Source organism: Citrus sinensis, chromosome 7, assembly GCF_022201045.2.
Source record: "Citrus sinensis cultivar Valencia sweet orange chromosome 7, DVS_A1.0, whole genome shotgun sequence".
NCBI lineage: Eukaryota > Viridiplantae > Streptophyta > Magnoliopsida > Sapindales > Rutaceae > Citrus > Citrus sinensis.
The window spans coordinates 5,882,168-6,135,596 of NC_068562.1; the positions used below are offsets into that span (position 1 = coordinate 5,882,168).

The 253,429-nt window shown below is 34.1% G+C and overlaps 40 protein-coding genes and 2 long non-coding RNA genes across 74 annotated transcripts; 26 read left to right on the plus strand and 16 right to left on the minus strand.

Moving 5' to 3' along the window:
• Positions 1-2,866: 2,866 nt before the first annotated feature.
• LOC102620305 (phospho-2-dehydro-3-deoxyheptonate aldolase 2, chloroplastic) lies at positions 2,867-5,686 on the minus strand. Its single transcript, XM_006466188.4, has 5 exons — positions 5,036-5,686; positions 4,648-4,925; positions 4,004-4,280; positions 3,499-3,744; positions 2,867-3,366 (listed from the first exon to the last, which is right to left on the minus strand). Exons 1-5 carry the CDS (start codon positions 5,564-5,566, stop codon positions 3,103-3,105), a joined length of 1,596 nt encoding a protein of 531 aa, XP_006466251.2. The 5' UTR covers positions 5,567-5,686; the 3' UTR covers positions 2,867-3,102.
• A 3,631-nt stretch (positions 5,687-9,317) lies between these two features.
• On the plus strand, positions 9,318-12,908 carry LOC102620591 (uncharacterized). Its single transcript, XM_006466189.4, has 3 exons — positions 9,318-10,194; positions 11,560-11,670; positions 12,351-12,908. The coding sequence occupies exons 1-3, from the start codon at positions 9,532-9,534 to the stop codon at positions 12,543-12,545; spliced, it is 969 nt and encodes a 322-aa protein (XP_006466252.2). The 5' UTR covers positions 9,318-9,531; the 3' UTR covers positions 12,546-12,908.
• A 352-nt stretch (positions 12,909-13,260) lies between these two features.
• LOC102619742 (uncharacterized) lies at positions 13,261-17,229 on the plus strand. The gene is made up of 14 exons (XM_006466186.4): positions 13,261-13,571; positions 13,671-13,736; positions 13,816-13,864; positions 13,954-14,063; positions 14,176-14,277; positions 14,687-14,761; positions 14,856-14,959; positions 15,060-15,141; positions 15,453-15,545; positions 16,096-16,160; positions 16,316-16,328; positions 16,420-16,500; positions 16,804-16,912; positions 16,997-17,229. Exons 1-14 carry the CDS (start codon positions 13,440-13,442, stop codon positions 17,092-17,094), a joined length of 1,179 nt encoding a protein of 392 aa, XP_006466249.2. The 5' UTR covers positions 13,261-13,439; the 3' UTR covers positions 17,095-17,229.
• Positions 17,230-24,543: 7,314 nt separating this feature from the next.
• Positions 24,544-25,764, plus strand: LOC107178183 (EPIDERMAL PATTERNING FACTOR-like protein 1). Its single transcript, XM_015533053.3, has 2 exons — positions 24,544-25,054; positions 25,146-25,764. The coding sequence occupies exons 1-2, from the start codon at positions 24,953-24,955 to the stop codon at positions 25,398-25,400; spliced, it is 357 nt and encodes a 118-aa protein (XP_015388539.2). The 5' UTR covers positions 24,544-24,952; the 3' UTR covers positions 25,401-25,764.
• A 1,468-nt stretch (positions 25,765-27,232) lies between these two features.
• On the plus strand, positions 27,233-31,176 carry LOC102619246 (mediator of RNA polymerase II transcription subunit 18). The gene is made up of 7 exons (XM_006466185.4): positions 27,233-27,359; positions 27,590-27,656; positions 28,418-28,503; positions 28,981-29,080; positions 29,380-29,437; positions 30,114-30,470; positions 30,623-31,176. Exons 3-7 carry the CDS (start codon positions 28,468-28,470, stop codon positions 30,723-30,725), a joined length of 654 nt encoding a protein of 217 aa, XP_006466248.2. The 5' UTR covers positions 27,233-27,359; positions 27,590-27,656; positions 28,418-28,467; the 3' UTR covers positions 30,726-31,176.
• A 147-nt stretch (positions 31,177-31,323) lies between these two features.
• LOC102618945 (haloacid dehalogenase-like hydrolase domain-containing protein At4g39970) lies at positions 31,324-34,545 on the plus strand. Its single transcript, XM_006466183.4, has 11 exons — positions 31,324-31,957; positions 32,043-32,136; positions 32,502-32,546; positions 32,642-32,692; positions 32,969-33,043; positions 33,133-33,166; positions 33,474-33,529; positions 33,640-33,699; positions 33,945-34,004; positions 34,093-34,139; positions 34,233-34,545. Exons 1-11 carry the CDS (start codon positions 31,572-31,574, stop codon positions 34,279-34,281), a joined length of 957 nt encoding a protein of 318 aa, XP_006466246.2. The 5' UTR covers positions 31,324-31,571; the 3' UTR covers positions 34,282-34,545.
• Positions 34,546-45,822: 11,277 nt separating this feature from the next.
• LOC102618648 (linamarin synthase 1-like) lies at positions 45,823-49,476 on the plus strand. Its single transcript, XM_006466182.4, has 2 exons — positions 45,823-46,411; positions 48,341-49,476. The coding sequence occupies exons 1-2, from the start codon at positions 45,898-45,900 to the stop codon at positions 49,294-49,296; spliced, it is 1,470 nt and encodes a 489-aa protein (XP_006466245.2). The 5' UTR covers positions 45,823-45,897; the 3' UTR covers positions 49,297-49,476.
• A 1,467-nt stretch (positions 49,477-50,943) lies between these two features.
• LOC102617614 (linamarin synthase 2-like) lies at positions 50,944-53,775 on the plus strand. Its single transcript, XM_006466178.4, has 2 exons — positions 50,944-51,854; positions 52,716-53,775. The coding sequence occupies exons 1-2, from the start codon at positions 51,347-51,349 to the stop codon at positions 53,645-53,647; spliced, it is 1,440 nt and encodes a 479-aa protein (XP_006466241.2). The 5' UTR covers positions 50,944-51,346; the 3' UTR covers positions 53,648-53,775.
• Positions 53,776-59,944: 6,169 nt separating this feature from the next.
• LOC102617322 (chaperone protein dnaJ A6, chloroplastic) lies at positions 59,945-65,536 on the minus strand. 2 transcript variants are annotated; one of them, XM_052444754.1, is made up of 9 exons: positions 65,368-65,536; positions 64,565-64,726; positions 63,628-63,660; positions 62,658-62,799; positions 62,518-62,575; positions 61,610-61,652; positions 61,420-61,468; positions 61,247-61,327; positions 59,945-61,158 (listed from the first exon to the last, which is right to left on the minus strand). In XM_052444754.1, exons 2-9 carry the CDS (start codon positions 64,669-64,671, stop codon positions 60,307-60,309), a joined length of 1,365 nt encoding a protein of 454 aa, XP_052300714.1. In that variant the 5' UTR covers positions 64,672-64,726; positions 65,368-65,536; the 3' UTR covers positions 59,945-60,306. The 2 variants fall into 2 exon arrangements, with proteins under 2 accessions (XP_052300714.1, XP_006466240.2); XM_006466177.4 differs by lacking the exon at positions 63,628-63,660.
• Positions 65,537-68,065: 2,529 nt separating this feature from the next.
• On the plus strand, positions 68,066-69,705 carry LOC102617021 (hypothetical protein). Its single transcript, XM_006466176.4, has 2 exons — positions 68,066-69,089; positions 69,452-69,705. The coding sequence occupies exons 1-2, from the start codon at positions 68,228-68,230 to the stop codon at positions 69,496-69,498; spliced, it is 909 nt and encodes a 302-aa protein (XP_006466239.2). The 5' UTR covers positions 68,066-68,227; the 3' UTR covers positions 69,499-69,705.
• Positions 69,706-70,811: 1,106 nt separating this feature from the next.
• LOC102616719 (uncharacterized) lies at positions 70,812-73,560 on the minus strand. Its single transcript, XM_006466175.3, has 4 exons — positions 72,732-73,560; positions 71,804-71,899; positions 71,606-71,673; positions 70,812-71,280 (listed from the first exon to the last, which is right to left on the minus strand). Exons 1-4 carry the CDS (start codon positions 73,353-73,355, stop codon positions 71,118-71,120), a joined length of 951 nt encoding a protein of 316 aa, XP_006466238.2. The 5' UTR covers positions 73,356-73,560; the 3' UTR covers positions 70,812-71,117.
• A 7,180-nt stretch (positions 73,561-80,740) lies between these two features.
• Positions 80,741-87,491, plus strand: LOC102616428 (DNA (cytosine-5)-methyltransferase 1-like). The gene is given in 12 exon segments (NM_001288912.1): positions 80,741-80,804; positions 81,423-82,914; positions 83,282-84,779; positions 84,923-85,087; positions 85,265-85,466; positions 85,596-85,707; positions 85,783-85,930; positions 86,017-86,214; positions 86,341-86,619; positions 86,728-86,889; positions 86,975-87,193; positions 87,354-87,491. Coding segments are annotated over 12 exon segments (4,677 nt in total).
• A 769-nt stretch (positions 87,492-88,260) lies between these two features.
• LOC102616139 (uncharacterized) lies at positions 88,261-91,546 on the minus strand. The gene is made up of 5 exons (XM_006466173.4): positions 91,266-91,546; positions 89,940-90,836; positions 88,940-89,349; positions 88,673-88,742; positions 88,261-88,583 (listed from the first exon to the last, which is right to left on the minus strand). Exons 2-5 carry the CDS (start codon positions 90,680-90,682, stop codon positions 88,520-88,522), a joined length of 1,287 nt encoding a protein of 428 aa, XP_006466236.2. The 5' UTR covers positions 90,683-90,836; positions 91,266-91,546; the 3' UTR covers positions 88,261-88,519.
• Positions 91,547-91,870: 324 nt separating this feature from the next.
• LOC102615172 (long chain base biosynthesis protein 1) lies at positions 91,871-100,181 on the plus strand. Of its 7 annotated transcripts, XR_008056437.1 has the most exons (15): positions 91,920-92,187; positions 92,547-92,765; positions 92,865-92,959; positions 93,936-94,027; positions 94,528-94,621; positions 94,714-94,786; positions 94,898-95,030; positions 95,671-95,845; positions 95,958-96,098; positions 96,172-96,267; positions 96,779-96,920; positions 97,702-97,829; positions 97,929-98,198; positions 99,749-99,898; positions 100,041-100,181. XR_008056437.1 is itself a non-coding variant. In XM_006466171.4 (13 exons), exons 2-13 carry the CDS (start codon positions 92,660-92,662, stop codon positions 98,103-98,105), a joined length of 1,452 nt encoding a protein of 483 aa, XP_006466234.2. In that variant the 5' UTR covers positions 91,871-92,020; positions 92,547-92,659; the 3' UTR covers positions 98,106-98,433. The 7 variants fall into 7 exon arrangements, 4 of the variants coding, with proteins under 4 accessions (XP_006466234.2, XP_006466232.2, XP_052300183.1 ...); XR_008056438.1 differs by lacking the exons at positions 99,749-99,898; positions 100,041-100,181 and adding an exon at positions 99,145-99,296; XR_003065562.2 differs by lacking the exons at positions 99,749-99,898; positions 100,041-100,181 and adding an exon at positions 98,289-98,433.
• A 1,861-nt stretch (positions 100,182-102,042) lies between these two features.
• Positions 102,043-103,601, minus strand: LOC102614873 (probable carboxylesterase 18). Its single transcript, XM_006466168.4, has one exon. It carries the CDS (start codon positions 103,229-103,231, stop codon positions 102,236-102,238), a length of 996 nt encoding a protein of 331 aa, XP_006466231.2. The 5' UTR covers positions 103,232-103,601; the 3' UTR covers positions 102,043-102,235.
• A 2,206-nt stretch (positions 103,602-105,807) lies between these two features.
• On the plus strand, positions 105,808-106,725 carry LOC107178095 (protein BPS1, chloroplastic-like). The gene has a single exon (XM_015532900.2). It carries the CDS (start codon positions 105,808-105,810, stop codon positions 106,723-106,725), a length of 918 nt encoding a protein of 305 aa, XP_015388386.2.
• A 923-nt stretch (positions 106,726-107,648) lies between these two features.
• LOC102614193 (uncharacterized) lies at positions 107,649-116,645 on the minus strand. Of its 8 annotated transcripts, none has more exons than XM_052445096.1 (6): positions 111,076-111,201; positions 109,966-110,248; positions 109,051-109,535; positions 108,893-108,974; positions 108,743-108,805; positions 107,649-108,641 (listed from the first exon to the last, which is right to left on the minus strand). In XM_052445096.1, exons 1-6 carry the CDS (start codon positions 111,175-111,177, stop codon positions 108,169-108,171), a joined length of 1,488 nt encoding a protein of 495 aa, XP_052301056.1. In that variant the 5' UTR covers positions 111,178-111,201; the 3' UTR covers positions 107,649-108,168. The 8 variants fall into 8 exon arrangements, with proteins under 8 accessions (XP_052301056.1, XP_052301055.1, XP_052301058.1 ...); XM_052445095.1 differs by having other exon boundaries at positions 108,743-108,826; XM_052445098.1 differs by lacking the exon at positions 111,076-111,201 and adding an exon at positions 116,486-116,645 and having other exon boundaries at positions 108,743-108,974; positions 109,966-110,228.
• Positions 112,961-116,796, minus strand: LOC102613892 (uncharacterized). Of its 2 annotated transcripts, XM_052445099.1 has the most exons (7): positions 116,652-116,796; positions 115,789-115,882; positions 115,410-115,523; positions 114,914-114,981; positions 114,538-114,648; positions 113,625-113,856; positions 112,961-113,254 (listed from the first exon to the last, which is right to left on the minus strand). In XM_052445099.1, the coding sequence occupies exons 3-7, from the start codon at positions 115,449-115,451 to the stop codon at positions 113,144-113,146; spliced, it is 564 nt and encodes a 187-aa protein (XP_052301059.1). In that variant the 5' UTR covers positions 115,452-115,523; positions 115,789-115,882; positions 116,652-116,796; the 3' UTR covers positions 112,961-113,143. The 2 variants fall into 2 exon arrangements, with proteins under 2 accessions (XP_052301059.1, XP_024951860.2); XM_025096092.2 differs by lacking the exon at positions 115,789-115,882 and having other exon boundaries at positions 116,652-116,780.
• LOC127903837 (uncharacterized) lies at positions 113,622-119,410 on the plus strand. Its single transcript, XR_008056714.1, has 2 exons — positions 113,622-113,765; positions 119,348-119,410. It is a non-coding gene; the product is annotated as an uncharacterized LOC127903837 (long non-coding RNA).
• On the minus strand, positions 118,227-126,689 carry LOC102613595 (uncharacterized). Its single transcript, XM_052445100.1, has 11 exons — positions 126,522-126,689; positions 124,579-126,007; positions 122,629-122,828; positions 122,419-122,479; positions 122,224-122,322; positions 121,373-121,467; positions 120,994-121,107; positions 120,498-120,565; positions 120,121-120,231; positions 119,207-119,438; positions 118,227-118,819 (listed from the first exon to the last, which is right to left on the minus strand). The coding sequence occupies exons 2-11, from the start codon at positions 125,915-125,917 to the stop codon at positions 118,709-118,711; spliced, it is 2,430 nt and encodes an 809-aa protein (XP_052301060.1). The 5' UTR covers positions 125,918-126,007; positions 126,522-126,689; the 3' UTR covers positions 118,227-118,708.
• An 826-nt stretch (positions 126,690-127,515) lies between these two features.
• Positions 127,516-130,641, plus strand: LOC102613110 (ribosomal lysine N-methyltransferase 3). Its single transcript, XM_006466161.4, has 5 exons — positions 127,516-127,679; positions 127,786-128,158; positions 128,267-128,469; positions 129,097-129,373; positions 129,656-130,641. The coding sequence occupies exons 1-5, from the start codon at positions 127,669-127,671 to the stop codon at positions 130,346-130,348; spliced, it is 1,557 nt and encodes a 518-aa protein (XP_006466224.2). The 5' UTR covers positions 127,516-127,668; the 3' UTR covers positions 130,349-130,641.
• Positions 130,642-133,378: 2,737 nt separating this feature from the next.
• On the plus strand, positions 133,379-134,785 carry LOC102606990 (extradiol ring-cleavage dioxygenase-like). Its single transcript, XM_025102101.2, has 3 exons — positions 133,379-133,750; positions 133,856-134,226; positions 134,347-134,785. The coding sequence occupies exons 1-3, from the start codon at positions 133,526-133,528 to the stop codon at positions 134,543-134,545; spliced, it is 795 nt and encodes a 264-aa protein (XP_024957869.2). The 5' UTR covers positions 133,379-133,525; the 3' UTR covers positions 134,546-134,785.
• A 1,693-nt stretch (positions 134,786-136,478) lies between these two features.
• LOC102612815 (extradiol ring-cleavage dioxygenase-like) lies at positions 136,479-137,878 on the plus strand. The gene is made up of 3 exons (XM_006466160.4): positions 136,479-136,899; positions 137,024-137,394; positions 137,508-137,878. The coding sequence occupies exons 1-3, from the start codon at positions 136,663-136,665 to the stop codon at positions 137,698-137,700; spliced, it is 801 nt and encodes a 266-aa protein (XP_006466223.2). The 5' UTR covers positions 136,479-136,662; the 3' UTR covers positions 137,701-137,878.
• A 139-nt stretch (positions 137,879-138,017) lies between these two features.
• LOC102612511 (extradiol ring-cleavage dioxygenase-like) lies at positions 138,018-142,932 on the plus strand. 4 transcript variants are annotated; one of them, XM_025092203.2, is made up of 4 exons: positions 138,018-140,106; positions 140,209-140,448; positions 141,540-141,910; positions 142,393-142,932. In XM_025092203.2, the coding sequence occupies exons 1-4, from the start codon at positions 140,071-140,073 to the stop codon at positions 142,583-142,585; spliced, it is 840 nt and encodes a 279-aa protein (XP_024947971.2). In that variant the 5' UTR covers positions 138,018-140,070; the 3' UTR covers positions 142,586-142,932. The 4 variants fall into 4 exon arrangements, with proteins under 4 accessions (XP_024947971.2, XP_006466222.2, XP_024948144.2 ...); XM_006466159.4 differs by having other exon boundaries at positions 138,018-140,448; XM_025092376.2 differs by lacking the exon at positions 142,393-142,932 and adding an exon at positions 142,018-142,256 and having other exon boundaries at positions 138,018-140,448.
• Positions 142,933-145,602: 2,670 nt separating this feature from the next.
• LOC102606691 (zinc-finger homeodomain protein 3-like) lies at positions 145,603-147,285 on the plus strand. Its single transcript, XM_006466498.3, has one exon. The coding sequence runs from the start codon at positions 146,373-146,375 to the stop codon at positions 147,030-147,032; it is 660 nt and encodes a 219-aa protein (XP_006466561.2). The 5' UTR covers positions 145,603-146,372; the 3' UTR covers positions 147,033-147,285.
• A 1,987-nt stretch (positions 147,286-149,272) lies between these two features.
• On the plus strand, positions 149,273-151,277 carry LOC102612211 (uncharacterized). Its single transcript, XM_006466158.4, has 2 exons — positions 149,273-149,437; positions 149,874-151,277. Exon 2 carries the CDS (start codon positions 149,874-149,876, stop codon positions 150,924-150,926), a length of 1,053 nt encoding a protein of 350 aa, XP_006466221.2. The 5' UTR covers positions 149,273-149,437; the 3' UTR covers positions 150,927-151,277.
• Positions 151,278-152,520: 1,243 nt separating this feature from the next.
• Positions 152,521-156,354, minus strand: LOC102611916 (uncharacterized). 2 transcript variants are annotated; one of them, XM_006466157.4, is made up of 6 exons: positions 156,020-156,349; positions 155,560-155,613; positions 154,711-154,784; positions 153,984-154,101; positions 153,783-153,841; positions 152,521-152,948 (listed from the first exon to the last, which is right to left on the minus strand). In XM_006466157.4, the coding sequence occupies exons 1-6, from the start codon at positions 156,164-156,166 to the stop codon at positions 152,870-152,872; spliced, it is 531 nt and encodes a 176-aa protein (XP_006466220.2). In that variant the 5' UTR covers positions 156,167-156,349; the 3' UTR covers positions 152,521-152,869. The 2 variants fall into 2 exon arrangements, with proteins under 2 accessions (XP_006466220.2, XP_024957761.2); XM_025101993.2 differs by lacking the exon at positions 155,560-155,613 and having other exon boundaries at positions 156,020-156,354.
• Positions 156,355-157,231: 877 nt separating this feature from the next.
• Positions 157,232-159,244, minus strand: LOC102611617 (peroxidase 47). Its single transcript, XM_006466156.3, has 4 exons — positions 158,865-159,244; positions 158,577-158,765; positions 158,227-158,389; positions 157,232-157,805 (listed from the first exon to the last, which is right to left on the minus strand). Exons 1-4 carry the CDS (start codon positions 159,111-159,113, stop codon positions 157,426-157,428), a joined length of 981 nt encoding a protein of 326 aa, XP_006466219.2. The 5' UTR covers positions 159,114-159,244; the 3' UTR covers positions 157,232-157,425.
• A 3,045-nt stretch (positions 159,245-162,289) lies between these two features.
• On the minus strand, positions 162,290-167,089 carry LOC102611326 (PHD finger protein At1g33420). The gene is made up of 5 exons (XM_006466155.4): positions 166,388-167,089; positions 164,931-165,057; positions 164,500-164,715; positions 163,727-164,347; positions 162,290-163,417 (listed from the first exon to the last, which is right to left on the minus strand). Exons 1-5 carry the CDS (start codon positions 166,716-166,718, stop codon positions 162,583-162,585), a joined length of 2,130 nt encoding a protein of 709 aa, XP_006466218.2. The 5' UTR covers positions 166,719-167,089; the 3' UTR covers positions 162,290-162,582.
• A 3,397-nt stretch (positions 167,090-170,486) lies between these two features.
• On the plus strand, positions 170,487-174,837 carry LOC102611030 (GDSL esterase/lipase At5g08460). 2 transcript variants are annotated; one of them, XM_052431582.1, is made up of 7 exons: positions 170,487-170,765; positions 171,348-171,876; positions 171,973-173,062; positions 173,166-173,293; positions 173,625-173,870; positions 173,997-174,252; positions 174,326-174,837. In XM_052431582.1, exons 3-7 carry the CDS (start codon positions 172,624-172,626, stop codon positions 174,544-174,546), a joined length of 1,290 nt encoding a protein of 429 aa, XP_052287542.1. In that variant the 5' UTR covers positions 170,487-170,765; positions 171,348-171,876; positions 171,973-172,623; the 3' UTR covers positions 174,547-174,837. The 2 variants fall into 2 exon arrangements, with proteins under 2 accessions (XP_052287542.1, XP_052287541.1); XM_052431581.1 differs by having other exon boundaries at positions 170,489-170,765; positions 171,348-173,062.
• Positions 171,408-172,487, plus strand: LOC127903743 (uncharacterized). The gene has a single exon (XM_052444430.1). The coding sequence runs from the start codon at positions 171,408-171,410 to the stop codon at positions 172,485-172,487; it is 1,080 nt and encodes a 359-aa protein (XP_052300390.1).
• Positions 174,838-176,290: 1,453 nt separating the features above from the next.
• Positions 176,291-180,814, plus strand: LOC102610323 (protein SUPPRESSOR OF GENE SILENCING 3). Of its 5 annotated transcripts, none has more exons than XM_006466151.3 (7): positions 176,300-176,443; positions 176,579-176,607; positions 177,737-178,797; positions 178,943-179,243; positions 179,481-179,725; positions 179,998-180,155; positions 180,362-180,814. In XM_006466151.3, exons 3-7 carry the CDS (start codon positions 177,754-177,756, stop codon positions 180,585-180,587), a joined length of 1,974 nt encoding a protein of 657 aa, XP_006466214.2. In that variant the 5' UTR covers positions 176,300-176,443; positions 176,579-176,607; positions 177,737-177,753; the 3' UTR covers positions 180,588-180,814. The 5 variants fall into 5 exon arrangements, with proteins under 5 accessions (XP_052300743.1, XP_006466214.2, XP_006466216.2 ...); XM_006466153.4 differs by having other exon boundaries at positions 176,326-176,460; XM_052444782.1 differs by lacking the exons at positions 176,300-176,443; positions 176,579-176,607 and adding an exon at positions 176,644-176,667.
• Positions 180,815-181,271: 457 nt separating this feature from the next.
• Positions 181,272-188,651, minus strand: LOC102610010 (uncharacterized). The gene is made up of 12 exons (XM_006466150.4): positions 188,173-188,651; positions 187,815-187,961; positions 187,535-187,649; positions 187,323-187,417; positions 186,469-186,572; positions 185,473-185,510; positions 184,627-184,862; positions 184,068-184,161; positions 183,760-183,950; positions 182,994-183,213; positions 182,695-182,862; positions 181,272-181,966 (listed from the first exon to the last, which is right to left on the minus strand). The coding sequence occupies exons 1-12, from the start codon at positions 188,386-188,388 to the stop codon at positions 181,812-181,814; spliced, it is 1,779 nt and encodes a 592-aa protein (XP_006466213.2). The 5' UTR covers positions 188,389-188,651; the 3' UTR covers positions 181,272-181,811.
• A 256-nt stretch (positions 188,652-188,907) lies between these two features.
• On the plus strand, positions 188,908-194,196 carry LOC102609235 (putative pentatricopeptide repeat-containing protein At5g08490). Of its 3 annotated transcripts, XM_052444780.1 has the most exons (5): positions 188,908-192,025; positions 192,165-192,291; positions 192,752-192,887; positions 193,531-193,616; positions 193,723-194,196. In XM_052444780.1, the coding sequence occupies exon 1, from the start codon at positions 189,375-189,377 to the stop codon at positions 192,000-192,002; it is 2,628 nt and encodes an 875-aa protein (XP_052300740.1). In that variant the 5' UTR covers positions 188,908-189,374; the 3' UTR covers positions 192,003-192,025; positions 192,165-192,291; positions 192,752-192,887; positions 193,531-193,616; positions 193,723-194,196. The 3 variants fall into 3 exon arrangements, with proteins under 3 accessions (XP_052300740.1, XP_052300738.1, XP_052300739.1); XM_052444778.1 differs by having other exon boundaries at positions 193,531-194,196; XM_052444779.1 differs by lacking the exon at positions 192,165-192,291 and having other exon boundaries at positions 193,531-194,196.
• On the minus strand, positions 193,396-194,092 carry LOC102609692 (hypothetical protein). Its single transcript, XM_052444784.1, has one exon. It carries the CDS (start codon positions 194,090-194,092, stop codon positions 193,574-193,576), a length of 519 nt encoding a protein of 172 aa, XP_052300744.1. The 3' UTR covers positions 193,396-193,573.
• A 6,200-nt stretch (positions 194,197-200,396) lies between the features above and the next one.
• LOC102608948 (uncharacterized) lies at positions 200,397-202,451 on the plus strand. The gene is made up of 3 exons (XM_006466147.3): positions 200,397-200,643; positions 200,791-200,934; positions 202,099-202,451. The coding sequence occupies exons 1-3, from the start codon at positions 200,458-200,460 to the stop codon at positions 202,240-202,242; spliced, it is 474 nt and encodes a 157-aa protein (XP_006466210.2). The 5' UTR covers positions 200,397-200,457; the 3' UTR covers positions 202,243-202,451.
• A 766-nt stretch (positions 202,452-203,217) lies between these two features.
• LOC102608665 (calcium-dependent protein kinase SK5) lies at positions 203,218-207,780 on the minus strand. The gene is made up of 7 exons (XM_006466146.4): positions 206,890-207,780; positions 205,968-206,111; positions 205,716-205,868; positions 205,484-205,599; positions 204,374-204,541; positions 204,055-204,279; positions 203,218-203,569 (listed from the first exon to the last, which is right to left on the minus strand). Exons 1-7 carry the CDS (start codon positions 207,467-207,469, stop codon positions 203,438-203,440), a joined length of 1,518 nt encoding a protein of 505 aa, XP_006466209.1. The 5' UTR covers positions 207,470-207,780; the 3' UTR covers positions 203,218-203,437.
• Positions 207,781-211,396: 3,616 nt separating this feature from the next.
• On the minus strand, positions 211,397-215,914 carry LOC102607979 (protein DYAD). The gene is made up of 9 exons (XM_006466145.4): positions 215,674-215,914; positions 215,512-215,560; positions 213,613-213,988; positions 213,138-213,521; positions 212,947-213,004; positions 212,781-212,864; positions 212,242-212,594; positions 212,036-212,153; positions 211,397-211,931 (listed from the first exon to the last, which is right to left on the minus strand). Exons 2-9 carry the CDS (start codon positions 215,540-215,542, stop codon positions 211,824-211,826), a joined length of 1,512 nt encoding a protein of 503 aa, XP_006466208.2. The 5' UTR covers positions 215,543-215,560; positions 215,674-215,914; the 3' UTR covers positions 211,397-211,823.
• A 3,804-nt stretch (positions 215,915-219,718) lies between these two features.
• Positions 219,719-223,891, plus strand: LOC107178361 (uncharacterized). The gene is made up of 3 exons (XM_052445111.1): positions 219,719-221,484; positions 221,761-221,808; positions 221,977-223,891. The coding sequence occupies exons 1-3, from the start codon at positions 220,904-220,906 to the stop codon at positions 222,086-222,088; spliced, it is 741 nt and encodes a 246-aa protein (XP_052301071.1). The 5' UTR covers positions 219,719-220,903; the 3' UTR covers positions 222,089-223,891.
• Positions 223,892-223,922: 31 nt separating this feature from the next.
• On the minus strand, positions 223,923-227,183 carry LOC102607774 (uncharacterized). Its single transcript, XR_001509136.3, has 2 exons — positions 226,695-227,183; positions 223,923-224,370 (listed from the first exon to the last, which is right to left on the minus strand). It is a non-coding gene; the product is annotated as an uncharacterized LOC102607774 (long non-coding RNA).
• A 4,272-nt stretch (positions 227,184-231,455) lies between these two features.
• Positions 231,456-236,512, plus strand: LOC102606605 (uncharacterized). 5 transcript variants are annotated; one of them, XM_052431579.1, is made up of 5 exons: positions 231,456-231,858; positions 232,165-232,305; positions 232,558-232,629; positions 232,861-232,932; positions 233,965-236,512. In XM_052431579.1, exons 2-5 carry the CDS (start codon positions 232,275-232,277, stop codon positions 236,112-236,114), a joined length of 2,325 nt encoding a protein of 774 aa, XP_052287539.1. In that variant the 5' UTR covers positions 231,456-231,858; positions 232,165-232,274; the 3' UTR covers positions 236,115-236,512. The 5 variants fall into 5 exon arrangements, with proteins under 5 accessions (XP_052287539.1, XP_006466202.2, XP_015388352.2 ...); XM_006466139.4 differs by lacking the exon at positions 232,165-232,305; XM_015532866.3 differs by lacking the exon at positions 232,165-232,305 and having other exon boundaries at positions 232,591-232,629.
• An 841-nt stretch (positions 236,513-237,353) lies between these two features.
• Positions 237,354-245,365, plus strand: LOC102631195 (uncharacterized). Of its 3 annotated transcripts, XR_003067139.2 has the most exons (16): positions 237,354-237,598; positions 238,356-238,506; positions 238,939-239,036; positions 239,888-239,949; positions 240,055-240,146; positions 240,228-240,351; positions 241,258-241,344; positions 241,897-241,990; positions 242,310-242,414; positions 242,780-242,880; positions 243,463-243,528; positions 243,618-243,705; positions 244,374-244,421; positions 244,524-244,584; positions 244,984-245,047; positions 245,155-245,179. XR_003067139.2 is itself a non-coding variant. In XM_006466138.4 (15 exons), the coding sequence occupies exons 1-15, from the start codon at positions 237,538-237,540 to the stop codon at positions 245,284-245,286; spliced, it is 1,386 nt and encodes a 461-aa protein (XP_006466201.2). In that variant the 5' UTR covers positions 237,355-237,537; the 3' UTR covers positions 245,287-245,365. The 3 variants fall into 3 exon arrangements, 2 of the variants coding, with proteins under 2 accessions (XP_006466201.2, XP_052287417.1); XM_006466138.4 differs by lacking the exon at positions 244,374-244,421 and having other exon boundaries at positions 237,355-237,598; positions 245,155-245,365; XM_052431457.1 differs by lacking the exons at positions 237,354-237,598; positions 238,356-238,506; positions 244,374-244,421 and adding an exon at positions 238,518-238,800 and having other exon boundaries at positions 245,155-245,365.
• Positions 245,366-253,429: the final 8,064 nt, after the last annotated feature.

A 253,429-nucleotide genomic window follows, 5' to 3' on the forward strand; every position in this document is an offset into this window, starting at 1 on the left:
TCGGTCTTGGATTTTCCTCAGGACAACACTTTGGAAACTTGTATTTAAGATGGGGATGGTAATTTGATCCGACTTGAAATTTGGTCCGATTGACTTGGTTCAAATTTTTTGGGTTTTAATTTGAATTTTTGAGTTTTGGGTCGGGTTTGAGTCTTAGCTAATTCAGTCCGACCTTTGAATTGAAAAAAAAAATTATGAAAAATTATAACTTTTTAGATACCAGAAGGAAATAGGATCGAAGGATGGAAGTGCTTTCGTCGAAAAACTTTATGAGTGCTTTAATAAAACAAGTTGGATCGCAGTTGGTTCTTTTTTAAATAACTTTACCGAGTTTGGTTATTAGATTCTTTGAAAATAAATGGATAGATTTGCTTTGGAACGTGGTTGATCAAATTTTATATATTTATTAAATTAGTACGTGGCGTTGTTAAACCAGATCGATGCAGAAAGGCATTTGCCTTTGGACCCAGATCTGACTTAGAACAGATCAATAGCCCGCACGTTCAGGTTTCCAGCCGATATACCAACTTAATTTTACTTTACCAAATAATAATTAAGTTCTTTAAACGCGGTTGTCAGATTTTAAACAATTTACCAAATCTTTATTAAATTCTTTAGCAAGCCTAGGAATGGGCTTAATATATATCCCAATCACTTTTACTGGGGCCCGCACCAATGTTGTGACTCCTATACACCTACCCCGCGCTTGTGGGGCCGAGATGGGGTCACGATGTTGTGGCATAACGTGGAGACGTTACCTGGTGGTCCTGGTGGCGCTTAAGTATAAAGTAGCGCCTTCTCCTAACAGCTTAAGCTTTTGGGATGAATGGTAAGCGCCTTAAAATGGTATCAGAGCCATCTAGGGTTTGAAACTCAGGGGGGAGGAATGGGCTTAATATATATCCCAGTCACTGTTACTGGGGCCCGCACCAATGTTGTGACTCCTATACACCTACCCCGCGCTTGTGGGGCCGAGATGGGGCCACGATGTCGTGGCATAACGTGGAGACGTTACCTGGTGGTCCTGATGGTGCTTAAGTATAAAGTAGCGCATTCTCCTAACAGTTTAAGCTTTTGGGATGAATGGTAAGTGCCTTAAGATATATATATATATTCATGTATGTATATATAAAAGAGTAATTTTGGATGCAATGCATATGAGAAAAATTATGGAATTCTTTTTTTTATGTTGAGTTTTGAAATTGAATTGTGGAATTGTATGTTTTTATTTGTATAAGACATTAATTTTTTATATATATATATAAAATTATGGACATATAAATATATAATGGTCCTATAAAAAAGTAATTTTGTTTTACATCATTAACAAACAAAGCAAAATTGGACAAAGTAGAATATATAATGTGAGGGATAAAGTATTGTGCAGGGCTGCGGGTTTAAAAAAAAAACTTGACATGACCTTGATTTGAATCAGGTCAGACCCAATCTGACCTAAAATATAAATAATCGGGTTTTTTGAGTCCTTAATTTTAACCAAGTCTGAGCCCAACTCAATCAACTGTCATCCCTAATCTAAATACTCTAATATGCAAAACAAAAAAAAATTGCAAGAGTGCTAGGATTGATATCGGCGAAGTCCTTCTGATTCTTAAGTAAAAAATTGGGAATTATATCGTTAACAACTAAAGGAAAGGAGTTGAGGGAGTTTGGTTTGTTTTTTGGCTTGATGATGATTCGAGTCCTTCTTATTGACATGGTTTATAGAGTCCATGTCATATTTGGAACACCTAACACATGGATGGGAGTATGAGGAGCTGTCCTGGGAGTCTGATGAAAATTATTATAGTTTATTGTCTCACTGTTTAAACTTCTTACTGACATGTTAAGTTGGATGAGACTTTTTCTTGTTTATATAAAATAATTTTCATCTGTATTTGAAAACTTTTTAAGTAGGCCATTGCGCATTAAGCTTTAATCGAAATTTTAAAGCTAAATTTATTCACTGTATTGACAACTGTTAAGTTTTGAATTCTGCGTTTTACTTGCATCGTAGTCATACAGGGATGGCTTTTAATTATTTAAATACAGAATTCTTTTGTTTTTTGTTTTTTTAAAAGCAACGACACATGTCAAGAAGTTCCATTTACTTAAATTATTAGATCTAAGATGTTATAAAATTTCAAACGTGCATTATATATATATATATAGTAATTTTCTAGTCCGAATTTTTAAAATATAAAAAAATTTCATAGTTTTTCACACTTTAAAATAAGGGGGCTGAGCCCCCTTTTTCTGACTGAAGACAAATTCCCATATGTTGCCTCATAATTGAAAGATACGAACACGCCGCTGCTTCCCACATGGTGGATATAATGCCAAGCCATTCGATATCGACAAGATTTATATATATATATATATATATATATATATTGATGGGATTTTCAACGCATGAAAATTGAAATTTAGTTTGATGACCAGATGGAATCACCTTGATCACAATTTTCAACTTATCTAATTAGTATTTCTACCTACCATTTTCAATTTTATGCAGGGAAAACACTCGGTGTTACTCATTTTCCATTCAACGTTTTGCCGCATACCTAAACTAATCCTAATAATATTCATAATACTTCCAAGTGGCAGAGAAGAAACCTATGCTCTAAGGAACTGAGATTCTCTTCCACGATGGCGTTAGCACCATCAGAGAGGACTCTAGCACTCTAAAGGAAATCAGGCTAAACTACTGAACCTTGAACGAGCGGTGGCTTTTGCTTTATTTCTTTCCTCTAAAATTTTGAACAATCACTCGGCAAACTTAAATTCATACTAAATACAAACAATAAATAAATTATAACTTTTTAAGGTTTAGTTAGCAGCTTCTGGTAAGGAAGGGGCTCAGTGCACAGGCAAAACATGGTATTGAATTATAATTTGCGGCACCAAGTTACAACGCTTGGACAAACAATACAACAAGGTATCGGTACTCTCTAGATCATTCATGTTGTTCCGCTAATACAATGATACGTGGAGGCTCAACGCTAGGTTTTGTGAATGACCCTTAATAATTTATTCCCTACCAAATACGGATAGATGGACAAACGCACTAAGAGAAGACAGTTTGATACACATAACAAAGCCACCTTAAAGGCCCAAGGAATGCAGACGTTGTGTTCCCAATCTTTTTTTCCTTAGGCGTTCTGCAATGATGAAAGCTAGCTCAAGAGATTGAGAAGCGTTAAGCCTTGGGTCACAATGTGTGTGGTAGCGTGAGCTGAGATCATCGAAAGTCACTGTTCGAGATCCTCCAATGCACTCTGTCACATTCTGGCCAGTCATCTCTAGATGGATGCCGCCAGGGTGGCTTCCTTCTTGCTCATGCACATCAAAGAAAGCTCGCACCTCAGCCTACAAACAAAGTGGATATCGTAATTAAATTTTTCTCTTCTTTTTGTTTAATAGAAAATAGCAAAAGCTCTGTGACTATTTGAAAATTCATCAATGTTCAAGCCACCATGTGGGCAATGAAAGAAACCATACCAAAATTGCATCAAATGGACGAGTTTTGAGTCCACAGGGTGCCTTGATGGTGTTTCCATGCATCGGATCACAAACCCAGGTCACGATTTGCCCTTCCCTACGTACTGCCCTGATCAGATGAGGCAGCTTGACTCTCATGTTTTCAGCACCCATTCTGCAAATTATTGTTATCCTTCCAGCCTTGTTATGTGGGTTCAAGATTTCAACAAGTTTGACTAGCTCATTTGGATCCATTTTGTCGCTAACCTGAAACACAAACTTTTGTTTCAGTCACTTTAAACTTTTGTCACAGATAGGCTAAAAGTACCATCCAGCAATATGCACATCAAGGATACGCGTATCATGATTCTACATATGTATATATACAAACACTGGACTACAATCAATGTCCAAAACTTCTAAACACACTATAGTTGTCAATGTATGAATTGTTATTGTTCCTGGAATGTGCGTACACATTTAAGTAAACCTAGTAAATAACAAAGAGATCCCAAATTGCAAATACCTTGATGCCAAGAGGGTTGGCAATTCCTCTTAGGAACTCTACATGGGCACCATCCAGCTGCCGAGTACGCTCCCCAACCCAAAGCATGTGAGCAGAGCAGTCATAGTACTGGCCAGAAGTTGAATCTCGTCTTGTCAGTGCTTGCTCATAAGGCAAAAGCAAGCATTCATGAGAGGTCCAAAATTCTGTTGATGTCATGGCAGGATGATCAAGTGTTAGACCCGCAGCAGCCATGAATCCTAAGGCCTCGTCAACACGGTGAGCCAGTTCCTGGTACCTATGGAGCAACCCAACAACAAAAATGTTAAACATTTCCATAATACCCAGAATTCATCTGAAACTCTACAAATTCACTTTCTGAGTGAAATTATGATTACAATTGACTCAAAAACTTTCAATCGACAAATAAAGCAAGATATTTTTGTCACATTGACTAGATTTCTTTGACCATTGACCCTGCAACGTTACTCACACATTTTTTCTTTTTTTGAGAAGACAATGTTACTTACCCACACTTAAACACATTTCCTAAAGACCAAATGCACCTACTGCTCTGTCTTCCCTTTTTAAGCTCTAAAAATTGTAAATTACAAACAGCATTAAATTAAATGGTCCGAATTAAGGCAAGTTTAAATTTGCAATACCTATCTCCCTGCTCACTGTGCTCGGCGAAATCAAGATTCCACTGAGTAACCCTCTGCATTGCGGCGTAACCTCCCGTTGCAAAGGATCTCAGAAGGTTTAGAGTTGCAGCAGACTGGCAGTAAGCCCTAATCAACCTTTCAGGGTCTGGAACTCTTGATTTCTCATCAAAAGCATCACCATTGATGTTGTCTCCCTTGTAGCTCGGCAGCTTCACTCCATTCTTCACCTCAAAAGGATCTGATCTTGGCTTTGCAAATTGACCCGCCATTCTTCCCACCTGAACCCAGCAAACCCACACTAATCCCCATTATACCTCATATATTTAAATTAAAAGCCAAAAATCATGAAATTATAAAACTCTAAATGCGTCCCTAATAATTATCTTACCTTAATGATAGGCATTTGGCCGCCAAACATAAGCACAACACCCATCTGCAACAACACTCTGAAAGTGTCCCTAATATTATTAGCATTGAACTCCTTGAAACTCTCAGCACAGTCACCACCCTGAAGCAAGAAAGCGTTTCCCATGGCAGCCTCTGCGAGCCTCTCCTCAAGGCTCCTTGCTTCACCAGCAAAAACCAGGGGAGGAAAATCTTCCAGAGTCTTCAAAACAGTCTCCAGCTGAGCTTTATCCGGGTACTCAGGAAGCTGCAGGGCTTTCTTGGTCTTCCATCCCTCCAGCGCCCATTTCCCGGACGCCTTTGCCGGTGACGACGATGATTCCTTAACAGCAGCAGAGTTCTTGGCGGGTTGAGCTGCATGGACGGCCGTGATGGGTTGCACTAGAGATCTTGGTTTGGTGGTGTTGGCGGGGTGAAGAGAGAAATTTGGTTGGTGAGGCTTGGACGCAAGAGTGTGAGTATTGGCATAGAGAGACTTGGAAGAAAGAGTTGATGATGCATTTGAGAGAGCCATCGGGGTCCTTTTTTTTTTTTAATTCTCTCTGTTCTCTCTGGAATCGGAAGAGTGAATGATTGATTGTACTGGAGTGTTTGTGTTTGTAGAGTTGACAGAACGAGAGTTTTGGTGGGGGATTTTATAGGATTTTGAAATGCACCGAGAGTTTGTGTTCGGTGGAGAGGTAAAGTTCGTTGAAGGGTATTTTGGTAAGAGTGGTCTTTTGGAAAAGAGACAAGTCACATGGGGTGGGGGCTATTTTGGGAGTTATAATAGGCACATGGGAATAGCCAGCCGCGCTTATTTTGGCAAATGAGTGGCGATTGTGATATCAGCTCAGGCGCCCGTCGTTTGGTCCACCTTTACGTCGTTACACTTCTGATTATTCATTCACCTACCTGTCTACCTCTAGCGCCACTTATATAGAATTCTTCAATTCATTGCCAACCAACCCCACATCTTTTTGTCTTCTAAATCTCCGTCACAATTGTTTTATTTTATTTTTTTATGTTTGTCATTTAGTAATTATTAGTTTAGTGCTTCGTAAAATTTCAACTTAGCAATAATTTTTAAGTATTTCAAAAAATAAAAGCAATTTTTTCGGGGCTTGTTAATAAATGTGAATTTGTTCCTAATCTGATTATTATTATTTTTTTTAATTGACTCCAGCTAGAGTTATAGTAGGTTGGAAAAATGTGGAGAAGCCCGAAAAATAAAAATTTGTTTTAAAATAAATATAATGAGTTAAGAATTCTGCTCCAGTCTCTTTGGTCATAATTGTTTGTTCAATTATTTATTTTGTCGAATCTTGATTCTCACTCGTTGATATCTACTAAAAGAACACCAAATTATTGTTATAGATTAGAATTCTCTCATGATCTGATCTTCTTCTTAACAAAAATACACATGAGTGATTGGTAGTTAATAAATAAAGAAAATAAAAAAATTAAATTATACTCATACATTATCATTTAAATACACATGACACAAGATCATTAAAAACTAAGAGCTCATATCAGGAGATAATCTTTATTCGTTTGGTTATAAAAAATGTTTCAAAATTTAATAAAGGTTGCTTTAATTCTATTTTTTACCGTTTAGGTAATTACTACTATTGAAAAAACATTTTTTTTTTGGTTGAATAGGTCATAATCATAATGACTTATTTCAACATTTCGCACAAAAGTAATACTCATAGAATGGTAATTTAGCAATGCAATCTGTGTTTGAGTAGAGATGTATTTTTTGGAATATTCTGCGGAGATGCTAATACAAACAAGACTAGAAGAGGATCATATAAAAAAAAGCGTGTCCGCGCACACACAAAGACCATAATCTATATATTATTAGAAGTGCGTGCGCACACACATTTGGATTGGTTCAACCCACTTAGCCACTTATAGGACTTAATAAAAGGGTTTCAACATCGGTGTGCTTGCGACAACGAAATTGATTATAAATTAAGTAGTCGAATGGCGCCTGGATTCGATAAATCTCCATATTATGGCACAGAATCCACATGGGGAGTTGCCGGAATAGTTTATTCCGCCTCCCATGTGATTTTTCCCTCACTTATGGACTTAAATAAAAACACACATCGGTTTTGATAAAATTGTATATTAACTTTTCAGGCTTTCGTTTGGCCTTTCAGAAAATAATAATTAGCTCTTGGTCCCATTCCATCCATCTGAAAGGACAACAGGCCCGCCTATTCATGTCCAGACATACGACGTGCATCCAATGTTAAAGGTTAAATTCATAATCAAAGGTTAAAAAAAAAAAAAAAATTAGGTTAAGAATTAATGGTTGCTCAATCCTTATATGCTTAAGTTAAGATTCGTTGAGATATTATTTCTACTACTCGCCTCCTATACAAGTCGGTTTTTTTTATTCAATTTTTGTCACGTGACAAGATAATAAGATATTATCCTAAACGGGCTCAACCATCTAAAAATAAATAAAAGCTGGATTTTTTTTCTTTAATGATTAATGATAAAGTTTAAATTAGCGTCATATTTTATTTACCTAAAAAGAGGACGAGGAGGGATCCACTAGTAGATTGAGTATCATTTTTCATTCATATATGCCCAATGATTCACCATGGATCGATAGAGTAATGTTTAAGCAACTTGCCACTTGAGTTTGAAATCTAAGAGAAATATGGGTTATAAAAAATCAGTTTGGCTTTGCCTACTTCATATCTTTCAAAATATAGATAAATCTAATGCTGCCTTTATGCAAAATAACTGATATTAATGATTTTTCAAACAATATATTTAGTATCAATAAGACATCAATTTATTCTAGGGTTAATTTCTTCTTATTCAATATAGTTAGCATCAACAACATGTCAATTAATTATTAGGATTAATTTCCTCACACCCCCATATGTTTTGAATACATCCAACCCACTCTCAATCTATTGAAAACATCAACATATCTCTATCTATTGTAAAAAAAAATTATGGTAAATAGTATTACACTGATGAATTTCTTCATCAAAATTTTTGTCTTCTCAATAGTCAGTGGATGTTAAATTTTTAAATATACTAATGGTGAGTTGAAGATAGTCAAAGCATCTACAGGTAAATAAAAATTGATTCTTAAATTTCTAACAGGATAGTCCTGTTTTAGCCTTACAACAAAGCAATTTAATGATATATTTGCTTTAGAGTAAGATAAAAATGAAAATAGTGGATGATGATATCAATATATGGAAAATATAAAAAAATAAAAGTAGTTAGTAAATATAAATTTAGATAATATTTTTCACAAAAATAACATGTAAAAGTGGAGTGGATATTCTGACTTAATTTTTTTTACTGGTCTGAGTTCGAGTTGCAACCTATTTAGTTTTAAGAATTCAACTTAATCAAGTCCAAAAGTTGGTTTGGTATGGTTGGGTTCGATCTGGATCGATTCAAAATAAATTTAAGTGTTAGGATTATAATTTCAGGTCAAAATTTCATTGTATTAAATTTTTTTATTAGATTTAATTTTTTTTAAATGTAATCCGGTCGAATTTGATGTTTGGTTCGATTTTGACTCGGACTGAATCTAAATCCGATCGATTTCTAATTATCAACCCAATTGATTTTTAAGATCAAACCAAATCGTACCGAAAACCGTTATTTTTACTCATGCCGACCCCCAGGTAAAAGCATCTTCATTTTCAAACGGCCTCGTGACTTTATTTATTAACACGTAATATAATAGCTCAAAAATTTTAGTTCGGTCATATTTCTCAAACATTTGTTTTACATTTATAACTTCCAGTTCAACCATTGTGGCCTAAAATTCTTTTTGCCCATGGAATCTATTAAGTTAATCGTCTATGTTATTACGTGACAAGCAATCTTTCAATTAACTATTTGTTCCCTCTTTTTAACCAATTTTTGTTCCAATATTTTCTTTTCTTATAAATTGTAAATACTAATTCATTTCACGATAGGTGAATTATTTAAAATCAAAAAGTTATGATAATATTAAGTATCTCAATAATCATAACATATATCTAATTACATGTTTTATTGAATAATAAATTTAAAACGAACAAAAGTTATTATTATATCATCTAAAAAATGAAATTGACATAACTTAAGATGCATATTGAGATTCCAACGTTGAGGGATATTACAATTTTATGGAGAGAAAAAAAAAAATAGTTTGAACGAAATTACACGTAGGATTTTGAGAAGGTTTTATTTTACGGCGCGCGCGAAGTCCACCCCTTTATCTTTCTTAGGCGCACAATAACTCAAAACAGCATTGTCAAACTAAAGTGCGCGAATTGATCCTGCGCGGTGCGCGCCAAGCCATTGAATCCATCGCCAAAACCTGTCCCTCTGTTTTATGTCCATCCCCAAACAAAAACCCTAAACCAGTGGTCGTCTAAACGATGCTCAACTTCCATTCAAATCAATAAAAAAAAAAAAAAAAAAAACACCCAAAATTAGAATCAAAATAAAAAATCTGATTAGACAATGTCACGATCGTCTCAACACGTCTTCACAAACTCACCACCCTCATGCTCATCTCGCTTCACATTCTACCACAGCGCCACCAATCTTATCAAAAACCCTAACAATCTCGCTCTTCCTCCTCCAGTCACCTCCCGCTGCCTCCTCATCCACATTTCCCATAATGATTATACTCCTTTTAAATTCATCCCCAACTCTAAATTTTATCACTCTTTGAAACCAAACAATTGCTCCAACACCAGCGTCGTCACAACACAGACGAATGATAATTTCAATCTTGATTCGCTTCTCTCAATATCTGAAGTAGTCTGTCTCTTCTCTTCTTCGGTGATTGCTATTGGTTTTGCTGTGTATTATGGAATTTTTGGGTTGAAAAATTCGCTATTTGGTTTGATAGGGAGCAGGGTGTTGGCCTGTGGTGTGGTTAGCTTGGTTTGTGGGGTTTGGGTTGGCGCCGTCATAAGGAGGCGGCAATGGAGGCGTGTTTGTGGGGAGACGGTGCGGGTGGAGGGAAGGGAGAGAGTCAATTTGGTGGGGAGAATTGAGAAATTGGAGGAAGATATGAAAAGTTCTGCTACCATTTTAAGGGTCTTATCTAGGCAGCTTGAAAAGCTGGGAGTTAGGTTTCGGGTTACCCGTAAGGCTCTCAAAGATCCCATTACTGAGGTAATGGAATTTCTCAAACTTGTGATTTCTGCTATGTAATTCTTGATAATCATTACACATATGAAAAAGTTGTTTATTGAAGAATGAAAGTCGTCTGACTACTTTGAAGAGTGCAAACTTATATGAATGGGATATAAACATTTTCACTTCAGAGAAGTATCAAGAAAGAAACTTTAATGTTGAGAAACATTTATTCCTCTTATCAGTGATAAAGTGGCTGTAGAAGAAGTATATGCATCATCTTTTTTTTTCCCCAATTTCAGTTGCTTTTAATCTTTTTATTTTGGCGGTTTGAGTTACTAAACTTTGAAATAGAACAAATATTTTATTGTTTCTAGATTATGTTTTCCCTACTCAATTGAGTGTGATATGGCTTGAGTCTTAGACCTGTGAGTTTGCGAGGCTAGATGCTTCTATTTTTGTGCCATTGAGTTTTTTTTCCCCCAATTATCTTCTTATCTGTAGAATCTTGTAGCTGTCCACATTCCACCTCAGCAGACTGCAGAGTCCATTTAAGATCATCTCGTAGGAAAGTCATACCAATTTAGCAAGCTTCTTGGTCCAATGCCATAGGTGGTAAGTTGTAATTATGACTCAAGTTTAGATGGGATGAGAGATTGGAATGGTGTGATACATGAAGGAGTATTAGTAAGTTGGAATGATCGTGTACCTTTATTAGGAATGTAGATCTTGAGGGAAGTGAGAATGGGACATGCAGTTGAAGTAATGAAGGAGATTAAGGATGTATTTCTCCTGAGACTAGCTCTGATCGGCTGAATTGGTGATATTTCAGGGTTCCTTTTAAGAAGATTATGCTTCCAGAATTGCTGTCAATTGTGAATGGGATAAGACATTCTCTCTGGGCTGGGAGAGGTTTGACCACCAAAAAATGAATTTCTTATGCATAGTTATTTGGAAGCTAATGCACTCAGGTTGTTAGGAAACTGAAATTTTAGGCGGAACTTTTTTTTTTTCTTTTTTCCCCCTTTCTGGGAGCATTTAAGTGGTCTATTTTGTTGAATTGCTGCTAGAATTTTGGCTCTAATGATGTGCTTCTTTAGTTTTATGTTTTCTGGTTCAAAGATTTTGCATCCTAGTGCAGACTTTTAGACTGCATATAGTCTGGAGATCTTGGATATCAATAAGATGACATTGAAGCTTTTTACCTTTTAGTAGGAGCATGATCTCTGTAAAGCTCAGATCTGTAGATAAAACTTAAATGTTACTAAGTAAAATATTTGGCTTTGGTGTAAGGTTTATGAAATACGATAGAACAGTAGTGCACATCTCTCAGCCACTCATGATAACTCATTTGTTTTGGAATACAGCATTCATTTGCTTATCTTTTTCTGTTTATGTCCGAAGGCTGCAGCCTTGGCCCAAAAGAATTCTGAGGCCACAAGAGCATTAGCAATGCAAGGAGATGTTCTTGAGAAGGAGTTGGGTGAAATTCAGAAGGTTTTGTTGGCAATGCAAGTAAGTCCCATTACATGGTTTTATCACTTAAGTGTATTAACTGTTTCAATTTGGAATCAATATCGTCATATATAAACTAATTATTCAAGTGAACGATTATTAGTATTTCCCAAAAGAAAAAAGAGTGAACCATTATTAGAGATTCAGGGTAATTGAAATATTTAGGTCAATGATATTAATGTTTATCTTATGTTCTGGCTCCTGTTTAGTATTGTATTTTTAATGTACTGAGCCATATCTCCTTGATTTGATGGGAAACTACCGAATGGAAATTCCAATAAAATACATCTAACTTGGATTGGGTATGGTTATTTTGCCTGGTCCTATTAGGAGTCTGCAGCCTCCATTAACATTTTGTTTGTAGCTCTGGAATTTATGAGAAGATTTTGGGGGGTTTTAGAAAAGCCTGCCCGGAATCTTTTCCAGGTCTGTCTAAAATTCCTTGCTAGGAATGGCTGTGCATTTTCAGTTAAAATTGGATCCAGAGTTATTTGACACACACCAAGGTACCAATAATAGACGTGTGACTACAGTCAAAATGTTGCCCGTCACAATGTGATAACTCTTCAACGTCTAGCTCCCTGCCTTTGTGCTGAAACTTCATGCTTTCAAATTTAATTCCACAGTGCAAATTTGTGGTTGATTTGACTTTGATTTCTTGGTCCGAGTGTGTTTTGTAGGAGCAGCAGCAAAAACAACTTGAGCTGATTCTTGCTATTGGGAAGACTGGGAAATTGTTTGAAAACAGGCAAGAACCTAGTCAAGAACAAGATAAACTTAAAACTTCTGATTTTATTGATGGGGCAAAACAAATGGAAACCCAAGAAACTGAAGCTTTCGGTTCTAGTAGGGGAAACAAGAATGACAGAGCCTAGGGAGTTTGGGATAATATGTCATGTTGAATGCATGTCAATTGCTTGATATTTTCTTTCTTAAGCAAGCACGTGCCTTTGGTTTCTTCTGTAGCTATATCAGGGGGCATCAAGTGTCTCAGCATGGGAAAACTCCCTCCAGATTCTTGAATCTGCCTGTATACAAGACAAAGGCAAAACAAGAAAGGAGAATAAAATTTTAGATATGCCTGTTTCTAGCTGAGGCATAGCATTGTAGCAATGAGACATGATTGGTTTTGTGCTCCGGCTCGTGCTTGTAATTCCAAGTTGTATGTGGGTAATCTTATACAGTTTCTTCTCTTTTTCACTTTTTAAATGACACAGATCCTCAAACATTCGATACCATTGTAAGTCATCTAAATGCATTTTCCAACCTCGGTCTCTACCAGCAGCTCTCGTGTTTGTTTGTTCCTTCATAAGAAAAGCATTTTTTTATACATATTCAAAACATAAACAGTTCAGAAAATTATACTTGCCGCTATGATCAAGATATTCCTAACAATTATACTAAAATTATATGAATTTGAGAAATTAACATCGGCAATGATACGCTGCTTGTTACAAAGTTCGAATTTGAATGCTAATTGATGTGGATAGTTAACTATTAGTCTTATTTGAGTTATTTCTCAACCACTCCCGGCCCTGGCAGCTGCTAATACTTTGTAGGCCCATAGTAGTCCCACGTTCATGTTTGCTTTTTGCCGGGCTCTACACGGTTACCAAATCCTTCGGCAAGAGGGCAACGGACCCAACAACTAGCAAATGCCAAGTATCAAACACTCTGCATCGGGCTTCCTTCTAATTTCTAAAACAAACGCTGTGGTGCCGTGGAATCTACTCGAAGCATAACAGAGAACTTCTGCGAGAGACGGGAAAATGGAAGAACTGAGAAAGCTGGAACAAGTACAGGAAACACTGTCATTTATGCAATCGCGAGGCGTTGTTGTTTCATCTTCTAACAATAATGACGATTCTAATCGCTTTCTCGCCAATCTCATCCTCCTCTTGGTAGTCAATTTTTTACCTGCACTAGCACTTCCCTCTGCTTGCTTCTGCTGTTTTCCTTTTATACTGAAAGAGAATCTAACTGAGTTTCATGCGCTCAAGGTACAACCGTCCGGAAAACTCGACATGACCGAGAAGTGCAGCTTGATTTTAGAGTACGTGCCGAAAGTGAGTGAAATTTTTTTGTGATTTCATTCCTCTTGCTACAGGTCAATTGGTATGTTTACGTTGATTATTATTTTTGCAGCTTTCAGCTTCGTTTCTCGAGGAAGCATTGCCGCGTCTTACTCAGGAAGGTATGTGAATGATTTTTTTTTTCCCGCCTCCTCGCATTAGTTTCATGTAAAGCCTAAACAGTATTTATCAGACTTTCACTTTCTTGTAGGCACTCAAGTAAATTGTTTTAGAAGTGGCTTTGTGAATGAGAATGATTGTGGTGAAGTTTTGGTTGGACTTGATGGTATGCAGAGGGCAAATTCTACGCTTGAGGATTTTTTAAGCCCCCCCCCCCCCCCCCCCCCCACCAAACATGTTATTTTAGATTCATCAAATACCATCTGGCGAGCTGAAACTTGTTATTTTTTAATGAATTTGACTTAATCAACAGTGCAGATCTTATTTTATGTTTCATGGAATGGATGCAAACCATCCACAAGCAATTTTCAAATATCTGCCTGTGCTTTCATTCACAGAAAGCTATATTTACCAGGTAACACAACCTGCTCAAAAGTATGAACTATGATAATCTTTTCAATAATATGAAAAACATTTCAAAGTATTTTTTTGAATTTTTGTCGAGATGGTGCTGAGACTGTTGAATTATTATTGCTGCAAAACTGATGTTAGGACCTTGTAGAAGTGTATAAATTTCATTCATCTATCAGGCATTGGCATGTTTCTCTAGAAGGCATATGAGCCTCGCCTGATCTTTGTGTGCTCTTTTTCCTGCTATATTCTTGCCTAGAATAATTTTTTTTTTTTAATAATAAACTAAAAGGAATTTGCACAAGTTAGCATGAGTTTGCCGTGTAACTTCTTCGCTGATGCCTATTTTATATTGAGCTGCTAAGTCCTTTCTGTTTTATCATCTCTCAACAGTTGTGGTTTTCTTAGTGCAGCTGGATAGTCTGAATGAGAAGATTGTTAATATGCCAACCGATGGAGTTACTGTTTCCGAAAGAGGATTTCAGGAGGTAGTACCAAGACCATCGGGGGCCATGACTATTATAATCTTGTAAATATTTAATCAATTTTTACCTAATGAAGGTAGTACTATTTTCAATGCAGAAAGCATATGAGAAACAGGTTTCTAAGTTAATAGATATATTGAAAAGTGATCCGTTCAGACCTCTTGTGAGTTTGCTTGAACGGCATGGGCTCTTGACAGAGAGGTATAATTTCTCGCTGCCTGACTCTACTGTTTTTAAAATGAAACTGCTTCTCAAGTCCGGTATAAATACAGTTAATCTTGTCTTTGCTTCATGGATCAAGGATTGTTGAAGAATTTAGATGCGGAGAAGAGTATTGGGCTTTGGAGAGAAAGCTGTGTTGTGCACTGATGACAAAAAAGGAGGTACATATGACATTGGAGTCGTTTTGAGAAAAAGAATTGATCATTTTCATGCTAGCTTTTTTTCTTTACTCGTGTCACCATTTTCTCCTGTTTTTCGTATCTCTTGAATTGAAGGTATTTTCTATTTAGGATATCCCTATACTTATGGGAAGTTTTTGTGGATTCTTTAATTATTGCTTTTCTCTATTAAAAAAAATAATAAATAAATAAAATAAAATAAAAAAAGACGAAGTTACATTATATGCAAAACATATGCATGCTCGAGAATAGTTTTGTCCAGGTTTTCGTTTAAAGATACAATTTTTTCTCAGATCTCTGTCAAAGATGTGATGGGGGCAATTCATCTAAAGTCATTTGATTATCGGGTGCTGAATCTAATTTTGTATCAGTTGAGAGGAGAAGAGGTAATTTTCTTTTGCAACTTTTGTACGATTTTGTATGAGTTTTAACTGCGCTTTTCTAAACTCATATAACATGTTAACACACAAGTTTATCTATAGCTTTTTTGTTCATACTTTCAAAATTGTATTTGTTCCATGAAGCTTAAAACTACAAAACAAAAATATGACAGCTACTGTCTGTCAAGATATTATATGTTGTTTTCTCATGCAACTTGAAAGCTTTGGCCTCTTTTACTCTTGTCTGCTTACGTTACTTTTGAAAATTGTTATTTTTGAATCTTCATTTACAAGAAGTTTCTTGAAAGCATCTAATTCAAGTAACTTATTTATTGTTTGTAAGATTGTTTTTTCCTCAGCGTTTGAACTCATGAAAACAGCTCTAGCACTTCAGTAGTGCACTAAGCCTGTGACTGACACATTCTGACATGACAGTTATGAAGCTGCTATTGTGATTTTTAGTGTGACATATTATGTGTTCAATTATTTATTGAAATCTGCTGGAACCAGTGTATTCAATTGGATTAAATATTTTTTCATTGAAGCAACTGTGTAGGTGAACGACTTGCACATGGAATTTCTGTCAATATCAGAGTTTTTAGTAGAAATATCTGATGATCTGTAAGTATTTTTTCTGTGTATCTCTGTCCACACACTGCAATTCCATGTGGTTATGCTTTTCGTTGAATAATTAACATTTACTGCAATTATTTAACAATTACGTGGCAAGCATTATGTTATTTTCGCTCAGTCCAAGTTCCATGATGATGCTGTAGGTTTGACTATGAGGTTAGTTCATGTTGACAGAGTTACAACTACTAACAACTGTTACACATTTTATTTAGCCTTATTCTGATTCCTAATTATGGTCTTCTTCTAGGATGACGTTTTGGAGAATAATTTCAACATTTTGCGAATGTTTGTTAGAATATATGGACCAGCAACAGCACCGACCATGATTGTAAGCACACCCTTTTGTTCAACTTCTTTTTAGCCTTCCCCTTAGTGATAGAATAGAATCATAGATCTCTCACCACCTCAAATCCCTTCTATTTCAAGGGGATATGTTGTTGAGTCAGGCTATTTGTTAGTACAAGATTAAAATTCATAACTTTGTCGGTGACTTGAGAAGGGTTTGCGATTATGATTTTTCTATTATTATTTTGCCATTGAGTTTCTTCTAAGTTCTAATATTAAAAAGTAATACTTCTTCTTTTTTCTTCTTTTTTTAATAATTATTTTGTCTATAATTTTTTCTTTCTAGGCAAAATATATTACTGAGTCTGAAGAAAAGTATAACAGACTACTGAAATCTTTGGACCCCCAGCTGTCGTCTAACTACCAGAGAAGATGCGAAGAAGCAACTAAAGAGGGTAATTTGTTGAAATTGAATTATATGAAATCCGTCCCTCTTCTTCTCTGAGACCATTGTTTATATTTTGTATTATGATTGTCAGGTGGGAAGATAACCGGGCATCCTCTTGGAACATGGAGTATACCTCCCTTAATAGTTGATGAGGAATCATATAGATACAACTTGTTAAATATGAAATGAATGGCGGTACCAATGGATTGATATTTTGGAACTTTATTTAATTCCATTTCTAGTTTAATAGGCAAAGCTTAGTTTCATCTAATGGGAAAACCGGAAAAGTTTTAATATCAGTTTCGATGTGAGGATTGGAGAATATATCTTGATTCGAGCTTACTTAGAATTTATGTGCAAGATTGGCGTGTAATTTTTTAGGGGATGAAGCAGTTAAATTATCAAAAAAAAAAAAAAATGGTGGAATGTTCCCCCATGGGTTTTTTTTGGTAAAGGGATCCTAAACGGCCGCAAAATCTACTGTTTTCATTTAATTTAAACTGAATTTTCAAATTCAACTTGATAGTTTTCTTCGTTCTATGCCTTCCAGCAACTGAATTACAGATTTTTTTTCCTTTTTGATCGCTTACTAAGACCCAACTGGTACTAACAATCGGTTCTCTCTTTGGTGTTGATCTACATTTACCGATCTACTTATCGAAGTTGATCAGATCAGATAGCCAGCCCTCCGGCCGCGCATAAAATTCCCAATCAGTAGCTTGGATGGATGGCGGAGTCTCCAAAATGCAAATTGGGGTGGGTGTTGGCGCGAATGAACATAAAATTCTTGGGGGGTCAAAACTTCTGGAAATTGAAAGGTACCCGAGTGAAACGACTTGCTGATTGCTCCACTACTTCCTCTTGAATCTGAGTTTCAATCGGATCCCATTATCCGAGATTGCTTTGCTCGGAGCAGCAGTGCAACACTAGTTGACGCCGAAGAAATTGATCGGCTATCAATCAGCAGCTCCTAAGACCAACCCGCTCACGAGTGAGTTACCCACGAAGCAAGATCGTTTTATCGGGCAATGGTAGTAACTATAGTATCCCGTTAATTATGATCAAAGTTCAAACAAAAATATTTCTCAATTAGAATAATTTTAGGTATGAATTTCGAAGTATGAATCCAGCAGTAGCCGAATCCGGATCCCCGTCCAGTAGTCCAAATTAGTCACCGACGGAGCGGAACACTTAGAAGAAAATAAAAAAGGAGGATTGGCCGAGATTAAAGAAACTAGCAAACTAAAAAATTCACGAGAAACAACTGGTATTATTGTATGCACCAATCGCCATTTAGCTAATAAGCCCGTGGATTTTGAGGTTCCATTGGCCGAATAAATCAATCAATCAAACTCCCGGAGGATTATAGACTCGAATCCATCAGTATGAATTACGAAACGTTTTCTTTTTCAAGTGAAATCCCCTACCATACGAAAGGAGTCCGTTGGACAACACGGCATTCTCGTTCAATTATAGGCCTTTTTTTTCGGTTGCCCATGAAGCTAATACATGTTTGAACCGTGAAATTTAGATGTATGCTGTAATTTCTTTGATCCGTTTCTCTAAAGAAGAGCAAAATATTCTCTTCAGAACCGTTCAAACACAAATTTGATATATTTTGAACTCAAATATTCGTACTGCATTTGAATAATCTCTATATTTAGCATTTACTATTTGTACGACTAAATTAATATTTAAATAAGGGTCCGCCTAACTTACATTCAACGTAAGTTACGCTCAGCCCGTCCAATTTCATATAGCCCCCCTATACTCTATACTATTTATATTTTATTTATAAATGTTATAAATTTTTTGAAATGTAAAATTTCGTTTAACCCCCTTATACTCAATTTTATTTTATTAAAACCATATAATATGAATTCGCCCCCATAATTTTAAATTCTCAAAATAACCTCCATTTAATTAAAAATATAATTATTGTTAAATGAATTATAATTATAATTATAATTTTATTATAATCATAAATATTTTTTTAATAGATTATTGTTATTAAAATAAAATTCTGTTTAGCCCCATCTACTCAATTTTATTTTATTAAAACCATAGAGTATAAATTCGACCCCATAATTTTAAATTCTCAAAATAACCTCCATTTAATTAAAAATATAATTATTTTTAAATGAATTATAATTATAATTATAATTTTATTATAATCATAAATATTTTTTAATAGATTATTGTTATTATTAATAACAAGAATAAAAAGCATTATAAATTGTTAATAATAATAATAATAATAATAATAATAATTAATGATTATCTAACTAATAGTAAATATATTGCTAATGCTACCTTCGACTTTAAATACTCATTATCGGGTTTCAAGAGACCAATGAATGATAATTTCTGTCAGAATTTTAAGCTTGACCCAATAAAAATAATTTTGTATTTAAAAAATAGAAGCAAGAAAAATGTGTTTACATCCTCGAATGTGTAACAACTTAGCAAAAAGCACTTAAAAATGACCGTTTAATAATGAGATGCCTACAAAATCATTATTTATGAAGGTAACAAAAAAATCCTAAAAGTACTTGAAATTAAAATGTATAGAAATATAAAAGAGTCTCCTATATAAATATAGACTCAGTGTTTATTCCATTTTATTATAATCATAAATATGTTGATTATCATTAATTATTATTATTATTACTAACAATTTAATAAAAATATTATTAATTATTATTAATAGATTAATTAATTATAATATTTTTTATTATCGTTATTAATAATAACAATAATCTATTAAAAAATATTTATGATTATAATAAAATTATAATTATAATTATAATTATAATTCATTTAACAATAATTATATTTTTAATTAAATGGAGGTTATTTTGAGAATTTAAAATTATGGGGGCGAATTCATACTCTATGGTTTTAATAAAATAAAATTGAGTATAAGAGGGTTAAACGAAATTTTATATTTCAAAAAATTTATAATATTTATAAATAAAATATAAATAGTATAGAGTATAGGGGGCTGTATGAAATTGGACGGGCTGAGCGTAACTTACGTTGAACGTAAGTTAGGCGGACAAAGAAGCAAGCACTTGCTGTTCAAGATAAAAATGATGTGTTGCCTAATTGTCTACCTTTATATATACATATATAAAAGGTTTTGTTACATTATATGTAACATTCACCACACATAAGAATTGCATCCAACTATTTAAAATAATTTCACAATCAAATAACTTCTTTTCACTTTTCTTGTCTCCGTGCACGAATTATATGCGGTCGCTTGGATTTAATACAATCCTAGGCTTGTCAACAAGGTTTACAACAGCACTGGTACAAAACATTATTTATTCTTAGAAACATGGTAAAGAAATAAATTCTGTTAATATCGGAAGGGCTCAGGAATCAGGACTTAATATAATGGCGACCACTCAAATCCTGAGTCTCTCTCTTTCTTTCATGCACTAATCAAACCAATAGTTCATAATTGACTGCCAAAATCAACATTCCTATTCCTATAATCACAAAATTTATACATTTCATACAAAAAATCGCAATAAATGAGAGAAAAATAAAAGTACTCCAAATATTTTATTCTGATTATTTACCGTATCACAAACACAAAACTGGAGTCATCGGCTGATGCATGCATGGGAAGCCACGCGCCAATGACAACGCACATGTGATACATACAAAGAATGAAAATATTGATATTTCACACTTACACGCCATTTCTTGGTTCTTTAAACAAAGCTTAGAATATGATTACGATTACTAGCTAGCTGGTTAACTTACTGTTGCTTCACGAGTCGAGCAAAATTATTAAAAACAAGATCATGATGCAAAAGTGTACCCTTTACTGATCAACTCAGTGGAAGCTGCAGCAGTGCAGCTTGCGTTTCTTGTATCGTATTCATAGCTTTAGCTGTTTGTACGAACACTGGTTGCCCAGCTGTTCTGTTCTGACGGGCCTTCACTCTTCCTAAGCTAAAACTGGTAATGTTTGTTTTAATCTGGCACTAAATGCTTTTTTTACATTGATAATGGCTATTAGATTGGTAATCATGATGGTGACTGTGTCAACGACTCTAACATTGCTACGGAATTTTTGTTATTTACTAAATATTTTAATATGAATTTTATTACAGCGCCTGTTCGGTCTCTGTCGAGAGGTCCATTATTGAAAATTTGTTACTTAGGAATCAGCTAGGATCTGACTTGCAGTATAGATATCTGGATTCCAACAATTTTATGATCATAAGTAGCACTATTCTACTGTATGTATTTATTTAATTTTAGTAGTATTATATTTATTTAGTATTAATAATTATTAATAATAAATAGTGTATTATAATAAAATATTAATTATGTACTATATTATTAATAATAATATTTCTGTCGCTTATCTATAATTTTTAATTTACATAATTAAAATTAATAAAAAAATTGATTTACATAATTAAGAATATTAATAATTATTATCATTAATTCATATAATTAAAGTTAATAATAAAATAAAAAGTTTATTTTACATATATATATTTTGTTCACTTTGAAATTAAAAACTATAATTCTTTAAATAAAGGTAAAATTATAATTTGAAATAAATTAAAAAAATTACTCCACGTCAAGATAAAGTAAACACATAAATAAGATTTTAATTCCTATTTTACACTTATATCATAGTGTAAATAAACAACATACTCTCACTCTACACGCCTAATCATAAGATCCCTACTTCTCATGATTCTCCACTCTAATATGAGAAGTAGTGTTTATTACCAAATAAATGGATATGTTATTACAAATAATCATTATGTTTCCACTACCTTAGTTTTGTCAAAATTTTGGTGGCGTTTGTTTTTTTGTCTGAAATCTGAATAGACCTGAATAAGTCTGAATTCTGAATAGGTCTGAATATCTGAATCTGAATAATATGTTTGTTTTTTCGTATGAATCTCGGAAAATAAGTATTAAGTTGGTTGTTTTTTTCAACTTAAAAAGCTGAAAATATGTACTTTTACATTTGTATCCTTATTAAATTTGAATGTCAAATAAATAATATATTAAATACCGTAATATTTTAACATTTATAAGTAAAACTATATTCAAGTGAATACATAATTATTTTGGAATTTTAATATATAAAATACCATAAATTTTAAATTTTATCGTATATAATATAAGAAAAAAAATAGGGATATTTTTATGTGGGGTGAATATCTATGGGTGAGTTTTGAGATAGACATGAAAAATAAATTATAAAACAGAGATATTTTTGACATTAGCAAGTAATTGACTTAATTCAGATTTCTCCATTAAATAAAAAGTCAAAAAAATTAGCTTATTTTATTAAGTCAAAATTATCTAAAAAGTCTCATTAAGTTATAAAAACAAACACCTTTAATTAACTTAATTAATTAAGTTAAGTCACTTTAAGTCATTAAGTTAAAAAACAAACGCCACCTTTGTCTAGTCACCAAAGAATTCTAAAAATGTTCCTGCACTAATTTTTTGTTTTTCTATTAACAAGCCAATTCATTAAGGAAAACAAAGCCTTTAATTGGGTTATAAATATTAAATGTTAGATTTTGTAAAAAAATATTAATCATGTAATAAATGACACATCATATGTCCTATTATTTGAGATAAAATTTATAATAAAAATTTAGAATGTCTATCATCACTCAAAATTTAAAGTTTAACATTTAAGATTATAATATGTGAACTTAATGAAGCACTTTGGGTCTCAAATTTAAGATACAAGCCAATCAAAAGCTTTGTTTCCAACCACTCAACCAAAGCCGAGTGGTCAAGACCCTATCTTTACAATTGTAAATGCATTAGTTTGAGCCCCTGTAATATATTGTGAGAGTTTAATTTCTAATATCACGTTTGTTGCAAAGAATACCCCATCTATTTTTTTGTCATATTCAAGGGCCGGGAAGTAAGTGCATCATTGGCCCTTCAAAACTATGATTACATGTCAATAGTGAACACTTGTAATTCGTAGACGTAGTAAAACATCATTAAATAAAAAAATAAATAAACAAAGTAGATCTTTTGTCATATTTTTTTTAAAAAATAAAACAATTTAAAATGTCTAATAAAAAAATTTTCCCCCTTTTTATTGGGCAGGTGCAGGCAGCAGAATCAATATCTTCTCAAAAAATAAATAAATAAAGGTGGAGAAATCAATATAGCTGCTGCTTCTTGCACTTCTGCAAAAGCAATTGGCTCTAAATTAGAATAGTAGGTAACGTAATAACTGATTAAAAAACTCACAAGTCATAAGGGATAGGGAATTAGATTGTTCTTTCTCTTCTTCTTTTTTTCTTTTTTTCGCGTGTGTTTGATGAACAAAGAAGGCTGCCTAAAAAAGCGAAAAACTGCTTCTGCAGAAGCAGATATAAATACTTGTTTACTGTTCGTAAGTTTTTATATTTTATTTTTCTATAACAAAGGCGTTTTACTTACGATCAGTAACTGATCAGTGTCTCTGTTCTCAAACAGCTGCTGCTCTGCTGCCAGCTTGACTAACAATAAATCACAGCGACAAATCGGGAAACATAGAATTGGTAAACAAAACAATCCTTGGTCCCCACGATCTTAGAAAAGCTTCTCATCCAAGAAATTTTTCCTTTCATGCCTTTATCTTCTTTGGAAAAAATGAAATTCAAAAATTTCAAGCATTAGGTAAAGTATCAGCTTTTATCAGAGCTTTTAAACTCTCTGAATGGAGTCTCTGGGGGCTCTTATTATCATTATGACATTGTACTAAAATTCAAATTTAATTTGAACCGTGACATTTTATCACCGTTTTATATAATTTGACCCACCATACGTTTTATTCTCCATGTCAAGGCGAGTTGATCAATTATTATTTCATTGCCGGCTTCACGCATGCCGATGAGTTGCTAAACCAGTTTCTGCCAAATTTTTGCATGGCCATCCTGGCTAATTAATCACACTGGCATGTCAAGTCTAATTATTGTTAAGGTCACATCTTGTTTGAAGAATTATGGACAAATTGGCACTTGTATTCATATTTAAATAATTCCACAAAATGTGCCAACAAAGAGCATTTATGTCTTACAACGATGCATAGCTGTTTGGTACACCGCCCCTTAAATCAAAATTTTGTTAATTATTCATTTCACATAAATTTTCATTGTTGGCATTGTTAAATAATTTATATTTACAATAACTAAATAATATATCATAAATTGAAGAATAAGAATCAAAATTTAGGGGTTGGTGACAAGAAAAGAACTTCAAAACCTTGAATTTTTACAACAGTAGTGAGCGTGAAAGAATTTTTTCGACCACATATTTTTATTTCTTCTGTCTGATAAACTTATAAATATGTATGGCAATATCAAATTGGAATAAACCAAAAAAAAAAAAAAAAAAAACTCCGAATAATGTGTGTGTTTGAAGTCAACTCAGTCAAAGTCCAGACTCCGAAATCCGAGCACTGAACACTGAAAGCAAAAAAGTGAGTCGAATGGTTAATAAATGCTTTGAATTGCAAAACCACAGGGTTTGCTTTAATTTTTAACCCGAACCGCGACAACAATGGTTTCGCTTTCGACGCAGCGACTAATTAATAAGCAGAAGCAGAACCCTTGCTCTTTAATCAAATCAAGAAAAAAAGGAAATGAAAATGAAAAAGCCAGATGGGTCCTTTCTCTCGATGTGGATTCTACCAACAATTTGTTGTTCATCTTATGAATTGTTCCTTTCACTCTCTTATATTGAGGCCCTTTCAGCTTTCACCCACCCCACCTCCTCATTATTTATTGTCCATCCCTCCCCTCCCTCTCTTCTTCTTCTTTTGTTTTATTCAATTCAATCCACCCCACCGAAATAAAAATAAAAATAGCTAGTCAAATTAATAAATTCTCTCTCTTTATTAAATCGTTTGTTTTTTGCTTTGGCTGCTGCTTCTGCTGGTATATGAAACTTCGTTCACAGTACCATCAATTGGTCCTGCCTTGCTTCATTTCTTGCTTTCTGTTTTCTTTGGTCATTTGCATAAGATGCTTTCATAAATTAGTGTAATATGAGTTCACTTTGCTCTCTTCTCCTTCTCCTTCTCCTTTTTCTTTGCTCTCCTGTCTCCAGCATTTACCTCCCTCCACGCTCTCCTCGTCCTGGACCTCGTGTAAGCCTCGATCGACACATTCAAAAATATTTATATTTTTGTCACTTTCTGGCATGATAGGATTATGCATATTTACACTTTGTGGGTGTAGGGTTTGTTATTTGAAGACAAAACAAGGCTGGGTTCAATACCACCAAGCTGCCACAACAAATGCAACCAGTGCCACCCATGCATGGCGGTTCAGGTGCCAACGTTGCCTGGTCCAAAAGCAGCTCGCGCTCGCGCTCGTGCTCGTGCTCATCCCATGGCGTTTTACAATGACCCATCTTCGTTAACCAAGAAGTACTCTAATTACAAGCCGCTTGGATGGAAATGCCGCTGTAATGGCCACTTCTATAACCCTTAGAATTCAAGAAGCTTCAGATCATCATCAGATTGGTAATACTACTACCATTGGGTTTGTTTGTAAGCTCTGATAGTTTTATTTATTAATTTTCTGTAAATTTAATTAACCAGCATTAGAACTAGTTAACGGGTTTTAATTATTTTTAGTGAATGTTTGATAGTATAGTGTTAGTGCTCCTCGGATTCTTTGGGGATGGGGATGGGGTCACGGGACATCTTAATGCTGTCAGCATTAACTGTATACGTTCAAGTTTCATACGCTATTGTACAGATATCTGTAACAGATCTTTTTCAATTTCTTCATCGCATTCTTGTCGCTACTCAACAGGAATTTTCTGCTATGAATATTCTCCTTTTGATTCTGATTTTGTATTTGTTTTTTTTTCCTCCTCTCTTTTAATTGTTTGGCCCGGCTTCGGCCCTTATCTTCTTGGGATTTGCACGGACAAGGTCCATGCCATGCTTTGCTTAATGATACGAACAAGTATCAGAATCAATCTCTGTGACGTATTAGGTTTTCCCTAAAAAAAAAAGATATCCGGGACATGTTAATTGCTCAATGGCATCATGATGACTAAAATTAGAGGCGTGAAATAAAACAACTTGAACCAGATTGACTCGTGTCCGTAGACGTTCACTCGTTATTAGTACATTTCGTAATCCACCTCTCTATTTTTGCATTCTTTCCTTTTTGTGAGGAGGAAGCTCTAATACTTTTCTGACTACTGACTAGAACGCAATATCTCGGCACTTAACGATTTTGTTTTAGTGATCAAGGTGCAACTATTTCTTAATGTGGGCAACTTGGTTTTGTGAAGTGTAAAATCGTAATTGAAAGTTTCAACCTTCTGTTTATTTTGTACTAACTGTGGACCACCGTTGGTTCGGTAAAAGAATTAGGCAACAAATTAGGACATATTTTGTAAAAATAAAACTCTTATCAAAGAGAAGCAAATGAAGGCCTTTCAATAATGTTTGCTTGAAAATTAAATAAATCAGCTTTTGTGCAATCAATTAATTAAAGCTTTGTTTAGTTTTGTTTGTCAAACTACAATTCTAAAGTATTTTAGCAAATACTTGTAACTACTATAGAATTTTATTTTACAATTATTTTTTTCACAATGTCAAATAAGCCTGAGCATTTCCTAACTTTTCTCTTGTCACTAGGGTCTTTGATCATCTATCTATGATTCTTACTATTTTTAAGCAATTGTAGGGACAAAATTTTATTCTCACTCTATTGGTCCCTATTGCGGAGTTTACTAAATTCAAGTTAAAAAGTTAATGTAAAAGTAAGATTTGCTTCTACAAGGACAAATTTAGAGATTTTGTTACGTAAAATGAACAATTAATTACTAAGTAGATTGTTTTTGACTAATCAAACTACACAATTGTACTCTAAAGACAAACATGATGCATACCATTATTGTTGTTAAAATTTATGAAGAACCTAAATGATAAAAATTAAAAGGTAAATTTTAATTCTTTCCAACCTATACTGAAAATCCCGAATTTTCATTTATTCTCTACCATTATGAAAATATCAATTTATCTTATTTCTTGTTCAAAAAATAATGGTAAATAAGAGATGCATTGATGAAGATTTTTCTTTATCTTCTTAATGGTAAATGAGGATAAATCTGTATTTCAAAACTTTAAGAGATTAAAGATCGTCATTTTAGCTAGAGTAAATTGAAATTTACCTGAAGTTAAAATAAGGTTCAAGTTAAAAGGAGGACCTCATTGATTGATTGTGCACAATGGTGAATTATTTAAATTGACGTCAACATTAGGGACTTGGATATAAATTATACCTCAAGATTTGCAGATTTAGCCTCACAAAACAGCGTTTTGAAAAAACAGCACGCATTGCGCTGTTGAGCGTTGAGCTTTTTGAGTGCAAGAGAGAGAGTGTTCTGCTCCAATTTTCTGAACTGTTAATCAAACAAAACCCGCGAAGGTAATCACCTAAACAGAGCTCTACGCCATCATTGATATGTCCATCAATCCCTAATTGGGCGCTGTCTTGTTTAATTAACGGTCTTTGGAAATGATTCCTTTCCTTCGCTTGTTCCTCTGCAAGAAGTTTCTGTTTTAGGGCTTCTGATAGTTTCATTATATTTATTCTCATCAATTTTACTTGGATGGTATTTCATGTTTTAAATTTTTGTTTGATTTGATTGAAAGCAGGGTTTTTGCTTTTGAGTTCGGGGATCAGCTTTAAGGGATTCATTCGTCGGGCTTCTCTGGCAAACAGGTAAGTATCTGAACTAGTAGTTAACTCATATTGTCATCGGAGCGGTGCTTTTATTTTAGTTTTATCCAAACACGCTTTTACTGTGCTTTTAAATTTTTGGTCTTAAAATTAATGAATTTAAAGTATATTGTGGGGCTGCTAGATTTGTCTCCCAATTTTAGGTGCTGTTGAAAAATTGGTTATGGTTTCTTAGTTTGTACATTGATTCTTGCTGTTCGTGAAGCATTTGGCTTGTCAACACCACAATATAGTTGGATTTTTTGTTTCTCGGTATTTCAAGAAGATGAATCATACTTCTTCTCAAGCTTAAACTTCTGTGAAAGTCCTTTCTATGCTTATTGATTCTTTCATTATGTTTTCCGGTCAAATGTTTTTGTTGGATAAATTATTGAAGAGTTTATTAATGCAGATTCCTATTCATCATGGCAGCCCATTCTAAGTCTGTATTTGTATTTTTTAACTGCTTAGGTGTATGGGAGCAATTTGAGTTTTTCTCTTTTTTAAATTTGGATTGGCTGATTTCAATTAATTTGTGTATGGAATTATTTTGATCTTTGATGAGTCAAGATATGGTGAGGAGTGTGATCTCTTTTGTCCATTTACTTTGACAACCAATTCAGAATGTGTCCGGGAAAAACCCTCTTATATTTATTCATTTGATATATTTTGCATTATTCTGGTAATTTTTTTCTTGATAAAATTTAGTTGTTTCAATTAGTGTTACCATTCTAAAGTAGAAAACTTTGAATTGTGTTTAACAGTTCAGATGCTATGTGTATTGAATGTTTGAGATTAACTAAAGCTGATTTTGATGGAGTGCGTTGTTCAAGGAATTATAGAGACACAGGTAACTTATGTAAATATATATTTCTTAAGTTTGTAAAAGTTTTACTCTTGTTTTAATGATTTTGTAGTCTTGAAATATCTGTATACAGTTGCACCACAGTGAAGATTAGTGTTAATTCTAGTGAAGAATTCGCACATCATTTTATTTGCCTTGAGGTTGAATGAGATACATGCGGTACATTTTGAGTTGTTGGCCAGTGAGTTTGACAATTATGAGCATGGTAGACGATAAAGATGCTGAATATTGAATTAAAATTTAGAAATAATATTCTATACCAAGGCAGTTTTTAACTATTTACATCAACATGTGTGTACTAGTTGATTCAATTGGCAAAACCTCTTGGTTGGTACAAGAGATTTAGAATTCGAATCCTGCACGTACTAGGGTTGGGGAGGGTTAGTTTAAATCATAAAAGGAAATAGAACAAAATGAAATAAAAAATATATATTCACACTGATATGAGCTTTTGTCTTGCAGCATGTTGAGGCTCTTGAGATTCTTCTTCAAGGAATTTGTGGTGTTCACAGAGATCGCTTGAGGGTTCATGAAATATGCTTAAAAAATAACCCCAACCTTGGTAAGTATTTAAATTTTCTTAAAGACAACCTCTTTGCAAAGTATGTTTACAATGCTACAACTCACAACAATAGAATGAAGCTGAAATTTGCCCCTTCTGTTGACATATTAAGAGGGCTTTTAGCACTATCTTTATTGCTTGATGCAATTTTTAGCTCAAATTATTATGACTTCTACAAGGTCAAGAGATCCTTATGCGGCTCAATTTACTTGTAACTTCGAAGAAATAAAATGTTTATATTTGTCTATTTGGTGGCTTATTTCTTGCTTATCATGAGGATTATGTGCTTCATTTTTCAGGAAATGTTGCTTCTGAGGTTAGACTCTTATGTGATCTTGAGCTGCCCGAACCCACATGGTATACTAAGATGATTATATGCTATGTGTTATTTGATTTAGTTATTTATTTTTTTGTATATGTATGTGTGTATGTGTCTGTGTTTTGTGCGTATGAAATTTATTACAGTAAACCTCTCTATAGTCATATTGTTGGGACCAAATTAATTTTATTACTTTGAGGAAGTTATAACTTAATAGCGATGTAGTTACAAAAATTATTACTTTGGCTTAGTTATCCTTATTACAAGTGGTGTGCAGCTAAAGTATGCACTATTTTAATAATAAGTTAATGAGGCATGTCAAATCTAATATACTATAGACATTGATAAAAGAAATAGACATAGTTTCCAAAAATAGCATATATAACTATATATTGTTAGGAACATGCGAAGTCATCTTAAAGATCTCTAAATGTTTGCGTTCTTCTGAATGTTTTTCTCTCATTGTCTAAGTGTACTATATGGAGGCTAGTTTTTTTTTAATGTAATATCATATATATATATATATATATATTGCAATATACAGATAATTATTGCTTTGTAGAGGCAAATTCCTTAAGACGGGATCTCGAAAAATTATAACTCATTACAGTATGGAGATTATTCTTATTTATAACTGGCCCGAAATTTTATGACTACTTAGAGGTTATTCCTATATAGAGTATCATTATAGAGAGATTTTATTGTATGTTGTAGGACTGTTAAACATCTTGGAGGTGCAATGAGGGGTGCTGGTGCAGAGCAAATTTCTGTTCTCGTTAGGTCTATGGTGGAAAGCAAAGTAAGCAAGAACGCACTTAGACTGTTCAACGCACTTGGCTACAAGTTGGATCATGAGTTGCTGAGAGTAGGATTTGCCTTCCATTTTCAAAGGGGTGCTCAGATTACTGTAACTGTGTCATCTGTAAATAAAATGCTGAAGCTACATGCAACAGATGAGGCTGTGCCAGTAACACCTGGAATACAGTTGGTTGAAGTGACAGCACCTGCATCATCTGAAAATTACACTGAAGTGGCTTCTGCTGTTTCATCATTCTGCGAATATCTTGCACCGTAAGAACTTTTCTTCTCCTTTAGAGGCATATTTACAATTGTCTGATTAATTATGAGTTGTCCCATCTTGTTTTCAGTGGGAAAAAATGTGCTGGTATGATCAATTTTAAGTTACGCAGCATATTTACATGCTTGTTGGTTTTGTTTGGCAGGCTTCTACATTTGTCAAAACCAGGTGTTTCAACAGGGGTTGTTCCTACTGCTGCTGCAGCTGCTGTATCTCTTATGTCAGATGGTGGAGGCACAACTTTGTAACCACTTTAGTCTTTCTGATAATACGTGATCTTTCATTAACTTGAATGAGATATGAAGTAACCTATGGAAGAGACATGGCCATGGCCTTTACCTTTCAAAGCAAATTTTCCTGCAGATTTTCCTCGCACACAACCAGAATAAAAACAGTGGGCTTAGCCTGGAGTATATAAACTTTAGGCACAATGGCTTGAGGGAGTGGATATTTCTTGGGAAATTCATATGGTTCCCAAAGAGAAATGAAAAAGGGGTGGTTGTGGGATGAGAGGATACATTTTTTATGACTGTAATTCGGGGTTGTAGAATTCTAATCGGAGATAATATTTGGTTCTTAATAGAGTAGGCGGGGTTTTTTATTTTATATTTATCCACTTAAAATGATGTGTAAGCGTCATTATAAACCACTCGTTTACGTTGCTCGACATTTGCAATCTAATGCATGATTGCAGTCTAATGACCTCAGACTCAGAGAATGCGCCATGTTCAAGTTTTTGTCTATTTCGATAGCATTCTAATCCACTTTATTAAAACTACTAACACTTGCAATACCCAATGGAGGAGAAGCTAAATTTTGTAGTTGTATCTTTTGACGAACCCATCATATGGGATTGGCTTTTATCGAAAGCAGAAAAATAGTAAAAATAGAAATGAAAAACCAAGCATACGGAAAAAATGGTCCTAGGCCAACAGAAAAGGAATTTATGCTCTGCTGATGTAGCCGGTCGTTATATCCGTTAATTACAATAAACTGCCTAGAACCACACGAATTTTTAACCCGCCACATCTGACATCACTCAAAGCTAGCAAGAAAGAAATAGAATCCACATAAAAAATTTTACAAACAAATTCATGGCTTCTACGGTGATCCTCTCTCAAACAGCAACTCTTTCTTCTTCTTCTACTACTACTACTGCCAAATTTTCTTCTTTAACTCATAATCCTATCTTTCACACCAATGCTCTCCGTTTTAAAAGTAACAAGAAACCACTGTCCTTATCTTTAACCAGAAAAGCACTTCGCGTGTCGGCTTCTTCACAGTCTCTTCAGGCCCTCATATTTGACTGCGATGGTGTGATTATTGAATCCGAGCACTTGCACCGCCAAGCTTACAATGATGCTTTCTCTCACTTCAATGTCCGCTGCGACCCTTCTTCTCAGCAGTCTCTCAATTGGGACCCCGAGTTTTATGACGTGCTCCAGAATCAAATTGGGGGCGGTAAACCCAAAATGAGATGGTCTTGTTCCCGAGAAACTGCTACTACTTCAAATTTTTTGTTAAGTTTTTGAGCTTTTTGTTGATTGGTTTTTGGGAATTTTAAGGTACTTTAAAGAGCACGGGTGGCCATCTTCCACCATATTCGAGAATCCCCCAGTAACCGATGATGACCAAGCCAAGTTGATTGATCTAATTCAGGTTCAATCTTTTCATTATTTTCAAAAAAAAGGGGAAAATGCAGTGATATTAGTTAACTTTCGCTTAGCTGTTCTGTTGAGTTAACATAGGAAATGAAACGGGTGGTGAATTTGTTTTAGAAGTTAGGGAGACCAAAAGCTCACCAAACTTGGAAGATAATAAATAATTGGGTCTATTTCAGTTACAATCTGAAATTTTTGTTTCTGAAAAACTTACGAAAATGCCATGATATCCGAGATTGTCTTTTGGTTCTTACCCTATGTGTTCTTACTTTTGGCAATAATTGATGCTGAATTTTTATTGCTGTGGAGTGATTTGTATGCACATCAAAACTTTATTGTAACTACGCCTGTATGGTTTTATAGGACTGGAAAACTGAACGGTACCAACAAATTATCAAATCTGGAACTGTAAGTAGACTTTCACACTTGCAGTGACTTGCTTGTTCTTTCTAATTTTGTTATGTCTTCATTGAGTAAGGACTGGCCGGTGTCATTCTGAACAGGTGGAGCCTAGGCCAGGAGTTCTGAGATTGATGGATGAAGCCAAGGCTGCTGTAAGAAAAAAATTACTGTTACTATTAGTCGGTCATTAATATGATGGTACAATAAAATTGCTCGTTACTCATGCATCTCTGTGTCCACAATTGAATTTTAATATTCTGAATCTGTCAATTAGTTTGACTAGATTTTATATCCATCTCTTTTCAATATGACTTCTTTCATTGGAAATGAATATTGGTAATTTACTAGCTTTTATTTTGTTTGCAGAAAGAGATTTAATTGTTTTTGCTTATTGTAGTGATTTTTTTTGTCCTACTTTGCTGTTGCAGGGGAAAAAAGTAGCTGTTTGCTCTGCAGCAACCAAAAGTTCAGTTATACTTTGTCTCGAAAACCTCATAGGAATGGTAAGTTCTTTTATGCCACTGCATGCATTCAGAAATACTTTTCTCTTGAACAATCTTTTTATTTATTAACTAAATATTCCTCCTTGTAGGAGCGGTTTGAAGGTCTCGACTGCTTCCTTGCAGGTTTGTGATGAATTTTGTTTTGTAAGATCACCTTCTATTATGATTTTACATGTCTAATTCATTTACTTACAATACAAATGATTTGTCCATATAATTTACTGGTTTCCTTCAGAGTTCAGACTGCCAATCTTATGTTCTGATGACAAATGGCACATTGATGCCTAACAGAGTGTGTGTGTGTGCGCACCAAGGTCGCTGATGCCTGTTTCATTTATTATGCTTTATCTAATTTTATTCATTATATTGTCTCTTCCACTAATTAAAATTGATACTTCAATTTTTATTTTATTCGCTTCTCTACTTGCAGGTGATGATGTAAAGCAAAAGAAGCCTGATCCATCAATTTATGTGACTGCTGCTAAGGTAGTTTTTACAATGACATGCACTGAAGCTTGATTATGCAAACAATAAAAATATGAAATACCATTTAGTATTTATTATGAACCGATCAGGAAATTTTTTATTCCCTGCAGAGGCTAGGTATATCGGAGAAGGACTGTTTGGTGGTAGAGGACAGTGTCATAGGGTTACAAGTAAGTCTTCTGTTTCTTATGAGTAATTAGCCATGGAGGTCCACTTTTCGATTTAGTGTACGTCTTGCAGCGTATCATTTTGATTTTTGAAATCAATGATTTATACGCAATCAACTGAATGATCAGTCCTAACTTCACATTTTGGCCTACATTTTACCTCGTGTCAGTTTATTTGGTATTGCATGTTAAAACAAGTTCACTAACCATGTTCAAACTGTAAAGCAAAAGTTAATTTATCTTTGCAGGCAGCAACCAGAGCTGGGATGGCATGTGTGATCACTTACACGTCTTCAACAGCAGAGCAAGTGAGGATAATCGATCCTTGTTCAACTTAAACTAACAGACAGAAGGTTGCCTCCTGAGATAACCAGGTTTATGATTTATTTGATTCAGGATTTTAAAGATGCTATCGCTATCTACCCCGATTTAAGCAACGTAAGGTACAGTGGGTGAATAATTTGCTAGTGGCTCATCTCAATTTTAGTTAATTTGTCCATAGATATCTATTAATATGCTTCTCATCATCTTTGCAGGTTGAAGGACTTGGAGTTATTGCTTCAAAATGTTGTTGCTGCCAGTTAGGAAATTCCAGACCTCCTTAGAATCATTGATAAGAGCTTGTGTGGCTTTCGAAGGTATCATAGTGTTTTAGCATTGATTTTTGTGAAATTTATTTATACTTTTTGCCGAATTAAAAAAGAAAAGAAGAAAATGAAACCATATCTCTATATTCTTTGAAAGCAATTAATTGTCAAGTGCAAGTGCCAGAACTCGACGAATGTCAAATGATTTAACTGTAAGGTGTTCTAATATTGATCCTTGTCAGAATGTCAGTTCTGTCTGTCACTCCTCCAAGTCATTTTGATGGATTCAATTGCACCTATTTCGTATTTGCTTTTTCTGTTGTGAAAAGTACTAATTTCCCATCTTTACCTATGAAACCAGCAAAGGGGAATCATTTTGTAATGAAATTTAACACAATAAGACATTTTATAAACATGAAATATTATATATTGTCTAAATGCCGTAAAGATTAGACAAAATATTAAAGAGCATTTTAGTTACACACACACAGAGCACAACTATTGAACAAAATTTAAGAAATCGGAATCAGTAAAAACCATATTTGGGTAAAACCCAAGCATCCGCATCGCCCCAAATTCTGTATAGGTTCCGGAAGCGAGTCCTGCCAAATAAACCTGCAACAACTCAATTTACCAAATAATTAAATTTGTCAGCTCCAGTTTTCACCTTTCTATAAACATGAGAGCAACAAAACGTCATGCCATGAATTAATTGCAGACAGTTGTGCCACCTAGTACGAAATTGCCAAGATGGCATAAAATTGGAATTAGTTGTACAAGAAACTTTAGCATCTGAGTCACTTGCTAGCCAAACTAAATTCCTACCCTGTGAGAAGTCAATTCAATGGCAAGAATGATAGCAAGTATATATTTCGGCAAGAGATTAGTTTTGAATTAGTTTTGAATATCCCAAGCCTTAGGCTTTGCAAACGTCCCTTGAAAGTACCATTATAACCTCAAAATATTAGGATTTCTTTAGCTGTACCATCCGTATTGATCTTGATCCATGGAAATAGTGTTAGCCTAAAAGGCTATACATAATGTAATTTTGATGATAACAAACATGTGTCTTAAGTAAAAATAATAAATATTGTATTTCACATTTTCACTAGTTTTTGAAGGATAATATTTATGCAAGTGATCAAGTGAAATCAAGATTGAAGACACTCAACGGACAATGGCGAAATCAAGAATAAAGTTTAGAGCTCAACGGATAAATTATTGCGACAAATTCTTGTAAAGCCGGTATGATTTAATTGATGCATGATTTAGTATTTGAGAAGCTCAAGAGATTAATTTAATTAAATATTTTTATAAACTAAAAGGTTTTATTTTTATAAAGTAAAGTATTTTGTGGATTTAAGTAATTTAGAATTAAATGCTAAGATTTGAAATCTTTGATTTTAAATAAGTATTAAATTTCAGAGTTGGACGTTTTTATAAATATTTTAAATGTTTTGGGCCATACTATAATTTCTAAATATTTTGGACTAAAGTGAAAATTTTTGAGAACTTTGAAAAGTTTTGAGCACTTTGAAAATTTTGGGTATTATGTTAAAAAGGACCTTTGTGCGAAATAATAAAATATTTGGGGCCATATCATAATTTCAGAAAGTTTGGGAAAGACAATTATTTTTTGGAAGTTCTGAAATTGGACTTATTTGAAAAAATTTATGACTTTTTGGGCCATAATATAATTATAGAAAGTTTTTGGCCAAAGTATAATTTTAATGAACAGTATTACTGTAGCAAATTCAAAAATAACGGTAATATTATTATTCCTGAGCGGCTAGCCGGATAATCAAGCGACTAACCGCTTGAGCGCTGGAATTTACCTATAACGGCTAGTTTTTAAGCTTTCACTATAAAAACTCAACTCAAACTTCATTTTAAGTAGTAATGCACGTAAATATAAGATCATACAACATATATTGAGCTTCCAAAATACAAATCATCATTGATTGAATCATTGTTGAGCTATTAGTTGCATATCCACTCTTAAAGAGAGTTTTTGTTGTAATTTTCATTTCTTATCAAATTGTGAGTGTGTAAGTGTGGGAAACACTTGGGGTGAAGAGATTGGGGAGATAATCTCTTGGTTGTAAAGGTTCATTGACACCTTGGAAGTCAATTGTAAAAACTTGAAGCCTTGGGAGGTTTAGACATTGAAATCCTCGAGCTCGGTTGACTTGGAGGCGTGGACGTAGGCGGGGATTGCTGAATCACGTAAAAATCAGCGTGTTTGTTTTTCTCTTCCCTTGCTCTTTTATCTTTACGCTTGCTTGAATTTATTGTGCAAATCGTATTGCATTAATTTTAAAAACCCAATTCACCCCCCCCCCTCTTGGGTTGCGTTATTTGCATTTCAAATAGAGCACCTGATTAACATCCCATTTAAATTAGAATACAACTTTAATAATTTTAATAGCAATAAATAAAATTACAACTATAATATTTATTGAAAATAGATTTATATTATGATTGTCCCCATCAAAGACTCCTACATGGGACTTCAAGTGTTGAAAACAATGTAAAATAGTTACATTATCAATATAATTAAAAACATCCTTTTAAATGTACCGAAATAAGAGATCATTTAATTTGTTCTTAAAATATTTTAATAATAACAAAAATAATCACATAATGCAGCGCAAAGATCAAACATGAATAAAAGATCAATTAGAGTAATTAAAAATTAAATTTAGCTAGACTTACAATTTAAAGATTAATATTGAAAGACGAAATAATTGAAGGAAAATGCTTTTAATTCATAGGAACTGGGATGAAAGTCATGCATTGACGCCCACACACTGCTCTAATCAGCGACTCCACTACTGTGGTAACAAGCAAACAAAAAATGCGTCTTTAATTCAAAGCACTAAAAAGAGATAAAAAAATTAAAAAAGCAAATGAATCTCTTTTTTTTAATCTTTTTTTTTTAATTTTAATTCTTATTTTCATTTATCTTTATTTAAATTTCATAAGATTATAATAATTAATCAAATTATTCAGAATTAGATATTTAACCTAAGGGCAACGAGGAATGTTTAAACTAAGGGCAACATAGAATCTTTCAAAGTTAAATAGAGCACCTATTCCAGCTGGCTACTTTCTTTAAATAATAAATAAATTATATTTTTTATAATAATAATAATAAAAAATTCAAAAGCGAGACGTGCCCCAGCCGGTCCTATGCTGGTTCTGTTTATACAGCAAGTGGCTTGAAATGATACACTTGAGTTGTGATTAAGGAATGAGAATATTGTCAGAGCATAACTTATTACAAACCTTTCGTATAATAATAATTAAAGGTTTCTCATATATAAAACTCATTTCTCAAGCGCATTAAACTAATAAACAGGATCCATGCACATTTATAAATTAGGGCCAAAAGAGTCATCACGATATCAATATTGTAATTAAACATAAATTATATAAATGAAACATAACATGTAAATTTAACATAAAACCTATAAATCACCAATAACTGTAAAAATAAAACATAAAATAAGTAAATGAAACCTAGGACTTGTAAAAAGATGGTAGAATATGTAAAATAACATAGAAATAGTAAATTGGTGTATTATTAGTAAACAAAATAAAAAGATTATGAATGTAATATAAAACTTGTAAATTAACATTAAGTGTAAATTAAAACATAAATTATGTAAAAGAAATATAAGACTTATAAATAGAAAAACAAATAAGTTTAACAAAGGAGTGGTAAATTGATGTATTGTTGATAAACAAAATAAAATCTTGCAAATATAATATAAAGCAGGTAAATCAACATTAAATGTAAAATAAAACATTATTTCAGTAAATGAAACACGAGACTTGTAAATGGAATATAAAATAAGTAAATTAACATAGGAGGATAAATTGATATACTATTGGTAAATAAAACAAAAACTTACAAATTTAACATAAAATTTGTAAATCAATATTGAGGGTAAAATAAAAAATAAATTATGTAAATGAAATATAAGATTTGTAAATTAAAGGTAAAACAAGTAAATTAACACATGAGTAATAAATTAGTATATTATTGGTAAATAAAATAAAAACTTACAAATGTAACATTCAGTATAAAAAAAAACATAAATTATGTAAAATGAAACGCGGGACTTGTAGATAGAAGATAAAATAAGTAAATTGATACAAGAATGGTAAATTGTTGTATTACTGCTAAACAAAATAAAAACTTACAAATGTAACATAAAACTTGTAAATCAATATTAAGTATAAAATAAAATATAAATTATGAAACATAAAATTTGTCAATAGAAGGTAAAACAAGTAATTTAACACAGTAATAGTAAATTGGTATGTTATTGATAAACAAAATAAAAACTTACAAATATAACGTAAAATTTATAAATCAACATTAAATGTAAAATAAAACTTATATTACGTAAATGAGGCGAAAGATTTATATATGGAAGATAAAACAAGTGAATTAACGTAGGAGTGGTAAATTAGTTTATTTTTGGTAAACAAAACAAAAATTACAAATGTAATATAAAACTTATAAATCAATTTTAAGTGTAAAATAAAAAATAAATTATGTAAATGGAATATAAAACATAATTAATATAAGAGTTATTGAAAAGAAACTTATAAATGTAAAATAAAAGCTCATTATAAGGATAATTACCTTAAACATTTATTGATTTTATTTATAAATTGAGTAATGATAATTTTGGGTTTATATAATATATGTGATAATATAAGTGAAATTTTATTAAGATAAACTTATTCTCAAAATTGAGTTTTGGAAAACGGTTCTTTTCATATTTTTCAAACTGTTTGTAAGATAAATTGACATTACTTCCTTCTAAACCTCAAAGGCTACCCAAAATTATGTTTAGATACAAGTAAGAAGTAAAGTTTAAAACTACATGAAATATGCATAAGACTGATAATTATACCTAATTTTATTACAACATATTGTATGTCTAATAATACAAAATATATTTTATTTGCTCAATTAATTTATGTAGTAAACAAATAATAATATGATAGAAAATGAAAAAAAAGTTATAAATATTCTAGTACGAATACAAAATTTATAATCAAACTAGTTCAATAAAACTTATTCCAATTTGTTTGAATACAATTTTTTTTTCAACTGACCAATAATTTTTTTTGTTAATTAAATTAAATGAATAAATTATTTTTTCTTTATAAATTTTATGTTGTTTTTATATGTATTTATTTTATTTATAATTTTAAAACAATAATTTACCTCTCCTATATTAATTTATTATTTTACCTCCTATTTATAATTAAGCAAATGTTATGTTAAATTTCATGTAACATACACACCTCACAACAACCACACAAATTATGTGGGCCATAATTGACGTGGTTGTTGTGGAATTATAACTATTACTTTAACCCTCATTTGTTTTGCAAGTCTCATATGTACGGTTGATAGATAAATGTAACTTACAGATCCACTGTAGCCAACACCTATTGCCTGCATTTGCACGGTTTTTCTCTCTCCTCAGGACACGTTTGCTGCTTCCCATTGGGTGTGTACGTTACAGATTCTGTAACGTAGATTGGTCCCGGTTTCCAATTTAATGTTACTGAACTTTTTGTCGAGTTGTTTCCTTTGATTTTGGAAAGGGTTAATTTTGTCCTGCCCCCAAATGTTTCAACATTTTTCACCACGCACTCATATGTTTCGAAAATACTCACTCCACACCCAATTCCGTTAATTTGACCGTTATGTTTAACGGAGCTATTTGAAATTTAAGTAAATGTCCGAAATACCCCTTATCTTGAATTAGAGAAAAATAAAATGAGATAAAATATTAATTTAATAATTAATGTTTACATTAAAAAATTTTATTTAAAGGTAATTAATAATAATTCCATCAATTAAATTATCAAATAAATTTAATTTATCATCATCAAATAATTTTTAGGATATGAATTTCTAAATTTGTCCTTTGACCGTTAGGATAAACGGTCAAAATAACAGAATTGGGTGTGGAGTGAGTATTTTCGAAACATATGGGTGTGTGGCGAAAAATATTGAAACATTTGGGGGCAGGACAAAATTAACCCTTTTGGAAATAAATGCAGAAAGTCAAAGGGACACAAGTTGACAACTTGACACGCCTATAAATTCCTATCAATAAATTAGGACCTGTCTACCTTACAGATTCTGTAACATACGCACCTAATGCATACACCTGTCCTGCATATGGAGAAAAAAGGGTTATTTCCACTCAGCCCCCAAATGTTTTGACATTTACCACCGCGCACCTAAATATTTCGACAATGCTCACTCCACACCCAATTCCGTTAATTTGACCGTTATGTTTAACGGAACTATTTGAAATTTAAGTAAATATCCGCAATACCCCTTATCTTAAATTAAAGAAGAATAAAATGAGATAAAATACTAATTTAATAATTAATATTTACATTAAAAAATTATTTAAAGGTAATTAATAATAATCATATCAATTAAATTATCAAATAAATTTAATTTATCATCATCAAATAATATTTAGGGCGTGAACTTTCAAATTTACCCTTTGACCGTTAGAATAAACAGTCAAAATAACAGATTTGAGTGTGGAGTAAACTTTATTGAAACATTTGAGATGCGGTGGAAAATATTGAAACATTTGGGGACAAGACTGAATTAACCCGAGAAAAAGCATGCAATTGTTTTTGTTTGGTAGCTAGCTAACCAATCAGGAGCTGGCTAAGTGAGATCTGTATGTTACAGAATACGTAACTTAGCCAGCTCCCAATAAATTAAGGGTGCGTTTGGGATTGAGGTTGGGCAGCTGTAGCTTTTAAGCTATGTTGATATGATTTTTCACTTGTATAATATAAAATTTATTATATCTTTAATAATTTTATCAAAATTATTATTTAAAATTTATATTTATTATATATTATTAACTTTTGTTTCATAATTACAACTTTTTTTTCACAATAACTGTAACTTAAAAATTACAGCACCTCAATCTCAAACGCACCATGAGATGGACGGCCAGCTCTAACAGGACCCGGAAAATTCCATGAGTCGAAATTAATTGTAGAAAGAGACTTGACTAGCTCACAGAATCTGTACCATAGACAGGTCCTGTAGAAAGGGTTAGTTTTAGGATCCAATATATCCCTTGTGGGCCCTATATACCTCTCTATATACTTCGCGTATCTTTCTGAACGTTGGCCTACGTTAGTTACATAATCTCCCCTAAGAGAAAAAAATTAATAAAGAAATTCTGTTCAAATTGCTACAAAAGTATTTCTTGAAATGGCATCCCCTGTAGCCTCTACAGGTACGAGACCTGTAGTACATGCCGAAGATTAAGAGGTTCAGGTGAAGATGGACAGCCCATCGGCTGTATATATTCTGTAATTCTTTATACTTGCAGGGCATTTTTTTACATAAATCTTTGTTTTCAGGGTAATCAGACGGTCATTGCAAGTTTAATTTATTTACTCAGTTTGAGCGTTTTCAATTTACTTGTTCTTTATCTTTGCATTACAAGTTCAATTTATTTAGTCTGTGACATGCTGAGAATTCATCAATGTTTCAGGTACTACTCGCGCCTTGGCCTGGGCAAGTCAAGCGGAGGTCCTTTGAAATTAAATAATGATATCGCTCTAGAAATTTGTGATTCTGCAAAACTTCCCAAGGCATCCGTAAATTACCGCCAATACATAACTCTACTTAGCCCCAAATTTGGGGACATTAGCCCACTAGGTACCATCGCTGTGCTCCGAAACCTTCTCCGCCGAATCGTTCGCGTACAACAATACAACGATATTATTTGTATTCGTTGAATTTCTTTAAAATGCGCATAAAAAATTCATAGAATTACGTATTTAATTCGGAAATGTCGGCTTATGTAGATGAACCAAGTATCATTCAATTAACTCTGTACCTTGATGTGAGATCAAGAGTCATTCCAAAAAAAAATCAACCTATTTATGAACCATATATTTTATTAGAAGAAATGAAAGACATACGTGCACGAACCTCACAAAGTGACTTTTCTCAAGTGAAAATGGCAATGATTGATGAATAAGCCAAAGAATAAATTGCACGTAGCTGAGTGAGCAATATTTTCTTCCATCTTATCCGTTACAAGTTTAGAATCTTTTGATCTCGATACGTATGATGAGTAGAGGTGATAAAAATACCCGCCTAGTCCGGACCCGGATTATACCCGGGCGTTATGGGCCGAGTATTATTTGGTCCGGGTATGAAGCCGGGTCGGTCTTGGGCATCACTTCATAAATTCGGAACTCGGATTTTGTTAAAAAAATATTATAAAATATATATTATTTTAAATATTTATATTTATTTGACTCATTTATTATACATATATAAAGTTTTAAACACTTAAAGTCTATATTTTCATGTCAAATTTTATTGAAATAAATTTAAAATTTATAAAATTACCAAAAAATAAAAAATATATACATATATAATATTAAAAATATAAAATTCGGATACCCGGGTTAAAACCTGGCCCGAACCCAGACCCGAACCAGTTGCATCCGGGCAGGGTCCGGTCATTGCAATACCCAAACCCGGCCTGGGGTTTTGCCATCCCTAATGATGAGGCAGAGATGCACCGATTCAACATTTTCTTTTTTCATACGTAAATAATTTTTCTTAAAAGATAGGGTTGAGTAAACACAAATTGATTTTTAGTCTCTTATCTTCCTTATAATTTAAATTCGGATGTTTAAATAAAATCACTTAATCGGTCATCTCCTGAAACAAATCTCAATTCGACATTCAACATCTCTCATCTTATATTTGCATTGATGCTACAATATTGTCATATTATCTCAATGCTGATGCTATCATATTTGGTTGAGATAAAATTCAATGCTCAATTGAGTTTTTGTTGAGTATCGAATCAATAAATATAATTATTTTTATTTTTACCTAATAACTATTGATAAACTTAGCTTAGCAATAAATTGTTATCCGTTCGGCTAATCCAGTGAGTATAAATCTAAGTGTCGGAGAGAAAAGGGCAAAATTTATTAAGTTCTTTAATTGTTTGTCGAGAGATATTTTTAAGCCTCGTTGGTATTGCAACTTGCAATCGAATATTGCTCATTAATAGACGAATTGACTTTCCAAAGGGATTTTACCAAACCACAGGTCAATTGCATTGAGATTGCGTACGATTAGGGTTAGATTTAGATCGTGACATAATCAAGCTCTGATTATGGACCGCACACTATAAATTACAATTTTTTTTAGCCAAAAATTAACGAATATTCAAACTAAATGCTTTTCTTCACCGGGGTGGAAAGTATCAAAATGTCGTGAGAGAAGGGCTGCAATTGGATGTCATTTTTTTTTAAAGTTTAATCTTGTCCGTAAATGTAATAATTTGTCATTTAATGGGATCAAGCTATGTTACGTCATGTATAATATAGACTAACTTTTGAGTTGTTACTCAAAATTATAAAATTGTAGTATTTAAAACAATTAAATTACTGTAAGTGACAATTAATAGATTGGTTGTATGTCACATTGTATGTAACATAACTTACACATAGTCTGGCTCCATTTAATATTATTTTTTACTCAGTACTCACTAGTCACGACTCAGCACAGTATGTTATGTCTGTGGAAAATAGCCAAGCACCACCTTTTCTAGAAGGTGGTGCCCACCATTTTTGAAAAAGAATGCGGCTATTGCTGTATTCATTGAATCAAAGAAAACAAAAAGAAGAAGGATTTGGTGCCACCCAAAGAAAAAAAAAGAGAGAAGAAAAAAAAGAGATGCTGGGCCGAAAAAGGAAAAGAAAAAATAATAATAATAATAATTAAATATTAAATGAACAGTAGCCAAAATTTTGGCTATAAATAGAGAGGCTCCCTCCTCATTTTATTCATTTTATTTTTCTTTAAGTTGCCCTTGTCTGTTTTGTAAAAGAGAAAGAGTTGTGTGAGAGATTAAGGGTTTTATTACTCTTGTGTAATTAGTGAGTGAGAGATTGAGTGTATTGAAGTTCTAGGTAGTGAACCAAAAGATTATAATACTTGTAATCCTCATATCACTAGTATAATATTTTTATTCTGTCTTCGCTCGTGGACATAGGCTAAAAGCCGAACCACGTAATTTATGGTGTCCTCTTTTGTGGTTGTTATTTGTTTTCTTCCAATTTCACTTTAACTGCGTATCTGCTTCACCCATCAATTTCCTAACATTGGTATCAGAGCTATTGGTTGAATTTTTTAGAGTCGGGTACTGTTCACGTAAGGGGTACTATTTACGTATATGGCACTGGTCACGTATACAGTACTGTTCATATATACGGTACGGTTTACGAGAAACAATGGGAGCGATCCAAGAATTTTGCGATGCAAAGTAGGAAATAGTGGTGTGAGTAAAGCAACTATGTGGTACCATTTATTTTACAAAAACTTTGAAAAATAAGAAAATTATAATTATAAAAATACACCTAAGTTTAATAAAAAATAAATCCCAAAATTAGAATTTTTATTTTTAATACAAATCTAAATAAAAATTATAATTATAAAAATAATTACAAAATTTGGGGATTTAATAAAAATCTCCTAAATTATTAAAATTTTGGAATTTATTTTTTAATAAATAAATTCAGTTATTTTAATAAAAATTTGCTAAATTATAATTTTTAATAAATAAATTCCGTCATTTTTATTAAAATTTTGCAAAATTATAAATTTTTAATGAAAATAATTATTAAAATTTTAATAATCTAAATTAAATAAAAATCAGTTGAGCACCTTTGTTTGAGATTTATTTTTTATTAAATTTAGGGGTATTTTTATAATTATAATTTTCTTATTTTTTAAAGTTTTTGTAAAATAAAATGGTCTTTTAATTTATTTAGGGGTAAAATTATCATTTCATTTAAATTATTTAACGGTGTTAGTTAAAAAGTGGTTAGTTGATACAAATTAAAAAAAAATGGTGCAAAGAACATGTTAGAATTTTTTTTTAGTTGGATGAACATAAAGTAAAAAAGAGGTGGTGCAGTGATAATTTCCCTTTTATTTAATGTTACAAGTTGTCCTTAATAGTAATTTTAACTACTGATATTTTTATATATAAAATTTTATAAAATATGAGTTTCTAGAGTGTTTTTTTTGGAATACAAACAGTTTCAATCAATTTTATTCAGTGAACTATTAAAACTCGAGATAATTTTGATTTTAAAAAATCCAGACTAACAATTTTTTTAGTGCACTGATATTTAAACAAAAAAAAAAAAAATCAGATGAAATGCTAAAGAGGCGGTGTTTAATCTCAATCGGATTTAAATATTTAATTGCCAACACAGTAAGCCCGCCGAACGCATACACCGATTTTGTCAATTGTTTGTCAGGTTCTGTCTAGTCTTTTTAATTTTTATTATCTTTTTGAAGTAAATAACAATTCACGGTCTCTTTCGATGATTCCCGTGTTATTGGAAAACAATAGTTACCGCAATTTGACGATAATTTACAGTACCATCAGTCTCACTTCATCTCTATAAATTGCAAAGCTGACACCATAAGTCTCTGCACTGCATACAGGCTTGCTATTGAACTGAATCCACTTGATAGTTGATTCAAAAGATGGATCCAGCCGGAGCAAGAAAAGTTCATGCAGTATGCGTTCCATATCCAGCACAAGGCCATGTAAGTCCCTTGATGCAAGTAGCCAAACTTTTACATTCAAAAGGCTTCCATATAACCTTTGTGAACACCGAGTACAATCACAGACGTCTAATCCGATCAAAAGGGCCAGACTACGTAAAGGGTCTGCCCGATTTTCGATTCGAAACCATTCCGGACGGATTACCGCCGTCTGATCGTGATGCAACACAAGATGTTCCCGCGTTATGTGATTCCACTAGAAAAAACTGTTTGGCTCCATTCTTGGAGTTGCTGGGTAAATTAAATTCATCAGCCGATGATCAGGTGCCGCCGGTTACTTGCGTGGTTTCCGATGGAGTAATGGGGTTCGGTCGAAAGGCAGCTCAAATGCTTGGAATACTGGACATACAATTCTGGACTGCGTCAGCTTGCGGCATGATGGGATATTTGCAACACGTTGAGCTTCTAAAACGAGGCATTGTTCCTTTCCAAGGTACATGCTTAAGCTTTTTGTTCTTGCTTTCTCTTTCTTTCCATCCGTTCCTTTTAATTCCATAACATAAGATCTATCTTAATTTATGAACTGAATTTGTAAAACATAGCAATATTTTCATTCATTCTACTTCCGGCTTAATTTTATACATGAATAAGAACTATCGAAATTTATAAGTAAAATTTGCACTGGGTTTTATTGATGTTCGGTGTCTTAATATTAAAGATTAAACTTTTGTTTTCATTTGAAATATTTCATTTCATCTCTATTAGTCTATTATTCTTTTTGAATTGATCTCTGTTTGTCAATAAATTCTTAAAAAGTAATCGTACGGTTAATTTTGCCTCTAAAGAGGGAAAATTGATTTTCACTAGCAACAACATTGTAAGTGATTTTTTAAAAATAAAATAAAATAAAATAAAAAGTTTGTAAGTCGATTTTCTTGTTGTTCGTGCCTGTGGTGGTGTCATACTGCCAAGGGATTAGGCTAGTTATCGGCCTACAGGGACCCATTTTATTTGTATAAAAATTTACTAATAAATATCTATTGAACCATACTTCGTTGTGGTGTGCTATCTGACATAAGACCAATCATAAAATGGTGAGGTTTGTTTGTACTCATTAATTTTCTCTCTTTTTTTTTTTTAATTAAAAATTTTATTATTAAAATTAATTTTTAATAATGTTACTCAATTAATTATTTCTTTTCTTTTCACTTTCAATTCCTCAATTCTCATCAATTCTTTCATATATTTTCTTTTAACTACATACTACAAATAATTGGTTTCGTTTAAATTATCATAAATTAAGAGGATCAAAATCCATCATTCAAAAATAAAAATCACCAAATTTTGTCAATTATGAAAATTAATGAACATTAGGAATGTAAATTTTACCAACCACTAAAATTTGTGAGTATTAAGAAAAAATATTATACATAGAAAATATGAAATAGAGACTATGATTCACTAATAAAGCAAAACAAAGAATTCAAAAAAAGAGTAGAATTGAGAGTTAAATTAGCAGAATGTGAAAGTAGAGAAAGGCTGTGCAAATCTTGGAGCAGAGAGAGAAAGAGATTTCAAATTTTTAATTACGTATTTATTTTCTAAAATAGGTGCAGAAAAAAATTTAATGGATTCAAATAATTCCACCGTTTATTTTTTTTGGTCTTGACCATGAGGTATTCTGGGGAGGGCCCCAACTGTGGGAGGCACCTTTAAGCCCGTACCACAACCTAGACTAGAAGTCCCCGCTCGAACCGGGAGGCAAGTTCTCCCAACAAATGCGACTTCCCTGCGACTCGAACTGGAGAGCAAATCTTGTCAAATCACTTAAGGGGACTCCATTTACCAATGAAGCCAACATTTTATTAGTATAATTCCACCGTTTATAAAAGCACTAATTAACCACTTAATGTCAGTGTCCTTGTAATTTTTTAAAGCTGTGGACATTTGGACATTTTACCTAGCAGCTGCATCTTTTCTTTTTCAAACATAATTTTTTGGCCTCAAAAAGTATTTTTTTTTTCATATTACAATATAATTATATTAATGTTACAATCACAAGTTTAAACTTGTCCAGACATATCTTAACATAATTCATTTGGCCTAATTATTTTTTTTCATATTACAATATAATTATATTAATGATGTGACAAGGAGATTGTGACCTAAAAAAAGAACTCTCTGAGTTTTTATCCCCTTATATTTTGAATCCTTGCTCCGCACCTGCCAATTATCATCACCTCAACACACCATAGAAGCTCAATGCGTTTACAACGATTTAGCATTTTAATCATTTATAGGTGAAGTCTCAATGATTGGTAATGTGATGAAGTTGGCACTTGGCACTACCTCTCCTCTGAGTATATTTTGACTCATCCTCTCAGCCATAAACTAACAAGTTAAAACTATTTTTGTGTTTCAGATGAAAAATTCCTTACGGATGGCACTCTTGAGAAACCTATTGATTGGATCCCCGGCATGAGCAATATTCGGCTCAGGGATTTACCAAGCTTTATCAGAACCACCGATCCTAACGAAATTATGTTCGATTTCTTGGGCTCAGAAGCACAAAATTGCTTCAAATCTTCTGCAATCATATTTAACACATTCGATGAGTTTGAACATGAAGCTTTAGAGGTTATTGCTTCGAAATTCCCTAACATTTACACCGTAGGTCCACTCCCGTTGCTCTGCAAGCAAGTGGTTGAAGCCAAATTTAGGTCATTTGGATCAAGCTTGTGGAAGGAAGACACTGACTGTCTCAAATGGCTCGACAAAAGAGACGCCAATTCAGTTGTGTACGTTAATTATGGCAGCATTACTGTGATGACAGAGCAACACTTGACAGAATTTGCATGGGGTCTTGCAAATAGCAAGCGTCCATTTTTATGGATTCTTAGGCCGGACGTTGTGATGGGCGACTCCGTGGTCTTGCCTGACGAGTATTTTGAAGAGATCAAGGATAGAGGATTCATAGTTAGCTGGTGCAACCAAGAGCAAGTGCTGTCACACCCCTCTGTTGGAGCTTTTCTGACACATTGTGGCTGGAATTCTACAATGGAGAGCATTTGCGGCGGCGTGCCTGTAATCTGCTGGCCTTTCTTTGCTGAGCAACAAACAAATTGCAGATATGCATGCACAACTTGGGGCATTGGCATGGAAGTCAATCACGATGTGAAGCGTGGTGACATTGAAGCTCTTGTTAAGGAAATGATGGACGGAGATGAAGGAAAGAAAATGAGGCAGAAGGCTTGGGAATGGAAAAAGAAAGCTGAAGCAGCGACTGCCGTTGGAGGTCAGTCTTACAATAATTTTGACAGATTAGTTAAGATGGTTCTTCAGCAAGGAAATTGGACCGGAACCGAAACCCTTCACTAGTCCGTCGCCACAGGCCTTTAAACTCTAATAAATATCTTCTTGGAGTTTCTCGTTTTTTCAAATTAATTATGCTTTGAGATGTTTTGCTTCATTTCATTTCCATGCCTACAATATTATTATTAATCTTTTTCTGGAACCGAAAAATCAAATAGATTGAATAAAACCTATGGTTAAGTGTTAGCAAGCTGAGTGTTGCTTACTAAATAAGAGGAAGCTCAACTGAGTAACACAGCCAAACTCCGCCCCCAAATAATTTAAGTGATAAACCAAATTGCATGAACAATCATTCCCAAATACGGATTCTGAAAAACAACTTCATAAGGAGGTTTCATGGCCAATTATTTTGTTACTATGAGTAAGATGATTAATCGTTTAATTAGAATTTGAATCGTAAGATTTCATTTTAGGGTTTGCTCAAGTTATATTTATTGTTATTTACAATAATACAAAAATGAATAACCGAGTAGTGAGGTTAGGTAGATCAGTAAATGAATTTTATCTAAACACGAGTAGTTGATATGTCTTTTATCACAATTATTGAGATGGACATAAAACATCATCTTTAATATTGACGTAGAGAAATATGCTTATACGAAAACGAGTTGTGACATTTAAGTTAGCTCCCTCCACTAGATTTTTGATTAAAAAAATAATAATATATCATTTATTACTTAAAACCCATAAAGTTTTTCTTCTTGTTAGTGCCATCCTAATGTCAGGAAACAGGATTCGAGACCAAGAAGGGTCTCGCTAAGCTGCCGCGGCAGCTGTCACTTTTGCACGATCCCATCTCTTGCTTATGTCAGGAAACAGGATTCGAGACCAAGAAGGGTCTAGCTAAGCTGCCGCGGCAGCTGTCACTTTTGCACGATCCCATCTCTTGTGTCGTTATTTATTTATTGCGACTTACAGCTAAATGCAACACCTGGACCCTACTCACATGCAGTCTGAGACTCGCAGGATCAATAATGAATACATTTATTTGTAGTGGCCCATGGGAATGTGTACTGATCAGTAGAGTTTTCTTTTACGCAATTCGATGCATCAGCAGGCGTGTTTTCCACGGTTTCTAAATTCCCACCATGGAATTGTCCAAAAAAAAAATTCCCATAATTGAAAGTATTACGACATTCTGGATCTAATAGTTACATTTTACTGAATTAATAATTTCCCTTCATGGCATGTCAACAATTATAAACATTTTTTTTTCTTTTTTTGTGGGCGCAAGGGAGCTTAGCTTGAAAAATATCTCGGAGTAGGGAGTAAAAGATTTAGATTCAAATTTTAATTACATGTGTCAATTAAAAATTATTTTTAAAATGTAGACTGTGCGCACTTTGTGGTTCTTACTATCTTAGTAGATGAGTTATCTCATGCATGAATCATAATATATCTATTTTTTAAAAATAATTGATGATAGTATATCTATTTTTTTAAATGATTGATGATAGTGTCTCTTGCGAGAACAGCAAGCAAAATACCATTTAATTAAGAAAGGCCTCCCTCAGTCCCTCTCATATATTTAGGAAATGTCTCGTCATGCTTTGATGGTAGAAAGATTTCATTAAAGTTTTAATGTTTTAATTATTTTACCATTTTATCCTTTGCATATTGTTTACTTAATATGTAGTCATCGCTGGTAGTTGTCAAACCTATGACATGAGTCTACTATTACACGAACACCATATTTTAGGGAAATTTTTTTTTTGAAAAGTTTGAAATATGAAAGAATTTTCTATCAGTTTATTTACTAGTTGTTTATTGTAGGTGTATTTAGTTAGAAATGGACCAAGTTTCACTTCTCTTTTGTGTATTTGTTGAAAAGCATTAATGGAATAATATTTGCTAGTCACTATTATATGCATTTTTTTTTCTTTTTTTGTTGTTTAGGCACGTATCTCCAACGATTATATTTTCAAATTATTGAAAAAAATACTGTTTTAATTAATTCATGAAAGATAACTTGCGGCTATAAAGGCCAACCTACCCAACTACTCAAGTCATCGCGCAGGTACTGAATCTGAATCCAGTTTACAATTGCTTGGTGAATATGGGTTCAATTGGAGTCACAAAGCAGCATGTGATTGTCCTTCCTTATCCATCACAAGGCCATATTACTCCAATGATGCAGCTGGCCAAACTTTTACACTCAAAAGGCTTTCATGTCACCTTCGTTAATACTGAGTTCAATCACAATCGATTTATTCGGAACAAAGGACCCGATTCTCTAAAGGGCCTACCCGATTTTCGATTCGAAACCATTCCAGACGGATTGCCACCGTCTGATCGTGATGCAACGCAGGATCTTCCTGCTTTATGCAGTTCGATAAGAAAAACTTGTTTGGCTCCATTCTTGGAATTGCTTGGTAAGTTGAATTCATCAGGCAATGTGCCACAAGTCACTTGCGTAGTTTCTGATGGAATCATGGGATTTGGTGCCAAGGCTGCTCGGATACTTGGCATACCAGATGTCCAGTTATGGACGGCCTCGGCTTGTGGCTTTTTGGCAGCTTCTCAATTTCCTGAACTTGTCAATAGAGGAATTGTTCCATTTGAAGGTACGTATGATTTATCCTACAATTCGCTGTCTATTCCTATATTACTGTAATTTGTATTACTTACAAACTTTTTGGTTATAAAGTTAGATATAAAAATTAAAGCTTGTATTTGAACTAATATAATTTACATAAGACACTTATATCCATCATCATCATCGTCACGTACGTATAATGATCGTGTAAGTAATTAATTGACACATGATACTAATCCTCTGCTACATAGTTGAAATTCAATATTTATATTTCAACTTTCTAAGAATAGTTTTATTTAGAATTAATTTCAAATTATTTTTTTATAAAATAATAATATTCAAAATACCTTCTAAATTATCATAAATCTCCACTCACCCCATTATATTTATAACATAATTTAATTTTCTTTTAGGGTTTAAGTGGCAACTGCCGATCATGAGCAATGACCGCTCGTAGATCGAGTTTCGAGAAAGAAAAAAAAAAAAAAAAAAAGAGTGCAGACTAAGACCATAATGCAATTATGCATATCGGACAACTTTCTTGGAAAACACCAAAAATAAGAAAATAGATAGACACGTGTGAGTTATCCGATTTGTGTAATGTTTACTGATTTACTCGACCTACCCGTGTATTTAATCTAACCAAAATGTTGAGTTGGCAAGTGATATAAAAAAATGATGGGCTTTCGAATCTGCATTAATTATGTATACTGTCAAGGATTCGGCCGTAGTTATGCTAATTTCTGAACCCAAGTAGCCAATGATTAAAACTTTATGGGCCTTCAAATTTTTAGTTACAGCTCAGACAATCTATTTAAGGATAAATTTGGGATTTAGAAAAATAATAATTAAGGAACATTATTGTAATCTGAACTGCGTCGTGTTACAGATGAAAAATTCCTTACGGATGGGACTCTCGATGCAGCTGTTGATTGGGTACCCGGCATGAGCAACATGCGATTAAAGGACTTTCCAAGCCTTATGAGAGTCACTGATGCTAACGATATCTTGTTCAATTACATGAAAACAGAAGTGCAAAACTGCCTGGAATCGTCCGCAATCATATTTAACACGTTTGATGAGCATGAAGGTAAAGTGTTAGAGGCTATTGCTTCCAAGTCCCCTAACATTTACACAGTAGGTCCACTTCACTTGCTTTGTCGGCACTTGCCCGAAAGTGAATTCAAGTCATTCAGATCAAATTTGTGGAAGGAAGATCCAGAATGTCTCAAATGGCTCAACGAAAAGGAACCCAATTCCGTTGCTTATGTGAATTACGGTAGTATAACTGTGATGACGGACGAACAAATGAAAGAATTTGCATGGGGTCTTGCAAATAGCGGGCACCCATTTTTATGGATAGTTAGGCCAGATATGGTAACAGGTGATTCTGCGATCTTATCCCAAGAATTTTACGAAGAGATAAAGGACAGAGGAATGATAGCAAATTGGTGTCCGCAGGATAAAGTGCTCTCCCACCCATCAGTTAGTGTTTTTTTAACCCACGGCGGTTGGAATTCTATTTTAGAGAGTGTAAGCGGAGGTGTTCCTATAATTTGTTGGCCTTTTTTTGCTGAGCAACAAACAAATTGTAGATATGCGTCTACAACTTGGGGCATTGGCATGGAAGTGAATCGAGATGCAAGCCGGGAGGACATTGCGGCTCTTGTCAAAGAAATTATGGAAGGGGACAAAGGGAAGCTAATCAGGCAAAATGTTCAGGATTGGAGAAAGAAAGCTGAAGCAGCCACAGATGTTGGAGGAGCATCTTTCAATAACTTCAATAAATGCATCAAGGAAGTTCTACATTATCATCGCTAGAACATATATGTTTGGTAATGTTGGTTTCCCATTTCAAATATCGTATTCTCAGCGTTATGGTTCCCGTGAGTTAGTTGTACTTTCATATCCTATGTGATTGTTTAATAACTTGTATTTCTGATTTTTCATCACTAGTTCCACTCAGCGGGGGAAAAAAAGTTTCATCAATTTCTCATTATTATACGAATCAAAAAAAAAAAAAAAAAGGAGCAAAGTAACAAGAACTTGCAAACCACTTCTTCGTCAGGGAGTAATCATCTTAAGATTAAAGGTTTCAAGTCTTTAGTGTTATGGGAATATATTAAATATAAGCCCTATTTGATAATGTAGTTGGACAGCAGTAGTTTTAAGCTACAGCGCTAAAATATCCAATAAATATTATTATTATAATTTAAAAATTGTATTAATTTATCAAACACTTCTATGATAAAAAAAAAATTGTAATAATTTATTTTGCTATTCTTGTCAAAATTTTATTTAAAAATCACACTTATAATATACTAATAATTTTTATTTCATAATCACAATTTTTTCTTCAACAACAACAATAATTTTTAAATTACACCACCTTAATATCAAATAAGACTGTAATGCTACATAATAGGACCCATTTTAAATATGTCCCAAAATTTCAGACCCAAGTAAAAGTGCGGAGTCCAAAATTGAAATTGCCACTCTTCTGACAGGTCTAGTTTTCCAGACAAAACCTTATGTAAAATAAATAGGTTTAGCATAGCTAGATAGCTCATATACAGTATCGTAGCTCTCTAAATGGATCCAAGCAATTCTCCTATTGCATGTACTGAAGTGTTTTGGTAACCATTCCCCCACAAGGCAATATTAAACCTTTTAATGCAACTTGCCAAATACTGAGATTCATTAAAGGGTTGATATGACTTTGTGGTGGGGTGATCAATACTAGATGAGTTTTTTTTTTTTTTTCAAGTTAAATTATGAAGCTAACCAGATGATATTCAGGGTTTGAGTTTAAATTGTTGCTGAGTTTCTATAGAAGGGATATGCCGATCCTAGCTAGCAAGAGAATATTACATACTATTTATGATTCCAATTTTCAGATTTTTTTTCTTCTGACGGTTTCAATGCGTGAAACGACTATATATTCTTGTTGTAAGTAGTTTTATGGATCAATATTCAGTAATGGATCTTAAAACAATATTTCTGAAGTTTTATGCTCTTATCTATGTATTTTCTTGTGTTCTTATACTTGTACATTAATTGTAGCAATAGCTCGTGTCAATTTGCCGCCCACCAAATTATATACTTTTGTTTTCCTTTCCCAAATATATGAGTGGTGTTCAAACATTAAACATAATATTTTCAACGTAAGAAATTTTATGACTCAACTAATTGGCACTCACCTACTAAACTTCTACTTCATTAACTTTATAGTATTTTTTTTATTCAATATTAATGAAACTTAATAATTGATACAAAGAAAACACGAAAGAAAAGAAGCACTAATAATGGATAAGTGCGCCAACCTAAACACACATAGGGATGGCAAAATTCTCCATGGGTTTAGGGCCCCATGGAGCCCCACCCCAAATGGGAAAAATTTTTAATAAATTTTGGGGAATGGGGTGGGGTTTGGTATTGCACTCCTCACCCCACCCCCACCCCAATCCTCATTATATATAAATATGTTAATAATTTTTATTTTATCAACTATAATGTCAATTAATAATTTCTTAATTTTTATGTAATATAAACATGATATGAGTAAAAGAAAACCCTACAATATTTTTTAATTTTAAAATATTATTATATTTTATTTTCTCTTTTAAGGTGCTGTTTTCTTTAAATATTTTTCACTTTTAATATCAGTTTAAGTATTATTTCAAACTTTTAGAGATTTAAAAAAAAATTAAATACTTTATAATATGGTGATGATTTTATTTTAAGTCTAATTTTTAATTTACTGAAATCATATTTTTATATCTACTATAAAATAAGTAAATGTGGAATGGGGTGGGGATAGTGGAATCATTCTCCACGTGGGTATTCCCCATCCCCAACCCACTAAATTTGTTGGGGAATGGAGGCAAAAAATTTTAATGGGGTGGAAAATGGGGTAGGCATCCTCACCCCCACCCCGCCCCATTGCCATCCCTAAACACACAAGCCCTTGAGCAATTATATATTCATCACAATTACAATAAACACACCTTCTTGTTATACCACTGGTTCTAAACACTCAAAAACTATACTACTGGTTCTAAACACTCCAAAACAAAATATTAAATTTATTTCATCTGTTTGTTTGGAATATACAATATGTGCACTGTTTTGAGGTGCCATATGAAACATCGTTTATGAATCTATTTAAATTCTTCAGCTTTCTTCTTCCATTCCAAAGCCATACACTCGATCCCCTTCCCCTTGTCCCCTTCCATCATTCCTCTAACCAGAACTTCAACTTCATCACGCTTTACATTCTGATTAATCTCCATGCCAGTCCCTCGACTGCTCATCGAAGAAAGGCCTTAACAGACTACACGAACCCCGTGGCATACACTTTCAATGGTCGAATTCCAATTCCATCGGCTATGAGTTAGAAATGCAACAGCTGCAGGGTGACAGAGGACTTGTTCTTGAGGAGACCAACTCACTAGGAAACCTCTATCCCTAATCTCTTTGCAATATTCTCTCGGTAACATTGCTGGATTTCCTGCAGCCGCCAAACCAGGCCTCACTACCAACAAAAATGGGTGATTGCTATTTGCAATACCCCACTAATTCGTTAACCTGTCGGTCCGACATCACAGTTATGCTGTCGAAACTAACAAACACAACCGACTTCTTTTGCCTTTGACCAAGCCATTCCAGACATTAGAAGTCATTTCTTTTGCCAGAGAATATATTGTTGTCGGCATAACCGATGCAGTTAGCTCAAAAGGGAGTTCAGTCACTTCCGGGCCGGGATTCAATGATTGTTGAATGAACGAAGTCAGTGGCCGACCAGGGCTTGAGAGACGCGAAACTCTTTCAAGCAATAAGGGTAGCGGGCCTATTGTGTAAATGCGAGGGAATTTGGTCTAACACTTCATGTTCAAGCTCATCAGATGCGTTTTTTTTTTTAATAAGCATCAAATGTGTTGAGAATGATAGCGGATGATTTTAAGCAATTTTGTATTTCATCTTTCATCTGATGAAACACGGCTATATATGTCTTCATCGCAGATATGTCCGTACATATCGTAGTTCTAGAGATGCGTCGTGTGACGTGTATTGTGGAACGCATTTATTGGCAGCATACGCGGGGAAAATTCTTGGGGGCTCGGATATATAGTTTCAACATAGTTTTGCCCGGATATATAACCGTCTATATATATTTTTTATTTGCCACTGAATTCTTGCCACCTGGATCTATTACCTGCTTTTTACTTGAGAAGTACACGTGAGTGCGCCTAAGACTCTCCTTGATGACATACGGGATAAAAAAAATCAGAAATTACTTTTGGGTCTTCTATAAATTATATGTATTTTTCTTGGATTGGACAATTTTGGTAAAATGACATCTAATATGGCCTTTCATTTCATCTGCATGTCGATGTACACAAAATATATCAATATCATTTCGGAATTAATTGCAGAAGGAAAGTTACCTTTGAAAGGAACAAGGCCTTTTTGGATGAGTTCGCCGAAAGACAAATAGGCCATAAAACCAAAAGCAGAGGGAGCATAGAATTGAACTTCTGGGTTGCGAAGCTCCGAAGGAGCTTTAATGTAAAAGTCATGAGCCCATCACATACAACGCATGTAACTGGAGGATTATTCAGCCTAGCCAATAGCTTTCTTCAAGCACCCAGGCAGCTCTTTTGAATCGAATCTGATAGAGCCCGCAAATCACGTGTGGCATCAACGTCCGAAAGTTGCAGCACATCATGTATTGCTTCAAGCCAAAAATCATGTAAGCCTTTTACAAAATCTAGCCCTCTGGAGCGAATTAAACGTATGTGGTTGTTTACAAAATTACGTAAAAGCCCCTGAAATGTAGTAGTTTTGGTAATTGCATTGACCTTATGCTGGATATGGAACAAACACAGCATGGGGTTTGTTTAATGAACCCATATTCGTCGACGAAGCAAACATATTGATGAACTCATTTTTAAGCTAAGCCAACTAAGTAGGTGGGAATTAAGACTCCTCCAGGCTTATTGGCTGCTCGAAGGTTCACTGGCTTATATAGAAATTCGCAGCTATTTTCTCCCGGCACTTTCAATGCAACTATTAGATATATTTTTCAATATTTATTAATTGTAGGAATACCTTGAAAAGAAAAATGTGAAAGTGATTAGTTGTTTATGTGCTCATAATTTAGAATTAGATAGAATAAAGTGTTTCACAGACTAGAAATATCTTCTTCTTTCTTAATTCTTCTATGTACTTTGTCTGTCCACGTCCATTTAACTTGTATGCATACACGTTTGGCCAGTTTTTCTCTTTTTAATTATTTGCCGCCCCATCTTTGTTGAGGATTTCTAATGGAAAATTTACAACCGTCTACCTGTTTGTTTTGTCTTTTTAAAAAATACACAAATATTTTTTTTTTCGGCGCGCCACCTGAAGTTTGCTTTTTGTTGCATTCGTCCACTTCCGTCTAATTTCCGTTAGTGGATTTAATAGAATGTTAACGAAATGACATTTTTATCCCTCAAAATTACAATTTAACCCAAAATAAATGGAAATTGGAGATAAATTGGATGAATTTATTTTTTTTCAAAGGTGGATGCTAGAAATTGGAGGAAAATAATGTTTGTTGCTTTCTAAATTTAGAAAATTTATATTTATTTTTTTGAAAGAGAAAAAATAAATACAAATTTTCTAAATTTAGAAAGCAACAAACATTATTTTCCTCCAATTTCTAGCATCCACCTTTGAAAAAAAATAAATCCATCCAATTTATCTCCAATTTCTATTTATTTTGAGTTAAATTGTAATTTTGAGGGGTAAAAAAGTCATTCCGTTAAGTTTGCTAATGGAAATTAGACAGAAGTGGAAGAATGCAACAAAAAGCAAACTTCAGGTGGCGCGCTGAAAAAAATAAGTGTTTGTGTATTTTTGAAGAAGACAAAACAAACAGGTGAACGATTATAAATTTCCCTTTTCTAATTTCAAGAATCAAGATAAAAAGTTTAAAGCTAACAATACCTGAATAAGAAGAGTACCCTGCCGTAATGCATACTATCGTCATTATCACGAGGCAGCAGCCCTCAGCAGAGCATGCCGCATTATTTGATTAATAAATCAAGAGACTAAAAGAATGAACCACGGGCATCAAACGATACCGCTAAGTGCTCAGAGGAGGCCACTAATAAGATTTAGGAAAACGATAATGAGCATCTTTTACCCTTACTACCTAACAAAAAAGAATAGGGTTAATTTTGTCATGCCCCCAAATGCTTCAACATATTTCACCACGCACCCATATATTTCGAAAATACTCACTCCACACCCAATTCCGTTATTTTGACCGTTTATTCTAACGGTCAAAGGGCAAATTTAGAAATTCATATCCTAAATATTATTTGATGATGATAAATTAAATTTATTTGATAATTTAATTGATGGAATTATTATTAATTACCTTTAAATAAAATTTTTTAATGTAAACATTAATTATTAAATTAACATTTTATCTCATTTTATTTTTCTCTAATTCAAGATAAGGGGTATTTCGGACATTTACTTAAATTTCAAATAGGACCGTTAAACATAACGGTCAAATTAACAGAATTGGGTATGGAGTGAATATTTTCGAAACATATGGGTGCGTGGCGAAAAATGTTGAAACATTTAGGGGCAGGATAAAATTAACCCAAAAGAATAATATCCCATGCTTTGTCTGAAGACTGCCCATCCAAATGACACAGACTAAACCAAACTAAGCATTCGAATGATTTTTATGCTTTAGTAATTTTTGGTGGTGCGCAATCGAGGGGACACTGGATCGAGTATAATTTCAGAATTCATACAACCCCTGATAATAAAATCTAATGCATGAAAACAAAGCCGTCCGACAACTCCATGGGCATTGACCCTGCCAAAAAAATAAAAATAAAAATAAAAATACATAGTTCAGAACAATTCGAGTAGAAATACTTGTTCAAGTATTAAACTTAGATCCCCATTCACACATTGACAGATATACAATTCATTTTGAGGGAATGAATTTGACCCCTGCAGCCATGATCAATAATCATTGACCAACGAGCGAAGTAAATAAATAAATAAAACCATTTCATCACAAGTGCACATTCGCAAAAATCATCAAGCTGTTGCAAAATTAAAGGATGGTATTATTGCACAAAATCTAGTCACACTCCAAAAAATAATTAATAGGTAACTTATGAAATCAAGTAGAAAACAAAATTAAAGAGGGATGCATCTCCCATTTCACCTCCATTAACCATTCTCAAAGATATCTTCTTGTGGTCAAAAGTATAGCAATGTAATTTCACCTACTACTACAGAAACTTGCTTACCCCATTTCCTCAGCTCAGACACACTGAGAACTGTCAAATTCAGAAATCCCCTTATCATAAGCCATATAGACTCAGCAATGACCGCCATAGAATGAAGAATGTTTCTTCGGGGTGAGCAACATAAATTTGATAAACATAAAAAGGCCCAAGCAACTATCTCCTGCTTGCTGTCTTTCCCTTGCTCAGATCAGCAAGCTCCTCAATAAGTTTTCTCTCTTCACTGCTCAATCTTTTCGGGATTTCAACTTGGACGCGTACCAACTGATCTCCTCTCATGTTGCTTTTATTTAGTACTGGTACCCCTTTCTTTGCCATAACAAGTGTTGTGTTCGGCTGGGTCCCAGCTGGGATCTTCAAATCAACCATGCCATCCACTGTTGGGACCTTTATGGTAGTCCCCAAAATTGCATCTATATATGACACTTTGCAGGTATATAAAATGTTGGTACCATCACGTTTTAGCACAGGGTCTGGGATAACTTCAATAACAACAAAGAGGTCACCAGGAGAACCACCTCTCCTTCCAGCATTTCCTTCTCCCCGTACTCTTAAACGGCTCTCAGTGTCCACACCAGCAGGAATTTTCAGACTGATCCGCTTTGTCCTCCTTACTCGTCCGTCCCCAGAACACGTGTTGCAAGAGGTAGACACTTCCCCGGTCCCACCGCATGAAGAGCAAGTCATTACCTGCTGGAAGACACCTAACGGAGTCCTTGCTGATGAGACTACTTGTCCCTGGCCACCACAGGTACTACATGTAGATGGCTTTGTCCCTGGCTTTGCACCAGAACCATTGCAAGTGCCACAGGTCTCAAGACGTGTTATCTCAATCTCCTTTTCAACGCCAAAAACAGCTTCCTTGAAATTTATGACAAGGCTGTAATATTCATCTTGTCCATCAACTGCTCTGCTCCTGGAAGCTCTGCTTCCCATGCCCCCCATTCCGCCCATACCACCCATGCCCTCAAATAGTGATTCAAACAAATCGAAAGGATTGCTGAAATCCTGGCATGCTCAAGTAGTTGATCCAAACTGGAGAATTAGAAGGGGCCAACAATAAATATATGCAATAATCAGTGGAAATTTAACTTACCCCCATGCCCATACCAGCACCTTTAAGTCCAGCCTCCCCATATTTGTCATATAAAGAACGTTTCTCATCATCTGACAGAACCTGAAGAACAGAATGGTTGTATTCCTTAAGATCAGATACTTTACACAATGAACAAAGTTCAATCATAAAATGCATAACTGAACCTTTTTTACCTCATATGCATTGCTAATTTCCTTGAACTTCTGTTCTGCATTAGGTTCTCTACATAATACAATTAAATGATTCCAAAAGTAAGCAAACTTAATTTTTGGAAGATTCATACAAACGAAATGGTAAGCTTTTTAAGTATTGTAACTTCCTTTTGAGATTATAGATAAAGAGAAAGAATGAGAAAGAACTTACTTGTTTACATCCGGGTGATAACTCCTTGCAAGCTTCCGATAAGCTATAAAAGATAAGTTTGAAAAGAGCCAGTAACATTAATTGACAAAATTTACAGGCAGCTACAAGTGACAATTGAGAAACATTATGCAGCAAACCAAGAAAAAGGAATATCCAGCGAATGTTTGCTACTTGAATGTAATTGATTAGGTGTACAAAAATACATAAGTTTATACTTCACCTTCCCAGATACTAGTTATAACTGTCCCATTTTAACTATAATTTATAGTCACCATTCTAGTGAACTGTAAAAAGATTTTTATCAGCGTCAGTCACCAACTCAAGTATATATATTTGCAGCACCTTAACATTTACAGTTTTGTGTAAACTACATAAGGTTTTCTGCAATTATATAATATTTCTCATAAAAAGACCATATTATATGTGATATAACCACTTTAAGTTATGGTATTGCTTCAACTTCAAAAGCAGCAGGACTTCAAAGAAGAAATTAAAATCAGTTATGTCATATAAAACGTAAATCTCTTTTCCCATGGACTTAGAAGAGTAAAAGGATAATGAAACACAAGCAAATTGTATATGCAGCTAAACTGAGAAACAAACAGAGAGACAAGATATAATGGACAAAAGATGGTACTGAATACTAATAAACTACAAGGCAAAGTGCGAAAAATAGAAAATAGTAATATTCATGGAGTTAGTAAAGATGAAACTCTAAATAATTCTGTAACCTTCAATTCAGACAACCACAAAACCTGGGTTAATTATCAAGCTTCAATAATTCGCAAAGTCATAATTAAACACAAAGTTGAATATCACACCAAAAAAGAAAGCAGAGAAGGACAGATCACAGATATAATGAACGTGATAGACCAGCTCACACCAGAAAAAATCGTAAGTCTACATACCGCTTTTAATTTCAGATTTACTTGCATTTCTTGACACCCCTAGAACTGAATAGTAGTCCTGCACATGAATACAATCACATGGTGAACATATCAATTACATCAACAGTGCCAAAAAAACAACAAATAAAGCCTATACTCACACTATCAGCTCTAACGATCAATCGTGCTCCCCTACGACGGTATGAAGTCTGAGATGGACTAGCATAAGATAACAAAGAGAAGGACTTGCGTGAAAAAAAGCTTGAACTTGGAGCAGCCAGACAGCTTAACCTGCTTGTGATGCTGCAGAATAGTACGATATTAGTTAGACACCCTTCACTAATCACTAAAATACAAAGTCTGACAATATGATATATCGAGCTTCAAACCATTGCCCACTTGAGAGAAACAATAAACTACTTCAGCCACCAAACAATAATATTCAAATACATCACATCAAATTTCTGCAATAGAGAAACCCCCATCCCATTTCTAGTTAGATGACATGTGCAAGCTGACTATCTAGCAAAGATCCACATATCACATTTCCCATCATACACAAAGGACTCATAACTCATCCTTAGGACTGCACGTGGAAGTATGTAACTATTTGATGTCAATGAAAGAATATACATTCAACCAATCAACTATCTAAACCCAACCAATACATCTTACACAGAGACCAGATGGTTATCAACCATTTTTTCCAATTTTCTCTGACATGTAGCTTCATAAAACAGAAGTTTCAATATGTCAAAGGATTTAAAAAAAATCACAAATTAATGAGAAAACCATTCAAGATAAATGGCACCTAGCAGGGCTAAGGAGATTCATCTCTCAGACTTCTTATTGCAACCCCAAACAACCTTAAAAAATCATTTTGATCTTGATCAGACAGACAGCGACCATTTCACACACACACAGAGAGAGAGAGAGAGAGAGAGAGAGAAGGTGAGGTGTCCAATAACAATATGTTCAAATCTATGATCAGATAATGTAAAAGGGCTTCCTCTATTTTTCACACGAGTAATTAAAAAATCATCTTCAAGTATCATCATTCTTGACAATCAACTAACAACATGTACTCTTATCTTTCAAGATTAATTCAACAGGCACTTGTTAATCACTCACTCTTCTTGCAGCAGGCCTCTTTTCCTTCCCCAACTGGCATAACGGCAATTGTGGTCAAAGAAGTGAAAAGTGGACAGCAACCAGTCATTTTTGGTGCATTATGCTCACAGAGGAATTACCACCCAGAGTGTTAACAAAAAAATATACATGTGCAACACATATCATGTTTCGTTAAATATTAACAAATGGATATTGGTCTAAGAAGTTTTGAGAAGTCCACTCACATTCGAACTTTCTTCTTCGGCTTTCCACAAGATAAATATGAATTGGTTTTTTATCATCTTATATTTTCAGATCAATATGGAATTGGAGTCAATCATTTTATAGATTGATCTTTTCCATCTTCCGCAGGAGATACCTCAATGTAAACGTAATTCGATGAGTTTGAGAATAATCTAGAAGAACTCTAGTTGAGGACAAGTCAAACAACCACCTCAGACCCACTATTCACAATTAACCTAAGCTTTTCTTTTCCTTTACTCTGCCCGTAATGGCTTTTCTACTATCCTCCACACATAACAGGACCTTCACAGCCCTTGCATCATATATCTATAGTACAGGTAACTTCGAACTAGAAAGCACATATAAATAGGATTATCAGAGCTCATGGAAGTTCAAAACATTACAAGCAACATATAACGACATTTAGTCGATGGACGTATCAGACGTTCTTAAAATAAAATGTGTTCTTATTTTATACTGGGCACAATTTTTTTTTTTTTTTAATATTACTTAATCAGCAGGGTCACTTGGAAAAAATGCATTACAGCAGAACATGCTGCGTTCAAACATGCTCATGGGCCAACCACCAGGCCTCAAAGACAGCACAGCTTTATCAACTATTTGGAAATCTAGGAGTATATAATTTCATTCAAACTAGCCAGTATAATACTTCCACATATATGAAGGGACAAAATCAACTAATAAAGGTGCTCACCCAGATTGGCATGTTGACATCCTGTTTGGGGTAGAGGATCTTAGCATAAACTGAGGACGAATACCCCACTGAGCAACCCATGTACTTCCACAAGGTATAATGGCCATCTAAGTTGTTTTAGCAAGGGAAAAGGGGCTGATCAACTGGCCTAATCTGAGTTTCCTGCAAACAGAAGAACATTTTTCAGAAAAGAGCAAGCCAAAAAGAAGAATACAAACATAGTAGAAGTTTAAAAATCAAAATGATAAAACAAAATCCTTTAGAATCTGGAACAAAATTATTTGCAGCATCTGGATATTGACTAAGACAAATAATTTGTTCGCCAGAAAACAAAAAGATATCAATTGACATCCACAGACTTTATCAAAAGCAATGCCAATTAAAATGGTAGCTATACTAGTAATCATATTGCTTATTAGCTCAGAAAATTATATTTAATTATTATTTTCCACAACTCACTCACATGCAGCAAAGCACATTTTCCCAAAATATTAGGGTTTTAATAATTAATACCCCACAACAAGAAAACTTAATAGGCAATTGCACGGGAATAAAATGGCAAAAGAGACCTAAATAAGTAAGAAAATAATAGAAACATGAATGACAATAAGCAAAAAAACAGCATTAAATATAAACATAAATTCACACAGTAATTTTTTCAATAACTACAGACACAAATTTATGGAAATACGAATATACAGTCCAGAAATGCCGTTAGGTAGTACGTAAACTAAAAAAAAAATAACTTTTTTTTGGGTGACGAAATTAGGGCAGCTAAAGAGAAGCCATGTTGCAAAACGAACCTGACTGTTGTCGTTTAATCTTATCTTCTCCGTCGTCTCGTTCCCTCTTAAAGGTTTTAGAGAGGGAGAGCAGCGGAAGAGAAGCGCACGAGCAGTTGGAGGATGAGGCTAGTAGGCTACAACAACTCTCTCAATTTTACTGGAGAACAAAATGTACACACTGATTAAGGAGGGCTATGATTCTCTGCTTTTTCATTTACTGATTTAGGGTACAGATTCGATGCTCAACCGTTAGATTTAAATTTAACATGGACCGGAGCCGGGCGGACCGGTGAACCCGGGTCGGAATTAATTAGATAAATATCGTTACTAGAGTCTTCTAATGCACAAATAAATTACTAGAATTTACTTAGAAAAAAAATCAAGTACGCTCCGCTTATATATATTTAACATTTTGTAATTGGAAATTAATATAATCAATGAAACTAAAAGAAATACAATATATATTTCTTAGCGGTATTGTTTATATGGGTAATTAATAGATGAAATATATTTTATATTGATGACATCATAATTAATATATCACATTTTTTTTCTAATATTACATACTTACGTACACAATTTCAAATAGATATACAAGTGTAAAATTTCAAAGGTTAATTCAAAATTTTAATTTATAAATTTATAAAAACGTGTACTCCCATAACATAAGATGAGGATTAAACACTTAATTTTTAAAATAAATAGAGGAATTATTGTCTACGGCCCTATAAAGTTGTTGGTAATGTATTGCTTTGATTAGGGTAATTTTTAAAAACCTCCCCTTAGGTTTGAGGCTATTGCAAGTAGATGGTGAAAATTATTTTATTTGTAAAAGGCCCCCTACCGTTAGTTAAAATTTTCATTGACTAACTGTTGACTTTGAAAAGATAATATTACCCCCAATATTTACAATTCTAAATATTTATAATTTCATAAGTAATTAAAATAATTATTTTCATCATGATCAAGTTATTGATATTTCCTTAAAATCTTAAAAAAATAAAATTACAAATCTTAAAATAATTTTTTTAAAGTTTGTAATAAAATTACAAATCTTAATTATTTGATATAAAAATATAATTTTTTAAAGTTTGTAATAAAATTACAAATCTTAATTATTTGATATAAAAATATAATTTTTTTTAAGTTTGTAATTTTTTTTTAAAGATTTTAAGAAAATTTTAACTGACGTAAATTATTATTGGGGGTAATATTATCTTTTTAAAGTCAACAGTTAGTCAATGAAAATTTTAACTAACGGTAGGGGATCTTTTACAAATAAAATAATTTTCACCATCTACTTGCAACAGCCTCAAACCTCAGGGGAGGTTTTTAAAAATTACTCCTTTGATTACAAGTGTGTTTTTGTAAATTTTGTTTAATATATATGTTAAGCACGTCACGTGTGATTTTCACAAGATAATTTCGTAATTATTTGACTGCGCTGCCTGCTTTGTATATGTCAATCAAACAAACAGTAGATCGATACATGTATGTGAACGTGCGACTCAGATTCAGCTCCCCAGGTAAAGTGAGCCCGGCCCGTAGTAACAACTGACTGGCTTAGACTTTTGTGTTACTTTAGTCTTTGGGCAGCTATTGCCTGTAGACATGATTGACATTTGCTTGCCTCAGGCTGAGTCAGGCTGTACAAACTACAAAGGGCTTCAATGGGCCAAGCCCAATCCTTTACGTTTTATTTTCTTTTTTTTTTTATTCCGACAACTGTCTTCTATCTGTAACTACAACAAATTATTAAATAATAAAATTAACTCACTCATCTGACTAGACCTTAAGGAAGATTGTTTTCTACTATTAGAACTAGACCTTAACTTCCCACTAAAAAGTATACACCTTAGTTAAAAATTCTCTTTTTATATGAACTTTTAAACTTATAACGCCTCGTATATGTTTATATATTGTAAATTTTTTTATTAAGTATATAACAGATTCTTCTTCTAAATTTTTAAACGCGATGGAATCGAACACCCCCACTTTTTTCCTGAACAAAGGTTGGTAAATGGTGATCTCTATATACGAGCTTCTGAAATCCAATTGACTAGAAATCAGAGCAAACGATGGCTTAAGCTATCAATAATTCAGAACTGTACATATGCTTTTGAAGATACACATATATATTCGTGGAGATAATAATGGCATATATTCGCTCTTAAACACTCGCAAAAAGTACATTAAATATGTGTTTGAGAAGTTATTCCAACCTTCTCTTAGAATACTATAATCAGATTTGAGTGGTGCTGTAAATCAAGTTTGAACTAATAAATCCATTCGGTGACTATTAATCCTAAGTACTAGTGTCGCTTGATTTTTATCTTAACCCGACACCGTGTAAGACACGGGAGGCTGGAAAAAATGCTTCGAAAGTCCTTTTGAGACACATATGAAGTAGTAAACAAATTAACCAGTTTGCTGCCTATAGATATAGTTATTTAAAGATAAAGTATTAACTAATGAGTTCTATTAAGGCATGTCTTGAGAGCATATACGTAATGCTTATTTTGAGACTTGCTTAAGATATTTGCTATTTAAATTCAAAAATCTCACTGCACCATGTACATTAATTTATTTGTATAATTGTATGTTCTGATATTTGCTATTTAAATTCATCCCCCCCCCCCCCCCCCAACCCCCCCAAAAAAAAAGAAGTTAAAGTTGTGGATTGTTTAACTGGTCATGTAAGACAGAAAATTACTCTCTACTGTTTACATTCACTGTTACCTAATGAAGTCAATATTCCTTTAAGAAACTTAGAAGTTAATCAAAAATCACTACATGACAGCATAAGCATCTACTTTAACCTTTCTAGCTAGCTAGAGATAACAAGAGATGAGCAAAACCAAAGCACTCAGCAGAATCAATGGCAATCCTGTTTTCCTTCTTCATCTTCCTCCTCCTCTCCCTCTCTCCCCCACAGCGCACGTTAGCCGGGGACCAATCCTGCCGCCCAACCTGCGGCTCACTAAAGCTCAAGTACCCTTTCGGCAGCGGATACGGCTGCGGCTCCCCACGGTTCCACCCCTTCGTAACGTGCGAACCCACCTCAAACCAACTCACCCTCACAACCCACACTGGCTCATATCCTGTAACTTCCATATCCTACGCCACCTCAACCTTAACCATCACGCCGCCCTATATGTCAACATGCAACTCCATGCAACAGTCACCCAATCTGGGCCTTGATTGGACCAGCCCGTTTCAGCTCGGCCCATCAACTTTCCTCCTCCTCTCATGCCCCTCACCGACCTGCTCCCTAGCCATCAACGGCTCCCCTGTCTGTGACTCTTCATCCTCCCACCTCTGTGACTCCATTTACACGTGTCCCTCCGTCACCGGCCTCGGACTGCCGATGTTTCCGCCGAGCAACACGTGTTGTGTTTACTCTCCCGCAAATTTTAACAGCAAAGGTGAATTGGACCTGCGGTCGTTGAAATGTGAAGGATACACGTCGATTGTGTCTCTCCAGGATTATCCGACAGACCCGAACCAGTGGCAATACGGGGTTTTGCTGAAGTACGCAAACGGAGCTTTTGATATTTATGACATCGATAATAAATGCAACGCCTGCGAGGAGAGTGGCGGTGTATGCGGATACGCTCCTCCCGGTAACTCTTTTATTTGCGCGTGTGATATTGGTTACAATACAACGACCCAGTGCCGTAACTTCTTCAACAACGATCAGGAGCAAGAGATTTTTTGGAGCTCCGCGTCGTTACAGATCTGTAAGTGTTTTATTAAATTATATTAACTGCATATGCAAAAGGTGTGTGGATGAGCCCCGGAACAGCAGATGCTTTGCATGCCAGAACCGGTATTGCAAAACCACGTCAGTTTTTGTTATTCATAGGGGAATATGCCAAAGTGATTTGTCTTTTACCATAAAGACGTTTTCATTCTAGGACGTGAGATTATATATATATATATATATATAATAAATAAATAAAAGGCCGTGGGGAATGCATATATATGTATGTAATTAGTTGCTAATTACCGCGTTTCTGTTCTAACTTTAAAGCACGGCAGCTAAATTGTTGACTTCTAAATTGACTTCAATTTGAATTTATATGTTTGATTCATGTTACAGGGAAGAAGTGGTTTTGGATTTTGGCTGGTTTAATTCTAATCATCTAGCAGCTTTCGGAGCAGGACTGCAGGAGATATCGGCTGATGAGTACAGTCTGTAAAATGTAAATCTTAAGCTTGAAGTGGTTTTGTTTTTGTATGGAGAAGTTATCAATCAGCCGAAATTGGTAATGTTTGCAAAATAGAAATAAGAAATGATCGCCATTCTTGTGATTCACAATTAAGTAAGCATAATGAATCAAGATCCTCTCATTATCTGTTCTTCTTTTTTTTGAGTAAATTTGATTGATGTGATTGAAAATTAATAAATTAAAAAGTAAAGGTAATTAAATCTTAATTATATATTAAGACTAAAAGACAAATTGTTCTGTAAAAGATTAAGAGAGCTCAGATCATGAAAATATCTTAATATGTAATGAAAAAGTAATTAACGATTATCATGTGCAACACATCTCATAGAAAGTCCTAGTGAAAAGAGATTTTTTTAATTTTTCACCATGACACAGTAAATTTGAATATTTGATTAGGTATGAAATAAAGGCCAATCCTTAAAATCTGGAAGAAATGAAGAAAAGAAAGACACAGTTCTGGTTGATCTTCCCCTTGCTCTATAGTAATGCCGCCGGGGTTACATATGATAAGCTGGAATAAAGTTATTCCTTTCTTGGTGAGACTAGCTAGAGATTCTCCGCTTCTTATATTCTCAATTATGCAATTGATTTGGTGAAGTATCATCTACCCAAAAGCAACAAGCATACTGCCTTACCACTTGAAGAAAATCTAACACACATAATAATCTACTCTTTACCAGCTTCTAATTGTGTCGATTGCCCTTTCTCTTGTTAGAATTACTGTACATAGAAATTAATAATCCAGGTTTCAGAAACAATTTACATGCTAAGTTTGGGCTTTGTAAGACGCCAAATATCCATATAATGCCCAAGGGGTTGATTCATGGTTCATAACTGTTTCTTGACAATATGTCAATATTCCTGATGCTATATTTTTCCAAGGCAGGTCAATTTCGTTGTTAATGGTGAGATTATGAATTCAGATTAAAGAAAAAAATTCTGTCCACAAACAAACTATTGGCGTAAGAAGCTCCAGTTAATCATACATTTTGATAGGCAAATGAGATGCTTAATTAATAAAGCAGTGCTCAATACATTAAACAAAGCAATAGAAGGTAAACGGCCTTAAGGGTTAAGAGAGATATCTGATTTCAGGAATTCCACAAGAATTGATCAAAGATTAATCATGAGCAACCAAATATGTGTAAACAATCGGGAGAAAAAAGAATAGTAGTTCCTCGTATAATTCAATGCAGAAAATAGCATTTCTCCAAAAACAAATGACCACCATTCATGAGGACAAAAGAAGTGGATACCAGCCTATTAATATATCATCATTTGATGAAACATATCAAACCCAAGGGTTCATGTAGCTAAATAGCTTGTTTTCTCAGAAAATGTCCTATTTTCTATAATAATTTAACAATTCTATATCTTCTAAATGTACAAATGCAAACCTTTACAGACTTCAAAGAGGTAATGTTATCCACACACTATATATATAGATATAGATATAGATATATATCTCACAATCTAGGCTCAGCTAACAATTGGGCAAACTCCTTAATTCTGTTTTCATTTTTCTTGGCATACCTTTCAATCTAACTTGCGGTCATTGCTGTGATTTCCGTTCTTAGATTGAGGAAGTTGATCAGTGAGGAAAGCTTTCATGGATTTGTACATTTCTTTTGGCTTCTCCATATTGACTGCATGTCCAACTTTCTTTAAAATTTTTAACTCTGCATTGTCACCCAAGTGCCTGTAGTGTAATAGAAAGCCATCATAAAAAAATTTTAAAAAAAAAAGTTAAAAAACAATTCACAAGGCAGAGATATCACACAAAACTCACTTGGTTTGAAGAAAAGATGAAAATAAGCAAGGAGCTTCAAGTGGCTAAAATAAAATAAATACATGTGTGTGTGTGTGTATTTTATTCATTTCATTTACAGGAAATAGGTAAAAGGTCCAAGCCAGTTAAGATGGTTTTTATATTTGGAAGATATTCTGTCAAAAAATCATTTCTCTACACAAAAATGTAAAATGCCAAAACCCTGTACTAAGCGTGTCAAGTAGTTGAGAGTAACCTTTTTAATCTGTGAGCCAATTCCACTGGGAATACCTGGTCATGTTCTCCCCAGATAATAAGAGTAGGCTGCAAAATGGAGAAAGTAAATGCCTATCAGAAGATGCCAAGAATTAAGGAAGAAAAATGAAGATTTCAAAATAGTCAAAATTACTTAAGGCTGAAATTTTTGACAAATGTATTAAGATGTGGAAATAACCTGGGTTATCTTGGGAAGATCAGAGAGTTTTCTTCCCTTAAATAATAATGCCTCAATCAACTCGTTCCTCTCCTTAAGGTATGTCGTATACATAACCTGCACAAAATCAAAAATTCACAAAACAGAAGTCAGGCAAAACAGAACAGGGAATATAGTAAATCAATAATAGCGGACTTCCAAACATGTAAACGGCACCAATCAAAAGGAAAACATGCTTTCTTGATCTTGATGACTAAAACTTCTCCACAGACAGTAATTTAAATGAATTGTACTTGGAAATTGAACACTTGTTGACCTTTAATTGTCAGTTTACGAAAGCTTATCACAGACATAAATATTAATGAGAAAGGGAACGAACTTCTTGAAGATCTTTTAACAAGGTAAAAATGATGTCGTCTGTTATACAAGTAATTATCTGGTCATCAAAGAGCCTAGCAAAAAGGATTACAGCAAATGTTGCCAGAAAAAAGCACAGTAATATAGGACACATTAGCAGTTTATGTCTGTCATACAACTCCAAGATGCTTCAGGCTAGTTTTGCTTTTATGATTTTCAGACCTTAATTACATCTAATCACTTGGCTGCTAACACAATAAAACCCAAAAAAGCTAACCTCTTTTCATCTGATTACAGTTCCAATTTCTAAACTATATTGATCCCATAAGTGACGTTGCTCATTTCAGGAAGCACACTAGCGCACATGAAGCAAGCAATCATGCAGGGGTCGGGAATGAAGTTGAAGTGTTGGATCAACAAAGCAGTGCCGTGTGCTACTGTAATTGATTACGGAACCTCTCAGGTTTTATTTAATACTAAATAGAATATTTGAAAAAATAAATAAAAATCAGTAATTAATTTAATAAATCCAAAATAAAAATGAAACAAATTTGAAATTTGGGAAATGAAAAGAAAACTACTCAGTACTTACGCCGATAAAATCACGGAAGAAACAGGAAGGGATACTTTTAGGGGGCTTGTAGAAGGTTAACTTCAACAGCTGCCTCACTTTCTCGGGTCTCTGAGGGAACAAAATCTCGGCAGCTTCGTTAATGTTCATAACCTTAAACAACCCGTCATCCATGTCCTTTTCCTCCATGCACACCCCGGCGCATATTAGCACCACCCGCCCAACCTTCTCCCTAAACTGTGCCGCCATGCTGTAGCCCACGAACCCCCCGTAGCTCATCCCGACGACGTGCGTCTTGGCGACGCCGTGGGCGTCGAGAAGGCCCATCACGCACCGCGCCTGGAAAGACTCGGACCGGTCCGGCCGGGAGGTGTAGGAGTCGCCGAAGAACAGCAGGTCGGGAACGTAGACGTTGAACTTGGAGATTAAAGGAGAAATGAAGTCGGCCCATTGCCACATTGCGTTGGCGCCGATGCCGTGGATGAGACAGAGATTTGGCTTGTTTTGTTTGTGCGTCTTGGGGACCCAGCAGTGCATGACCGTGCCCTCTCCCAGATCGACGGTCGAGGATTTGAGACCGGAGTGAGCGAAGCTGTAGCGATAACAAGAGTTTCTTGCTGCAGTGAAGCTGAAACACTTGGCCATTATCTGCCAGAAGAATCTGAGTCTTTGTCTTTTTCTTTTTTCTTTTTGGGTACCTTTTTTCTGAGAAGTTGTCGATCAGTGATACAATGAACAAAACCAAGTGTTCTAATCAGAGCATTTAAAGCAGAAGAGAAATTATGGAAGTAAAAGACTGTGTGGGCGCAAATACAACTTGTGCGACAAAGAAAGATAGAAAAATTTACATCGACTCACTGGACCGTATTTGTAATAATGTCTTGCCATACATAAAACATTAATGTGAAGTAAGCCAGTAGTTTAAAGTGTGGTGGTTGGAACGTATCCTCATAATTGCGAGATTATGAGTTTAAACTCCTATAATAAATTTATAAAATTTTATTAATTATGTAATATTTAGTTCGATTTTGCACAATAGATATATAAAATTTATAAATTAATTTCCGTAATTATTTAATTATAAAATATTTATAAATTAATTTTAATAATTATCTGATCATAAATATTAACGTACTCATCTCATAAAATATGAATTATAATTAAAAAAAAAGTGAAAAAACTTTATACGTAACTTCATAATTGCTGCATTATTGGTAAGTTAAAAATACATGCATATGCACTAATTTTGTGCTCCCACACTTTTTTATTTTACTAATTGGTCAGTTTCAAATTAATATTTATGTTTTAAAATTAAATTAAGGAGACAGTAATAACCAATTCGTCTTATTTTGAATCTCTTTCACGAACAAAATTCTCTCCAACAAAAGTAATCGATTGTTCTTTGTTTCTAAAGGACGAAAGCTGCCTTGGCATAAGATTCTTTGAGTAAGCAGTTTATTCAACTATTTTCACCTTCTAGAAAATGATTTTTTAAAATTATAACGTTGAGAAAAAAAAATTGAAATTTTTAGATTAAAAAATAATTTTAGACCACAAGTTCATGTCTGGCGGCCTAGATTCTGGAATCTGGATAAATGGGTTAGGCTTGATTGGCCCCTTTATATATTTTGCATTTTGTTTATACAAAAATGGACGGCCAGCAAAATCTTTCTATCTCAATTTGATTATTATTTGTTTAGGGGAAAATAATTATTTAAAAGAAAGAAAGGAAAGACAAAAAAAGCGAGGGTTGTTGTCTTGTTGTTGAGCTACAACCAATGGGGATCAAAGAAGTAGAGCCAGCTCATCGGTTCCTGTGTCAGCTTTTAATAATTTCTTTTTATGGAACCATTAGATAATTGGTTCATTTCTAAAATAAAATAAAATAAAAATAAAACATTGCAGAGAGCGCCTAATAAATTTTGGACAGCGTACAGTAAGAGTTGTGCAGTTTTGACCATTTAAAATTAAAAAAGGAATACGGGTATTGCAGTTATTGTGGACTGCGGTTCTATTGGCTCGACTTTATGGGAATGAGACAATGAGTCCTGTTTTTTGTGTACTCTAATATTTTACGAATTGATGCGTGGATGAGATCTTTAATTTAATATAATAACTATTTATACGATGATTTTTTAAAGTAAATAAATAAATATATATATATATATATTATAATATTATTTATTTATTATATAACTCATATAATATTTTGATATATTTTAAAATTTTTCGTACTTAATTGTGATAAATTATCACCCGATCACTTCAACTTTATCAAAATTACAAGTCTATCTAAGAATTTACTTAATGTGCATTATTTTGTTTTGGTTGGTTCAGTTCAAAATAAGGATGGCAATGGGGTGGGGTGGGGGTGGGGAGGCCTACCCCATTCCCCACCCCATAAAAAATTTTACCCCTATTCTCCAATATATTTAGTGGGGTGGGGATGGGGAAGTCATTCCCATATGGGAAATGACTTCCCCATCCCCACCTCATTCCATATTTACTTATTTAATTATTTTTATAATAAGTATGAATACATAATTTCAATAAATAAAAAATTAGAGACTTAAATAAAATAAAATCATCACCATTTTATAAAGTATTTAAATTATTGAAAAAAACTTCGAAAGTTTGAAACAATATCTTGAAATAATATCAAAACTACAAAATGTTTGGATAAATAATAACTAAAAGAACAAAAATGTATAGAAAATGTTTCAAATCCTTCTTTCTTTGGCTTCATCTTCTCTTTATCATATTCATATAGCCTATGATTGTCACTTTAATCCTGCAATATCAAATAATAAAATTAATTACAAGCCAAGATAAAAATAAGCATTAAATTGCATATTTGCATATACTTTCGTATGTCAAGTCAAGATCAAGCTATAATTAAAGTATTAGCGTATAGTAAAATATTTTCAACTTACTGAACTTTGCCGAAAATTGTTGAAGAATGAGGTTGGATTTGTTTGAAGGAATCAAAGTAGCGGCAGTTAGGAGAGAAAAGAAAAAAATAATATTGTTTAGGGTTAAGTAGGAATTGTATTTTAGGAATTTTTTTAATTATAATATATTTATTAATCTATATTAGTTAAAAAATACTAATTAATATTTTAATTACTAAAAAATTAGCAAATAAAATTTAAAAATATTTTCATATAATGGGGATTGGGGTGGGGAGTGCAAAACCAAACCCCACCTCATTAATGATTTGGGGATTATTTTTCATCCATTCCCCACCCCATTCCCCAAAAATTATTTAAAATTCACCCCATATGGGGCGAGGCCCCATGGGGCTCCAAACCCATGGGGAGTTTTGCCATCCCTAGTTCAAAAGCATAATGAAATTAAATTTAAACTAGCTAGTCCATAATTTTATAAACTAAACATTAGAATTGAATCGAACTAAACTAAATTAATCCAAGTTCAATTTTGTTTGATTCTATGATTTGGTTCGAGCAATTATTTTTTATACTTTATGAAAAATGACATAATTGTAATATACTATTACTACAATAATAATCTTCACAAAATTAAACAACACAATAAAGTGCAACAATTGTCAAGAAATTCCTTGTAAATTACAAAAGAAACTTCAAATCTTCATTACTGCTGAATACTCTTCCAATTAACATTTTTTGATCATTCAACTTTTACATTCATAATACCTATAGGGTGCGTTTGGTACACTGTATTGTATTATGTTGTATTGCATTATTTTAATGCTGGTGTATTATGTTATGCTGTATTGCATTAGTATTATATTATAACAATACTGTACAATGTTTGGTGCTACACTATACTGTAATAATTTTTAATTAAACTATATTTGGTGTTACATTATATTGTATTAATTTTTATGATTAATTAAATTAAATAATTAAAAATTATATTTATTAATACTTAGAAAAATAATAAATATAGAAATCTTAATTGTAGAAATTTAACAATTTTTTAGTAAATATTAAAAATTAATGATTAAATTTCTAAAATTTGTATTATAATTATGATAAAATAAATTTATAAAATTTAATATTATATGTAAATAATAAATTTAGATTATAATTGTTAATATAAATTAATAAATTATTATTCAATAATATTAAATTATATTTTAATTTACAATATATTATTATTTTTACATTTTAATATATTAATAAATTTATAATTTAATATAAATAATTATAAATATTTAAATTTGTATAAATTTAAATAATATTAATTTTAAAATTAATATTAATGTAAATAATATTATAATATTAATATATTGTTTACATTAATCATTAATCATTAATAAATAAAATAATATTATCATATAATTCTAACAATAACTTTGCACTATCAATCAATCATTTCGTAGTTGACTACATAAGAGTTTCTTTAGAAATCTTTACAAATAAATTGAATTAGTAGATGCTGCTAAAGGGAGTGGTGAAGCCATACGCAAAAAGGAAGAGACTCGTAGAATAACAGAGGTAAGCATACCAACTGTTGAGTCCAAATAAAATTAATTGATTGAAGAGATTATATAATATATCTTCTATATTAGAGTATACTTTTTCATAAATTAGATTATTTTTATATGTGTATTCGATTAATCACATTATGATTAAATACATGTGGTACGAACCCAACAAATGAGATAGCATATATCGATAATATTAGGAAAAAAAAAATCATTTGATTGTGCATATAGGCACACCAGTTGACATATTAACACTCTCTAAACTCGAATATAGCCATTACTCGTGTGTCGAGTGATTTACCGATAAGGTGTTAACTCACAGATACTACCATTTGTTAACATATAATGCCACTCGCAATAGTGTTAATTGCTACATGATAAACGTTGTTTGATATATTGCATAAGAAATGCCAACTTCTTTTTTTTGGTTAAAAAAAAAAAGAATAAAGATGTGCTAACTCATTTGTATTAAATTTTCACTCTGACACATGTTGGACCTTACCATAATAACTTTAAATTATAAAGAGTACAGAAATGTTACCAAATATTTTTTATGCATCTTAAAAGCATCATTTTGTTTTTAAACCAAAACTTGTTCCAACAAAATCATCCAAATTCATTTGAACCCACAAATTTTCTACATGAAAACCCATTGAGAATATCAAATTTGCCGATTTCAAAATTAAGTGAATGCTTTGGATAGATCGACCGGTGATAGGTTGCGAGACATCATCAGAACTTTGAGACATAATTTAGGTTTTGTTAGATCGGCCCAAAAATTCTACGTTGTTCAATTGATTGGATTACTATGGGTAAGTAGCACTTTTTTTCTTTAATTTTTTAGCTTATATTTCATATTATTTTGTTGGCCTGCCACGTTAGATAAAAAAATGGGTAGATCTTGAATTCATGAAGATTTTGACTGATCATTACATAAAAAATTGAGTAGATCTCGAATCTAGAATGATATTGACACACAAGCAATATAGGGATAAAATTAAACCAAATTCACTGATTTTTTTAATTATTTTTTGTGTATAATAATTTTGATTCATGTATCTGTGCTTAATTTTTGTGCTGCTTGTTCATTTGGTTGTTGAGGTAAACCATATATTTTTAAAATTTTGAAAAAAAGAACATTATTTTATATATTTAATCCTATAATAGTAATTAATATGTAACTTAAGATCTTTAATTATTATAAATGCTTACTTATTTTCACATAAGACGATTTTTAGTGTTTATAGAACATCGTTCCTTATTCGTCAACTAATTACCACATGTACATATTATCATGATTGAATAAAGTATATATATGATAATGAATGAATAAAAAATAAACAGTAAGAATACCCATTTTTTTAAAGAAGATAATCGACTTTTAATAACTTAACAAATTTGAATTGATTTATAGTGCTTATACTATAAGTTACAGATATGTTGTTGCAGTCAAACTTTATTAATTATTTTTAATTGACAAACCATATGTATAAGTTACAGAAAATAAAGCATGAAAGCAGTGGGTGTAATGAAAGCAGAAAATAATCCCTATTATTTTTATAATAACAATAATTTTATTGCAGTAAAATTTTAAAATATTACTTTTATTTTTAAACATATTTTTATTCATATTTATTATAAATTAAGATAAATTATACAAATAAAAATTAAAATAAAATAATTAAGTACTAAAAATAAAAAATATATATTTCATGTGAACAAAAAATTAATAATAGGATATCTTTCTTGTACATTTTATTATTTTTTAAATATTTTTCTCATAATAAATATATATCTTATATCCCAAAATAAATTATCAAGCAAATAACCCATTCACCTCCCTTTTCTTTCAATTTTTTTTGGTGTTAGTGGGCCTTTTGGATATTATAAAAATAGTAAGAGGTAAGTGGCATTGATATTGAGGTCTGCTGTACGAAAAAAAATAAAATTGTAACTCCAAAATAAAAATTAATAGTGTATAGTAAATGTAACTTTAAAATAATTATTTTGATAAAATTAATAAAGATATTATAAGTTTTTTTAATATAAGTAGTAGATTAAATTAATTCAAATTACAATAATTAATGTTTAACAAAATTTTAATATTATAATTTTTAAGGCACAATTATTTAATTTCAACACCAAATAAGGTTTAAGTGTGAATGATTCAATAATCAAATTGTTATTTGTGGGTTATGTTCTAAATAGTCTGTATGTGTTATGGTACAAATTTCATTCACATAAATTGCATATGAAAACATTGAATTTATAACAAATTTTGACAAGTCATCCTCATATAAGTTTTATAAAACAGAGCATGATTGTAGAAAAAATAAAGTTGCTTGCAGTAATAGTGTTGACCTAATTTTTTTTTTTGATAAGTAGTGTTGACCTAATTTGATAATTAATAATGTTAGAACATATCCAAAAGTCTCTATAAATTTTATTTTTAAAATATCTATTTGCTTACCCATGTGGCAAATGGAAGGGTAGAAAAATATGATATTCTCCAAAAGACTCTTCAAATAAAAATAAGTTAATAATATTTTAATCAAATAATTATTTTTTAAAAAAAAAAGTCAATAGCAATTAAAACACTTCTCTCTCTTTCTCTAATAAAAAATAATAAAATAAAAATAGGTTAATATTATTTTAATCAAATAATTATTTTTTTAAAAGAAAAATCAATAGCAATTAAAATACTTCTCTTTTTTTCTCTAATAAAAATAATAAAATATAAATTGAAGAGGAAGAAATCAACTCTCTAAATTTGAAGAGAGAGAATCATTTGTTATTTAAAGAATTTTAATTAGAGTGTCTTTTAGAACTTTAAATATTGTTGTGCGTGTACCACTTCAAATAAATAATAAAATTTTATTTGAAAAACTTTTTGGTGATGCTCTTAGTCATTATTAAAAATGTATCACAAACATGGTGCTTTGAGTAATGATTTTAGATATTTTTTTTAAGAAATACATTTCATGTCCATTGAGAAGAAAAAAAGAAAGAATAGATTTTATTCTTGTCGTTTTCGTTAATTTTGAATTTACTTATTTACTCTGCGCACTATAAATTAGAATTTTAAATGCTCTACGTGGGACTATTATTTTTTTAATACAAGTGTCACATTTTCATTACTTTATTTTGTTGGTAGTGTAGTTAAAAGTCCATTAATTAGGCTGACATTATGGATTTAAGAAGTGACAAAATTGTAATTTCCGAAAAGCATTTATCAAAATATTAAACAAAACAAGAAACTTGGAAAACCGGTAATAATAAGTTCATGAGTCGTAATTGAAAAGTTTTTATTTTTATTTTTTTTTTGAAAAAGTTGTAAAGATTAGAAAGAAAGAAAATTGGCGGCAACTTTTGCGGGCAAATGAAAATTTTTGCCGCCCATTTTATTTTCTTCAGTTTCTCTATATCTCATCCATTTGTGTATTTTTGAAAAGAGAGAAAAAAAAAAAAAAATCAATCAGCGACCGTCGTAAGAATAGACTTTGACATTGCAGCTCCTCCGTCAAATTCACAAGAATCTAAGAGCAGAAGAAAGTTGAAAATGGGATCGGCGGCTCTGTTGGATTCAAAAGAGTCGAATGATCAGAAGGCCACAGATTCTTCAGGTAATTTTTATTTTATATTTCTATGATAAACTTTTGTAAGTGATTATTGAAAGCAATAAGTGATATTAATCTTGTTGTGTTGCTTCGTATTCCCAAATTGCATATGGCTTGTGATGAATAAACCCTTTTCAGATTTTAGGTTTCTAGTGAGGTTGAGATCTCTAGTGTAACTCATAATGACAATTGTTGTTAGTTATTATTACTGTTATTTATTTATTTATTTATTTTTTTAATTAGGCTTCACTCTTTATTGACTTCATTTTCATTGGTTCCTTTAATATCTGTGCAAATTCATCAAGTGTCGGATTAAGGACACTATTCATTTTTGGGTATTATAGCGTGTTCCTCATATCTTAGCAATTAACGAAGAGAATCTTGGGTTGGTTAGTTTTGCAGATTCAATGCTATTTCTTATAGTCACCCAGCTGTATGTTTGTGCGTAATGTTTGAAATTCTCTGTCCCCATGCTTATGCCAAATACTTGTGCGTTTTTAGATTGCTTTTCTGCTTTTATTTCTCCTTTCTTTTTCTTAGTGCAGTGCATCAATAATAATAATATCTTCTTAAGCTCAGAAGCTTACAATCTATTTATTGTGTTGCTGTTGTCTTTTGTAATAGAAATGAAGAACAAGAAACGGAAACCAAAATCTGAAGTTCCTGAAACAAAGGACTCAACAAGTGGCCAGAAAGAAAAAATGAAAAAATTGTCCCAGGACAGTGAGGAGCCTCGGAAAAGGCCAAAGCGAATGGCTGCTTGTACTGATTTCAAAGAAAAATCTGTTCGTATATCTGAAAAGTCCTATCTAGTTGAAGCAAAGAAAGATCAGTATGCAGATGATGAGATTGTAGCTGTAGGCCTGACTGCTAGGCAAGATGGTGATCGCCCCAATAGAAGGCTAAACGATTTTATTTTGCATGATGAAAATGGTTTGCCGCAGCCCCTTGAAATGTTGGAAATTGATGATTTGTTTATTTCTGGTCTCATATTGCCCCTACAAGAAAGTTCTGACAGAGAGAAGGAAAAGGGTGTCAGATGTGAAGGCTTTGGACGGATAGAATCATGGAGCATCTCTGGTTATGAAGATGGTTCTCCTGTAATATGGCTTTCTACTGATATAGCTGATTATGATTGCCTTAAACCAGCCAGTAGTTACAAGAAATATTATGAACTTTTCTTTGAAAAGGCTCGGGCTTGTATAGAGGTTTACAAAAAACTGTCAAAAACTTCTGGTGGGAACTCTGATTGTAGTATTGATGAGTTGCTTGCTGGGGTGGTCCGATCAATGAGTGGAAGCAAGTGCTTTCGAGGTGGGGTATCCATCAAAGATTTTGTAATTTCTCAGGGTGAATTTATTTTTAACCAACTAATAGGTTTGGATGAGACATCAAAGAAGAATGATCAGAAATTTGCAGAATTGCCAGTTCTTGTTGCATTAAAAGAAGAGAGTAGCAAGCGTGAAAACTTTGTGCAAGTAAATGCTGCATCTTTAGGTGGTAATTTGGCTATTGGTTCTAAAGTTGGAGATGGAGATGGTAAAATGGATCAATACGGTTCATCCACTTGTCCAGCTGATGAAGATGAGGATGCAAAATTGGCAAGGCTTTTGCAAGAAGAGGAGCTCTGGCAATCGAAGAAGCAGAAGAAAACACAGGGTTCAACTTCTGGAATGAACAAGTTCTACATCAAAATAAATGAAGATGAGATTGCAAATGATTATCCTTTCCCTGTATTTTACCGACCATCTGAGGAAGAATTTGATGAGCTCTTAGCTTATGATAGTGATTATGACAGTTGTGACATTGATCAGCTCCCCCGAAGGATGCTTCATGATTGGTCACTTTACAATTCAGATTCAAGGTTGATTTCCTTGGAGCTTTTGCCGATGAAACCTTGTGAAGATATTGATGTGACAATCTTTGGGTCAGGAAAAATGATTTCTGATGAAGGAAGTGGATTCTGTCTTGATACTGATTCTAGTCAGTCTACCTCGGGGGTTTCAGGAGCACAGGATGCTGGAGGGTTTCCAATTTATTTGAGTTCAATCAAGGAGTGGATGATTGAGTTCGGATCGTCAATGATTTTCATTTCTATCCGAACTGATATGGCTTGGTAATGTGCCTATTTTCTTGCATAATGGTTCAACATAGGCTTTTTTTTATAAAAAATTTTTTTCCCTGCTTTGTCTTGTTATTATTTTGCCTGTACTTGTTGAGGTAGGTGTCTGTAGAAATGGTTTTTATTAATGTCTCATGTTTATCTTTGCTGGGAGAAGTTTGAAATTATAAATTCACGCATTAAAAAATAATTTAGAATTAGCAAGAATAAGTGATGGGTAGATTCAGTCTGTGTATATCAAGAAAAAAAATCTTGGCAAATCATTGCTATTATTTTCTAAAATATTCTTGAGAACGGGGTATCGGTGATATAATTACAAAATCTGTATTGATGACCAGGGCAATTTCTATCCATATTCCAGGTACAGACTTGGCAAGCCATCAAAACAATATGCTCCTTGGTATGAACCGGTTCTGAAAACAGCAAGAGTTGCAATAAGTATTATTACAATGCTGAAGGAGCAAACTCGAGTATCAAGGCTTTCTTTCACAGATGTAATCAAGCGGTTATCGGAGATCAAGAAGGATCAGCATTCTTACATCTCTTCTGATCCAGCTGCTGTTGAGAGATACGTGGTTGTGCATGGGCAGATAGTTCTGCAACTTTTTGCAGAATATCCTGATGAGCAGATCAAAAAGTGTGCATTCATTATTGGTCTTATGAAAAAAATGGAGGAGAGACACCATACCAAATGGTTAGTGAAGAAAAAGAAAGTACAAAAGAGTGAAATAAATTTGAACCCTAGAGCATCTATGGGACCTGTAGTAGTATCCAAAAGAAAGGTTATGCAGGCAACAACAACAAGACTTATCAACAGAATTTGGGGTGAGTACTATTCAAATTACTCGCCAGAAGATGGAAAGGAAGAAACTGCTTGTGAAGCCAATGAGGATGAAGAGGTTGAGGAGCAAGGGGAAAATGAAGAAGATGACACTGAAGTGGAGAAACTAATTTTGGAGGAAAGACGAATATCTTGCTCAGTGGCAGTGCAAATTAAATCACGTTCTACTAAGAAGGAAATAACATGGGAGGGGGAGTGTGTGCGCAAATCTGGTTTGGCTCTTTATAAAAAGGCAATTGTTCATGGAGAAGTGGTTTCTCTAGGGAGTGCAGTGTTGGTGGAAGTTGATGAATTGGATCAACTTCCTGTCATCTATTTTGTGGAATACATGTTTGAAGCCACAGGTGGATGCAAACTGTTTCATGGAATAATAATGCAGAGAGGATCTCATACTGTTCTTGGCAATACAGCTAACGAGAGGGAGGTATTTCTAACAAATCAGTGTAGGGATTTAGAATTGCAGGATATTAAACAGACTGTGGTTGTTGATATTCGATCAGTGCCTTGGGGGCATCAGCATCGGAAGGATATTGCCAATGCCGATAAAGTCGACAGAGCAAGAGCAGAGGAGAGGAAGAAGAAAGGACTGCCAACAGAATATTACTGTAAAAGTTTGTACTGGCCCGAAAGGGGGGCTTTCTTTATTCTTCCTGTTGATAGTATGGGCCTTGGTGTGGGTTCTTGCCATGCTTGTGGCACAAAGGAGTCTGAGAAGGAAAAAGAAACATTTAAAGTGCATTCAAAGACCAGTTTTGTGTATGGGACAACTGAGTACTTTGTTCATGATTATGTCTACATAAGCCCCCACCACTTTACATGGGATAAAGCTGAGGGTGAAACTTTCAAGGCTGGGAGGAATGTGGGGCTGAAGCCTTATGTTGTTTGCCAACTGTTGGAGATCATTGTCCCAAAGGAACCCAAGCGAGCAGAAGTAAAATCTACCCAGGTCAAAGTTAGAAGATTTTTTAGACCAGATGATATTTCAGCAGAGAAGGCATATTGTTCTGACATTCGAGAGGTATGAGATGCGTAAAATAGAAAACAAAAAAAACTTTCCCTGCATCTCTTGTAATTCTTTGGCTATATTATTATGATGGTACGCAAAAGCCCTTTCCTTGGTATCTTATGGACCTCCACTGATCTGTGTGGCTTAATTTTCAGGTCTACTACAGTGAAGAAACACATCTTATTTTTGTTGAGGCTATAGCAGGGAAATGTGAAGTCAGAAAGAAAAATGACATTCCTGCTTGCAATGCTCCTGCAATCTTTCAGCATATCTTCTTCTGTGAACATCTGTATGATCCTTCTAAAGGGTCCCTCAAGCAGGTAATCTCTCCCTTTCTTCCTAATTTGGTAGTGCTCTTGTTTATCATTTATTTTTTTTTTTGGGAGTTTGAAGGCTTTAAAACTGTGTTAATTACTTCTGTACCATTTCAAGTTGCATATAAGGAGACTTTCCTCTATTGGATGCTATTTTATCTTTTCAATTTCATTTGTGAACAGCTGCCTGCTCATATCAAACTGAGGTACTCAAGTGGGAGTCTGGATAGTGAAGCTGCATCAAGAAGGAAGAAGGGAAAGTGTATAGAGGGAGAAGACGAGTTAGAAGTTGAGAAACAAGGAGGGGCATCTCAGGAAAATCATCTCGCCACATTGGATATTTTTGCAGGCTGTGGTGGCTTGTCGGAAGGATTGCAACAATCTGGTACATTTAGTTTAGTCTACCATTTTTTTTTTGTTTGGGGGGGGGGGGGGCAGAATCTGTTTGTAATGCATATTTTTCATGCCCTTCCTGACTGGCCATTCACTTTTGCCAAAAAAAAAAAATCTACAGGGATATCATCAACCAAGTGGGCGATTGAATATGAAGAACCTGCTGGAGAAGCATTTAAACTCAATCATCCAGAGTCATTGATGCTTATCAATAATTGTAACGTGATTCTTAGGTCAGTGGTTGCATTGAGATGAACATGCATCCTTCCTTATAATATTGAGATAATTGATTATGGCTTGTATTGCAGGGCTGTGATGGAGAAGTGCGGGGATGCTGAGGACTGTGTATCAACTTCTGAGGCTGCTGAATTGGCTGCATCACTAGACGAGAATGTAATTAACAATCTGCCTTTACCAGGGCAGGTGGATTTCATTAATGGTGGTCCTCCATGCCAGGTAATGTGGATTTCGGACCTTACCTCTGCTATTCAATATCGTGAGCAACTTTTTGACTTAAAAGCAAATGTTTGTTTTTTCCCCAGGGGTTTTCTGGTATGAATAGGTTTAACCAAAGCACCTGGAGTAAAGTCCAGTGTGAGATGATCTTAGCATTCTTGTCTTTTGCTGATTACTTTCAGCCAAGGTACTTCCTCCTTGAGAATGTCAGGAATTTTGTCTCGTTCAATAAAGGACAAACATTCCGTCTAACATTGGCTTCACTACTTGAAATGGGTTATCAGGTACATGTTGCCCTACTGCTTAAGAGGGAATTGATTGTTAACTTTTATATGTTATATTTATTGAAGCATGCATGGCATTTATGAATTTTGCATGCAGATAACTTAGCTAGCTATCTTTGCATTTAGGTGAGGTTTGGTATCTTGGAAGCTGGAGCCTTTGGAGTTTCTCAGTCACGAAAACGGGCATTCATATGGGCAGCCTCCCCACATGATACCCTCCCTGAATGGCCCGAACCAATGCACGTATTTGCTGCCCCAGAGTTGAAAATCATGTTATCTGATAATTATCAGTATTCTGCTGTTCGGAGTACCGCAAATGGAGCTCCTTTCCGGGCAATGACCGTTAGAGATACAATAGGTGATTTGCCGGCAGTAGGTAATGGAGCTTCTAAGACAATTATGGAGGTAAGAAGGATTCAAACACATTTATTTGGGGGGATTCATTTGTAGTTTTGCACACCGAGAAGTTTTTTGAAACTATGTGGATCTTATTTTTGACATTTTGTTTGACAGTATCAAAATGATCCTGTCTCATGGTTCCAAAAGCGAATTCGAGGGAATATGGCTGTCTTGACTGATCATATATCAAAAGAAATGAATGAGCTGAATCTCATTCGTTGTCAAAAGATTCCAAAGCGGCCAGGTGCTGATTGGCATGACCTTCCAGATGAAAAGGTGCCAACAGCAGTAATTAGGTTCTTGCATATTTCTGTTTAAGCTTCGGCTTGTAAATGCTTGTTTTAATATTCATGAAATGCAGGTTAAATTGTCTACTGGACAAGTGGTAGATTTGATACCTTGGTGCCTGCCTAACACAGCCAAGCGACACAATCAATGGAAGGGGCTATTTGGAAGGCTTGATTGGGAAGGCAACTTCCCCACTTCCATTACGGATCCTCAACCCATGGGCAAGGTGGGTATGTGCTTTCACCCTGACCAGGACAGGATTCTGACAGTTCGTGAATGCGCCAGATCCCAAGTAAGTTCTCAGCTTTCATAGTTCACTCCTTTCTTGTCATCATATTTAAGTTTGACTATTTCCCGGTAGTGATTCAGAATCAAAGATACAATCTGATTTCATGATTAAGAGAACTAGTTTGGTGCAGCTGGGTATCACCTGTTTTCTTCTGTTAATGCAGGGTTTCCCCGATAGCTACCAGTTTCATGGCAGCATTCAACACAAACACCGTCAAATTGGGAATGCTGTCCCACCTACTTTAGCATTTGCACTGGGAAGAAAACTCAAGGAGGCTGTCGAAAGTAAGAGGTCTACATAACGGGAAACTTGGCTTATTTCTGTATCATCCATTCACATACATGAGGTATAGAAGGGTTAATGAGTGATAGTCAGCATTATAGTTGTTGAGAGCGCTGAAAGAAAATTGTCTGTCGATTCATTTCATATTTTTGGGCTGAAATTAGTTGCCCAACTATTGAATTTGCAATTTCTTTAAGACTGTATTCACGAATCTGTATTGGATTATCAATCTTGTGTTCCTTTGGGAATTCTAACAAATTGAAGAAGTTAAGGGTCGGTAAAACAAATGCTTACCCACAATTCAAACCAATCACAAGCCAAGCTCTAAGCAGGTAAAATCAGGTCCATCGCTTCTCTATTATATGGGTGCATGAATTTGAATAAATTTTATTCAAAGTTGAACTCAAATTAGAACTTTTGACAAAAAATTGTTGATTATCCACTTGAGATTTGCAACTTTTCATTTTTTTTTTTTAAATCGTGTTAACATTTTAAAAGGAATTCATCGTCTTTTTTTTTTAATATTCAATTAAGACAAAAATTTAAACTACTAACAAGGTAAAACAACATTTTTACCTCATCCACTGGTTACAAGAGACAAATTAAAAAAAAAAAAAAGAGCATCTGAAAATGCATTTTCCAGTTCATAGAGAAATGATACCAGAACAATATGTCGGTCATATACTATTTGATCGTATTAGGGTAACAATGGGGCTACATTTTTTAATTGAAAAAAAAAATGAAAGTCAAGTAAACAAAATCTCAGTTATAACCTACATGGCCCAAAAAAAAAATGACACCATAGTATTAATGAGTGAAATTATATTCTGAATGTTGCACCAACCGATAATTAATTATTTGATATTTCTGATAACAATGAGGACCCTTCCAACTAGTACTAATGTACATAGGCGTCATCAAACAGAGTAATTGTGAAATCAGAAACATCTGTCTGGAATAAATCCCTCTACTAAAATGATGAAGTACATAATAATTTATGATGCAAGGCTATGAATCTTCACCAAAGTTTATTTTTTGCCGAAATGTTCACCTCTGACGAAATTTAGGTCGAACTGTGATCACTCCTGGCCTTGCCTCATCAAAACGATACCTGTTATATGGGGTAAGCAATCAGTATCTACCTGTGTATCAAAAAATTAATAAAACATATGAAGGAGAGAAATGGGAAAAGGGGGTCACCGGCTTTCACTGAGAAAATTTTTAACTGCTTTTGGCAGTGCAGCCTGTCCCCGGCTATGATTACCAATGCCTGTAAGAGAAAATAAAGCAAATGAGTGAAACTGTCCTCTAGACAAGAGTAAAAGGCTGAAAGCAAGTGCAAGACAAACAAAAGCAACTTAGAGAGTAGCAGGAGAGCATGCACGTTTGTTGTCCACAGGCATCTGTCATTCATAAAATGAAAAAACATACCCATAATAACTTGCAATGATTTTTGAAAAAACGTACCTGTAATAACTTGCAATGATTTTTGTATCTGCCTCAATGATGATCGTTGTTTATCCACAACCTCCATGTCCATACAACCAAAAGACTCAAGTGATGCAGTACATACCATCCCATTCTTTGACTTAACTTTCTTCGGAGATACTGAACAGTTCATAGGTCTCTGCATCTCAATTTTTTGCAGGCGTTCTTGCAAGGCCTGAACAGCTTCTGCTGCATGAAGACCATGTAAGTCCAACTTCCACATGTCATTTTCACTGTTCCTGATGCCTAGAATTTCTTTGGCAGCTTTGGAGTTGAGCCTTTCAGCAATTAACCATTCTTTCCGTGCCTTCAGCGAGTGCTGCTGGGCCGAAAAATGATCACCTCTTAGATAGGCATTATTGGCTGCCTTGGAGTGCTGAGATGCTGATCTGCACAGTGTAAAAAGTGAAAATCCTCAGTATCACTTATCTAGAAGTTCAACGCTCTTAAATTTCAAAGAAATCCACTAAATCTGTTACCAAAGAAACCCAAAGAAAAAAGGGAAAGAAAGAAGAAGAAGAAAACATATCCATATAGAATAATGTGTTAAAAAATTTTGGGATGAACATTGCATGTAGAAACATAAATGTGATTCATGCCTCAATGCAACTCAATGTCAAAAGAGTGCACAGCGATTGTGTGCATTTTTACACAAGTGGAACCTTCCTCACGAACACTTGGCCGTGCCATTTATAATCAGAGGCAATAAAAAATATTAAAATTTGATTCATATCAGAAACTTGAGATCATAAAATTCGTAAAAGATTTAGATTTTCACAAAGTTATTGAGCCTGAGTTTCCATCGTGCTGCATTGAGTTTAAAACTTGCATAGGAACATATAACATCCACGGCAATTGAAAAAAGAAAATGAGTTTTGCTATACATTTTACCATTTCCTAGATCTTGCATCCAGAACATAGCCAAGTTTGGCATATACATCTATTATCTAGCACATCAACCCTACATTAGCCTGCATACCTCATCATCTTCATTGCATCTTTTCGATGGACCAAGTAAACATCATCCTCTTCCCACTCGGGCTCAATAGGTAGAGATGATAACCGTTCCATAATCGATTTCATACCATCATCTTTATCAGAAACATTTATCACACTGGAGGCACGTACATCTACTGATTCTATGAAGTTGTCGTTAACACCGTCCCCAGTAGTAGTGCTTAAATTAGAAAGGTCTAATGCCTTCTCTAAAAAACAAATTTCACCACCCTTTCTGTAACATGGAGACTCATCAATCGTAGAACTCGATTCTGCAATTTTTGTTTCCTTATTCTCTTCAGCGCTGCCACTGCTGGAAACCATTCCTTCCAATAAATTTGAGGCCCGCTTGATGTCGTTATCAACAGCTTCCATGAGATCTTCAATCAAGCTATTGTCAGCCCAAGAGTGAAGCGCTTTGAGTTTCTTGAGGGCCAAATCACGACTGTGTTGCTCAATCGCCTTATGCCCATGCTTCCCTTTATAATCACACTCATTTTCCTCTGTTAAAGTTGGAAATTCCACAGAGGGGCGAAGAACAGAGGAGAAAGGCTTTACTAACACATCAGTATTTCTTGATACATTTTCACAGTTACGAAGAGAGGTGAGAGTGCTTGATATGGGCGGATAAGAGTCCTTGTCAGTCTCAGGAGCAAGACCTTGTTTCTGCCGCTGCTTGAGATCAAAAGCAGCCCAGCCAGGTGATTTCACCCTTGTTAATGACATTTTCACATATGAAGAGCTAGAAGCGATACCAATCTTGTGTCATGCGCTGCTGTATGGCGATCGTTGGCCCCCTTCTTATGATTGAGACGGAGTCTTCAACTTGCAGTCTTGTTTTGAGGATACCACAACTCAAGGATACAACTTACAAAGGGACCTAACAGACAACAGATTTTAAAACAAATAAGTTTGAAATAAAAGCTGATTTTTTCCCCGCTTTCCCATTAAGAAACGGAAATGATATTCAACAGTGTTGATAAAAAAACATACAATAACACTACATAAGAAAGTAAGAAACAGGCTGCTCTTTCAATAACAGCTGTTATTGCTGTAAACAAATGCTAACGTATTTGGTAATACGAAATAACGAGTATTAACGACTATTGTAGGTTTAGTTTTCATCTAACAAATAGCAGATACTCGAAGCCGAAGGCTTTTCGTTTAACAAAAGAACCGATAGAAAATCGCCAACAATTCCATGGACCCAAAAAAAAAAAAAAAAAAAACAAATAGACCGTGCTTATTTCATACTAAACGAATTATTAATAAAAACAAACAAATAAAAATAAAGCAACAGGGAAAACACCTGTATTTGCTGAGAGAGATAGACAAACTATACACGATTCTTCAGCGTTATTTGGGAGGGAATAATAACCAAGGCGTGAGTCGATCTAACGGCTGAGAAGAGATCAACAGAAACTTATAAGAATCAAACGGCTTGTATTGTGAAAGAAAAGCAGCTCGGACGACAGATGATGAACCACTGCATCTCTGTTTATCCATAAACTCTTTCTTCGTTGCTGCTGGTTGACTTTCGGAAACGCAGATCAAGATTTTTCTGCTGTGGTGGTTTCCTCGACCCAAGACTTCGAGGGGGTATAAAAAGGAAAATCACAACAGACGAACTGCCTTTCCGAATTGACTAAAATCTCCTTAACCATTAAAATAAGGATCACACGGTTCGGGGTAAAATTGGAAAATCGGTAAGTGCGGACTTTGATAAAATATTGACTAAAAGAAAATTAACGGAGACTAAAATGAAACGTTAAGGACGGTAAAAAAAAGGGGGATAAATTTGACGCAGGTAATGGTATTATTGAAATTTAAAATGGAAGATCGGGATGTTTTTGTAGGTAATCCGACGGCTGAGAAGATTTGGCAGCAATTTTCAAAAGCCAATCATTCAATGAAGAGATTCGATACGTAATCCCGTATTTGAACGTTCAGAAGGTTCAGAGTTTGGGAAAAAAATAAAATAAAAAAATAAAAATAAAAGGAAACTGAATCTGTGGGACAGAGAGAGAAGATGCGCGTATCGCCCTAGGCGTCATAAGTTAACAGGTAATGTGATATGTCAGTGCCATCGCCCTTGATTGATCTCTCAAATTTGACAACTCTGTTCAACTAGTCAAAGCATTTTACATCTTCTCAATTGAGCTCGAGTTCCAATCTGGTTCCTCTCTCTGTCATCGTTTAAGCATCTCCGATTTGCAATTCTTATCAAGCAAGTTCGTCTCTCCCTCATATCAAATTTTACATGCGTTTCTAGCTCGATTTATTGATTAATCTTCAATTTTATATTTAGGTGTATTAAAATGACGCTTTTCGTCATCTGAATTCGGTTCAAATGTCGATCAAGTTTGAAATCAGCTGCTTGAATTGATTAAATTTGATTTTTTTTCTTTATGCTGGATCGAACTAGCAAGTGTTGAAATTTGCACGTAATTCTCTCAATTTATATATTTTTCTCAATGGATCCGAGTCGACGTGTACCTTGTTACATTGACTTAATCTTAGTTATGTTACTTTCTGTTTAATTATGCTTTTGGATGCTAATTGTGGATATTAAGAAGCAAGATGCTTGCAGGGAGCAGGTGTCTGCGCCGAATATTGATTGTACATTAGCTGAGGCAGTGTACTGATTTCTTCTTGACTGATGGTTGAAGCCTCTCTGCTTGTCAAATTGCGATACTGAGTAGAATGGCATCTTTCATTTTGAACTTCGTTAATACTATGCTAAATCGGGTGAAATTGGCCTTAGATTCTCCTTCTGCCGGAGCGGTTGTTTTTGGAGTGCACATCAGCGGTAGGCTTCAAAATCCAATATACCTGCTAGTATTCTTGTCTGTTTAACAGCTGGACATTGTTTGATTTACTTAGATGTCTTTGCAATCTGATGATTCAGGTCATTTATTCGTGGAAGTTCTTCTTCTGGTGGTCATCCTTTTCCTACTTTCTCAAAAGAGTTACAAGCCTCCTAAGCGACCGCTGACAAAGAAGGTTTGTGCTGCAGTTTTATTATCAACTCTATATTTCATTTGTTCAATTCCTGTAAAAATGAAGCATTTGGGTTTCTTCTTTCAGTTAAGAATATTACTAATGGTAAGGGTGATAGGCACTTCTGTTATGATAGCAAGCTTAATATTTATTAGGTGGATTCTTATTCTACAAGTTTGTTAAAAGAAGCAATAATAGTAACAAGTTACTGGCAAATCTGTCTTGTATTCATTTTTAAGTATATCCTTTATATTGGATTTATCAAGAAGGGAGGTTGGTGACTGTAGTCAATTTATAATTTTTTCCATGGGCTTTTCTGCAAGTGTGGTCTTTGGATAATGTTCTTGACGTTGTATGGTTACACACATCACCATCTCTAGCTGCCAAGACCAGGTCTGTTTTGCTGTTTTATATGGAGAATGCTGAGTATTTTGACCTAGGCCTGCTTAAGTTGATTTCATTTCTCTCTGCTGCTGAATGAAACATATACCAATGCAATTGCAACTCTGTCTGATTTGAAATTCTAAAAGATTTAGTCAGAATTTCCTGAAAATGTTGCGAAAAACTGAAAATATGTGATTTTTGATAAATTTCTTGCTAGGATATAAATTAAATTCAAACTTTTCTGAAAGTATAAAATCTTTGTCCTGTGTTGTTATCTGTTAAGCATCATGACATTATCAAGAATTTCTCCATCTAACGTATGTGATTAAATGTATTTCTTCCTTTATGAGGTTCATCTGTTTATGCATGTATATTCAATTTGCCATTATATTTATTATCTCTCATTTGAGCTATATTTATCAAGGCTAAGTTATGGACATAGTGTTGTATGGTGTATTTTTAGATTTTAATTTGTACTAAATCTTTTGATTTAATATCCTATAAAAAAAAAGTCTTTTGGTAATACCACCTATTTTGGTGTTGGTTATCTTGCATCTTACGAACATTGCTTAAATATTTTGCATGATGACCGTAGGAAATAGATGAGCTATGTGATGAGTGGGTTCCAGAATCCCTTATTCCACCGATTATAGAAGAGATGCAATGTGAGCCTCCAGTGCTGGAAAGGTGAAAAAAGAAAGTTTTTTTTTATGGTAGAATTCTATTTGACTCTTGAAAAATTATATTTCTTGTACTTTTATATTATATATTATTTTCTGGCCTGCCATCTTGGATTCAGTGAATACCGTCTATCTTCTTATTATTAATTTTATGTTCCTTTTTTTTCCTGCTCTCTTTACATCAGTTGAGTTTCTTTCATTGTCATTACTGCAAATATCATATGAATTAAAGTGTAATTTACAAAACCAATGTTATTCGCATTACCTTTTCTTAAATAAATTTGATCTCGGTGTTTGTAAAAATAATTTTTCTTTTGTGTAAAATGTTTGTTTTATAAGATACTTGCAGGAAATTGTCATATTGAGATTATAAATTCTTTCTAGTCACTTATTGTCCAGAGTCATGCAACTTAAAATTTTATACACATTAAATATTATGCCCTGACCACACAGTAGTCAAATAGTATTCTGAAAGATAGCCTGGCTGATGAGTTGCTTTTTATGCAGTGCTGCAGGGCCGCATACAATAATTAGTGGAAAAGAAGTTGTGAATTTTGCTTCAGCAAATTATCTTGGATTGATAGGACATGAGAAATTACTTGTAAGAAAGACTGTTTTCATTGTCAAATTAATTTTTTCCCCATGATAATAGATTTTGTTGGATAGATCAGTCATAAAAATATTCTACCTTAGGAGTCATGTACCTCTGCATTGGAGAAATATGGTGTCGGCTCTTGTGGACCTCGTGGCTTCTATGGAACAATAGGTCAGACTGAGCTTTGCAACTACTTTCAAAATGGACTAAACTGAAGTTACTTTTGTTTTTTTTTTTAACTATATGGGCATGATGCACATTTTTACAAGTTTCTTTGTTCAGATGTTCACCTTGATTGTGAGGCCAGAATTGCTAAGTTTCTTGGAACTCCTGATTCAATCCTCTATTCTTATGGACTTTCCACCATGTTCAGTGCAATTCCCTGTTTCTGCAAAAAAGGAGATCTCATTGTTGCGTAAGTATTGGAGTCTTGTAAGTTAAACTTTCAGTGCTCTCTCTCTCTCTCTTCCCCCCCCCCCCCCCCCCCCAAAGAGAGAGTAAATTTAGAGTTTGCATTATGATTTAAATCAGTTATTGTAAGATGATCAGTATTTCTAACGGTAGTAAGTGGAAATGTAATTATTTCTCCTTTCTGTGTGTGTCATTGCTGTGGCCTCAATTTGTTGACCTAATATAATTTTTGTTCAATTTAGAATTTTCCCTTGCTAAATGACATTTCACTGTCCTTACTAATATATGATTACATCTAGAGATGCCAATTTATGACATTGGCGTTGATCTTGCTCTTTCATGATATTGCCTAATAACCTCTTTGACAATATTAAATGGAGAAACAGCTGTATTGGCGATTGGAAATTTTGAACCATATGGGATTAATTTGAGTTATAACTAATCAGATGCTTTAAAGGAATGATTTACATGGTTATAAGAGCAATACTTTAAGCCACAATGTTTCTTGTTTCCCCTATTTTCTAATATTTGATGGTACTCTTTTCATTAATTACTTGGTAGCTTCCTTATATTGGCTCAGGATTGGAGCTTTTGCTTCTTAATTAGTTTTCTAAATAGAAGTTGTTCTTGTTTTCTTCTTCCAGTGATGAGGGAGTGCATTGGGGAATTCAAAATGGCCTTTATCTCTCTAGAAGTACAGTTGTCTACTTCAAGCACAATGACATGGATTCTTTACGAAATACTTTGGAGAGGGTCACTGCTGATAACAAGCGGGCTAAGAAACTACGACGCTACATTGTGGTTGAGGCCGTGTATCAGGTATCCCTTGTGAAATGCTACATTTGCTACTTATGTCCTTGATGTTTAAATGTAATTTGAAATGCTAGAGTGAGATAAGAAATAATAAAAATTTTTATGCTAAAATTTGTAGAATTCTGGGCAAATAGCGCCGTTGGATGAGTTAATCAGATTGAAGGAGAAATACCGGTTCCGTGTTTTTCTGGATGAGAGTAACTCATTTGGTGTACTTGGTCGTTCTGGCAGAGGCCTTACTGAGCATTGTGGAGTTCCGGTATGTTCTGAAGATTTATTATGCTATTATTTTTGTTTTAATCTCTGTGACTTATGGTGGTATGGCCTTGTAGGTTGACAAGATAGATATTGTAACTGCTGCTATGGGACATGCATTGGCCACTGAGGGGGGATTCTGCACGGGTAGTGCTCGAGTTGTTGATCACCAAGTATGTAAATTATGCTTTATGAAAACCATCTAGATTTGAGTTGCAGTTTAATATTGTTTCTGAAAACGTTTCCAATATTGCAACAAGTCATAAACATATTAAATGCATTCGGTGCTGCATTTGAAAAATATGAATTGAATGAGATTAAATTCAGTCAAAGTTAGCAGCACCAACTTGCGGTTGTTTTATGCGTTTTTGGAAAATGAGATTTGTGAAAACATATTTCTACTCTATTTCTCAAGATTAATAGCACTTGACTTACTTTCATTCTTTTCATTCTCCAACAACTACTATCAAGAATCAAGATACACTACTAGGTCTAGGTGCATCCTCTGATCCTTCAAATGCAAATTGATTCTCTTTTCATTTCACCCAAAAGAAAAACAAACAAAAATGAAAGATAAAGAAGGTTGTGAAACAATACTGAAAAGTTCTGAACTATTAAGATGAACACGGAAATTTTGGCAAATGTTTATATCTTTATTAATTTACAAATGCTAATTACTGGCAGCGATTGAGCAGTTCTGGATATGTTTTTTCTGCTTCTTTGCCCCCATACCTTGCGAGTGCTGCAATTACTGCTATTGATGTCCTTGAAGAAAATCCTGATTTGATAACAAAACTGAAGATAAACACTGCCATATTGCGGACAGGTAGGTTTCTAAATCACTTTTTACCATCATAAACTTGCTTCATGTTCTGATCCCAAAAAATTTTTTTTTTTACTTTTTTGGTTATATATTGGTGTAAGCATTCATAAAGGTTGTTTGCATTTTCATATATAACATTGTGATGGCTTTTAAGAATTAGTGCTTGATATGATGTAAGACGTTATTTTGGATTATAGAATTTTGTTATTTTAGATCTTTCGATATTTTCTCTTTTAATTAAAATCAGTTATGGTATGTGTTTTAGTATTTTATTTCCATTATAATTGCGATTTAGTTTCTCTACTAAGTTAACTTATGGAAGTAGGTTTATTCTATTATAAATAGAAAGGTCTTATTATTGTTCTCATAATTTCAACTTCAATTATTCAATAAAACCCCTCTTCATAATTCCTTTGGGATTATTTATCAAAATCTCTCTTGTAGAGTCGTTTAGATTATAACGTCATCTAATCTCACTTTTAAACGTTGTCAAAATCTGATTGAGTTGTTTGGATTAGAACGAGATCTAATCACACTTCGATTAGAGTGTAACCTAGTCTGGTTGGCTTGGTCTGGTGTTAGAACGATATTTAGTGTTTTTCTACCCTATCAATTTGCTTCTGCTACCCCACCCTGTCATGATAGAGCATGCCTTCACAACAATCAAATCTTTTTTATTGGTAGCATGGAAATTGAATGATTCTTGGCAATTGAATGATTCTGGTGGTGTACCTAAGAACTGAATTTGGAGTTATCCTTGACTTTTTGTATTGGGCCACCGCAGGCTTATCGGATATTCATGGGCTCTCAATTGCGAGTAACCCAGAATCACCCATTGTTTTTCTCATCCTAGAAAAGTCAACAGGTTCAATGAAAAATGATCTACAGCTGCTTGAGGATATTGCTGATTGGGTAAGCATTGTTCTTTGGCGTCATACTTGAATCTTTATTTGTTATTTGTTTAGTCAATATCTGTGTTGATTCGGTTTTCTTTTGCTTTTACATTTGCAGGCTTTGAAGGAAGACGGTGTATTTGTTGTCACTTCGAAAAGATCAATGCTCGATAAATGTCGTCTGCCTGTGGGAATTAGATTATTTGTTTCTGCTGCCCATTCAGAAGCTGACCTGGTGAAAGCTTGTGAATCTTTGAAGAGAATTTCTGCAGTGGTGCTGAGGGACCGTAATTGAGTTATTCACACAGCATCTCATACTGCACCAGTTCCATTGCATCGGATATGTTTCTGAATTGGCATTCATCTGTCAAACAATTTTGTTATTCAGGTATGCTCCCAAAGGGCTGCAGTTGTTGATAATTGTGTGTCATTCATTGTATTCATTTTTAATTGTGTTTTTCTTCGTGCTGCTTCCCAGCATGGAGCATGTTCAACTTAGCTCGAAGCTTTTCAGAACGACAGAATTTGCTGACTTTTGTTAGTTAACAATAGAGAGATAGATGGTTTACTTTAGGGTAGATTGTTTACTTTACGGTATTAATAATTGCAGTTACCTTTGATTTTGTTTTTTCTTCTTTTTTTTTTGGGGTGGGTGGGGGTAAGTCTGCAGTTGCTGCAAAGCTTTTAGCATGGCTTTAGACAAACAGTAATGGTTTTGATGACTAATTAAAACTGAGCATGAAATTATCTACAACTTTAGCCTCATAAAGTTTTGAATGTATAAGAACTGATATCAAATTGTGTATGCCTAGATTTACCTAAACTCTTCTGCTATCTAACAACCGTACAATGATCTAATCTGAATATCTGATATACCCCATTAAAAATAAAATGAATAGAATTTTCTGGAAGTGTCCAAATGTTCTCAAGTAATCCAATTAATTTAAGAGAACTAAACTTATTAGCTTTAAGCTGGCTGCCAGCCATTTGCAAAATCACACGTAGTGGATCATGAACTAGCAGTTCCATGTTATATAGGATTCCTTTCTTGTGAATAATTGTGAATCCGATTCCTTGTGTTTTTAAGACCAATAAATAATTTGCTGAGTTGTACATGGGCGGGAGACCTCTGATATTTTGTAGGAAAATGTTATTTGCGTAAGGTGTTGTGCATGACAAATAAAATAAGAATACTTGCTTGTAAAGATAAAATTAATTAAATGAATGAATTTATTTCTTTTAAACGTTTGTTGTTTTCAGTGGTCACGTGTAATATTATGCGTCATTTCACGTGTAAATAGTATTACTCTATCTTAAATATATGTTGTTTCCAGGATATATTACGCCATTTGTGAGCGCCATGAAATATGTGTATATGAATTTTTCAAGCTTGTAATGGTTATGCCAATGGTCTCATAACCTATTGGCAACGCCTACGCTCTTAGAGTATATGGATTCAACTCATTTGAGTTTGGATAAAATAGAATATTGAGCTGCATCATAATAGACTTAATGTAAAATAATCATGATAGATTTTTTTTAATAAATATCAGTAAATTTCGATTGTAATATACATATAAAAAAAAGTTATATCACACTATGTAGTAATCAGAATCTAGCTATAAAATTAAGCTTAAAAAACAACACCTTAATTAACTTTTCACAGAAAATCAGTTCCAATACAGTGTACTGAAATTAATTCTAGCTCACAATAAAATTCGGAAAAAAAAAAAACTATGCAGAAATCCGTCTACGGTACAGAGCAACTTTAAACAAATGCATGGAAAGGATATCGTGACTATAACTGCAGTACAACACTTGTAATTTCTTTGATGAATTTAAAGATAATGAAGGGCATAGTATTCTGCTTCCAAGATGAATATGAAGCATCATATAATCTTTTGAACTCAAACTAATGTCATACTCATTTGGAAGCAGAGCACTTTAACTTTCACCATGATGATGATCACGACGATGATGATTAGAAAATCAAAAGGAATAGAGATGTTATTTAATCCCATCGTCTACCAATCCGAGTTGGTGAAAATTTTTATGCTGGTTTGCTGTGGATCATGCTCGATCACCAATGTGAGTGGTTTTTTGAACTTTTTTTTTCTGTTGTTTATACGTTTTGCTATTGCTTTTGTTTCTTTATTTGGGCTTCTTTTTTTTTTTTTTTTTGGGCTTAATTTGTAGCTATTGTTTCTGATGGGTGATGTTGTTTATCAAGTGAGGAGTGATTAATTAATAATGGATACATTAATCAGCGAAATGGAAGTTGAAGATTTGGAGGTGGACCGCGCTTTCAAACCAATCCTTACAAGTAACGTAACTTCTAGTGAATGTAACATGGATGTGGACCCAGCTTTCATATAAGTAGCTTTTACATGCTTTATAAGAATTGTAAGTTGGGGAGCCACTAAAGTATATTTAATGTAATTTATATCCATTTACATAAATAGTGTATGGTGTGGGGTTCACGCATTGTACATGTGAGTGATATAAATTATATTTAAATGTAATTTAACATTTACTTTGTAAGTTATTCAGACTGTAATCTAATAAACCTTAAATAAAAATATCTTAAAAAGTTTTTTTAAAAACAAAGGTTCTTTTTTTTCAATAAAGATGTCCATATTGCTTCCATAGTATTTTACAAAGGAGAAAGAATGCAACTGACTTCACTTAATCATTTTTAATTGAGAAATAATAAATTCCTAAGTATTCAAACCGTTGCTCTCATATTTGCGAGAGCAAGTGGTCCACCGATAAAAAGTAGTTTTGTTTGTTTTACTTACATATACACGAGGAACTTTTTTTTTCTTCTTTTCATTCGGTTAAACACATTTTACTTAAAAAAAATCATTCAAGAATGCATGAGATTTTAAATGAGAAAGAATTAACCATTTTTATACAGAAAATAGTAAAAGAAAAATTAGCAGAAAAACATAAAAAGACATAATAAAATTTTATCTTATAGTAATGTGCTATTTTTATACTATTTTGTATGCACATATCATTATTGTTCACTCCATGAAAGAGACCTACCTCAAATTATCTTAATTGAAATTCAATCGAGAATTCATGTGCATTAAAAGTTTGTTGTAATTCGTGGTTGATATAATATAATCGAAGGCCAATCCAAAAATATCAAATCTAAAGGGAAAACAAAAAAAAAAAATCTCTTACAACCGAAACATTCAACTTCAAAATTAAAAATTAATGGAAGTTATTGCAAAGGGGACACCTTGAATACGGCATCTTTAATGTCATTATAGTGCTTTGCTAAATTACACCTTAAGGAAAATACAATTCTTATAAAATATGTAAAAATTAATAGTATGACATTGATTAATATATTTTTTATTTTAATGGAAGAATTTTTACACTCACAATGTGTGAGTATAAAGATTTTTAGGAAATATAAAAGAATACACCGAATATTAAAACAGATTTAAAAATTTAAACAGTATTTTAAAAGATGAATATACACCGCATAATAATTTAGTATGTCAATATTAAAAGAAAAAAATAATAATAAGATGATTGATGAGCCATAAATTACATTCATTGAAAGTTAGTAAGACCCTCTTTATTACCGTCATTGATTGATCAGGGATGCAGCGCTGTATCACAGACTCCATTGATTATGCCTGCCACCTTGCCACATCTACAGTCTAATCCTAACAATCCAATTAAAGAACTTTGGGACTCTTCCCTCTGTTGTTGAAGTGGAGAAGTTATTTCCGCCTCTCACAAACTGAGTTGTGGGTCTCATTTGAGCCCACACCCTTGTGAGAGGCTGTAAGGTAGTAAAATCCTTTGTTATCTCTTTGCTCAAAAGAGATACGCATGGGAGTCAACTCACAAACCAATCAATTGGCTGTATTCTTAATCCAATCAATAGCCGACAAGTATTCGCACATGGTCTACAGATTTAAATAAAATAAGTTAAAAATTTTCACAACAATTAAATGCAAGACCACCTTTATTTGTACACTTACACAAACGTTTGATTATGCTCTCACTAACATTTGAATAAATAAATCTACCACACCCATATTAACTAGAGAAGATTGATTTTTGAATATTTGGTGATCAGACCTAGCGCCCTAAAATAAATCATCCACTGTGACAAAAATAATATCGATTAATTAGACCTAATAATTTTTTGATTACAAAATACCAATAACATTGTTATCATGATTACAAAAAACAACAATTAGCTATGCTTTGTTTTAAAAGAAAAATATTTTTATTAATGAAGTACTTTTTATTCATAGATTATCTCATTAAGCACACCGCATCTCACAATATAAATAGCACAATATTTTATACTTCTCCACAATACCGACGGACACCAAGGCATTCCTCCGTAATTTACGAATATTACGAGATTTATTATGTAAAAGTAAAACACACCACTTATATTTTAGATATCCTCTTGGATATAAAATCTTTAATTTGTGAAATTAACTGAGAAGCCTCGGGCAATTCCGGAAAAACATAAAACGCATGGATCATGTTTGGATACTCGATCAGTGTTGCTTCTTTTCCTGATTTTTTCAACCACTCGTAATATCTTCTTTGCCAATCCTGCAACGGGTCGAACCCCCCCACCACCACAACCGTGTCCGGATATTCCAAGCCCGAAACATCCACCGCGTTGGGCCCACTCACGTTCGATGCTTCGTGGTCTCGATTTGACCCGTCTGGCAAAAACGCCTTCCATATCCAGTCGGTTCGGGCCGTGGAGACCAAAGGCGACCCGGATAATCGGATCTCCGACTCGGTTCTCTCCTCGCCGCCGAAGAAGGGTTGGATCGAAACCAACCCCAGAAGTTTGACGAACCGAAATGGAGACCCAGAAGCCCGAAGTGCCACGTGGTGGGCCAAGTTGGCACCCGCACTGTCGCCCGCTAAGAAGCACCTAGACAAGTCGGCATTGGGTGGTAACACGGAATCGCGATGGTCGTCGAGGAATCTCAGAACGTCGAACCCGTCGTCGTATTGTGAAGGGTAACGATGTTCGGGACAGAGACGGTAGTTTACGGACACGACAAAAGCGGGGAATTTGCGGGCGAAACGACGGCAAACGGCGTCGTAGGATTTGGAAGCGGCGCTGAGGTAAGTGAAGCCACCTCCGTGGAAGAAAATGAGGACGGGAAGGGAAGGGGTGGAATCGGTGGGGGTGAAGAGACGGAACCAGAGTGGGCGGGAGGGGTCGACGGTGACGTCAGATGTGGAAACGGAGTTGACGGGGTTGGGATTAGGACGGCTCTTGACGTCCAGGAAGTTCATGAGACGACGGTTGATGGTGCCGTCAGGGCGACGGCCGGAGTCGCCGATGGCGGAGACGAAGGTCAGAGCAAGTCTGGTTGTCCATGGGATAGCCGGTTTTGCGGGACTGGTGGTTCCCATTCTCGGAGGGAAGCAGATGATGATGATGGTTAAAATAAATGGGGGGGGGGATTTGTTCTTCTATTTCTAAGAATCTAATAATAGTGCAGTTGTTCTGGTGGTATAAGCCAAAATGAAAGAAAGAAAGAAAGACGAAAATGTTACTTGTGGGGGTTGGAGTCAGCTACGTAATCAATTTACTCTGAACTGAAACCTACTTTTGACAAATGGGGGGCAGGCGACATTGATTGGCCATTTCTTTTACAAACAGCTGCTTGTTGGTTGCCACATCCCAACTACCTTTCGCTGCCACACAGTTGATGCTCTAGGTCTTCTAGGATGATATGAGCTACATGCTGGATTGTCAACTTGCCTTCGTGTTGTTTTTCATTTCTCGTGTCAATTTCAATGTTCAACTTCAAATGCCTTTACAAATTCTGTTGCATTTCCAAGAACCCACTCCAATCTCCGTTGAGCCTTTACCAATCTTACAATAGGCAAATGATATTAACGAAAATATAATTTATATTTAACGTATAAACAAAAGACTAATTATTATTATCATTATTATTTAAGAGAAAAAAGTTTAGAAAAAAATTTAGAAAATGAATTTTTGTTTTGACAAAAATACTATGAACTCAGTAAAAAATTTGTACTGATTTGCTGAAAATTAATTTCTCGAGAAAAAAAAAAAGAAGGTTCTTGTAGAAGCCCAACAAGTTCTTAGAAAAACAAACGTATCAACTTTCCTGCCCTTTTTCCTCACGGGGCGAAAAAACTAAAAAGCAGCTGAAAAAACAAACGAACAGATTGCAAGAACCGAAACTGGTTCAGTTACTTTCAGCCTGGAATTGATTCGAGTATCGAAAGTAAATCTAAAGTTGTCTGGCAAATTTGCCTTTATTCGGCGAAATTGTTTAGTATACATTCACGCATTCGTCTCTAATAATAGGGGATCAATTATTATGTACAATTTGTTGTACGGGCTTGGAGCAGTGTATCCGTCGATCAATAATTGTACTATACATTTATGTATTATTAAATATATTAAAACATAGATTATCGTCTAATCATAATCATATGCAGCCTTCTTGGTCATTTGTATTTGCTTGTAACGCCCCTCCATTCCTATAAATAAATTTATTACATGCGCCTCCATTATTGTTTGAAGATTAATCACTATCCATCTGCTCTACGAACAACCTCTCTCTTTTTGAAAAGCAACTTTTATCAACACAATCTTATAATAAATAGATTGACGCTTAGCTTTTTGCTTACCCACTACCAAAAACCCCATATCCAATTTGTATATTGTGTCACAATTATATGCTAAATCATAAAAAAATATAGAATTGACAACTATCTATGTTATTTTTTTTTATACGTATCGCACTACTCTCAAAAGACATGGTTAAAAAATTGAAAAGGAAGATTAAAGCTGCGATTAGCTAGCGAAAGCATAGAGATGAAGCTTTGATTTGAACGGAAACATATAATGGTTTCGGCAAATAGAAAATTAGTAGTAAATGAAAGAAACCTGCAGAGATCTGAACGTGGCAAACAAAGAGACTAACATAAGGAACGCAGGTCATGTGGATGGACAATCATATCTGAAATGCTTGCAATTGCATTTGTAATTGAAATATAAAAAAATAAAAAAAAAAATCTTTTGAAGATCTTTCCATTTCAATTTCCTAGGACTCACCCTTTTAAAAGTCACACCACTCATATGACATATATATGTAATATATTGTGTTTTGGATCGATCGATCTATAGTCCCAAAGAAAGGGCAAATTGGCTTAACCAAATCCACACACATCAACTCTTGGTTTTTTGTTTATTATTTCTTTAAATAATTACTCAATGTTAGTTTGTTACATACCAGCATTCTTCAACGGGATAAAATTGTACCCGTTAGATTTCCATTTATTTAAGTGGACCTCATTTATTTAAATGGATCCAACGACTGGTGCAACTGTGGCACGGTATCACAGTTGTACTGTAGCCTGACCCTCTTCAACGTTAAATTATTCTATTTGTGATGTTTTCGTTGCTGAAAATATTTGCTGATATCTTAGGAAAACATACCTTATATGAGTACGTGGCAGTCTCTTGACGGACCACGATACTAATAAGACAGCTCACAATAATCAATTATCATCATCATCCCAATAATTTTGTGAATCTCAAATCAATCACTTGGTACCCCACTTTAAAGGAATCAAGCCATCAAGGGCATAACTTAGACCTAACTTGCTCTTTTTGTTTCTCCCCAAAAACGGATACCAATCACAATTTTAGAGCCTTTGTTTATATTTGTGCTTTACTACTTGCTACTGTCTTTTTGACACGTGTTGGCTGCGTGTTATGCATGCAATTCATTCGACGTTTGGCAGTCTTTAGTTTTATTATTAAATTATTTAAATAATCACCACCCATCAAGCTCCTGTCGTCTATTATATATTAAGGGAACCCTAGCTTTTGCTTCTTGCTCAATACAATCAATCAAGCTCCAAACTAAAAGAAAGAAGGAAAAATGAAGTACTCATCATCATCATCATCATCAATCCTTAGAAGCTTGTCCTTTGGGATTCCGATGAGGTTATCGGCAGCTTCTTCGGCAGTCGTCCCTTTGCCGATCAGAAGCTCATTTGACCGGCAACTCACAGCAGAGCTCGATGCCCTACAATTATCATCATCTGCTTCCTCTAATGAGTCTCATTACACATGGATCTTACAAGCCCTTAAAGCTTCAACCACTGCTCAACAAATAACCTTAGCTTCTCTTGCAAACCATGGCCCGCTTCAAGATTCAGATAGAAAAATCATCGATCAGTATCTTGATTCCAATATCAGAATGCTGGATGCGTGCAATGAGTTAACGGAGAGAATAGAGATAGTTCATAACTACGTAGAATCATTAAGAGTAGTTTCACATTTGCTCGAGGGCAGTGCTGAGCTTCATCCGGCTACATTAGCCAGAATAGGAGGAGCTTTAGATTCATGTCGAGTCATGGAAAGAAGAGGCAAGGAAATGGCCAACTGTAGCTCTGGATTAAAGAAAATCCTACGCCAAATGCAAGATTCAAGATTGGGAGAAATGTTGAGTGGGTCGATGGCCTTAACGTCCACAGTGTGTGCAATTCTTGAAAATGCTCTGTCATTCAAATCAAAACGTGGGTTGTTGCCGTTAATGCAACCTCAGTCACAAAAGACTTCATGGTCTTGTTCATTACAGCAACTCCAGAATGGAGTGAAAGAGCAAGGAAAAACTAGCTCAATCATTGGACTATTTGAGGTGCAGCAACTGGTAAAGGTTAGTAAGGGCTTGCGGGATCAAATGAAGCACAGAAAGCAGAATGATCATCAGCTTAGAGTTGATGTTGAGGAAATGAAAAGAAGTTGTGGGAAAATGGAAGAAGGGATTAGACCACTAGAAGAAAGTGTCAAGGAGTTGTACAGAAGTTTGATATCTGTTAGAATGGCTTTGTTAGGAATATTGCCTCAGATCTAAACCATTTGAGCGTGCAATTATAAGAAAGCCAGGTCACTACAGTTGTAAAAATTTAACTCTGATTTTGACTATGTCTTGTCTGATGTATAGCTCGATTAGTGAAGATTGACAATATTTTTACATATACATAATTTCATAGTGTTATATAATTGGGTTTTACATTGATGATTATTTGCTTTCTTTTTCCTTCACAATTTCATATCTTTCTCTTTTTTAATTTATTTTTAACAAAAAAGGAAAAGAAAAGAAAAAGAAGGTCATTTTTTTAATTAATAACTCTTTCTAAGTTTTTGGTTCAAAAGCTTGTAAAAAAACACCCATCCATTTGAGAAGATCTTTCATAATTTTGCAACATTATTACTCATCCATTCACTATTTATCACATATTTATGCATATTATCAAAATTGATTGAAGTATACACGTGGCAATCAGTAAATGGAAAGAGAGTAATGCTTCAGGAGCACTTAAGAATTTCTCATGGCGTTCACTGACTAAAATGTACACTAATGAAACTTGTCAATTCTAGTAAATTTTCTTCAAACATAAAGGATTTTTAAAAAATATCTCCAAGCTTATCAACTATGCAAGATTCTAGAGGCAGGGGTACTAATAAATTTCAAAATTGATTATATAAAGTGAGTTTATCGAAATTAAAATCTTAGGTGACCGGAGTAAGGAGCAAAAGATTAACGGGACTGCTTTATACAGTATTAAAAATAATTATGTTCATTATTTTAAATAAATAAATTAACGGGTGTTGATCGAAAATTTTTGAAGTATTACATATTTTGAACTTTTATGTGATCTCTCCGTTCCAAGGCTAACTGTAAGGATGATCTAACAGTACTTTTTCACTGTAAAATTTTCTACACATATGCCATGTTTGTACTTCATAAATTCAAAAGAAAAGAGGAAAACGATATGGCACCTTCAAAAATTGTAGCTATTTAATTTGGCACTAATTAAAATGAACGTCACAACTAGACTAGAATTTGGTAATGGGCACTCTTGTAACTCTTGACACAAGGATAAAAATAATCATCATTTACAGAGGAAAATGAATGTGGTGTAGCACCAACATAATTGTGTTGAGGGAAGCAACGACTAGCAACGTTCTTTGCTGGCTTTCAGCTTCAGCCACAACAGCTTGCGGTATGTCAAGCAGAATCATTATCCATGCAAAATCTGAATCCATGAATCATCAAACTGTAGTGCCAGAATCAATCCAAAATTCCTTACTTTCCTCCCATAAATAATTTCGAAAAAATATGGGGAGAGCTAAAACCAGGTGGCAAATGTCCTCAAATCAAATGATTCTTTTACACTACCATATCGATTGGTAGCAAAATGGAAATCTCAAGCCTAAGATAAATTACTCTGAACAGAGGAGGACAAAAAATGTACAGCATCAGTACCAACTTATAAAGTCCGGCTTTTGCAAATCACCATTGATCCAATTTGTTTATGAAATCATTCCACATAGCCGCTGCAATTGATTCTCGCATTGCTGAAGCAATTTGCTCCTGCATAGAAGAAGCTAACTGCATGTCAAATTGATCCTCAAAATAAGGCATCTCTTCCTCTGGCTCCCCATTGACAGTAGCAAACAACCAATCATTTTTTTCCTCACGTCGGATGTAATTATGTAGAACACAGGCAGCGATAACTATATCCCTTTGGATATGAAATGCATACTGAGGGGCAAGTTTGAGAATAGGAAATCGAGTTTTCAGCACGTTAAATGACCTCTGAATGACATTTCTTAGTGATGAATGCCGATGATTGAACAGCTCCTTTGCATTTCTAGGCAATTTATTAGCACCCCTATATTCATGCAAGTGATACCGAATTCCTACGTATGGAGCAATAAATCCTTCTGTGTTTGTGTAATCCATATCAACCAGGTAATAGTTTCCTGAAACATTGAAGACTTAATCATAAGTATTAAAGAAGAAAAACCAAGTATATATGTGCAATAAGTTGCATGCTTTTGCAACATCTCTATTTTAGAAGAACCTTCTGGAATGTGAGGAAAATTCTGATCTGGATCATCTAAGACTGCCCTTAACACTCGTGAATCTGCAACAGAGCCTTCCCAACCTGGGTAAATGAATATAAACTGTAGGTCAAATGTACATGCTGCCAACACGTTTTGTGATAATAGACCTTTCTTATTACGAAATTGCGATTGCTCTTTTGCCGGGACATGTGCAGGGATGTGCATACCATCTATGACACCAATACAATCCTGAGTTGAAGAAATAAAGTGAATGACAAACAATAATGTGCATAAAATATAAGAAAAAAGCTGATTAGATATAAACCTTGAAATATGGGTAAAACCGATGACTACAGAGAATTTCTGGAGGAGTGGTCTGTGGTGGGGGCTGCAAGAATTCACGCGACAGTGACTTGATTGCCTTCAAAACATTATTGAAATGCCGGCTGATGGTCTCACCTGAATGCTGAAACCGCTCTTGGATTACTCTATTACGCTCATTATGACCCACAATATTCAAAAAAATTGCCAGTTGCTCCTCTATTATAACACCAGAAGTATCACGTAGCATGCCTCTCTGTCTAAGTGTGTCAGATAATTTGTGGAAAACGTGTTTATCCATTCGAAACATTTGCCGACATATATCATCATGTCCTTCTAGAACTTGAGTCATAAATCCACTTCCACTGGGTGAGATACCACGCTGAGGTTGCTTGACTATGCTGTTATAGTAGTAGAAGCCAGCAGCTGCAGCAACTAATTCCATCTGATCCAATTCTAAGTCATAATCATCCATGCTACCAGACAAATCTGTAGAAATAGAATCAAATGCAGTATACATAACAAAATGCAACTAACTAATATAAAGAGTGAGTGCCCAGAAAGCAATCTAATAAATACTTGTGAGTTTCAAACACAAGCAATAATGAAACAAGGAATAAAAAGCTGACCCTCTAATTATCATTTATAATTATAATATTTCGACCAAATAAAAAGCAATAACTTATAGTCGAACTAATTACAGATGTGAGTTCTCAGCAAAACTATGATCATACCAGAGCTTTGGAATTAAAATGTACAAGACTATTCATGTCACTTAAAACTATTCAACTAGAGGAAGCATTACACTTCCTCTGCAACCACGGGAACCTTTTCTCACTCTTAAGAGATAAGAATGTTTCTCTCGCATTGGGGTTCTCAAATAAGTCCAACGCAAAAAAGTAAATTCGTTGATCAACACCTTGCATGTCATCCAAAACTTTAATGCATTTGCTTATCGAAAATCGTTCTTCATTCTTCGTAATTGCAGCAGCCCTCATTTTTGAAGCAGCAGCTATTTCTAGCATTGCTTCCACAATTGCATCACCAGCAGCCTTACGATTTCTCTTGCGACGTCCAGAACTTGAAGGAGTCACAGGTTGGCGCTTGTTGTGTCCATCTAATATGTTACCATCATCTCCAGAGCCCGAAGTAGCATCCTCTTCCACGTAATTCATTGGTGCACTAGGATCAATAGACATGCCCTTAAATTTTAATACATATCAACAATCAAGTACTTTTAGCCCAACTTTCTTCATTCAAAAATAAAAATAAAGCCCATATTCATTCCAATTCTCTATAATGAAATTATCCTAGTCCAATGGCAAATAAAGCACTCATAAACACAGATGGTTTTGAAACGAAGCAAGGCAAATGGCCAACCACGTAAAAGCCATGAACCAGTAACAAACTTCCAACACAAAAAGAATCACTGGAAAAGAACTACTCAACTTAGTTTGAGAGATTATATCATTTCCAGATAAGTTGACACCAGCTTCATTATCCTCATAATTTCAATGATCTCTTTTACCAACACATTCTTTCAAATATTTCTCCAATCTAAAATATTGTAACTTGAAATTTCAGAGCCTATGAATGCGTTACTTACATAGACAATTAATACTCCAAACACAAAGAAGGCGGAGAAATCTATGGTGATTCAGACTTTACCAAGAATTGACCCAATTGAATATTTTGAATTAATCAGCTTAATACAGACAGCGGTGCTAATTTACTTTATTCAATTAAACAGGATATGAACTAATTTAGTGATATAAACCCTAGTTTCTTGATACATTTATTCAAGAAAAGACAAATTAAAATAATAAATGAAACCCGAGTAAAAGGGTAAAAGAAAGTGAAACTCACAATTCAGACATGTAGGTTATACTCCGTTGCAATGAGAATCAAATTAGGGTTTAGTGGGTTTCCGTTTCAAACAGATGGAAAAGCATTGTTTTTGCGAAAATCAAATAGACACTGTTTTTTACTATGAATTAATAATATCTATATGAAGAGAATAAATTCTTACCCAGAACCCCGAGGCCGGGAGAGATATTTCTAGGGCCGGTAAAATTTGACACACTTGATCATCAGACATGAATATTACGTGAATAAATAAGTATGGAGTCATTAAATTTCTTAGGATTATTAAATATATCGGGTTTAAGCGCATATAATTTTTTTCCGATTAAAGTTCTCGATCTATTTATCTAAAAATGATATAATTATATTTTTTATTTTAAATTAATTTGTAGATTTTTGTTATCAAAACTCAAATGTTGAATATTATTCTTTTTTTTTTATTTTTTTTGAAAGGATAAATATATTCATAATGTTTTATTTATAAAATTTTATATAAACTTAGAATTTCAATAGTATAAATATGTAAAATATTAATAGATATATGTGTTTTATAATATTAATGTATAATATTATTTGTATAGGTATATAATTAAAAATTTAATAGTGTAAATGAGTAATATTTTGGTAGATATATATATTTTATAATATTGGTAGATTATATATATATACACACACACACGTATAAGTGGGTTGGTGATAACCCATTTATTTTTTATATCATATTACAATCTCAATATTTTGACACGATTATTAAATTAATCGTATTGCGATCAATTTAAATTTAATACGACATGAATACGACCTAGTAATATATTTTGTCAACTTTAGATATTTCTTCTCTTAAAAGTTTAATAGATCAAATGAATGTGGTCAAAATCCAACTGTGATTGACTGCCCATCTTTATTTATTACCATAATTTTTTTTAAGTAGTAAAACAAAAATTATTTTGTATAAATTGATGTGTTTGCAAAGGTATTAATTGAATAGAAACAAAGGGAGATATTAATAAACGAAAATTAGATACGAATGATATTAAACTTCCTAATTAATATCACAATATTGATATTAATTATAAATTATATACATATAAAATAATCACGCATGTTGAAAAGTCACGAATATGTGTTCACCTTTTTTTACCCCTTCCCATTTTCTCTACTTTTTTTTTAAGAATTAGCATCATAAAAATTAAATTAAAAAAATACAAGACCCAAATGGAGACCAAAGTACCTTTCTTCCGAAATTATTTCAGAAATATTAGTTATGCTATCTGCATTTTTTTTTGGTTCGTACATTTTATCAAGGCAAAATGCCATTAGATAATAAATTCTTAATAACATCATCTAATTTTAAATCAACGCGGATTTGTCTTGTTATAAATGTTCCTCTTGGGGTGCGTTTGGAATTGAAATTGAGCAACAACTTAAAAGTTATATCACAAAAAAATTTAATAAACACTAACTGCTGTAACTTAAAAAATATATTGATATAATTTTTTACTTATACGATGAAAAATTTATTATATCTTCAATAATTTTATTAAAATTATTATTTAAAATTTCTATTTACTACATATTATTAACTTTTATTTTATAATTACATTATTTTTTTTTACATCAGCTATAAATTAAAATTATAACACCTTAATATCAAATAGGACCCTAATCCATCATATTCCTCGTTTTTTCAAAAAAGACTATTCATGGTCTTTGTTCACCGTCAACGGCTATTAAACATTCTACGGCATTACATGTATGAAACAGAAAAATCTGCCTAATCCCAGTACTAATCCAAAAGAAAAGACTACATTACATTCACAGTTCCGTTAAAAATCAATTCAGCACCAATGACATTACACCTACCTTACCAACCTTGCCACCCTTCAGCTTTTCAAATAATCTACAACGAATATGCAAACAACTAATTCTCTTCTGCTTTTATTCCCAACCCCACGCCCCCCAAAAAAAAAAAAAACTCTTCTGCCAATCAAAAACCTCCGCTCTAAAGTTCTGAGAAGGCTGCAGTTGGTGAACTTGGATATCCACTAGCCTACTCATGAAATAATTAACTACATTCCATAATTACACATGTAATGTCAATAGCAATTAGCGGGTGTGCGAGAGATATTCTAATCACACGTCATTTCGCATTGCATTCTTACAAGGAGTTGTTCTGTTTCACACATCAAACCAAGATAAAAAATATTGTACATACAAGGAGACAGGCACAACTGTCAATCCTTAGATAGGAAATGCACCCGTGCAAGGGTGTATTCTTTCCCAGCAATCCAAACGCCAGTTTGTGACCACTGCACATCCTCCCAGTCAAGATTTTCTTCTATTACCTGTCCATGAAAAAAAATGTTATCAAATAGAAGACAAAAGAACCACAACTACATCGTTTCTAAGCAATGTACAGAACAGATGGATTTATGCACCAAGCGAGGCCCACCACGCATGTTTGTTATGCAAAATATTGCATCAATGTGCATATATGATTGCACATGAGGAAATTTAACAGGATAGGCAAAATAGATGCAATTTTGCTAAGTTGGACCAACATGCCCTATGCTGAGATGGGAAGCAGATGCCAAGCACTCGTCAATACAAAGTTTCTGGCAACTCAGGAGTGCTTCCAAGTTCCAAAGATGAACCTCCATTCGTTTTAGTTCTAAACAGGCAATGATGTCGAAAGAAACAAGTGAGATGAAGTACCTCCACATGCTCAGGAGGCAGTGGGATCCCAATGGAACGCATAACTTTTTGAGGAAGGGGCTTCTTACAACGAGACCAACGAAAAACATCAGTCATAATATTATCACCATCAGTCTTTTCCTCATTTGTGGAATGTAAAAGGTGATTTTGAGACTTTTCTGTCTCTGTATCATGAGACTCAGATGCTGGAACAGCTTTTACCATCTTCTCTCCCGCAAAAGAGAGTTCATACCTGCAGATAACAACTCAAAAGATCAGAAAATACAAACCATTACCAAGAAATTGCCACATGTACTTTAGAGATTCCAATATCCAGAAAATTATTCTGATTTGAGGCTATAAATCATTTTCTTCTTACACAAACAAATGACAATAGACTTTAATTCAAGTGACTAGTTTCATTCATAACAGATATGAAATGAGAAAATACTATCAGTTAAAAAAAAAAAAAAGAATTGATAAAGTTGTACCCCAAGACCAACAGGAACAAGCAGAATGCAGAACTTCAAAGCTATATGCAGCTCTTCATAAAAGCAAAGCCTAATCCTATTCCATCAACTTGGAAACTTCACTAGGATGCTTCCGGATCTTAAATTTGGAACTTAGCATCTCCAGTTAAGTTCAGGTTTAATGCATCTGATCCGTAAATTGTCGTATTCCAATGTTCCACGAAATCACATGATGATGTAAATATGTGATCATATCTCAGTATAGTTTCTTTAATTTGATCATTGGTGCTATGTAGCATTAAGAACAAAAGAGAAATAAGACAATAATAACATCAGAATAGAGGCAGATAGAAAACAATTACATAACAAATTTATTAAAACAAAATATCATGTTCCAAAATCCCAAATGACAATCAAACAACCTGTGCAAACAATTTATGTCAATAACAAGATAGGAAGACTACCTGCAAGAATGTGTTTCTAAATAAAGAACTTCCCCCTTCTTCAAACGTGCTGATGTATAAAGGGGCTTCTTCAGACCTTTATCAGCAACAATACTTATACTGTACTTAATCCTGAATAAGTTGCAGGCATTCAGATTAATTAGTATCGGAACACTTGAATATCGAGGAGATTCAAAAAATAAATAAATAAATAAAAACCAAGAAAAGCAATTATCAGGTATATTCAATTATTTCTAACTGTAATGCTGAGAAAAGCAAGGTCACAACGTCCCAACTCTCCGTGCACATAAACATTCAAACAAATTTTCCAACAATAAACTGATATATGTACGTAAATGCATGCTAGAAATTATGAAAAAGAAGATTATATGCATACCAAGGTTCATTGCAGAGGTTGTACTGAATTGTGACTTCTCGCACGAATCTTTGTTGCCGCAATGCATTCTGAAGAATGAAAAACATAAAGCGAGCCAGTTGTTATTTAATACAAACAAAACATATACATAAATGCTCACACATACCCACATGTGCTACACAAGAATATGTGATTCAAAACATAATTGTCTTTGCAGTCCAAGTTATCTGACAATCATTTAGAAGCTTTGTTTAAGACAGATGGTTTTCAGAGCTGGCCTAACTCGGTGGCTTTGAAAGTCTTCTGTATATAAGCTACATTAAGACAAAGAGGGTTTTCCAGGTGCACCATGCCAGGTGTTATTTGACAATCTACCAAGTTGAATACACAATGAACACACTACATTTGCCAATTCTGACCCTAATTAAAGATTTAAATGAACTAGGACAAATGGAGAGATATAATGGAAAGTCATCCACTGATGCAATCCCAACAAACATAAGTAGCTGAGTGATACCGATGCTGCAGCCCTAGTAGTCATTGTCCGTTCCACTGCCATGGGAGCAAGGGTAGGCTCCACTGTTGATGAGTGAGTAAGACAAGGCTCTAGATCAATAGTTCCACCTCCTTTCTGCAATTTAAAAAACAGAAATTCATATGTGCATAACTATTAAAAAGTGTTAAACAACCTGTAAGCTACTAACTTCTACCAACTCAATAGCACTTGCTAAAGTTTTTATGCAAAAGAAAAGGGCATTTTAAGTCCAAAAAATTAGAATTATTGATTGAATTCCGACTCCATCAATCCATGCAACCATCCAATCTTTAACGAAAAAATGAAGCATCATTAATGAGACATCTGAAGCAGAAAAAGGCAGAGATAACTAGTTTGTCACCTTCACAATGCAACACTTCTCAACACGGTAACTACAACCACTTCCAGCCCCCCAGGCACGGGAACACACGTTATTTCTTTGTCAGATGTGTAACCTAACAAAGCTAGTGGAGGTTAGCCTTGTTAAAATGCACATAAGTAAAACAAACATTGTGATGGGAATTGCAGAAGTGCAAAGAGATAAAAAGAGAGCATAAGTTACAACTAGTTAAATAAAGAAAAATTAATCAGCTTCCGAATATGCTTCAGTCAATAACTCAGGTCGAATTCTCTAATAACTATTATTGGGTTGAAAGCCAATGATAAACATAGAGAAGAATAATGCACTGCATTATTCAGCACATTACTTCTCCATATCGACAAAGTAGGACTGTGGAAGTGTCATCCAGGAATAAGACCTTCTGCAAACAGAGACATAAAATTGTCTCCCAAGTTGTCTACCACAGTCTATCCAAACACACTTTTCTTACTAATTGTGAACACACATGAGGATTGTGTTTTGTTTTGGCACAAGGTGTGTTGGATACAACTTAAGAAATGTAGACACAATCTATAACCATCAAGTCCAAACAAAAGTCAAGATCTAAAATGCTTTAGAAGATCAGAAAAACAGCAAAATATCAATTTCAGCTTCTTTTTCACTAATTGTAAACTCAAACTCAAACCCGAGTAAAAGGGTAAAAGAAAGTGAAACTCACAATTCAGACATGTAGGTTATGCTCCGTTGCAATGAGAATCAAATTAGGGTTTAGTGGGTTTCCGTTTCAAACAGATGGAAAAGCATTGTATTTGCGAAAATCAAAATAGACACTGTTTTTCACTTTGAATTAATAATATCTATATGAAGAGAATAAATCTTCTTACCCAGCAGGACCCGGAGGCCGGGAGTGATATTCCTAGAGCCGGTAAAATTTGACACACTTAATTATCTGATATGAATACTAGGTGAATAAATAGGTACGAGTCATTTAATTTGATACGATTTTTATATGTGTTAGATCTGAGTAGATATAATATTTTTTTCGAATTGAGTTGAGGCTAAAGTTTTTGATTTATTTATTTAAAAGAATAATATGGTTATATTTTTTATTTTAAATTAATTTATAGGTTTTTGTTATAAATTTTAAATATTGTACATTATTTTCTTTTTCTTTTTTAAATGATGAACATGTATATAATGTTTTATTTATAAAATTTTATATAAATTTAGAATTTCAATAATGTAAATATGTAAAATATTGATAGACATATATGTTTTATAATATCGATATGTAATATTGTTTGTATATGTATATATTTACAAATTCAATAGTGTAAATGAGTAATATTTTAGTAGATATAAATATATATATATATATATATATATATAAAGCGGGTTATTGAAGAATTTATTTATTTTTTGTATCATATCAGCGTCTTAATATTTTGATATAATATTAAATAAGTAGTATTTCAATCAATTTAAATTTAATACAACACGAATACGACCTAAGAACCTATATTGTCAACTCTAGATATTTCTTCTCTTAAAAGTTTAATATATCAAATGAATGTGGTCAAAACTCAACTGCCATTGACAGCCCGTCTTTATTTATTACCATTTTTTTTTCAAGTAGTAAAACAAAATTATTTTTTGGGTAAATTGATGAGTTGCAAATGTATTAATTGAATAGAAACCAAGGGAGATATTAATAAACGAAAATTAGATACGAATGATATTAATCCTAACTAATATCACAATATTGATATCAATTATAAATTATATACATATCAAATAATCACTTTTAGTATGTTGAAAAGTCACGTAAATATGCGTTTGCCTTTTTTTACTCCTTCCCATTTTCTCTACTTTTTTTTTAAAGAATTAGCATCATAAAAATTAAACAAAAAAATACAAGACCCAAATGGAGATCAAAGTACCTTTCTTCCGAAATTATTTCAGAAATATTAGTTATGCTATCTGCATGTTTTTTTGTTCGTACATTTTATCAAGGCAAAATGTCATTAGACAATAAATTCTTAATAACGTCATCTAATTTTAAATCAATGCAGATTTGTCTTGTTATAAATATTCCTCATAAGGTCTCTTTGGAAATAAAATTAGGTAATAGTTTAAAAGTTACAGTACTAAAGTGTTTGATAAATATTAACTGTTATAACTTAAAAAATATGTTGATATAATTTTTCATTTGTATGATGAAAATTTTATTATATAAACTTATTTTTTAAAATTTATATTTACTACGTATTATTAACTTTTATTTCATAATTACAATATTTTTTCTACAACAATTATAAATTAAAATTATAACACTTCAATCTTAAATAGAATGATAATCCATCGTATTTCTCATTTTTTCAAAAAAAAATTGTTCATGGTCTTTGTTCACCGTCACCGGCTAGTAAAAATTCTACGGCATTACATGTATGAAACAGAAAAATCTCCAAAATCTCAGTACTAATCCAAAAGAAAGACTACATTACATTCACAGTTCTGTTCAAAATCAATTCAGCACCTATGACATTACACCTACCTTACCAATCTTGCCACCCTTCTGCTTTTCAAATAATCTACAAGATTATGCAACAACTAATTCTCTTCTGCCTTTATTCCAAAACCCGCCGCCCCAACCAAAAAAAAAAACCAATCAAAAAAAAAAAAAACTCTGCTAATCAAGAACCTCCGCTCTAAAGTTCTGAGAAGGCTGAAGTTGGTGAACTTGGATATCCACTAGTCTACTCATGAAATAATTAACTACATTCCATAATTACACATGTAATGTCAATAGCGATTAGCGAGTGTGAGAGAGATATTCTAATCACACGTCATTTCGCATTGCATTCTTACAAGGAGTTGTTCTGTTTCACACATCAAACCAAGATAAAAAAAAATTGTACATACAAGGAGACAGGCACAACTGTCAATCCTTAGATAGGAAATGCACCCGTGCAAGGGTGTATTCTTTCCCAGCTATCCAAACGCCAGTTTGTGACCATTGCACATCCTCCCAGTCAAGATTTTCTTCTATTACCTGTCCAAGAAAAAAAATTCAAATAGAAGACAAAAGAACCACAACTACATCGTTTCTAAGCAATGTACAGAACAGATGGATTTATATACCAAGCTAGGCCCACCATGCATGTTTGCTATGCAAAATATTACATCAATATGCATATATGATTGCACATGTGGAAATTTAACTGGATAGGCAAAATAGATGCAATTTTGCTAAGTTGGACCAACATGCCCTATGCTGAGATGGGCAATAGGAGAATGCAAAGTGGAAGTAGATACCAAGCACTCATCAATACAAAGTTTCTGGCAACTCAGGAGTGCTTCCAAGTTCCAAAGATGAACCTCCATTCGTTTTAGTTCTAAACATGCAATGATGTCGAAAGAAACAAGTGAGATGAAGTACCTCCACATGCTCAGGAGGCAGTGGGATCCCAATGGAACGCATAACTTTTTGAGGAAGGGGCTTCTTGCAACGAGACCAACGAAAAACATCAGTCATAATATTATCACCATCATTCTTTTCCCCATTTGTGGAATGTAAAAGGTGATTTTGAGACTTTTCTGTCTCTGTATCATGTGATTCAGATGCTGGAACAGCTTTAACCATCTTCTCTCCCGCAAAAGAGAGTTCATACCTGCAGATAACAACTTAAAAGATCAGAAAATACAAACCATCACCAAGAAATTGCCACATGTACTTTAGAGATTCCAAAATCCAGAAAATTATTCTGATTTGAGGCTATAAATCATTTCTTCTTACACAAACAAATGACAAGAGACTTTAATTCAAGTGACTAGTTTCATTCATAACAGATATGAAATGAGAAAATCCTATCAGTTAATTAAAAAAAAAAAAGAATTGAGAAAGTTGTACCCCAAGACCAACAGGAACAAGCAGACTGCAGAACTTCAAAGCTATATGCAGCTCTTCATAAAAGCAAAGTCTAATCCTATTCCATCAACTTGGAAACTTCACTAGGATGCTTCCGGATCTTAAATTTGGAACTTAGCATCTCCAGTTAAGTTCAGGTTTAATGCATCTGATCTGTAAATTGTCTTATTACAATGTTCCACGAAATCACATGATGATGTAAATATGTGATCATATCTCAGTATAGTTTCTTTAATTTGATCATTGGTGCTATGTAGCATTAAGAACAAAAGAGCAATAAGACAATAATAACATCAGAATAGAGGCATATAGAAAACAATTACATAACAAATTTATTAAAACAAAATATCATGTTCCAAAATCCCAAATGACAATCAAACAACCTGTGCAAACAATTTATGTCAATAACAAGATAGGAAGACTACCTGCAAGAATGTGTTTCTAAATAAAGAACTTCCCCCTTCTTCAAACGTGCTGATGTATAAAGGGGCTTCTTCAGACCTTTATCAGCAACAATACTTATACTGTACTTAATCCTGAATAAGTTTGCGGGCATTCAGATCAATTAGTATCAGAACACTTGAATATCGAAGGGATTCAAAAAATAAATAAATAAATAAAAACCAAGAAAAGCAATTATCAGGTATATTCAATTGTTTCTAACTGTAATGCTGAGAAAAGCAAGGTCACAAAGTCCCAACTATCTGTGCACATAAACATTCAAACAAATTTTCCAACAATAAACTGATATATGTACGTAAATGCATGCTAGAAATTATGAAAAAGAAGATTATATGCATACCAAGGTTCATTGCAGAGGTTGTACTGAATTGTGACTTCTCGCACGAATCTTTGTTGCCTCAATGCATTCTGAAGAATGAAAAACATAAAGCGAGCCAGTTGTTATTTAATACAAACAAAACATATACATAAATGCTCACACATACCCACATGTGCTACACAAGAATATGTGATTCAAAACATAATTGTCTTTGCAGTCCAAGTTATCTGACAATCATTTAGAAGCTTTGTTTAAGACAGATGGTTTTCAGAGCTGGCCTAACTCGGTGGCTTTGAAAGTCTTCTGTATATAAGCTACATTAAGACAAAGAGGGTTTTCCAGGTGCACCATGCCAGGTGTTATTTGACAATCTACCAAGTTGAATACACAATGAACACACTACATTTGCCAATTCTGACCCTAATTAAAGATTTAAATGAACTAGGACAAATGGAGAGATATAATGGAAAGTCATCCACTGATGCAATCCCAACAAACATAAGTAGCTGAGTGATACCGATGCTGCAGCCCTAGTAGTCATTGTCCGTTCCACTGCCATGGGAGCAAGGGTAGGCTCCACTGTTGATGAGTGAGTAAGACAAGGCTCTAGATCAATAGTTCCACCTCCTTTCTGCAATTTAAAAAACAGAAATTCATATGTGCATAACTATTAAAAAGTGTTAAACAACCTGTAAGCTACTAACTTCTACCAACTCAATAGCACTTGCTAAAGTTTTTATGCAAAAGAAAAGGGCATTTTAAGTCCAAAAAATTAGAATTATTGATTGAATTCCGACTCCATCAATCCATGCAACCATCCAATCTTTAACGAAAAAATGAAGCATCATTAATGAGACATCTGAAGCAGAAAAAGGCAGAGATAACTAGTTTGTCACCTTCACAATGCAACACTTCTCAACACGGTAACTACAACCACTTCCAGCCCCCCAGGCACGGGAACGTACGTTATTTCTTTGTTCAGATGTGTAACCTAACAAAGCTAGTGGAGGTTAGCCTTGTTAAAATGCACATAAGTAAAACAAACATTGTGATGGGAATTGCAGAAGTGCAAAGAGATAAAAAGTGAGCATAAGTTACAACTAGTTAAATAAAGAAAAATTAATCAGCTTCCGAATATGCTTCAGTCAATAACTCAGCTCGAATTCTCTAATAACTATTATTGGGTTGAAAGCCAATGATAAGCATAGAGAAGAATAATGCACTGCATTATTCAGCACATTACTTCTCCATATCGACAAAGTAGGACTGTGGAAGTGTCATCCAGGAATAAGACTTCTGCAAACAGAGACATAAAATTGTCTCCCAAGTTGTCTACCACAGTCTATCCAAACACACTTTTCTTACTAATTGTGAACACACATGAGGATTGTGTTTTGTTTTGGCACAAGGTGTTGGATACAACTTAAGAAATGTAGACACAATCTATAACCATCAAGTCCAAACAAAAGTCAAGATCTAAAATACTTTAGAAAATCAGAAAAACAGCAAAATATCAATTTCAGCTTCTTTTCCACTAATTGTAAACTCAAACTGAAGATAGCCACACTACCCTTAAACATCAGTTGGCACATACATGTGACATTTGCTCATGAACAGCTAAAGTTGAATAAGATTTTTATATGGAACAGAATATACATAGACAAAGTAGAATACGACAGGAGCTACAGTATATTATTAGCGTTAGCAACATATATAAAGAAAATTTAGTGGCATTATATTCACTCACAATCTTGTGGAGGTAAAACCCGGATTGTGGCACGCAACTCTTGAATAGCAGATGGAGGAGGAGATGCAGTGGGACGACAGTAACCTGTGTGCATGAGAACTGGAAAGCAATAACCCAAGATCAATTATAGATCTCATATGCCAAAAACAGTGAGGCAAAGACAATACACCAAGATCAACTATAGATCTCACATACCAGCAACAAGATCAGAGTCATCTGTGTATATATCGGTTCCCCATAGCTGACCGCCTCTGACCTAAACATAATGAACTTACATAACTAAGAAGTAGAGTTACAAAATATGCTGTTGTAACTGCTATCAACACATTTCCAGACAAATGGAATTTGATATGTAAGGCTATAACTAGCAACACTTCAGAATAATGTGAAGTAGCATGATCTTACTTGGCGATTTGTAGCAGTAACATGCTCAGCAGGTATCCGAATTTCAAGAGTGGGACCATTGTTAACAATTTCACCATTTTTATCAGCTTGAGATGCTTCATACTCCTTCCACAACTTTAACAGGTCTTGCATGCATTCACCAACTTTATAAACAACAGAAGATAATTCAGCTTTACCTGAAACACCAGCAAAGAAGTAAACTAAAACAGCTACATGGGGAAAAGGAAATTCATCTAACTTCGAAAGCTAAAAGTTTTCTGCTCCATCACTGAGCACCAGATGATCAATTTCCACCACATATCAATAGTTTTGAATTAACCCCTGTCACTTCGTATGCAATGATGCAATAATGCAAGAAATGACAAAAACCGTGCATAATTTTTTTCCGCAATTTCGAGAGAGCAAATAAAAGGAATTAAACTAGTAGTTGAAAATAGTATCTCAATCTTTACCAATTATAGGGAGACATTTCGTTTTTCAAGAGACTTACAGTCTTCAAATTTCACCTGCATTATTAGTGAGAACTCTAAACTGCTCACAACTAATAAAAATGTCAAGTCTGAAATAATTACATCTCCAATAGTCGTGAAATAGAGAATTCAGAGGTTTTAAAAAAATTTAAATATATTAGACTTCACTGGAGTTTCCGATTTTTCCAAAAACATTGGGTTCCAACTGGGGAAAGCTTGTCATACTAGGCCAAGGCAGACACATTAAGAATCCCACCTTCGCAGCAAGTAGGAAGAGTACAACCCTATGAGGTCATAGCTACTAAAATATATACTTCGGAGAAGACAACACTGTAAGCAAACACAGAAAAGAACAATCTTGGAATTTTGAAATAAAAGGATGAAATACAACCCTCATAATAGTTTGCAATTACTAAATCAACAGACGCATGAACAAATGAACCGAATGTGTATGGCAATGCAGTTATTATCCACACGCAGATATGCCCTGAAACAAAGTTAAAACCTAAAGACAAAAGGATTTTTTTTTTTCCCAGAACAGTATCACTTTCCTGAGTCACAAGTTCCTGTCAACCAAAACAAGCACATAAAGTTTGAGCTTGAGATGAGAGACATTGCAGCTTACCTTGAGATCTGCAAAAGCAAGAAAGCAGAAATATGATCAGTGAGAGGTAAGCCACACATGTAAAAAAGGAATAGAAATGGTTCCATCAAAACAAGAAAGGTAAGTTATTAGATTTGGTGCCACACAATAAAAATCCATTTATTGTATGAAGATACTGAATCAATTTCAATACTTTTATTTTGTGAAGTCAAGGAAAGTATTTTTATGACTATAACAAACAAGTCAATAACAAATACTTGGTGAAATAGCATTTATTGGACAAAGGGAAAAAAATCACTAATAGAACAAGTGATGTAGGGCGTACAAGCATTGTAGCACATGACACATAAATAAATGCTACAGTGTCAATAAATTCAGCTAAACATCCTCATCTAGAGCTCATGATAAAAAATCATCAATTCTAGTCCTTTATCTTTATAAATTGAATGTTGGAAAACAACCTAAATGATGTTGTTTCTAAAAGAGTCAAGGATTCAGGCATCCACTAGCTGCAATTTTCCAAGCTTATAAAAAAATGTTTGTCCTAACCTCAGCTCATTATAAAATTCAAATAAATCACAGAGAACCTTAGTAATACCAAAACAATCAGGCAAACACTTCAGATAAATCATAAACATCTTAAATCCAACTTAATCTTCTTCATATACAATAAACAGAAGAACAAATCTCTGAATCGGAAGGATTATTTTTTCCTCTGCCCAGGTTATTAAATGCACCATTGTAAATAATAATTTGTTTAGTAACGATGGATGTGTTGGGGCACATTCCATTTCCACACATACAAAATAATGCAATTTCGACTATTAAGTTAAAAATGGTTGAAATTGGAGCATCTGAGAAGAAAATGTGAAACACACCCTTCATTATCTTGACTACGGGACCTAAACCGGGGCTCACGATTTCCAACTTGAGGGCTACCTCTCGGCCTAAGCATCCTCTTACGCTGCTGAACTCCATAATTAAAATTATCCCTTTCTCTTTCTGCACCCCCTTCACCATCAGCACATCCATCATCAGATTCTTTGTCATAACATCTACTGCGTTTTTCAGGTCTATCTCCTTCAATGTCAGCCTCTCTTTCTCTTCTCCTATCTCTAGCTTCCCTATCAATATTCTTCCAGCCATCAAACTCTTTTGGTTTCTTCTGCTCCGAAGACGGATTTTCCTGCTCTGGTTGTGGCACTCTGAGAGATCCATCTCCCACCTCCTTCTCATTTTGTACACCTTCTTTCTCAACACTATTCCATGACTCTCTTTTAGTATGATCCTTTTCCCTCTCTTTTGGTCTTTCCTTGTCCTTTGAAAGATCCTTTCTATCCCTATCCCACTTCTCTGCTTCTCTCTCTTCCCTTCCTGATTCTTTATGCTCACTACTGCTATTACCTACTTGCATACTGCTGCTCCTACGATCACTTCTTTCTTTATCCCTATCTCCCCATTCCCGGTGTTTTGAATCCTTCCTTTTCCTATCTTTATCTTTAAATCTATCCTCACCTTTCAAATCAACTTTGTTCTCCCCCATAGCCTCATAGGACTCAGAGTAATCCTTGTCTTCAACTGTTGAGCCATCCTTTCCAACCTCCACTGGACCTTGAGAACTACCACGTGACGTATGCCAAGAATCCATGGCACCACCAGGTGGTTCAGGATATCTTTTTCCTCGAAGGTACTCCTTTGACTCTTTCCAGTTCACATGACTAGCTGTAGCACCATGGCCATCCTTTTCTTCCTTCACATCACTCTTCAATTCAGTATGGTTCTCCCGATCATGTTTCACTTCTTTATTGTCATCTCCTCTACTATCATACCTTGCATCCTTATCACCCTTAATAGGTGCATCCTTTTTTGCCTCACCAAAAAGCTCCCTGCTATCCATTCTTGGATTGTCCTTGGAATCTTTTGATTCCGGCCTGCTTTCTGAAGCTGGTGGATAAGAATCTACTTGCGAATCATGCAAAGAAGAAGATGGCATCCGATACATGGAATGCAAAGGTGATCTTCTATCCGAATCACGAGATTCACTACGAGAAATCTTCACTCGAGCATCTTGTGCCATCTCATAGGGGACATTGGGGTATTCATTCGAGACCCCTGAAGTTGTTAGCTTCGGATATACACCTGTATCTTCTTGCGGATATTTCGAAGAAGAGGAATGACCACCCTCTTCATGAGATCGTTTAGGAGTACTACTCATAATGATCCAGTACAATTAATGCCAGAATATAACTAGTTGAAGACACATTCACCCTCTCCTTTCGTAATTGACAAATCAGCCAAATGGAACCTGCAAACACAAGAATCCAATTCAATAAAACTAAATGACACAGAATTAAAACCAAAAAGATACAAATTCAAAACTCCAAATTTTCATATCCCGGAAACCTAATAAAGTGAAATGGGACAAAAGTACCTTCATTTCCAAGAAACAGCACTGAATTAAATTATAATTGAAAAACTTAATGGCAGCCACGTCACCCGTCGAAACACTGACGAGTAACACCCATGAAACCCATAACATTTTGCATCAATTTCTAAGTATCCATTTAGTTGCTAGTACAAAAACACGCTTAATTCAAATGTTTTTACGCATTGTCTTAAACAGGAAATTTATATCGAACAAATATTTCTCCTTTACATGGAATTACATTAATAATTTCAGATCTTAGAGGTTCTAAGAATGCAAGTCAAAAATAGAAGAAAATAAAACGAAAGAAATGAAACCAGTAAAATGAAAAACCCTAGAAACGTATATTGAAAGAGAGAGAGTAAAATTCATTAGTTCCGCCCACTGCTAGTACCTGTTTCTCTGTTCTAAATCTCCCTCCGTCTCTAAGCAGCCTCTCTCTTTCTGTCTCTTTCTGTCTCTGCGAGCGGGCTTCGTGTTTATTTCATTAAACTGTGGTGGCATAAGGTATTTTCCCTCGGTACAGTGTGATGAGATATTTACGCTATACCGTATTAAACGGTAAACTAGAGAGTTTACTGTTACGGGCTATTGGGCTTATTGCCGTGGCATCATAATTACTCTTGAAATCTACAGTAAATCTCTTTCCCCTCGTTCTGTGTATTGTATATTTGTATTATTAATGTTATTATAATTAACAGTAAGTCACTTATTTTTCGAAATTCGGAATCACAGTAAATATATGTCATCCCTTGATTAATCGTCAACACCAACATAAGATACAGAAGCATGCACATAAAAAATAATATGATTTGTGAAGAAGATCTGAAATTTAGCTTCACAATTTATTATCTCACCACTCCTATAAATAGCTAGAAATTGGAATGACTAACATTGAAAAATAAGGTAAATTAATATGCGAATTCAAAGCATAATTTATTCTAATATAATGAGCAATAAGAAGGAAATAAAATATTCTTTATAGGAAAATTTTTTATATGGTACGAATATTAGCTTTAAAGCATACACGGTCACCCGTAACCTTTTAACGACAAACGCAATAATTCCTTGTAAATAGATGTCACAACTAAAATTAAAATACAACAATCCAAACCAATCAAATTTCCAATTAAATAACTAAAAGTTTTCGCAACGATTCAGTACACGAGATTAAATAAATTAAATATGAGTATAAAAAGAGAATTAATCACCAAAATTCTATTTCTATACCCCTTTATCTGCGAAAGAAAAAATGCTTTTCATTTTTCAAGTTGTTGAAGTTAGTTGTTTGGAATTTTTTTTTTTTTTGAATACGAATTAAGTCAAAAATACTATTTCTTAAAATCTTTTAAAAAAAATCTTTATCGTTGAAATCGAAGCGGGCTTGGGTTGGGCTTTAATGGGGATGATGTATCAAGAAATTAATTGTACGGTTCTTTTCACTTCAAGCCCCGGGCCTGGCCTGGCAGTTCTGCATCTCCCTGAACTTAAAACCCTACAAGAAACAGAACAGAAACTGCTCCCGCCGGCTGAACTCAATCATGGCTTCCAGGTAAAACCTGAACACTGTCACATTTTTAAGAAATATGTATTTGTGTCTACTGAAAGTTTTTGTTTTTAAAAAAAAATTGTATCGTGCTTTTATGTGGTATGTTTAGGCGAGTAAGAGCGTTCAAGCGTTGGATGAGATCACAAGGCTTGGAATACAGCGACGCACTCGATTTCAAAGATGACCCGGAACAGGGAATTTCTGTTATAGCATTAGGTGATTTGAAGGAAGGCGATTTGGTGGCTACTATACCAAAGAGCGCATGCCTCACTGTTAAGACCAGTGGGGCAAGTGACATTATCGAGTCAGCTGGTTTGGGAGGTAGTTTAGGCTTGGCATTTGCTCTTATGTATGAAAAGAGCTTAGGTGAGGATTCTCCCTGGGCCGGGTATCTCCAGCTCTTGCCTCAACAAGAGTGCGTTCCTTGTGTTTGGTCACTTGAAGAAGTGGATTCTCTTCTTTCCGGCACTGAGCTTCACGAGGTAGTTTAATTAATGTCTGATGCCTTTGTTAAATTGTGGAAATTGAAATGGCTGCTTTATAATATAATATAAGGGGTTTTGAGCATTTCTTGCTTTTTCTGTAGGCAGATAGTGAAAGAAGACAAAGGTCTTATTTTTGAGGACTGGAAACAAAATATTTTACCCCTTCTGGATTTGAATTCAGCTAATGTGAAGCTTAATCCAGACTATTTTGGTGTTGAACATTACTTTGCTGCAAAAAGCCTTGTTGCTTCTCGATCTTTCCAAATTGATGATTTCCATGGATCTGGGATGGTCCCTTTGGCAGACCTGTAAGTATAAATTCTCTCTTGGCATTGGTTTCTCTCAGAATTTCATCTGTGTTATTGGTTCAGATATTTTTGGGTCAATGGTCAGTTAACAATGAATTGATAGCTTATACACTGAATATGTAGATGTTGACATCGTTTCTGATAGTAATGGTAGTGCAGACCTTAAAATAACTGATTTGAAACTCTTTTGCAAAGGTGTCAGCTTGCCAAGTGTCTCACCGTGCAGATCAACAAGATAGGTTTCAGTTCTATGAGGTGTCACAGGTTCATCAGTTTCATCTATTTTAGCTTAATCTCATATTCAAAATAGACATATTCTTGTAGGCCTTCTTATCTTCTCTAGGACCTAATTATATCTTCTTCTTTCTCCTCATTATTCCTGGTTGTCATAGCAATTTGTTTTAAGTTGCCAATCTTGGTCCATTTTTATCTTGTCTTCAAAATTCCATGCATTTACCAGTCCTTTTATTTAACCATATCTATTAATTTATAATGGTCTTGAAGTTTCTCTTCCAATAGTTTGAAACTACTGAACATTACACTTTGCTGCTTATGCTTACCCTGAATTTTACCCATTCTTTCTCGATGTATTAACTCTTCTTATGTGACACATCCTCTGTTATGCAGCTTTAACCATAAAACTGGGGCCGAGGATGTACACTTCACCTCTGTATCTTCACATTGTCAATCTGACAGTGATGCTGACAATGATGATCATGTGGTTGCCAATTCTGATGATAATGAACCATCAACTGAACATCCTCACGTGGATGGAGAAGAATCTTCTGCTCCTTCCAATGGGAAGAGTTCTTTGGGTGGAAGTGACTTGGAATCTTCGGCTTTGGAGGATGTCCCAACAGTGTTGCAAATGATCATGGTGAAAGATGTTAGAGCTGGAGCTGAGGTTAGTGTGTGCTATTTTACAGGTATCCTAGCATTGTTTTCTTCATCCTTGTTATTGGTTGTCCTAGTCAAAAGGATTGAAAGATGATGTACATTTGATTGATTTCTTTGGATTTATTACTTCAACATGCTTTCATTTGTTTGAGTTGTGCATTATTCATTGCCTTTTGTTTTCAATTTGCAAAGTGGACAAGGATGGCTAGAATGCTAAGAAGGTGTGGAGTTCTTTTTTCTTTTTTTTTCTCAGTTTCTATTCGTTCTTATAAATGTATTCTTCTCTTAGGTCTTCAATACATATGGGTTGATAGGAAATGCTGCACTGCTCCACAGATATGGGTTCACAGAGCCAGACAATCAATTTGACATTGTGAACATTGATATGGAACTGGTGCTTAAATGGAGTTCATCTTTATTTTCTAGCCGGTATATTAGAGCAAGGCTATCCTTGTGGAGAAAATTAGGTTACTCTGCATGTCAAAGCCAGAACTCTGAATATTTTGAGATAACTTCTGATGGAATGCCCCAAATTGAGCTGCTTATATTGTTATACATCATGTTACTAACTGAAAATGTATATCATAAGCTGGATCTTAAGTTATCGACTACGGAGAGTTACGATGAAGCCTTATGCATAATTTTGTCTGAGAAAAACAATATTCAATTGGGAAAAGGTTCGGAGATGAGCGAAGAACAATTGCTAACTGAAAGTGTTTGCAATGCCATCTCTTCACTTGCAGACATGCGGGAGAGTTTATATCCCTCAAATTCAAAAGAAGATGATATTGAACTCTTGAGAAGTTGTTCAATACGGGATAGGAAGCTGTACCATTCTTTGTCGCTGCGTGTAAGTGAGAGAAAGATTCTAGAGAAGTTGAGAACTTATGCAGCTACTCATATGCTGTCAATTAGAAATGCTAAGAGAGGCCCGACTGGAAAGAGATTGAAGAGGAACGGGCTGCAACATTCTTTCCTCTAATTTTTGCTTCACCGTACAGGTTTCCCTTTTCTTTTTACAATTTTGTGAGGAAAATCACATGTTCGGACTTCGGAGCCCCTTTTTGCCACATAATTTTACCCAGTTGTATCAGCAACCCCAAAATGTGCCGCAAGGTAATCGATATGTTGTTGAATCTACCACTGAATTTTATTTTATTTTATTTAAATGATGACAATTACTGTAGCGACGCCGTCGTTTTATTTTCATATGCCTCATTTTTGTAGGTGACCCTATTTAGTTGAATTTTATTCTTATTAAATTTCTACGCACCATTTATGCATCTAACAAATGTTTATAGCCAATATCTATGTTTATATTGATGTTTTCTCCCTACTCCATGGGGATGCTTGACTTTAATCAGAATAAAACGTGTGAATTACGTGCATCATCTAGAATTCTGGCCCAAAATATTAAACTTGTTGAACCGCATCAATTATGATGAATATGCCCTCTAAATATGCAATTCTATTGCAGTAAAAAAAATCAGCGAAAAATCAATAAAAGAATCAGCTTCATAAAAAGCACATAAATTGATTATTTTTGAATTTTTTTTTTATTTTAAAAAATTTCATGCTACTCTTATTTTAATTCAAACAATAAAAAAAAGAAGAAGTTGGTTGGATGATTTTTGTCTTCTTTAATAAAAATAAAAATAAAAATAAATTAAGGTTTTTAAAAATATTTGGGTGATTTGAGTAAAAGAAACCGATAAAGCTCTTCTTAAGTCATTAAATGCTATGGGATGCATAGCAAGTAGTCAAGTACCTTAGCAGCGCAGGAATCGGTTAACTAACACATGGCTTTTTAAAGGATTATGATGTGGCCAAGAAGGAAAAAATACGAATACATGCTGGAGAAATAATTAGAGAAATGCTAAAGGTCGGGAACGCTAAGATAATACTGAGAGAAATGACATGTTGTGTTGCCGTTTCGTATTTTCACAGCTCCCCTCAATATGACTAAGAAAGCGAACCCCCACGTGAAAAAATACTTCAGCTCAAGTCATTTTTGCCAAAAGCTGCCGTTTGACCCCACACTCAAGTCACTTTTGCCAAGTGAATTCTGCCCCCCCACGTAAAAGTTTGAGTTCTCTCCTTGCTCATGACCAAGCAAAGTTAAGTTTGAGTTCTCTCCTTGCTCCTTCACTCGTTCACTTCTCCTTCGTTTCTTGTTCACTTATTTGCTCATCACAAACCAAGATAACTTGCTCCCATTAATTTCAAATATTAAACTGCTTTGTTGAGTTCTACAATTTGAAAGTACAATTCTTTCAACATTCTAACAGCATCCTAGTTCACAGTTAGATATTAGAAACAAATATTAACATATTTAATGCCAATCTTTATTCCATGAGAACTTAAAATATCCAAAAGAGATGCATCTACCCTACATATCTATTTACACAATAAGTGTCCCTTCAATTCCAACAGAATATACATGCCTCCATCTTAAGATTTCATATGGCACTGAAATTAAAAATTTCGTCAACTGATAGAAGCCACCACACAATGGCAAAATATATATGTTTATTATCAAAACATAAGGCATCATTTGAGCAAATTAAAGAGACAACTATTCTCAGCCATTCTTCTTAATATGGGATAGACTTCTTGTATCGTCATATCCACTCTCAGCACCATAGGTTGGTTGTTCCTTATACAATTGGCGCCCTTTACAATCACTCATTTGAGGGACTTTTGCTCGACACTTTGGGTGGAGCCCTCTCTTTTCTTGTCTCGGGAATGACTGCACGAACAGCCGTGATATTTTTCTGCTTTGCTGTGATTAAAACTGTTGATGATCACTCTGGGCTTTGGTTGCCTGGCAATATCTTCCACTTGTTCTTCCAGAACAACACCGCTTATCACGATGTCCACCATCAACTTCAGGGCTTGAAGTACAACTATTCTCAGCCATTCTTCTCAATATGGGATAGACTTCTTGGAACTCACATGCCTTACCATCTAGTCAAGCTACCTGAAGGAGGTTTTGAGGCTCGGCTAAAGAAAGACTAGATGCTATTAAGACAATTTGACTGTATCGTAAATTAATTATTAAAATAATTATCAACAATATAATTACCAAAATAATTGTGGGAGTTGGAGTTCATGTGGGAATGCTGAAGAAGGAGTTGAAAATAGAAAGGAAAAGGAGTTGAGAGGGAGTGAAGGAGTGCTGGAACAGATCTGTTGAAAGCGAAGAAGGAAGTGGAAGAAGGAAAATGATTTGAAAGTCACATGGGGGACAGATATCTGTTACTCACGTAGGGGGTGTGGGAGGTGAGAGAACGAAACGGCAGCACAAACTGCCGTTTCTCTCAGCGTTCTCTAAGAGTTCCCGATATTTAGCAGCACTCAAATAATTATCGATCAAGATAACTGCAGATAAGATTGGTTAGCTTAGTTGTAAAAGAGAAAAAAAAACATATATAGTATTTTTTATTTTTTTTTGGTAAAAAAGGGGCTCTAAGCAGAGCTAAAGAACAACCGAGCGAGAATGGGCAATCCCATAAGCATCCTTAAACAAAAAGGGGCTAACTCCCAACGGGAGAGTATGGTAAATAGTAAGACCAAGAGGGATGGAGAAAGCTAGGCTCGCCATATAATCCGCTGCAAAGTTAGCTTCTCTGTAAATATGGGAGACAGAAACTTGCCAATCCATCTTTAGATAATCCTTGATAGCTCGAATCAGAGAAGCATAGTGATTGATTTCCAATGTTGGCTTGGTCACCAACTGCAGCACACAACGACTATCTACATATATAGTATTTTTTTATTGAGTGGTTGGAGATTAATTTTAATAATGTCGTAACATAATTTACAAGCAAGGTCCTGGGAGAAGGTAAACGCAATAAAATATAAGATGTTATATTAGAGAAGAAGAGACACAATCACGTAATTTGATTTTCTTTAGTTTTTGCATGCATCATATGAGTTGGCAAAAGCTCATCTTCTTATTTTACGTATTATTTTATAGCAAGTAGAACCAAAAAGTGAAATAGGAGACAATCGATTATAAAATAAATTTTGGAAGATCAAGGCAAGGAGACAAAATATATATATTGATTGTTTCTTTGCTTTCGCATCAGCATGACAAAGAAGTGAGAAGCAAAAAATCTAAGAAGGTTGAAGATTTGCAAGCTTAGCTGTGAATGTAATGGAAACGTTCTTCATATCACATGGATCGCCCACGTTGCCTATTGACGAATCGTTACAGGTAAGGCATTTTCTCAAGGCTTGGAAAGAGCAAGTGTTTTTGCGAAAACCCAATTCGATTCTGGTGATATCTGCACACTGGGAGACCGACGTCCCCACTGTCAATGTCGTTCGCCAAAACGACACCATCTACGATTTCTATGGCTTTCCAGAGCAACTCTATAAGGTTCAATTACTTTTATTTACTTTAATCTATTTTTGGTATAAAATTGTCAATCTCAGTATTGTTTATTGATTAATCAATTAACTCTGCCCCTGGTCCTGGGACCAGCTAAAGTATCCAGCTCCAGGAGCTCCTGATTTGGCAAAGAGGGTGAAGGAGCTGCTTAGGACGTCCGGGTTCAATCATGTTAAAGAAGACACAAAACGAGGGCTGGACCATGGGGCATGGACTCCACTCATGCTAATGTATCCAGAGGCCAACATCCCGGTTTGCCAGCTATCGCTTCAGCCCGAAAAGGATGGAACATACCATTACAACGTAGGCAAGGCGCTGGCCCCTCTCAAGGACGAAGGCGTCCTCATTATTGGTTCCGGAAGTGCCACTCACAATCTCAAGGCTCTACAATTTGATGGCGATTCGGTTGTCTCCTGGGCGTCAGAATTTGATTGCTGGCTTAAAGATGCTCTCCTTCAAGGAAGGTAATCATGTATGTGGAAGTGCTAATGCTTTTAGCGGCGCATCCGCTGATTTCTTCTTCTTCTTCTTTTTGAAAAGAAAAAAAAAAATTTAATTGCTCTATTCTGTTGATCTTCCTCCAGATATGAGGATGTGAACCACTATGAAGAGAAGGCGCCGTATGGGAAAATGGCTCATCCTTCGCCAGAACACTTTTACCCATTGCATGTAGCCATGGGTGCCGCGGGCGAAGATGCAAAGGCTGAACAAATTCACCAAAGCTGGCAACTCTGTTCTCTTTCTTGTTCCTCTTACAAATTTACAGCCGCCACTGCCAGCTGAAATTTTGTACTGCACATACTTATGCCATCGAGTTTGCTTCTATTCTCGAATAAAATTAAATCAAATCAAATTCTGGATGAGTTATTGCCAATGTGTTTTGTGTGTTCATGTGTTGGGAGTAAGACTAATTTTTGTTTGCAAGGGTGCTTTCGGTGCTTCGAGATGCATTGTATGGGACTATATTAGAGTGCAACAATTCAGAACCATTATTGAATAAATACATCAAATGAGCTGGACAAATTCGCAGCCACATTAAAGGTTCTACAATATTTAATGCCACTTTGACAACAGAATGGGCAGTGCCATTACAGAGGGTTGAAGTGTTGCAATATCGCAGCTGATTTAGTTTTTTTAGCATCTCTTGGATACCATCATTGGTCCCAAAGATTCCAGTTTTGCTGCATTCCCTTCCAGTCTCCACAAATTCTTGACAATCAATTTCAATTATCAGTGGCACTGGCACACATGCTGCCTTCCCTGCAGTTTCAAGTCCAATTGGGCTAATCGTTAAGTCCATTTATAACGTAACAATGATCAGCTGAAACTGGTTGACGCCCGAGTTCCATCTTTCTAAACCCCTCTCATCAATTTTCTCTCAAGACTGGTGCTACTAGCTGTTTTATTAAATTAGAACCCATAATTAATGTTATTAAACCTTCACTCTTGCAATTATAATAGAGGAAATATATAATTTAACAAACTCCCTTTGGGCTTTGCCTCTTTCACAAAACTCTTTGCATTTTATTTTTTTTAAATGAGCTTCATTTAGTATAACTATGATTTAGTTAGTAGAGCTTTTATGAATGAAATTTTTATAAAAAATATTTAGTTATTTAGTCATCAGGTGAGGGTTTTTATTAAAAATTATAATATTATTTTAATGGATAAATTTTGTAAAGTTATACTATGAAAAAGTTGAAATAGAATTATTAAATAAGTAAAAAATATTTTAGATATTTTAACATTTTAAATTATCTTTTCAATATGTACTTTTAAAAACTAAAAAATTGAGCTTTTGCTATTGTAGATAAAATGGCTTATTTAATTTTCAAAAGTTTTACTAAAAAAAATCAAATAACAACATAATTTTTTAAGAAAATTAATGGAATTAAATAAGTAGTTACAATAATTAAATAAGTCATATCAAAGAGACATGTATTATTATTTTCACATCTGCAACTCTTAGTGCTATCATTACTCTCATTTAAATATTATGTTGTAATTATAAGATAAATACTATGTTGTAATTTGAAGACCAAATGATTTATTGTAAAGATTGATGAATTATAGCATTCAACAAGAAATTTTTGTAGTCAAATACTCTTCAATGCATAAAGAAGAAAATCTTTGATAGAGAGAATAGGGTGACGGTCCAATTAGAGTTAAAAATTTGATCTCTAAGTAAATGTACATTGGACTTAAATAAATAATTACCATTCCAAACTTCTATAACTGAAATAAATACAAATTTGTTGATGATGGGTGGTAAGACTCCCGGAGAAAAAAAAAAAGAAAAACAGAAAAATAAAGAAAAATAAATTTCATTCGAGTGGTGAATTTAGCCTGTGTCTGGTGAGCACACGGTGGTTGCTGCCTTGCTGGTGTGTAGTTGGAACTTTGAATCCAACTAATATGTTTTATTTTATTATTTTATTTTAAATTTCATAACTAAAATAATACTTTAACCACATCAATTGAGATAATTGGAATTACTGTTGGCATACTCTTGCTCATATGTGAAATCGGATTATATTTATTTAGTTAATTTTAAATACGTGTAAAAAAAAGAATCTTATTATTCTTTAATGGTTCGAATACCAAAATTACCCTCAAACTATGGACCTGTTCTAACAAATTTAGTTAATAATAAAATCCGCTCACCTAACCTAAGTTGGCTTCCAGATAAAGCCTAATTAGCCGCTTAGGTGGTGCTGAGGTCATCACCTACGTCTTTCTCCAGTTATTAATACATATCACCTTGCACGAATTGAAAATCCCAAACTTTGAATTGCAGAGACTCAAGTTCCTTCCTCCAGCGCTCGCTCATTGAATTTAAGGGGTAGGTGCTCTCTCCTCTAAATCAGTCTTTGTTTTCGAAAATATATAAATATACATAGATGAGTACTGTGAAGAACACGTTCTTCATATCGCATGGATCGCCGACGCTGTCTATTGACGAATCGTTGCCGGCGAGGCATTTTTTAAAGGCATGGAAAGAGCAAGTTTTTACGCAGAGACCCAATTCAATTCTTGTGATATCCGGTCACTGGGAGACCGACGTTCCCACTGTCAACGTCGTTCAGCAAAACGATGTCATCTATGATTTCTACAACTTCCCTGAGCAGATGTACAAGGTAAATAGCTTATAAATTCATTTTTTTGGGGAAAAAAAAAAGTGAAACGAATCAAATGTATTTGTATCTCATATATTCAGTGGTTAAAAAATTGGACTTTAATTTATTGTTACCACCACACCAGCTAAAGTATCCGGCACCAGGAGCTCCGGAATTGGCAAAGAGAGTAAAGCAACTGCTGACAGAGTCTGGGTTCAATCACGTCAATGAGGACACAAAACGTGGGCTTGATCATGGCGCGTGGGTTCCGCTCATGCTAATGTACCCGGAGGCCAATATCCCTGTGTGTCAGCTCTCTGTTCAGACCCGAAAGGATGGAACTCATCACTACAACATGGGCAAGGCTCTAGCGCCTCTCAAGGACGAAGGTGTACTCATTATTGGTTCTGGAAGTGCCACTCACAATCTCAGGGCTCTCCAATTTGATGGTGACTCTGTTGCTTCATGGGCTTCGGAGTTTGATAACTGGCTTAAAGACGCCCTCCTTCAAGGAAGGTAAGTGTAATAAATTAATTATATATACATACAGAGATGGCATTACATCGATAAAAGTTAAATTTTTGAATTTATGTAACTGCATGCTTTATTTAATTTGTTGCTACATACAGATATGAGGATGTGAATCACTATGAACAGAAGGCACCGTGCGCAAAGAAGGCTCATCCTTGGCCCGACCACTTTTACCCACTGCATGTAGCTATGGGTGCTGCCGGCGAAAATGCAAATGCAGAACTCATTCACACCAGCTGGCAACTGGGTACTATTTCTTACTCCTCGTACAAGTTTACTGCGGCAGATTAAAATTTCCAATACATAACACACACACACACACACACACACACACACACACATATATGCCATTTGGTTGTTTTCATTATCGGTTAGCTCTAGAATTTGAGAATAACTGCGCAACATTATTGTTTTGGTTGGACATTTTCTATTTGTCTTCTTTGAAATTGTAAGATTTTTTTCTGGTTCAGAGGCATGCCTATGATATTATGTATTGCGGTTTTTTTTTTTTTTTTTTTACCGCTGCTTATTGTCTAAAAAGCTGAGAAAACCACGAGGAAACAACATACACATAAAAAAAAAATTAAAGAATTAAAAGGGAAAAAAAGTGCTCTATAAAAGAAAAAAAAGAAAAGAAAGTGAGCTGCTCCCTCTCTCTCATACAACATACAAGCGAGTTGCTGCTCGTAGATCTCCTCCTCTCCCTCACTCCCTCACGAGCTCACTCTTTCAGGAGCTGATGCAGATCTCCTCCTCTCCCTCTCTTCGTCTCCAAACTCAATTCGGGCCTCTCTCTCCATCTCCCTCGGGAGGGAGAGAGGGAACAGCTCATTTTCTTCTTTTTTTTTTCCTTTTATAGCAGCGCTTTTTTTTCCTTTTAATTCTTTAATTTTTTTTATCAAGAAAGTTGAGAGCCACTGGTGAGAGAAATGGCATTACTGAATGTTGTATGCTGCTTCTCTCGCGGTTTTCTCGGTTTTCTAAACAATTAAGCAGCGCTCTTTTTTTAATATTTTATTATTCAACGCTCTGTTTTTAATATTTTATTATTCAAATGCTAGAACCACGTGGGGCGAACACCCGGAACGGCGTCACATATGCCGTTTCGGCTGCCGTTCTCTCGCCCCTCGTGCCCTCTAGCATTTTCCTTTGTTTTTCCACATGAAAGCATTTTAGGCACACTAATCCCCAAAAGTCATAAGAAAAGGTACACCAATTCAACGGATCGACAGTCACCGAATGACGCCAACACAAAAGATAATTAATTGTTTTTTGGGTTATTTTTTTATCATGGTTCTGATTATTATTTGAGTAAATAATTTAATTATTAATTGATAATTAATAAATAAAAAAATAAAAAAAAAATTAAATTTTATTCATATATTATCATTAAAAGACACGTGATAGAAGATCTTTAAAAATTAACGGAGCTCATGATCATATTCCTTATTTTTCGCCACCCCATAAGAATGATAAATTTTGCCGGGCACCTTAATCTTTTAACAATTATCACCGTAGACTCATTTCGTTAAAATTTAACATCAATTTTAACGGCTTTGACATTTATTCACTGAAATCACCATAATGCCCCCATATAAATTGAATTGATTGTGGGTATTGGAGGACCCATACATTTTTAATGAATTTATTACTTGAGAGCTGGCACGTTATTTTCTTGGAAAGATATTTATAGAATGTAAAAAAATGATAAAATAAAGACCGAAAATAATCACAATTAAATTAAAGCTATTTTTTAAGAAATTAAATAAAAACTATAATATTAATTGGACACTATGAGTTCTGGAACCAAACCCCCTAAGACATCTTTAACTCCAAACTCTAGCATCATGGCATTTCTCAGTATTCATAGCAATCACCAAATATCTGCTTTGAAAGCACCATAGACAACATAAACTTCCAATTTTTATGCACAATTAAAATAATTTATATATCAATCAGATTATAAAATACCCAAACCTAAAAATCAATAAACAATAACATTGAAACCCTAAAATTATAAGATTGTGATTTTGCAGACACTAGTCACCATTGTTGATGCTGCATCAGTTAGCAGTAGGCCACGACTCATCGAACTGCCAAGCCTCCTTATCTCGCGTCACGCTCTTGTTGCTTGTTACCACCCAAAAATGGGCATTCGCTGTTGCTTGGTTACAAGTTTTAAAAATGGAGTTAATCTATGCCTTGGTAAAAGTAGATGTTGCACATAAAAAATCATCTAAAATAGTTTAATATGAATACTATGATACTGATTAAATTGCCGTTAACAAATCGGACTCAACAATTAACGAAGGTAAATCAACTTCGCTTACAAGTTGGAGAGTAAAACATGCAGCTTCCACTTCAGTAACATTAACTTAATCAAAGTAGACACCAAAATCAACTCTTGCCGTTATAACCAACTCATGATGAGTACGCATTATAGTTGGGTAGTCAACCTTCCCACCCTCAATTTATTTTTATATTTAAATGCTTTTTATATTATTTATAATAACAAATTAATTTCATATCTAATCATCTTATTAGTTGTATAAGTCATATTGTAATGAAGTATCAAACTTAAATTCTATTATTATTATTATTTGAAATTAAATTGGGCATAAGGGGGAAAAGACATCCGCAGAGAAGAAATAGGACCATTCGATGATGAGGCAGAAGATTCCAGTTATTGCTGCAAAGGCACGAAACTTTTTCTTATTCTTTTTTCTTATAAATTCAGTTACTCTTTTCATTTTCATTCATTATTCTGCAAATCCATCGAACGTCACACGTGGGCAACAGTCACGGTTGAGTGTGATGGACACATTCTTCATATCACATGGATCGCCGACGTTGTCTATCGACGAGTCGCTGCCGGCAAGGGGTTTCTTACAGGCATGGCAAGCGAAGGTCTTCTCACAGAGACCCAATTCAATTCTGGTGATATCTGCTCATTGGGATACCGATTTTCCCTCTGTCAACGTCGTTCAGCGAAACGATACCATCCACGATTTCTATGGCTTCCCCAAACAGATGTATGATGTACGTATCCCCTCATTCCCATATCTATTCGATTTCTTAAAATTTTTAACATATTACAAATTCCTTTTTTTTAATTTGTTTAATATCCATGTGAGCATTTCATGAACCATACCCTTTCTTTTGGTTTTAAATTTGGATAATATTCATAATAATTGGTAGGTCTAAGACGAGTTTAGATCATTTATATTTAGACCCTTAATAATATTTTTTTTTTAAAAAAAAAAGTTGATTTCACATAATGCTAATAGACTAATGGTGGGTTTTGTACTTTGTAGAGAAGGTTATGGTTTGTGCTGTGCACGTTTTGACTGTGTGGTGGTCGATAGGCTGGGTTATGGTCAATTTTTGTGGGTTAATTTGATCATGATTTGGTTGTAGCTTTTCAACTAATATATTATAGAAATTTCTGGGAATACTTTCTTTATTTAGAGCTCTATATTTTACTAGTATCTTTCACATTTACGTGCATTGGCATACTTTTGTTGGCCATTTCTTCTTCATCAAGAAATTATTTCATCCTTTATATTTACTACTTCTACTGTCATGTCTTTACTTTAAAGTAGAACAAAACCTCTTGTATTTGTGGTTTGTAGTTATATAAACTGCCAAATTTGATGAAGACAATGACGCGCTATAAAATTGACTGTATATATCTCATGTAAAAAAAGGAAAATGAATCAATTGCTTTTAAGGATTCAACGTGTTGCTGTTGTAATCAAAATCGAGGGAAAATACTTTGCAAAATTTTGGTCTGTTTTGAAATGCATGAACAATATTGCTACTGGAAGGGAAATTGAAAAAACAATTGATCAAGGTTATTTTGTCAATGTTGAATGAGGTTTGTGATCAATCTGTTATATGTTTGTATTGATACAATTCGAAAGGTCATAATCAATTCAAATCGTGGTTAATGTAATAGTGGAGGAAGCCATTTTATCAGTTGCATACATCACAAATATGGTGAAATAGTTGTATTGAAGTTCTAATATGCTAATACTAATGGGATGAAGAAAGCTTGAGAGTGCATGACTTGATGACGTCTCACAGACGTGCATATTTCTACTTTAGTAATGTGCTGCCCATCTTACCAGCTCAAGTATCCTGCACCAGGAGCTCCAGAACTGGCAAAGAGGGTCAAAGATTTGCTCAAAGCATCTGGCATCAAGCACGTTAATGAAGATAGAAAACGTGGGCTTGACCATGGTGCGTGGGTTCCACTCATGCTAATGTATCCAGAAGCTGATATTCCTGTGTGCCAGCTCTCAGTTCAGATGCATCATACTGGAACTTATCATTACAACATAGGCAAAGCATTGGCCCCTCTCAAGGAGGAAGGAGTCCTCATAATTGGTTCTGGAAGTGCGACACACAACCTCAGGGCTCTTCAATTTGAAAGCAGTTCCATTTCATCATGGGCTTTGGAGTTTGATAACTGGCTTAAAGATGCTCTCCTCGAAGGAAGGTAATTATTTAATGTTTGCTGCTAGAACCCATTCTTAGTTTTATGTTGTCAATTTGAGTTTGATTTTGATTTTCTGTAAATTACACCATTTAAACACTGTTTCTTAGGGATGGTTTCTATGGTTGGGACAGGATATGGAGTGGCCATTGCTTTTAGAAGCTGTTCATTTTATTTTTTATCATTTGGACCAATACACGATTTTATTTTAGTTTTTCTGGGATCGGGTCTTATATTAGGAGGTCTGGGAGTGGTATTATTTACCAACCCAATTTATTCTGCCTTTTCCTTGGGATTGGTTCTTGTTTGTATATCATTATTCTATATTCTATCAAATTCCCATTTTGTAGCTGCCGCGCAACTCCTTATTTACGTGGGAGCTGTAAATGTTTTAATCATATTTGCTGTAATGTTCATGAACGGCTCAGACTGTTCTAAAGATTTTCAGTTGCTTTTAGAATTGAAGTACTTGATTCTTCCTGCAGTTATGAGGATGTGAACCACTACGAGCAGAAGGCACCACACGCAAAAAAGGCTCATCCTTGGCCGGAACACATTTATCCATTGCATGTTGCTATGGGTGCTGCTGGCGCAAATGCTAAGGCCGAACTTATTCACAGTAGCTGGCATTATGGTGCTCTTTCTTATTCCTCGTACCGGTTTAAAACATCCAGATAAATTTCCATTGCAGCCTTGCTGTATTATATACCATTGAACAATGATACTCACCCAACTTAAATCCCACCCAAAACCCACCATTTGTCAAAAACAGCAGTACAGCACCCACCTTTGCCTATTTAATGTAAGTTAAATTTATGGGCAGAATCTTAAAACAGTGCTGCAGCTCTATAGTTGAACGCCGCCTTTGTCCACGTCTCCAATAACCCGAGGGAGAAACCCCTTGAAAAAAGGAAAAAAAAAACAGAATGGGTCCGCCCCACCTATTGTTGAAGACTTATGTAAAGACGTTCAACTATTTAGCAACAACTACTTTTTAGTTAATTTATACAGGGTTAATTTCGGTCTGCTCCTCGTGACAATTTTCAACAAATCGTTCCCTAATCTATTGAAAACATTAAGTTACTTCTTAAAATTTATTATCTTTAACCATTGATTATCGTTAACTTATAAAAATATAAAAATATTTTGATGTTAATAAAATATTCTTGTAATGACGTTGTGAGACTAAAAAAAAAAAGTAATTGATGTATGATTAGTAATTAGAAAATGATAAAAGTAATTGATGTATGGCTAGTCATTGAAAAATAAATTAAAAAATAAAATTTTGAAATAACTTAATGAGCTTAAATAAATTGATAATTTTTTTAAATTAGACATGTTAATTAAATAAATTACCAGACGAATCATCACATATAAATTATGATAATGTCATCTTTGTCTTTTTCTTTCATTTCTCTTCATCTTTTTTTTTTCATTCTTACTCCTTCATCTTTTCTTTTCATTTGTTTTTTCGCCATCCTTACTCGTTCTTTGTCTTTTTCTTCATTTCTTCTTTTATTTCATGTACATGACTCCAGTAACTTTTTTTTTCCTTTCATTTTTCTCATCTATACTCCTTTTCCTTTCATTTGTTTTTTTTTTTCTTCCATGTACATGAATTCAGTAGCATTTTTTTTTTCTTTCCTTTTATTTTTCTCATCCTTACTCCTTTCATTTGTCAGTAGCATTTTTCTTTTATTCTTTGATTTTTTTTTATATCTATATTTTCTTTAAGTAGCTTTAAAAAATGAAAAAAAGAATAATAATGATAATAATTAAAAATATGAAAAAGGTAAAATATTATATATTTTCTATTTGTAGCTTTTAATTAATTTCTATATTTATTTTTTAAAATATTTTTTAATACGAAAAGATAAAATTTAATCCGTTCAAAAAATTAGTCATATAGGCACAAAATAAAAATATTTTAAAGTATTAGGGAGCATACTATAAATATTTAAAATATTTATGTGTGTTTTGAGAAATCTAGAAAGATTTGGACCCATGAAAATTAGTCTACCTAGGTTTGACATTTTTCTGTTAATTGACTGTTAGGAAAATGTACATATACTATTTTATCTTTTTACCTATTAAAAATAACAGAGAAATAATAAATTTTGAGGGATAACTTGATATTTTCAATAATAAAATGAGCGATTTGAAGATTGTCACTTCACGAAGTGGTAGGCTAAAATTAACCCAAAACTAAAATTTTGTTCCCTACATCGGTAAAATAATTTGGACTAATCCACAAACTAAAATAACATATGCCTAATCCTTAATGTCAAATTAACCCATAAATGTTTTAGTAGTTTTAGAGATTAATTTTAGCATACAAAAGCCACCAAATTTGTAGCGATAGAGTAGGATTATTCTAGTGCATGCAAATAGCTGTTCAAATTATATTATAAAAGATTTCACCTCGAGTGATTTGATGTTTTTAAACTCATGATTTTTCATTTTAGTGAACAAAACTTGTTGGTCCATTGATGTACTCGTGGCTCCATTTGTAATACCGCCAAATGATCAAGTGTAACTTTCCCCACTATTGCTATCCAAATATAAAGGTTATCAACCTTTTTAATTAGTATAAATTGACTCGTTATTATTATCCTTTGTACAATTTATAATGTTCGCCCATATATATTATGCTGATCCTTTGAATATTATTTTACACGCAAGCACACACACAAAAAAATAAAAAAGAATTTAATATTTTTTTTAAAGTGAACAAATTAAGAGATTTTATTTTTCGGAAAAAAAGGTATAGATTTATTGATTATTAGCCTACAATAAGAAATAATATATATAGAGAGCTAGGAAATGATTGATGGGAACTCTTATTTTTATATATTTAATAAGCACAAAAAATTTTGTCATTACTTGAGCATTAGCTATAAAGTTTCCTCTATATTAAAGCTCAAGTGCATCAAGACCAAATCTAGCGCTTCAAGGTATCAGACAAGGAGGCAAAAAAGAAAAAAGCAGCCAGCTCAATGGCACCCACATAAATACAATCCAGTCCCAGACATTTAAATATAGGAATAAATATATTATCAAACTTCCAAAGAACTTGCAATTTACTCTTCTAATTCATAAATATAATTTCTTCCCTTCATCATTGGCTTAAGTAAACAATATATTCTATCTTATTAAATCAATGAGAATTTTTTGTTTCTTTCTTTTTGTTAACTGAACCAACTAAGCTACATTCACACCGAAAGAAAATGTGCCAGCTACATCGTTAAAATTAAGCTAGTGAGTTAGTGGGGTTCAATTCGTGTGTCTGTTAATTTTTTTGTGCATCTATAATCTAAATATATTATCAGGTTATCAGAGGCCTCAACCTAGCTACGAATCATATAAAATTAAACGATGATATAGGAAACATATGCATTAATTATTTTTGCTGCCCTTGTGAGCTCATATATAGTGGTATATATATATATATATATTTTTTTTTGTAGAAAATGAAGCAGCCACAATACCACTATTTTCATTAATGGTTATTATTGAAGCGGCAGTGCATGCAGTTGCATGGAATATAGAGACATGTTCACAGTTTCTGTAATTTAAAAGTTGAGGTTGTTGATCTCTCTCTCTTGAATCTATTTCAAATGTGAGTACACGCGTGACAGAAATGTTTTTAATTTAAATGGCTGAGAGCTTGCCATAGCTAAGCTTTCAGATTGTTGTGCAAGCAAAGCAACAAGTATCCCTTGTTTATTAACTTATTGTACAATCGATATATATATCTAATTAACCTTAAACCTCTCTAGTCCCTTCTTTCCGATATGTAAGAATTTTCTCTTTCTTTCTGATCGTCAAATCAACACATACACACACATCATTAATTAGGATGAAGTAGAGTAGTCAGTTCCCTCTACTAAATATAAGTACACGTACCGTTGAGCACTAATTCCTTCAACCCTCCCCACCCTATTCTCTCTTTCGCTTTCATTAAGTTATTTTAATTATTATATGGTATGGCCAGTTGGTATTGCTTCACTTGCAAAATTGATCATCATAAAAGAGGAAAAAAAAAGAAGATATTAATTTAATTCTATCTATTCCGTCCAAACTCTCCATATATACAATTCTCCTTCAGTTTTTCCGAATAAATTTAAACGCGTTTGCTCTCTCTCTCTCTCTCTCTCTCTCTCTCTCTCTCTCGTTAACCAATTTTCCAAAAGAATCCAATGTTAGCCATAGCTAGGATTCTTCAACATATCTCTTTTTCCATTAGAACTAATTAACGTGTCGGTTTCCCTGATAGATCGATGTTCATTTCTTCCTCAGTAACCTTTCATAATTGTTTTTGTTATCACTAGCTATGTGCCACTGCCACAAGATCACATATAGCAACAACGAAGAGTCAACTCTGAAAGCAAACATCCCATATTCCCAGACACTCAATAATCAGTAGTGCATATACATATAAAATAAGTTGTTGTGTGTGAGAGAGATGAACAGTTCTTCAAGCCCACCGAAGGAGAGACAATTTATCGTGCTTGTTAACAGCTCAAACTCAAATGGTAACATAGTCGTGCAGGATCATGAGGAAGAGAAGAATCCTTGCAAAAAGGTGGTGAGGTACAAGGAATGCCTGAAGAACCATGCAGCAGCTATTGGCGGCAGTGCCACAGATGGATGCGGCGAGTTCATGCCCAGCGGAGAAGAAGGCTCCATTGAATCCCTAAAATGCTCGGCATGCAACTGCCACAGAAACTTCCACAGAAAAGAGATAGGATGTGATGCTCACTACCATCATCTTCATCAGCAGGCCATGATGATGCTCTCCGGAAATAGCGGGTCGGCGCATTCGGCATCGGATGAGAAGGTTGAAAGAAGAGGTGTGGTTGTAGGAAGGCCAGCTCCAGCTGACGATGATGATCATCAAAAGAGGATGATGATGAGAAAGAGGTTTAGGACAAAGTTCACACAAGAACAAAAAGAGAAGATGCTGAGCTTTGCTGAAAGGGCTGATTGGAGAATACAGAAGCTTGATGAATCTGTTGTGCAGCAGTTCTGTCAAGAGATCGGGATCAAGAGGAGAGTTCTCAAAGTTTGGATGCACAATAACAAGCAGAGTTTCGCCAAGAAAAACTCGTCATCGTTTGATTAGTCGAAGTGAAGCAGCAGCTGGTCTTTTCATTTCTACCATTTTATCAATATAATTTTCATGCATGTTTCCAAATAATTTTCAGGGCCTGTTCTTGTATTTGTATCAGATTTTCATGTTACTCTAGCTAGGTCATACAGCACTCTTTCCATGTTCTTGAGAGTTGAAATGTTTCTAGTACTGAGGGGCTAGACTGTATCCATTTCATGCAGCATTACAAGTGCTTCGAAAAAGAGAGGGAAAAAAAAAATGCAGAAGGTGAGAGTTCTAATTTAATCTAAAGAATAATGGCAGAGAGTCATTTCTTTTAGTTAGAAATAATTTAAGTTTTAATTTAAAAATTTAAGAACATCATCTATCCCATTAATGTTATTCATAAAAAGTGTGCGCCCCGACTCTTTATTAAGAGTTATTTCTTTTAGTTAGAGATTAATAAACCTTCAAGTAAAGAATGTACAAGTATAGAATAAGCCATCGCAATATTCTATCATCCACACGATATACACTATTGATCAGACAATAAATACGAGTATGGCACATCAAACTTCGCAGGTAAAGATTACTTATGAAAATTAGAAGAAGCAAGATATTGTTTAATTACCACGAATGGCCGACCAATTTTAAGTGCATGTGCTTGTCACTCAGCGGAAGTACTGTACCGAATGCATTTTGAGGAAATTGATGTAGTAGAGTTAAAGCTTAGGATACCAACTTAGAAAGAGATAATGGAATAGAATTAGGGGGTTTAATTATGATAATCATAGACAGTAATTGATGCCTCCATGATCCTTTAGTAACTAAGGGAGAGATGTAATTGATTCCCATAATTTCTTTATTATAAAACGGTTGCTGGGTGATGTTTTAGGCGGCTGCGTATCCCTAAATCTATAGCTTAATCATGTTAATCATGCTGAGACCAACACTAAGTATTGATTAATCATAGAGTAAAACACGCTTTAGATTTGAATACTCATTGAAACAGATTAGTGATAATTATTTTCATTTAGCAGTGAGAATAAACAAATAAAAGGAAATGAAAACTTTTCCATTACGCGCCGTATAATTAATTATGATAAAATTTAAATCTATGAAGGGCACTAAACGGTTTTCAAGTTTTCTTAATCTTTAGCAACTATTGATGTGTAACATGGTTACAAGACTGATATTACCACACATACATATAATTAGGATACATAATTTGTATTAAATTATGTGTGTTTAATGTATATATCAACCAACGATTGGTGATATAAGATACCAATATATAGGCTTCATATGTGAAACTAAAACATGAAGGTAACTTTTGAATTTTATTAGTATTTGAAGTATGAACAGATAACGCTTAAATAAATATAACACGCACTAATTAATTTATTTAATAGTAATACATTAATAGTAATCGAAACCCAAATAATAAAAATAAGTCAAGTAGGCCATTGGTGTATCATCTAACCATTGTTATTATGTCACATTAATTCGAATAAAGAGTTTATAGTTATAGCAAGCGTTAAGTTTTTTTTTTTTTTTTTAACACTGCATCCTAAAAAAATGTCAATCTAAAAATTAGATTCTGTCTCTTAAAAAATAATAATTTTAACACTATTTAAGTAATATTTTAAGAGATTTCATCAAAACCAATGTGTCATTAATTAAATGATGAAAATCCATAACTTATAAAAATTTCTGATTTAAACATCCCACCATTTAATGGATGAACACTCATCACCTGCAATGAAATATTTTGAAAGATTACTTTGGAAGTGTAGCATTACTATTTAAAAAAAGTTGTGAAACAAGTTTACATATTAAAACTATTTTTGTCATATTATCATCAATAATTGTGTTGTTACAAAAAAAAAATGGTGTCTTAAGTAATGTAACAGTATTATAATTTTGTGATGTGACAAGTTGTTATTTACCATATCATCATGTAAATTAAGAGTTTTTGTTTAGAATCAAGATCCTCTCCTAATTTTTTTTTTCTCTCCTAACCACTTTAAATGAAATAAATTTAGTGAAAAAAGTCAATTAATTGTAAATAAAGTGAAAAAAAAACAATTTAATTATTAATATTAAAATTTGAAATTTAATCTTGATCACACAATTTATTAGGAGAGGTTAGAAGAGGAAAAAAAAACAATAGGAGAGAATTTTTATGTCGAGAAAATTAGATGAAGTCCGTCAGTTATTGCAAAGAGATAAGGATGAACTTAAAAGTCAATAGGGATGCATAAAGTACTAAATAATAACGCCGCCTAATGGGTTTGACCCAATGGGCCCAAATTTCCGTTATGGTGGTTCATCGGTTCACAGCCACAAAACCCTAAAATTTCGACAGAGATTCATCGTCTTGCTAAAACAAAACCTTTCTTAAACCTCCAGTCTCCGTCACCGGCGGCGACACTCAGGTATCTTTTTCTCTATTTCGTTCACTCCTTTTTTCTAAATGAGGTATTTTCTTTTTATTTTTACATATGTTTGCTTGGAGTAAAGTATAAACGGAAATAAGAATTTTTTTCTTTCATTATTGAGAAATCGGAGAATTTAAGTTGGTTAGTGGATTTTCTTTGAATATCGGAAACAGGGTTTTATGTTATACTAGTTGCTAGCGTGGATCAAATTACAGTTTTATTGGTCAAATTAATATATATTCGTGTGTGACCTAGATAACAGTTCTTGTTTGTAATGTGACCTTTTGAATTATTCTTGAATTATTTTCTCTTTTGATCGATGTTGATTTTGAGTAAGTTGCGTTGCAATAGTCATAGTAGAATCAGGCGCTGTTCTTTGACAATAGTTTTTAGTTGATTCATTCCTGTTGCTTTGATTTCAATATCTTTACAGATGGGTAAGAAAAAGCTAAAAGTTGTTGAGGAAGCCAGTCCTGATATCGATTTAAAGTCCATTATTCGTGACCATGCGCTGTTCTTTGACAAGTTGGTTGAGCTTGTCCCGGCAAGGTTTTATCTACCAGTTGATGATAAAGAGAAGCCATGGTTTCAAGGCCTCAGCAAGAAAGAAAAAGCTTCAGTGAAGAAGGAAGTGAGAGAAAATATCAAGAAAGCTCGGAGAGATCGGTTGGATCCTGAGAAGTCTAATATAACAACACTTGATTTGTTGAAGCAAAACTTGGAAAAGGAAAGATCACACGAGGAGAGTGACGATGAGGAAACGGAGAATAAACCTGTGATGTCTGGTTTTGAAGGTGATGATCGATCAGTGACATATGAAGAACTCCGGCAAAGACTTAAAAAGAAGATTGAAGAGCTTCGAGCTGGTCGAAATGCTGATAGTTCAGATAAACCAAAGAAGAGGAATGAGAAGAGTGACAAGAAGGGAATTCAGCAGAAGAAACGCAAGAGAGAATCCGGAACTGAAGAAAGGAAATCTACCACTAACAATTCTTCAGATAATGTGGAGGAGGATATAGCAGAGGCGTCGAATAAACTTGCGTTTACTCATGTTAAAATTGGAGATGACGTAAAACATGTTAAGAAGAAGAGGAAGAAGCCTTCCAAGTTCGAGGAGCTTGAAAAGGCAAAAAAACTGGAGGAAGCAAAGAAAGATCCTGAGAAAGGAGAGATGATTGCGACGAAGCATTCATGGCAAACAGCCACCAGTAGAGCTGCAGGAATTAAGGTGCATGACAATCCAAAACTGTTGAAACAGAGCATACAGAAGGATAAAAGGAAGCATCAGAAGAATGCTGGGAAGTGGAAGGAGAGGACTGAAGCCAGAGAGAGGATGAAAGCTGAGAAACAGCAGAAGCGATCGGCAAATATTTCTGAGAGGATTCACCAAAAGAAGATGCGACGTATCGAGAAAAGAGAGAAAAAGCTCTTGCGACCAGGATTTGAAGGTCGCAAGGATGGGTATATTAATGCTGATGCTGCTTAAAGTGCATTGTGTTTATTTTGATTTTACTGGAGTTCTGCATAAACAATTATGTCAAAATGCAAGGGAAGATTCTTTAAGATTTCCTGTTTTCATTAAGTACCCCTTCATTTTTTTTTCTCTCTATTTATTATTGTATCTGAAGAAGAAGCTGAATTTTGGTTGATGCAAAGTGAATGGTTTTTCCTGTATCAGATAGCAGTCTTTGCCTTCCCAAAGTAAAATCTCATGTCATTTTTCTGTTTCTGAGATTGTATGATTCTGACGATGTATTTACAAATCGATGCTCTGATCTATGGCATTTACATGTAAAACTTTAATTGACAAAGAATTGCAGAAATTCGATTGCTTTTAGTTGACTGTATTTGATGCCATAAATGTTTGTTTTAGAATGAAGCATATTGTGTTTCTTTTTTTGGTATAAAAGGGCGGTGGATGTGGCTGGACAATTGCTGATAGGAAAAACATTGTTTCCATGAAATCTACATTATTTGGATTAATGCCTTGTTCGGTATTGATATATTATCATAGTTGTCGTGAAAAAAAAATCATAACTATAAAATAGAAGTTAATAGTATATAGTAAATATGACTTAAAACTGTCTAATTTCACTGTACCGGTATGAAATTTCGAAAGCGAAGACTCGACTCGCACATCTACGAGCAAATCCCTCGTTTAACCAGCTCACTAAATGATTTTTATTGCTCCAACAAAAGTGACTAGAAGATTTAAGCAAATGTAAAGATACAATTTTAAACTCCGTTTGGAATTGAGGTGCTGTAACTTTTAAGTTACAATTGCTGTGAAAAAAAAAATTGTAATTATTAAAAAAAAGTTAATAATATTTAGTAAATATAAATTTTAAATAAATAAAAAATTATATAATATAGTTTACAAACTACAGCAGCTGATATTTACCAAACACTTTAGTATTATATCTAAACTACAGCTGACCAATGTCAATCCCAATCGTATCCTTAATCATCAAATCACACTCGACTCTAATGTATGATAATCACTGTCGGATTCACGTAATACATAGTGCGGCACCAAATTGCAGCAGTGGCTCTAACTCCTTGACAATACGGCTCCATATAATTAGCATAAGTGCCTGGTGCCTCTGGTCGAGGGATAATAAAAATTTTAGGATTGGATTATTTTTCCAATTTTAATCCAATTTCGTGTTTGGTGACATATATTAAAAAAAGAAGAAAAAGAAGAAGAGTTATGACGAATGGGCATAGCTACATTTTTTTGTCACTAATTAAAATAGATTACAATTATTAATTTTAACTTAAAATCAAAATAATAACATTTATGTTTAATTGATAACATTGAAAAACATTAGCCTGGTAAATTTTGTTATGTACCAAGTTACAGTGGAGAAAGGGAATTTGAAAGAAACAATTTGCTGAAAGTTGGTTTGAAGGTTGTTAATACGGTAACATAACAATGATCTATAGCCTGATAAGCAAGCCCGAGTGGATAATACCATCAAACCAGCATAAAATAATAATAGAAAAATTTGTCGACATTTTGGTCAACTCCACAGAATAACTAACCTAAGGAAATTAGTAAAGTTGATAACCTACTAAACTATCACAACAAAAAATTAAATATTGTTCTCAGCAGGAACCATAAACTCATACTGGTTCCATCAATATCAAATGGCAACAAACGAGTTGATCTCTGTTGACACACCCATCTCCATTCTAATTATAATCCACAAATGGCAATAAAGAGTAGAAGAAAAAAAAAATTGAGAAAGAAAAAAGAACATTTGAATTCTACAACTCTATTCACATAAACAAATCCAGTTTCAGTTTTGTATGTTGATACATCTAAGACAGACCTCTGCACAACTCGCTGCAGGCAAATTGCATCAGCAAATAGCAGATCACTTTCTTCTTTGAATGATCCATCTACTGTTTTCCATGCTTATCAGCCTAAAATTCAGTGTCGAAGCAAGCTAACATGATCTTGGAAACCATGGACCTTGCAAATGGGATATAGCTCAAGCTATACCTATATTGTACAGAGACAATTAGAAGAACACAAGAAGTAAGCAAATCGGGATGCAATAATGTACATGTGAGGAATCAATAAAATGGACAACAGGACAAGGACTATCATTTTCCATATCCATATAAGTGGAATCAATTCTTTTACAAGCAACACACATCTAATAGTGATTCAATAAAGCAGTACAGACAAAACAAGTGATTCTAAAGAATGGTCCGGCTACGGTGCAACTGTGGTACCGTGCCACAGTTGCATCCAGCCGTTGGATTCACTTAGATGGGTGGGTCTATTGGGATCCAACGGCTGGGTGCAACTGTGGTACGATACCACAGTTGCACCACAGTTTTTCCCTCTAAAGAATTACAGCATAAAACAGAACCTTCAATTCCCTAGACAATGAAAACTGTACCATGAAACAGAAACATTAGTTATAGCCAGAGCATTAAGGTTAATATATTTTAGTCCATTGTAGATACACATAAATATACATAAATAGTGTATATCACTATGGGAATAGCATGAGTAATATGAAAGATGAATCATTCAAAGTGAATTAATCTAAAGGTCGACAAGTTGTTGCAATTTGTATAAGATAAAAGGGTACACACACCCCTTTAAGAATGATCATTTCAAAATTTCAACAAATCAACTAATTTATGAATGATGTTTGCATTGTGGACTACAGGGGCATGAATTCATCAGTCAAATTTGCATGTTAAAATGCTAAAGAATGAAACATAATCATTTCAATTCGTGTAAGGTCTAAAATTTTGTATTAGTGGATGAGACTAAGAAGCAGATGTGCAAATGAAAGAGTACAAAAGTGATAAGGTATACCAAATTAGTGCTCCGAACTCTAAAATCAGCGCCAAAAGTGTTAATAACTTGTTATGAACCTGCTCAATGCAATCAATGAAAGATCAAATTAAATCCCCAACTGATGTTATTGCTCAGTCTAAAGATATATTCCGTACATTGGAATTTAATTATTTAAAAAAAAAAGAAAGGAAGAGAAACAACAAGAAGATTGCAACTTACATAGAGAGCAGAAAACAGGGCAATAATCATACTTGCAATATATATAGCTGTTGCGTAAATACGAGCAGGATCAAGCATCATTGTCACTTGTCGTTTTGGGCCTATGAGGAATGCTGTGCTGCCATTAAAAAGAACAGGGGGAAAAAACCAGCTTAACGTCCGAAAGAAAGGCTGGATAGCAGGACAAATTATGAAAAGTACCACAACGTTTTCCAGTGACTTGAGAAATTATAACAGATTTTGTGAATGAAAATGCCTGACTAAATGAGGAAAGAAACAAGCATTTTGAACCAGTTTCACAAAATATAACTTACCATGTTATTTTAACTCGAAGAAACTAATTTACTAAAAGAACAATTTTACTTAGAGAAATGCAAGAAGGAGAAGAAAGTTATCATAAGAAAGTTAATACATAGTAAAGATGGTAAAGTGACGACAACAGGAAAGGAAGACTAAATACAGATAAGACAGAAATAAGATTTCTAAACACCCAGATTGTAGCATCCTAGGATGTTAAAATACAGCATTGGCCACTCAAATCAGAAATGTACTATTTGCAAGGATTCCTATTCTGGAAACATAGAAAAAAAAAGAAAATTTCATTCACCTCTGCATATTTTCAATGTAAACTGCCACCAAGATGGCATAACACATACCCACATGTGCAGACATTTTTTGGTTAGCCCTATCACCATAGACAATATAATACCAGAATTCAGACACAAACCTTCCGAGTGAAAGCAAATTCCCAAATGTGAATGTGATTCCGAACTTGATTGGATTAAAGAAAACAAGTAATGACTGCCATGAAAAAGGAAAAGATCAAAATAGTCAGTAATATTAAAAGCCGCCAGATTTATTCAAGCCAAGACCAGTAAGAAACTAGTAACCTAACAAATCAAAATATAAAATCATGTTAACTCTACCTCCATGGTGAAATATTTACATCTGAAAATTCATATTTATCTTGTAATCCATAGGAATGGAAGATGGTTAACAAACCAATTGAGTCAGTCAGATACGTTAAAAAGGGTGTCCAAAGTATGCACTTAGCCATTAAGACATGTGGGCTGTGGCTAAAATTTCATAAACATGTCAAAGTACTGTGGCTGAACACTCAAGGACATGAATCAATGTCCAGGATAATAAAGTCGGCGTTGGTTTTCTTGAAAGCACCTAATGGAAAATCCTAACTCCCCCCCCCCCCCCCCCCCCCCCCCCCCCCCCCGCCCCCCTCCTCCTCCTACGAAAATGCAAAATTCTGAATTTAATAACGGATGAAGAACACACCTTTTGATATAAAGTCCTATACCATTTAACAGATGTAAAAAGGTTACATGCAGACCCATCAGAAAGTAGTTAGAAATTTACACCACATGCTTACATCATTAAGAAACATTTTTCAATACTGATAAAATAACAGACTATTAATCTTAGATTCTTAGATAATGAAATTCAGAGACAGATATTTTGTTCAGTCATTTATCAGAACAGACAGATGACATCACCATCACCTCAATGGAAATTATACTGAACACATAAAAAAGAAGAGCTCTAATGCTGAGGCTAAACTTACCAATAGTGTACAGAATATGCCGACAGAGAAGCAGATAGCGAAACCATACAACCTCTATTAAAAGTGAGGAAAGAGAATTGTTAATGACAAACAAATACAATACATACATTTGATCGTAAAAATCAATAGGTAAAAAGATTCACAAGCATATCTTTCGATCTAAAAGAATATCAAAACATAGAATCAGTACAGAAAAGCCAAAGCCGACGTCACGCACGGCAGCATGAATTCCTAAATCTAATCAAGTAACAGTCAGTCCATTCCAAATATGAACTTAAATTAAATGCATATCTATCTAACAAGATATGAATATGATGATTTAATTCTAAATTTTTCAGTTAAGAGAGATTAATAAATAATTCATCTATCAAAGAGCTTTAAGCAACTTCAGAGCTCACAGGTTAGCAGTTAAGTGCAGAAGCTAATTACAAATTTTTTTTAAAAAAAAGAAAAGCTGCACCTGCTTAGTGGTTAAAGTGCATTGGCGATTGAAGTCTTCGATGAAAGCGAAAGAGTTACTGTCGTTTTCTACGGCTGATTCTTCGTCTTCAACATCCATTCCAACTAGCATCTTCATTTTCTCAAACGCATGATTCATCTTCTCCATTTTCACTTTCTCTATTTTTAGCTGGATCCGTGATAACTCAATGTCAATTTGTTGCTATTGGTAATGCTCACTTCTGATTTACGGCAAATTCTACAAATTGAAAGCAACGAAGCACCTGCTGCTGCTGCTAATTAGAATTTAGAAAGATGATATCGACGGATGGATGGAATATCAAAAATTAAAAATTATCGAATTGTTCATAATTGGATGCTCTACAGGACCTTCTTAAAGAAACTACTAACCGTACCCCATTACCTTCCGTAAGAAACTCCTAACAGCACCCCAAACTACATTTTAGTAAAGTTCAGGTGTGGGCCTTTTGACACCCTCCTAAAATTCCGTATAAATCCCCTCGTCAATTAAAATTCTAAAAATAATCAAAGATAATTTTTTTTTTATTTTGAAATAAAATTCAACTAAATATTTAAGTGCATTATTTTTTTAACAATTTCTTACATCCATCCCATTTCATAACTTATATTTATATTTTAAATTTCATTGAATTTTTTTTTGAAAAATTTTAAGAATTAAGAATTATAGAGATAGAAATTATGTAACAAGAAGAAAATAATTTAAAATTTTAGAATTTGTATACATTTATTAATAAATAATTAAAAGAGATACTCTTTATAAGATTAATTTTTAATGATAAGATGATTGATTTTAATTTAGAGGTTAATATTTTATAAATTAAGATGGATAGTTTCGGAAGTAGAATTAAAAAAAAAATTGTTATAAGAATTTTTTCTAAGGGTGTTAAAAGCTCCGCTCTAGAAAAAATTTCTTGGGTTAGGAAATATTGCGGAGTGCGGACTCACACAATATAAACCCAATTTCTTAGGCTTAGGTTACCGGATCAGATTCAGTTAAAAAATATATTACATTAAAATTTTCAGTTAAAAAAGAAATTACATAAATTGTGGGATTACTATAACTTCATAATTTATAATTTTATCAAATATCCTATTGCTTGAAATTGTTTCACATATACTTTAATATAGTACATAACTATTATATATATAAAGTATAAACAATGGTAAACAAACAGCTTATAACAACAAAGAATCCACCAAATCATCAAGACTTTGATAAACATTCACAATTTTGCTCAACTGCATGTCTACAAGAAATAGAAAGCATTACTTATTGTTACATTATACAACTAGTAGCAACAAAGTGCATCCCACAAACACCATCGATCGAGTACATAAATTAATTATAACACTCTCAAGCATCACAAATTGATGTTCCCATAATTTTCAATTTATTTTGCGACAATTGTGTCTAACTTCTCCTTTGCCGCCTTCCTTCACATCAACCATGCCCATCTTCACCATGGCCTGCTGGAAGTCCAAGAAAAACATAGCCTGGTTCATGGCATAACCGTTGACAGCTGCTCTGGTTTTCGCATTCGTCAACAGTGTTTGGTCCGAAAACAGAACCCCCGCTTTTCTGATCAGTGCATTGAAGTAGAGATTGTCGAAATCGTTTCTGGTGGCGTCGAAGGGTTGCTCCGCGTTGTCCCCGGCGCTGCAAGTCTTTGATAACGTCTTTGCGAAGTCGGAATCCAAGGTTGGGTCAACGCCGGTCAACCGACTTTTGAATGATGAACATCTGGCCACCCCTATCGTGTGCGCCCCTGCCTCACCATCAAGTCTACTAGTGTTACACACACGAGTTAGACAATTAACTTCCCTTATTTGTTAACTCAAATTGAATGTGAATTTCATTGTTGAGAATTTTAGGTCGTATTTCATTTGGTGGGTGGTTGCCATTTCTATTTCGGACATCCCACAAATTCTCTTTTTGAAAAAAAAGAAAAAAATAATAATATGTATCGATTACTTGTTTAACGTTATTAGTTATACTTTATAATTAATATATTTTAATATAACCCCTATATGCAGTACGGGTTGAGATTTATTATCAAATCGAATAACACGAAACATATAGTGGTGCAGTACTGCTAAATCATTCATTCAAATTCATCGAATCATTGTCATATTGGTGTCATTTAGTGAAACTATTTTTTTATCAATTGACGTGTTAATGACAATTACCTGATAAAGCAACCATTTCTTGAGCAGTGAAGCCACGCTGGCCAAAGGCTCTAATGAGCTCTGATGCGTTGAAGGTGGGAAAGGGTAGATTGATCGTGTCCTCTATTTTCGATCTCCTTCCATCCTTTCTTCCTTTTGGTATGTCGTATATTGGACCCCCGGCCTGTTCACATACCATTTGTAACCTATAAATATTTGGAAATGTATTCTACAATATTTGCAATGATGTAACAGTAACACTAGTAATATAAACTGATGTGACAAAGTTGTATATGTATGATTGTTAAGGCCGATAGTTATATATATATGATATGTTATTGCGACATTAGAGGCTTAATCAATTTCATTACCCAAAAAATAGCATCTCTAGCAGCCATAGCAATGATATCGGCACATGAAACGACGCCTGGACAATGCTCTTCAAGCTGATTTTTAGCATCATCTATAACTTCATAGCCCCGCAGGCTCAAATTGCCGGGAGAGTCCTTTTCTGCTTTGTTGTCCTGCGTTGAGTCAATCAGAACTGACCCGTCACACCCCTTAAAAAGGAAAAAAAAACAAAGCATTAGTTTCTTTCGTATGATATCAAATAAATAAATAAAGAAAGGACCAAACTGAAAAAAAAAATATTAGAGGACCTCAATGAAACAGTCATGGAAATGCATTCTAACAAGGGCAGCAGCAAGAGTGGGATCATCGTCGAGAGCCCTGTCGACAGCATTTGTCACAATTTGTTCACCAAATGGGCAAGTCATGATGTAGTAATCCATTCGAAGTCCATCAACTCCGAACCTAAAACCACTTGCTATCACTTCCATGAACAAAAAAACACTAAGCAACTTGGCCATTACTAATTTTGCCAAACTCATACGAGACTTCAACAACATATTGACAAATATTATATTATAGAACAAAACAAAAATATATAAATAAGCTGGAATTGAATGGCTGTATATATGTATGTGTGGGTGTGTGAAGTGAGCAGGTGATGATATGGGGGAGCTATAAATTAATTCGGAGATAGTGTGGCGAAGAGTGTGTATTTATAAATGCTAATGATTATATATTGAGAAGAAATGGAAAGGTTGAATTATTGAGATAGTGGGACTGCCGTTTGCTCCACCCAATCTGTAATAATTAATATTATGATAATTATATTAAATTATTAATTTTATGCATGTCAATTACATGTACGAAGACACGTAACAAAATTTCACCATTTTTAATTTGTTGACTGTCAAATCCAAGAAGCAGGCAACATCTTGTATTTATAAACACGTAATTTCAATTTTCAAAATAGAAGCCAAGGTTAAAATTAAACATTTATTAATTGACTGACTTAGTGATGTATAATGATTTGTCTAGAAAATTCCACTAATTAGAGACCTTATTGGTCCACTTGAATGTCTAGTGGAGAGAAATTAAAAAACTTGGAGACGACGATACGAAAAAAAAAAATTAAATGGTTGACCTCGGGTTCCACTCTCAAGTCATCGTTAAATCTTTATATTCTATGGGAACAACACTAGAAAGTAAAAGCAAAATCTTGTTTATCTATGTGAGTGATGAGGGAAAGAAAAAAAAAAAAAAGGCAAAAGCGAGGAAATTTGAATTTTAGATTTTAAAAGTGGATATGTGCATATGCATTTCCTCTAGCACGTAATTATGTTTAATAAAATTTTGATATGATTATAATGTTATGTATTTTGAGTTTCGGATGTAATTTAGGCTTCAGATATCAGAATGAATGAAATATAACAATATTTCATGTCAAAACTTGAGACTACTTGAGAAATGTTGGTAATTTTGTGTCTTATTATTAGGAGTCTTGTCATATTAAACTTTAAAAATCGAACATAAATTAAATTTCAGCAAAGCTATACTGTTACAGTTCAAAAGTTAAAAATGTAGCTGGAGGCTTGTAGCTAAAAACACATTATCCTGTAAACTACAATCACTACTCCAAAATTGTCAGCAATTACTTGCACAATGTAATTATTAATGCTTAGACACAGATTTAACTACAAATAAATTGATCATTGATAATGAAGAAACTTCCAACAAAAACTTCTTTTTTTTTCTTTTTTCGCCCCGACAGATGTTGAGTTTATTTACCTACGGTAATACAATAATATGGCAAACCTAAGTGCGTGTTTGGTTGGAAGAAATGGTAGGAGAGGATACGAATAGAAAGAAAAAAGGAAGAGAGAAAATAAGTGAAAAAGAGTGTCAATCTCATTTTCATTATTTGGTTAGACATAGAATTCATTTTTTTCTCATTTTTTTCTTTCCCCTCTCCTACTTCCCTCTCCTCTCCTTATATTTCTTCAAACCAAACATACCATAAGTTACATTACATATAACTTTGGGGGATCCCAATAATATTAGGATAGCTTACGACTTTTATTTTCCCTTTTTTATATTTAAAAAAAAAAAAAAGGTAAACGCAATGCAATGCAGCTGGTTTCCATAAGAAATTTGGAAACCTACTTTGAGTTTTGTCTTTTATGGTGGAAGTGGGGAACTAAGTTAAGTCGTAAAAAAAGTTTTATGTTACGCGTGCAATTCCATTTCTTGTATACTTTATATGATGAATTGATGAGTGCTTCGAACGCGTATGTATGGCAGCACCACATGTTTCCGTGGAGCGTATCATCATTACATGAGTGCTTTGTACACGTTCAACTTGAATGAGATTAACAATATGCTTTTATTTTTTTAAAAAAATATTAACATTTCAAACATAGAAACGTGTTCAGTGAACTGTTATTAGCAATCATGGTTCATATTAAGGTCAATGATAAGTTAAAAGATTAAAAAAAAGAGTACCGATGTATTTTATTCTGTGGTATTTCTAAATATGTATTTTTATGTCTTTAGTGCATATTTTGTTTACGTAAATGAAGGATTGTATATTTGCTTTTGGTAGAATAACAGTACTAATTGATTATGTATTTATTTATTTTGACTAAATTAAAGTCAAGAACAAACTAAAGAATTAAAAAAAATACTCTAATACTCGTAAAATCTATGTTTTTTTATTTTGTTAAATATGTGTTTTACATATTATTTTGTTTATTATTGTTTATTTATTCAGTTACCCTTCAATTTTAAATTTATACAGAAAGACATGTTTTTAATTGTATGTGAGAGTTTATTTTAAAATAATTTGTATATCATTATTTGAATTTCTATTGGCCCTCAATAAATTATATAATATACTAATGATAAATTAATGAAAGAGTGTTTTAGGCTGTTGTTTAAAAAATATACATGAAATAAGTTATTATTTAAATAGTGAGAATAAAATAGGCTATTGTATCAAGCTTTAAGGATAAAAATGATATTTTTCCTTTTTTTTAAAGTTAATTATGTTCTACATTTAAAGTTTTTATAAATTTCTACAGATTTAAGATTCAAGTTAACGTAAGTAAATATGTCGCAGCCAAATCCTTGGATGAATCTATTTTTTATATATTTCATTCTCCGGGACCAATAGGTGATAGCATTTTAACTATGTGAAGCCACGAATTGGCTCTGACCACTTACATCAAGTCATCAAGTATTCGACGCGCTCCGAAAGATTTTCCACTTCCTCAAATGATGATAGAACATAATCGTTTTTTTTTTTTTTTTTTTTTTTTAATAATGATACGATTAGAAGTCTATTGGTATTTTTATAAAGATCTACTGGGACTCATTTTAATCCATTCTATTATATCACAATTATTATTATTTTTTATATTGAGATATATATTCACATTTGTTGGAGACCTATAATTCTCCCCCATTATAAATCTCATCTCTACTCACTTGGTTTTCATAAACAAATAAGTGCGATAGGCCGCTCAACCAACAAAACATGCGGCACGTCTTACTAAAATAGACGGTCAACACTCAACAGTTCTAGGCCGTGAAGAAATGCTCAAGGCTTAAGCAACGCATTTTGACGATGCAGTTATGTTTTGAGCAAGGTTAATAAAACTCATAAGATGACCCAGATTTTAAATTTGCATTTTTCCATTAACAACAATAATTAAAAGAAAAAACAAGTAGAGGAACGAAACAGAAGCAACTGCGAATTCTTAAATCCATCAGTTAGTTTTTTCCCTTTCAATTTATTAGTGTCTACTCTCTCTTCTAGTTGCGCTTGCAGAATACTATAAATCAGACACCAGTTAAAATTTATATACAGAGGGAAGCAAAATGCAAAAGCATATACTATTCTGGAAAGAGCGGAGAGAACAACGGCCCGAAACAAATTTGAGCTTGTTTCTTCTTATGTACACAGTCCATTTAGGCCCTATGAATCCTCTCCTAGACAAAGAGAGAACACATGTACAGCAGTTAAAATTCTCACCGAACTTTAAAAGGTGTTGCCACGCTCTTCCCAAAGCAGCTACTATCGTCAGTGGAAGTATTCTCATCTTTGCAGAACCCACTAGGTTTAGACATTTTTTCAGTGCCTCTACATCTGCAGCAAACAAACCTAGCTGGAACTGCATCGGAATCATGAATGCCAGAACATCTTGTGTGCTGCCACACCCCGCACACATCGCAAGCAAACATCCTTTCCCCATCATCATCCTTAGCTCCACAGATGCAATCCACCGTCCATCTCTCAATGCCTCTCTCCATTCTGTATTTGCTAAGCCCATTTTTCCCTAGGCATCTCCCTCGAACTCGAACTGATTCTGCGGCCCCTAGTAAGAGTTTAACCTGGGTGGAATCATCTACACCACTATAGCCAAGAAGCTCATCGGCCTGAAATCTTCTAAATACTAAATATACATCTTGGAAAGCACTTGATGCTTCAGTTTTGAGGTCAGAAACGGTAGCATTTCTAGGCAAGACAATTATCTCGGAAGGTGGATCAGGGACATTATCTTCGGATGGATCCATGAGTTCTAACTGACATGAGAGGCGGATTGTGTATGAATCATTAATTGAGGAAGTCTTTTCAGGCTTGTAATCTTTCATGAACTGCTTGCAGTCAATGAGCTTTGTAGCTGAACTGATAGCAAGATCCCTTATTGCCTCAGGTCCATAGTTTAGCATGGTTTGTGGATGCAACAGACTCTCAAAAAAGAGTTTCAGGTCTCGCAGGAGAATTTCTTGAGATGGATGCTTAACAACAGGAGAATCATTGCAAGATGTAACACCATTGAAGGATTCATTAGCTGCCTCAAGTCTGTGACAGAGACAACAATAAAGTAAATCATCTTTACTCAATATAAAAATCATAAAGAACTAAACAGAGAAGTCAAATGACAAGAAACCCCCCAAGTTTCATGCATAAAACAATTTGTTCTAAATATACTATTTAAAAAGGCTTCAATGTAAATGGCAAAACACAGTTCCAACCTATGGTATCAAAATAAACATATTTTAGTAAAGAGTGGTATCTGAAATAACTTTCAATTATAACAAAAAAGAAAGCCTGGATCATAATCAAGAAAATAGCTGACACAAATAATTTCAATAGGAAGTAAATGCTGACCTGTACTCAAATACACCCGAATCCGGATTGCACCTGGCTACAACCACCATCCCATCAGCTGCTAATTTTCCTCCAAGCTCCTTGAGACAATGATCAAGTAGCTCTGGTTGAGCCACTTTGCATACTGCACCCCTAAGAGTTCGCCAACTAACCCAATTGGATCCAGACACAGCCCGAAGTACTCTAAACATGGCTTCATCCACACGTTCAATTTCTCCCTTAGTCCAAGAGTGCAAGACCCCTGGGGTACAAGGACTAAGCTTCTTGCAAGTTGCATCATCAATGCGAGTAGAGGAAGACTTGTGGTTGTCATAAATTAACTTCATCAAGAAAGAAAATAGATCTCTTATATTTACAAGCTCACACTCAGATAATGACTGGTAAAATGAGATTCTGTCTTGCAGATGAGTGCGAGGTTTCCGTCCTTGAGAAAAAAAGATGGACAATGGCATGGTAGAAAGGGTTTCCACAGCTGATTTATAGGCATCGTGAGTGAGAGCAAAACTACCAGCACCAAATTCATAACCCCAGTCACCATACCACGGATGGCCTTTGGTTACGGCATGAAGCAGCCGGTACTCCAATCCGTACTTTTTTGATACATCCATCACACTAACCTTTCTATTTACCAAGAGAAAAAGACAAATTAGCTGGATTCTAACTCGCTGCTAGTGTTAGATAATTGATGATTCCAGAGTTACTGAACTTAACATGCAAAACAAAAACTAATCACAAGGAAGATCTAGCATAATATAGTTATCTGAAACCCTAACCTGACTCCAAGAGCTTTACATAACCGATCCCAAAAGTCCATGATATGACAACCTGCAAGGACCCTAGATCCACCTTCTCTGCCATTGACCCTAAGAAGATGGCCATAACCATTCGCATGAACCACTCCATGTAAAAGATGAGTAGTATCCTCTAACTGGTGGTACACCCAATCCTCAACATCATCCGTCGTCGTCACATGGTTGCATGTCTTGCACCTTACAATGAAAAACCAAGAATAATGTAAACAAATTTGATGTGGTTGAAGTACCAAAAATACAACAAATAAGAATTAATTCTTCTTTTAAATGAATTCTGGTTAATACATCGATACATCCAAATCATTGAGACATTGTCACAATGTTATTGAGATAAATTATAATGCAAAGGACAGACACAATGGCTAACCAGTAAAAAGAATAAAATCACTCACCTGGATTCTGACAAATGCAGGGCATCCCCACAGCACGTACATGGTTTGTTATACCCACCAATGGAATTACCATCAGCCTTGACAATGAAATGGTAGCGTTTACTGCTTACAGGATTGCCACTCCAACCTAAAAATCAAAATAAAAAATGCACGATAAGAAATCTAATGACAGAAATTTGCTGTTATGTGCAATATATTTAAATTTCTGCAAGAAAGCTACACTGCATGATGACAAATTTTACAGTCCATCAGTAAAATGACATTTCCTGTCCTATCCTAAAAGTTCTTCAAAAAACCACAAGTCAGTTCAATGCAGTTAAGGTCACAGTTGATTCGAACCAAACAAAAGCCACAATATTAAAAGTAATTCATTTGAACAAGGCCAGAATCAAATTTTAGTAGATGGAACTCATGAAACATATATTCTCAGCTCATTCACAAACAACAGTACAGGCGCAAAGGTTTTTATATCATAATCATATCATAACGAAAACTCATCAGCAACGTCAGACAAAAGGTTAAACCACGCCCCATATCAATCAAAACATAAGATTCTCGGCCGAAAAAAATAAATCAAAACATGAGCACATTAGAAAGACTGAAAGACTACGGATACACAAAAAAAAAAAAAGTTTTATAAAAAAAAAACTTGAGTATTTTACGTGTATGTCAAAAGAAAACTTGTATTTTAACATCAATGTTTACCAATCCAGTATGATCAGCTTAAATATAATAAAAAAACTAATCGAGTATTAATCCATTTGATGACGTGTCCCAGAATTTTACGACGTCAAGTGAAGAGTAAGCATTAGAATCACTTATTGATGTTCACTTTCTCAAATATCAACCACGGATGTCCAAGTATTTACAAGCATGCCATCCTACAATCACACTTAGATAACTAGCAGTCCATACTTAAATTATGAGGGCTATTCTGGGGTAGGAAACTAAGTCGTGCGACCACCAAATAATAGTTGTCACGCAACCGCTAAAGAATGGTGTCCAGTCACATCAATATGGAGGCCAATATGATTAAAAACTGCTACGTGTCCTTCAAACCGCACACGAAAATAACATCTCTCTATAGACAAGGGCCCCGCGTTGCCCACAAACTTAACACTAAACGCGTCTCCGTACATCTCGTGAGAAATTGCCAGGTGTAAACTAATGCGTCCCCAGACTTAAAACTTTTCTCTTTGTTCTTATCCGTTAAGATTTTCATATCCACCGTTCATTAAAAAAAAGCCATCTCACGATATAACCGCATGAGTTATCGCTAAACTTTACAAAAACAAAAGAATCTCTGATTTCCCGCCTTAGAGACCGGCTACCGGGAACAAAAAGCCAAAGACTTTCCTAGAATTGCGTGGAGCAACATAAAAAATAAAAAAAGAAATAAAAAAATTAGAGAAGAGAGACTCGGTCAACAAGAATGAACTCGGAACGTGTCAACTCACCAACAACTCGGCACTGATCGCAGTATACAGATCTGGATCTGGCGACGTCTTCCTCCACCACGTCCAAACACACAGTGAGCGGGGTCGTGGAATCAGAACCGTCCGTTGCGTCAGCGACTCGGAACAGTATCTGCCACGTAAGAAGGTGGGGTAACAGGGAGGAGGGTGGCGGCATCAACGCGTGATTAGCCAAAAAAGATCTAATACTAGTCCTAAACGGCGCCGTTGGAGCAGATCCAGAACCGTCGGTAGAAGGAAAAGTAAGGAAGTCGTTAAGATCCGCGGTGACTCTTCGCTTCATCCGCTTCAATGGCCTGCCGTTCACAACCATATCTTGGATCTGGAAACAGAGGGATAGTTGATCGCACGGTGTAGATTAGAGAAAGCGAGATTTGTATGTGATGCGATTCTGTGTAGTGTGTGGTCTTTTCGGTTTGGGCTTGTGTTTTGAGAGGGAAAATAAAAAGGAACGTTTGATGAGATTGTGTAGGGTTGTATGTTTGGTCAGATGAGATCAGCACAGATCATGATTCATCAAAACTCTGTGATTGATTTTATTTGATTGATTAGTTATTTAGATTTAGCTTTAAGTTTGTTTCTCGCTTTTATTTATTTAATTTATTTATATTTTTGGGAATTCGAATCCGACAGAAACGTAAAGGCGGTTTGGGTAAAGAGAATAGGAGAAAGAAAGAGAAAGTTGTTAGTATCGAAAACTTCGTTGTTAAGCGTGTTCAGCGATACATGTACCTTTTAAATTAGAAGACTGGGAGGCCATCGGTTTTTATGGAATTACTTAAATACCCCTACGCCTTGTCCTTTTTTTTTGGGTTTGTTTGTCGAGTCTTACTCTTTGTCAGCTTAGATAACGGGTGAACAGAACTAGTGCCGAAATACTGGATGGGAAAGTAGTAATTTTACTTGTTCTAGGGAAACTCACTTCTCAATTGGTGCGCGGACACAATGCCAGGCGCGGATACAAAATGAAGGATTCAAAATCTCTGTTTTTATTATTAAACATTTCAAGTTTACATGTTGCCTTTCTAGAGCTTTCCTAGATGATTAATTAATTGATTATAATCTTACCTTTGGCAACACATTTTTTAAATAACTAATACGATTCCTTAAAAAATGTAAATTTCGAATAAAATTTAAATATATTTCTTTTTTTTTCACATAGAAATCTGATTATATACGCACCGCCACACATGTTATTATGTACGATAGCACGATAGATCACGTGTCATGATTTAATTAGTTCAAATCGACTCATAAAATTGTGATACATGCCCTATCACGCACAAAAAAATGTGTGACATTGCACAGCAGATCACGACTTTTTCATATATAACTCGATTTTTATTATTGTTATGTAAATGACATTTGAAACTACTCAAACTTTCCTATAGATTTTCACTTCAGTAGCTCTCTTTTGTTAAGAGAGAATTTACTTTTTGGAAGAAGACAGGCCCAAGCCAGGTCTGGCTCTTGGACATGACTCAAACACACAAATGTTGATTATTCTTTTTGGAGAGGTGCTTTTAACTCCCTTAATAGTTCGGAAAAAAATACCTCTTGTGAATTTACTGCTTTACATTAATTAAAATATATTGCTTTAACCTTATTTTAGTCACATGAGAAGACGCCACTTCGGCCTTGGCCGAAGTGGTGGGCTGCTGCTTGTGAGGGCAGCGGTTCTAGCCCCCACAAAAGCATTGTGGGGGCTAAATGTTCTTTATATCCTTCTCCCTTGCGAAATGCAAGTGGAGTATGGACATCCTCTCCTGTGAGGGGTTATTTGTATTGGGCATGTACTTCATAGAATTCATTGTAATAATGTAAGTCCCAATCATGTATATCTGATTGTAAATATCAGTGTAATACCTCTGCTACAATAAGCAGTTGTTGTAAATATCTGTGTAATGCAGTAATCTGATGATTAATCAGTCTCAAAAAAAAAAAAAAAGTCACATGAGAAGACAAAATTCTTCTTTCATGCTTAGTAGGAGTGGGAATTAATTTGGTTCGGTTCGGTTTTGAGATAAAACGAAAATTTCAATTCAGTTCAGGTAGGAAATCCAAGAAAACCAATTGGTCTTTAAGGAAAATAAAAATCAAATCGAAACTGAAAGCTTAGTTCAATTCAGTTTTGGTTTTTCGATTCGATTTCAGTTTTTTGATAACGATTCACTTAATGGTTTAGGTTAACAAATCAAATTTTAGTTCAGCTAACAGTTCAAATTTTGGTTTGAATTTTGGTTCAATCCAATCCGGTCCAATTTGATTTTTTGATTCATTTTATATTTCAAAGCTTGTACTCCTTATTTTCCTATGAATCTAAGAAATTATGAGTTTTTTTTTTTATGAGGTTTATCCTAAAAACCTTAGAAGTTATGAACCTCAAAACCTATAATGTTTTATTCTAAGTGGTTTGTCATAGAGACTTTCGAACATATGAGGTTTTATTTTAGGTGGTTTGCATTATGAACCTTAAAACCCAAAAGGTTTATCCTATAGGAGGTTTTTACTAGAATCTTGTGATCTTAATAACCTTTTTGGAACCTAAGAGGTTTTATATTAGGTAATTTGTCTTACAAATCTTGGAACTTAGAGTGTTTATCCTATAAACATTGGAACTTAGGATTTTTAGAGGTTAAAAAATTCATAACTTTGAAGGTTTTATCTTAGGTGGTTTGTCCTATAAACCTTTGAATCTAAGAAGTTTTGAAACTTGGAGCTTAGGAACTCTAGAATCTATGTGGTTGAGGTTTATTTTAGGAACCTTAGAGGTTATGAACCTCGAAATTTAGGATTTTTATCCTAAGAATTTTTTAGGTTAGGAATCTTAGAACGTAAGAGGTTTCTTTTAATAATTTTTGTTTATCTCCTCTTGGACTTTGTCGGGACCATATTTATCTTGGCTCTAGTGAGGCCTATTATTTTTTATCTGATAGAAATGGAAAAAGAAAGAGGGAGAATATACAAGAGTAGTGAATTTGGAAGAAAATTTTATGAATAAAAGGAATAATCTATTTAACAAATCAAAATAACAAGTAATGCAAGACAAAATAATTTGATTGTAGACTAATAGATTCAAAAGCCATCACAACAATTAAAAATTAATTTTATCTTTTTTTTTTTTTTAGAAAACTTCTATTCAGGCATCAGAGGAAAAGTTTCATTGTAATTTTAGGATTTCTCTTTAGCTGAATTTTTCTTTCTTTCTTGTTGATTGATTAGTTCTTCTTGCTCTCACATAAATAGTAACAGAAAAACCAATGTGGTTTGAAGAGGAGGGTTCATTGAGGGTTAGTGTTGGTATTAAGAGGGGTGTCAACCGAATTTTTTTTTTAAGAGTTAATTTTCAAATATTTAAAATAATAAAACAGAAAAGGGGTGTTAAGAGATAATGAAGCGTGGATGTAGCACTACTCTTTTTTTCGAGGGTCCAGGGCCTCCACTGATAAGACTTGGGCCAAGTCCAAGTACATTTTCTTGTCTTAATTTTAATTTTTTTCTGATTTTTTTAATAACAATAATTAATCTTCAAGTTCGAAAAATTGTACTGATATACTTTCAGTTCTTTTCTTTTCTTTTTGGTTTCTTGAAAGCTTCATTCATTTATTATTATATAATTCTTTGTTATGCGTGTTGTTATTGTAGAGTCGTAGATTTCATTTTCTGCATTGCATTTTTTTTTTTGTTTTGCTATTGAAAATGTTTGCTAGAAAACTGTATGATACCTTCTTCAAAAAAAAAATAAATTTATTTTAAAATTATTTTTATCTCTTCAGTGGCCATTAAAGTGTATTTTTATTTACTCTACCAGCAACTCAATTCCCCAACGCACGTGTGAGCGAGATAAAACCACAGACATCTTGTTTTTGTATAAAAATTTTTTATTTCAATTATATAAGAAATTTTATTATTTCAGTTAGATGACGCTTGTTTTTATATACCAACTAGTTTTTACTGAGTCAAAAAGGAGAAGAAAAGTATGGCCAAATTAAAAAAAGGCAGAAACTGAAGAACTGTTGCTTTTTGATCAGAAACGTTCGTCACTTTTCTAAAAGAAAAGCATATTCCCCATGCTCAGAGGCGGATCCATTAGTGGGCTATACCGGGCTGTAGCCCGGTATAGAAAAGGAAAAAAAAATCAAATATGTTAGTTAAAATTACAATCATGCCACTAATAATTAATTACAAGAGTGCCATTGAAACTAAAAAAAAGGAAAGAATCTTTACCTAATTCACTTTTTCTTTACTCTCAACCGACAACAATTCTCAAAGCCAAGAATTAAAAAAATCGATTGTCCTCTTCACGATTCTTCATCTGCTTCGTCTTCCAATTTCTTGGGCTTTGCATGTTTTTCTACTGGTATGCTTTCACAACTTATATAAAAATCTTATTTTTTTGTGATGGATTTTACTAGTTTGCTCTATATTTTATTTTGATTCATTATTTTGAATTTGTAATTGGCTATTTAGTTTTTGTGATTGGTTTTGCTGATTTGCTCTGTAATTTGTTTTGATTCATTAGTTTGTAAAGTTTCAATTTTGATTGCTATCCATATATGTCCTGGTAAAACTCAAGCAAATTGAATTTAATAGTTGTACAACTTTTAAAATGGAATTATTAATTGTTTAATAATTAAATTATTTGATTGGCTTAATAATTAAAGATGAAAAAAATTTAAATTGTTTAATTTATTTAAGCATGTTAATTAAGCTTGTATATTATTTTGAATATTTGATTGGCTTTTTTTTAATAAGTTTTGTGATTTATTAGTTTGAGTTGATTTATTATGGTTATTTTTTCACTAATAATTTTTTTTATAATGGAAAAGATGAAAAAAATTGAATTGTTTAATTTATTTAAGCATGCTAATTAAGCTTGTAAATTGTAATTATTAATTAATTTATTAATTCTTATGTAGTTTCATGTTATGGTAATTTATAGGTTATAATGTCCGATAAATCCAAGCCGAGGAAACTCTACTTTCATTCTTTGCCAAAGTAAATGGCGGTCAATCATCAAATGAAACAAGTTCTCCGTGCAATATTGATGCCTCAAGTTCTCTTAAATCTCAAAGAGCTGAATTTGAGAAAGTTGATACTCCAACTAGTATTGACACCCCTTATTGAGATGTTTGGTGCAACTCTTGAAGTTCTAAGAAAGATGATTAATGATGGGCCCAGTCGAGATATGCGTGGAGAAGCTAAAAGTGCGTATAGAGAAATGAAATCCTTCGAGTTTGTGTTCATTTTACTTTTGTTGCATAGAGTTCTTGGGATCTCTGATATTCTTTGCCGAGCATTACAAGCAAAATCTTTAGACATCTTGAATGCTTTGAATTATATCACAAGTACTAAAAGGCTTTTGCAAGAATTTCGAGATAATGGTTGGGATGATTTTGTTAGAAGTGTGGAATCATTTTGTGGAAAGCATGACATTAGTGTGGCTGATATGAGTGTTCGTTATATGGAAGGTACAAGACGCTCTTGTCAACAAAAAGATTATATTACAGTTGAGCATCATTATCACTTTGATATATTTAATGATGTAATAGATTTTCAATTGACAGAGATAAATAGCAGGTTCCCAGAGCAAACTATGGAACTCCTTACTCTAAGCTCGGCTTTGGATCCAATCGATGGGTTTAAATTATTTGATATAGATCGTATTTGTTGTCTTGCTGAGAAATTTTATCCTCATGATTTCACTGCAAATGAGATTTTTGCTTTGAGAAGAGAATTGGAGCATTACAAGTTTGATGTGCTTTCTCATCCACTTTTTCAACAAGTTGCATCACTTTCTGAGTTATGTCGACGATTAATTGAAACAAAGAAGTCACAACACTATTTCTTGATTGATAGATTAATTCGTCTAGTGTTGACTCTTCCAGTGTCTACAGCCACAACAGAGCGTGCATTTTCAGCCATGAGCCTTATCAAGACATCACTTCGCAATAAGATGGAAAATGAGTTTCTTTCAAATTGTATGGTTGTCTATGTTGAAAGAGAAATTGCAGATACTATTGTTCCAGAATCCATAATTGATGAATTTTATTATTTGAAGCCGCGAAAAGTACAATTTTAGTTATATTTTTGTATTGACTACATTTTTATTTTTTATTTTTATATAATTATTTTGTTTAAAGTAATTATTATTTAGTGTAAGATTTCTAATGCTCTCATCTTATTATGTGTATTTTATTTTTTTCTTATAAAATTTTATGTTCACTTTACAATATAACCTTCCTTTTAAATTAGCCCGGGGTACTTTCAAATCCTGGATCCGCCCCTGCCCATGCTTTACGGTTACCTCTACGGCATCAACATCCTATAAGCTCCATCTTCCATTTGATAAATTAAAGAGGGGAAGAAGAAGAAGAAGAAGATCAAAGGACAATATTCTAAAGATGGAAAAGCCATGGTCGAGTTTTGCTATAATTCTCATTTCTTGTTTGTTTGTTGTTGCTCGGAAGAATGGAAGTGTTGTAGGGCAGCAATTTCCAGCAATGTTTGTGTTTGGAGACTCATTGGTTGATTGTGGAAACAACAATTACATAAGCTCTTTGGCAAGAGCAAACTATTTGCCATATGGCATTGATTTCATTGGAGCAGGCCCAACTGGGAGATTCTGTAATGGCAAAACTATTATTGATTTTCTTGGTAATTAAACTTTCTCTTTCATTTTCTTTCCTCTCTCTCTCGTGTTTTTTTTCGCTTCCCATACTTGCAACGTAAGCATTGTTAATTGTTTCTGTATTTGTAGGAGATCTGTTAGGTCTTCCTCTTCTTCCACCATTTGCTACTACTTTCACAGACAGAAGAGACATTCTTATGGGAGTAAATTATGCTTCAGCAGCTGCAGGGATCCTCAATGAGTCCGGAAAAAATCTAGTAATTATTTAACTAATTTATAATTAATTTAAGCTTTTTTTTTTCAATTTTGAAAAGATAGAGTAGCGGTTAAAATTTAAATAAAATTTTTTACCCTCTACTATTGTCTCGAATTTCAAACTCAGATGGTTAATTAAATAAAGTTATTTAAAAATTACTGACAAGACCTTGGAGACGACACATTAATTTATAAATTAAATAAAATTATTCAAAAATTACTGATAAGACCTCGAAGAACATATTAACTCATAATCAATTGAAGGATAATAAACTACTGCTTATTTTTCTGCTTGCTAACACGTACGTGTGTGATCATGATAATGTAACGCAGGGAGATCGGTTCAGCTTAAGCCAACAGGTTCAGAATTTCGAAACAACATTGGACCAACTAAAAAGCATAATAATGGATGAAAGAAAATTGCAACAGCACCTGGCAAAATCATTGGTCGTTGTAAACATTGGTAGCAATGACTACATCAACAATTATCTCATGCCATCTACATACTCCTCCAGCTCCAGTTACAACCCCCAACAATATGCTGATCTCCTCATAAATCACTACACCAGCCACATTATGGTTCGTACACGACACTACTTATGGCATGCATGCTTCTATTTTTTTTTTCTTTCCCGCTTCCTCATCAAGCGAAAGAAAATCAAAATCTGATCCTGTTGTTTCTTAATTTTTGTGATTCGTTCTTAGGAGGTGTACAATTTAGGTATGAGAAAGTTCTTGTTAGCAGCAATCGGGCCTCTGGGCTGCATGCCGAATCAACTAGCCACCGGACTTGCTCCGCCGGGAAAGTGTGTTGCTTATGTCAACGATATGGCTCAAGCATTCAACACCCGACTCATGGCTCTCGTTGATCAGCTAAGCTCCAATTACACCGAGGCTACTTTTGTTTACGGCAATACTTACGGACTGTTCACAGAGATACTCAATAACCCTGATTTTTATGGTAATAACCAACCAAATTCTCCTTGCGCATCGAATTAATCTTTCTCACTAAATCTCGTTCTAACATGTCGCAGGACTCAGTGTGACCGATAGAGGGTGTTGTGGCATAGGAAGAAATAGAGGGCAAATTACGTGCCTTCCATTTTCAATCCCATGTTTCAATAGAGACCAGTATTTGTTCTGGGATGCTTACCATCCATCACAAGCTTTTAATGAGATTGTTGCTCGAAGGGCGTACTCTGGTGGATCATCCGACTGCTATCCTATGAATGTGAAACAAATGGCTCTAGTTTGATTACTTTTTCTTCTTACAAATATTTTGTGTAATTCCTAAGTTGCACACACGGTCACACAATTCACAAAATGATATAGCCTTTATATGCATGTTACATGACATACATAATATTTAATACTCGTAATCATAACATAAGCTCGATGATTATTAATTATATGTTTATATTGTTGCATCATGTGTTTACGAGAGAAAGATAGTGGAAGAGGTTAAAAAAGAGGGTCATTGCGGTTCCGTGCATACTCCTTGTAATCTTTATTTTTTCTTTTTTTGAGCGAAAAGAACATTTATCAATTTCTCATGGCAAATTTATTTAGAATGTGATATATTATTATTACGATTATTATTGTTATTATTTTGAAATTGGATGATATTATTAGTCTAAACTACGATAAAAATAAATAAGGAAGAAAAAAAAAAGAGTATCGACTTTACCAATTTCATTTAACTAAGGCCAACCAATCATTAATAGGAAATTTTCCCGTTGATAGCGTGTATAATAGATAGGTACAGGTGGGCCGTCCTGTGTTATAATCGCAAAAATCACTTTGCACAAATACGGTTTTAGCCTTTGCCTTTCATAATTAATGACCCATTCCTTCATGCAGAAGGAGTTCCTTTTTTATTTTATTTTCTTTTTTTTCCCTCTCTCTCTCACTTGATGACCATTCAGCCTTCTTGTAGAAGTTAACACAAGAAGACAAATTTTTAGATGCGGATATCTACATATAGATCATTTAGACTTCCTATTACATTATATAGTATCTTAATTAATTAAATAAAAATATTTTATGGTATAATAATAAATTCTTATGAGATTTATATTTAGCCATCTGCACCTAGACCATCTATGTATTTCTTCTTAGATCTTATTTGTGAGATTGAAAAAAATAAATATTTTTTATATGCTCTTCTAGTCTTAATTTTTTTTTAAATCAATACAATATTAAATTAAATAATAGGAGACTATAAATGAAAGTTTTTTCTTACACCCACTGTTATAGACAAAATAAAAAGAGACATTTTTAATCAATTCTCTATATAAATTAGATAGAGATCAAAATAGATGTTCTTGTGCTCGGTTTGAAAATAAAAAAAGAAAAGAAATATATTTTAAACAACTCTTATCTTGAAATTCAGAATCACCCTTTCTTAGTATAAGCATTGAAAGCATAAGAACAAAAATAATTGAATTGAAAATATAGTCAGATTCTTGCGAAATTCAAATAAATATCAAATAAAAAAAATCTGTCCTAATTTCATATATATACATATATATAATATAATATAATATAATACTGACAAGAACCCTATAAATGCTACATTCAGTTTTTTTTTTTTTTTTGCCTATAAACACATGGCTTTAACAAGTGATAATTACTAAAAATAAAACAAAAATGAGTGTATATTCATCATATATATCAAATTATATTGAGTACTTTTATAAGATATTCAAAAGTACGCTACTAAATGGGATCTCGTCCTGATTTATTTAATTATTCTATTCTATTTTACAAGTAAATAAATGCTGATATTGCATCGCTCATGGGTATGAGAACTTTTTCGAACGGGGAAAGAAAGAAAGTAGTTAAAATCAAAATTGCATGTTCTATTCATAATTTTTTTTTGTTATTTATTATTCCCCGTCCTCGATTGGTAGAAGTATCAGTTTAGAAAATAAAATTTACGTGAAATAAAATAAAACAGAGTTTAAATGAAAAAAAAAAACTGAGCAAATAATACGGGGGATTAAACAGATAAAAGGCCGAGGGCGAAATCGAAGGGGCCCAGTCTGCATATTTCTTCAGCGTCTGCGTCTCACTCACTTAGAGCGTGCTCTCACCTCCAGTCTTCAGTCTTCCGCCGATACACACTGTTTCCTTTTGCTCTCTCCACTCAGGTCGGTGCTTGTTTCCCGTGAGGGTCGTTCCAAATCATCGTTTCTTTTGCTGTGTGTTTCTCCTTTTCTTCTCTATATTAGTTTCAAAGTCTAATGCGGTGCGTTTTTCGTTTGGCTTTGGACTTTTTTTAACAGGTGAAGAGATCTTAGCTCGGTAATCGAAGGTAACATCGAACCATTTCTCGGTTAAAATTTGTACGGTATTTTTTTCTTTACAATAGAAGGTCAGATCTGTCATTTCCATCTTCATCGGCGGTTTTTCTCTGCCTATTTTACGCTTATTAAAGAACATTTTCTGTGTTTCTCCATTTTTTTTTTTTTGATGTTTGTGAATAAAATGTGTTCTAGCTTAAGCTATTAAGTTTGCTTCTGGATTTGATTGAGGTAATTTTTTCTTAGTACTATGGAGATGAAAGAGAAGAACGGCTTATTTTTCTGGAATATAAAACTAATGAGAAATTTCTTTTTTATCTTTTGTTTCTATCTGGTGGTCCATCAGATAAGAGAAAACACGATTTCCTCCATCTGTGCTATATGTGTATGGATTTTTTATTATTTTGTTGCATTTTAAGTGGAAACAATGCTTAAATTTATTTGATGGTGATTTTGTTGAATTTATTGTGCGCAAGGTTTTTTTTAATAGAAATATCTGTTTTCAACTTGTGTAATCATGAAGCTGGGGAGTGTTTTTCTGGTCTTTTGTATATGTTTTGGAGAAGTGCTTCCTCTTAAAGCTTTTTAAATGGCTGGTCTCTTTTGGTAGACTGCGTATCTCCTTATGTTGTCTAGTTGGGGGAGAGTCTTTCTGTTCTCTTGTATATGTTTTGGAGAAGTGCTTCCTCTGAAAGCTTTTTAAATTGCTGATCTCTTTTGGTAGACTCTGTATCTCCTTATATTGGTTTTTTATCTTAACTAATTTTTTTGCCTGAGCAAAGGAATGATAAAAAAATTTCATATTATTGCTTGGATATTGCTTTGGTTTGATGCTTTGTTTATAAAGCTTTTGCGTTTTTACTCCCTTTCTTTCTTCAAATTGGTGATAATAAAGGAGGAAATGGAAGATTCCACAACAATATCTTCAGACAGAATGATCAGCTGAAATTCTCACAGCTGATAGTGAAATTTCTTTGTTGTTAAATTTTCCTTCTTTTGCTTGCTTTTATTTCTCTTATCTATATATTTTTCTGTGATGTTTTTGTTGGATTTTTAGGTTACTGTCTTTCTTGTTTATGTTTTGTCACTGTTAAATATTAAGATTTGACTCACAAGTTTTATGAAACAATTATCTTATAGAGGATTTTTGCACTAAGATGAGTGCAAGAAGAGGTGGAAAGTCTCCAATTGCTGCTGGCAGCAGCAACACTTCTGTGAAGGGGAAAAATGTGACTGAAGTCTCCAATTCCCAGGTTGATCATTTGAGCGGATCTGTAGCAGATATCAGCCTGGATTCGGCACAGGATGATGGTGGATGGGAGGTTTATGTGAGGAAGTCAAAAAACAAAGCTGGCAGTGGGACTACCAAATCCTTTGGTTCTCAGAATTCTAATTATAAGGCATGGGGACATCTGGATAGCACTCAGAAACCAGGAATGCGGGGTAATGGTAGCTCAGGGAGGGCTCCTGCCAAAACCTGGACAACTGTAAATGCAGATTCTAAGATACCAGCTGGCAGAGTGAATGCAAGACCCCAATTGACCAACTGGGTTCCTGAGACAAACAACATGGCCACACAAACAGGGATTCGCCCTCCTCTGGAGCATGGTTGGAATTGGCAATCTAGAGCTGGTTCTACTATATTCAAACATTCAGAAGATGGCCATGATAAAGAGAGTGGTAATCTTGACGAGGTCCACAAAGACAATGTTGAAGATGATTATGACGATGAGAAAGATGATGATTCTAATGTTTCAGATGATTCGGATGATGAGTTACTGAGTGATGAGTTTGATTCTGATACCAGTCAGAAGAGTCATGACACACGTAAGAAAAGCCGATGGTTCAAGAAATTCTTTGAAAGTTTGGAAAGCCTGACAGTTGAGGAGATCAATGAACCAGCAAGGCAGTGGCACTGTCCTGCTTGCCAAGGTGGTCCTGGAGCCATTGACTGGTACCGCGGCCTACAGCCTTTAATGACCCATGCCAAAACTAAAGGATCAAAGAGGGTGAAGCTCCACCGTGAACTTGCTGAGCTGTTGGATGAAGAGTTACGAAGGCGGGGAACTTCGGTTATTCCAGCTGGTGAAGTTTTTGGCAAGTGGAAAGGTCTGAAGGATACAGAAAAAGATCATGAAATTGTTTGGCCTCCAATGGTTATTATCATGAACACAAGGCTTGACAAGGATGAGAATGATAAGGTATAGTCATGTTATCTTGCTTCTGTGCATAGTTGAAACTAGAGTGCAATTAAATTTAAGTTGCTGCTTGTTTTGTTATCATTTGAGAAATAATTTTCTGCATATTTCCATATAACACTTTCTTTTTATATCAAATGATTTTTAGTGGACTGGAATGGGAAATCAAGAACTTCTTGAGTACTTCAGCTCATATGCTGCTGTGAGGGCTCGACACTCTTATGGCCCACAGGGGCACCGTGGGATGAGTGTTTTGATCTTTGAGAGCTCTGCAGGGGGTTATCTAGAGGCTGAGCGTCTACATAAGCATTTTGCCGAGCAAGGAACAGATAGAGATTCGTGGAATAACAGTAACCGCAGAGTTTTATTCCATGCTGGTGGAAAGCGCCAACTTTATGGTTTCATGGCACTGAAAGAAGACTTGGATGTCTTCAACCAGCATTGCCACGGTTCTTCCTTTTCCCCTCTCTCTCTCTCTCTCTCTCTCACACACACACACACACACACATGTGCACAGACATGCTTAGAGATAGGATTTTGATTGGAGGCTGGCATGCTTGAATTGAATCTTCTAAGGATCCATGATTGTTTAGAATGCATGAATTATTGCTTTCCAGTTTCCCACAGATTTTTACTTTGCGTAATATGATATCTTGTTTTGTTTGATATGATGTATAACTGATTAGGTAAAACAAAGCAGAAATTTGAGATGAGATCATACCACGAGATGGTTGTGAATCAGATCAGGCAAATGAGCGAGGATAATCAACAGCTCATATATTTGAAGAATAGGGTTGTGAAAGAACAAAGGCACTCAAAAGCTCTTGAAGCAACTTTTAGTATTGTGAGTGAGAAGCTGCGTGAAACCATGGAGGAAAACCGCATTGTGAAACAGAGGACCAAAATGCAACATGAGCAGAACAAAGAAGAGGTATGAAATCCAAGTGGCATACAGTAGTTATAATCCAAGTCGAGATGAAAGTTGGCAGTGTGCTAAGAACATTTTTCTTGGCTGGTTGATGATGTGGTATTAAGAAGTGCTTGATTATGCTATTTATTTTAAATTGATGAAATAAACTTTCTTGATCAATTTGAGTGAGGTTTATTTGTTTTTCAGGTATGAAATTTGATTTAGAATGTTTCTATTTTTATTTTTTATTTTTCCTTATTTTGTTTCAACTCACTGTTTGAATTTTTCACTAGATGGATTTTCAAGAGCAACTCTTCAAGGACCAGATTAGAATAATTCATGAAGCAAGGGATGAAAAGGAAGAGAATTTTGAGAAGCTGCAACAACAGGAACGAGAGAAGGTGAAGCAATCAATTGCTAATCCTAAAAACACTGAGGACTACAAGCTCAGGTATATTATCAAGAGATTTGGTATCTGAAACAAAATTGCATTTTTTTGTTTTTTCCAATTGGTAAATATTTTTTAAAAAAGAAAAAGTTCTGTCGAATTGCCACTTTATATTTGAGGTTCATGCTTAGGTTCCCCGTGTCTCACTTGATCAATTTGGGTATTGATGTTCTCATTATTTTCTTACACATTTCATTATATGATTGCAGGGCAGAGGAAATTGCCAAGTTCATAACGGTTCAAGACAAAGAAATGGAAGAGTTTGTGGCAGCAAGGGACCGGCTGATAAAATTTCACGGTGAGAAGATGGATGCAATGAGGCGGAGGCATTGGGAGGAAGAGGTTGAACTTGAGAAAGGATTTGATGCTGAGTTGACTCAATTGATGGAGAAGTACTCTACTCATATAACAGAGGTTGCCGCTGACAGTGTTTGATGCTGAGATGCAAGGAATGTTAGAAAAATAGCATACTAACTTGATGAGCAGCATAGAATTTGATCATACAATCCTGAGAATATTTAAGACTTCTTTTGATATATTCTCCGTTAAGACTTTTCTTTTGATATATTCTCCGAATTACAAACTCAAGAGAGGTATAAACATTTGAATATAGCAATATGAAAAATGGACCGCCAATTTATATTGGTGGCTTAAAGATCTTATATGGATTAGCATTTAGTATTGTGGCGTGTTTCTCTCCATATTTAAGTCTTAAGCATAAATTGGTTTAATCAATTGCAAAGGAGTTTCACGGTGAAGCTTTGAAAAGGGGAGCCCTCCTAGTAACATATTTGCATAAGACATTATTAACAAAAGATTATGCATTCGATATTTCGATGATGGAGTGGGCGACAGATCATAAAATCCTTTTAATTACAAGGAATTTTTTCTTTTCCTTCAAACCAAAATCACCTTGGCTTTATAGACGTTTGCAATTGCCGTAAGTTTGTGTAAATGGGCAAGCTTGGTGCTTTTTCAATTGCAAAGTTACTGAGACTCGAAAGTACTGTGTGATGATTAATAAGGAAATTGACTTTTAAATGTGAAAGGAAGCACGCTTTCAGAGAGAATCAATTCAAGGATATTGAGGTGCAACACTAAATGGGGTATGAGGCAACATCTAGGATATTCAGTTCTTTATTATTAGAACATAGAAAATACATTCTTATGAAAACGCGACGGGGCTTCATGTACAACCCTTTCCTTTAAAATATGAGCACAAGCATGAAACGTAGAACCTAGCAAACACTTTGAAAACAATTCCATAGCTCAAATTAAAATTGGGAAAAAAGAGTATACATGCCAAGCTGTCAGCTGAGCTATTCTATCAGCAGCCACCGCATCTGTTGATGCTACCAAGCTGCTACAGAATCCTTGAAGGTGCTCCAACAACATTCTATTATGCTGCCGATTCATACATTTCTTTCCACAAGGCAAAAAAGGGATAGACAATAATTCTAATAGCAACACAAGGAAAAGACCTAAAATCAAATCCCTCAGGAACAACATTATAATGTGATTATCTAAAACGAAATATGGAAAGAATAATTTTTATCCTAAACAAATTTTACACAAAATCTGTTGAAATATAATTAACTGAAACCTTGCTCAGTTAGTTTTCTTATCAAATCCTTCCCTTGAAGTTGCACCTTTCTATTTTCAATTGGTTTTCTTATCCTCCTTACTGATAAGTGCATCTGTCTCTGTACCATCAGAAACCTTATCATCCTCACCAGCAAAACCAAATTCATTTACACGTGTCTTGTCCACTTTATAAATCCATCTCTGGTATAGATATATCAAGAATACAAGATCTGCATGAATAGACAAATAATCATAATCACCAAAAAGACCACTTATACGACTAAATGAGAGCAAAGATCATTCTACATTCCAATGGCAATTTCGTAGTTTAGATTATTCAGAAGTGTTTATGACAATGAATGGCATTTACCAGCCACACTGGATGAGGGTATTCTTATTACTCAACTTGTATTTTCAAACAGAACAAGCCTTCTGGACCAAGCAATATTCAAATTTTATTCTCATGTCATCTATATCAACAGATGACAAAAATAAAAATACTAGGTCCGAGTATCCCTACTTCCAAATAAGGACTATGCTAATACCAAAACTAATGTGGACTAGCTAATCAGATTGTCAAATTTCCAAGGAGAAGAGTCAGAAGACTCGGTACATGTACCCATCACACTACTTAAATAGTCATCCGAAGTGAAGTTCTCAAAGAGGTGGCAGGGTCCAAACATGGACCAAAAGTTCTGATTTTCCCTCGAATGACCACTTTCACTACTGAAGCACACACAACTACAGTTGGAAATACCCCACCAAAGAAAAGGACATGACAACATAAACTTGTGAACAGAGCACTGCATGACCACAATAACTCACAATAACTCATTCTAGAGGGTATAAAATACCCTCACCAGCAGAAACCGATCACTATATTACCAGCCCTTCGTTAACACCCATGTATATTTCAAGGTAAAGACGAAGGGGTAAAAAAGGGAACTGTCATTCTCACCATCACGAAACACGGAAAGCCGATGCAGTGTTGGCATTTTAATGACAAAGGCAAAAAGATCATCAATTATGGTGTTCAGGAACTTGTATGTCATTTGCCTCCAGGGTAGATGCGCCACAGACTTAAGCTTATAGTTAATAAACAGTTGCGGGCACATCATAGTGAAACCTGAAAAAAAATGTTTAAAAGTTGAGCTCAATTTACAAGAAAAAGGGTTAAATGGAAATTAGCAACAGAAAAGATCACAGCAAATTTAAGTCTAGCGAAGAATGACAGGATAAGATCAGAAAGTAGCTTACCAAACATGTAAACACAGCTAGTGAGAGAAGAAAGAATCCAAGAGTACCAACTCTTATGGCGCTCATACATGAGCGAGTATATAGAGGAGCATATAGCAAGGAAGAAAAGAACACCAGACAAATATTTCATGGCAATATCATCGTATTCCTTAGTCTTATTCCCTGCATATGACTCACGATCCCGGAACCTCAACATAGGTATCGTTCCACTTCTGTCAATCTGGAGACAAAGAAAATCATTAGTATGTAGAATCTTATTAATTTATAAGATAAGATACTACATAATCTACTAGCTTCATAATTTGCACAAATGGCAACAGCCCAAGTTGCAGTATCAGCAAATACCTAACATGAAAGATTTCAAGCATGAGAAGATGCATGATGTGCCATGTATGTAAATCTGATCATGTGCGATATAGTTATGCAGATTACAGGTAATGTTCATGCTAACAAACTCTATTGTTGCACGTCTAAATCAACAGCAAGGATGCCGTACCAGAAAGTGTCAATAGTGGACTATCTCAAATACGATGAGATGGTACACACCCACCTAGAAATTGCATGCATAAATCTGATACATAATGTAAGCAGAAGGCACAAAAGAAGTACGAGCAATCTCAAACATTACATAGAAATGCAGGCATGCACACAGGCAGATTATACAAATGCAAATTTAATGTAAATTACATGACCATAAATCATAGCCTAATCTCCGACTTACACAAGAATTTTGTAGATGGTCTTATATTTTAAAGACAAATAGTACCTCTATGTGCATAGCTTTTCCTATCTTCCAAAATTCAATACAGCAACCAACTCCAGAACTTGCAAGTATCATCCAGGAAGTATCATTGTCAAGTAGATAGAGGAAGACAATGAGCTGACATATAAAGTTTACAACAACTGACTTTGCCGACAGTCCTTCCATAGACTTATTCTTATTCCAAAATTGGATATCTACAACAAAAAATAATTAAACTTATAAGCTGCTTCTATACAGGATGCTTGAAAGAATACTTGAAGATCACCAGTGAGTTAAAAGAAATCCTTCTTGTAGAAAAAAGTTAAATTTACCATTTTTGAATGCCAAGAAGTCGAATACAGAATGAAGCAATGAAACAACCATCGTGATCACCAACAGATATGGATTTCCTTCTAGGAACACCCTCTGAAAAAATTATCGAAAATATTTGTAAACCATCAAGAGCTATATTGAACAAAATAGCAGTCAAACATAACTGTATCACCATTTTGAAATTTATTTTCTTTCTCTTTCATGCTGTAAAAGTTGATATTCAGAGTATAATCATATTCTGCTACAGATTAAGAGCAATTCAATCAAATCAATTAAAAAACAAAAAATTTACATCCTCTGACACATAAAAGACCGCCAATTAAAGAATGATTAGTATACCACTGGGTCAAAACCTAGAATGAATAGCTTTTTGGACTCTAGTAATATACAGGCCTAGTAAAAGAATAATTAATACCATGGAGAACATACTTTTAAAACAATTAAAGCCAAGCAGATGAGCAAACTAGTCCCAAAAGGAAAAAGATGTGTCTGTCAGGTTCGGATTATAGTCAAAATTTGTTTCCTATAAAAGTTATAGTACAGAAGATAAGCTTTTACCTTCAGTTCATCAGCCTCACCCTCAAGCATGCTTCCATAACTACGATGAATTTGGAACGACTGATCAATCTGCAGGAACAGTTGCCACTTTGTCATGCTTATAGGACCCACCTCCAGATTCAGTGGCAATTCTGTGACCGTCTCATTGATTGGAATCAGCTTATCTCTAAGTAACCAAAACTCATTGAAAAAAATAGTTGGGAAGTAATTCCCTGTGGTAGGCTCAACATTCAAGTCTGCATTTTTAAGTCAAGTAACTCAAAAAGTAAAATTGTGACATGAAATATTTGCCGACAAATGTGAAGACAGAATCCCCACATGTATGTGAAGATGTCTCAACATACATATTATCCTATGGAAGTTGAACCGACAATATAACTATAGATAATTTTGGCGTCCAACTCACTTCAGTTCAGATCATAAGCATAGGTTTAGTTATAATTAAAAATTTCCTCAAGAAGAAAGAAAAGTACTTTGAACATTCTTTGTTAGCATTCTGCAGAGCAGATGAATGAAAAAATGAATTGCAACTATTTAAGCAATTTGAGAGAAAGACATCATAATGAGCAACAATTTGTGGGGGCATCCCACCCACAGTTGAATTCATTAGTTTGGAGGCCTACAGCTTGAGAGACCAGGGCTGCGCACAGGTAACTTATATCACTTTATGCATTCAAGGAGAGGAAGAAGGAAAGGTGGGAGGAAAGGAAAACTATCTGTTAATTGTTAGAGGTGAAAAGGATGCAATCATGAAATGCACTTTTCTCATAAACTTCAAGGAGACAGAAAAACCGAACACAGATATACATAACCCACAGAATAGAGATTTGAGACATTATAGGATACAAGGAGCTATATTTGGAGGTGCAGCATTGGACGGGTACCTGCAAAAAACCATCAGAATTAGCATATATGTCAACAAAGTGGCACGTACAATGGGGAAAAAAAAATTGGATGAATTAAATAAATTTCCACATTCATGCAGGACATCTTGAAACATGTAGGACAGGCATTCAAGACTTACAATACTGTAACTAAGAGTGCATAACATCATTAATTTAATCTTCAGAGTGTTTTATTTTCACTGGACATAGATGCTCATCTATTGCATCAAAAAAGATATATCCAGTTCAAGAGATATTGTTAAATTCATTTAAACCCATAAACAACATTTCAGTTTGTTGAATTACATATATATAAACACATATACAACTTTTAATTAAACACATGTTGCATTATCCACTGACCATTTACAGTGCAATTAAAAGCAAAAGATCTATGATTTATACACAATATTAATAACAGTGAAGCAGTTGTAAACGTATTATTTTAGCAGTAGAACAAGAGATTCACTACAGGGATGGAAAAAATTAAAAATAAATGGCCAATAGAGCAATAATGTCATTCTAAATGAAGAAAATTTAACCCATGACAAGCTGTCAAATAAGGTAAAATATACCAAATAACAAGCTAATACCCATACATCTATACTTCATTTATTTTAAGATCTCCAGACGTGTAAATTAATCTCATAGGAACTACTAGCTCCGACTTTAACTGCCAATGACCAACAGTAAACTACAGAAAGAATGCTCACCCAAAGGCAATTCACATCAAACACATGTATGCAAAAACACAAATCAAATCATCAATATTTTTTTACCCAGAAGGCAGCTTAGATAGCAAGTGTCAGGATATAATAGGTGAAACTTGCAAGATAGACTTCAAGGGCCAATTGCTATATTTATTTATGTCACATCATGGAAACTAGGAGCTTCCTTTAAAGATTTTCCACTTATTAAATAAAACCTTACAGAAACTTGACCTTCAGAGCATGCATACCGTGTAAAATCATCCACCAAGTTAATAGTAATATTTGGTTTCCAAAATGAAATCCATTCCACAGGGCCATCATCTTCAGAATCACCTTGAGGGTCATCAACAGCCTGAAGCCACATGAATTATATTAAGATCATTGCACATGGGACAAGGATGTATAAAAGAAAATCACAGCAGTCAACTCAGCATAACTTATACAGGCAGAAATTGAGTGACACAAAAAAGGAGACATGATTTAACAAAATATATCCAATTTGTAGAGTAAAAAGAGCAATGCACCCCCAACCATATTAGAAATCAATGCCCAAACTGACCCTAGAAATATATTATTCCCCCTCCCAACCCTCTCCCTCTTCACAAATTAAATAAAAAAAATCTTTGCTGTTCAATGAAACCAATGTTTTTTGTTTTCCCAAAGAAAAAAATTGTTCTATAATCAAAGAAATGAGTGAAGAAAAGACTATGTTAAGAGATCCAGGCAGCCAAATGTAAATTACACCAAACATTTAACGGAATATGGCAGCCAGGAACCAAATGTTTAACAGTTTTTGCCAGCCTTACACAATAAACAAGATACAAAGATATCTATGCCAATGATGTCTAATAATTTGCAAGGAAGTCTCCTAAAATTTGACTGGTCTTCTAAAACATGACTAACTTCAGAAGCTGGAAGTCACACATAGAATAAAGGAGATAAAAGGCCTGATAGTCAGATACAGTATTGTCATTCAGTTGGCTGTTGGCCTGATGATGAAAAGAAGCTGATTGTTGTAATTATCAAATATCAGGAGTACCTAGATCGAAAGAGTACGAATGCCATCCTAAAGTAAATTATACTGGTATGGTCAAATACAAACCTGAACCAATGGCTGAGCCTCTTCAGAGTCCTTGGGATTCCTGAGCAGACTCCTCCTTTTGTCAGCTTTTGACTTGGGATAATATACCACAATAGCTGAAATCAATAAGAAAAGAAAAGACAGAGATCTTCAATCACATAATTTACAATGTCATGTGAAAATACAACAAATCAGAAACAGATAATCTATTAACATTGAAGGCAAGATATTACAGTGTGTCTTCCCAAACACTGCAAGAGGTTGATACTCAGGATCATTAGGGTCCGGAGGGTAACCAGAGCGCGCAAAGAACACATGTACGTACAGACTCCCGTTATTCTTCAAAGCCTAAGAGGGGAATCACAATCTTAATAACAACAAACTGAGTGCAAAAATAATGATGAATGAATGACATAATTAGATTGCTCAGATATGGAAACATGCAAATATCATAATATATATTATGCACTTAGAAAACAAAAGGGTAAATATAGCACAACCAACACGTAGTACCTCAGTTGGATAGTACTTCAAAGAAAGAGTCCGGGTACTTTCTCTGCTCCAAACAGCATAAGGCATATTAGTCTCATGCCAAATAAGTGCGCCTTCATTACCAAAGTCATTGAACTTTTCATGTTCAGAAACATATAACCACATGTCCTGTTAAAGAAAGAAGCTATTAGAACCACTCTGCGCGACATCTATCTTACACGATACATCCAACTTAACACCTCGCAAAATCTAGGAATATTCAGACATGAAACCTTAACCTCTAAGTCGTAAAGTTGGTGAAATAACTCCCGATCCGAGCTAAAATCAAACATTCGAATATAAAATAAATATTTTAAACTTATAAGAAAAATGAATTTACCAAGTACTCTCCCCTTTGGAAGAGATTGGACATGAGCTGAGCAGACTCGGGGCCAGCAGGTCGTTTGGGAGCGAAAAATTTGGAAGCGAAGTACCAAAAGACAGCGATTCTAATGACTCCGGTTATTGTTTGTCCGAGACCTCCGGCTTGTTGCTGCCTCTGTTGTTGGCCTCCTCCTCCGCCTCCGGCGGCTTGTGCTGGTGGTGGCGGCGCCATCTTCTTCTTCTTCTTCTCTCTCAGTTCACTGGTGTCGTAAAACTGAGATGCAAACAAAGTTTAAAAAAGAAAAGAGGACGCGATCCGAACAATTATATTTATTTGTGATTTGTTTGTTTATTTTATTTTATTTTAGTGTTGTACTGCCATTATAATTGGAGAAAGCGAAAAAGAAGAAGCGTTTGTGGTTGTGGCAATGACGGTTTAGGTTGCGTTTTGAGATTCTGCCGTCCGCGCCAGCACCTTGCCACCTCTCACTTTGTGTCGAATTACAATTTATTTCCAACTTTAATCAGAATAGTACGCACACGGCATTACCCCTCAACCAATTGGTGCCACCGGCCCATTATTGGCCTAGAAGCCCAATGACTGCGATTTGTGTTGAATCTGTCTACAGGCCCAGTGGCCACTGCTCTTTTCTCAAGAGTAAAACGCGCACATATGATTTTCATTTTTAATTATTTAATATATATAGAACATTAGGACCAATCTGTGCTAAAAAATCTACTTCTATAATTATTAGAGATATTTTTATTTTATATAAAAGAAATTATTTTCATTAAAGTTTGAACTTACGATTTCAAGATTGAAGGCATGAATTTTTGCTATTGAGTCAATGGCTTAGAATTAATTGGATTAAGAATTTATTTATGATTATTTTTTAGAGATTCAAAAAAAATTTTTAAAAATTAAAAATTAATTTTAATGTTTTATAAATTTTTATATTTGTTATTAACTGTAATTTATAAATAACTGATTATTTATAAAATACAGTTAATTAAAATTAATTTTGAAAATTCCTGTCAATTTTAAAAAGAGAGATATTCGGGCCCAGCTTTTTAAGCTGACACTCTTTTGGCGCTTTTTATTTTCTTAAATCGTTTACTCTCTCTGCAACTGCAATAGTTTTATTATTGATTGAAATTTTCAATATCTTTTGATAATTCATTTGCTTAATATGAAATGCCGAACAAGTGTTTGCAGAAATGGCTGAACCAAATGCCAAATCATGGATCACTATAATTAACGGCTTTTGCAGAGATGGTTTGCACAAGGAAGCCCTTTCCCTTTTCGCTCATGAGCTACAATCTTCGCCTTCTGTTAGACATAATCACCAGCTTTTTTCAGCTGTTCTCAAATCTTGCACTTCTCTCGCTGACATTTTACTGGGCAAGGCTCTTCACGGCTATGTCACTAAGCTTGGCCATATTTCTTGCCAGGCTGTGTCCAAAGCGCTGCTTAACTTATATGCCAAATGCGGAGTCATTGATGATTGCTATAAGCTGTTCGGTCAAGTGGACAACACTGATCCTGTCACATGGAACATTTTATTATCTGGGTTTGCGTGTTCTCATGTTGACGATGCTCGTGTTATGAATTTGTTCTACAACATGCATGTCCGCGATCAGCCCAAGCCTAATTCTGTGACTGTTGCTATAGTTCTTTCCGTGTGTGCACGGTTAGGAGGTATATTTGCAGGGAAGAGTCTGCATGCATATGTGATCAAATTTGGATTGGAAAGACATACTTTGGTTGGAAATTCTCTTACATCTATGTATGCAAAACGTGGGTTGGTACATGAAGCATACTCTGTGTTTGATAGCATTGAGGACAAAGACGTTGTTTCTTGGAATGCAGTCATTTCTGGGTTTTCTGAAAATAAGTTACTTGGTGATGCGTTTAGATTGTTTAGTTGGATGCTGACAGGACCAATAAAACCAAATTATGCTACAATTCTCAATATTCTGCCCATTTGTGCTTCCTTGGATGCGGATGTGGGCTACTTCTTTGGAAGAGAGATTCATTGTTATGTGTTGCGTAGGGCTGAATTGATAGCAGATGTTTCGGTCTGCAATGCTTTGGTGAGTTTCTACTTGAGATTTGGAAGGACGGAAGAAGCTGAACTATTATTTCGTAGGATGAAATCGAGAGATTTGGTTTCTTGGAATGCCATTATTGCTGGATATGCATTGAATGATGAGTGGTTAAAAGCACTGAATCTTTTTTGCGAGTTAATCACCAAAGAGATGATATGGCCAGATTCTGTTACGCTCGTCAGCCTTCTTCCAGCCTGTGCTTGCTTAAAAAACTTGAAGGTTGGGAAAGAAATCCATGGCTATTTTCTCCGTCATCCTTACCTAGAGGAGGATGCTGCTGTGGGGAATGCCCTAGTTAGTTTCTATGCAAAATGCAGTGACATGGAAGCAGCTTATCGGACATTTTTGATGATTTGTAGGAGAGACTTGATATCATGGAATTCTATGCTTGATGCCTTTTCAGAAAGTGGATATAATTCTCAGTTTTTGAACCTTTTAAATTGTATGCTGATGGAAGGAATAAGACCTGACTCCATTACTATCTTAACCATTATTCACTTTTGTACTACTGTGTTGAGAGAAGGTATGGTTAAGGAAACTCATGGCTATTTGATTAAGACTGATTTACTACTAGGTGATACTGAGCATAATATTGGAAATGCAATACTTGATGCATATGCAAAATGTAGGAACATTAAGTATGCATTCAATGTTTTCCAGAGTTTACTGGAGAAGAGAATTTTGGTGACATTCAATCCAGTGATCTCAGGTTATGCAAACCGTGGATCAGCTGATGAAGCATTTATGACATTTAGCAGAATATATGCAAGGGATCTCACTCCTTGGAATCTAATGATTCGAGTTTATGCTGAAAATGATTTTCCTAATCAGGCTCTCAGTCTATTCCTTAAGTTACAAGCTCAAGGAATGAAGCCCGATGCAGTGACTATTATGAGTCTCCTTCCAGTATGTTCTCAAATGGCCTCAGTCCACTTGCTGAGGCAGTGTCATGGATATGTCATAAGAGCTTGTTTTGATGGTGTCCGCTTGAATGGAGCTCTGCTACATTTATATGCAAAATGTGGCAGCATATTCAGTGCTTCTAAGATTTTCCAGGGTCATCCTCAAAAAGATGTGGTTATGTTAACTGCTATGATCGGTGGATATGCCATGCATGGCATGGGAAAGGCAGCACTAAAGGTTTTTTCGGATATGCTTGAATTGGGTGTAAATCCAGACCATGTGGTCATTACTGCTGTGTTATCTGCTTGCAGTCATGCTGGCCTTGTTGATGAAGGACTTGAGATATTTCGTTCAATAGAGAAGGTTCAGGGGATCAAACCAACCCCAGAACAGTATGCTTCTCTGGTGGATCTTCTTGCTCGAGGAGGACAGATTAGTGATGCATATTCTTTAGTAAATAGGATGCCTGTTGAAGCAGATTGCAATGTATGGGGAACACTACTAGGTGCCTGCCGGATCCATCATGAGGTGGAATTGGGTCGTGTTGTGGCAAATCGCCTATTTGAAATGGAAGCAGACAACATTGGAAACTATGTGGTTATGTCAAACCTATATGCAGCAGATGCCAGATGGGATGGGGTTGTGGAGATCAGGAAACTGATGAAGACAAGAGATTTGAAAAAGCCAGCAGCATGCAGCTGGATTGAAGTGGAGAGGAAGAACAATGCCTTCATGGCCGGAGACTACTCCCATCCTCGACGAGACATGATTTACTGGGTATTGAGTATATTGGATGAGCAAATAAAAGATCAAGTCACTATTTCTGAGATTTGAACTGGATTACTTATATATGATAGGTATGCCATTCTACTTGAATGAATGTAATGTGCACATTGACATTTAGAGTAGTAGGGAAAGTAGTGACTTGAAAATGTCAGTTTCAGAAATAGTTATCGTCTTATGCCCTTTATTTCTTTTTCTTTTTTTTTTTGAAAGGTATGCCCTTTATTTCATTTTCTGGATGAATGTCCAAATCTTCATGGGTGAAATGATTTTGTCAAGTCATTCCGTGGAAGTTCTTTGGCTTTAAACCGCTGGTGGCATGCCTTAGATAGGAATTCAGGTGACCTCAATTTGATATTTTATTTCAGTTTTATTTATATATGTATTTTCTCATTTTTTGTTGACATCGACTGTCATGTCAGTTAGTGTCATTCTATGGGAATGTTAGTACTTGGGGAGATAGTAATGTGGAGCATAAATGCTGGGAATCACTGTTGATAATCTGCAGCTTAGCTATTTCAAAAACAGGGTTTCCGATTAACACAGTCATTCAAAATGCAAAAGGAACCAAAAAAGCAAGAGGCACGGCTTCCAGGATGCATATGATTTGTTTTCCAAGTTGAAATTGATTCCACATAATCCTTACAGCATAAAATCCACAGTTACTAGCTTACTAGCTCATGCTGCCAGTTTCATGCCCTTTACTCTTTCCTCCACTCAGTTAATAGGAAAACCGAGGATGTAAATTTTATGTTATTTTCTCTTAACTGCTTTTAACCTCTTGTTTCAATTTTGACTAGATGGAAAACCAAAGGCAAAATTATTCACGAAGAAAGGGATGGCAAAGGAAAAGGCTTTTGAATTACAGCTACGGGAGCGAGAGAAGGTCAATCAGTCCACAGCAAATCCTTTGCACACTGAGGATTACTAAAGCAGGTATATAAAATAGAATCCAGTGGCCTTCTAAAATTGCTATGATGCATTTCAACGAGCTAAGTGACAGACTCAAGTCTGTTGTAATCTTTTCAAGCCTAAACCTCACTTCAGAACCTCATCATTTTGAAATGTAATGTCGTTCTTGTTAAGTTAGGAGTTGTGTTTGTTCGTGAAAGACCCATAAGACAGAATGCATCTATCCTTGTGAAAAACTAATTATTCAATGTTTCATTCAGTTTGCTTTTTGACTATCTCCACTACAATAGTTCTAATTGTTCTTTTGAACATTCAAATTTCACCTTTTCTAATAGTCCTTTTGTTCACATTTTCTGCCAAAAAAATTATTCTACTAATAATATGTAATCCGTGCAAGACTGCTGGAGAACCTAAGAATGCAAATTCTGCATTGCGTTGAATCAAGCATGCCTTGATCTAAAGTTTGCTGGATAAGCCAAATTTTGCGTCAGATCACTATAGCTTTAATCTGTGGTTGTTTTAAACAATCTAATGGTGAGAATAAGCAATATATCTGGTTAACTCATGGGCAGATAAACAATAATTTGTTACAATCAAAGACTGAAAAAGCAGATGAGTCTTCCTCACTAAATCCTCCTATATATACTCTATATGTGCTTGTTTACAGGGGGGAAAACAAAGTTTTAACAGGAGGAGGTACCGTATCAAAATCATGGTCTCTCACTTGTCCTGGGAGATGTTAGAGGGAACAAAGTGAGTAGTTCTGGTTCAGTATATCCTGGTCTAGACCGTGGTGATGGATGCAAATAAAATCGCCTCTCTTTGATGGCTTTCTCCTCTTCTTGGCTATTGAATGCAGATATTGCTGATTCTACTTTGTTTTCGTCTTCCATTATGGACAGCTTTGCGAAGATTGTAGACGGAGTTCCAACAGGACTTGCGGGAAAACTGGGAGTTCCTGATTTAGATGGAGATGAACCAGGTTTGAAGATGATAGGCGGTTTGACTATCTCAAGCTTTGGCCTGGTATACTGTCTTCTTTCATGGAGTTTAGAAGTCTGCCTCTTTATGCCTGCTACCTTTGCGGCTGCTCTATCTTGCGAAGCTGTGTTACTCTCTGAGGGGCCTGTTAAACGTTGCACTACCTCTCTAAAAGTGTTTGTGTCTGTCTGCACAAAAGTTGTTAATGGTTTGCAACCGGCTGCACCTTGGCTTGCCGGATTTTCCATGGATGTTTATCTCATTTGACAGGCTTGGTTTCCCAATCAGATAGGCCCTAACCTGCAAAAAGTTTTCAATTTTATAATGGTAAGTAGTTCATTTTATAGCATCATTTTCACATCAAAGTTGCGATATATTTTTTGATGTGCTACTTATGGACATGTATGGTAGTGGCTTGCCTTACCTAACTCTATTCCATTACAGTAGAAACAGGTGCGATTATATTACTTTCTAGAAACATAAAAATTGAAATAATAATAATAATAATAATAATCTGCAATAGGGATGCACAAAAAAGGAAGTATAACAGATGAGTTCTTATGTGTGTGTTGAAGAGTTTTCAAATTCTAATAGGCTAAAGTAAATAGAAACGGAAGATCTAAATTCGTGGTCTTTAAAGGCTCCCAGTGTGTTCAGGTCCCCATATCTTATGACTGGCAAATTGCGCAAGTTTCAAGCAAGTGTGGCCTTCTTGAAATGTAAACAAGAACAAGGTAGAGAAATTACACACGCACACATGCACCAAAAAAAGAAAAAAGATAAGATGCATCTCAGAGACATTGTATAAAAAAACCCTCATGAGAATGACGTTGTTTACAGAATTCTAGTGATGGGTAGGCATTGTTTGACACGACCTGTCAAAAAGCTACTCTGGTGGAATTTTTTTTTTTTTTCCCAAGGTGCGTCAAACTTTTCACTCACTATTGGGATTTGGGAATGCTTTATCTCTCTGAATTAAAAGTGAAGATTCATAAATAAATAAACAAATAATAACGAAAGATGATCTTTGCGTATATCTTTAATATTTGACAAGCACATGTTTTCTATTGGAAGCAGATCATGCAAAGATGCGCATTCTTCTAACTCTCGCTCATCTAGGTCGATATATTACCTCTACATGCCCTTACTATCTGGAAAAAAATAATAATAAATAAAATAAAATATTGATGTTTTGGCCTGCAAAGTTTCCTCATAACTAATTGATGTTCAGAAAACAATCACAGGATTCGCACAAGATATTACAAGATTTAATCATAAGAAAACATACGGCAGGCATGCGATGAACAAAACATTAGAACTGCAACTATGGTGAAGCTAAGAAACTTCTCCCCAATGATCATAAATTAATTCCTAAATCAATCAGCAGCTCAGATTGATTATTGTTGTCGATTCAATTATGAATTCCGTTGCATTTAATCCAATTCTATTAAGAGACACATTTAAAAAGCATAGGGAAAAAAAAAGAAAAAGATGAAGCTCGGAGACATACCTAAGAGGCCCTCTGATATTAACCGAGAATGCCAAAACGTGAAACTTTGCTACATTTAGTTGAAATTTAGGAGCAAAATAATTATGGGAAAAAATAGAAGAAGAAGAAAGAGAAAATAAATAAAAGTGGGAAGTTATATCAACTAACTAAAAAGAAGGTTATGGCCGAGGCTGAACTGCCAACTACGACAAACAAAAAACGTAACCTCACAAAATGTAATTTCAGCCGTTGGTTTTGCCACGTCATTTGGTTTGTTGTCAAGCGCCAGAACAGGGCTGTGATTTCAGTTACTCTTGTTGGATTTTGCGCCTTCCTTTCTAATTCAACTCCCATAATTGATTCTGCCTTGCCTCATTAACATGTTCTCCCCCCCCCCCCCCCCCCCCCAAAAAAAAAAATATAATAATAATAATTTCATTTCCATAGACAGCTAAGCAGGTTACCAGCTTTAACAAGCTTCTAAATGGGGAGGGTTGACTGATTTATGACTCGATATTATTGTATTAATTGTCATAAGAATAAATTGTGAACAATAATGATAGTGCTCAAATTGCCAATCATACAAGATGAACCAGACAGCTACTTTTTCATATGAACCTAACAAAAAAATTGACAGGAAACGCATGATTTTAACAAATGGATGACCAACTTTCTAAAAAGAAAGAAAAGGAAAAGAACAATAAAAACTAAAAGCAAACGGATGATCAGGACCACAACTTAATGAACTGGTCAACACAACTCCAAGAACAGCTGGTAGCACTTATCCAGACATTAGGTTGGATAGAGATGGGGCATTACTAATACAAATTCTTTTTCTTGGTGATATTTTTAAGACTCATGTGGTATATAAATGATTTTTTTTTTATTTTGGAGTAAGTTTTTTATTTTTTTTCTTTTTTCATCTCATACGTATTAAGGTCGTTGCATAAATGGTGAAAATTCATCTTATTCACTTGATGAATGTTTAAAACTGAATTCCTTAACTTTAACATATATAGAAAAAGTAATTAAATCTCAACCTTCTTATACCATTCAAAAAGAACTTATCGGTTGAATTAAATTAACATCAACAATTTCAAATGAAAATTTCTTCACCAGATCATGGCCAACGAGGAATCCAAAAAGATTAATTTGATATAAGCTTGTGAGGGTAGCGGTTCTAGTCCCCACAAAAGTATTGTGGGGGTTAAATGTTCTTTATATTAAAAAAATTTTCTCCCTTCCGAAATGCAAGTAGAGTATGGACATTCCTCTCTTGTGAGGGGTTATTTGTCTGGGCATGTACTTCATAGAATTCATTGTAATAATGTAAGTCTCAATCATGTATATCTGATTGTAAATATTAGTGTAATATCTCTGTTATAATAAGCAGTTGTTGTAAATATCTGTGTAATGCAGTAATCTGATGATTAATCAGTATTCAAAAAAAAAAAATCTAACATTAAATAGCTGTTATTGCGGTACGTTTAATCAACACAGCCGAATTACCAAAATTGTTCGCAAGACAGTTTAGGCTGGTCCCTCTTAATAAATTGCCGTGGAAATAAAATTTGAATTGCTGTCCATACATGTAAATTCCACGTTTGAATGTTGACTTGACCTCTATGTCATTCATTACTTTCCTTTTATGTGCCGTCTCGTTCAAGTTTTTCACTCCTAAAATCAATTTGATGCATATTCAGGTGGTGGAGGTAATAACTGATGATGTATATGGTACTATCTCTAACTTAGCGGGTATATATATAGTCTTCATCTCATGCATGTGGTCTCAATATATATATAGTTTTTTGGGTCATGCAAACACGTTATTAAACTATATTATTTAATAAAGTCAATATTGACATGTTATTTATAATGAATTGAACGATGACTGTATTAAATTATATGTTTAAAACTGTCTTTATATAAAAAAATAATGAGAGTATCCACACATAAAAATATATTACCATCTAAATTTCACTACTTCGCTCTCTATATGATAGTTGATAAGATCACATGTGTTTTTAGAGCTAGCACACGTTAAGTTAACTCTCATGCGTTCATTTATATGCACAATATCTGGTAATTAGGATTTGCTCTCCTGATGTACACTAGCTTCTTAATTATTTCCTATGTATCTAGGTTCACTTAGAGTTATTACTGTGATATGTGAACAAACATATTGTGAATTGCTGCTGTCTATATACGTAAATTCCGCATTTGAATGTTGACTTAACCTCTAATTCATTAATTACTTTCCTTTATGTGCCGTCTCGTTCAAGTTTTTCACTGATAAAATTAATTTGATTCATACTCGCGTGGTGCAGATAATAACTGATGATATATGTGGTATTATCTCCAAATTGGTGCACGTATATGTAGTTATTTTTTCATACGGATACCTTTATTTATTTTTTTTTTGTAGATATATTATTAAAGCATATAGTTTAATAGAGTCAGTAGATATATGCTATTAAATCATATGATTTTATAGTAAATTAAATGCTGACTGTATTAAATCATATGATTCATAGTGTGTTTATATAAAAATAAAATAAAGAGAATTTGTATATATTACCATTTAAATTTAACTACTACTCACTGTGTATGATGAGATCACGTGTGCTTTTAGAGCTGGCACACGTTAAGTTAAACTCTCTTGTGTACATTTACATGCAGAATATCTGGTAACTAGGATTTGCTCTCCTGATACATATGAGCTTCTTTATTAATTCTTATGTGTCTAGGTTCATTTAGTGTTATTATTGTGATATGTGAACAAACAAACCGCAGGCCAAGCGCCAACCACTTCATTGTTATTACTTATTTGCCGACTGGATATTCTTGGGGGGTTACCTATCATTTTCAATATTCAAAATCAAGATGAATATGCGTGATGTAATGTAAACGCTCCGAATAATCCGGCGATACATGGCTGTGAATAGCACCCCAACTCTCTCATTAATATATACTTGACTTGTATTCATATACATGCATAACAAATTTCCGCTATTTGCAGACACAAATTTCAAATTTGCGTCTACTTTTTAATTGCAGCATATCAGACAATATCATCAAACTCAAAACCCTTTGCCTTTGGACTTGAAACAGGCAAAAGAAAGGTATGGTCTCAGAGGATTTCAGCTTTCCAAAGATGACCTACCAGCTGCCAAACATGGCAGTTACGCCATGGTTGTGGCGCATCTCGTCTACTGTTTATCCAGCTGATTATTACGAGGGAGAAGCGGCAGCAGATGATCAGCTTTCGGAATGCGAGGAGAAGATGGACATGTTGTGGGAAGACTTCAATGAAGAACTGCAAAGGGTCTGTTCCTTGAAGGACAAGAAAACGAAAGAGGCTGCTGCAGTGGCGCCAGTTAAATTGTCGAATGACCCATCGGCGGCTCGCGTTAAGATGGTGGAGCTTTATTGTATGCAAGCGACAGAAAGTGGGATGATACGAGATAAGAGATCCAGCAAAGCTGCGCTGTTAGTGATGAAGTTTTTGAAGAAACTCTTCTCCATTACCACCACTCATCAGATCAAGAACAATTAACGATATATGATCAAGGAAAGGGTTTTAATTAGTACTGTATTAGAAAAGAAGAAAATTAGTCAGAGGTGCAAAAATCAGTGGTTTATCAAAGTTTTGCCTAAAATATCTTAGTGTCCTGTGGAAATTAATTAATACATGTGTTATTATTATTGTGTGTACTCTTTTATTGTCACATACAATTAATGTTTATAGTGGACATGGGTCTAACTTTGTTTTTATTTTTCTTCATTCACATGGTTGACATAGGTCAACTTTTTTCATTTTCCCCCAGGATTCAAATTATAATTTACAAGCATTAGAATCAAGGTTAATTTACAAAAGTTCAAATTCATGAGCATGGCTAGAAACTCTGCACCCGAGTCTTTCAAGAATGTATTTTATAGAACTAAGTATTGCTTAAAAATCTGCAATCAGCAAAGACGAAATTCTAGAATACATGTAAAATATCATTTCAGTCATTACAACAATCAAATTAAACTACAAAAAAATATTATATTTATTTTAAAAAATCATCATTCAAAATAGTGGTTATATTAAATTTAAATACGTATGTCATACATGCAGTAGCTGATTGTATTACATTTGATATATTCTAAAATTTCTCCTTACTACCTACATGTCTCTATCATCAAGGAAAACTGCATTTTCAGAGTCCATTAATCAGACCAATAATAATTTCAATTTGTAATTGTTAATTAATTTTTCATAATGTTGATCTTGATAATTGATAAGGGCAGTTAACCCCCATAATCAAGTCGCTAAGTGAAAATCAAGTGGTTGGCCGGTTTTTTCCACAACAATTAATGATAATACTGACATCGATTGTACAATTAGAAATCCCTAATGTTAAATATAATTTGATTAATGCGAAAGACTAAAGGAACACACATATAATGCAAAAACCAACATGAAAAACCACCAACTCTAAAACATCTGAATAGCTTATAAAATATAGTGCAAATAAATTGATAAAAACTATAATTTTATTTTGTCATTTCCGATGGATAATACAGACCGTCTGTAAGTCGAAGATAGTCAAACTCTAGAACTGGCAGTATTAACTAAATATACTTTGATCAAATAAAATGCTAGCACTACAATCTAAAATATATACATTGTTATATCAAAAGTTATGAACTAAAATGTGATTGTATTATATTATGAGCCAATTTAATATATTGCAGTTTTTAAAATAAAAAATTATTAGCAGTACTGTAGAAATAAAGAAATTAATTAAGAAAATAAAAAAGTGATCATGTTATATCATAACCTGTTTTTTTTTTTTTTCACAAAAAAGCCCATCCTAAAATTATATACTCCGAAGTCATACTTGTATTCAATGTCGTTTATAATTTTTCATTCGGATGACTTGTCTTTTACATTTTTATCCCCCAGATGACATGTCGGGAATCGACTCAGATTATGATGTATTTATGTGCAAAGGATTTCTGAACGCGGACCTGCATGAAATTTACCCTTTAATTTTAATAAGCGGAATTTTTTTTTTTTTTTTGCATCTTCATGGAAAAAGAGTGTGACGGGAGAGGAGGAGAGGAGAAAGAAACAAAATGGAGTTGGAGTCAGTGAAGAGATATTTGGAGAAAGGAGGAGGAGGAGATGACGACAAGAACAAATCGACGATGGAGGAGATGCCTACGAAATTCTTTGAACGCTTTATCATGCAAGGCCTTCGCGTTGACCTCAGCGAACCTGGCCGCGTCATTTGCTCTATGAAAGTCCCTCCCCGTTTACTGGTAAGTGGTAACCCTCACATACACATCCACAATACTCTCTCTCTCTCTCTCTCTCTCTCTCTTCGATTTCACACCGACCCACATCTTTCTTTTCGCTTGTATATAAGTGTTTGATTATGGTGGTTTTGATGGGGATTATTGTTTTAGAACGCTGGTAATTTCATGCACGGTGGGGCCACTGCCACGCTGGTGGACTTGGTGGGGTCAGCCGCAATCTTCACCGTTGGAGCTCCGTCGGTTGGTGTTTCTGTGGAGATCAATGTTTCGTATTTGGATGCTGCTTTTGGTGGGGTAAAGTTTTTGGATTTCTGTGATTGAAAAGCGCAGAGAAATGATATTTGAATATCTGGGGATGTTTGAATCATTAATTCCTTTAGCTACAGGAATAGTGTAGTGGCTCAGTTTTTTTAATATTGTGATGCTTGATAGCTATTTTCTCAGTTATAATCTCCTTCTAGAGTCAAATCAGATGAGTTCTTCTGGTCTTCTGTTTTTAACCCATAATTTTAAGGGATGGCCTTGTCTAGTGACTACTGACTAGTGATATCGTGCCAAAAAGCTTGCTTACTCAAAGTCTATGATAATGTCCTGGTGGTTGCCCACACGTCAAAGCTCGTGTAGTAACAAGCATGTAGAGCATTTGAAGCCCTGATACAGCTGCATTCTGTTTACTTTCTGATCATTTAGGTAGTGTTACCCCTTGATAAGCCAAGATCAGGGTACTTCAGAAGATGAAGATGATAGTGGATTGAGGAAGAGGGTGAAATTACCGACGAAGAGGGTGAAATTGAATAATTGATAACTTTGTTTATCTGGCTTAAGCAACATGTTGGCAATTCATCCCAAATGCGAGAATTCCTCGAAAGGGACTTGGTATATGCCATGAAATTGGAATTTGTGCTTTCTTGGCTCCTCAATCTGCAAATAGTGAGGTCAATTTTCAAGCCCAGAGAGCAGGTGTATTTAAAATTCTTCTTTCAGAGGAAACATGCCATATATGCTTGTCTAAGCATTTATGTTTTCTTGTCCATTATTATTCATGGACTTTGGGAACTTCCGATCCTAGAACAGAAGGGGAAAATGAACAAAACTAACAATATATGTAAATATAAAGACTTAAGAAGACTATATTATACCTGTCAAAAAAACGAAAGTTTAAGTGAGCTTCCTTTGTTTTAACTTGCCCAATCAGTATGTCTGTCATTTTGTTTAGCATATGTGCATCATGTTATCTTTCATGACTTCTTAAAAAACCTCCATCAGAATCGATAGTAGTGCAATTGCTTAGAATGATTTAAGGAGTATGCTATAATATTCATAGTCTTTGTTGATGAGAGATGTGATTGTGCTTCTCTCACATATGGTTTGTCTTGCTAAATACTTTGCAACTTTTTGAAGAAACTCATGCACTGATATGTGCTGGCTAATTTTGCCTCTTTGTTATTTTTCATTCAGGAGGAGATTGAGATAGAGGCCAAGGTATTACGTGTTGGAAAGGCTGTTGCTGTTGTCAGTGTTGAGCTCAGGAAGAAAGATACTGGGAAAATTGTTGCCCAGGGGCGTCATACTAAGTACCTTGCTATCTCTAGTAAAATGTGAATCTTCTGTAATTTTTTCCTTTATCTGAATATTTGGGACGGCCTTCCCTTTCTAATTCCTTATTTGAATAAGTAGTGTATTTATCATCAGATAAGTAGAAATGTTATTATAGTGTGGTACACTTATTCTTCATTCATGCTTTTAATAACCGAGATTCAATTGAACATCTTGTAAGATTGGCGGATACGGAAGCTTTTAGATTTTGGCTACTTCTTGTTGCTTTTCCATATTAGTTGCTCGACAAAATGAGGTAATGGTTAGATGAGTGTGCCACGCGACCCATCTTACACATATATGTCCACTTTATAAAACCATCTATATAAAAGAGAAATTTGTAGATACATTTACTGATTTTATTGGACTGGCATAAGGAGGATGCCGTGTACCTGTTCTGTGTGAGACTTTTCTGTACAATGTAACAATTCTGTAAAATGGTTGCTTTTCACTTGTTGCTCTTTAGATATGGAGATGCACCAACGACTACACAAGTTTTGATTTATTTTCGTATACTATGATGGTTTCTTTGATTGAATGGAGTTTGCAATGGCTTGTGAATGATTGCTATCTACGGGTAGAAATAATGTCTCTTTTTCTTGAATTCTGTTTCAAATAGTTTCTTAGTATGCACTTATCAGAGCAATATAGCAATTTCCCCTACCATTTGGTATTTAAATTAACTAAAACAGATCAAACTTGTTTTGTTAATAATACTTTCCAAAACACTTGGGATCTTAATTGCCATTACTTTTTTTTTTTCCTGTCTTTTGTTATACTTTTCAAAATACCTGCAAAACAGCTAGATGCTTCTCTACAAAGCACCATCACTCAAAACTCAAAAGCAAATCTGTTTAAGGGATCTTCCTACGTTAGTTTATCTACTTTCCAGATGAAAGCAATACTATTGCACATGCATTACTCCATCTTTTATGACTGGCTTCAAGAGAGTTGCTGTGATACACATGGTAGGATCTTGAATAGATCAAACAAGAGAATATGATTACTAAATTAAAGGTTGGTAGAAATTCACCAGAAAGTTCATATGCCATTACTATAAGGCGAAAAATCCAAACATTAAGCAATTCAAAATTTGATTAGGCCTCCAGTACAGGTAGGATTAGCAAGTTGTTTTCTTTTTCCTTTTTCTTTCTGTCTCCTCTAACTTGTTACTTTTAGATGAAGGTCAATCAAGTTCTTACTATTTAGATCCATTCTTCGTCAATCCTAAAGCATCTCCCAGATTAATTGTGTTTCTCATGGTTCTCCTCCCAATTCCTCCATTGCCTTTCCTCATCATAGCTGCAAATTCCTCATAATCTATTTGTCCATCCTGCAACACAAAGTTTTCATCATTATGAAGTAATAGTAACTTGAGAAAAACAGATCAACAACATAGATTCTTTCCAGTTTCAAATGTTGCACAATGCCAAAGCCACTGTGTCACCATACACCATACTGCTAGCATGGTATTTAGAAATAAGGGTAGGTGCAGGCCAGGTTCCACGGTTCCAATTCTTACCACAAGAAAAATTCCCCTAAAGAGAACTTTTGAATCTCTATTCGACATTTGCACAAGTAGAGATAGCCAAGGTAACACATCATGTGAAGAGAATCAGTGAACCTTCTACCAAAACTTTTGTGAATCATTTTCACAATGAGGCCAGACTGCTTTTGGATCTCTGGGCAACAAAAAGCTTTAGAGAAAAAATTAAGGTTTTTGGAACAATTTGACATAGACTTTATAAATAGAAAAATCATAAGCAGACATAGTTGGTGTTTGTCTTGTAAAGGTTAAGCAGAGAAGAATATGCTTACATCATCTTGATCAATTTCTTTGATCATATCATCAAGGTGGAGCTCACTTATACCAAACTCTTTGCAGGCGTGTTGAAGCTCATCAATGGTTATGTAACCACTAGCATCCTTGTCAAAGAATGAGAAGGCAGAAAGTAAATTCTCCTCTCTCTCCAACTTGTTAAGGTGCAAAGTAGCAGCAAGAAATTCACCATAATCAATCGTTCCACTGTTGTCAATATCAGCCTACCAAACATCCACAAAAAAAAATATTTTTTCCACATCATAAACTCAGATTACAATAAGTTTTAATAGAAAACCGACTAAAAATTTTTCTCACTGCATCCATGAGATCCTTAATCTCAGATTCCATAAGCTGAGAGCCCACTCGTTTCAAGCCATCTTTCAATTCATCAAATGTTATTGTTCCACTGTTGTCTGTATCTATCATTTTGAACAACTCCTTCAGACCTCCAATTTCTTCTTCATTAAGCCTCTCAGCAATGACCTACAAGTTGATCAGTATATTAGTACTGAATTAACATCATCTATATATGCGACTTGTTTCAGTATTCACGAATATAACAGCAAATCTCTTGATTACTGTCTCATTTCTCTCAATATTTTAAGCATGGAAGTGGCAGTAACTTCATATGATCAAAACTGGTGATACTGGAAGTGGTGAATGTGTTTCACTCATATGTCACTTATTCAGACCTGGATACATAATTCCAAGCCTTTGGGTTTATTAAGAAGGCCTAGACAAAGTAGATATGGCATGCTAATGTGAATACATAGTCTTCCTTAGTATATTCTGGAATGTAAGATGTCCACAGCAATAGGCACCACTGGTAGAAATCTTTGGACAAAATCGTAGAGATTGTAACATACAGGTCAGCTTTCATACCACTGCTTGGTCAAGATCGTAACCCAGCTTATAAGCCTTCTGGACCAAGAAATCAAATCACAATGCACAGCTACACAGGGAATCAGCAAACCAAATGATTTCATCTAAACTGTAATTTAGACCAAGTGTACAGTAGGAAGGATTTATTATAAGATGCGGACATTGAGAAATTAATGACCGCAGCACTAGTCACTAGGATCAAGCATTACTTTAGGCAGCATCAGATATTAGTGTTGCCTACAACATTACATAATCGCAATTGCAAAGATATTTCAGCTAACACGAACAAAGATTTGAGACCCTTAATGTTTTATCGGATGTCTCCGAGGAGACAGACCCTTAATGTTTTAAATGCAGTCAAAACTACTCACTTGATAGTCAGCCTATTTAATATAAAAGCACCCAAATAGTTCAAACTTAGTTCGTGATTGAAAGATATAAACAGCATGTAAATGTTTGTGCTTAAGGCCAATGTTATCAATAGAGCAAGAACAGTCGGGCACCTATAAAAAGTAAATAACCATATAGGTAGTAAAGCCTTACACGCAAAGCCATTTTCTTTAGCTTGTTCATTGCTGAGAAATGTTTCAAGCGTGATAAGACAGCTGAATCAAGAGGTTTGTCTGGGGCAACTTTGTCATCTACAATCCATGGGTGGCCTGATGTAAAGTGTAATATCATCCATTAGCAATTAAATTGGTAGAATTTGGTTAAGCCACATCTTCTAAAATCCTAGCATGCTTGCTTTAAAGTTTAAAAAGTTAAAGAGACTTACAAAGGACTTCATGAGCAGTAAGCCTTCTCTTTGGATTCTGATCAAGCATTTTTCTTATCAGATCCTTGGCACTTTCTGAAATGTTAGGCCATGGTTCAGACTCGAAATCTATTTTTCCTTCTAAAATCTGCCTGAAGATCCCTATTTCAGTTTCTGGGGGGATGCAAAAGGACATTAGTGATATGATATGGAAATACAGAGTAGATGTCAAACACTCAATTAGTCATGAATTATAATCCCAGAGATTGGTACCTGCCCAAAAGGGGGGCACCCCACTTAACAAGATGTACAAAATAACTCCAGCACTCCAAACATCAGCTTCAGGTCCATAATGCTTGCGTAAAACCTCAGGTGCAACATAGTAAGGACTCCCAACGACATCAGAAAAGACCTCATCTACAATGACATAAAAGGAAACCAGAAGTTTATTTCAAAAAGAAATGGCAGTCAAAATTATAGAATTATAAAACATGAGAAGGCATATCATAGGTATATGAAAGCCCAACATCATGAAGAACCAAATAAAAAATAAAGTTAGCATCGATGCCTACAAAGCTAAATTTAGTGATCTTCATACATCTTGTGAACTGCAGGACAGCATGTTGACAACCCAGGAATTCGTAATAAATAAACTTACTCAGAACCAGAACATCTAGTCTTACTTACTATCTTGCTTCTTTCCTATATCAAACAAATACCTCCATCCAAAGTCACATCATCATGACCAAGTAACACAGACAGCGATCATGAAAAAAAGGGCATTCTGTTAAGGATGATGTGGTACTTCCTCAACCTCCTTTTGAAGCTAGATCATACTTTAATCTTTCTAACCTCGAAGAAAAAGCCAACCAAACTCGCCCAGAGTATTTTATTAGAACATCATTGACATAATAAAGATCTGAAAAAATTTAAAGGATTAAAGAAACAAATGTTGTAAGCGTCTTGAGTCCTGCAGCTAACAGAGAATGCAGAAGTCATCAATTTCTACAATATGATGATTACACACATTGTGGTATAAATGCTGAGTTCTTTGATTGGAAAAACAAATAAAGAAAACCCATCTCCCAAAATCTCAAGAAAACTAAAACCCAAATAAGAATGCATTACCAGAAACTTAAAGATAAATAAATAGAAAGTCAATTTCCAAGAACCAGAGCAAGACACAGACTCTAACCGGGCTTGTAGAAAACAGACAAGCCAAAATCAGTAGCTTTAAGAGCGGCATCTTCATCAACACTGAGAAACAAGAAATTCTCAGGCTTAAGATCTCTATGAAAAACCCCAAGAGAATGGCAACACTCAACAACACCAACTATCGTTTTCATCAACTTAGCAGCTTCTCTCTCGCTGTAATTCCCTTTCTTCACTATTCTATCAAACAACTCCCCTCCCTCACAGAGCTCCATCACAATATGCACACAAGATTTGTCCTCGTAGGTGTCGTGGATCCTCACCACGTGCTGGTGCTCCGACAAATGGTGCATTATCTGGATTTCTCTCCAAACGTCATCGTAGTCCTCTTGGCATAGAAGTTTGCGCTTAGGGATGGTCTTGCAGGCGTAGTTAAGGCCTGTGCTCTTCTGGGTGCAGAGATACGTGGTTCCAAATTGGCCTTGCCCAAGTTTCTTGCCGATTGTGTAATCATGAGTGAGGTTTTGGGTGCTGTAAGGAAGAACCCTTCTGGGTTTTGTGATTGTTGTGGTTGTTGTTGTTGATGCTGCGGTAACTCTTGCTGGGTCTGTTTTTGTTTCCATTTTTCTTGTTTTGGATTCTTGCTTTTGTGCTTGTCTGTGATCTCCTTCTTCTCAAGTGAATACGAAATAATGACCTTTGACTGTTGACTGACTCTGAAACACTACCAGCCTCTTCTTATTGCTAGATTCTCGCCTTCTCGCTCACTTCTTACATTAAAACGACTCTTTTCTTTTCAGTTATGGCTGAATAATGGGCTTGATTCAGATTATAGATAATAACATTTGGGTCCCTGAATTTTTATGTTTTCTCTATTACTATCATAGTTTTTAGATTTATATCATATAAGTTCTCAATGACAATTGCTTTCGAAATGAAAAATCTCACCGGTTAAACATCGATCCATTCCTTCGTACTTTGTGTTTGCAGTTGCTGAATGTAAATAATATTAAGAGGAGAAAGTCTGTATTTTGCTGAAGAAGTTTCTCATTTATATGTAAACTATTATAAATTAATTATATTAAAACATTAAAAAAATATAAATTTTATTATGTTAAAGAAAATATTTTTTGTTATTAATGTCATCCTCACTTTATTAAAATAAGAATATGTCATAAAACAACTATTATATACTGAGAGTTTGTTACAGTGCATGATTACGCACATGTGAATTAATCTCACATTGGAGGATTGTGAGCTCCACAACTTAGCTCTCTTCAATAGGAGTTTGACTTGGCGTACAATTGTGCATCAAGTCACAATTATATTATATAATGATTCTTATTTTATTAAAGTAATGGATAATTAAAAGATAAGAAAAATGTATATTTTAATATAGTGTATCATATCACATGGGTATGGTTATTGTGCAACTGTGGTACCGTGCGACAATTGCATCCAGCCGTTGGATGCACTTAAATGAGTGAGGTTCACTGACATCCAACGGCTGGATGCAACTGTCACACGGTACCACAGTTGCACCACAAGTTTTCCTTATATCACATATTATATTGAATTTTTTTTTCATCTTTTAAAAGGATTCCTTATTTTATTTTAAAAGAAGAATTTCTTATTAAAATATTACTATATATACAATTGCGTTTCAATAAGAGATCTCATCCTTTAGTTTAAATTTAATTAAATGACTGCGAAAAAATAATAGTGTATCCTTCTCATATAAGTTTTTCGAACATAATTAACAGTTATTTTTGGTCAATTATGTGGAGTTAGGTCTTTGTGATATATATGAATAATTTATGTTATTATTTGAGAAAACGTGAAAAAGAAAAAAGTCGCTATTTTCGTTTAGAGATTAAAAAAGAGTGTATGTATTTCTCTTCCCTCTGGAATCACTTTCAGATTTTCTATTTCAAATCAAAAATCACTTTTTTTTTCTTTTTTTTTTAAACATTTTTTGCGCCGCCCGCCCCTAACCCAGTTCTTTCACTCTCTCCAATCAGCGATTACAGCTTGCTTTGTCTGAGTCTGACATTTTTCTATGGTCTGTATTTTGTACTGCTTGGATTTTTGCAATTATTCAATGTTTTCTTGTTTTCTTTTTTTATTATATTGCCCATTTTGGGAAAAAGGTTTTGTTATTTTTTAAGTTACAAAAAGTGGTTGTCAAATTTCTCATACTGAAAAATTAATATATATTATTTATTTTTTATTATTTTATAATATTTTTAAAAATTAATTATTACGTATTTATTGACTGTCAATGTAATTAAATTAAAAATTAATTCAACGATTCTTTAATCAAGATAAGAATTGGATCGATTATGTTGAAAATTAGTTTTTTAACTATCAATGTATTCATAATTGTTGTTGTATGATTATGAAACTTGCATTAGTATAAACTGAAAACCAATAAAAATTAATTATTAAGTGTTTAATAGAATCAAGAACAGAAACTGAACCTAAGCGAGATCTAGAGAGTTGAAAGAATATTTAAGGAAATGAAAATTGAGAAAAGTTAAGTGCATACAAAAGGCTAATTATATATCATGCGAGTAGTGCTATATATCTAAAACTTTTATTTAAAAAATTATTATAAATAATGTAACATTTATGAATTAATTGGTAAGATAATTCAATTAGTTTCCAATCACGTGCGTGACTCAGCAGCACCAAGATGTAAGTATTAAATGCAATGCACAGTTATATATAATAAAATATTGGGTCAGTGACTCAGCGTCTGCGGTAGGCTTGTTTGTTGGTTGGTAGGGACCGGGAACTGGACGGAGTGACAAAATCTTGTGTTTGTATTATTTTGGTTTATTATCGTTTACCATTCACGAGAAATTCTGAGCACGTGATTATGCATTTGTTTTTCTTTTATAGAAGTTTAACGACCTTTACATAAAATTAAAATTTCAATTGAAATGATATAATAAGTGGACACTGTTTATATTACACATATCGTCACATTTTGTGGCCTGAAACTTCTGTTCAAGTACCACTGAACAGAACCACTGTATGGGCCACTCGACCGAAGACAGAGTGGTTGAGCTGCTGCCCTCACGTGAGGGTAGTGGCTCAAGCCTCTACAAAAATATTATAAGAGTTAAAATATTCATAAATTCTTATTCCTTACGAAATACGAATAAAATAGAGACGTCTCTCATTTGTGAGGATTATTTGTCTGAACATGTACTCTATAAAATTTAATATAATAATATAAGTTTCAATTATATATATTTAATTGTAATATCAGTGTAATGTCTATTATAGTAAGAGTTATAAATACCATTGTATAGTTCTTGAAAGAGGCAAGTGCAAACATCACCTACAGATAGGGATGGCAAAAATCCCCATGGGGACGGGTACCCTCGAAGATTTTTCCCATTCGGGGAGGGTATGAGGATAATTTCATACCTAATTTCTTATTCGGGGAGGGGACGGGAAAATTTTTTTACCCAATTTCTTATTCGGGGAGGGGACGGGGATGAGGTGGAATCCCCATCCCCTAGCCATTTCTCCATTTTAATTTTTAATTTTATTTTAATTTTTTAAAATTACTAGTAAATAAATAATAAAATTATAAATATTGGTAAAAGTAAAAAATATCAAAATATTTATATTATTAAACTTTTAGGCATAATTAACTAATTAAAGTCCTAAATTCTTATTTAGGACATTAAAAGACCGAGTAGATTCTATTAGCCAAATATTTTTCTTTAATTTTAATATTCTTTAAATATTTTAAACTTAAATCTATTTTTTATTTATTTTTAGATGTTATAATTGACCACAGCGAATCACAATTTTAATATCTAATCTAATCTAATCTAATCTAATGTTTGCTTTTGATTTGCTCCGATTTAACTATTGTATTGTAAAGGGAATAATCCACATTTATAAAGTGTCTACGCCACTATTGAAAAAATTAATTTTAAATCTAAATTCGATTTTATTTGTAACAATTTTGTATTAAACTATTAATTTGTTCATGATAGTTTGTAAAAAAAATTTGTATTCCTTGCATATTGTGTTACTTACTAATTTAATGTATGCAATTTTTGTAATAGATATTAATGTAAGATATATTTTAAACTTTACTTTTATTTGAATTTTTTATTTTAATATAATTAACTCTAAATTAAAAAAAAATGTATTAGTTATTCGGGGATCCCCTGTTATTATTCGGGAAGGGGATGTGAATTCTCTCAAGTAATTCTGACGGGGACGGGGACATACGCAAAATATCGGGGATGGGTACGGGGAGATCGGTCCCCTCCCCTCCCCTCCCCATTGCCATCCCTACCTACAGATGCAGAAGCCATTTGCATAAAAGGATTTCATGACAACAGCAAATTGACCTATTTATTAACAATACTATTTCGACATAATAACTTAATAAGCTTAGACACCAGATTATTGTTGATTAAAAGGAAACAAACATGAAAAATTAACTTGTCCATCACTTTGAAAACCTTCACAAGGAGGAGAAAATTAAAAAAAAAAAAAAAACTGTTGACATCCCTTCCTATCCAAAGCAAATATAACTTTATACATCATATTAAAGAAAATATATATAAATAATTAGATCCATAAGGCACTGAGTTCGTGTGTCAAAACACATATTTCCTATAGGAAAAAACTACACAACTTGCAAAATGGTGCCCACTTTTTCTACAACCTAAACCAGTAATGCAAAAACATAACAATACGCTGCTCATATGTAGCTCTTCAGATCGGTGTAAGTTAATAATCAGACGCCGACACATCATAAGGTTAGATATAGGTCCTGCTGGTCCGCTGATTTGGAACTGAAGGACCTCATGCATTGGCTCGTATGTCCTGTACAATAACTATTTCCTACTAATCTATAATTAACCATGGTTGTCTAAAACAGGAAGCATATTGCTCAAATTCTATCCTATCATTTCTATCATAGACAAGGCAGGGCTCAACTCAACGTAGTCTATAGCTTTGAGAGCGCATGGCACTAACAGTTTTTGATATCTCCATAAGTTGTTGCTCCATCTTAGCTTTCCATTCAATCAACTCCTTAAACATTTCCTGTCAAAGTAGACACTCACAAGTGGGGTTATGTAGAGATGAAAAGATCACAATATGTATCTACAGATGCCTGGAAAATTATTCAACTTATCAAACCACATTACCTGAAAAAGCAGTACCGAATTATCAGGGTCTGATTTTGAATTGGTGGTAAGAGAAGAATCAGGGGTCACATTAGCTTGATCTTCCTCTTGCCTCCTTGGTACTAGCTCCTGCACATCCCTGTTTATGCAATGAAAGTTCAAATCATACATTTGATCAATGAAATAACCATGATTTCTCACAAACTTGACTCAACTAGTTTAATCACCTCTTCATTTTAGCCATTTCTTCCTTCAGCAGCCCCAACTCTCTCGCACAAACAGAATCCTGAGAAGGGTTATTACCGGTCTTCAACTGAGGTGGTGGGACTGAATACAGATCTCGTACCGGTATCTCCCCACCAAGATTAACCAGATCACCATTCCCTAGCAATGGTACAAAATCTTCTGCCTGAATATCATCCAGGTTGGTACTCTCCAACCAATCTTCCCATCTTTCAGGATATGAAGGGCTCAAGGCAGTGCAATTCTTTGATGACTGCATACTGCTAACTGAATTTGAAATTTCCAACAGCTGCTGTTCAATTTTAGCCTTCCATTTTATCAAATCGTTGTACATATCCTGTTGAAGAATATATGTCAGATATCACTTCACTGAGCTAAATTGCCGCACAGAGCAGGAAAACATCCCAGCCTCACAAATGACAAGTTTTACTGGAACAGCACAGCATCATTGACATCTGATCTTTCTATTTCTGTATAAAAGTTTCAGAGCTCAAAGGCTTGAGGTGGAATATTGCCTTCTTACCTGCATGTCACTCAAAGAACCTGAGATCTCCATCAAGTGCTGGTCTGTTTTAGCTTTCCATTTAACTAATTCCTTGTGCATCTCCTGAAAAGGATAGCAAAGGGATTCTACACAGTGAACATGGATCTTATCATTAGCTTTTAGCAAAGTGTTGCTCAACAGATACCTCAATTGGATTATGCTGCTCTTGCTCCTGCTGCTTGGACATCATCTCGCGCATATCCCTGTCGATAAATCACAAAGAAAAGGGAGCAAAGAAGAACTTAGATCAATCAAAACAAATACACAAGAAGAGGAAATCCAAACACCATGTATCAAAAAGATAACTTTCAGACCGAAAAGTATGTTTATCAATACCTCTTCATTTTCTCCATTTCTGCTTTAAGTAGCTTAAGTTCTTCAGAACAAACAGAATCCTGTGAGGGCCCCCCACCATGCTTCCACCAAGATGGAGGAATATAATTAGGATCTGGCACACCAGCCTCCCGCTTAATCTTGACAAGATCAGCACTTTCCAGCCAATACTCCATCACTCCATCAGTGTTGTAGCACCGTCTAAACCTCTCAGTGCCACCTGGTGCCACCCTACCATCAATGTGCTTCAGTAGGTGGTCCAAAAGGCCAGTGTCACCAATGCGTTTTCGAGCAGCTGTTCTCAGGGCGGGTCGAGAGATTGGATTCTCAAATACAGCTCCTTCATCCTTCATGATGTCCAGCATATTTTGCTCTGCCAGCTTATACCTTCAACGCATGCACTTTATTCTTAAAACAACACTATCGACATTTGTTAATGAGACCACTAGATAGAACAAGTCAAACAATGTACCCATACCTATCCGCAGACCATCTTTCTTTGGATTTCTCCAGCTTATTCTTCTTACACTTATCAAGACCACTGCTTTGTCGCCTTACGTTTGCACATTTTGCACCTCTTTCTTCCCCATCTTGGCTGAGGATTAGGCTCTTTCTTTTACGAATTTCTGGTATGATAGGGGATTCGGCTGCGACAGCTTCTCCATCATCTTTTTTATCTTCAACATCCTTTACAACAATGGATGACATTTGAGGGTCTTCATTTTTGTTCTCGAATTTAACTAGTCGACAAACACCCCACTGTGACATCCCAGAGCGCTTAAGCTCAGACCAACACAGTCCTTTCTTCGAGGTCTCATCCAGCCTCCCACAGCTTCTTAATGCTTCTGAAGAGCCTTAGAACAAAAACAGCATTCAGAGATATCAGAAATATATGGCAGTAACATTGTAAAATTAATTTTATTAGCAGATTGCGGACCACTTAGTTCCTAGAAAAGATAGTATAACAACTAAACTGTCTGCCACAAATTTGTACAAGAACTTAAAAATTGATTTACAAAAATCTCCTTATTTTGAAGTGCAAGATGACAAGTTATGGTATGAGCAAGGATTTTCATGGTCATGACTTTAATTGATAGTCAGTTACACTATTATTGTCGCCTCAAAATGTTGAGACAAGGAAAACAACCAGATGAAGAAAATCTTGTGTGATGTTAGATATCTGAAAATTACTTTGTGAAAATCTGGTTAACTGAATTTTAACTCTATGAGCAATAATTCAAACAGTAAAGGTATTAGAGAAAAGGTATACACATACAACAGCCACAGAGCATTGATGTAAAAACAAATTAATCGACTTCTTAACTAGGCACAACAAGCCATGAAGTCATGACTCAGAGAGATTGAAAAGAATCATGCCACATGTGCCACAAAATCTGGAACTGAAACTTATCCTGAGCCATTCAGTGAGGAACAAATAAATAATACAAATACACATTTGAGGCAGACAATGCAAAGGAAAAACAAATAATCAAATAAAACTGGCTTATATAACATATTAATGCCATGTATTCCATACTTGGTGAACCACAAAAAAGCAAGCAAGGAAAAGCTGAAAACATAAATACTTGCATCATTAACCTTAAGTGACAAAAAATTAGTAAGAAGCACCAAATCAGTTGAAACTGGTTGCTTTGACGAGAGAAAACAACAGAAAACACCAAATATAACCTCTTAGGAACCTTGGAATTCAATTCTTCTTCCTAATCAACAAGGACTTTGACACTATATCTTTTGGAATATCATAAATGCTACAAAATGGAAAGAAGCCCGGTCGCATTCATGCCCGGTTGATGGTTATAGTCGCTGAAATTAAACTCATAAAAAATATTCAACTTCACAGAAACAAATTAAGTTTTGAGCATTTTTTGGCACTATTTAGACAAACATAATAGCCTTATTCGAAAAAACAGGAAACAAATTTAAACGTGTGCAGCATACTGTCTTAACAACTTTACACCAAGACAACAATGGTAAAAACTGATTGTTTCTCGTATCAGTTTAACTTTTGAAGCAATAGAAGGATACAAAATTTTCTAACCATCCACACCAATACCGAACTGTAGCATGAAAAATATAACAATCTACCACTAAAAAAATTTAAGCACGATCACCCCTGAAGTAATTCGGCAAAGAGATCATCAACAGAAATTCACAACCAGTCTCTGTCACTAGCAAACAAACCCCACATTATCCCTTCCATCATCATACCTAAGCACAAATCACAGATAGGAACCCCAAAACTGAAAATCCCAACAAACCCATGTCTGATCCAACAAGTGAAACGCAGCCGTTTCAACAATCACAACAGGTACAAGAGAAAATATAAAAGGGATTAGGGTTTAAAGGGTTTGTATACCTTGAGCGGAAATGGGTGGCACCTTCAACATTTAAAACATTATAAAAACCTAACAACACCATACATGATCAGTAAATCACTGACATTAGTGAACCCCAAAAAAAAGTGAAAAATAAAAATTACAACAAAATCGGAAGAGAGAGAGTAAGTGAATAATAATACCTAACGGGATTTTTTGAAAGAAAGAAATAACTGAAGAAAATAATAGCCGGAGTGGCCGACACTGTAGCACAGGTCCTCTTCTATTCCTCTGCTAAAATATATAAATATATGTTCTCTTTTATACTACCAGTACTGCATCTATCAGTACTTAAAATAAATAGACTTTTTTTTTATTTTGTATTTTTTTTAATTTACGTCTGCATCTAAAACCCTAACCGCGAATATCTCTAAACCCCTTTTTTTCTTAAAAACACAATTTCCTGATTTCAGATCGTATAATTAATTGGTTCTCATAATTAAAATAAATAAAAAAACGTATAATCGTACGTGTACATGCTCCCGTAGATATTGTATTGGATGTGCGCCACGTGGAAAATTTGTCGGATATTGATTAGCGCTGCCGCGTGCCACCTTTCTAGCCCATAAACATGTACGAACTATTTAGTACATTTCTATTTGTTAAAATTAAGTGGGGGCATTTTAAAATTAAAAAAAAAAAGGGATATGGAACATTTTCTAGAAGTTGACAAATAAATAAATAAATAAATGGATTATGATTTATAAAATACGTTTTTGAAGATGCATGTCGCTCTCTGCGAGAGTTGAAATAAAGAGAATAAACCAAACTTTTTGGTGGTCAAGTGACTTGAAGGCATGCGCGTTAGTGGTGTTAAATTGGAACGACGTCGTGACGTGGATGTTTCAACAATTCTTTAAATACGAAAACAAACTCTAAGCTTTGGTTTTGCGACTTATATACACCTTGCTCCTAAGATGTATATTATTGCTCAATGTACCAATAAATAAATTACTAATTAGTCACAAAAGAGAAAAAAAAAATGAGGTTGTGTTGGGCACATTCTTATATATATTTGTGATTCAAAATGCCAAAAACTCACTAGGGTAATATATTTGTCAATATTTGTGGCTCCAGCCAAACAACATTAATGTTGGTACATTAGAGTAAAATATAGGTGGTCACGGGCTCACGGCAAAATATTTCCATCCACATCTGAGTTGGATGATGATAGACGTTGCTATATGAGGAGACCCACTCCGTCGTTAAGTCTATTCAAACTGACTTAAAACATCTCGTGCCGTTTATTGCGCATGCCTGCAATTTGACGCAATTAATTTAACATGACTTTCGGGTGTTTAATTTTCAACTAGTTCGAAGCATTTTCAATATTACGTTACTAGGAATCATGACTAGATTACACATTCATGCTATGATATATGGAGAAGCCAAGAGGATTAATTTAGTTTTTGTCTTCTTTACAAAGGTGAAGATTTCGTAAGTGACGCATGCAGTTCGTGGATTAATTCCTCACTGCCTACGTTGAGAAACTATATGCGGCGAAGAATTAATGAAGATCTTGCTGCATGTGGCTTGTCGAAACAAGCTTGCTAGATGCCTACAGAAAGATAAATAAATCGCACGTTTATGGCTATAAGCACTGTATTTGTGTTTGTGAGGATTAGAGAAGGACAGATGCTATCTAGCTAGCTAGATGATGATGAGCCAAAGGCGTGCTTGAGTTTTTATTACACAACACAAGGTACTCATCCATGTTAAGTCTTATCAAAGTCGGCACCGCCACGTGTTGTTGGTCGGCAGGAACTGCCTCATTTGTAAGGAAATGTAACCCCAGTGAACAGCAGCTCTCTCCTAATTTGGTTTGGATCATCGGCCTAAACTTGCATCTGGTCATTGGCGTCATACTTGTTTAGCTCTTTCCAACAGTGATCCCATGTGTAGCCATTTTTATTCCCACACGAAAACACCACTGTGCTACAATTTAATGCTTCTCTCTACCCGTTCTAAGAAGCTTCATTGTTGTAATAATAATAATAATAAACGCATATCTGATCTTTATAGTTTGAGTTAATTATCCAATTAGTCTCTTTATATTTGAAAATTGCAAAGGATTAGTCGAAATCTATTTAATTATCATCTAATTAATTTTGTATGTCACATTTGTTTTAACTTTAAATTGTATAAGATAAAAATACTATTTGAACCATGAAAAGTCAGGTTCTAGCACCTACGAAAGTAACGACATAAAAACTTTTGATATGTTTTAAAAACACATGGAATACAGGGTAATTGTTTCAGACTATAAGAATCACACGGCGCATTATACTCAAAATAATATAAAGATCACGTTATCAACATGTGTCACTGTGTGCATACTGTTTTTCTTTTAATTTGATGAACAAAAAAGGGATAAATCATTAGCCTCTCTCTCTATATATATACATAAATGATACCCATTTGGCATAACTAACTCCTCGACCAGTCTCTCAAATGAATCTTTCTCTAGTGTTTATGTGAAGTTAAGTTCTTTCTCTGCACATCAATAATAACAAGAAAATGCCGAAGAAGCAGCGAAAGGATGAGGGAGTGAGAAGAGCTCCAAAGGGGCACTTTGTGGTTTATGTGGGAGAAGAAATGAGGAGATTTGTGATTCCATTATCATATTTGAAGGATCCTACGTTTCAGAAACTACTCGAGAAAGCAGCTGAGGAATATAGGTTCAGTAGAGAAAGGGGAATTGTGCTGCCTTGTGCTGAATCAACTTTTCGAAGGTTCTTAAATCTTATGGATTCTTGATTTTATTTAACCGTTAATGCATTTTTGAAAGAGAAATGATATCGACAATACAAACTGTGAACGATGCGGTTCTATCGCCGTTTTGTTAGGGATGATATCTGTTTCTGTAATAATTTCACGATGAAGATTTCTAATAAGTATTATTTTGTTCCTTTACACTCTGTAACTGCCAATTTTTTGTTCGATTTGAACATTTTGAAGTTTATAAGTAAGTATATACGTTAAGTTATTTCAAGTTCACCATATTCGTCTCATGTCATAACCTACTAAATTCCGAAAATCATGCTTAACAAATAATAACCAGATTCATAATGCAAATTAAAACTCTTGTCCAGGTTTCATATATTTCGTCTTGTCTTGTCTTGTCGTAGGTAATGAAGAGCTAGGTAGCCTTGGTTAAACCTCATCTTTGTAGCTAATATAATTTTATATTTTGGTGAGGCCTTAGCTGTCTCAAGCAGCTGAGACTTGTGTCGAATCCTTTAGCCATATGTTGATATTGGTTTTGGAAAGTCGGTATCTGTAGATTAAAGTTATTCGTGTTGATCCTGCGTGCCCCAAAATAATTCTATCAGTTCTCGCACATCCTCGAAGAGAATATATGCGTGGAGATTTTTCCCCACTCTTTTGTTGAGTCTCTTTATCGGTCTACGTTGCTTAAAACGTACTGTATATAATGCTAACCGTGTTTATGCATTTATAATATGAAATAAACAATTTGCGTAGGTTCTTATTATTTATTTTGAGTGTTAGTTAACCTCTTGATATTAAAAAAAAAATGATAAAACCTTTTGGAGGTTGGAATGATAAAAGATTTATTGACTTTGAACTTCGTTCTCATTAGTTATCAGTAATGCATGTTATGAATATGCTTTTAAAACAATAAAATAAAATAATAGTCACGTAACAGAAAGGAGTGTTAGAGATCATTGCCTAATAGAATTGGCTTGTGGCTCGTTTTAATCTAACAAGAAGGACCAAATTATTAATTAAAAGAAAAATAAAAAATTCTAAGTAACCATTATGGGAAATGTCGTGTTGCAAGAAGGTTTAGATTCAAATTTGCCCATTCACACAAATCCTGGGGAAATTTAATCTTCACTCTTGCTATGTTTAAAATGAAAGGGAAAAAGAAGAAGAAAGAAAACGTAACAGCACGAATCCATTTCTAAGGGAAAGAATATTAATCCCAGAAAACACATGAAATAAACTTCAAACTCATAAATTAGCTGAGAAAATAATAATCAAACATACACCAAACTAAAAATTAAATGATTCGTAACATTGATACCTCACAAGCGTTTTGAAATGACATGACTTCGACAATCTCCTTTATTAAATTCTAAATAATTAATTATTTCTAACAATAATGGTTAACACCGTGAGAGTATATCACAGACATGCATACAAAAATGTTGAATCATGTTGATATTTGTCAATAAATGAAGGAATAGAATGATATTAAACTTGGGATAGTTAGACTCAACGAATTTCTTATTGTCTTTGCTCAAATTACAACCAGCCTGTCAATTTCTAAAATTTACAAGTATGTGGCTGTCATTTGAGCAAGAAGACGAAAGAAAGAAATTCGATCCCCAAAAAAAAAAAAAAGAGAGAAAAAAATCATTACCCAAGGGCATGGCCATCTAGTGAGGCACAGTGTTTAGAACAGTTGATTGTCTCAAAGCCACAGGGAAGCAATTGAGCATGTACAATTTTTTATAGCAATTAGCTATCCCATCAGTCTTTCTTTTACCTGCTCTGCCCCCTTGAACTGACTGATGCTGGATAAATATGTTGGGTCCCCCACTCTGCAATTGACAACTTGTAGCGTTTTGCTTACCTAAAGCTACCCGAGCTATCTGCCTAAGCCTTCAATTCTTTTTTCTAGCTCGTTCGTGATATTTTATTTTATTTTATCACCTTAATCAGTTTATGCTTACTTTCCTCTTTCTTGATTGCGGGGTAGAGTGGGACAATAGCTACGAAGGCAAGGCAAAATTGGAGAAATAGTTTTGAATGGATCGATGCGCCGGGGCCAAGGCAGAGCTATGTATGATTGCCCTTGTATTTATTCGTACAATTACAAAAAGCAGCAGCAAATTAAGGCACGACTTTTCCGAAGTCTACACGCAGAGGTACAGTAGTATCTCTCACATTCTCTCTCTGGGTATATTTAAGATATAATATAATATATGTACGTTGCGTAAATGGTGTAGCTGTTGATGATCCTAGCAACAAAATCCTAGTTCTTGAAACTGTACTCTGTTCAGATACAAATACAACAAGAAAGAGCATGGCAGTGAAATCCCTCGTGCCTCGGAAAAGAGCAACAAACAAATCCCCAAACCCCCTCACTCTCTCTCTCTGTTTCAATCCCCAACTGACCATATGAAGGACCAAAGGCTGATTGAAAACGAAAGTTTTTTTAAAGGATAATAATCCACTTTGTTTATTATTTACATTAAAAAAAAAAAATTTGGAAGGGTTTATTTTGCTGATTTATTGAGAGTGTGTTGGTATATATGAACAGTAGAAGAGGTTACAGTTCCATAAAGAGCTGAACCAGACACCATCCCTTTAAACTTTTTGTCAAACGGATTCTTGAAGTGGAATATGCAAAAACATGCAGTCATGGCTTCTTCTTCTCAACAAGTGCACAAAAGTCACAACCCATTAGAAGAAGTAATTAGCGGGGAACTAGGAAAAGATGAAGGGGGAGGAGATTGGCTTGGGTTAGATTTAGGGTTAGGGTTAAGGTTTGACAGTACTACCGGGTGCAAGAAACCAGCTCATGAACAATCGCACCCGGTTTCAAGCACTGCATTAGCTTCTTCTTCCTCATCTTCACCATTCCTTATCCACCACCAACAGCGTCATGATCAGCAGCAAATACAGTCGGGTTTAGGGATAGGGATACGGCTAGGGTTAGGGTTAGGGTTAGGGTTAGAGCCAAGGGCAAGTGTAGGGTTTGATCAAAAGGGTGTCAGGAGCATGAATGGGGAGCCGCCTAGTAATAATCACAACAAGTTATTGCAAGTTCTGGATCAGGATCATGAAATACCATTACGTTCACGGCAGATGAAGTTAACTAATCATCTTCTTCACTGGCAAATGCCAGGGCTTATTACTGATTCAAATGATTACAGAAGGCCCCACCCTGGCTTTTGGTTTACCCTCATCTCTTCTACCAACCGGTGAGCAAATAGCAAATCACACACTCCTTGGTTCCTTTCTGTTGCAATGTTGAAAATTAGAACACTTTATTGACGTTAGATTCTCTTTTTATTAATATCTGGTTGATTTATTTGATTTTTTCTTACCCACTTACCAGTGTCATTTACTTTATTTTCATAATTATTTTGGCATCTGTGACTCATCATTATCTTTAGTTTTTTTTTTTTTTTCAACCTTGCTATATCATTGAAGTTCATTTTCGTCTCTTCTTGCTGGAATCTGTGTTACACGAGCAGATTTGGAGAAGCACTGCCTCAAGTACCAAAGGCGTATATTAGAGTGAAGTAAGTGGTGCACGTTAGAACGCATACATGATTTTATCATTTCATATCAATCTTGTCATTTGTTCACATAAATTTCCAAAAGGCTAATGATGGTGTTCAGTGAAAATGCATGGAAAAAGCTGATGTTTACTTTTGTAATATTTTTAATTATTGTTTTGGTGACAAAAGAGACGAGCACATGACGATTTCCACGGTTAAAAAGTACCTGGTTACAAAGCTTGGTCTCTCCAACGAAGCTGAGGTAATTAAATTACTCTCTCTCAGTAATACTAATGATTAATGAAGCTTTGCCTTCGCATGAGAGTTATGATACTTGTTTTAGTGAGATGACAGGTTTTTAGTTTGTGGGTCAGTTAACCTGATCATAAAATGATCTGTCTTAAATCTCGCCCTACTGATGAAGCAAATGCAGTCTACTGACAGGTCTAGGCCATTTAATTTGATGTAATTTGAAATTCTAAGGGTTTGAGAGAGCACCCACAGGCCACAACTAGTGTAAAACGAGTCCAATTGTTAGCTGAGAGTGCTGTTGCTAGTGAAAATAATTTTGGACCAATTTGAAGTGAAGGCTTTATATGTCATACTGATATATGCACACACATATATAATGGCTGCGAAAGAATGTATAATCATATATTTTCATCCTCTAGGGTTTTTTAGATTTCTTCTTTGTGCTGCAAAGATTAAAAAATTCTAATTGAAGCTACAGAGATTAATACATCTGCATATATAATGATTCTTTCTTGGAAAATGAAAGCTCTAAATTCAGTTTCTTTAATCGATCTTATGGATTTCCATCACTATTTTTTTCTTTTTTTCTTTTCATATTTTGTTTCCAATGATTGAATTTTATGATTTGTACATCCTTAGTGGTCATTGAAACCCAACAAATATACCAGAAGTTGTTGAGTGTTTGGGAAGTTATTAGTCCTTGAAACTTGCATCAAATATCTTAAAACAAAATTTCCGGTGCTAACCCTAGCTCGAAATTAGCTTATCATAAGATATTCTATGTAATCTACCTTATATCATGATAAGATATGGTACAAATAGGAACTAATTTTGAAGACATTAATCGTTTGCTCTCATTAAAAGAATATGGTGAACACAGTTAACTCTCGAGTGAGAAAACAATGGAGTGATCAGTTAATCAGCACAATGTTAATGTTCTTTGCTTGCAAGCACCTGCTAGTTTTACTTCTGTATCTGCCCATTTTAATTAGAAGAATATGAAAGCTCTTCTGCATTTTTAAATCTTTTAATGACCTTCTAGATCTTCTAGATGTGGGGGATCTGAAAAGGTCCAAATAGGAACTTACGCCAAAGTCCGTGCCCTAGAAGTCAATTTGCAATCAGCCTAATAATCAACAGTGACAACATTACATATAAAGAATCTTTTGATCCCCTTTTCTTTTACAGCTCCAAACATGATGGCCTCCAAGGACACTGTTATCGTCACACTCTCGCAGGAATACAGTAAATATATCGGTTTGAGAATGTGAATAATGACAACTTGTTTTCTAATAATAAGCCAGAGAGGGTGTTAATACAATAGTTAATGTATATCGAAAATGTGAATGGCCGAGTCAACATAATGCTTTTGGCTGTAAGTATTATTTATTCAGATAAATAGAGTGCAAGTTTTCTTCCTAATGCTGTGTCAAGTCACCATTGAAACTGTAATAGAAATATATTTAACTTGCAATCTTTATATGAAATTGACCTTTTTCTGTGATGGTTTCTTCTTCTATGATATTGGCGACAGGTTGATATATCATGCATGGGGTTGAACTTGCAGCATACACTGACCTTGAGGCAAGTGCGAGACGTTGTTTGGCTGCCCAGATTGATACAGTCAGTCAATTCAACAACTGTGTTGTTCCAGAACTCTGAGGACATGTCTATGCCATTACACTACGAAAGACGCTGCCTCTTCGACTTGAATAATTAAAGCTGTTTAATTTGTTTGGCATCCTAGTTAATGTATATTAACTCATTTCGAAGAATTAAGTTGCAGAACGCTAATTATATTATGCTTGATTCTTCAAGCAAAGTTAATTGTATAGTCTGAACGTCATGTAATGTATAAATACTGTCACCTATGGTTCTGAAGGTGATGTAATCCTCAGCGACGTTTAATTCACTCTGAAATCTAAGAAAAATGCCTAGAGCTTATTTTTGCTCGGAATCAGTAAAACTAATCCAGAGTAAATGTTACAAAATCCACGATGCTGGAGTTGAAAGTTTTCAAAACCTTCAAATGAATTCATTTTTCACTAACTAACAAGAGGGATGTGGTTGGTATCTCTGGTCTCACTGGGGCTTGATTGTTAGCCCGATTGTTGCCGCACTGGAGAAATTCAAAGTACTTTTCCCATTTGTTGTCCCGGAAACTTTCGGCTCTTTATGTATAATAAATACAAAATTTCTTTTCCAAGCCTTTACCACAGACAAAATTATTCTTCCTGGGAATTCACTATCGTGACTGATAAGAGAGGGTCAAGTCCACTCAAAACCAAGAAAATTGATGATCAGTCTCTTAAATTTATCACAGAAATAGTTCTGCATGAAAGGAAACCAAAGCAAAGTTAACAAAATTAAAATGAAACAGAACCAATCTTATATTAGGCAAAATGTATTGAAGATCCGGACTGACACAAAAAGTTTGCACCATGCATTTATATTCCCATGGCAAATATGCAGAATTTATAGGATAAGCTAAAATGTAAGACAAGGAGACCTTGAAGTTTCCAATCCAACTTTCAGTCTCCCAACTCTCAAGGAGTTATTATAGCTGCTACACTGATATTCCAGAAGAATTTATGATGCACCTTAAATCCTTTTTCTTCTGCTGATCGCATCGAATCCCCTTGCTACCAGCAAAAATGTAAGGTTATATCTTCCAATTCTAACACACTAATCCTGTCCCCTGAAACTAACCACTCTTGAACCGTATATATTATATATAATACACACACACACACACACACATACATGCAAGCTTATGGTTGTCCCACAAAACCAGTAGCTATGGTTTCAGAAACAAACTCATCTGCGTTGAGTTTTAAGCCTCGATGCTTACTCATCCATCATTGTATAGTTCCAAGCATTTAGACTCTGATATCCAGCAAACAATCAATATATACATCCTATAGTGCATCAAATGCTGTCGGATCCTAAATTTGATCTTCATCGTAAATTTTAGAGTAGGTTGTATGATTTTAGCTTGTGACTCCAAAAACCAATTTCTTAGGAAAGGATGTTCTATTGACTCCTGGAAACTCATCAGCCTTGTCTTCAAACTTTCTTTGGAAATCATCTAACTCCTTATTGGCATAAGCTTCTATATACTCTCTTCCTCAACGACAGCAACTTGATGTGCTCACATTACTCTACAATATCTAATTTTTCTAATTTATTCAGTATTCGAGCACTTCGTCATTTTCCCTGTAAACTTTCTTTGGAAATCATCTAACTCCTTATTGGCATAATTTTCTATATACTCTCTTCCTCAATGACAGTAACTTGATGAGCTCTCACTACTCTACAATATCTAATTTTCCTAATTTTTTCAGTATTAGAGCACTTCGTCAGTTTCCCTGGAAAATACCCAGGACAATAATTTTTCGTATTCAAACCAACAGAGGCAGATGCTACCAACTGGTTTCCAAACTGATAGTTAAACCAGGAAAAGTGATGATGCAACAGTTACACACTAGAGAAAGAGAGAGCGAAGAAAAACGCAACGAAGCTATAAGTCTAGAAAAGATGCTTGAAAACTACTTTCTCCACTTCCTGAGGCAAATTCTTTCTTGTGCCATCCTTAAATGTACAATGGAAGATTTGGATTCTTTCTAGGCAACAAATTTAGCACTGGAAACACCCACGAAATGCAAAGAGGGCAAGAAAGAACAAGAGCACCAATGCACAAAAATGTCTGAGCCATCTCATAAAATTCAATGTCCATAAGTCCAACCATATTCTTCAATAAATTCGTATCAAATTCTTATTTACTATGCTATCAATTTGTTAATAGGTCTATGAAGATACACCAACCATGACGCTTTATGATTTTAACTTCCAAACTTGGAATTTGCAGGGATGTTGATGCGGGAAGGAACAAAAATCAATTTAGGTATACAATTCGATCCAAATTATAAGCATAAAGATTGGACAACAAATTGTTTTCATTCTTTCCATTATGTTGCTCTTTCTCCTATTGTAACACCACTTGATATTGTCTTAGCTGTATTGATAGCGCAATTGATTAATATACCATGGAGATAACAAGTGGCAGCTGAAAAGAACGGAAAGAAACACTGTTCTACACATAATTAATACTTTTAGCACATCTAATCTCAGTTGTATTAAATGTACAATCAACTAATACACCACAGAAAGAACAAGTGGCAGCCAAAAAAGCTTCGGAAAGAACACAGATTTATGCATAATTAATACTTTCCGCACATTCAAGGCAGAAATCACTGTTTGGCCCCCTCAATCTTACTCTCTTTTTGTTTTATACCCCTCTCAAGTTTACTGTTTCCATATTATTGCCTTTCCAAGTCCCTGCAAAGATAATACCCATAATCTGGATCCAATACTATATAAAACTGAGAACTTGCACGTGTTTCACACTAAACAGGGGAAGCATCATGATCAAGTTAGTGAGTCTTCATAAAATTAGCAGTTTGTTGATCAGCATTGTAAACAGAACATATCTAACTATGATAGCTGCAGTCACACAGAATTCTAACTATTGCAATCAAACGCATAATAACTAAATTTTAAAACAAAAAGAAAAAAAATAGCCAATAAGAATTAAAAAAAAAAAAAAAGTAATTCGTAGAAAGTAAAAAAAAAAAAAAAGAGGATCAAAGTCAAACCTTAAAAGCCATAAAGAAGGGAACAAATCCCTCCTATTGATAGCGCTGGTCTCTTCACAAGGCCAACTCACGAGTCAAATCATTTTTGCGTGAATGATCCAGATCCCCGTTAACAAAAATTAGAATTTTTTTTTCCTATTTTTCAAACCAATAAACATGAATATTTGTAAATTAAAAAGAAAGTTGAGTAAGAGAGCAAATTCGGGATCATTGCACGCAAAAATGATGCAAATCGACGAGTTGGAATTGTGAAGCAACCAGCACCTTCCCCAGACGTGAGAGGCGATATTGGGACTTGCTTTGGCGGCTGAGAAACTCAGAAAATATATTTTAGATTTTCTAGGTTTTTAGCTTGTACAGTTGGAAAAAAAAATTCAAACATTTACGTAAATGTCATTTTGTGGGGCCCTTTTGAAATGTTTTTATAACCTACGTCTCTGTTCATATATGGCAAGTGGTAGCAGGATGGACTGACACGTCTCACTGCGAACTCTGCACGCGACACGAAACGGATAGCGACAGGAGGTGGTACTGGGTCCGGCTATTACCTGGTGAAAGCTTATGCATGAAATACACCCCGAGAGAGATCTAAGTACGCCACAATTATAAGCATCCGTTCCTCAAGTTAGCAGTGGCCTGTGCGGACAGGTCTTGGATCCAGCCCACCAGCTAAACGCCGGTAAAGGGCGGCAATACATTGACATCAACACATAGGTTGGACAACGTGTCGACAAAAGTTTTGTGATGAGACCCTCATTTAGCTTATTAATTCTTACGATTTTTGCCTTTACGATCGTCTTTTTTTTGTCCCTTTTCGCTTACACTGGTTTCATGTTTTAGCATACTCAAAGTTTATCATTTCTATATTATGCCCTCTAGAATTAAATTTTCTATGGATTCATTAAGGAAAATGCTACTTACCCCGAGTTAAACTCCGGGTCAAACCCCAAAATTAATCCAAACGATGTTGTTTCATCCTTTTTTTATTTTTCAATCTCACTAAAATGACGTGTTTTGTCTTAGTTAAGGCAAAACAAACGGCAGCCTCAAATTGCCTTCTTTTCCTCTTCGTCTCACAACCTTTAGCGTTGTATTCCTCTTCCTCTTCGTTTCACAGCCGCCACCACTGACAACCACCACCGACAGCCTCTTCATTTCACAGCCACCACCACTGACAACCATCACGCCTGCCAACCACCATCACACATACCCAGTCATTCTCCTTCTATTCCTCTGTAAAATCAGTTACAGCCTCTGTGTTAGCAGCAGTTCCTGCACCGCACCAATATATGTTTGGAGCCATGTAATGAATTTTCTCACAATTCTTATCACAAACGATGGGTCCTTCAGTTGCTCTGGTATGCTGCAAAAGCCTGCATATTTTTCTCCTTATAATTTGAGAAAGTGTGAAGTACCGTAAAACCATAGGCCACGCTACTTGGCAATCATCTTCAAGGAAAACGTCACAAATTCCCCCATTTATAATCCACTCTCCCAAACCAAAAAGAACACATTGACATGATAACAAATACATATATTCCACTTTCATATTTCGTCTTATTATAGTGGAAGTCTGAAATAATTCCCTTATACATTCTTCATCATCCTTGAACCAATCATTTACTGCAATATTTTTAAACGAAGGGGAAGAAAACAGTGGTTTTACATAGAAAGGAGAATGGCTATGGTGAGCATAAGCGGAAGAGGAGAGTAAGCAATTTGGGGTTGACATTGCTGCCCAAAACGACGTTGTTTTGGGAAGAATGAAAAGAATAAAAAAAGGGATTGAAACGGTGTCGTTAGTTGGCTTCGGGGTTTGACCCAAGGTAAGTAGCAAAACTCATTCACTAATAGTGTCATTATTTTTTGGATAAAAGCTCGTTTAGTGTCCCTATATTTTGAAGTTAGTGTTCATTTAGTTCTTATATTTTTAAAAATATCTCAAATTATCCCTACCATTAAATTATTGACATTATTGCCATTATATTTTGTTCATTTTAACTTATTTTTACAATATTACCATATTAAAATAATTTTTTTAGATATTATTAAAAAGAAAAAAATAAATTACTAGTTTAACACTAAAAAATAAAATTAAAAAATATATATTAATTTTTGTGGAACACTCTCTTGAGTTAAACTATTAATTTTTTCTAAAAAAAATTGATAATATAATTTTTTACAATATTAATTTTGTAGACAAACGTGAGCTTCCACAAAAATTAATATATACCTTTATTTTATTTTATTTTAGAGTTTAATTTGATAATCTAATTTTTTATTAATATCCTAAAAAAAACATTATTGTAAGAGTATAATATTGTAAAATCAAGTTAAAAAGAATTAAAAATAATTGCATGAGTGTCAATATTTAACAATAGGGGTGTTTTGAGGCGTTTTTAAAAATATAGGGACTAAATAGGTACTAATCTCATAATATAAGGACTAAACAAATTTTTAACCTTAGTTTCTCCATGAGAAAAATATCAATAAAAGAATATATTTTGTGTATGTATGTGTGTGTATAATCGTAAGCAAAATAGAATTTAGTTGACTCATCATCAACTCATTAATTTTATATTTTAATTAACATAATTAAATGCATAAATATAGTTAATTAATTTCAGGATATGAGAAGAATCAGTCATCGTTAAATCAATTAAAAAAAAACGATGCAATTATGTAAATGCATGGTGTTATTAATGAAATTTATTATTAATTATCAATTATTAAATAATAACTTAAATGTCACATCAGTTAAATTATATATCAATTATAAATTAAATATTACAGCTGAGTAAACATAACATCAATGATTTTGAAGTAAGTATACGATAAGAATTTTTCGAAGAGATAAACGTATAACCTCAATTTCTTTTAAAGTAGTTCATACTTTTTTTTTTTTTTTTTTTTTTTACCTAATACCATAAGTGTCCATTATAATAATTTTATTGCTGCATTCACATGTTAATATTCATCTTTCTGCCTTCATGCACGCGGGCTGACACGTACCCCGTCCCCTAAGTTTTTAGTGCTGGGCCTCGTCTGTAGAGCTTGTGCAAAAAATGGTAAAATCAACACATAACTTATAGAACCGGCACCGTGAATTAGATGATTGGATTGCCTGGAAACCTAATTATGTAGGATGAAGAAAAGGCAAATTGTTTTTATTAAAAAGAATAAATCATAGAAAATGGAAGAAATCGATGGATGGGATCATAAGGGATTACTATTTGGGTCAACTTTAGAAACCATGCATGCATTATTTGCAATGAGCACCAACTGGGCATATATGATTCATCACATTTACACTACGCTTACAAATGAAGCAACTGTGAAATGAAAGTTATCATTTTCTTCATGGACAAGGCCAGTCGCACTACTCAACATATTTGCAGTCAAACACACTGACAATATGATTATTGTCATAATTAATTGGTATCAATGCGTCCTTCAAATTATGACCAACACTAGTAGTTGCTGTGGATATAGAACAAGCCTGCCAGAAATACAAATAATTTAGAAGTTTGAAAATCCAAAATCACTAGTTAGCTTTCACGAATTATCTACCTTTTTTTTTTTTTTCAAATCGACCGACTAAGAGAAGGAGAAGAGAAACTCAAGCTCCATAACCTAATCGAAGGACATTATATTCTTAGGTGTAAGATGACATGTCGACATTGATCATACTTTTTGTCCCTTCTTAATCACATTATAATCCATTGATGTTTATAGTCGAAAATTTATTACAAATTTATACTCCTAATAACTAAGTCTAAAACAAATTAATCAACTTTCAAATATCTAAGGAAAATCTGAACACCTAAACATTCAACAATATAAGTGACTAAAAAATTATTTACATAATTACATATAAATTAGGGTTTACTGAAATTCTAAACACACGTGTTCGTAGTAAGATCTAAATATTTATTGAGGTTAAATAAAAAATTTACTTTCACAAAGGAGAAATTTATCCCTGTTTCATACATTTTATTTTATTTTATTTTATTTTTTGACAAATCATCCATTTTATTTATTAGAAGGGGAAAAGAGCTTTTGTGGCCGCTATTAACATTGAGCTACATGCATTTATTTTTTAGGGCACCCGTACACCATTGGGCATTTGGGCTACAACTAGTTAGCCCAATTGGCACATATGCGTGTATTACACAGGTCATAAGTCGGGTATTGTTCAAAAGCACAAATAGAATAATAGATGTTGATACGGCAGACAAGCACGGGTGGTGATTGGCGAAAACTACTGACACGTCCAACTACAAGCACGTTATAAAATTCAAGAAAAATATATGGGAAGTGATCACCTTACCTGATAGGGAGTTCGTCACCCACGCTCAACTAAGGAGAGTGTACAACACCTCTCACAGCTTTGTCCATTAAAAAAATATTTTTTTTTCCAGTCGGCCAAGGTTTATTAGGTCAACCTCAATAATTGTGAAATATTTTTAAACTTAAATATTAAACAACAAGTTTTTGATTCTATTTAAGCAAGTGTTTCGAGAATAGATATCCAAAAAATAGCCTATCAAAAAAAATCCAAAAAATAGATTTTTGGAGGGGCTAAGTACTTGTGTTCTTCTGATTCCTGCATCACTGACAAGCGCGTGAAAAAAAAAGGAGTAAAAAATAAGAAGACATGAATGTGAGTGGGACCAAGTGCCAATTGTAATGGACCAGTGGGGACAGAAACATGACCTGCATTCAGCTTTTTGAGTCTAGTTCATTAGACTTCGGTTTTGGAGGATAGATTTAATTATATTTGCCTTCTGCTCGTTTCTTGTCTTTGCTGCTGCTTGCTGCTGTTGTTTTCGGCTTTTAAAAATTAAAACATTATTTCTTCCCTCTCTCACCTTACACCTCAACACCTTCGCCTTCACCTTCACTTCACTTCACTTCACTTCACTTGACAGCCTTCTTTTTTGTTTTCCCTTAAACAAACAAACTCCACACCACAGGCAAGAGGCAAGGCAACAAATCGATAACAATGCCTTCTTTCTTATATCTAACATTTCACCTTCTGGGTCTGAAGAATGCTTGATTTGCTGTCTTCAAAGATCTGTCTCGTCAACTACCATTCTGCTTTTTTTCACACTTCAAGCATTGTTCGTGATCAAGCCTGCTCAAATTCTTGCCATGAAGTTGGGTAAGTGCATTTTTTTATGAAATGTTGAGGCATTCTTGTTTTTTTAAAGTTATTTATTAATCAGTTCATCTTGGAATCTCTCTTAGATGGCATTGTTACTTTGTGTTTACTTATTATTTCTTACAATGATTGTTCTTCAATTCATTTGCTCAGAAGTTAGAACAGGAGCTTTAGTTTTTCTTTTGTCTAGATAACTCTATATAAGTAGCGTGCGTGATCTTTCTTTTTTTATTATATCTGTAAGCATTATGCTGGCATTTATTTGTATATAAGAGCTCAAGTTAATGGTAGTTGGAATTTTGGCAGGTAGTTTTAGCCTTTCAATGACTCACATGTACATTGCGTATGGTTATGCGATTAGATCCGGTGCTAACTATCAAGACAACTCACAAAAATTGAATCTTTAAACGACAAAAATGAGCTGGGTCAAACTATTAAACTTTGCAGGTAGCATATACAGATTCATAAATGAACTTGATTGTTGCATAGGGAAATATATATGTCCCTTCTTTACTAATCTCCTTAATGGTGAATTATGTGCAAGAGAGATGCTAATAGGAGGAACCATACTTTTTCCTGTTATATGTACTGACCTTCATTTATGAAATTTCTAAAAGTTATCTGCAAGCTTGACCTTGGCATCAATTCCATTCTTGCTTTCAAACATGATGCAAAAGTTTAACAATCAACATGATATAGGTTCTCAACAACATGATTTGAATTCATCTCCAGGGAAAAATTTAAATGGAAGTCTCAGGAAATCAGGGTCTGGTGCGTCTTCTCTGACTTCTAATTGTATGCCTTAGATGTGATTTTTTTTTTCAATTTTTTGTTCATTCACAGTTATTTATCTTTTTTCTTCCATCTTATCGTGCAAGAATCTGTTCCTCTTTTTCTCATTGGTTCTCTTGTTGGTAAAGTGAATGCTAATTGTCTAGATGTGAGCTGTTTTCTGCTTAAGCGTACCTTTTTCTCACCATTTTCTTAATGGAATTCATGCAGATTTTCTGCAAAATAATATTGATGCATCTCCAGCACGAAGTTTGGATGGAAGTTTCAGAAAATCTAACTCTGGTTTGTAATAATGGCTTCCTTTTGTTCTTGTTTTATCTAGTGGGGCAGGGGTCAATTTTTATTCCTTTACCTCACTTAAATTATGCACTAAATCTTAGTCTTTTTGCTTGATTGTTTTTATGCCTAATAAATTCATAATTTGTTTATGGCATGGCTGTTAGCCACTGTCCAGTACCTTCTTTAGCGAACTGAACATTGGGTTGGATTAGAGAAAATTATAAACATTATAATCCAGAGAATAAGTTTGGCTCTGCTTCAGGCATCTGACCTTGTGATAGTATTTACAGGTGAAAGTTCTTCAAAGGAGCAGCCTGAATTAGCCAAAGTATTTGAAAGGCATAAAAAGGAAAATAAAAATCAAGTTGAGAATGTTTTTGTGCCTTCAACAGAAAATACAACTATTGAGAATTTCTGGGTTTTCAGTTTAACTGAAAAGAAAGAAAATAGCATAAGAGTAATTTTGTCCAAATTTGAAGTGCTACAGTGGGAAGGGTAAGGTTGAAAACTGCACAGATGGAATAGTAAAGAAAGATGGAATAGTTAAGAAATATATGTTGTGTAAATCTAGAAGAGTAAGTGAACCTTATGCCAAATCATTCTTATTAGATGAGTTCTCAAATTAAGAGGAAGAAAAGGGGATGTTTTCTCATACTTAAGCAAAGGAAAAGCCAATGTGCAAGTGCACACCCTTATATGTGCTCATGTGTGCATGCTAAGAGCTCAGCAATTGCTTTTCCTATCTAGAGACCCCCCCCCCAAAAAAAAAAGTTTTTTAAGAAGTAAGTTGGTAGTTAATTTCATCCTGTAACTTTTTGTTGGCTTGCATTCATGATGTATTATGGCAGTACAGTCTGACAATCTGAACATGTCAATCATATTTTTGTAAGTACATTATTTCTTGACCTATTTTATAAATCATAATCGCTGAAGTTTCCATATTTGCATTCATTCTTCTCCTATATAATGCATATATTTCTATTCAGTATATTTTTGTTACTACTAATGCTGCATTATGGTGACTACGGAATGCAGTTATATCTGCCCACAGTATATCTGGCATTTCAGCTTCAAGCCAGATTATTCCTACTTCCAGAAGAATGTACAAGATGCTCAAGGATTTTAGAAGGAAACTTGTTGACCTAGAACTATTCACACAGAGTCTTGAGGATTGGGTTCTGGAAAAATCTCTTGCAGATCCAGCCTCTGGGAAGCAGTCTTTCAGGTCTCCGTTTCTGATGGATGAACTGTGCAGGCTTGATTTAGCATTGGAGGGGGTTTTATTTCAGCAACTATGTCGTATGCCGTGCTCATCTTATGCATCTTATGACCTGAAAGAAGATGAGTTTCTTGCAGTAGAAGACTTCCTACATGCTATAGTGAATGGCTTGTGGCGTACATTTTGGCGTAAAAGTGGACCATTGCCTTTCTTTCTATCCTGTCCCCGTCATCCTGGATCCAAGTTTTATTCTGTAGAGAAGGCAATATCAAGGGGAAGGATTGATGAGCTCTGTGGTTTGTCTTTGATATCAACAACTGGGAATGATCTACATGTACACTGGGATCAGGTGATGGAATTTGCCTTATTTAGATCAGAAATATTATCAGGAAATGATTTGAAGTTATCACCTAGCAGCATTTGTGAAGCCTTATTTTACGGTATTCATGTACTTATATCTAGGAGTTTGAGCAAGTATTGCACCATTGGCAATGATTCTATCTTTGTTTTGGTTTTTGATTCAAAATTTGGTGGAGTCGTAAAACTTGGTGGTGACCTTGGAAAACTTGAATTCAATTCAGCTAATCCATACCAATCTGTGGTAGAGTGGCTGAAATGTCATGCTGAAATAAATGTTTCCTCAGTAGACCAGATATGGAACAAGCTAGGGAATGCAAGTTGGGGAGACCTTGGAACTCTCCAGGTTATTCTGGCAACTTTCTATTCTATTGTCCAGTGGAATGGACCGCCAAGAAAATCAATAGCCTCATTGGCTTCAGATCACAGTCTCCGTCTTCAAAAGCGTAGGCTTGAGTACCGCTTAATTGACAATGGAAATGCACCGGTACCTTTCCAACAGGCTAGCCATGAGCAAGGCGAGATTGTTGAAGTTGAACAGAGTGATAATCCTTATTCCAGAAAGCAAGCATCCCGCTTAAAGCTCAAGCAGGGTGAAATATTGGTTTTGGAGGATCAAAGGCAGGGGCAAAAAAGTTTCCAAATACAGGAGTCTTTGGCACTAGGGAACCATTTCATCTACATTGCTGTTTCTGTAGATAATCCCACTGAGTTGTTGACTGTCTATGTGGGTGCTCATCCATCCAGACTAGAGCCATCTTGGGAAGATATGAGTCTATGGTACCAAGTACAGAGGCAAACAAAAGTGTTAAACACCTTGAGACAAGAGGGAGTTTCAAGCAAATATTTGCCAGAAATAATTGCATCTGGTCGAATTTTGCATTCTGGTTCTTGTAAAAAGCAGACCCCAGGTGGCTGTTGTGATCATCCATTGTGTGGAACTCCAATATTAGTGACATCTCCAGTTGGAGAACCACTTTCTCTTGTTCTTGCTCATGATGGCCCTTTGTCTTCTGAGGAGGCAACACGATGCTGCCGAGACTGTCTGCTTGCTCTACGAACTGCAGCATTGATGAATGTTCAACATGGTGATATTTGCCCTGAAAACATAATATGCATTGTCAACATGCAAGGTGCAAGAAGCAAACTTTCATACATGCCAATATCATGGGGGCGTGCAGTTTTGGAAGACAGGGATAGCCCATCAATAAATTTGCAGTTCTCATCATCTCATGCACTGCAGCATGGTAAGCTTTGTCCATCATCAGATGCCGAGAGCCTTGTCTACCTCTTATATTTTGTATGTGGAGGAACCATGGAGCAAGTGGACTCCATTGAATCAGCTTTGCAATGGAGGGAGAGAAACTGGGCAAAGCGATCAATCCAGCAGCAACTGGGCGAGGTTTCAGCACTCTTAAAGGCGTTTGCCGATTATGTGGATAGCCTGTGTGGAACCCCATATCCAGTTGACTATGAAATTTGGTTGAAAAGACTACATAGAGCTGTCGATGGCTCAACAAATAGAGGTAAAATGATTGAAGAAGTAGCCATAACATTGAGACTAGAGGATGTCGCCGAATCCTCGGGAACCTCTGGAGGTGGTACCTAGATTTTCATGCTGAATGATAGCTGATGGCTATTAAATCATATCTTCATTTTTGGGTTTGTTTTTGTAATAGTCTTTGGGTGAGAGTCAATATTAACAGGCATAGTTTACCTAAAATGGAAACTGGGAAGTGGGAGCTCTAGAATCTAGAAACTAGAACTTATCTTCCTCAACAATGTGAAGCTTATGAAGTTGAGGAATGGTAGAGATTGAAGAAAATATGTGGCCATTTTTGGATTGGATTCAATGTAAATGTAGTTTAATTAAGTACAAAAAAAAATATTGAGTTTCATCCCCTTCAAAAGTTTGCATCGTCGTTACATCAAAGCTATTTCCATGTTTCTCATATAGGTACTAATGATTTGTACAAATATATATGAGATAATGTGCAATTATTCTCATATTATTTATTTCTTGTATTTTCTTATGAAATATGAAACACAAGAATATATGATAATAGTATAACATTTCCACATTAATTTGTATAAACAAAATTTATACAATGCTTTCTAAAGTAATTTTACAATAAAGAAAAAAAAGAAATTTAGAAACAAGTTAAAAGATAACATGTAAATTTTAATATATTACAAAATAAAATACACTAGTGTTTGTGTGCATGTATCTATCTTTTACCTTGTTCTTTAATTTGTTAAAATTATAAAATTACTCGTGGTTTCTTTCTGTCGCCTCTTTCATCCATGTAGTATTATAAGGTACAAGAAGTTGACCGAGGATCTATTTTTAGAGTTGGACTATTGGCATCCCTATAAAATTTTCATAAAATTTATCTACTGTTACAATTATATTTAAGGATAATAATCTAATATATCTTACATATATTCTCTCTCTCGAAAGTCCCTTATTTTCTCTCTCATCAAATTCACAAAGGTAAATTCTTTTTCCTTAAATTCTCTGTAATGATTTTTATTTTACGCTCATCCTAAAAATTTCTTCACCATAATCTTAATGATATTCAATTTAATTCATTGATTTTCTATTGATAAGTTTATGAGCTATAGAAATTGTTTGTGGAGACTGAGGTAATAAGACTGTAAAATAATTTTAAGAACAAGAAAATATAAAAAATTGAAAATTTCATAAATTAATTGTGATTATTTGGAAAGAAGAGTTTTTTTTTTTATTATTAGATTTAGTACGATTGAAAAGGCCCCGTGTCTAAGGAGGTGGAGTCGTAAAATGGGTTACCAAGTGGGCCTTAAAAAACACAACGACCGGCATTGTAAGTTGTAACTTGGCCCTTGATCTTCTTCTCGAGCAATCTTCTTCCTGAGCACACTTTACATCTTGCAACGTATAAATACTTAAACCCAAATCCAAACACTCTGTTTATGTGTTATGAGAAAAATAATACATAACCAACGGAAGAAGAGAGGGGAGGTTTTGGATCAAAATACAAGTCAAAGTTATGGCTGAAGTTGGCGAATGCTCTGCGTCTAAACCCTCTCGTGAAATCTGGGCAAAGCTTGGTACTTCCATTACTTTAATGCTCAAATGCTCATTTTGTTTTCTTGAAACTAAGTGACAGATGAAAGATTCATTATTTCTCTCTCTCTCTCTCTCTTTTCTTTTTAACCAAACAATTTGGCTAATGGGTCCTCAATGCATGCACTTCGAGATATTGTGCACTCAACTATTTATTTTATGTTCTTTTTCAAATTTATTCATGTAAGTGATTTTGTTCTAGAAAATGTACACAATTTCAGTTGCAAGGTGAACAGAATTAGAGCCTTTATCAGGTTTGTGACATTTAACATAAACCCAGAATGCAAATTGGGACTCATCATAGAAATTTTGAGGGAAAGAAAGCAGTTCAATTACTTCAGGAAATATTTGTATGATGATAATAAGCTCCCATGTGTAGGGCATTCAAGTAAGAGTTTTTACGTTTAGTGCAGCTGTTCAATTGGATATGAATTTTTTAGGCAGCTTATTGATTGCATACGATTCATGAAAGGTATTATTAGTGAATGGGTTGGCCATCCCTTATAGAGGTCTTTTGTGGATTCATCATGTTGACATTCAATTATAAAGGATTATGTTAAGACTCAGATTTTGAACTTCTTGTTCACTTTGTTATTTCCAGATGTTGATTCTTAGCCGCTACTAAATAAGTTATAACAACTAAAAACGTGCTGCCTGAGAATCAAAAACAGTTGATTTGGTGCTAATACATTGACTCATTTAATTTTATAATTTCTTCATATTGATTGATTATCATTGCAGAACCATCAGACTCAAGGTTTGCCGATGTTGACATAAGCTCAAATGAGGTGGTTATATGCTCAGAGATCACTTCTTCTTCTTCTGACAAACATGAATGGTGCAAAATTACTAGGAATTCTGATCTACATTCAGCTAAGATGCAAAATAAAAGGTACTCGGTTTCTATTAGGGTTGCATATATGTATCAACTTGGATGACATTTCAAAGAAAGTCAATCTTTTTCACCACTTCCAAAAGTATTATTATACTCCATCAACAATGAAGGAAAAGGTGGTACCAACCTTGTTTTACTCATACCATGTGAATAATGAAGAGCGGAATAACCCATAGTTTTGAGCTGTGTGAATTAATTTAACCACATTATGGTAGCAAAAATGCAATGAAGCAAAAGGTGGTAAACAGTTCCTGCTCTTTTTGCACTTGTTACACCAAGAAAAGGACAGATGTATGTTCGGTTTCCTCATGTTGTTAGAGTGTATATCATATGGCAATTATTACTTGTTGGGCAAATGCTATTTTTTTTTCCTCATCAATAGAAGATTCACAATTTCCTCTCACTTATTGGGCATGCGTTTTCATATAGTTCAAATGCTATACTTGTCGATGATACCATGGTCCAAAATGAAGAGGTCGTTGACATTAAGTGTGGAACTGAAATTATTCCTGGCCCTGATAGAGAAGGTCAGCAATTATTTACTTTATGAATGTTACATACTGTGATGGCTGATTTTATGTACAACTTCATACAGGCTAATTTCTTATCATATTTTAAAAACTTTAATTGTGTTTTGTATCCTTTATTCCTTTTGGTAGTGTCAGATTGATTAGTACCAAACATTATAATAGTTTCTTGTTTATTTTTCTTTTTCTATTTCCTATAAGAAATGCAAATTTGAAGCAGCCAAGATGAGGCTAACTTTAGGTTTAGATTTGTCAATAAATTTTTTGATTCAATTGCCTTGTTTTGTTTAAGGTAAAAGGGGAAAAGCATCCTTTGTCTTAAACCAGAATCCAAAGGTTACATGGCCCTTACAGAATTAGAAGACTTTCCTGTCTGGAAAATGCTACCCATTGTAAACTAAATAAGATCTTGAAGGATGTTGAATAGGACCTTTTGTGTTCACTGTTAAACCTAATTTTCAACAGTATTGTTGTTGTTCCATTATCATGCAGCTACTATGTGTAACTCCTGTCCCCTTGTTGCTTCAAGTACCAGTGTGGTGTATGAGTGTGGGTAATTAATTATTCTTTAGGGCTCCCCAAATCACCTTTATGGTGCTGCTGGATCTATTTATTTTGTAAATCAGAATGAATTGAGACCATGGTTTTGTAGATAGGTAGGTTTGTAAACTTGCTCAAGTGTTGAGAAATTGAGACTTCGAAGCTTTTTTGAATGGTATTTCGGTGTTGATTTCTGCTTTCCTGACAATTTTATTTATTCCTTTGATTTGTTTCCCTCCCCAATTATCTCTGCTCTTTAAATTCTCTACTATTGTATTCGTTCATCTAACATTTTTCCTTGATGTATGTAGTATATTTGAACTTCAGATTTAAAGTAGTACCTGTACAAGAATCCAGCAATCAGCAATTGGAGGTAGACAATGATCATCAGTATTTTTAACCTTCGAAATCATGTCTTTTTTTCCATTGTCTTTGTAATTGCAATAGTGGTATAATTATCTTTTGTTTGGTTCTTCAGATTTCCATTGACATCGAGCATGCAAAATGCTGCATCTGCTTGAATATATGGCATGATGTTGTTACAGTTGCTCCTTGCCTTCATAATTTCTGGTGAATAACCTATACTTTTCAATAACAGCTTTCAGTTTCAATTTGTTTAGTCTAAATCTATCCGTCTTCTGTTATCTGTAGCAATGGATGCTTCTCTGAGTGGTTAAGACGATCACAGGAAAAACGTTCGACTGTACTTTGTCCGCATTGTAGAGCAGTTGTACAATTTGTTGGAAGAAACCATTATTTGCATAATATTGAGCAGGTATTACGTTGTATTACATTGCTATCATTGATTCTTGAAACAAGGAATCCCTCAATTTGTTGTTTTGAACTTTTTGATGTTAATGTAGAAGGCCATCAAGTACTTGGAGTTTTGTAGGTTGCTTTTGGATGATAGTTTTATTAATTATTCAGAGTAGTATTGTGCTATGTCTCTAATTTTTGTCTTGATTTTCCATTGAAATATCTCTTCTATTGTCCATATTATTGCTGGTTTCTTTTCTGGTTTTATATTGCTTCTGATAATATTTTCATTCTGGTTTTGTAGGTTGCTTTTGGATGATAGTTTTGTTAATTATTCAGAGTAGTATTGTGCTATGTCTCTAATTTTTGTCTTGATTTTCCATTGAAATATCTCTTCTATTGTCCATATTATTGCTGGTTTCTTTTTTGGTTTTATATTGCTGCTGATAATATTTTCATTCTGTGAAGTGAAAAGTTTGAACAGTAAAGTAACAAACGAAATTTGCCATTATACTTATATTAATAAATTTGGATCATGAGGTAAACATGTTATTGAATTAATGCCATCAACTTTATGTTAGAACTTTGAATGCTCTTCAAAGCAGTAGTATCAAGTAGCAAACTAGAAACAGACTAGGTGTTTGCTTATTCTCCTTGTACAATGCTTCATGTTTTGAAATTAGATTCTTTTACAGCACTGGATATAATTTCTGGATGAATGTCAATGAATATTGTCATGTTAGTTGATTTGTTATGCATAACTGCAATCTTGGGTTGTTAATATGGATTGAAATTCACTTTACACTTCCCATGCTCCTCTTTCAGCCTTAATTGTTTAGAGAATATCATTATCTTCTGATAATATGATTCTACATCACTGATTTTTTTTCTCATTTTTATCTAACTCACTGCTTGATTTTTCTAGAGTATACTACAAGCTCATTCTTCACTTAGGCGTTCTGATGAAGAAGTTGCACTTCTTGATTCCTATGCGTATATAAAATCAAATCTTGTAAGTAATTTTTCTCTTTTGTGTTCTGTTGCTGATACTCCTGAAAAAATGAAGTCTTGGTGTTGGACTCGACATAACAAGGCTTCAATTATGGTTCATGTGATGACATGGCTTCTCGTTGTATGTAACAGATGTATATGCAAAGGAACGCATTTTTTCACTTTTCTGTACTTTGCTTGTTTCTGCATGACAATAGTAAGAGGAATGCATTATCCATGTGGATGTGCTATTATATCACATGCATCATGTCTGTTGCTTCATATCTTCTTTGAGTTCTTTGGACATTACTCTTCTGCTGCATATATCCAGTCCATAGATTCCTTAAACAATATTATGCCGTAGCATGACAAATTCTTGGTTGTTTACCATATATAGTTGATTGTTGATCTAGTAAGATTTGCTACTGTTGTGATGCATTTTATTTTCAGGTGGTTGCTGTACAATTCTGTAATTGACATAAGTGTGATAGCTTCTTTTTGTAAGGATGAGTAAACACATTGACTTAACTGAGTGCTTAATTTTCATTTATATTTCTTTCCTCTTATATGTTAGGTAATTAGGAATGGAAAGAAACATCGTCGGAAGAGGGCACACTCACCAATTGATGAAGAAAGTGACAGCATTGAGCTTCCATGTCCTCAATGTGGTAATAGAGAATTTTTATGTTTATTTTTCTACTCGTCTTCCTTTCATTTAGTGTGTTGTGCACTGTACAAGGTGGGAAGCGCATGTGTGTGTTTTTCCTCAGCCAGCAGCCTTGAATTTCTCTTTTATTGCATATGACATTACTATTTTTACAGTTAGTAATAATATATTAGCCTTCATGTTTTGCAACTGTTGTCTTAACAATGTGACTGATATGAATGAAAGTTCTTCTATCCTGAAACATATTTGCTCACTGTTTATCTAATTTATGTTGTTTTCTTATTTGGTGATTTTATATTTAACTAGTGTAACAACCATAGGTACTGAAATTAATGGGTTCCGCTGCAACCAGAACACAGTGCATTTACAATGTCAGGGATGCGGAGGAATGATGCCGTCCAGGAATGACAGTGTACCACAACACTGTAAGTTTTTGTGCATGTGTGCATCTATTGTGTGTATGATTACTGCTTTCTAGCTTTCATTTTCTCTGTTATTTTGAATCATCTATGGAAAGCTAGCTTTGGATATTGGTTGCTGCATCTTCTTTGAGGTTATTAATTTCTGACAGTCAAATCTTGAAATGACTCCGACACTTTGTATTATGTTTAGCATATAATGAATCTGTCAAAGTTTATGTTTAGAACTAGGATTAATTTTCTAACCAGCATTGGTCCTATTTAAACGGAAAATGGGTTCAACACTTTTTTATTTTTGCTAATCACAGTCGCTTATAATGCTGCCAGCCATTCTAGATATGAACCACAGTTTCCAAAATCTCAACTTGCAGGTTTGGGATGTGATAGAGCATTTTGTGGTGCATATTGGCATGCTCAAATGGTTGCTAGAAGTGACTCCCAACCTATGTGCAGTCATGAAACTTTCAAACCTGTAAGCGCTGCTTATTTAGTTCAGAATTTTTCATTTTAGAAAACACAAAATTAGACTTACTGTTGTGAAATGGATAGCCTTGGAGTTATAAGCATGGGTTATTGGAAATTTTATCATGGGCATAGTGTTCTTTACAGTTATCAGTGGCTGATTAATACACAAATACAGTTATCTTATGTGAGGAACCCCTTTTCTTCTTATTTGCATACATGCTTCATCCAATGACCCTAGCCTCATTTATGGCACTTTACAATCCTTTTAATTCTGGAGCTTTTTTCATTAAAAAAATTTAAAAAAAAATTCTGGAGCTGATTAAAATCCTCCTAACACTTGTAAGATAACCCCTTTTTCTTCTTATAGTAAAAATGGACCAGTATCATTAATGTCACCTTTAGTTTTTGGAAGCAATTTCTTCAGCTTATGTGTCGCAGTGGCTGTTGTTTCTAGTGGCTGAAATCTATAGGTATAGTGGTGGTACTTATGTTTTTGACTCTGCAAAGAATTTGTGAAATATGATCTTGTTAATACACCTTGTCAGATTTATCAAGCATGTCAATGGTGAAAACTTATCATTATTTGCAGATCTCAGAACGCACTATCTCTAGGATTCCATTTCTTGCGCACGAAATGAATCGGCACGAACAAGATGTATGAAATTCTTTATTACTGATTATGAATAGAGACTTATATGTCAATAAAGATTTGATTCGACTCACATACTGGTGATTTCTTTTTAGGTTACAGAGAGGTGTATTAGACAAATGGGGAGATCATTGCAGGATGTTATATCCGATTGGGTTGAGAAGCTGAACAATAGAGAGATTGGTCAGTGTATAAGCTCTTTATCTTTTTGAATGGATGAAGAATATAGTTTGATGGCTGTCCGACATCCTATTTTTACCTCTGATGTTACTATATATCTCACTAGTTTTTGGTTGGTAATGGATTGCCATTGTGACCTTTCAGTGTTGCTTTGTCATCCAATTACCAAAAAAGAATGCCTATTTTTAGGAAGAATCCATTGTGTTCAGGAAATTATGTTCAAGATAATTCATGCAGCATAAAAGAAACACAGAGAAAAGCAACTAGAAAAATCAATTAGACTGATCAAAGGAAACAAGTCAGAGGCAGCTGTGAATTTGAATCTTCTACCTCTTTCAAATCCCATTGATCCAAAACCCAGCCAAAACAATGATCTGTACTTATTGTTCTTTCATAAAAGATGAATATGTCCTTGCTAAAACACACCTCCTTATAAGCAGAACTACTGATTCTCTTGGCATATAAGTAATTTAATTTCTCTTTTTCAGGAAAAATAAATAAATAAATTGCTCAACTATACTCCTCGATTTGGTATATCTAACATAGACATGTCTGTTGCTGCTTCTATGATTGTTTTCCCACTTCAACAAATCGAGATTCTTGTTTGACATAGTTTATTATTTTGATAGTTCAGTCTTGTGGTTTCTGATTAAGAACGATTTTTTTTTCAGTCCAAGTGAATTAAAGTTAATGTTTGATTTCTACTATCACTTTTCATGGTCAGTGTTACTACAACCTGATTAGTTGTTAGCATAATTAATAAATTGAGTTTGTTTGTCTATGAAATTGGTACTTTCCGCCTTAAGTTATTCTCTTTGCAGATCGAACAAGGATGCCATTGAATCATGCTGAGGCGATAACTGCTAGGAGTCATATTTGCAAGTAAGTTTTATTTTGGTTCGAGGAACTTTTGGTAGATGAATCAAATATTTACCAGCATTCACAGGTTGATTGTTCAATACTTTATCAAGTAATATTTCCAATTGTTTGTACGGGCTAGAGTCGAAGGCCAATTTGTGTGTGTTTCCTGATGCTGTATCAGGAAAGGTCCAATGAATCTTTTGTTTCCGATTTGTGTATCTTCCTGCTTTCCACATTAAGTATCGCAAATACTTTAGTGTTTTTCAAAGTTAAATTTTGCCACTTTGTTCTAAAAGTTTTGGAGGCGGATCTCTGCTACTTCAGCTAGATGGCATATTTCGGTTGATGCATCTGCAATTAAGTTTAATATAAGATACCATAATTTGATGTTCATTTATCTATCTCCTATATATTGTGCAGCGAGTGTTATGATAAATTGGTCTCCTTTCTCTTGTACTGGTTTCGGATTGCAATGCCCAAACATGTAAGTATCTCCAGCTTCAAGCATCAGAGATATATATGTTGCCTTGTTCTACTAATAATTATTTCAATCAATGGCATGATATAATCTTCATTGTGGTTTTGTTGTAGCTTCTACCAGCAGATGCAAAGCAAAGAGAAGATTGCTGGTATGGATACGCATGTCGAACACAGCACCACAATGAAGAACATGCTCGTAAAAGAAATCATGTTTGTCGCCCAACCAGGGGCTCTAATATGTAACGTACGGTTCACATTTTTTTTTTTTTGAAATAAATAGTATGCGGTTAATAAATGCCTTCCCCCCCCCCCCCTTCCTATAGTTTTTATCGTTTCAACACCTTGTTGGGTTCTTAATTCCTTGTGATTAAATATAAGTAGAAATCATAAAACACGTGACCGACAAATTTGAAATTTATAATTATCAAACATTTAATGTTATGAAAGCATCGTCAACTAGTTTAAAAGAACAAAGTATATTAAATCCAAACAGGAATATGTGAGCGGCTAAATTGTGTGAAATAAAACCTGTACGTGACGGGACTTATCTTAATTCAGGGTCGGATCTGGCAACTAGGGGTCGGCATTATTAGGTTTGGTTCAATTCAAGAATTGGAACCAAATAGTTTATGAATTTGTGAACCAAATACGAATTAAATTATAAAACCGAATTGTATCGAATCAAATTAATTTAGTTTGGTTGGTTTGGTTTTATTTTATATATTCATTATTCAACAAAAATAATATAATAGTGATACATTATTTCTACAATAATAATCTTGAGTTTATAAATTAACAGATAATAAATAACATAATAAAATTTAACAACAGTAAATTAATATAATAAAGTCCAACAATAATTTAGAAATTCATTATATATTACAAAATGAATTTCAAACTTCCATTGCCAATAATCACTCTTCAAATTACCACTTCTTTATCCTTTAACTTTCACTTTCATAATGCTTACATTATTTCTCAAATTTAAAATGAGGCATCTGCCAAGCATCAACAGTTAAATAAAGTAAAATAAAGTATATGCTATGACACATATAGTCACATGTATTAATTAATAAATAAAAATTACAAAGCATAATTTTTGAACCATTTTTTTAATTTTTATTTTAAATTTTCTTGAATCATTTAATTCGGTAATATGATTCGGTTTTAAACCAAACAAATAGTTTAGAATTTTTAAACCGTTTGGTTTTTATGTTCCGAACCGAATCAAACTGAACTGTGATAATGCAGTTTGGTTCGGTTCGGCTCAGTCAATGCCCACCCCTCCTGGCAACAAAAATTTTCTCGGAGTGTTGTTGAATTAGTCCTGAAGCAGCAAAAGCTCCACGAGGACCAAGAAACAAGGTAATATCGTCCATATCAATCCTTTCTTCCCATGTTGGGATAGCCTCCCCATGATCACCAATCTTGATTACGCTACAAACTTTGTCAATACTCCAAATATTTCTCCATTAAATTCCACCAAATATGACCCGCCATCATAATCAAAACTGCTTTTCCGGAATCACCTTCAGTTTCCCTTGCTCGATGTCAAAGCTGCTTGTTCTTAACCCCATTACTATAAACTGTTTGCATGACGGTAGCAAAAGCAGTTGAAGCAACGAAATTATTAGCAAAACGAGTCCAAGTATTATTATTATTATTATTATTATTATTATTACTATCAAGCTTTAAAACGCGGACGTCGAACTTATAGGTGGAGGAATTATTTTCCCTTTGATTGGCAATGACGGTACAATAATGAATTAGCTTGATGTTAAAGATAAATTTTAGAATACATCTGAGATACCCATGTCAGTTATACAACAAGCAAATAATGTCATGACATGTGTGCATTCATTTTGAAAAATCATCATGTAAATGGTAGTTGTATTAAATTCAACTACACATGTCATGCATGCATCAATTGGTTGTAATACATCTGAGGTATTCTAGAATTTCTCGAGGTTAAAGGATGGCTATTTATAACTGGCTAAACTAAAAGGCTGTTGTTTTTTTTTATCAAAAGTATGAATTTTAATTATTTTTAAATATTTAGAGTTTTTAATTTATTTGTTTTTTAATAATTTATGTTGATTATAGGATGTTTAGATCTGAATGAAAAAAAGTTAAACATGAACCCTAATATTCTCTTTCATTAATACCCCTATTAAATACATTTGTTTCCTATTATATAAATTATCCTTTTATTTTTTTATTTATCCATTTTCTTTGTTCTATGGGTATTCAACTATCAATTTTTTTTAATTGTGAATGAAAATTTTAAATATAATAGGACTTTAGATGAATGTATTTTAGAGTAGATCTATCTCTTTATATTTATAATTACTACTTTTAATAAATTTTGAATTTTATTTAATAAATTAATTTTAATTCAAATGATTTAACAATTCTTTGTTAGCTCACATAATTAACAATAAAAAAATCAATATAATATGCTAAAAGTAATACTGTAAGTATCATATATTAATGTAAAAAAAATTATATTTCAGATATTTCTTTTTTAAAAAAAATTAATACTTATATTCAGATACTTAAAGAAAAAAAAAAAAGCTTGTTATTCAAATATATGTATCTAGACATATTCAGACTCATTCAAATTTCAAAAAAAAAAAAAAAGCTATCTAAGGTACAAAACCAAATCTGATGAGGTTTAACAAAAGAAAACTAATCATAATGTACTAGTACTATGTTTCCTAATCCCCCCAAAAAAAAGGAAAGATTTAATTTAATTCAGAAATTAACAGAGACCTTTATCAGTTTCTGGCCCTATTTGGTAATTGGCATTGAGGTGTTATATCTTTAAGTTACAACCATTGTGAAAAATTAAGTTACAGTCATTGTAAAAAATAACTGTAATTATGAAACAAAAGTTAATAGTATGTAGTAAATACAATGTTTAAGTAGTAATTTTGGTAAAATTAATAAATATATAATAGAATTTTTATCATATAAATGTAAATTTAAATTAACTTAATTTTTAAGTTACAGCAACTAATGTATATCGAACACTTTAATATTGTTACTTTTAAGTTATATCCATTCAACCTCAATCCCAAATAATGACTTTTTGTATGTACATTTTGAATTTAATAAACGTATTTGAGGGACATGTCGTCTGATCACTTTTCTCAGACACCGTCTTAAAAATTATACATGGACGACTAGTCATGAACTGTATGGTCGGACGCATGCCGTTCGTGACTAGTCGTCTAATGTTTTTACTAGAGATGGCATGTCGTCAAACAAATTTTCATTTAGACGATATGGCGTTTATAAATCTTCGATTTCACCGACACCGAGTTCTCTTTTTCTACTGGAAAATGTAGAAGATTCATCGGAGAGGAGGTGAAGCGTGAGGTCCAGGAAAAATGGCAAGACTGTAGTTGTTCTGCGAACTGCGGCATTGGTGAATGTTCAACGTGGTGATATTTGCCCTGAAAACATAATGCGCTTTGCTAACCCACAAGGCACAAGAAGCAAACTTTCATACATGCCCCCATCCACAAAAAAAAAAAAAAAAAAACTTTCATTCATGCCGGTATCCTGGGGGCTTGCAGTTTTGGAAGACAGCGGTGGCCCGGCAATAAATTTGCGGTTCTCATCATCTCATGCACTGCAGGATGGTAAGCTTTGTCCATTATCCGATGCCGAAAGTCTTGTTTACCTCTTGTATTTAGGTTTTGTTTTGTATTAAAGTACGTAATTTTTAAAATATAGTTGTTGTGAAAAAAAAAAAAAATTATAACAAATATAAATTTTAAATAATATTTTTAATAAAAATTATTAAAGATAAAGTAAATTTTGTATGTTACAAGTAAAGTAAATTTTTTTTTATTAATATATTATTTAAATTACAGTAGTTAATATTTATTAAATACTTTAATATTATAACTTTTAAATTACAGTTGCATAACTTCAATCTAAAACGGCCGCTGACTTTAGAATGTTTCCAGGAAAAGATTTTTGCTCGGAAGAGTTCTGCTGTAGGAAGACGAAGTTTGAGTTGAACTATACTAGCGTCCAGGTTGACCCATGCCCAACACTTTCAATAACTAATTAAAACTTATCATTATGGGTTAAGCTTGTTTCCAAACAAACTAGTTTGCTTTTCACGATAAATTTTATATATTATAAATACCTGGATGCTCGTGGTGGGACGGTTTGAATTTTGTTTCCTAGAAAACTAAATCCCACTGTCTCAGGTGCGGCGGAACTAATTTTGGGTTTTTTGGCGAATTGTTTTAATTAGATCTTTTAAAAAATTTGAGGTCAAATATATGTATTAATTTTACTAAAAAGTTATTTATTTAAAATCAATTTTTATAGCTTTCTTAGGTGCAAAATTATTGATCAAATTTTTTATATTCTAATTTCATTAATATATTTCTCCCAATATAGCTAAATCATTTAACTTTTCTTATAACTCAATTGATCTTAAATAAGTTTTTATTAATTTAATTTTGAAAAACTTCATCAATTACTAATTTTTCACTTCAATTCACATTTTTTTTACTACTTTTTAACAAAATTAATAATTATAATGTTGGAGAGAAATTTGGGGCCTTCATATATGGTGGTGCACAACTGTCTAAGTTGCCTAGAGGAAGAGTCTGCTCTAATAAATAATTTGCAATTTGGCTTACCCGGCTCTTGTTAAGCGTGTGTATAGTTAATTAACTAGAAGTTCAATTTTCAATGGTCAGGTTGAAAGATGCGCATATCGTTCACTGTAAATTATATGTACAGTAAAGGATATATATATAAGAGCATATCCAAAAGTCTTTATTAATTTTATTTTTCAAATATCTATTTGCTTACTTATGTGGCAAATAAAAGAGTAAAAAAATATGTTATTCTCCAAAAGACTCTTCAAATAGAAATAAATTAATATTATTTTAATTAAATAATTATTTTTTAAAGAAAAAGTCAATAGCAATTAAAGTACTTCTTTCTCTTTCTTCAGTTAAAAATAATAAAATATAAATTGAAGAGGGAGAAATCAACTCTCAAAATTTGAAAAGAGAGAATCATCTTCTATTTAAAAAAATCTTAATTGGAGTATCTTTTAGAGCCTTAAATATTGACGTGACTCTTTAAATAAATAATAAAATCTTATTTGAAGAGTTTTTTGGTGATGCTCTAAGCATTGCATGAAGATTTAAAAGGAATGACTTTAAACAAATCAAGGTGATTGATTGTTATCGTTAACTACCATAATTATTTTTTATTTACGGTCAAAGATCTATTCCTTTATTATATTATATTTTAAAATAACTCTAATATTTAACTTTTTAGTTTAATTAAATAGATTTGTTACGCTTATCTTTGAAATTGAAAGTTTGATTCTCCCTAGATGCGTGAGATCATATTCATTTATAATAGACAACAAATATTTTGACTTTTATACATCAAAACAAGTTATTTATGAGCACTTTTTAATCGTTTTCAAAATGATACAAGAATGAGCAGAAAAAAATTATATCATGTTTTTCACACCCCCCTTGTCCCATTCCTTCCCGTGTGCACAGCATTTAAGTTAAAATAACTTCCCCTTTTAAGATTGGTGCGGAACACAAATTGATCCCCCGATCATTCAACACACACAATTAACTATCTAAAGCGATATTTTTGTCATATATATATATATATGTATGTGTGTGTGTGTGTGTGTGTTACTTTAATAGCAAAATATCAAGTAGAAGGGGCCTGTGCTCGGATTAGCGCACTGATTTATTCATATTTTTTCACCCAACAAAATTTCTATTTGACTGGTTCTTATGATTGTCAACTCATCAAGCAACTATTGTTTCATATAATCACCCTTAATTTTTGGAATGCCTAGCAATCTCAGGCAACTCCCCAAAAAAAAAAAAAAAAATACTTAAAGAAACTTTAGAGCCTATGATATATCTGGGGTAAGTCATTCTATACAATCATAATTTCTTGAATTAGTAATCATTATTAAGGCTTTTAATTATCCATATTGTTAACAATAAACTTGTGAAGTTGGATATCAAATTTTTATTCCAACTAACGTGACAATAATATCAATTCATCATTTAACTGATAAATGAGTAGATTATTAATAATCAATTATCACAGAATTTTAATGAGAAAATGTCACATTTATCTACTACATGTATATAATTTTTACAAGTTTATTGTTGTCTTGATTATAGTTTAAGGATAGTGAAAAAGTAAAAAAAAAAAAAAAGTTAATAATAAATTTGTAAAGTTAGATATAAAATTCGTATTCCAACTCAGGTGACAGTAATAAATTTTTTTTTAATTTAAATGATAAATGATTAGAGTACTAATAATCGATTATCGCATAATTCAACTACGCGCATATAAATTTTATAAGTGTATCATTATATTGATGATAGTTTAGAGATATTGAAAAGAATTTCAAGAAGAAAAAGTAAAATGAACCTGATAAGAATAGTTGGATAAATTCAGCCGCGTATGAGACGACCTATCGTTTTAGTTTATTGATGGGAAGTTCAACATATTTTCTCCCCCCGCACCCCCCCTTTTTTTTTTTTCTCACTTGTCTGCTAATTTATTCATTTGTGTGCATGCACATACGTGTATCCCTCTATTATTTTTGAAAAAGTTTCAGTGCTGCACATGCAACCACGTGGCTATCCTTGAACAATGACTGATTGACTATGACTTCCCTTTGTTTTGATTTCTACCAACTTTTATTCCTTTTTCCTTTTAAACAAAAAAAAAAAAATCTTTACTTTTGTCTGAAGCCACATAAAATAATTGGCAGTTACATATTTTAATCAGACACTCATGTGACTTCAATAGATATGGACACATGAACCACTTCTTAACAGAATTTTTTTCCCCCTTTTTTAAAAGAAGAGAATATAAGTTGGGGAAAAAAAAAAATTCCAACCCAACTTAATCTGTCCACTCAAAGTAGATACGGGCATTTTTCACTCAAAATAACGGGTTTATATAGTTAAGGGAGCACAATAAATTCTCTTCTTCTTTTTTTGTGTGACGTGAGATGTTATAATTAGATTTGATTTACCTTCGCTCACCTCTATAGTTGTAGAAAAATATTTTAAAAAAAATATATAGATAGGAAAACTATAAAATGAAGGTAGCCGAAATAAAATACCATACGAATCCCACCTTCTAAAAGGTGGGCAAGCCGAATTAAACAAAAACTGGTAGGTGGGTGTAACGTGTCATTATTAAATGCCCCAAACCTTCTAGAATATTATATGCCTAAAATACATAAATGGTGTTTTTGAATAGCGATTAATGTACGTATTTTGGGTGTGGGCCAAAACTAATATTTCTATATTAGTTTCCGTTCAACTAATAGTTTTACTATGTACTTATAACTCCATTTGAGTATAATATATAATGATATAGTCGTAATCGTACATATAGAATATATATATTTTTTCCATTATAAATTGAAAATTGTTATTGGATTCTTCATTTTAATTAAATGCCTTAATTAAACACGACAGACTAATCCTATCAGGAGTCAGCATGCCAGTTGACAGGAAAGCACGAACATGTATTTACATTTTGGAGAAATAATTATATAAAAGTTGCATGTCATTCAAGCAAGCAAGCCAAAAAAAAATAAAAAAGTTTCAGCGATTTTAATTCGTAAAAGACTTTGTACTACAACTACAAGGAATTTTGTTGGTTTAAAGGACGAATGAAAAATTGGAACACATTACATGACGTAGAACGAAAGCATTTCCAGAATTTGAGAAAATTGTATTGAATTAATTTCAACTTTTGTAATCAGAGATATTCTAAATGAAAATAAATGAGACAATAAATGTGAACACCCAGAACAACAGTTAAAGAAGCCAATCATAGTCATGGAGACTGCAGAATGAATAAAAAAATAAATTAAATAGGAAGAATTTAATTAATTAACAAAGGGATAAGACCAACGAAGCATATCTATTATTGACTAGACGACAGTGAAGCAGAAGACGATCCAGCAGGGATTTATTTATGAGAAGGGAAATGGTTAGTTGTGCGGCTGACATCACCCATCTTTATTCTTACCAACCAAACGACCAAAGTATGCTTTCACATCTTTATTTCATCTCAATCCCATCTTGTTCTTCTCCTTTCATCACAATCACACGGTCACACCCGCACCTATCAATTATTCAGATCTCATTTTATTATTATTATTATTATTTTTTTAAATAATGATATATCCATTAATTTTTATATAAATCAATATAACATAATTAAATTAAATATTTCTTAATTCATATTATTTTATATTTTTATTTATTTAATTAATAAATTAATATTATATTAATTTATATAAAATAAATTTATATCGAGAGTTATAACTACATCA

Excerpts from the sequence above, each read along its gene's own strand:
- LOC102617614 (XM_006466178.4), top strand. The coding sequence starts at position 51,347 with ATGGGTTCAATTGGAGTCACAAAGCAGCATGTGATTGTCCTTCCTTAT. Across the intron at positions 51,855-52,715 it reads AGGAATTGTTCCATTTGAAG|ATGAAAAATTCCTTACGGAT; the intron begins GTACGTATGATT and ends GTCGTGTTACAG.
- LOC102610323 (XM_006466151.3), top strand. The coding sequence starts at position 177,754 with ATGAGTGCAAGAAGAGGTGGAAAGTCTCCAATTGCTGCTGGCAGCAGC. Across the intron at positions 179,244-179,480 it reads CTTCAACCAGCATTGCCACG|GTAAAACAAAGCAGAAATTT; the intron begins GTTCTTCCTTTT and ends ATAACTGATTAG. Across the intron at positions 180,156-180,361 it reads ACTGAGGACTACAAGCTCAG|GGCAGAGGAAATTGCCAAGT; the intron begins GTATATTATCAA and ends ATATGATTGCAG.
- LOC102612211 (XM_006466158.4), top strand. The coding sequence starts at position 149,874 with ATGGGTAAGAAAAAGCTAAAAGTTGTTGAGGAAGCCAGTCCTGATATC.
- LOC102606990 (XM_025102101.2), top strand. The coding sequence starts at position 133,526 with ATGGAAACGTTCTTCATATCACATGGATCGCCCACGTTGCCTATTGAC. Across the intron at positions 133,751-133,855 it reads TTCCAGAGCAACTCTATAAG|CTAAAGTATCCAGCTCCAGG; the intron begins GTTCAATTACTT and ends TCCTGGGACCAG. Across the intron at positions 134,227-134,346 it reads GATGCTCTCCTTCAAGGAAG|ATATGAGGATGTGAACCACT; the intron begins GTAATCATGTAT and ends ATCTTCCTCCAG.
- LOC102607979 (XM_006466145.4), bottom strand. The coding sequence starts at position 215,542 with ATGTTGAAGGTGCCACCCATTTCCGCTCAAG. Across the intron at positions 212,865-212,946 it reads AGCAGCATAATCCAATTGAG|GAGATGCACAAGGAATTAGT; the intron begins GTATCTGTTGAG and ends TATCCTTTTCAG. Across the intron at positions 211,932-212,035 it reads ATTCGGTACTGCTTTTTCAG|GAAATGTTTAAGGAGTTGAT; the intron begins GTAATGTGGTTT and ends CTACTTTGACAG.
- LOC102617021 (XM_006466176.4), top strand. The coding sequence starts at position 68,228 with ATGGCAATCCTGTTTTCCTTCTTCATCTTCCTCCTCCTCTCCCTCTCT. Across the intron at positions 69,090-69,451 it reads CTCCGCGTCGTTACAGATCT|GGAAGAAGTGGTTTTGGATT; the intron begins GTAAGTGTTTTA and ends TTCATGTTACAG.
- LOC102614873 (XM_006466168.4), bottom strand. The coding sequence starts at position 103,231 with ATGGGAACCACCAGTCCCGCAAAACCGGCTATCCCATGGACAACCAGA.
- LOC102608948 (XM_006466147.3), top strand. The coding sequence starts at position 200,458 with ATGGAGTTGGAGTCAGTGAAGAGATATTTGGAGAAAGGAGGAGGAGGA. Across the intron at positions 200,644-200,790 it reads AAGTCCCTCCCCGTTTACTG|AACGCTGGTAATTTCATGCA; the intron begins GTAAGTGGTAAC and ends TTATTGTTTTAG. Across the intron at positions 200,935-202,098 it reads TGGATGCTGCTTTTGGTGGG|GAGGAGATTGAGATAGAGGC; the intron begins GTAAAGTTTTTG and ends TTTTTCATTCAG.
- LOC102609692 (XM_052444784.1), bottom strand. The coding sequence starts at position 194,092 with ATGGAAAATCCGGCAAGCCAAGGTGCAGCCGGTTGCAAACCATTAACA.
- LOC107178183 (XM_015533053.3), top strand. The coding sequence starts at position 24,953 with ATGAGTTCACTTTGCTCTCTTCTCCTTCTCCTTCTCCTTTTTCTTTGC. Across the intron at positions 25,055-25,145 it reads CTCCTCGTCCTGGACCTCGT|GGTTTGTTATTTGAAGACAA; the intron begins GTAAGCCTCGAT and ends TTGTGGGTGTAG.
- LOC102616139 (XM_006466173.4), bottom strand. The coding sequence starts at position 90,682 with ATGTCATTAACAAGGGTGAAATCACCTGGCTGGGCTGCTTTTGATCTC. Across the intron at positions 89,350-89,939 it reads GATGCAATGAAGATGATGAG|ATCAGCATCTCAGCACTCCA; the intron begins GTATGCAGGCTA and ends TACACTGTGCAG. Across the intron at positions 88,743-88,939 it reads ATCATTGCAAGTTATTACAG|GCATTGGTAATCATAGCCGG; the intron begins GTACGTTTTTTC and ends TTTCTCTTACAG.
- LOC102612815 (XM_006466160.4), top strand. The coding sequence starts at position 136,663 with ATGAGTACTGTGAAGAACACGTTCTTCATATCGCATGGATCGCCGACG. Across the intron at positions 136,900-137,023 it reads TCCCTGAGCAGATGTACAAG|CTAAAGTATCCGGCACCAGG; the intron begins GTAAATAGCTTA and ends CCACCACACCAG. Across the intron at positions 137,395-137,507 it reads GACGCCCTCCTTCAAGGAAG|ATATGAGGATGTGAATCACT; the intron begins GTAAGTGTAATA and ends TGCTACATACAG.
- LOC107178361 (XM_052445111.1), top strand. The coding sequence starts at position 220,904 with ATGCAAAAACATGCAGTCATGGCTTCTTCTTCTCAACAAGTGCACAAA. Across the intron at positions 221,485-221,760 it reads CTCATCTCTTCTACCAACCG|ATTTGGAGAAGCACTGCCTC; the intron begins GTGAGCAAATAG and ends TTACACGAGCAG. Across the intron at positions 221,809-221,976 it reads AAGGCGTATATTAGAGTGAA|AGACGAGCACATGACGATTT; the intron begins GTAAGTGGTGCA and ends TGGTGACAAAAG.
- LOC102606605 (XM_025096793.2), top strand. The coding sequence starts at position 232,524 with ATGATGCAAAAGTTTAACAATCAACATGATATAGGTTCTCAACAACAT. Across the intron at positions 232,630-232,860 it reads TCTCAGGAAATCAGGGTCTG|ATTTTCTGCAAAATAATATT; the intron begins GTGCGTCTTCTC and ends GAATTCATGCAG. Across the intron at positions 232,933-233,964 it reads TTTCAGAAAATCTAACTCTG|TTATATCTGCCCACAGTATA; the intron begins GTTTGTAATAAT and ends TACGGAATGCAG.
- LOC102620591 (XM_006466189.4), top strand. The coding sequence starts at position 9,532 with ATGTCACGATCGTCTCAACACGTCTTCACAAACTCACCACCCTCATGC. Across the intron at positions 10,195-11,559 it reads TCAAAGATCCCATTACTGAG|GCTGCAGCCTTGGCCCAAAA; the intron begins GTAATGGAATTT and ends TTATGTCCGAAG. Across the intron at positions 11,671-12,350 it reads AGGTTTTGTTGGCAATGCAA|GAGCAGCAGCAAAAACAACT; the intron begins GTAAGTCCCATT and ends TGTGTTTTGTAG.
- LOC102631195 (XM_006466138.4), top strand. The coding sequence starts at position 237,538 with ATGGCTGAAGTTGGCGAATGCTCTGCGTCTAAACCCTCTCGTGAAATC. Across the intron at positions 241,345-241,896 it reads CGTATATAAAATCAAATCTT|GTAATTAGGAATGGAAAGAA; the intron begins GTAAGTAATTTT and ends CTTATATGTTAG. Across the intron at positions 242,881-243,462 it reads GTCATGAAACTTTCAAACCT|ATCTCAGAACGCACTATCTC; the intron begins GTAAGCGCTGCT and ends CATTATTTGCAG.
- LOC102613892 (XM_052445099.1), bottom strand. The coding sequence starts at position 115,451 with ATGGCAGTGGAACGGACAATGACTACTAGGGCTGCAGCATCG. Across the intron at positions 114,649-114,913 it reads AACCTCTGCAATGAACCTTG|GATTAAGTACAGTATAAGTA; the intron begins GTATGCATATAA and ends CAACTTATTCAG. Across the intron at positions 113,255-113,624 it reads TGCCTCCTGAGCATGTGGAG|GTAATAGAAGAAAATCTTGA; the intron begins GTACTTCATCTC and ends TTTCATGGACAG.
- LOC102613110 (XM_006466161.4), top strand. Across the intron at positions 128,159-128,266 it reads CCGGCACTGAGCTTCACGAG|ATAGTGAAAGAAGACAAAGG; the intron begins GTAGTTTAATTA and ends TTCTGTAGGCAG. Across the intron at positions 129,374-129,655 it reads ATGTTAGAGCTGGAGCTGAG|GTCTTCAATACATATGGGTT; the intron begins GTTAGTGTGTGC and ends TTCTTCTCTTAG.
- LOC102620305 (XM_006466188.4), bottom strand. The coding sequence starts at position 5,566 with ATGGCTCTCTCAAATGCATCATCAACTCTTTCTTCCAAGTCTCTCTAT. Across the intron at positions 4,281-4,647 it reads CACAGTGAGCAGGGAGATAG|GTACCAGGAACTGGCTCACC; the intron begins GTATTGCAAATT and ends GTTGCTCCATAG. Across the intron at positions 3,745-4,003 it reads CCAACCCTCTTGGCATCAAG|GTTAGCGACAAAATGGATCC; the intron begins GTATTTGCAATT and ends TTTGTGTTTCAG.
- LOC102614193 (XM_052445094.1), bottom strand. The coding sequence starts at position 111,177 with ATGACTCCATACTTATTTATTCACGTAATATTCATGTCTGATGATCAA. Across the intron at positions 110,249-111,075 it reads TCCCGGCCTCGGGGTTCTGG|GGCATGTCTATTGATCCTAG; the intron begins GTAAGAATTTAT and ends TTAAAATTTAAG. Across the intron at positions 108,642-108,742 it reads TTTTCCTCACATTCCAGAAG|GAAACTATTACCTGGTTGAT; the intron begins GTTCTTCTAAAA and ends TCAATGTTTCAG.
- LOC107178095 (XM_015532900.2), top strand. The coding sequence starts at position 105,808 with ATGAGGTTATCGGCAGCTTCTTCGGCAGTCGTCCCTTTGCCGATCAGA.
- LOC102611326 (XM_006466155.4), bottom strand. The coding sequence starts at position 166,718 with ATGGTTGTGAACGGCAGGCCATTGAAGCGGATGAAGCGAAGAGTCACC. Across the intron at positions 164,716-164,930 it reads CTGCATTTGTCAGAATCCAG|GTGCAAGACATGCAACCATG; the intron begins GTGAGTGATTTT and ends TTTCATTGTAAG. Across the intron at positions 163,418-163,726 it reads TCGGGTGTATTTGAGTACAG|ACTTGAGGCAGCTAATGAAT; the intron begins GTCAGCATTTAC and ends TCTCTGTCACAG.
- LOC102618648 (XM_006466182.4), top strand. The coding sequence starts at position 45,898 with ATGGATCCAGCCGGAGCAAGAAAAGTTCATGCAGTATGCGTTCCATAT. Across the intron at positions 46,412-48,340 it reads AGGCATTGTTCCTTTCCAAG|ATGAAAAATTCCTTACGGAT; the intron begins GTACATGCTTAA and ends TTTGTGTTTCAG.
- LOC102611916 (XM_006466157.4), bottom strand. The coding sequence starts at position 156,166 with ATGGAGAAGATGAATCATGCGTTTGAGAAAATGAAGATGCTAGTTGGA. Across the intron at positions 154,785-155,559 it reads GCATATTCTGTACACTATTG|TCATTACTTGTTTTCTTTAA; the intron begins GTAAGTTTAGCC and ends TTTTCATGGCAG. Across the intron at positions 154,102-154,710 it reads AATTTGCTTTCACTCGGAAG|CACAGCATTCCTCATAGGCC; the intron begins GTTTGTGTCTGA and ends TTTTAATGGCAG.
- LOC102608665 (XM_006466146.4), bottom strand. The coding sequence starts at position 207,469 with ATGGAAACAAAAACAGACCCAGCAAGAGTTACCGCAGCATCAACAACA. Across the intron at positions 206,112-206,889 it reads GTCTGTTTTCTACAAGCCCG|ATGAGGTCTTTTCTGATGTC; the intron begins GTTAGAGTCTGT and ends ATGTCATTGTAG. Across the intron at positions 204,280-204,373 it reads TTAAGGATCTCATGGATGCA|GCTGATATTGACAACAGTGG; the intron begins GTGAGAAAAATT and ends GATGTTTGGTAG.
- LOC127903743 (XM_052444430.1), top strand. The coding sequence starts at position 171,408 with ATGGCGGTCAATCATCAAATGAAACAAGTTCTCCGTGCAATATTGATG.
- LOC102615172 (XM_006466171.4), top strand. The coding sequence starts at position 92,660 with ATGGCATCTTTCATTTTGAACTTCGTTAATACTATGCTAAATCGGGTG. Across the intron at positions 92,766-92,864 it reads TTTTGGAGTGCACATCAGCG|GTCATTTATTCGTGGAAGTT; the intron begins GTAGGCTTCAAA and ends CTGATGATTCAG. Across the intron at positions 95,846-95,957 it reads TGGTTGAGGCCGTGTATCAG|AATTCTGGGCAAATAGCGCC; the intron begins GTATCCCTTGTG and ends TAAAATTTGTAG.
- LOC102611617 (XM_006466156.3), bottom strand. The coding sequence starts at position 159,113 with ATGTTGTTGAAGTCTCGTATGAGTTTGGCAAAATTAGTAATGGCCAAG. Across the intron at positions 158,766-158,864 it reads TCCATGACTGTTTCATTGAG|GGGTGTGACGGGTCAGTTCT; the intron begins GTCCTCTAATAT and ends TTCCTTTTTAAG. Across the intron at positions 157,806-158,226 it reads AGAAATGGTTGCTTTATCAG|GGGCGCACACGATAGGGGTG; the intron begins GTAATTGTCATT and ends ATGGTGAGGCAG.
- LOC102618945 (XM_006466183.4), top strand. The coding sequence starts at position 31,572 with ATGGCTTCTACGGTGATCCTCTCTCAAACAGCAACTCTTTCTTCTTCT. Across the intron at positions 34,005-34,092 it reads CGTCTTCAACAGCAGAGCAA|GATTTTAAAGATGCTATCGC; the intron begins GTGAGGATAATC and ends TATTTGATTCAG. Across the intron at positions 34,140-34,232 it reads CCCGATTTAAGCAACGTAAG|GTTGAAGGACTTGGAGTTAT; the intron begins GTACAGTGGGTG and ends TCATCTTTGCAG.
- LOC102606691 (XM_006466498.3), top strand. The coding sequence starts at position 146,373 with ATGAACAGTTCTTCAAGCCCACCGAAGGAGAGACAATTTATCGTGCTT.
- LOC102612511 (XM_006466159.4), top strand. The coding sequence starts at position 140,071 with ATGATGAGGCAGAAGATTCCAGTTATTGCTGCAAAGGCACGAAACTTT. Across the intron at positions 140,449-141,539 it reads TCCCCAAACAGATGTATGAT|CTCAAGTATCCTGCACCAGG; the intron begins GTACGTATCCCC and ends CCATCTTACCAG. Across the intron at positions 141,911-142,392 it reads GATGCTCTCCTCGAAGGAAG|TTATGAGGATGTGAACCACT; the intron begins GTAATTATTTAA and ends TTCTTCCTGCAG.
- LOC102619742 (XM_006466186.4), top strand. The coding sequence starts at position 13,440 with ATGGAAGAACTGAGAAAGCTGGAACAAGTACAGGAAACACTGTCATTT. Across the intron at positions 14,960-15,059 it reads CATGGGCTCTTGACAGAGAG|GATTGTTGAAGAATTTAGAT; the intron begins GTATAATTTCTC and ends TCATGGATCAAG. Across the intron at positions 16,913-16,996 it reads CGAAGAAGCAACTAAAGAGG|GTGGGAAGATAACCGGGCAT; the intron begins GTAATTTGTTGA and ends TATGATTGTCAG.
- LOC102613595 (XM_052445100.1), bottom strand. The coding sequence starts at position 125,917 with ATGAGTAGTACTCCTAAACGATCTCATGAAGAGGGTGGTCATTCCTCT. Across the intron at positions 122,829-124,578 it reads TAGTCAAGATAATGAAGGGT|TTTACTTCTTTGCTGGTGTT; the intron begins GTGTTTCACATT and ends TAGCTGTTTTAG. Across the intron at positions 119,439-120,120 it reads TTAGAAACACATTCTTGCAG|GTATGAACTCTCTTTTGCGG; the intron begins GTAGTCTTCCTA and ends TGTTATCTGCAG.
- LOC102616719 (XM_006466175.3), bottom strand. The coding sequence starts at position 73,355 with ATGGCCAAGTGTTTCAGCTTCACTGCAGCAAGAAACTCTTGTTATCGC. Across the intron at positions 71,900-72,731 it reads TCTTCCGTGATTTTATCGGC|GTTATGTATACGACATACCT; the intron begins GTAAGTACTGAG and ends GATTTTGTGCAG. Across the intron at positions 71,674-71,803 it reads ATCTTCCCAAGATAACCCAG|CCTACTCTTATTATCTGGGG; the intron begins GTTATTTCCACA and ends TCCATTTTGCAG.
- LOC102619246 (XM_006466185.4), top strand. The coding sequence starts at position 28,468 with ATGGAGTGCGTTGTTCAAGGAATTATAGAGACACAG. Across the intron at positions 29,438-30,113 it reads GAGCTGCCCGAACCCACATG|GACTGTTAAACATCTTGGAG; the intron begins GTATACTAAGAT and ends TGTATGTTGTAG. Across the intron at positions 30,471-30,622 it reads TTCTGCGAATATCTTGCACC|GCTTCTACATTTGTCAAAAC; the intron begins GTAAGAACTTTT and ends TTTGTTTGGCAG.
- LOC102617322 (XM_052444754.1), bottom strand. The coding sequence starts at position 64,671 with ATGGCCATTATACCTTGTGGAAGTACATGGGTTGCTCAGTGGGGTATT. Across the intron at positions 63,661-64,564 it reads ATGTCAACATGCCAATCTGG|TTGGGGAAGGAAAAGAGGCC; the intron begins GTGAGCACCTTT and ends CCGTTATGCCAG. Across the intron at positions 62,800-63,627 it reads AGAGGCCTGCTGCAAGAAGA|CATCACAAGCAGGTTAAGCT; the intron begins GTGAGTGATTAA and ends ACTATTCTGCAG.
- LOC102610010 (XM_006466150.4), bottom strand. The coding sequence starts at position 188,388 with ATGGCGCCGCCACCACCAGCACAAGCCGCCGGAGGCGGAGGAGGAGGC. Across the intron at positions 184,863-185,472 it reads ACCTCCAAATATAGCTCCTT|ACTTGAATGTTGAGCCTACC; the intron begins GTATCCTATAAT and ends TTAAAAATGCAG. Across the intron at positions 183,951-184,067 it reads CTTCTTGGCATTCAAAAATG|ATATCCAATTTTGGAATAAG; the intron begins GTAAATTTAACT and ends TTTTTGTTGTAG.
- LOC102609235 (XM_052444778.1), top strand. The coding sequence starts at position 189,375 with ATGGCTGAACCAAATGCCAAATCATGGATCACTATAATTAACGGCTTT.
- LOC102611030 (XM_052431582.1), top strand. The coding sequence starts at position 172,624 with ATGTTCACTTTACAATATAACCTTCCTTTTAAATTAGCCCGGGGTACT. Across the intron at positions 173,294-173,624 it reads ATGAGTCCGGAAAAAATCTA|GGAGATCGGTTCAGCTTAAG; the intron begins GTAATTATTTAA and ends AATGTAACGCAG. Across the intron at positions 174,253-174,325 it reads CAATAACCCTGATTTTTATG|GACTCAGTGTGACCGATAGA; the intron begins GTAATAACCAAC and ends AACATGTCGCAG.